At 46.3% G+C, this 283,218-nt stretch overlaps 9 protein-coding genes and 1 long non-coding RNA gene across 19 annotated transcripts in view; 4 read left to right on the forward strand and 6 right to left on the reverse strand.

Annotated features, from left to right (window-relative positions):
- Positions 1–4,343: 4,343 nt before the first annotated feature.
- LOC308591707 (thyrotropin-releasing hormone receptor-like) lies at positions 4,344–41,700 on the reverse strand. 2 transcript variants are annotated; one of them, XR_014010224.1, is made up of 5 exons: positions 26,388–26,723; positions 21,461–21,962; positions 20,181–20,616; positions 16,096–16,711; positions 4,344–5,240 (listed from the first exon to the last, which is right to left on the reverse strand). XR_014010224.1 is itself a non-coding variant. In XM_081202607.1 (5 exons), the coding sequence occupies exons 3-5, from the start codon at positions 21,919–21,921 to the stop codon at positions 16,292–16,294; spliced, it is 1,317 nt and encodes a 438-aa protein (XP_081058733.1). In that variant the 5' UTR covers positions 21,922–21,962; positions 26,388–26,693; positions 41,647–41,700; the 3' UTR covers positions 12,563–16,291. The 2 variants fall into 2 exon arrangements, 1 of the variants encoding a protein (XP_081058733.1); XM_081202607.1 differs by lacking the exon at positions 4,344–5,240 and adding an exon at positions 41,647–41,700 and having other exon boundaries at positions 12,563–16,711; positions 26,388–26,693.
- ZC3H18 (zinc finger CCCH-type containing 18) lies at positions 41,651–97,065 on the forward strand. Of its 2 annotated transcripts, none has more exons than XM_081202600.1 (19): positions 41,651–41,804; positions 52,500–53,140; positions 57,691–57,775; positions 59,058–59,212; positions 61,328–61,420; positions 63,635–63,792; positions 66,084–66,116; positions 66,815–66,941; positions 67,967–68,229; positions 80,570–80,770; positions 81,271–81,396; positions 83,880–83,981; positions 85,326–85,469; positions 87,008–87,160; positions 88,361–88,521; positions 90,807–91,012; positions 92,677–92,773; positions 94,291–94,387; positions 96,133–97,065. In XM_081202600.1, exons 2-19 carry the CDS (start codon positions 52,514–52,516, stop codon positions 96,335–96,337), a joined length of 3,033 nt encoding a protein of 1,010 aa, XP_081058726.1. In that variant the 5' UTR covers positions 41,651–41,804; positions 52,500–52,513; the 3' UTR covers positions 96,338–97,065. The 2 variants fall into 2 exon arrangements, with proteins under 2 accessions (XP_081058726.1, XP_081058727.1); XM_081202601.1 differs by having other exon boundaries at positions 90,810–91,012.
- Positions 97,066–117,119: 20,054 nt separating this feature from the next.
- Positions 117,120–123,532, forward strand: IL17C (interleukin 17C). The gene is made up of 3 exons (XM_081201074.1): positions 117,120–117,326; positions 119,599–119,909; positions 120,686–123,532. The coding sequence occupies exons 1-3, from the start codon at positions 117,324–117,326 to the stop codon at positions 120,933–120,935; spliced, it is 564 nt and encodes a 187-aa protein (XP_081057200.1). The 5' UTR covers positions 117,120–117,323; the 3' UTR covers positions 120,936–123,532.
- Positions 123,533–134,850: 11,318 nt separating this feature from the next.
- Positions 134,851–154,291, reverse strand: CYBA (cytochrome b-245 alpha chain). The gene is made up of 6 exons (XM_081202226.1): positions 154,149–154,291; positions 148,380–148,449; positions 140,426–140,500; positions 139,638–139,721; positions 137,833–137,914; positions 134,851–135,471 (listed from the first exon to the last, which is right to left on the reverse strand). The coding sequence occupies exons 1-6, from the start codon at positions 154,204–154,206 to the stop codon at positions 135,277–135,279; spliced, it is 564 nt and encodes a 187-aa protein (XP_081058352.1). The 5' UTR covers positions 154,207–154,291; the 3' UTR covers positions 134,851–135,276.
- A 2,001-nt stretch (positions 154,292–156,292) lies between these two features.
- On the reverse strand, positions 156,293–166,961 carry MVD (mevalonate diphosphate decarboxylase). The gene is made up of 10 exons (XM_081202671.1): positions 166,620–166,961; positions 165,066–165,136; positions 164,011–164,125; positions 162,423–162,584; positions 161,212–161,411; positions 161,004–161,078; positions 160,548–160,766; positions 159,239–159,354; positions 158,363–158,471; positions 156,293–157,659 (listed from the first exon to the last, which is right to left on the reverse strand). Exons 1-10 carry the CDS (start codon positions 166,687–166,689, stop codon positions 157,579–157,581), a joined length of 1,218 nt encoding a protein of 405 aa, XP_081058797.1. The 5' UTR covers positions 166,690–166,961; the 3' UTR covers positions 156,293–157,578.
- Positions 166,962–167,249: 288 nt separating this feature from the next.
- LOC308590939 lies at positions 167,250–194,667 on the forward strand. Its single transcript, XR_014009950.1, has 3 exons — positions 167,250–167,907; positions 168,506–168,647; positions 194,501–194,667. It is a non-coding gene; the product is annotated as an uncharacterized lncRNA (long non-coding RNA).
- On the reverse strand, positions 173,666–182,075 carry SNAI3 (snail family transcriptional repressor 3). The gene is made up of 3 exons (XM_081201260.1): positions 181,959–182,075; positions 178,619–179,251; positions 173,666–175,673 (listed from the first exon to the last, which is right to left on the reverse strand). Exons 1-3 carry the CDS (start codon positions 182,035–182,037, stop codon positions 175,489–175,491), a joined length of 897 nt encoding a protein of 298 aa, XP_081057386.1. The 5' UTR covers positions 182,038–182,075; the 3' UTR covers positions 173,666–175,488.
- Positions 193,151–202,340, reverse strand: RNF166 (ring finger protein 166). 5 transcript variants are annotated; one of them, XM_081201301.1, is made up of 7 exons: positions 202,092–202,336; positions 199,234–199,306; positions 198,057–198,213; positions 197,356–197,468; positions 196,632–196,746; positions 194,674–194,781; positions 193,151–193,993 (listed from the first exon to the last, which is right to left on the reverse strand). In XM_081201301.1, exons 3-7 carry the CDS (start codon positions 198,147–198,149, stop codon positions 193,928–193,930), a joined length of 495 nt encoding a protein of 164 aa, XP_081057427.1. In that variant the 5' UTR covers positions 198,150–198,213; positions 199,234–199,306; positions 202,092–202,336; the 3' UTR covers positions 193,151–193,927. The 5 variants fall into 5 exon arrangements, with proteins under 5 accessions (XP_081057427.1, XP_081057425.1, XP_081057423.1 ...); XM_081201299.1 differs by lacking the exon at positions 202,092–202,336 and adding an exon at positions 201,837–201,988; XM_081201297.1 differs by lacking the exon at positions 199,234–199,306 and having other exon boundaries at positions 202,092–202,340.
- Positions 202,341–202,494: 154 nt separating this feature from the next.
- On the forward strand, positions 202,495–215,969 carry CTU2 (cytosolic thiouridylase subunit 2). Of its 3 annotated transcripts, none has more exons than XM_081201215.1 (15): positions 202,495–202,513; positions 203,726–203,800; positions 204,433–204,511; positions 204,622–204,681; positions 204,866–204,926; positions 206,133–206,242; positions 207,401–207,705; positions 208,445–208,580; positions 209,381–209,512; positions 209,639–209,730; positions 210,917–211,020; positions 212,024–212,159; positions 212,781–212,841; positions 213,302–213,360; positions 215,723–215,969. In XM_081201215.1, exons 2-15 carry the CDS (start codon positions 203,742–203,744, stop codon positions 215,802–215,804), a joined length of 1,476 nt encoding a protein of 491 aa, XP_081057341.1. In that variant the 5' UTR covers positions 202,495–202,513; positions 203,726–203,741; the 3' UTR covers positions 215,805–215,969. The 3 variants fall into 3 exon arrangements, with proteins under 3 accessions (XP_081057341.1, XP_081057340.1, XP_081057342.1); XM_081201214.1 differs by lacking the exon at positions 202,495–202,513 and adding an exon at positions 202,599–202,989; XM_081201216.1 differs by lacking the exons at positions 202,495–202,513; positions 204,433–204,511 and adding an exon at positions 202,602–202,989.
- A 524-nt stretch (positions 215,970–216,493) lies between these two features.
- Positions 216,494–283,218, reverse strand: part of PIEZO1 (piezo type mechanosensitive ion channel component 1 (Er blood group)) — a 112,312-nt gene continuing 45,587 nt past the window's right edge. Inside the window, exons 2-52 of one of the 2 annotated variants that reach the window (XM_081201095.1) lie at positions 279,796–279,891; positions 273,788–273,910; positions 269,075–269,117; positions 268,454–268,592; positions 261,248–261,419; positions 260,133–260,346; positions 257,480–257,651; positions 256,511–256,594; positions 255,233–255,317; positions 253,336–253,436; positions 252,375–252,635; positions 251,626–251,737; positions 250,696–250,874; positions 249,061–249,209; positions 247,368–247,547; positions 246,737–246,834; positions 246,038–246,201; positions 245,091–245,267; positions 244,715–244,840; positions 243,361–243,561; positions 242,674–242,878; positions 242,373–242,477; positions 241,665–241,818; positions 241,043–241,286; positions 240,670–240,766; positions 239,307–239,475; positions 238,596–238,685; positions 237,694–237,782; positions 236,767–236,838; positions 235,048–235,164; positions 233,439–233,539; positions 232,707–232,800; positions 232,403–232,528; positions 231,645–231,817; positions 231,436–231,557; positions 230,570–230,758; positions 228,980–229,238; positions 227,636–227,824; positions 226,304–226,550; positions 225,882–225,993; positions 224,016–224,163; positions 223,158–223,372; positions 222,254–222,412; positions 221,915–222,062; positions 221,117–221,305; positions 220,297–220,389; positions 219,924–220,096; positions 219,184–219,306; positions 218,693–218,772; positions 218,199–218,397; positions 216,494–217,470 (exon numbers count right to left, since the gene is read on the reverse strand). In XM_081201095.1, coding sequence (XP_081057221.1) covers positions 217,221–217,470; positions 218,199–218,397; positions 218,693–218,772; positions 219,184–219,306; positions 219,924–220,096; positions 220,297–220,389; positions 221,117–221,305; positions 221,915–222,062; positions 222,254–222,412; positions 223,158–223,372; positions 224,016–224,163; positions 225,882–225,993; positions 226,304–226,550; positions 227,636–227,824; positions 228,980–229,238; positions 230,570–230,758; positions 231,436–231,557; positions 231,645–231,817; positions 232,403–232,528; positions 232,707–232,800; positions 233,439–233,539; positions 235,048–235,164; positions 236,767–236,838; positions 237,694–237,782; positions 238,596–238,685; positions 239,307–239,475; positions 240,670–240,766; positions 241,043–241,286; positions 241,665–241,818; positions 242,373–242,477; positions 242,674–242,878; positions 243,361–243,561; positions 244,715–244,840; positions 245,091–245,267; positions 246,038–246,201; positions 246,737–246,834; positions 247,368–247,547; positions 249,061–249,209; positions 250,696–250,874; positions 251,626–251,737; positions 252,375–252,635; positions 253,336–253,436; positions 255,233–255,317; positions 256,511–256,594; positions 257,480–257,651; positions 260,133–260,346; positions 261,248–261,419; positions 268,454–268,592; positions 269,075–269,117; positions 273,788–273,910; positions 279,796–279,891 — 7,607 coding nt within the window. In that variant the 3' untranslated portion in view covers positions 216,494–217,220. The remainder of the gene's footprint in view (positions 217,471–218,198; positions 218,398–218,692; positions 218,773–219,183; positions 219,307–219,923; positions 220,097–220,296; positions 220,390–221,116; positions 221,306–221,914; positions 222,063–222,253; positions 222,413–223,157; positions 223,373–224,015; positions 224,164–225,881; positions 225,994–226,303; positions 226,551–227,635; positions 227,825–228,979; positions 229,239–230,569; positions 230,759–231,435; positions 231,558–231,644; positions 231,818–232,402; positions 232,529–232,706; positions 232,801–233,438; positions 233,540–235,047; positions 235,165–236,766; positions 236,839–237,693; positions 237,783–238,595; positions 238,686–239,306; positions 239,476–240,669; positions 240,767–241,042; positions 241,287–241,664; positions 241,819–242,372; positions 242,478–242,673; positions 242,879–243,360; positions 243,562–244,714; positions 244,841–245,090; positions 245,268–246,037; positions 246,202–246,736; positions 246,835–247,367; positions 247,548–249,060; positions 249,210–250,695; positions 250,875–251,625; positions 251,738–252,374; positions 252,636–253,335; positions 253,437–255,232; positions 255,318–256,510; positions 256,595–257,479; positions 257,652–260,132; positions 260,347–261,247; positions 261,420–268,453; positions 268,593–269,074; positions 269,118–273,787; positions 273,911–279,795; positions 279,892–283,218) is intronic. The other variant, XM_081201096.1, reaches the window with a different exon arrangement.

The raw sequence follows: 283,218 nt of genomic DNA on the forward strand, positions 1-283,218 counted from the left end.
AGGAAATAGCCAGCTAGCGGTGCGGTGTGCTTATTTCTGTTCAAACCCAACAGCATTTCAATTCGTGATGCAGAATGCATTTTCTTTTGTAAGCTGAGCTGATCCATTTACAGCATTTTTCTTCCTTTCTTGACTTAAAGGTGGCTGGTCTGTTATTGTTTTCCTTTGCTGTGCCAAATATTACCCTCAGGAAGTGGACCTGCCTCTCATACCTTGGAGAAAGAACAGGCAAGCAAGTCCAAAAGCAACGCATACAAAAATTACTGCATGCTAAATTTCCTTCCCGGTAGATGTGGTAGATTGTTGAGCTAAGAACAAACGAACATAGAGATTTCTCGCCTCTGCTGTTCTCGCTTTCTCTGTGTGGCATCCTCACATCATGTGCACGTCTGAAGCACCTGCATCTTAAGATACCTTTAAACCCTGCTGGCAGATCTCTTACTACCAGCATCAAGCCACCCAAAACCTAAGGCACAATGACACACACAGGATCCTCTCCAAGTTAATGGAACAGGAAAAGGTTGCTGGCATCCATCTGTCTCAGGAGACAGTGGATGCACCTCTGCGTGTGAAGTCAGACTGCTAGAGAATCACAGTCCATGAAGTGACCTCTCCAGGGCAATGTACAGGGAGATTCTGGACTGACTAGATGACAAGACCCCCCTCTTGGCCTATCTGGAGATGCCAGAGATTGAAACTGGGACATTCTGCATACAAGTAGATGCTCTACCACTCAGCCACAAGACTCAGGCTCTGTGATAGGAGCTGGTCTGGACACTTTTACCTGCTCTGCTACCGGATCCTCAGGGAAGAGACAGCTTCCAGGGTGGGGTTGGGGTAAACCACTCTGTATCAAGGGTAAGACACCCAGAACCACCACTGGCAGGGGTGCAGAGTTTCTGTTCTTAACTGCGTTATAGGAACTGTGTCTTGACAACTTTTATTTGAGCTTGCTTCATCCCCCCTCCCTCCTAATCCCTTTTTCCTTATATGTCATGCTTTTTCAGACTATAAGCCTTGAGTGCAGAGGCAGCCTTAATATTGATTTCCACAAGCTGCCCTTTTTGGCTAAGGGCAGGGGGCTATAGATTCAATAAAGAATCAAACTCAGAGTTCCCACAATGAAGTGGCCAAACAACCATGGTAAAGGAGACCTTTTTGCATCTCCCTTCAGGAAAAACAGAGGCAGTGATTAAATGCTAGTGTGCTAGTTCTGTTTTTTTAAGAGTGCTTGAAGAAGTGCTTTCCTCCCTGCATTAAGTGTGCTAGCTAGGAAAAGGGTACAATAGATGTGTACCCCCTCTTTTTAAAAAAAGTTATATAACTACCTTCATTCCCTCCCAATGAGTGCTCCCCTTTAACTCCACTCTCCTTTTGTCTCATAGTTTTTAAAGAGTGTGGCTTGTGCCCTGTATTTCTGTACAGCACATAGCACATGTTGGGCACTTTTACAAATAATAAATAATGCTGGTGACGTATGTTGACTTAATGTGCAGCTAAAACAGTGCTCTGGAAAAACTCTCAAGCCTCCATCCTTTGCAGTTCAGTACCATGGACAGCAACCCACAGAGCTGCCTTTTGAAGCGGTTTGGTGCTGCAAGCTCCCTGTGATCTTCCATTAAGCTATGCTTTCATCCTTCACAATGCTAGTGAGAGTCTGATGTCAGTACTTTCCATATGAATATAGGATCAGATGGCTATACCTGTCTTTTGCCCCTTAATGTTCTCCTTCTTGGAAAGTTCTATTTCCTCCATTTGTGGCTTTCTGCACAATTAGAAAAACAGACTAGAAGAGTGCTGAATAAATATGTGAAGGGCAATTGCACAGATCATTCCACCACCCACACCTCTAGCATTAAAGTGAGGGGTTCAGCACTAACTCAGGGGGGGAAATCAGACAATGAAGAGAGGATGATCTTCACTAATTATGGTTAGCATACATGTTTAGGACTGTCCATGAATTTATTATGACAGTGAAGAGTTGGAGATTGATGGGAGAATTTGGCATAGAATTTAGGGAAAGCAAAATTCTAATCCCCTTCCCACTTTAATTAAGAAGGCAGCTTGGCAATATCAGATCGTGACTTCAGTGCCCTCCAAGCCTCCCCTGCTCCTCATCCATAGCTCATATTCTATGCATCCTGTCATCCAAGCTGCTGCACACCCACTTCACGGATGCTTTCCTTCCCATACATTTCCTTTTTGCAGACCCAGCCAAATATCCTACCTATCTTTAAAATCCTGAGTTTCGGAACCAGAATAACCTCTCTCTCTCTCTCTCTCTCTCTCTCTCTCTCTCTCTCTCTCTCTCTCTCTCTCAAAGTTGTACCTAATTTGCAAAGCATAGGTAAGCGTTGTTTGGGGTTCAGCACTGGCAAACACCCCTACTCCATTCTTAAGAAGAAATTCCAATGTGCAACTGAAAAGGAGAATCACAAGGAAGTACCACAACTCTTTTGTTGAATGATCAATGGGCAGAGCAGGAGGGATGAGTCTTGCATCACTTACCACTGCCATGGAGCCATCACTTACCACTGCCAAAATAAGCATATGACCCAGTAGTACCTGCCCAGCAGCAGCTCATTGGCTGGCGGGGAGGAGCTATGCCCTGAAGTATGTCAGCAGCTCTTGGGAGCTTCTGGAAAGGAGCCTCACATCATCCAGGAAGCCTATGGCAGGGATCTGTTCCTCACTGGTGCTTTGGGTGTAGTAGCTGGTGGTGTTATTGCTGAGCACCTCTGCTCCTTTGCACCCACTGTCTGGAAGCTTGACTCTGCTCTGTTGGACTATGGCTCTGTTCTTCTTCTGGATGTGACCCTGCCGGTGAACCACTCAGTGCCATTGCTTCAGCCCAGCTTTTCCCAAGAGCCTTGAGCCATGCTCAGACAGGACAGCTCCTGGGATGTGAGACACAGCCTATCAACAGCCTGTGTGCCCAGGGACTGGCACTTGCTACTTCCCCTCACTCTTGTCTTTCAGCTGGCCAGCCAGCCATCCCTTCTGTGCCCACGCTGTCTGCAGCTCCCAGGCAGGCAGTCTGAAGTTGATTCTGAAATGCCCTTTTCCAAACTCCCAGACATTTCATCTTTTCCTTGCAATAAATGGAAGTCCCCTGTTGCATTTAAACACCACCTTGCTATACACTGCAAATCCAAGGCAGCTTGTGGCAATTTAAGAAGAAAGTAATGTGATAATAAAGCTGATTTAAAATACAGTAAAATAGCAGGTACTGAGCAGTAAAATAACAGAAGCAATCAAAGAAATGTAAAGACTTTAACTTAGAAGAGTCTAACTTGATATGAAGTCGTGTGTGTGTGACAACCTGATATTCCTGATATTTGGTGATTATTGCCCAAACCCAGCCAATTTGGCTATTTTGTTAGTTTAGTACATTAAGTCAGACATAATTTGCTAGTCCAGGCTTAGACTTGACCCTCTGTTGTTATGTGCTACCTGAGATGTGGGTAGTGCTGTGGTCTAAACCACTGAGCCTCTTGGGCTTGCTGATCGGAAAATCAGCAGTTCAGATTTGTGCAACAGGTTGAGCTCCCATTGCTCTGTCCCAGCTTCTGGCAACCTCATAGGCGCCGACTCCATGGGACTTGAGGGGGCTCGAGCCCCCTCAAAAATTTTTTTGGGGGGGCTCAGCCCCCCCAATAATCTCAGGCGGGCGCCCTTCCAGCAGAGCGCCGCCGCCGTCCCCCGCCGCCTCCTCCTCACCTGCTCCTTCGCCAGCCAGCCAGCCGCGCGCCCTAATCGGAGGCACTGCCGGAAATCCCGCGAGAACAGGGGAATCCCGACTGGCCACACCTCCCAGCCAGCCAATCGGCTGGCTGGGGGTGTGTGGCTTGCCCTATTTAGGGCCGGAGCCACTTTATTTGCATATTCATGAGCTTATTTATTATTCATGAGCTTTCCCGGGCCCCCCCAATATTTTTTCTAAGTCCGCATCCCTGGGCAACCTAGCAGTTCAAAAGCATACCAGTGCAAGTAGGTAAATAGGAACTGCTGCAGCGGGCAGGTAAATGACATTTCCATGTGCTCTGGCACTCACCAGGGCCCTCTGTGTGCCAGAAGCAGTTTAGGCATGCTGGCCACATGATCTGGAAAGCTGTCTGTGGACAAACTCCAGCTTCCTCGGCCTGAAAGCGAGATGAGCACCGCAACCCCATAGTCACCTTTGACTGGTCTTAACTGTCCAGGGTTCCTTTACCTTTTAATTGCTACCTCATTCTCCAAGCAGTGAGAGATTCCAGGGGTGCCTATGTTTACCTGAGGTTCACTTTCCTTGAAATGAAGGCAGTGGAGATGGCAGTGGATAGGATAGATGGCTTTATTTACACATATATACAACCTCAATACAGGATGGTAGGCTCACAGCATTAGCACCCTAATAGATCTTGCTTCCCCTTTAGTTTTCCAGGGGAGCCCCAAAGTCCAGTGCTGAGCAAATGTCTATGTGTCTCTCTCTCCAGGTTCCAGCATCTATCCTCCCCTTCAAGCATCCAACTCTGGCTATTGTTCTTCTACCCACCAGCCAGGTGAGGGGGGGGGACCCACCCATTTGTTTCCGTGGCAACCTCTTTGGATTTGTTAATCACAGTACTCTAAAGTCATTACCTTAGCAAAGGAAATGGTTTGGCTGGTTTTCTTTTATAAACTACCCCCCCACACACACACAGGATCAGTCTCCCCTTCCCATTAGTAAAATGGGAACAGCCAAGATCAACTGCACGCGATTGTTGGGAAGGAAAACACAACAAAGGTGATGAAATACAGATTTTGATTTGCTTTAGACTTGGCTTTGAACTTCATTTCTGCCAGGAATTGTGCAATGCCAGGGATTCATGGTGTGAGCTTACGTTGTCGGCCTCACTTGTGTTGTCAGTCTCACTTCCCTCAAGAATAGGGACAGTGGGGGATCTGCCTCACAGGGCTGTTGTGAAAGAAAGCAACCATAAACACTTTGGCATCAAATGTGAATGTGCATTCTTGCATTTCAGTCAGGTTTGTTGTTTCATGTGCTTTGTGGAAGGTGAGGAGACATGATGTGCTTGGTTCAGGTTCTTATTCTGTCACTGGAACGCTCTGGGGACTGGGACATTTCCCTTGTCATTGGGTCAGTTCCAGTCTCTGATTCAGCTTTGAAAGCTCCCAGGAATAAAAGCTGAACCAGTTGATGGGAGGGCAACAGTCACAGCTGCCATCAGGATCCCTGAGGAAATCCTCTCTGGGTCGCTCTGCAAAGTTATTGAATTCAGAATAAGAGAAGTCTTAATAAGCCAGTGGCGTAGCGTGGGGGTGCAGGGGGGGCCGGCCGCACCGGGCGCAACATCTGGGGGTTAGGGTTAGGGGGCGCAAATCCACGGGTTAGGGGGCGCAAATCCACGGGTTAGGGGGCACAAATTACTTGCCTTGCCCCGGGTGCTGACAACCCACGCTACGCCACTGTAATAAGCAACGCTCAATACTGAGTTACAACAACCTATCCAGCTCACACAGGGGCTGGTTTGACATGAATCTATAGCACCCCTGAAGGCCAAGGGATGTGTCTGTTTATTATTATTATTTATTGTTGTTGTTGTTGTTGTTTTACAATTTATATACAACCCTTTATCAAATGATCCCAGGGTGGTATACACCATTAAGAACACATAATGGAGCATCAATAACACATAATGGAGCCATTCTCTTTTCAGTGCAATTCTCTTTTCAATACCCCCTCCCTTAAAGTTGTTTGTTGTATGACTTGCATTGTGCACACAGCAGGGAATATAGAAATCAGACCACCCAGGAATCTGTTATTTGCAAATTCTGATGCAAATTGACTTGATCCACACCATCTTTGTCCTCCCCACATACCACCCCCAGGGGCCTTGTAGTGAAGGGCAGATAAGAGGAAGAAAAGAGCAGCAAAATACAAACTTCTCTCCCCACCAGAATATTATCACAATGCATGCAGGTCACTCCAGTGTAACTCAGCTAAGCTCATTGGGAAGCAACAGTCCAGGGTCCTCCTTCAATGCTTCAAGAAATATCAAGCATCAAGTCACAGCCTGGTCCCAAGCTCACAAAAAAATAAAAATATGTAAGGACATAAGGAAAGCCTGCTGGATCAAGGCCAAGGACCCGTCAAGTCCAGCATCCTGTTCTCACAGTGGCCTCCAAGAATCCTGTGGGAAACACACAAGCAGGATCTGATCACACAAAGTGATGCTCCCCGCCATTCCCTCCTGCTCCTGAGCATCCTTGACCACGGATGACCCCTGCCTTTCTGCCTTCCGCAGGCAGCTAACACGGGAAATGATTATCTGAGTGTACTCAAACTTCGCACGAGAGCCACAGCTCAGGCGGTGGTGACAAGCAAATAATTACACTTTGTGAGGGGGTGCCATCCCTGGAGCGGACGCATTCAGAGCTGGCTGGTTCTCTCTGAGTGATGAGGGTCCTCTTTCATCAACACATAACAGCCCTTCTGTACGGAAATCAGTTTTGCTACAGACCACCCACCCTCTCTGTCCCTGCCTCCACTGGATGCACCACAGTACAACTGGGCTTACCTCTCTTGCCATCGTCAGCAGCTGCTAATTACAGTTTTCATCAGGAAAAGCCACTCTGCTTAATTGGGGTTGTGAGACAGTATGACAACTCATTTTCTTTTGCCTGTTTCTGGCTGTAAATGAAAAGCACACACAGCCTTGTCATTTGCAGCTTTGTGCCAGCACCTCTGGGCAGTAATGCACAGTTTTGGATGTGCCAGGCAAGCCGAGCCTAAGCATTAGGCTAAGCATTGGGGTGCAGAGTAGAGAACCAGACAAAGTGGAAGAACTTTTGATTATATTATTCTCTGGCCTGTTGATTATATTATTCTCTGGGATGATGAAGGTATTTGTGACTACCTTATGATACAGTCACAATCCACAGCAGGACTGATGAGAAGGCAGCAGATTCCAGCTGGACCTCAGAAGGCTGAGGCCCCACTCTGTAAGGCCAGCAGCTTCTGGCTGCACTACAGTCACTTCCAGGAACAGATGGATCAACACCAGGCTGTGTCTCAAGTCCTGTTTTTTTTCAGCTATGAAGAGCCCATTTCCATCTGAGCTGGTTGTGAAATAAAGGTAAAGGGACCCCTGACCATTAGGTCCAGTCGTGACTGACTCTGGGGTTGCAGCGCTCATCTCGCTCTATAGGCCGAGGGAGCCGGCGTTCAGCTTCTGGGTCATGTGGCCAGCATGACTAAGCCGCTTCTGGCGAACCAGAGCAGCGCACGGAAACGCCATTTACCTTCCCGTCTGAGTGGTACCTATTTATCTACTTGCACTTTGACGTGCTTTCGAACTGCTAGGTTGGCAGGAGCAGGGACCGAGCAACGGGAGCTCACCCCATCGTGGGGATTCGAACCACTGACCTTCTGATCAGCAAGTCCTAGGCTCTGTGGTTTAACCCACAGCGCCACCCACGTCCCTTTCGGTCATGAAATAGAACCTTGTAAAATCAATAATTTGGTAGCCAAATTTGCTTGTTCTTCTCTCCTCAGCCCTTTTTTCTTTCATGACATGCCTTTTCAGATTGTAAGCCTCAGCAAAGGGACTGTGTTGTTTTTGTTCATCTGTAAACCACTCTGAGGGCCTTTCTGACTGAAGAACAGGGCATACATTAGGAGCGAGCCAGCTGGAATTTCTTTTTGACCTACTGAAAACGAAGCACTAAATTACAGTATTTAAAGGGTTGGTGAGGAAGTGGTGAGGAAATGTCTCAAATGGTTTTTAGCTTCATGTAAATACTTTCTGGTTATTATTTTTTAAACCTTTTCAGCCTGGAACATTTTCCACAAACATATCCTGCCCAGCTGCTGGTAATTAGAATGGTTTTTAAAAACCCTTCTGCGAGACAGTTGCACGTCTTTGCTGCTGTGTTTCAAGGAGAAACATTTCCACTAACTTTTTTAGCAGAGAGTTTGAATGCTCATGGTAGGGAATTGTCTTTTCAAAATCCTGCTCCCAATGGCAGATCTTGCTACAAAAGCGCAGTTTGGTGTCTTCCTCATTTGGTAGGGAAACTGTGTTCTGGATCAAATGGAATACACCTCCTGTAAGCTCTGCTGGCTGTGGCAGATGGGAATTGTAGGGCAAAGCATCTAGGCAGTGCTAGGTCAGGGGAGGCTGCTCTAGGTTAATTGCAGAAGAAGATTTGTGCATCCCACTAATTAACATCCAACAAACAGGAAACCCAGCTTGGCGACATCTCAGAGCCTATAACTTAGTGCAAAATCCTCCAGAACAGCTTTTCTCAGCAAAGGATTATCTTTTTGTCAAACCATGGCAAAGCTTTTTCAAAAACACTCCTTCCACCTTTTGAAATGCCAAAGGAGCAGTTCCTTTCTGGCCTTCAGGCCCCGGTGCCCTTTGCCTGAGCTCTCCTACTGCCAATGTTTACTGCAGTAGCACCAATTTCGCTCCTCGTCTCCCTTGAGCCCAGCTGTGCGGATGTTCTAGAAGGCAGTGTTAAAAACCCTTCGTTTTTAGAATGGCCTTTAAGAAATGTGATGCACTTGGCAACAAAATGTCATGGTGGCTACCAGACCAGATGGCTTTACAGGGGGATTAGACAAATTCATAGGGATTCAAGCTATCTGTAGCTACTAGCCCTTGGAACTCAAATACCAGAATGCACACATCTCCTTGCACCAGCCGCTCTGTGTTTTCGATCTGGAGCTCAGCTACCTTCTGTTGGGAGAACAGTATTAAGCATGGACATATAATAGGACTTCCTGCCTGATGAAGCCCCACCTGTGGAACACCCTTCCCACAGAGCAGTGTTCTTCAACCATGGATTTCCAGATTTTGTTAAACTACAGCTCCCATCATCCCTGATGATGGCTAAGCTGGCTAAGGATGATGGGAGTTGTAGGTCAGTAACAGTTAAACCCCAGGACGACTGGCACAGAAAATTTTGTCATTTTAGAGCCAGATGAAAACTCACCAGTATACCTGTGTTTTGGGCAGGGGGCACAGTTAGGAATTCTGTTGCAGCTACAAGTGATGAGTTCTGGTTGTGGCTCCCCAGGTGTGTTTAATGATGTTGGGTTTTTATTTGCTTTTATGAGTTATGTTGATTTGCTTTTATTGCTGTGTTGTTGTTTCACTGTTCTATTGTGTTGCAACTTGTCCTGGGATCATATGACAAAGAGCAGGCTAGAAATTGTCTTGGAAACAAAATGAAATATTTACGGTGGCTATGTCACCTCTAAAATCAGAAGCAATGTGCCTCTGGATACCCATCACAAGTGGGAAGAATTGCTGTTGCAGTCGGGTCCTGCTTGCAGGCTTCCCATTGGGGCCTCTGGTTGGCTGCTGTGAGATGCTGAATTAGATGGACCATTGGCCTGGTGCAGCAGGCAGGATCTTCTAACATTCTTCTGTTATAAGTGGTGTCATCTGGCATGCTTGCAATCCTGTAGTTTCCAGGGAGTAAGCTCCGTTGGACCCAGTGGTCCTTCTGGTTGTGTATAGTTTCAGCTTGTAAAATGCATTTATCTTTAGCAAAAGGTCTTCAGCCACATGAAATGCAACCTTTAGCTTTTAATTCAAGATACAGTCTTACAAAGAAGTGTTACCTTTTAAGCTGGGCTGAAGTCAGGACACTACTGAAGAGAAGAAGAAGTAGTACCCAACCTCTGCTTGATTATTTTCCTCTTCCTCTTCCTCTACATGTCACAAACAATAGCAAAGCTTGAAAGCCACGTTATTACCTCATCCACTTGCCAGAGCAAGGAACATCCATCAGTTACCCACCTTCCCATCAGATATTGAGGTGAGTCTCGCTTGTGCATACCTTATAGATGTTAGAGAAAAGCTACAAGACCTTTGGGTATAGGGTGGTAAATAAATTCAATAAATAATAATAATAATAAATAATAATACAAAAACAAATTAGTTCCCTTGAAGAGCTACTGGTGGAAAGACAGGGTAGAAATCTTTTCAAGCAAGACAAAATAAGCATTGGCAGGGCCTTTTCTGTTGTGGCCCATGTCCTAAAGATATGCCTGGAGCACTCTTGCTAGTGGGTGGTATATAGCCCTTGAAAATGGATAGACTAAAGCAGGATGTCCACAATGCAGTCATAGTGCTGCCTTTCAGATGTTGTTGGATTACAACTCCCCTCTTCCTTAGACCCTTGTCCATGCTAGCTGGGGATGATGGGAGTTTGTTTCTTATTGCATTTATTTCCCACTTTTCCTCCACAATAATAAAATATTTTTTTAAAATAATACTCCTCATGATCTTGAGGTTGTTCAGATTTCCTGGTGGCTGATATTTACATGACCCCCCCAAAAAAGTTCACATTCATTACACTCATCTAATTAACCACAATTAACATCATCATAACTAGTTTAGCACTTGGCTACAATTTTGACCCCAATTTTGCTGGAGCATTCCTAAAGCCAGGGGAGATTTCCACTGCCACACAACAAGCTGTGCACCTCTCTGGGAGCTAAACAGTACAAACTGAACGTATTTGGTGATGACTTAGTATTGACTTTACAGGAGCCAGAATCTAGTACTAAAAGGGTATTGGAACTGATTCAAGAATTCGGACAGGTAGCAGGTTTTAAGTTGAACAAGATGAAGACTAAGGTTTTAGAGAAAAACTTAACTGTGAATGAGAGAGAGAAGTTTCAGGAGGAGACAGGGCTAACATTGGTTAAGAAAGTGAAATATTTAGGGGTTAACATGACTGCCAAAAATGTGAACTTATTTAAGGATAATTATGAAAAATGTTGGGTTGATGTGAAAAAGGACTTAGAAATATGGACAAATTTGAAGTTATCATTGTTAGGCCGAATTGCTGTGATAAAGATGAATGTGTTGCCAAGGATATTGTTTTTGTTTCAAACATTGCAAATTTTGGATAAGATGGATTGTTTCAAGAAGTGGCAGAAAGATATTTCCAGATTTGTTTGGCAGGGCAAGAAGCCTCGAATAAAATTTAAGATATTAACTGATGCCAAAGAAAGAGGTGGATTTGCCCTGCCAGACCTGAAACTTTATTATGAATCAGCTGCTTTTTGCTGGCTGAGAGAATGGCTGCTTCTTGAAAACACTGAAGTGTTGGATCTAGAAGGCTTTAATAATGCATTTGGCTGGCATGCATATTTGTGGTACGATAAGGTAAAAGCACATAAAGAGTTTAAAAATCATATTGTTAGAAAAGCATTGTTTAATGTTTGGATAAGATATAAGGATTTGTTAGAAAAGAAAACCCCAAGATGGTTGTCACCAATGGAAGCGAAGGCACAGAAAAAACTCAATATGGAGGCTAAATGGCCGAAATATTGGGAAATTCTGGAACAAGATGGAGACAGAATAAATTTGCAGAGCTTTGAAAAATTGAAAAACAAAGTGCGAGATTGGCTCCATTATTACCAAATAATGGAGGCATACGATTTGGACAAAAAAGTTGGTTTCCAGGTGGAAAAATCAAAATTGGAAACAGAATTGCTAGATCCAAAAATCAAGAATTTGTCAAGAATGTATAACTTGCTGTTGAAATGGAACACTCAGGATGAAATGGTGAAATCAGCTATGATTAAATGGGCACAAGATGTTGGACATAACATAATGATGGCTGATTGGGAACAGTTATGGACCACAGGTATGAAATTCATGGCATGTAATGCCTTAAGAGAAAATTTAATGAAAATGATTTATAGGTGGTACATGACACCAGTCAAGCTTGCAAAAATTTACCATTTGCCCGACAATAAATGTTGGAAATGTAATGAGACTGAAGGTACATTCTTTCACCTTTGGTGGACATGCCCAAGGATTAAGACATTCTGGGAGATGATTTATAACGAAATGAAAAATATATTTAAATATACCTTCCTGAAGAAACCAGAGGCCTTTCTCCTGGGCATGGTCAGCCAAATGGTGCCAAAGAAGGATAGAACTTTTTTTATGTATGCAACAACGGCAGCAAGAATACTTATTGCGAAGTATTGGAAGACACACCTGGGAAGAATGGCAGATGAAGTTGATGGACTATATGGAACTGGCGGAAATGACTGGCAGAATCCGAGACCAGGGAGAAGAGTCGGTGGAAGAAGACTGGAAAAAGTTTAAAGACTATTTACAGAAATACTGTAAAATTAATGAATGTTAGAAAAATGTTGGAATGAAGTTATATGGCTTTAGTAGAAATGTTATAAGGAACTAAGTATAAATAGATTAATAGAGTATTAAAGGAAAAAATAAGGTTAGAATGTGTCAAGATAATTATAGGATAGAAAACAGAGGAAGATGGAAAGGAATTGCTGAAACAATTAACAGAAGTGGAATACAAAAAGGGAGGTGTGAGGAGGTCGTTGAAATAAGTGAATGAAAGATAAGATATTGAAATTGTTTGTTGTGTTTTAAACGGTTTTTGTTTTGTTTTGTTAGTTTAATGTGTTAGTGTTATGTAGTGTCTTTGTATTGTATTGTATTGTATTGTATTGTTGTTGTTTTGTTGTGTTTAAACTGTTGGAAAAGTAATAAATATTATTTAAAAAACAACAACAAGCTGTGCATCTCTCCTACATCCCCACCAATGGAGCAATAGAAAGCCCATCATAATGGTCGTTTCTAAGATGATACGTTCATCTATGCAATGAGAAGAGAAAGAGAACTCACTTCGCATATTTAGTGTGCATAAATCATTTGGCCTACAGTAACCAAGATTAAAGAGCATTATACATTTTCAAATAAAGCTCACGCACGAGTGTGACAACGGAAATCAACTTTGAGCTGGAGACCATAAGCTAGCACTCTGTCTCTTTCCAGTCTTGTGGGAGGGAGGTGTAAATAAGTGGTTTTTCTTTTGAACTTCCATACTGAATTATGCCTGGGAGGAATAAATTGCTCATCAGCTGTAGCTTCTGTGTTGGAGCCAGCATGCTTAATGCTGTTTTGATTCGGTAGGTCTGAGGACTGACATTTTAGAAACCATTGGGAGTATATTCTGAGAGTCTTTGGATTTCTTTGCGTGGGGGCAGGGGATCCTTACCAAAGGACAGAAAGCAGACAATGAGAGATGAACTTTTCTGTTCTGAAAGAGGTGGGGAAATCCCATTGACAAAGAGTAGTGGTTAGCAAACTTAAAAACAAAAAAACTGTTCTCCCGGGCATCTTTTGATGCTTTCCTTCATTTTTTACTCTGCAGCGTTACTCTTTTGAAATTAAGCAATGGGACAGGTTGTTCCCAGTGGTTCCCTAGTTTTTCTAGAACATCCACCTTCCACTTGCTGTTGACTGTGATCTCAAGACAGGGTGGTCATTTAGAACGTAAGATGAGCCTTCTGGATCAGGCCAATGGCCCATCTAGTCCAGCACCCTATTCTGACAGTGGGCACCCAGCTGCAAGCAGGACCCGAGCCCAAGAGCCCTCTCCCTACCTGGGATTCCCAGCACCCACCTGGCATTCATAGGCATTCTGCCTCCAACAGTGGAGGTAGAACATAGGCAGCTTGGCTAGCAGCCATTGATAGCCCCCTCCTCCATGAACTTGGTTGCCAGTTTAACTTTCTCTTTAAGAGGTGGACAGCAAATTGCAGCAATGCAGGTTCCTTCAGAATCCTGAGTCAGCCTCTGGGTTTTAGAGGAGACCCAGTGAGGATGTTATTCCTGCACAAAGTTCCAACCCCAGAAATGCAAGTTTCAAATGAGAATTGTTTTTCCACCGCATTTAATTAAATCTTATATACTCTCCGTGGTTCGATTCTCTCTTATCCACCTCTCTCTGTGTACAGAGTTACATCACTCACAGTCTTTGCCTGGTGTCTCTCTCCAAATTCTGAAATACTTATCTATTTTGTTTAGCTTTCCTCCCATGCTCTATGACGGGCTTCAAAGTTTCATGGGCTGTGGAGCTTTCCAATTACAAGGCTGCTGCTCATCCTCTAGATGTTGGTTTGCCTGTTTATATAAGGTGGGGCCAGTGCTTCCTTCCCTGTCCCATCACACACACCCTACTCTAGGCAACTTCCAGCCTGGGCATGTTTGCATTATCATTATCACCATTCTAATTATATTTAATTTTATTACCCTCCCTTCACCAGCAGGTCCCAGGGTGGTCATATTTCCAATCCAGGGACTAGGACCCTGGGCAGACAGCAGCATTGAAAACACCTGCTGCCCAAGCTAGGTTTGCACAAGCTGCTGGGGCAGCTCTATAAAGCCTGGCTGTCCTTGGCTGGCTAGTTCCTTTGCTGTGTCCTACTGGACAGCTCCAGTGTCAAGGGGAGCCTAGCCACATAGCTCAAAGTGAGCAGAAATGAGTCACCAGCAACTTGCGCAATAGCATTTACTTTCCAGAGTCTACTTTGCCACTATCATGTGTACACCTTCCCCCTGATCCAGAAAAGCCAATGTGAGGTCGTCCAGATGTTGGACTACAATTCCCATCATCTCTTGCTGAGACTGATGGGGGTTGTGGTCCAGCAACATGTGGATGGCACCAGGGCACCTGTCCCTGCCCCCAATGGATGCTACAGTCTACCACTGGAGCCTTGTAACATTTTATTCTGTGTCTGTTGCCATGCAATGCTATGCCCAGTAGTTACCCAATTCAAGTCACCAAATATCTCATAAAACATTTTCTTAAAGGCCACCCTTGACTCATTCCTAGATGTGGGTGGAAAAGGGTACATATCAGTTCAAAGGCTGAGTTACAAAGGTTTAGATGCTGCTGTTTCAGACAGCTTGTCCCTGTTGAACTGAGCACCTTCTGGGTGAATTTGCACTTATAGAATTGTAGGAACCCCAAAGGGTCATGCAACCTAACTCCCTGTCATGTAGGAATCACAATTCAGGCCTGTGATGCAACTGTGTTTCTGCCCATTGTAAGACCAGCAAGATCATTCCAGCACAACCTGTCTGCAGCCTTGAGAGCAGCTTTTCCCAACCTGGGATGCCCTCCACACATCACTGGCATCCCTGACCACTGACTATGCTGGCAGGGACTGATGAAAACTGGAGTCCCAAACCTTTGGAGGGCACCAGTTTCAGGGAGATGGGAGCAGAGAGAGTTAAGCACACCTTGTCCCTTGCTTCTAGAGCAGCAAGGCAAATAAAAAGGAGAAGTATCTATATCCATCTATCATCTATCTATCTATCTATCTATCTATCTATCTATCTATCTATATCTATCTATCTATCTATCATCTATCATCTATCTATCTATCTCTATCTACTGTATATCAAAGATGCCAAAGCAAAGCAAGTCATGGTCAGTGGACTATGGAGTGACTCTTTTCAAGGAGGAGTTTGTGCCATCTTCTTCCCCCATTTGCAGCTCTCTCATACCTGGGCAGCAAGGGAAACTGTACTGTCTCTAGGTACTCAGCTCAGACCTGTGCACAAGCTAAAGATGCCAAGTTTTTATAGGGGTCCAGGAGCATCAGCTGGCTTGCCCTGGCCTCTCACTGCCAAGAGGCTTTCTTGGCTGGTGTGGTCTGTCCCCTTGCAGCTCTCTCTCGTTTCCCTGGAGCTGGGGTGGAGCTGGTACACAGTCCTGATTCTGGCCCAGCATCCTTTAGGTCCTGAGTACAGAACTTGTAGCAGGGCTCCAGCCCTGACAAACTCCTTCCCAGAGTCAGAAACACAATTCTGTTCAAAATGGTGGGTGAACACTGATTTGGGCTCCTGAAATATAGCTCAGGGGTTGCTCAGAGCACCAGTTTTGCCTGCCTGCAGATGGTCCCAGGCTCGATTCTGGCATTTCCAGGCAGGGCTGGAAGAGCCCCCCTGCCCCCTGCCCTGTCAGTCAGCATAGACAGGACTGAGCCATGGGTCTGACTCAGTAAGGCAACTTCCTATATCACAGTTACCATAGCTCCCTGCTTGGCATGCAGAAGGTCCCAGGCCCATTCCCCAGCATATCCCCATAGGGCTGGGAATGTCACCAGTCTGAAATCCTGGACAGCCTCTGCCAGCCAGTGAAGACAATCCTGAGACAGATTGACTCAGTAGAAGGCAAATGCCTCTCTTCCTATTTAAACAAGAACCACGAGATCTTATTATATTTAAAGGAAGTGTCATGACTCAGTGAGATCACTTGCTTTGCATGCAGAAGGTTCAATCCCTGGCATCTCCAGGTAGAAACCGAGTCAGTGTAGGCAATTCTGAGCTGGATAAACCAGTGGTTTGACTTGGTCTAAGTCAGCTTCCTCCCTTCCTATAGATCTAGTTTACTAGGAGAAGTAAAGCAACTGGGAAGTGAGAAAGGAGCGAGGCAAGGGGAACTGGGGCATTTAGAGCACGCTGAAATACGGCTCCTTCTCTTTCTCAGATGCAGGCACCTGCTCCAAAGCAGGCAAGTCCTCCTCTTCGCCTCCTCCTGGGGACGGTGGCCCCTTAGCCTTGATGTCCCCATGCGGGTGGGCGTCAGGTTCCTTCTTCATGCTGGAGGCTGCATAGAATCTGTGCCTTGGCTGCTGCTCCACCTTCCCACACTTGCAGAGCTTCTTGAAGGCCAGGCGGAACTTCTGGGACATGAGGTTGTAGATGATGGGGTTGATGGCGCTGTTGGCGTAGACACAGACCCTGCAGAAGAGGATGAACCAGCGGTTCAGGTAGGGGTGCTCCATGAAGGAGTTCACCAGCACCAGAGTCCGGTAGGGCATCCAGAGGAGGGCAAAGAGGACCACCACCACGGCCAGCATTTTGGTCACCTGCAGAGGAGCAAAAAAGAGAGAGAGGTGGGTGGCTTGGATGTCTTTAACAAGTTGCAGGTTTTCAGCTGCTTTTTCCATTTGCTTGCCTGTTTGGGATGTCATAGATCAGAAAATTCTACACCAATTCTACATATTGCCAGGATCTGTTCCAGAAAGGTGTAGGAATGAGACAGATGGGCCATTTTTATATTGCATACATTTTCTTCGTGTTGGCAAGATTTATGCAGCAAAAGTAAATTTTCTGCAACCTTGTATGTTTAATGGGCATCTAAGAGCAACCTGCATTTGGCAGATGATGGATATCTGTGCAGAAATTGAGCCGTACTGAGACTGAGAACATGCCTCTATAGGTTTGAAGGTCCTTCAGGTTTGAAGGAGATGGTGGTGCTTCTCTTGCACATGATACAGATTTACTTGTGCTGCATAACTGCAAGATAACCAAAGTGTATTGTGGTCTCAGGACAGTCTTGACACTTCATTTGACTCTTGCACCTGGGTTTTAAATGCTCAATAAATGCATGAATAAATCTGATTTTTAGCTTATCGTATATTTTAATTAGTTTTGAATGTTTTAAATAGTTGCTTTTACTGATAATCTCATTGTTTTATTCTTTTTGTAAATCACTTTCAGATTTATTTATTTGCAATTAAGCAGTATATCAATTTTAATAAATAGATATGAGCAAATAAAAAGGGCATGGGACAAACTCACAGAGAAGGAGAGATCCATTGTATGGCCATTTGCTATGAAATCTGGATGGAGCCTCTCTTTTCAGAGGCAGTCTATCTCACAATACTATTTGCTGGGGAGCAACAGCGAGGGAGATGCCTCTGCTGGAGGGTATCCTGAAAGCATCTTTTGGCTACTGTGGGAAGCAGCATGCTGCAAAGCACCCAGTTAAAAAAAAAAAATCCAAGTCAGTAGGGCTGTTTCTTATTTTCTTAGTGCCTGGGGCCCAAATGCAGCCCTTGCACCACCATTCGACCATTGCTACCTTGGAGCACTCCTTTCCTGTGTGTAAACAGGGAGAGATGGAACTGCAAGGTCTCTCCACTGGCTCACTTGGAAGACTAAGAACTTTTGGCTCCTCTTTTACAAAATGTTCCATTTCAGCTGGTCATTACAAGAGCTTTGCAGCTAAGAGCTTTGCTTCCCCCCCCCCCAACCCTTCTTTTTGTGGCTTGGAGGGAGTTGATAGAGAAACGTTAGAAGACACAGCCATTCAATGAAGCTGAATTTTGGAAGATTCAGGACAGAGAAAGGAAAGCACTTCTTCCTTCAGCGCACAGTTAAACTATGGAACTCGCTCCCATGGGAGACAGTGATGGCCACCAATTTGGACAGTTCTGGATGAAAACTGGGCAAACTCATGGAGGAAGGGGTTAGTGATGGCTGCTAGCCATTAGGGCTATGCTCTGCCTCCATAGCTGGAGGCAGTAATGCTTCTGAATACCAGTTGCTGGAAACCAAAGGAGAGGAGAGTGCTGCTGCGCTCATGTTCTTGAGGGCTTCCCACAGCTATCTACCTGGTCACCGTGAGAACAGGATGCTGGACTCAATGGGTCATTGGCTCGATCCAGCAGTGCTCTTCTTATGTCTCTTAAGGGCAGGGGGTGCCCTATCACTGGTATCCGGAAGGCTTTTTCAACTGAAGTGTGGAATAAAAGTGCTTTAAATCCAACACATGCTTTTAGCATCATGACACCAGTTCTCTGGAATTCTCTCATTCCAAAAGTGAAGCAAGCCCCAGCATCGTGACATGTTCAACGTTTGTCAAAAGCTTTTCTCCCAAGCCTTCCCAAATTAGCTGGCTTTATTTCTGTCATCTTTAATTCTCGTTGTTTATGATCTGTATTTTTTATATATATTTTTAATTTCTCTAAACCGCTCAGTGTTTCTCTGGATGTAGAGCAGTTTTACAAATCCACCAACGAACAGGTAGGAACAAGAGAAGCATTGCCCAGAGCCATCATCAGCCCTGGATTTGTGGGGTGGGAGCGGCACCGTCTATTGTGCAGCTTCCCTTTAGAATTCTCTTTTCAGCCTGCCCTTTTTGTACCAGGACTCTTTCCAAAGAATTAAAACAAAACAGTGTCAAAGCCATCGCCACCGTGCAATGTTGATGAAGGCTCTGAGAATGCTTCTGGCTCCTTGCTTGGCAGACGGCGGTGGTGATAATTCAATTCCATGCAAAGCCAACGTGTTGGCATGCCAAACAAGACAAATGTTGGCAAAGTGAAGGTGACACATCATATGAGTGATTCTTTAAAAAGGACTTGGATCTGCTTGGAAATTCACGTTACTATTTAGAAACCCTTCGTCCCTCCCTGCTCAGCTTGGGATTTATTTGTTTGTTAGTTGGGGAAGCAAATGCATTCTGCACATGCCCAGAAGCACATCCTGATTCCTTAGGCTCCATATAGGCCACTTTTGGTGGCCCACTGTGTCCCTGAGTTCTGGTCAGCTAATCCTGACCAAAAGTCAATTCTGCATTCTTTCGGACATGTTTTTAAAACTGCATCGTTCGGACAGCGTTTTGGAATGTGCTGGGTTGTGTGTTTTTTTAAACCAACTGTTTTTTATTGATAAGTTATTGGTGTTTTTACTATTGCTACTTTTGTATCACGGTTTTATGCTGTACAATAGATGGGTTAAAGAGATTATTTCAGCGGGTGTATTTTGCATGACAGCTTCCTGCAGTTCTATATCCCTACCTCACCAAAGATCAGGGCCGGGCAGACTTTAGGCCTGCAAGGTTATCTATGAGTCCCTGCAAACCCCCCCCCCCCTTTATTGCACATTCATCATGATTTGTGCTCATGATTATATTGGGGTGGTCACATGCAATTCCACTTTCAAACCTCTTTCCACCTGCAAAAGCTTTGTGCCAGACATACTGCTTGGTTTCCAGTCTGTGCAAGCCCCATAACCTTCCTTTGAAACCCCTAACTTCTTATCTTATAAACGTTCCAGTTTATTTTACTTGTCCCACTTCTGTTGTGCTGTCATGCAAATATGCCCTTTTACAGTAGATGGCAATAATGAAGTAATATATTTCCCTATATGAACCTATCTGGATGCAAAGATGCTCAGTTTAAAAGGGTTTTAAATTTTGTTTTTAACTAGTTTGTTTTTCTTTTTCTTTTTAATAATCAATATTTTTAAATGTAAGCTGCCTTCGATCCCATCTTGGGAGAAAGGCAGGATATAAATATATTTAATCCATCAATCAATAACACTGGGGGAGCATCGAACAAATAAGACAGTGAAATGATGTGTGGATGGTCCAGAACAAATCCGCCACTAACACACTATGATTGTGTCAATCACAGAATACACTGCTGAGCTTTTGGACCTCTTGCCCGCACGACACTGTTCTCTCCAATCCCCCTGAAAGGCTGAACCTGCCTGCCCATTGGCCTGAACTTGGCAGCACCTGACAATCTCCAGAGGGCTCTGCATTACCTGCTTCCTGGAGGAGACGGGCACTCTGGTTCTTGAGCCGCTGGCCTTGCTCCGGCTGGCCTCTGTGCCATTCCTCTCTTTGCCAATCCTTACTTTGCAACTCTGGTCTTGCCAGCGTTGGGTGCAGGCAGTGGGCTGGTGTGGAATGGGGCTGCGGAAGAGGACCCTCCCGATGAGACCATAGAGCACCGTGGAGAGGAGCAAAGGGGTGACGAAGAAGAGGGCGAAGTCGAGGAGGTAGATGGGTAGGTAGAGGTTGCGGGAGACCTTGTAGCCACACTCCAGCTGCTGGCTTTTGTTGACAGCAATGTCCACCAGGAAGAACCACAGGGTGCAGTACACTGAGGTGAGGATCCAGACAAAGGTGATGATGCGCTTGGCCCGTGACACCGTGCACATCGCCTGCGCTTTCATTGGGTGGCAGATAGCAATGTACCTGGGAGAGATGAAAAGGAGGAAGTTATTTGTGAGCAAAGACATAGCACTGTGCTGAAACAGCAGTGGGGAACCTCTAAGCCATGGACCTCAGGGGGCCCACCTGGCCTCCCCATTCAACTTGCCAGGTTGCTTTGACTAAGCCACACGCACTTGCCCTACATGGGATACCACTTATTGTTTAACACTGATTTGGGGCAATGTTAATTAATTGCCACTGCATAGAAACAGGCAAATCAGACCCACCCAAAGGGCATGTTTCAAGATGGAGAGAGAAGCTGATCAGGCAGCAGGCCTGCCCAGTGATGGTCCAATGCCACTGGGATGCCACTGGGGGCCAAGGACCGCATCTGTATGAAGTGGCAGAATGAGGATGGAAATACCCTGAATGATGGGCAGGGATGTGAAGATCTCCTGGGGGGAGAGACTGGGAGAGAAAGAAAACCTGGGAGGGGCTGTCATTTTCTCTGAGGGTGGGGATCAAGAGCTGCTTTTGCATAGAGAGAAGATTGTGTACTTACCTTTTAGGCTGCTGCTGTTCAAGGTATATCTGGGTGCACTGTTTAATTCTGTGTTGTTAACCACTCTGTGGTCCTTTGACAAAGAGTGGCATATAAATTTAAGATAGAAATAAAATAGATGGATATCCCTGCTCTAGAGTCTAAATTAGGGGTGTGGAATTTGTGGTCCTCCAGATGTTGCTAGACTACAACTCCCATCATTCCTGGCCATTGGCCATGCTGGCTGGGGCTGGTGGGAGTTGGAGTCCAACACCATCTCAAGGGTAACGCATTGGATACCCCTGATCTAGTAGAATGGAGCTACTCCTAAGAATCTTTTCTTACCTTTCCACAGTGAAGGCAGTGATGGAGCAGGATGATGCATTGATGCCCAAGTACTGAAAGAAGGTGATGCCAAGACACCCGGCAAATCCATAGATCCATGTTCCTGCCAGGCTGTCAGAGATGTTGGGCAGGCCAGCAGCCACCAGAACCATCAGATCAGCCACAGCCAGGCTAACCAAGTAGCAGTTGGTGGGAGTCCTCATCTCACGGGTGGTGAGGACCACCAGCACCACCATGACGTTGCCGATGATGCCAACTCCGCAGATGCCCAACACCAGGAAGACGGAGATGACCTTGTATTCAAGAACATCCAGTGGACTATCGCTGCCTACCAGGGATATGTTGGTGGGACTGTCAAACTTGCTGCTACTGTTCTCCATGGCCAGGATGAAAGCGAGGAAGGTTTGGGTCAAGAAAAGCACAGAATCAGATTTCACAGAGGAAGGTCTCCTCATTCCCATTCAACTCCATCAGCACTTTCCTTTAGTCAGATAGGGAAGCCCTGAATAGTAAACAGATCAGACAATTAAAAAAGGAGCTGGGACCGAGCAACAGGAGCTCATTCCGTAAGGGGATTCAAACCACCAACCTTCTCATCAGCAGGCCCAAGAGGCTCAGTGTTTTAGACTACAGCACCACCCGCAGGTATAATTAAATTAGATTCTATAATGCCACATTCACACCATACATTTAATGCACTATGTTATCACTTTAAACATTATGGCTTCCCATCACCACCCAAAAATTCCTGGGAGTTTGTTTGTTTGTTTGTTATGGGTACTGAGAGTTGTTAGCAGACCCCTATTCCCCTCTCAGAGCTGTAGTTCCCAGAGTGGCATAATATTCAATCCCTCTTCACAGGCAACTCGTTGAACTGTAGCTCCATGAGGGGAATAGAGGTCTCCTAACAACTCTCAGCACCCTTAACAAGCTACAGCTCCCAGAATTCTCTGGGGAAAGCAGTGACTGTTTAAAATGGTATCATAGGGCTTTAAATGTATAGTGTGAATGTGGCCTAAGAATTCTATTGGGGTACATGGAAGAGAATCAGACTCTGATTTTTAAAAAATATTATACTGTCTGGTGGCAACAGAATGTTCAGTAGCTCAGCACTGGGAGAAAGCAGATAATGACAGCAGTGAGTTTCAGGTGTGGTTAGTGTGTAGTTTTGCTGGTATTAGCTTAAGTTGGGGAGAGAGCAGCAGAAATGACAGCATTGCTGCTATCAGTAAAAGCACACTTGCATATTTGGTGTGTGGGGCTAGTTGTCACTGCTGTATTTCCATATTTTGGATCTACTAGCAGGTATTATGGTCCCTGTATGTTAGTTGTTTCACTTTTATATTGGTGGTGTGGTATTATAATAATTGGGATTATTATTATTATGTTTATATACCACTTAATGCCAAAATAGGCTTCTAAGCAGTTTTAAAAATATATAGAAACTAATTACACAATATTCTTAAAATGCACAGTAATTAAAAATACAACATTAAATGCACAACAAAACATACCATGCCTAATTTTCACACCTCTATCATCTCCCCTCTTCCACATTTATTTTGTAAACTCTCCTCATTGCGGAGTTGCTCCATCCCCTTGGTTATTTGGCCACCCTTCTCTGCACCCTTTCCAGCCTGTTCCGGCGGGCTGATTCTGTGTGGTTGGTGCTGTTTTAGCCAGATTTCACCCGCAGCCTGAACATCAGAAAAAAGGGAATAATTCTCCCAGGGCTTAACTCCAAGTAAACATTAAAAGGATTTCACTGTTAACTAATTAACTGGCTGTTGCTTTGTTGGCATTGTCCCATGACAGAGTCTTATTGTTGGTAGTTCTCTGTTTATGGAATGCCCTCCCTGGAGATATGTGTTTGTCTTCCTTTTTATTAACATTCAGGAGCAATTTTAAAACATTCCCATTCACCCAAGGCTTTATGGCTAAAAGATACTATTCCAAGTAACCTTGAACCTATGTGGTGGTATGTGACTGTTGTTTTTTTAATAGATGTTCTTCACTATAATAATAATATTGTAATGATTTATTACTTATTACTGGTTTCCCCAGCCACTCTGGGTGGCTTCCAACAAGAGACTGAAAATACATTAAAACATCAGTCATTAAAAACTTCCCTAAACAGGGCTGCCTTCAGATGTCTTCTAAACGTCAGATAGTTTTTTTTATTTCTTTGACATCTGATGTGAGGGTGTTCCACAGGGCGGGCGCCACTACCGAGAAGGCAACTGCCAGAAGGCCCCTTGGTGATGGACCTCAGTGTCCGGGCAGAACGATGAGGCTGGAGACGCTCCTTCAAGTATACTGGGCCGAGGCCGTTTAGGGCTTTAAAGGCCAGCACCAACACTTTGAATTGTGCTCGGAAACGTACTGGGAGCCAATGTAGGTCTTTCAAGACCAGTGTTATGTGGTCTCAGCAGCCGCTCCCAGTGACCAGTCTAGCTGCCACATTCTGGATTAGTTGTAGTTTCCGGGTCACTGCTTTTTAAAGCTTTTAATGCTTAAAAGAATTGTATTGTTTTGCTAATTTGTTGTTTGCTAGCCTGGAAAGAGAAGATAGAAATCTGATCAGTCCATAAATAGACCTTTACCTTCATGTAAAAATGTGGTCCCCCACTGAATCAAAGGGGCCATGACTCGAATGCTGACTCTGCGATGCAGGGCTCTTAAAGGACCCCTTGCCATTCACACTTTATCAGGGCTGCCTTCTTTTTCCACCAGCTTCAATGAAAAGGAAACCTAAAGATGAGCTTTTTACTTCCAGAGTATACCCATAACAATCTCAGTGTTTGCCTTGTTATAACGAAATGCCTATTCTTGCCTTCCCACCAGCCATGACACAAACGAACCCAGGACAGCAATGAGAAGCATAGGTGAGCATGGAAGTGTTGGGGAGGCAAGAATGTGCCAAAAAAAAATTGCCAGACATATAGTGAGCAGTGCAGCTCTTGACTGACCTAGTCAATCAGCTTGATTTTAGCAAGAGCTATCAGAGCTGGGGAACAGGCTTCTGCATACTGATTGCCCTCCTGGAGGTGCCCACTACCACCACCAGGGAATGGAAATCCTGGAGAGCCAGGGGTGAGGGGGTCCATGCTTGGTGCTCCTGAGCTGGAACATTGCAGTGCATTGATGTGTTTGCATTTAATTGAATAATGAATTGATTAATCTGTTTAAAAAACCCTGGAAATTGACCAATTTAGAAACCTTCTGTCGGTTTACTGCCAGAAGGTTTATTAGATTTTGATGCATTCCTTCGCTCTCCCTCTCTCTTGCTCTCTCTCTCTTTCTCTCTGCTTACAGCCTCTCCTTCCCTGATACGCTGCCTTATCTGGAAGGATGCTACACTCAGTGTGTACTGAGGAGGGATTTGAACAGAGCGGCTGCTTCCCCCTGATCTTAACTAAACCTTTTTCTGCTGCTGTTGAGCGTAAAGGGTGCAAAACATGGCTGAAGTCAGTAGATGCCAGCCCGTTCCCACAGGCACACCCTTCCTCTGGTACCCAGGTGACCAGCCACTTCACAGATTCCTACGGCAACCTGTATTATTCTCTCCAAGTGCCCACAATGTGAGTTTTGGAGATAAAATGCCATGGCCAAGAAAGGGAGACACAGGCACACGAATCCTCACTGAAATCAAACCATTGCCTTGTCTTCCAGCAATTTATTTATTTATTGTTAAATTTATACCCTGCCTTCCTCCCCAAGGAGCCCAGAGTGGCCATCAGAAGGGTAGATGGACATGGAAGTGGTGGAAAGACAAGAATGGGATCAAAAGATGCCAAACATTTGGTTTCATTGACCCTATATTGGCCTAATTTGCCCAAATGGCATCCTTCCTGCTGTTGATGGATTCTTCTCTGTTCCCTTTCTCTCTCTTTTTTTTTGGGGGGGGGGGGACAGCCTCATCAAGACAGGTCAACGCAGCCAGCACATTGCCAAAAAGAAACATTATTGTGAAAGCTATTATTTGACCTCTGTAGATTCATTATTCCGTAAGTAATATTTGCTGTTAAACATAACATACACTCAAGGGTTGAAAAATAAACCACTCAGACACACCTGAAAAAATATAAGGGAGGGAGGGAGGGAGGGAGGGAGGGAGGGAGGGAGGGAGGAAGGAAGGAAGGAAGGAAGGAAGGAAGGAAGGAAGGAAGGAAGGAAGGAAGGAAGGAAAGGTTTAAGCAGGAAGCCTGGGTGAGAATGCAATGTGTGTGCCACAGAACTGGTTGCAAAGTATGCAGGAAGGATGCATGCAAGGTGTCTCTCACAGGCAAAGTGTCAAAGGGGAGAATTCTAATAGGAGATTAACTCCATGGTTTGCCAAGGCATCTTAAAGGTGCAAAGCATGACAGGTTACCTTGCCGACGGAGCTTTACCTAAACATTTACTGCAAAAGTTGATGCTGCTGATGTTTGTTGGCTCTGTGTCCTGTCACCTAAAACCTGTTTGCTCCTCCTCCTCCTCCATATCATTCAAGAATCCCCAGATCTTTTCTGCTTCTTTCTCTGGGATAGGCAAACTATACCCACAATTGAGCCTGTCCCTGCGGATGCCTTTACACATTGAAATCTATAGGATCGTCTCATTTAGGGAGAAGGGCTGTAGCTCAGCAGTAGAGCACCTGCATTGAATGCAGAAGGACCCAGTTCCGATCTCCAGGTGGGGCTGGGAAATGCTCTCTGCTTGAAACCCTGGGAAGCTGCTACCAGTCTGTGAAGACAATGCAGAGATAGATGAACCAGTTGCCTGGCTTGGTATAAGGCAATACCTTAAATGGTCTGGTAAAGACTTTATCCAAAGCAGACAAGTAACCACCTAGGAGATCACCCTCTTTCCTCCCTCTTTCCAAAACCTATTACCTTGGTTTTTAAAAAAGCAAAACGAAACCGGGAACTAACTTTTCCTGCAAAACTTACCTTCTTTTTTTGCATCATTCTTAGATCCTGGACGAAACTGGAGGCAACAGAGGAAGGAGAGTTAAAGGCATGCAGCGTCCCTGTCCCTCACCTCCTCTCCTCTCCGTCCTGCTTTGCCGGAGTCTCTGTATCTCCTGCCTCTTCTACAGCATCTGCCTGCCTCTCTCTTTCTCTCCCTCCCTTTTCTGTGTGGCTCATGCAGTTTTTGCTGGCAGATATAAGGGGGACCCTTCGTCAGCTGATGTAACTGCACTCTGGCAGGGCTACGGTATGAGAGGAGAGACCCTCTCTTTGTTGCTTCCCTGGGATAAATTGCAATCAGCATTGTTTAACACACAATCAGGGAGTGTAGGAAGAGCGAATAAAAAAAGGGCCACTGCTCATCAGTTGTTTTTATTGCTTGCTCTGTTGGCCAAGTGAGGGATATTTTGACAGCTGTCACCAAGTGGAAAAGCACTCAAGTCCAGACAGGAGGCGTGACCAGGGGAGGGGCCTGCTGAGAGTCCTGAGGGCCAGATAGTGAAGCCTTGAGGGCCACATTCAGCCCCAGAGCCTGAGGTTCCCCACCTCCACTTTACAGAATTATCTTCATCCCCAAGTTGAGCATATGAAGCTGGTTCTGAGTCAGACCTGTGGTAAAACTAACCCAGTATTGCCTACTCTGACTGGCAGAGATTCTCCAAGGCTGATAGACTATGCTATCAGGAGCTATCATCCAAGCTGAGGGTATCAGCTTGGTGGCGCCTGCTCTTGAACCATCTCTGAGGGCAGAATTTTGTAACCACTGGTGAGTCCTGATATGTGACCTTCTCTAGGACACGCAGAGAGTGTCAGTTACATCTTCTGTGGACAATATGGGGATTCAGTGTTTTGACTTCTTTGTAGGGTCTGGCCTACACAGTTATTTCAGAATGGATGCATCTGCCAAAGGGCTTGAGTTCAGTTCCTTGTCCATCCACAGGTTCTCTCAGTGACCTTGAGCAAATTGCCTAGGCTTTGCAAAAATAGCCACTCTGGCTCTGAATACAATTCAGTGAGAAATGTGTCATTTTATGTCTTTGCCAATCATCCTTCTTAATATTTGAAAGCAAATTATATCAATTACACACAGACAGACAGAAAGAGAGAGACTCTCTTTCCCCTTCTTGCTATCAGCTCTTGGGTTATTCAAGGAGTTCCAGAGCAAATTGTTTCAAAGAGAAGAAGAGTCCCCCTACCCGCCTGTACTCCTGCAGATCTTGTAGTTCCCCTAAGCCTACTGAGTGCTGATACCCCTCTCTGGCACGGGGTGACAACTTGAATAAAACATTGTGGGGGCCAAGGTAAGCCCTGCCCTGCATAATCAATGAGATGATGCAGTGCACGCACACCATTCAAATGGTATTGCCCATCTAATTTGTGGGGGCCCGGCCCCCTCAAATATTTTATTTACTGAAGCTCCCATGGCCCCTAGGAGTTGGCTCCTATGCTCTGGCACGTGGTTTGGCTACATAGGAATCTACATTCAGAGATTGAGTCTACTAGTGGTATATTATGGCATTCAGCCCAGTGCCCTCAGATGCTTCAGACTACAACTCTCAGCAGCTGCTGCCAACATGAGCAGTGGTCAGGGATGATGGGAATTGTAGTCCAGCTATGTAGTGGGGGCCACCAAGATGGGGAACCCCTGTGTATAGGATGGTGATAGAGGTGAGCAACCAACACAGGGTGTTGTGCTCACACATACTGAATGACCTATGGACCTTTTGGAAGTACAGCAGCATTCTGTGTACAACTTAGGGGGTAAATTCTGTTTGTGAACTAGCCAAGAGAGAGATGGATGGAGGTATTGCTTAGCAACCAGGTGAAAATGCATGATGTTTGCTTAAGTAGCATGTGTCCAATTCGCTGAAGGAGTTTTTCTTCTATATATTTAGGTGAATGTCTCCCTGCCCCTGCTATATACAAGGCCTGAAGTAAGAAAGACCAAAGCTGAGAAGTATAATTTTAACTGATTTTTTCTTAAATCTAGCTGATCCCTTCTAAATAGAATAGAATAAATTCAAATATATCCTCAGTAAGTTGGAAAAAAATGCAGTGAAAGGGTAACATTTTGTTATATATGGTAGACATGCAAAGTGATATCTAAATTTTGGACTGAAATCTTTGATGATATTTATAAAATTGCTAACTAAAATCTTCAATCTAAACCACAATTATCTTTATTGATAATATTTGATAACTCAGGACAGAATATAGTTTTTAACAGCCTTATTATTTTCTTGGTAACAACAGCTAGATTGGTAATAGCAAAACATTGGAAAACTTCTCATTTTAATTTATTTAAATTTTGGTGCCAAGAGGTTTGGCAGATTTCCCTCATGGGAAATTTATTCGATAAAATGAAAGCACAAAGTAAAGATCCATAAGTTGACAAATGTCATGTTGTGTGGTATAAATGTATTAAATATGTGTCTATGTCAAAAAAAAGTCTTCACAATCCAGCTCTGTAAACCCATGAAAATTTTGGACAACTACACTTGGGAACCTGGAAATTTGAATAATAATGAAATGGACTTACATGCCAAAATGTAATGTCTCAAACTTTACAACTCCTTTCCCTAGGTCTATCTATGTTATTGTTAATGATGTTGTGTGTTTTAATTGTTACACATGCACGCACACACACAAATATATGAGAAAGACAAAACTTCTCTGTTTATTTCTCCACATATTATACACTGATCTTGTTTAGTTTTCCTCCGTAAAGTGTTATCAGGATATTTCTCTCAGGAGAAATTGCTTACATTATTGCAAGCAGTGTGGAACATTAATTCAACAGTCACAGTTCAATGGCAACACAACAGGGGATTTGGAGACTGCATAGACTCTCCACATTTCATTTTCCACAGGAACAAATATTTACATTGCATAAGTGTAAGTATACAAGTAAGATACACCCCCATATTTATTTCTGGACACTACTTTTTGGTACACCAAAAGTGAACAAGGAATTGTGGGATTCCTTAGCCAGAAAATGAAGTTATTGCTTTCTGGAAATGATCCTGGCTCAACAACCGTGGGAACAGCCTGCTATCTTACTTTCACCTTAAGTGGTTCAAATGATATTGTAAAGCAGTGGGATAAAAATGCTGCACGTCCCTGGTACTTTGGGGAAGAGCTGAAGCTCAGGACTGCAGCACATTTTTGCATACAGAAGGTCCCAGGTTCAGTCCCTGATGTCATCTTCAGGCAAGTCTGGGAATTTCCCTTGCCTGAAACCCTGGAGAGCTGCTGCCAGTCAGTGTAGACATTACTGGGCTAGATGGACCAACAGTCTGAATATAAGGCAAAGTTCCCTTTGGGTGGAACCTCCTAGGAGACACAAGTCACTGGTGGTGGGTGGAGCCAGAGGCAAAAGTGGGTGTGGCCAGCATGATGGCCATGACTCTTACCTTTGTACAGTAGGCTACATTCCAACCATGTCAAAGTCAGAGGTTTCTAAACACACGCCTGTCTCTCTATCCACCTTCCATCCAGGCAAGCAAGAGGCATCCTCACAGTTCAAGAACTCATCCCAGCCAGGCAAATGCACTCAAGCAGTGCTGGTACAAAGGGTGTGGACTGGGCAAACTTCTGAGGGCAAGGCAGAGGTTCATATTTGGCTCTCATGTCTGAGGTTGCCAATCCCTGCGCTATGGAAAACACCACCTATGGAAAATAAGAAGCCTGCTTTAAACCAGTGGTTGCTTTCTACAGGTTGGGGTGGGGGGTAGGCTTGAACCCCAACTCCTCTCAGCCCCAGCCAGCATGTCCAATGGCCAAAGATGGAAGAAGCTGTCATCCAACAACATCAGGAGGGTGACAGGTTGCTCACCCCTGGTTTAAGCTCTGGTGATTCTTTCCAGATTTAGCTCTGAGAGCAGCATGGGGTGGTGGCTGAAGAAGAAGAAGAAGAAGAAGAGTTTGGATTTGATATCCCGCCTTTCACTCCCTTTAAGGAGTCTCAAAGCGGCTAACATTCTCCTTTCCCTTCCTCCCCCACAACAAACACTCTGTGAGGTGAGTGGAGCTGAGAGACTTCAAAGAAGTGTGACTGGCCCAAGGTCACCCAGCAGCTGCATGTGGAGGAGCGGAGACGCGAACCCGGTTCCCCAGATTACGAGACTACCGCTCTTAACCACTACATCACACTGGCTCTCACTGGCTGAGGAAAGGGGAGTCTCGTGCTTTCATCCACACCTTGTTGTTAGGGCCCACAAAGCAGAAGGGGTTTCAACCTGTCAGAAGACCCAAGACCAAGAAGTTGATTTTGTATTTCTGCAGCAGCCAAAGGAGCAGGAAAGACTTGACTGTTGTTCTGGGTAATAGTTTGAGCTGAGAGGTACTGAGGCAATTCTGCCTTGGGAGATTGGAAGGGAAGATTTCTGTGGATTAACATAAAATCAGAGCAGAGCTGAGGTGGCAGTGAGGGTGACTCACTTGCAGGCCTATTATGAGGGGGTGGAGGGGGGGAGAGAAGAGATTTTGTCTGCTTCCATGGTGGATCACTCATCATCAAGCATCCCCCACCTCACCTCTGTCTCTGTGCAGTTTTCCCAGCAAGCAGCCCAGTCCTCAAACCATTAAGCCACAGCCATTTCATCTGCTCAGCCAAAGGTTTCAGAGATGCCTTAGTATGGTTTTACACTGGGCACCAGTCCTACCACTAGGCAGGGTCCTTTCTATTGTGCATTCATGTTTATTTGACTTGAAGATTGTGTTGGGATGGCTATATGCCATTCTATTTCCAATACGGTTTTGGCTGAAAACACATTTGTGTGGACATATGTTTCATTTTCAACCAGTGCGTGTCCCATAGCTTCCCACTGAAATACTGTCACTTTTAAAACCACAAAGGTTTCAGTTTTTGTTTTTTGTCCTGCTTCTGTTGTGCTATAGTGCATGAGTGCCCCCTCAGGGGGCAATAATGAGTTAACATGATGTGTGGACAGTCCAGTACAGTGGTACCTCGGGTTACATATGCTTCAGGTTACACACTCCTCTAACCCAGAAATAGTGTTTCAGGCTAAAAACTTTGCTTCAGGATGAGAACAGAAATCGGGCTCTAGCGGCGCGGCAACAGGAGGCCCATTAGCTAAAGTGGTGCTTCAGGTTAAGAACAGTTTCAGGTTAAGTACGGACCTCCGGAACGAATTAAGTACTTAACCTGAGGTACCACTGTATAAGTAAATGACTTTTGCGTCAGTGGCATGTTTCAGAATACACACACACACACACACACACACACACAACCCACAAGTCTCAAGGGGCCCTGAGGCAGCTACCTCAGCTGGCAGATACAGGGGAACTGGGATCAGCAGCAAATAATAGATCCACACTGTAATTTTTAAGCACATCCAGTGCACATTTAAAGCACATGACCTCCCTCAAAGAATCCTGGGAGCTGTAGTTTCCTCCTCACTGAGCTAAAATTCCCTACATCCTTAGCAAACTATAGTCCCTAGGGTTCTTTGAAGGAAGCCATGTGCTTTTGTAGCACCCTGCTTGTGGTTAACGCTTAGCTGGAATGAAATATTCAACGCAGCAACAGAGAAATTAAATAATAATTTATTTGTCAGACAAATAAATGAGAGGCACAGTGGTATATGGTTACCAAGCTCTGGCCCCTGCCTCCTGCCATTATGGCCAGCCCTTATATTTCCTTAATCCACCCCCCTTTTGCTGCTCCTGTGGCTGCCTCTGTTCAATCAGCCTGCTTGAATTTCCTATTGGCTGATTGCTATAACCAATTTTAAGATACACCCATATCCATCCTCCTGTCCTTATATGGCAGACAAAGAGCTATATATTGTTACATCTATAAATGACAAATAAGTAGTAATATATCTTACATGTGTCTCAACAAAGAATCTTAATTACCAGCTCACCTCTTGCCCTCCTTGCCCTCCAAAACAGATGGTTAATAATTTTAAAATTTTATCTTGAACAGATGTCAGAGACCTTGGGTTCACATAAACATTGAAAGATCTCCTTCATTTGAAGGTTTCTAAACAAATGTTTGACAACTAATATATCTGGATGGCGTCTCATTGTCTAGGAGGAAAACACTCTCAAGGTTCTCTAAAAACAGCTGGCCTGCCTGGCATGAAACTTTTGAAAATCTAAGCCCATTTAATTTAGGAACCTGATCAAGATATAAGCCAATATATGCCTTGATTAAAAATGCAGTCTATATTCAGATGCCACATTCCCCCCTTTCAAGCTCAAGGACCAAGCGTCCTTGATAGCTTGATCTGCATCATATTCTGAGTTAAAGCTCTGTATAGGGCCATGACATGAGGTAGAGTTTCATTCGAAATCATCTTGCTAATTGTACTTCTAAAACATGAGATGATACATGGCATCATACATAAAACCATCACTACTACCGTCAAGAAAAACAAGCAAGACAATAGTATCCCTTTGAGTCCTGTGACATTGGGTAACCATCCCCTATCCCATCCTTCCCATGTTTGTACTGGGACATGTGCTATATTCTCCATCTTTGTGGCCAACACACGGATTGCCTCACCATTATCAGAAATGTTAAAGCAACAGGCATTCCCTGTCAAGTTCAAGACTCCACATAGGCAAGTACATAATCCATTCCCATTTTCAGCTGCAAAATGCGGCTCTACTTTCATCCAACTGTTGTGCAATACGTCTCAAACTCTGGGCCGTTACATTGGTTACAAGTTCCACTACTGCTTGCAATCGAATTATTCTGTTTAGATTATAAATAGGGTCCTGTGCCCCTTGTATGAGCTCACCAGGATTCCAGGAGGCAGGATCATAATAGGCTATAATGCACTCTGGTGGCCAATCATCAGTACCGCTCCAACTTTGGGTACTTCCTCCTGCTATATGAGAAATATCAGCGTTTCTTCGTGTTCGCTTGGCCAAATTAGTGGGCAAAATCCACATTGGTGGTAATACCCATCCCAGGAAACAAGTCCCACTCCATTTGGAAGGGAGTTTCTTGTATGCCCATTCTCCACATATCCACCACAACCATGGGTCTGAGGGTTTTGGTATGTGGAGTGCATGAGGCGAAATATCACAAGGGGTATAGAGTTCACAGTGCAGTATGTTAGATTGCCTTTCTCTGTCACAGTTATGTTCCATACCACTTTCCATGCATGAATAAAAGGGGTTGCACAGGGCAAGGTATTCCGAGTTCGATAGGTAGTACCGTTTGCCCAGGTATGACTATTCTTAATATAATCCCAAGTATAGTGACAATGAGAAGAGCCTATCATGGTAGAATCAGCTGCATCTGATGATTTATGTACACAGAATTCCCCTTGTACAGGTATAACTCGTAATGTTTAGTTGAGTTCCATCCGGGGAAATTCTGTACTTCTGTTTGGTGTAGCATTTCGCTTACCATACCAATGGCATTTATTGGTATCGGTAATAAGGGCACACCTCCCTCTGAATCATCTGGCCCAAGAGAGCAAACAAGGCAATTAGTCCTATTTGCAACATTGGCTTACCATTTCAGCTAAACCTACCCACATATTGTGATCATAGCGGAATCCATATTTAGCAAATTTGGTCAGATTCAAGGACCCTCCCCTTCCCAAGGGATCAGGATTAATAATAAAATCATGTTGATGTCTAGCATATGCATTCCTTCCACAAAAAATTACCTTATTGTGTTAGCAGAAAACTATTAGTCCCAATATAATTCCCCCAGTGACAGAAATGGGGAACCACCAAGACCAAAACATATATCCCAAGGATCCCCAATGTGTAATATCCCTGATAATTGTTCCACAAGGGGGCAGTCAATCAATTGTATAAGAGAATCTTCCCGCTCACAGTCTCTGGTTCAGACGCTCCTCAAGCTTCAGGCGTGCGCAGGTCAGCCAGCTTCCAGGTTTGTGGCTGCAGCAGGCCGGTCGTCTAATGTTGCCCGAGACCTAGCCCGTTCCCGGTAGGGCTAGATACAGGGGTTTTTGGAGAGAGTCAGTTTAAGAGGATTAGAGGGGTCACCTTTGCATGTCCAACTGCCTTCGGACTTCTTCAAACGGGAGTGATGAATCCAGGGGGGTCACCTCAGCTACCTTCACCGCTGTTGGAGTAGAGAGCAAGACGGTGTAAGGTCCACGCCACTTAGGTGCAAGTGGATCACGTTTCCACTCTTTCACCCATATGCTATGCCAGCCTGAAGCTGATGAATCGGCACGGCAATGCTGCACGGCGTGCGCTCGAGGGCCCACCTGTTAAGATAAAAAAACAAACAAACAAACACGGGAGAGAGACAAAAACACGGGAGAGAGACTGCACTTGTCCCTGTGTCACATGGTCTCTTATTTGTTTGAGGTCAGTTGGAATATCCTGAACAAAGGAGGGCGGCCTCCCATACAGGAGCTCAAAAGGTGACAACTTAAGTCTTTTGTGGGTGTGCACCGAACACAAAACAGTGTTATGGGTAACACGTCTACCCTCCTGAGACTTTAAACATATTAGTGGGCTTCTGGCATGCCCTGCAGATACCTTGCACAAGCGTCTGGCGGTAGGTGGTAAGCCTGGCCAGGTGAATTGCATTGTTTGGATCCCAATTAGGATCTTCCAAGGGAAAGTTGTCCTGGAGATGACGGTCAATATTATAAATATTTCCCACTCTGGCCTGCTCACGCAAATATATCTGTGCCTTTTCAATTATGTCTCTCCTTTCCTCAGTGGTGAACAGAGTATTCAGGAGCTGGCGGCAATCTGTCCAAGTAGGACTGTGAGTATTTATTATTGAAGTCACCAAGTCCATCATAGCCTGAGGTGGCTGTATTGCTTGCTGACCGATCAAGGTCTCCCTGTAACTTCTGTGATAATTCTCTAGAACTTGGATGTACAGGGGTTTGGGGTGGGCAATTAGTTGTTCCACTAAAGGAGACTGTAGATGGAGTTCTACTGGGACTCACAGGTGGAATAACCACTTCTGCTTGGGCTTCATTATAGAACTCCAATGCCTCCTGAAGATATTTATCATAATCTATCAAGGAATCAAGTTCTGTGACTCCACCCCCATTATTCATTCCACTTTCTTGCCTTGGGGTTACAACTGGTGGAGTGTTTGGATTTATTTGGCAAGATTACTTTCCTAGCTTTGGCTTTTACAGCCAATAATTTGCATCGTTGGACTTTGCATTCCCTTATCCATGGAGGATTTTTATTTAATGTGCTCAGCCAAGAATCTATATATGAAAATTGTTCTGGGCACCCTCCAGTCTCTTTGGCGAAGTTAGACCAAAGTTTGCTTACTAAATTTATATCAAAGGTTCCTTGAGATGGCCATTCAATATTTTGATTCGGCCACTCTAATTCACATAACGTTCTCAGGCGCTCTGGCGTCAGTTTGACTCCATATGCCCCTGAGAAGGCTTTCTTAAAATTATTTAACATACATTCAAAAGGTGTACTTCCCCCCTTTGAACCCCCAACTCCCATTGTATGGCCCTGTGAAGTATCCACTCAGTCACTCACACACACACCTTACTGGTAAACGAAGTAGTACTCACTCCACACTTAGGTCAGCTACACATTGTACTTTCTCACACATGCAATGCGCCAGATACTTCACCACACACTACCTCCCATTCTTCCCTTTTCCCCCACCAGATCACCATCTGATATACCCAGCCACCTAGCGTACTCAGTTCCCCTTTACTGAGACGCAGAAGTTTGATCAGGACTTCTCTTCCTCCCAATTAATTGGAGGGCCAAAACCCCTTAGTGCACTTACCCTTAGCTGGTTCCCTGTTTATTTCTCTGGTCCCCCCCGGTCCGTCGCCGTCGGTGGGCAGGGTATCAGACAGACGAGACTGCTGCGTTCCCCTGGAAAAATTTTTTCCAGTGCGCGCTGGGTAGGCACAGTTGTCCTCTCTCTTGTACCCCGTCCAGTGAGGCGAAGGCGCTGCGTTCCAGCAGACCACTTATCCGAGTCGCAGGCACCATAAAATGTAGCACCCTGCTTGTGGTTAACGCTTAGCTGGAATGAAATATTCAACGCAGCAACAGAGAAATTAAATAATAATTTATTTGTCAGACAAATAAATGAGAGGCACAGTGGTATATGGTTACCAAGCTCTGGCCCCTGCCTCCTGCCATTATGGCCAGCCCTTATATTTCCTTAATCCACCCCCCTTTTGCTGCTCCTGTGGCTGCCTCTGTTCAATCAGCCTGCTTGAATTTCCTATTGGCTGATTGCTATAACCAATTTTAAGATACACCCATATCCATCCTCCTGTCCTTATATGGCAGACAAAGAGCTATATATTGTTACATCTATAAATGACAAATAAGTAGTAATATATCTTACATGTGTCTCAACAAAGAATCTTAATTACCAGCTCACCTCTTGCCCTCCTTGCCCTCCAAAACAGATGGTTAATAATTTTAAAATTTTATCTTGAACAGATGTCAGAGACCTTGGGTTCACATAAACATTGAAAGATCTCCTTCATTTGAAGGTTTCTAAACAAATGTTTGACAACTAATATATCTGGATGGCGTCTCATTGTCTAGGAGGAAAACACTCTCAAGGTTCTCTAAAAACAGCTGGCCTGCCTGGCATGAAACTTTTGAAAATCTAAGCCCATTTAATTTAGGAACCTGATCAAGATATAAGCCAATATATGCCTTGATTAAAAATGCAGTCTATATTCAGATGCCACACTTTAAATGTATGGCAAAGATCTTCCCAAAGTGTTGGGGGGACAGAGCTGGGTGTGTCACGTGGCCTGGCCACTGTGCCCTCTAAGCTAGCCTGATGTCAGGTGTGATGTAGGGTGCTGTCCTGTCACCGGTGCTGAAGTAAGACGGAACTGCCAGTTCAGTTAGTTTCTCTGCTTGGAATAGGAGGGGGTGCTAGATCTGCTTTTGCTTAGGCCTCAGCAATGTTTCCAGATGGCTCTCCTTTGTCGGAAGCAAAGGTTTATTAGGCAAAGTCACTGGTAACACGCAGATTCCTATGAGGAGCTATACAAGCAGGGCTTGAAGACACCAGTCCTCGCCTGTGGTAGAAAGGCCATAGCTCAAGAACAGAGCATCTGCTTTGCATGCAGAAGGTCCCAGCTTCAATCCCTGGCATTTCCAGGTAGTCTATTAATACTGCTATTATTACTGCTACTAGGAAGACTTCTTTTTTCAAAAAGCCCTTCAACCATAAGGTCCAAGGGCAGGTTATAGTAATATAAAAATACAACTTTAAAACCAGTTAAAAGTATTTCTGTTGTGGTCTGTGGGAAAACTCAGCAACATAAGATTGAGTTCAAGCATACCCTGTTAAATCTCCGGGAAATACTCAAGACTTTGCAGTATCCAGTCTTCTGAAACTGGTGTAAAATCAACATTCGTCTCAGGGTTGGTTTGTTTTAAGAATAAGAAGTGCCTTGATTGACTTCAGTGATGAATTTGGCTCTGTTTGTCTACATATTTCACTAACAAATTCATAATCTCGCCTCCCTGCTCTTGTACCTCATTTCATGCTCATCAAACCGCTGAAATGGCACTGCCTTCCCAACCCCAGACACATTTGGGCTTGACTTCTAATGTATAATACTTTATTCAAAATGCTCATTTCAGCTTTCCTTGGTGAGTCAGGAAGAGGGGCCTGTAGGTAATTCTCAGCAGGCTGCCTTTGATTTATGGTGGATTCATTCAGTTTGAAGATTCTGCCTCTCTCAAGATGTACAGTAAGCTCCCCTCATGTGGGAAAAACCTGCATTCAGGGGTGGCCTCAATAACCCAGAATGTATTATTCTGCTTTAATAAATCTGGATTAAATGTTACCTAATAATTTTGTGGTCTCAGCTGATTTGGGAGAATGACTAGATCACAACAACCTTCCAGACGCTCTTGGTTCCTAATATTGGTAGAGGGGCCTTCTTGATAGTTCCTCCTCCCTCAGCAGATCGGGAGGTGGCGGCTTGAGAGGGGGCATTCTCTATGGCAGCTCCTAAATTGCAGAACTCCCTCCCCACAGAGGTGTGTCTGGCACTTTCTTTACACAGCTTTGGGTGAGTGCTGAAGACACACCTCTTTTGACACCCAAGATGTATATTTTTAGGACCCATCTTATTTCCATAATCTTAAATTGTTCCAAACTGTTTTTTAATATTGTGTTTTAATGGCTGCAACTCGCCCTAGGCCCTTAGGATAAAGAGCATCATCATCGTTGTCATCATGTTTATTTGTATGCCACAAAATTGTGCCCAAAGTGGCTTGCAATGTTATCAAATAAATGAAGTATGACACTTCAAGAAACATATTGGAAACAATTGGATATAATATCATAAGGAAAAACAAAGAAAGCATTTGTATGACACGATACAAGCAGTCTCACCTAATTTAACAGTGTAAACTAAACAGATGGGAGAATAACAACAACACAAAACATTGACTAGTAGTATGGAAGATATCACCATGCTCCAGACAATACACCTGGATCCACACAACTACAAACACCCACACCTTGGCTCTTACCTGAAGGGGCCCTATGTCCACCCTTGTTGTGGGCTGTCACACCACATGGCAGCCAATAACTTTCCTTCCACACTCTTCCACCAAGCAATAAACATTTGTCTAGGCTGGGGGACATAAACAAGCTCTTTGGGTAGTGCCCTCACCCTCACCATGACCCCTGAAGTTAAAAATCCGAATAAGAGAAGCCCCTTTGGTATCACTCCTGTGGGGCTGACCCACCAAGGACCCACCGCCAGCAACCTGTCATGCTGCCATAGTCTGCCATATTGTTTCCTACTCATGTGAGTATTTACCAATATGAATACAGAGATAATACTTAGTAAACACACAATCAAAATATGCAGATTTACTTATTTCTGCAGTGAGGAATAGCTCAGCAATTAGCTCAGCAATTAGCTACATTAAACTGTCAGTATCAATCACTTCAGTTTGGGGAAATTAGCTAAATGACTTTGACCATGACTAAATCAACATATGTGCAATATGCCCACAAAAAGAGGTGGAGGAAGGGCACGTCCATAAAGCAGAAATGTGAAATAAGAAGGAAACTGGAGGGGCAAGGCAGGGGTACGGTTTAGGAGGAAACATATGTCCAGCACAGCTCTAAGAGAGACTCTAGCCTGGTTTGTTCTTATCAGGCAGTTTCCAACAACAGATCTAAAACTCACACACACACACACACACACACACACATATATACACACAGATAGGAATTTACCCCTTATTAACATTTTTAACAGTGACTATTAAAAAAGTAAAACTTAACTTAGTTGTGTTGATAACACAAACATCCTGGCATTGGTACACCAATTAACACAAGTATTGCAGGGGGTAAATCCATGGTAGTGGTTCAATCCACAAGTGAACTGAACCTCCAGCAGTTTCAGGCTGCAGTCTATGAAATTCCTTTATTCCAGTATCCCTTAAAGTCATTACAGAAAGTTCTGGGAGGTGGAAATGCTCCCCTGCTGGCTTTTGAATGTTTGGCCATTTATGATGTCAGATTTGTATACATTTGTCCTTTTGCTTAAGAGACAAAAGGCTGCAAGTGCTCAACTATGCATTGTTGTTGGGTGTGAGCTCCCTCTTCTGTTGCATTTGGCAATTGCATTTCCCAGTTACAACTTTTCCTCCTTAGTTCCAACCTGCTTTTGATTATCTCCATCTTAAGGTTTTGAGTCAGTTTGTAATTGCTTGTTTATAGATCTATATCAATTGTGGGAAGCCTTTGGTCCTCCACATGTTGCTGAACTGCAACTCCCATCATCCCTGGCTATGCTTGCTGGGTGTGATGGGAGTTGTAGTTCAGCAACACCTGAGGGCAAAAGGTTCCCCACATCTGATCACTATTGTTATTTATTAACCTATTACATTTACAACCCACCTTTCATCCAAGGAGATCAAGGTGATACACATGGTTCTCATTTTATCCTCACAACAACAGGCTGAGAGACAGTGACTGGTCAAAGGTCACCCAGCAAGCTTCACGGCTGAGTGAGGATCTGAACCTGGGTTTTCTAAGTTCGTTCTCTCCTTCCCTGTTTATATTTTCTACTTTTCTGTTTGTCATTTCTTGAATTTTGTGGGGGAACAGACAGACAGTGGATAAACACCCTATCTGCTGCCCTGTTTTTGCTAGAAAATCATTTTTCTGTGAACAAGTCAGCATAGACATCACTCAGACAGGAGTGCAAACATGCTGGGAATGTGGGTTTGGAAGAGCACATCATTGTTTGAGACTCTGTCCTGCCATGTGATGGCCAAAATCTTCCTGACGCAGTGCCTGTGGAAGGTGTTGAGGCATTGCTCCTGGCGGTTGTAAGTTGCCCATGATTCACTTCCATAAAGCAGCATGCTCAACAAGCAAGCCTGGTAGACCTTCATCTTGGTATTGGACGTTAGCACCACATTCTCCCATACACTTTTGGAGAGGCAAGCCATCACCGTAGCTGCCTTGCTCAGCATCAACGGAGAAGTTGCTGGTTATGGTGGGATCCAGGAAGACAAAATCATCTACCACCTCAAGCAAGTGGTCACCGATACTGAGGCGAGAAGTGCTGGAGTCGTCCTGACACAGGATGTTGGTCTTTGTCAGGCTGATGAGCAAAATGGTTGATTAGTTTCTGTAGAGCTTCCTCAAACTGTGCTGTCAAAATCAACTGGTGTAGCTTTCACCAAACTCTACAATACAGCATTGGGAGAAAGCTTCACCTCTTGAATTTCTGCCAGCAATGATGGCAACCATTGGCCTGCCAAAGGGTGGGGTTTGGAATCAACAACCCTAACCATCTGCTGCGCTTAGCTTCGTAGGAAATCAGTTGCTGCAACATTGGATGGAAGCTTCAGGTTTTGAATTTCTGAGCCTTGTGTCGTTCTTAGGTAGACGGATGTCTGACACAAGGGATGTGTGCTGGGGCGGGGAAAACAAGAGTTGCAACGCTGGCGCTCTAGGCACTCTGCACGTGCTCAGAACCATTCTTGCTTTATATTACAGTGACCGTGAAACAAGTTCTGGACAGTAAAAGTGCTCAAAGGACTCAGTGCGCAAGCGCAATAAAGCTCTGTCTCCCGCCCCATCTCTAGGTTAGGTCGTCTGATTGGCTGCTAAACCTTCTAGGGGCGGTCCCCGCCCTCCGACTACTTCTCTGGAGCTTAACCATGCGCCGCCACACCCCTTTCTATTTTTTTTCTTAATCTCTCGCTGCCCGGGCGCCTCTGCGCATGCGCTTCCACAAACCCGTCACACACTCTCTTTAGCCGTCTCGTCGCCGCCGCCGACGGCGCGCTCGAATGACGTCACGCCATGGCCGCCTTGCTCCGACGCCGCCAGTAGAGGCCCTGTCTCGCGCCCTGCCGCTTCTCGGAGCCGCTTTCCCTCCCTCCTCGTCCCCTTCCCGTCCGGTCAGGTGAGGAGAGACGGGCCCGGCTTCCAGGCCCGGAAGTGGGCGGAGGGTCGTAAGGGAGCTGGGCTGAGGCGCCCTGGAATTGGGGGGGGCGCCTCCCTCACCTCAACTTATCGCGCTCTGGGTCCTCGGAGGGCGGGGTGGTAGGCCTCTCCCCCAGCCCTGAACGGGGATGACGTTATTGGGGAGGGGGAGGAGGCTGTGACTCCCCCCCCCGGAGGGCTGGTTGAGGGTGGCGGGGTGTCAAAGGGGTGACCTCCAGGGCATCCCACAAGGAGGCGGGAAAAGGGGAGGTCGGCGTTGCTCTGTGGGGATGAAGGTGGCTTCGAGCAGAGGGGTAAGAGGGACGTTCCGTGTTAACAGTTGAAGCGGTCTGAGCATCAGGCAACCTAGCCCAGCCCTGTTCTGCCTGGAGGCATCTTTCTGAAGTTTGAGGCTGCTCCCATTCTGCATGAGGTGGTTCGTGCTGCCGGTAAAAGATGGGATTGCTACATCCAGAGCCCCCCCCCCCCCGTGATGTTTGGACTCCCACTCCTATTATCCCTGATCATTGATCATGTTAGCTGGGCCTGATGGGAGTTGAAAGCATCATGTTGGCTACCCTTGTGAATGTTAAGCTTCCTTAAGATGCGTTGGGTCATTGACCCAGACGCACTGCTGTTGTCATCTGAACAGTTCTCCATGTTCCCAGGTACACAGAGGCCTTTCCTAGCAGTCTTACTAGTGATCCTTTTGATGGAGATGCTGGGGATTTAACCTGTGACCTTTTGCAAGCAAAGTAGGTGGTCTGCAACTGAGCTGTGGATGCTTCTGATAAACCTGTGCAACCTAGTTGCTGTCTTTTCTAACCAGAAATGAATTTGAGAGCTTCAGTATGTGCTTTACCACAGAGTGATGGTGAACATCTAAAACATGGGTAGCCAATGTGGTGTGTTCCAAATATTTTTTGGTTCCATTTCCTTTTAGCACCTGGCAGCATAGCCAAATAGCAGGGATAATGAGACTTGTAGTTCACCAACATCTGGGAGGGCACCATGTTGATTATCTCTGCCTTATAAGAGTTGAGTTGGATGACTTCTCCAACAAGCCCAGTCTCATTCCTATCATTGGCAGTTTCAAGCAGAGAACTCTCTCCTTGACATGAGATAGTACATTGGACTTTCTGCATGCAATGCACTGAGTTATGGCCTCTGGGATTGGTGGTGGTAAATTGAGAAGGGTATAGTGAAAGGTTGATGGCTGCTCCTGCTTTGAAGGATGTACTGGGACAGACTGAGTCCTCAGTGAATGGAAAGCAAATTGTGATGACAAGTGCCAATTTGGGTTCCTCATTAGCTGGCTACAGGTTCTTTTCTGGATGGATTTGACATGGGCCAATGCTGCAGTTAGGGTATGTAAGGCAACAGCTCAGATGGGAAAAGACTGAGTAGGTTGACACTGATTCTGCTGGGAGGCTTAAGAACATGGATTTGGTTACTGAAAAGAGAGTGGCAAAAGAGGGGTATTAACTTATCTGTGGACAGCACAGAGACAGGAGGTGCTCTGAAGTTGCAAGTAAAAATTCAAAGGGGAGGTTTAACTGAAATGAAGATTTGAGGTTCATGCAAAGGATACCTGATCAAGTTAAGTTTTGCATGAATGAACATGAAGTTATCATTGGTTTCTCATACAAAGGGAGAAGGTGGGAACACACATCCCCTGACTGCACAATGGTAGTGGTGCCCTCCCTGTGAACGCCCTCCCTTCAGATGTTAAGGAGATAAAGAACTACATAACTTTTAGACGACATCTGAAGCCAGCCCTGTATCAGGAAATTTTTAATGTTTGATGTTTTACTGTGTTATATATATGCTGTAAGCCACTCAGAATGGCTGGGGGAACCCAGCCAGATGGGTGGGGTATAAATAATAAAATTATTGTTATTCTTTATTTAATTAATTAAATGAAGAAATTGGGTCTTGCTTTGTATGGATGGAGATACTGAAAGGCTTGAGGGATTGCTTGAAGTGAGGAAAGATAATACAATGGGGTCTTAATTTAAGATGCGAAAGTTCAAAATGTGATTTGTGTTAGGGAGCAGAAGGAAGTGTGAGTGTTGAAGAAGGGATAGGGTGTAGGAAATATGAAAGATCAAGACTTTTGTTAGTCCCGTCTTAGCTGGTGAAGACTCTGCATGTATTCCTAAGTGGCCTGGTAGCTCCTGGATATCTCAAAGATAAGCTCTGTTAATAGGGAGCTCTTTGGTACCTTGGGAAGAATAACTAGGATTTGTTGTTGATACTTAGCATTTTCAGAGTGCTTTCAGTCTTCAAATAACCAATCTTGTCATCCTTATAAGAAGTTTAGAGGGTAAATTAGTATTATCAACATACTGCAGATAAGGAAAGAGGCTGATGCTGAGAGAGAATGGCTTGCCTACAGCCGCCTTGCAAGTGCATAGCAGAGGCAAAATTCAAAACTTTACTCTCCTTCTGGGCCATTGCATTATATCACCTCCCTTGTGGTTGCCAGTGGAGGAGGATCTTTTAAAAAAACTCCTGACAAGTTGTTAAGCATTGTGGATTAGTGAGAGCTAAGTAAAGCCAAGATAAATCATGTTTAACCACTCATCAGCCCTCTGCATTTTGAGGAAATGTGTTTTAAAAAGGTAGCATACTCCTTCTAGGCTCTTAATGACACTTCTCCATCTTAGTTTCATTTTCTCCTGGCATTGCATAGATATGTGGTATAAGATCTCATTGTATTATGTGGATCTATGTATAAGGAGCTGGTAAGTCTTATTGTTTTCAAGCACCTATGGCTAGAGCAACAGACTTTGTGATAGATGCCCATTCATTACCGGGCTGTTAAGAACAGTCTTTAAAGTATTTATTTGCTGGTTTTAAGCTTAAAACGTCAGAAAACAGTTTACATAAAATGACCATAAATAAAAATCAAATGAAGCAGCAGAAAGAAAGTCTAAGCCAGAAAAGAAATTTAATCATACTAACAGCACAGTCCTCTACAGGTCTGTACAAAAGTAAGTCCCATTGAGTTCAACAGGGTTTGCTCCTAGGTAAATGGGAATATGATTGCAACCTAAAATACACTAAAAGCATGGGCTTTAGTTCTGCTAAACAAATTACTTTCAATGTATAAGCACCAATTGCATTTTGTCCCTGTAACTGGGCAAGAATAGAGTGGGTGTGACATTTGTCAAACAAAATACTCCGCGAACTGCAAACCCAGTATTATTTCAGTCCCTGATCACCAAAGCCCCATCTGGCATGAGACTAGATGTTGCTCACCCTTCCTCTCTAAACCATTTCATAGTCAGTACCATGGATAGGTAGCATTGGGTAGACTTCACAGTGATCAAACTACGTTCTCAACGGTGGCCAAATATTTTCATTTTTTTATTCTACTTTTGTCCTATACTTTGAACCTCAAGGCAGTATACCTAGTTCTCCCCTCCCTGTGCTATTCTCCCCACAACCCTGTGAGGTAGGTTAAATTGAGATACATTAATCTGAGATAGGCTAGCCTAAGGTCTTCCAGTGAGTTTCATGGCTGAATGATGATTTAAACCTACATCTCCATGGCCCTAGTTAGCTACTAATCACTACACCATGCTTAAATTAGAAGGAGGTTCTTCTGGAATTCTTTGTAAAAGTAACAGACCATGAATTGATTTTCTCAGAGCGAGCTTTAGTAATACTCATTATGTAATCAATAATATAGCAGAATTTCCTTCATTCTTGGCCAGCACTGGATAAAAATTCAAGGCACCTAGGAATTTGATGCTGGCACCTGGGAACATGCTGAAGGCCAGTTTCTTTGAATGTGGCAAATAGGTATTTAAAATGTTTTTGGGGTCTTATTCATTGATCACTTAACATTCCGTCTATTCCAAGTTTAACCTTTAAAATGAGCACTTCATGGTTAGATTTTTCTGGGGTGAAAAGAAGATTTCCTTTCCCTAAATATTATTCCCACAAACAGATTAAATTAAATGGAAGAAAAATGCTATTTCATCTGAGACCTAACTAGAGAAGCAAATTACCATCTTCAGGCAAAATTCCTTTGGGGAATGGTAACACAGAGACAAAGGCTAAATCTTGTTCGCTTTAAAATCCCATGTTATTCACAATAGATAGAAACATTTCTCTTGTTAGACCTTTCAAAATCTTTGGTCATAAGCATAATAACATATGTTTGAAAATACTGGTTTTTAGCTCACCCATTTATTTAGTTTCATTTGGCTTCTGTGGCACAAGATATTCATTCACTGTCCTCCATTCTCCAGGCTTGGTAATAGTTGTCTTTTATCCTGTGTTAGTAAGGATTGGCTGCAATTGACATGGTATGGGGTTTCTTTTTAATGGGACAGAATTACATTTCAGATTAAAGTTAGCTGAGCCACATGCCAAGGGAGGACACAAATACATACACTCTCCTTGATTGGGAGCCATTTGACTGAGGGAGGAATAATGTCTTCCTATGCTCAAATATGTCCATCTGCTAATGCATCGGTGAAGCCCTATACGTATACCAACTCAAGATCTTCCTCCAGACTGACATGGTTGTTCACAGCTTGCTCCCCTGTTCATTCTTGCTTCTTATGCAATTCCCTTTCATCCAGTATTCGAAATTAGCCAGGCACCTGGTGCATTTTGCACCTGGCTATCAGCCACTTGTGACCAAGTGAAGATGACTGGGCACCAGGATGGTGCCTGCATCTGTACCATTCATTGGCTCTTGACTGTTTTCACACACTAATACCGCATTCTGTAGAATTCTATCAGTTATATTTTATCTGCACAATTAGAACGAACTTCAGGAACCAAAATGCTTTTTCCATGCAGCCCGAGCAGGAGTGGTGAACGGTGTTATAGTTAATTGTTGTAGCTTGTCTTCACTTACACCACCCCACTGCCCTGCTTACAGTTGTGAAGAACGTTCTTATATTATGAATGCTCCATGTCACCATTAACAGAAAGAGATAGAAATAGGGCAATATATATAGACTGTCCCTGGATCAAGTGACTTTTATTCTTTAAGTTCTCGAAGTTCTTAACCTAGCTCAAGGTTGTCATCAGAAATAGCCAGATGTCACAGTCTTTAGAGCTGTCTTACCCCAAAATGACAACTAGACCTTCTGTTTTGGTGACTGTAACCTTAGTTTAAGGAACTGTTTGGTGCTTAGCTTATATATCTGAGTTTCTAACACTGTTATCATCATGAATTTAAGAGGGGTGCTGTATAAAACATAACTATTGTTTGGAAGGTGATAATTTTTCTAGTGTTTCTGTTGCTTTGTCACAGGTACAAGGGATATTCTTGGTGTCTGCACAACTTTAATGTCACTTGAGAAGTCATGGGGCAATGTTGCACACATGGAATTCTGTGAGCTAAACAGTCAGTGAGCAAAATACCTTCGCCTCCTTTAGTCTTGCTGATGAAATATAACTAGGCATTACCTTCCAGACTTACTAAAGTATCTCTGTCACTACCTCTCAAATCTTATTTGGCTTTTAAGCTGGCTGTTTCAGCTGGCCTTAGAATCAGTTATTCCAGCTCATCTTCCTCTGACTCTCTACATTTCTGTAAGCCTGTTAATGCCGACCTTTTAAGTTTGGGTGTTTCAGATTGGAAAAAAAACTTCTGGGCCTGTCTTCAGCAGGGTATAATTTCTGAAGTAATTAAACCATTTTAAATCATAATTGGAAAATGGCCAGTACAGCAAGCTTTTGGTCATAGATGTTTCTGATCTCTAGCCTTTAAGTGCTTTTGAAATGGCAAACTTATGGGTAGCTCTTCTAAGCTACACTTTATTGCCCTGAGCCACAATTTAATAGAAGTCAATTAGTAGCATTCTTTAAGCTTCCTGATAACATTCTCTCAGTTGGAAATTCAAATCTGTCCCAAAATTTGATGTACAGGTATTCTCAAAGTAAGAGTCTAGTGAATCAAACTGTGCTAAGGGCTCCTTCAGTTAATTTTACTTTTCTTTTTAATAAGTCCTGTTTTATTCCTCCAGTCTAATACATATGTGCCCTGGCATATATTACACTCTTGCAGCATTCTAAAGTTAAAGGTCTTAAAGTTGGGAGTTTATTACCTACCTGGACATTCTATGTGTTACTAATATCACTTTATCTTTGTCACTTTGTGTCTTATGTCTACTTTTTGAATATTAGCTATTTGTTTTTGTGCCTGTATGAAGAAGGTTGACATATACAGGCCCAAATCAAGGCTAGCTGTAGAAACTTTACACCTAGTGCGGGGAGAAACGCAAGAATACTGTGCAATATGGAGGAAGGTTTTCATTCTCTAAAGCAAGTATTGGGTATCTCTGGTCCTCCAGTTGTTGCTGGATTGTAACTCCCATCATCTCTGACCCCGTCATGCTGGCTTGGGTTGACAGGAATACAACAACATCTAGAGGACTGCAAATTAATTACCACTTCTCTAAAGAAAATACATAGGGTCTAATATAGTGGTGTGGAATGGATTTTTTTTAAAAAAAAAACTTCTAAAAATGTACTGTTCCATAAAATGAATTAATTTGCTTTTTGAATGTACTCAGCACAAGAAAAAAATGGGCTATTTCAAAGTTGTACATACTATTTTTTAAGTGCTTGTCATTACGAAGCCTAAATATTACATATATATTACACATAGTCTATTTATGTTTAAGGCAGAATATATGCAGAGGGCTCTAAACAACCCAACATGCAGCTAACTCTTCCACAGTCACTTTGAAAACTCAAAGTCAACCTACCTTTCCTGAAGGCTCAGTGGTTTTGCTTGTACTCAGGATATCCATGTTCACCAGTGATGGCTAGCCTGTTGCCTTCTAGATATTTTGGACTTCCAGTTACCATCAGAACCATCCAGCTGATGGCTGATGGGAGTTTTAGTTCAACATCATCTGGATGGCAAAAGGTTAGGTCTCCTGCTGTTCATGGCACACAGGTTTGGCAGTAACCAGCATCGTTGGTTGGCTGTTGGCACTTAGATTGGAGTGTCATTTTTCTATCCATTATAGCCTAGTAAGGAGGAGGGGGCAAAACTATTGCATTCACATGTTTCCTCCCTTTCATAAAGACCTGCAAAACACTCTTAGGGTGTTCCTTCCTATTTGCCCTTTGACTTTTGTAAGACTAATTATATCAGCGGAAGCATAAGGGGAAAGGGTTCGAAGGGCAGAAAACAACTAGGTGTTCTAGAATTTGGCAACAACCTCCAGGTTAACTACTTCTGCACATATGTAAAGGGGCAGTGGATTCTAATTAACTCCAGCTATCTGACTGTTTGTTTGATAACTCATCCCAGAATTTTAATTTCTTCCCACCCTGTGAGGTGAGATAAGAAAAGCAATACAATGAGAGCTTCAGAGGGAAAGAGAGAAAAAGATGGTGCTGTTGAAACAGCAATTGCAGGAAATCTGACTGTCACTGCTTTGCCTTCAATATTGTTCTCTCCCTTAGCTAATTGGTTAGCTAATTCTCCTTTGTGGCTGACTTGTTGGCAATAGATAAATAATGGTAGAAGTGAAAGCCGTGGCATTAAAATGTCAGCTTGGTCTTTTCATTGCTTGCTGTTCTCCATCATGCTTCTCACTCCAGCAGGCTGTTTGGGACCTACCGGTGGCTGATGTTGCACTCTTGCCTGCATCCCACATCCCAAGCCTGGGAATACCATCCCTCATCCACCCCCTAATTGTTGCTACTCTTCATTTTTGTTATATGCACCGTAGATGTACCCCTGTTCCTCCTGTCAGTGTGCAACAATGCAAACGCAAAACACTGGCTAAAAACTGTTAGTGAATATATAATCGGTTATGATGTCATTCAAAATACATGAAAAAGCCACCAAAATGATGTATATATCATACAACATATCTCACAAAATATACAAGTAACTAGAAGTTGTTATATATATCAGAGTCAAACAAAGAATCAAACAAATCAATGAATAGTGAGGAACACCAAGCCATCTCTCAAAGGAAGACATCTCTCCAAAGTTTCAAAAGGAGATATCCGGAATAGTTCAACTGTTTCAGAATAAAGTCTTCATCAGCTGGAAATGGAATATAAGGCATTGCAAGCAATGAATGACAACAAAACTGAGCAACCTACATGTAAGTTATACAGTGGTCAACTTTATATGTCCTGTGCATTTGTGTTGTAAGCATCAGCAGCTACACTATCCAGTGAGCACTGATCCACTAGCATGATCCCAACTAGTATGAATATTTCATTGATAATTATTCGGTATGTATCTCTTTATATATTTTGTTCTACTGCGTAACTTACATGCAGGTTGCTCAGTTTTGTTGTCATTCATTGCTTGCAGTGCCTTATATTCCATTTCCAGCTGATGAAGACTTTACAGTGGTACCTTGGGTTACAGACGCTTCAGGTTAGAGACTCCGCTAACCCAGAAATAGTACCTCGGGTTAAGAACTTTGCTTCAGGATGAGAACAGAAATCACGTGGTGGCGGCGCGGCGGCGGCAGTGGGAGGCCCCATTAGCTAAAGTGGTACCTCAGGTTAAGAACGGACCTTCAGAACAAATTAAGTTCTTAACCCAATGTACCACTGTATTCCGAAACAGTTGAACAGTTCCGGATATACTGTCCTTTTGAAACTTTGGAAAGACGTCTTCCTTTGAGACTTTTGTGAGACGTCTTCCTTTGAGAGATGGCTTGGCATTCCTTGTTATTCATTGATTTCTTTGATTCTTTGACTCTGATGCATATACAGTGGTACCTCGCAAGACGAATGCCTCGCAAGACAAAAAACTCGCTAGACGAAAGGTTTTTCCGTTTTCGATTTGCCTCGCAAGACGAATTTCCCTATGGGCTTGTTTCGCAAGACGAAAATGTCTCGCGACTTTGTTTCCTTTGTCTAAAAACAAAGACATGTTTTGTTTATAAAGTTAATTTATTTTCCCTTCAATTTTTTAACTGCTCTTTACAGTATGTGTGACTTTAAAGAGCAGTTAATAAACTGTTGTTGTACCAAATTTGGCTTTGTTTGGACTTTTTTTGACCATAGTAAAGGTAAAGGTACCCCTGCCCGTACGGGCCAGTCTTGCCAGACTCTAGGGTTGTGCGCCCATCTCACTCAAGAGGCCGGGGGCCAGCGCTGTCCGAAGACACTTCCGGGTCACGTGGCCAGCGTGACATCGCTGCTCTGGCGAACCAGGGCCGCACACGGAAACGCTGTTTACCTTCCCGCTTGTAAGCGGTCCCTATTTATCTACTTGCACCCGGGGGTGCTTTCGAACTGCTAGGTTGGCAGGCGCTGGGACCGAATGACGGGAGCGCACCCCGCCGCAGGGATTCGAACCGCCGACCTTTCGATCGGCAAGCCCTAGGCGCTGAGGCTTTTACCCTTTTTTGGCTTTTTGACCATAGGAACCCTTTTTTGGCTTTTTGACCATAGGAACGCATTAATTGATTTTCAATGCATTCCTATGGGATTTCGTGATTCGCAAGACGAAAAATTCGCTAGACGACAAAACTTGCGGAACGAATTAATTTCGTCTTGCGGGGCACCACTGTAACAACTTTTAGTTACTTGTATGTTTTGTGAGATGTGTTGTATAATATATACATCATTTTGAAGTGGCTTTTTTGTATATTTTGAATGACATCATAACCGATTATATATTCACTAACAGTTATTAGCCAGCGTGTTGCATTTGCATTTTTGTAGATTGTTACATTTTGCAACATAGGGGTTTGTGTTTGTCCTCCTCTCAGTGTAGCTGTTGCTGCTGCCTTATGTCTTTAAAATCCATCTGCTCAGCCTTCTCTTGTTTAGCTGAAGAGTTTGGGGCATTAAGACCACCCACAATCCTGGCAAGTGTCATAATTTTGCATCCAATTTGATACCACAAGGGTTTCTGGTGAAGTGGGCTTCTGCCACTTTAAGGTGCCACCTGTCTTTAAGGTGCCACAAGATCCTCTGTGATTTTGCTGCCACAGACTAAGACTGCTGCCCCAGAATTTTTACTGTCTAGGGGTTGTAATCTGTTCTAAGTCCTAGGGATAAAAATTCAAATGAGGACTGTGTGCATACCATTGTGTCATGAATTTACATGTCTACATTCTGAGTAAATTTGAGAATTACACAAATCTATTGATCTCACATTAATTATCCTTGCATGTTTTGGGCTTTCAGAAAACATGTTTTTTTCTGCTATGTTTAGATATGGTAGTGCTGGGGAGGAAGAAATTAGAGGAGAATAAAGGTAACGCATGGGGAAAGAGGTTAGATGTATTGTGCAGAGGACATGGGAAATAACTGGCTATGTCCTTTTTAAGAGTTATGTGTGCAGAACACCTGGTGCTAGGTGCCTCCCCAACTCCAGGCAAACTGCACACATTCTCCTCCATAAGGATCAGAAGCTTGTACTTGGTAAAATGCTGTGGGCCTCACCTTTCACATACACCTACTATGGTTCACAAGTTACTGTCTTATATAGTCTACTCTGTGTAACCGGGAGCAGATGAAATTCTGGTTTGAACACTTGCGGTCTTAAATGGTACTGTTAGGCAAGCAGGCCCAGTCTCTCTGCTTGGATTGTAAACTGAGGATTCATTTTTAAGGAGTATCTGTATCTGACAGCTGAGAAATGTAGGAATGCTTGAGGCTGAATGTTTACACATTATCCCATCCAGCTATTTATTTTTCTCCATTACAGACTAGCAGGCCCTGATGGATGATTCCAAAAGCCCTGAGCAAAACCCCCGCTCTCCCGACGAAAAAGAGGAGGAAGAGGACGAGGACCAGCTGCTGTCTGATGACGAAATCCTCAAAGAGAGCGGCTCAGAAGAGGATGGAGAGGACGGGCAGGGCACCACTTTGGGAGAAGGCAAGGAAGATGCTGACAGAATATTGAGTCAGGAGGAGGAGGAGGAGGAGGACGAAGAAGAAGAGAACCACTCAGGTGAAGAGGACTGCTTAAGTGAAACCAAGTCTCAGGACTCCGACAATAATGAGCAAAGCAGGGAGCTTAAGGGCTCTCTCTCTGTCAAGGAGGATGAGGAAGAACAGGCAAACGACTTGGGTGATGAAGCCTCCTCAGTCACTCGGGAACTAGACGAACATGAACTGGACTATGATGAGGAGGTTCCCGAGGAGCCAAGCACCGTTGCGGCTGACGATGAGACTGACAAGGCTGGGGGAGAGGAAGAGGAAGAGGAGGAGGAAGAGAAGGTAAATGAACCACCTGAGGATGAGAAAAAATCTGGCACAAAGAGCGACGACGAAAGAGGTGGGCAGGAGCCAGTCAAAGAGAAGAAGAAAGAGGAAGACGGAGAAATTGATGATGGCGAGATTGATGTAAGTTCACCTCCTTCCCACAATCTCAGGTTTTGCCCCCAGCCAGGGTCCCTGGAAACCAGGATTTACACAGCACTCCCCCTCCCGCTTCTGTTTCCTAGACCTCCTGCATATGCAAAAGGACCTCTTGTGGGCTGTTTTCATAGGTACATTTTCAGCTAGAGGAATCCTAACATGCGTCTCACAGCACTATCATCATTGGAATCTCCAGATGCCAGTCAATCTCATATCAGGCCATTCTTTCTAAGCACCCTCATTCAGAAATAGAAAACCTAGGAACAAAGAGATGGAGAAGCATCTAGACAGAGCCCATGATCTTCTTTTGCAGAATCTTGGGAGGGACTGTAGTGTTGAGTTTCTTCCCCACATTCTCAGTGTATGCAGAGCTGGAGTAGCAGCAGGGGAGTTTCCCCTTTACTTTGGTTCATTCTCCTCCTGGTTCTCGGAAATAGTAAGGGACTGTCCACAACTTTGAGTTGGAGTGCATGCTTGGTATGTAGGAAGTGTCAAGTTTGTCCCTTGCATATCTCCAGTTAGAAGACAGACAGGCTAGGAAGGGCTTCCTTTTGCTTGTGGTCTTAGGGAAGAACCCTTAGCCAGAGTAAATCTTCCTGGGCTAGATGGACCAGTGGTGTAACTCAGAATAAGGCAGCTTCATGTGTTAACAGGATACCTAGGTTTGCATCTCCATGTAGTCTAGTGAGGCCTGTCAGCTCAAGTAAATATCATTTGACAGTTTCCTTCTATCTGCTTATTGGTGGCAGGAAATTTGATTGTGGACTGTCTGAAGCATACACATAACCTGTGCCTATTCAGTAAGCTTGGCATTTCTGCATTATCAGTTGCCTTAAAACCTACCTGCTTCTGGAAATGGATGCCAGTCAGTCTCTTAAAAAAGAGCATAGCAGAAGCGTTACTCATCCTGGAAGGTTTCTTTTTAAAATCCACTACTGAGGTTCTCTCTGATAAATGCAATACAAGGCCTGCTCTTTCATGCTATCCATATGAACATGGAAAGCTGCCATATACCAAGTCAGCTATTTTGACTTTCGGCCCAGAGCCCTTTCCCATCCCTGCTGTCTGAGAATTTTTTAGGTTGGGGTCGCCAACATGGTACCCTGCAGGTGTTGCAAGCAACAACTCCCATCAGCACAGCCAGCATGGTGAATGGCTAAACGCTGGAAAACTTTATAAGGGGTTACAATAGATTACTGGTAGCACAAAGTGTGACTTTTAGCTTTTGTGTTAAAATTGACACTCAAAGGAAGAGTCCTATGGCATTTCAAAGAAAAAAAAACCCCAATTCAGTTTGGTACCCTTTTCTTATGTATGTTAATGACAAAATCACAATCGACAGCCTCCTTCCCATTATGCCAGAATCTGGAATGCATGATCTCTTTCTTAACAATCCTCTGTCTTGGCTCGCTTTATGTGACTGTGTAAAATTGCCAACTAGTCTTTCCCATCCCTCAAACCATACGGGTAAATGTATTGCAAGGTATGTGATGACTCTGAATGTTTATGGCATTTATGTAACATCCTCTACTTGCTTGTAGTGCAGGACCAGTTCCCTGCATTTCAGTTCACTTACAGGTAGGTGCTTGTATAACTGCTTCCATTGAGAGTGGTGGGGCCATGGAGGGTATGTTCTTTTTCCATCAATTCTAAAGTGAGACAGAGTCAAATAACATATTTGTTAGCATTGTAATAAGGATGATAACGAGGTGTGATGAATAGGGCTAGGTGATAACTGGTTTTCAACATTGCGATGTATCACCAGCTAAACATCCCGATATACCAATATTTCACAATGTGTGGAATAAGGATGGAACTACCGTATTTTTTGCTCTATAAGACTCACTTTTTCCCTCCTAAAAAAGTAAGGGGAAATGTGTGTGCATCTTATGGAGCGAATGCAGGCTGCGCAGCTATCCCAGAAGCCAGAACAGCAAGAGGGATTGCTGCTTTCACTGCGCAGTGATCCCTCTTGCTGTTCTGGCTTCTGAGATTCACAATATTTTTTTTCTTGTTTTCCTCCTCCAAAAACTAGGTGTGTCTTTTGGTCTGGTGCGTTTTATAGAGCGAAAGATACGGTATGTAGAGGTGAACATCAGGATTGAGTGATAACTGGCTTTAAACATTGTGATATATACCAGCTAAACATTGCAATATACCAATATATCACAATGTCTGAAATAAGGATGGAGCTATGTAGAGGCATTGGCTGGCTTCACAGTTTTCCCTGCATTGTGATTTTTGCCCATTCCTCCTCTTGTGATTCGCTGCCCCCTGCAGGAGGCAGGGAAGCGCTAAGCTGGCAGAGTTAACAGGGACTGCAGGAATTGAAAGAAGCATTGGCTGGCTTCACGGTTTTTCCTATACAGTGGTACCTCGCAAGACGAACGCCTCGCAAGACGGAAAACCCGCTAGACGAAAGGGTTTTCCGTTTTGGAGGCGCTTCGCAAGACGAATTTCCCTATGGGCTTGCTTCGCAAGACGACAGCCCATAGGGAAATATCCGGGACAGCGGGGAAGCGCAGCGCGTCTTCCCCACTGTCCTCGGACCTCCTCCGAAGCCGGGCGGTGGGGCGGGAACGCCTGCCCCCGCCGCCGGGCTTCGGAACGGTGCTCCGAAGCCGGGCGGCGGGGCGGGAACACCTTCTGAAGGCGGGCGGGGGGCGAAAGTCTTTGTTCCCCCCTGCCTGCCTTCCCGGGAGAGCGGAGAAACACAGCGCGTTTCTCCGCTGTCCCAGAGGGCTTTTGAAGGCAGGCGGGGGGGAGCAAAGACTTTCGCCCCCCGCCCGCCTTCAGAAGAGGTCCAGGACCTCTTCTGAAGGCTGGCGGGGGGCAAAAGTCTTTGTCCCCCCTGCCTGCCTTCCCAGGGGCTTTTAAATCGCCCCGGACAGCGGAGAAGTCCTCCGCTGTCCCGGGGCGATTTTAAAATGCCGCCCGCCAGCATTTTAAGATCGCCCGGACAGCGGAGAAGTCCTCCGCTGTCCCGGGGTTTTTTAAAATGCTGGGGGTGGGAAGAAAAGCCCTTGTCCCCCCCCCAGCCTTCAGAAGAGGTCCGGGGACAGACTGTCCCCGGACCTGGTCTGAAGGCGGTTTCCCTAGGAACGCATTAATTGATTTTCAATGCATTCCTATGGGAAACCGTGCATCGCAAGACAAAAAACTCGCAAGACGAAGAGACTTGCGGAACGAATTAATTTTGTCTTGCGAGGCACCACTGTATTGTGATTTTTGCATAGTGCGCACATACACACACACCATGATTCGTGATATATTGCCAGGTCAAAAAATGAAACCAATATCACTAAATGGACTTCAAACCAGTTTTGGACAATATATTGATATATCTATCACCCAGCCCTAGTGATGAATTACTTTGTATTTACTATTTATTTATAAAACTGAACAAAATAATTAAATAAGAAACAGAAAAGCTCATCCAGCATGGCCAATGATTGAAGCTGGCATCTCTTGCATGCAGAGTATGTAGCCCACCACTGAAGTAACTTCTCCCACCGTCCCCACACACCCCCAAAAAAAGATACCAGGGACACAGCTTCTGGCCTTCTGCATCTAATGCATATGCTGTACTGCTGAGCTCTGGCCCCTCATTTGGTTAAAAGCAATCTTGCTTTTACTGTCTGACTTTTCCGAGTTATTAGTTTTGAAGACTGTCATAAAGAGCACCCAGCTTTCTCTCTCCACATGTTGTGCTGTGGTGTGGCTTTTCATTTCTATGACTATGTAAGAGCTGTACCACATTGTAATTCTGCACTGTTCTTCCTGAAATGGGGAGAGTTGGATTTTGTAGCAATGAACAGTGAAATGGTTTTATTTGCTCTCTTTAAGAGCTGCTTGTAAACAGATTGCCTCTGAACTTAATAGGGTGGAACCTCATCTGCATACCTGGCATCCTGCAGATCTATGAATAGGAGAAACCCAGAAATAAAATAAAGCACTTTTAATGTTCTGTGCCCAAGTGGGAGGCAGGAAGCGAGGGTGGGGAGATAAAAAATAATCTGTTCCAGGTTAATTTATCATTCACCAAAGTTACCTTGTGCAAATCAAAAAGTGTCTGTACACTTGCTTTAAATCGTACAAGATTTGCTTGGAGCCCAGCTCTTGAATCTGCCATATTTTGGCAGTTTTGCAATTGGAGGAAAGGGATAGATAGCTGAGAAGAGATAGAGCTGTATGTTTAATAGTGGAAGATAACTGGCAGGTGAGAGTACTCTGTAACACAGAGAAGCCCTGCCCTTGCCATGCTGAACGTTTACAAATGTTTGACTTTTCTTAAGAGCCACACGTAGCAGAGAAAGGAGGAAGAGAATGACAGACTCAGTTGGACCTGTTATGGCTGGTGGAACGTGGCTCACCGTCCACCTGTTCAGGAGCAGGTGGATAGAAAGTGTTTGGCTTCACCTGTCTCCCAGTGTGCAACTTGATTGAAGGGTAGCAAAGCAAATACTCTATTATTGGCAGCATTGCTGCTGTAGCAGCATCTGCCTTTTACATACCTGTCTCTTTATGTCTTTCAGGATGACGATCTGGAAGAGGGAGAGGTAAAAGACCCAAATGACAGGAAAGTGAGGCCGCGTCTCACCTGTCGATTTTTCATGAAAGGTAGGAGCCATGCCCAAGTGCTCCCTCTCTCCTGGAGCTTGCAGAGGCAGCTGTCAGGACTTATTGCCTCTGCCATCCTGCCTCCCGAGACTTGTGGCTTCTGAACATAGTGCATTATCCAGGTTTATTTCTGTATGTTATCAAGTCACATCAGATCAAACGTTCTCAAATGTTGTCACAGCAAGCATCACAAAAGGCCTTCGTAAGAATCCTTTGGGATCAGATCCTGGCAGGGCCACTTGGTATGTTTGTAGCAGTAACCACTCAGATATTTGGGATAGCCAGAAGCTGAGCACGAGGAAAGAACCCACATCCATGGTCTTTGGTATTCCAAGACATCCTGCATTTTTATATGAACACTCCATTCAGTAATTACAACTCAGAAGCCATTTTTATTATATCTGGATCTCAAGTCCCACCATCATGGCTACAGTGGGTGGCAGTCAGATTTCCCATGGCCTTTTAAAATATATGTTTAATTGGTTGGTTTTAATTCTGTTTGACAATAAAAACAAGGACATTAAAAATGCATGTCATTTCCAGTCTTAAATAGAAACTAAAGAAATCCTATGTGTTTTACTTGATTAATTAGTTAATTAAATTGGAACCTGGATAAATATATTTCTGAAGTAAGAAGCAGACTTGCTTTGTTTTTAGGTGGTGGAGAGAGATGCTTGTGTTGAGGTAACATCCTTGTAAAAGAGGCATTTATTTTGCATACAAAATACTTTCAAGATGGTACTTTCCATCCATAATTTTTATAAGTACTTTGTGCTAAAAAAAATTCATTAAAAATGTTTAGTTAATTAAAAATGCCTTTGCGGTTAATCAGTGGCACATTTTAAGTTGCTCGGAAGGTTTTTAATTGATTGAACTATTCTGAGATAACTTGTTTAAGCTAACCACCTTCCAGGTTCAGGGGTGGGATTAGATGGACACTTATATGGCAATGGAAAGATGAGCTTCTCCTGGCACTTAGGTCAAGGATACAACTCTCTCTCTGAGCTCTGCTAGGTTTTAATAAAAGCTGTTCACCAAAGTTCTCTTAGGACCTGGGCAATTCATAAAGAAGCAGCAACCAAGAAATAAAATGTAAAGCATCAGCAGTGGATTTCTCCTTTGATGAATGCTCTGCCTTCTTTTTTCTTTCTTTTTCTTTTTCAAGTGATTTGAACATCTCTGCAAAGATATACATATGCTCCAGTCACTTTTTGTGGGTTTTTTTTTTTACTTTTTCCATTCATGGAGATTTTAAACCTTCTGTGTGCTTTCCCCCCCATAGGGCATTGTACTTGGGGTATGAACTGTCGGTTCATTCATCCTGGTGTAAATGACAAAGGAAACTACTCTTTGATCTCCAAGCCAGATCCTTTCTCTCCAAATGGTGCACCACCCATTGGCCCTGGGCCTCACCCTCTGATGCCAGCCAATCCTTGGGTATGGTAATATTACTTTTTAAATACATTATCATTCATGGTTTAATTTAAAATGCCAAGAGGTTGACCAGGCTACACTGCATTGGAAGATATGCAAACACTGGAGCAAGTGAGGAGCATCAAGTTGGCATTTCCATGTTCTACACCTTTTCTTGTGTTTGTCTGTTGATGCTTGCAGAAACCGTGAGTGGGTGAGATGGGGACAGTGCTGTTCCTCTGGGTCATGTGCAAGCTTCAGTGCCTTTTTGTTTGGCCTATGGATTCTTATTTTAGAAAATCTCAGCTCTTGTGTTCCAAAAGCAATGGTTCACTTAGCCCTATACTGTCAGCCCTGGTTGGATTGGCCAAAAACCCCACACCAACCAGCCTCCGGTGGCAAGGGCTCATTTTCAGCCCCATTATTTGAGATCACTTAGTTGTGCATGTACCATGTTTCAGGGTGTAATGACCTCAAATTCTGACGCCACATGCATTGCCACTGAGCCACAACTTTAAAGCCACTTGCATATAAGCATGGTCATAAGAGCATAAGAGTAGCCTGACTGCTGGATCAGGCCAGAGGCCCAGCTGGTCCAACATCCTGTTTTCACAGTGGACAAGCAGATACTCCAATGAGTCCTCAGGTGTGTTACCTGGCAACTTCTGCTCAAGAAACATACCGTATTTTTCGCTCTATAGGACGCACTTTTTCCCCTCCAAAAAGTAAGGCGAAATGTGTGTGCGTCCTATAGAACGAACGTCCTATAGTCTCGCTCTTCTAGCTTGGGGATGGCTGCGCAAATCCTCTCCAGGGCAGCGGGGTGCCTTCACCCCACTCTCCTGCAGAGGCTAGCAAGGCTATTCCCAAGCCAGAACAGCGAGACGGAGGGCTCCGTCTTGCTCTTCTAGCTTGGGGATGGCTGCACGCAAAGACTCTCCAGGGCAGTGGGGCGCTGCGCTCCAAAGGCTTCGGGGATCTTTGAGGCTGGCGGTGGGGGGGAAGCAGCGCTTCCCCCCACCGCCAGCCCCACACACATGGGTGAATGCACCTTGAACACACCTTGTTTTAGAGGGGGAGAACAAGGGGGGGATTTTCCCCTGTTCTCCCCCTCCTATGGTCCGGTGCGTCCTATAGAGCGAAAAATACGGTACTGCCTCCAACAGTGGAGGTTGCAAATAAAGTGATCTCTAAGCATGATGATTTATTTCCTAAAGCAGAGCTGGGTAACCTGTGGCCCTCCAGATGTTATTAGTCTAAAACTCCCTCCATCCCTGCCCACTGGCTATGCTTGCTGGGACTGACGAGAGTCCAACAACGTCCAGAAGGCCACAGTTTCACCATCCCTGAAAACCCAGACAGTAGGGGGGCGGGGGCTAGCTTTATGTTTATAGTCAAATCTTGTTGATGTATCTGATTTTGAATGTTGGAATAAGTAGACTGCAAGCCTCTGTATGGAGGTTGGGGGCTGCAGTCCTTCCGTAAATTTTAAGATTGTTTTCCAGAAAGAAGCTTCATTAAAGGCCCCTTCACCCCTTTTCCAGATCATGCCTGTTTTTCCCTTGAAAACCCAATTTCCTTCATCAAAACTCTTTCATGCAAACAAATTTCATTGTTGTTAAGATTCTTGGAACACAACCTTCTGACCAAATTTTATGGAAGATACACAACTCTCCTTGTGTTGAGAGAGTGCAGCTGCCATGTGAAGGAACGTTCTCTTAATTTTGCTGAAATCCTAAAGCAAACCAGTCTGAGTATGCAGTAACATGCACATTTGGAGCAAGAAGCTCCCCTGAGTTATTTAAGGCATACATTTTTCCTGTCATTAGCTTTCTAAGATGTTTCATTTTCATGTGCAAATACTGCCAATACTTAAAGGACTAAAGTTAAAACAAAAACCTTTTAAAGATTTCCCCTTTCCCTTGGTGAAGGCAGAGACTTTGAGATAAAGCATTCTCTAAGGTAGGACAGTCCAATTTCTTATTATTCTTTAAAAATAAATATTTTTACGCCCTTGGGCAAATTCATTTAACTTCCCTGAACAGAACAGAAGCAATGGGCCGGGAGACAGGGAAAGAGGGCCTAATGAAAATGTATGTCACCTCATTCTGAAACCATCCTCTTCTCTTTTCTTAAAAGGGAGCCCCTGTAGTTGATGAAATATTGCCACCTCCGCCTCCAGACCCTCCAGCAGAAAGTGCTTGGGAACGGGGACTCCGCCATGCGAAAGAGGTAAAGCAGCTGTCTGGGGACAAACAGGAAAAATACATATGAACCAAGAGCATGTACTAGGCTGCTGTTCACAGGTATTCAGAATCTCCTCCAAATCAACACTTGGATAATTAGGAATGAGTAGACATGAGCCTTGGGATTGTCTGCTCATGCAGAAGGGGAGGAAACGGGAGGCTTCTGATGGTGGCATTTCCCCCATCCAGACAAAAAGGGAAACTCTGCTCTGCTCTTTCTGGCGACTAGTGACCTAAAGTGTCTCACCTCTGGAGGAGTAAAGAGAGCATGCAAGCTCAAGGCTGTCACTTGCTTGTTCTCATTATGTTGGAATTGGGGCCCTAGAGATAGCCAATTGATCTGCCTTGCTAAGGAGTATCAACTCTTGACTTGAGTGGCTCTTCAAGTTATCCAGCAGTGATATATCTACACACACACGGCTCGGCTGCTTGAGGTTCTATGATGGAAGATTGCACCACTTTAAAGTTCACCCCTTTAGTGTTTGCATCTCATGCAAAACACGTGCTCCGCCAGTGAACAGTATATTGCCCCTTCTTATAGTAAGCACATTGTTTCCTCAGTGACCATGCGCTGTGCAATCTTATCTCTCTCTCAAATTTTGGGCAAGTTCCCTAGGAAACCCTCTTTAAATATTGAGTTGAACAACAAAAGTGTGTGTTTTTCTTGAAAAGGCTGAGATTGCCACGCAGGTTACTCTTCAAAACACAAAAGCAAAAGCTGTGTTCACTGTGACTTATGCATGACAGCACGTGATAGGCCACCAAGAGCCCGCATGGCTGAGTCAAGAGTTTTCCATATCCAGTTCCATTATTGTACTCAGGATGATGAGACTTATTTTTATACATATAAATGAAATTGGTAAGAGTGGACTGCTACAACCTCTTTCTTTACTCAGGCCTTTAGTTAATGAGAGTTATCTCCTGCAGCGGTGTTCATCTTTTACTCAAGTAAAAGTATTTAGTGTTTAGTATGGCTTTTAAAAAATTGCTTTTATTTGTTGTATTTTACCTTGCTGAATCACCTTGAGACTTTTTATTTTGTATAAAGCAACTGATAAATGTAATAAATTATAATAGTGATAATCTGAATCTCTGGAGCCTGTTAAAAGCAGCTAGCAACACAGTGAAGAAATAATAATAATAATAATAATAATTTTGTTTGTTTGTTTGTTTTGCCCCACCCATCTGGCTGGGTTTCCCCATTCCAAGATGGTGCTTTTTAAAATCATCATTATTATCATCATCAAACAAACAGAAGGATACCCAGCATTCTTGGTTTATCAGTTCGTATCCAAAATGCTTCATTTCCATCCTTGGTGATGTTTGTTGCAGTGAGTGGCTGTGAGAAAAGCAAGGCTAAAACAACTAATAAGGACCAAGCACATTTTAAAAATCCTGTTTCAGTGGCTACTTTTACTTTGAAGAAAACCTGTCCCAATCTGGATCGGGGTCTTGCACTTGTTTCCTTCCAAAAATATATTCTTTACTCTGACCCTGGCTGCTCTCTGCCTCTGAAGGTGCTATTTGCAGTAAGCCAGTCCTTCCTGACCTGATGCCCTCTAGATCTTTTTCTCTACAACTCCCATGCAATGCTGGCTGAGCTGATGGGACTTACAGTCTCTTAAAGCATCTGAAGGGCACCAGAGTTGAGAAGGCTGCAGTAAATAGCAAAGGGCAGTGTTCTTTAGGAAATGAATAGTGCTCATTTCCAGTTGGGAGATGGCAGCTGCTTTTATTCCAAAAGAATAAATAGTGACAACTTTTCAAAACAAAAGGAAACAGCTTAAGCTTTTGAAAGAGTGTGTTTGTGTAGCTCAGCCTTAGCATGTGGTCCGGGATTCTGTCATTATGATTCTAAAAAACAAACAAACACAGAGAATTAAATGTTACCTCAAAATTGTAATGTGTTTTAAAATATGATCCATTATTATTTAAAAAAACAAAAGTAGGTTGCAGTTGATATTTGAAAAGATGAGAAATAAATTGTTGGGATATTAGCACTTCTGCAGTGGGTCATTATGCCACAGAATGGGATTTGCTGCCTCTGCTCTAGGGCAGCCCTTGCCACCCTGGTGCTGGACAGGTGTTTGGGGGCCAACCAGTTTGGGGCCGATAGACACTGTAGTCCAAAACATCTGGAGGGCACCAGGCTGGCAAAGGCTGTTCTAGACGGACGACTCCTTACCTCTCGCCCGCTTAGGTGTTAAAGAAGGCCACAATGAGGAAGGAGCAGGAGCCCGACTTTGAGGAGAAACGGTTCACGGTGACCATCGGAGAAGACGAGCGCGAGTTTGACAAAGAGAATGAATTTTTCCGGGACTGGAACTATCGTATCACTCGGGATGTTCGGGACTCAACGTAAGACGCAACTGTCTAATTCTGTCTTGTGGCAGGAATGCGGACTTGAGCAGTCTGGCTTCTGTGGATCTGACTGCAGTCCTCCAGAGGGCAGTGTTGGTTTATCCAGCACTCTGTTGTGTTGTTCAGTAGCAACACACACTTGCTCTCATCTCTTCAAGAGCCCTTCCTTGGTATTCAAGGGGGGCTCTTCTCCTCTGTGCAACACTCTTCTCCATATAGAGGGGCACACGTGAAGTGTGATAGCTATATTTCTTTCCATCAATTGTCTTCTGTTTTAGCCCAACTGAAAACAGTCGCACAAGCCTGCCTTTTCCTGGTGTGCTATGTTGCTAAGGCAGTCATGACCTCCTGCACTTGCCCCAATGCAATTCCCAGTATCATCCCAGCTTCATGCTTCTAATACTTAAAGGGTTTTTTTAAACATTATTGTGTTGCAAGGTGGGCCCCATCATTTGCAAAAAGTAGGTCAAGCAGGCTTCTCTGGCGATCCAGCAGCCGTGAGTGGGCTGTTGTGTACGGATCACAGTCCTGGTTGGCATGACAGCTGATCCCAGCCTTCATGAGTCACCCCAATGGATCACTAGCTCACAAAGCTTAACCTACTTAGTACAGGGAGTGCATTGAGTAAAGGGCGCCTAGGTGGATAGAGAGACCTTCCATTTCTAGCATAATGAATGATGCCCTCCAGACAGGGAGATGTCTCTTCCCTGCTTCCTCAGTTGCATCACACACAAGTGCTAAATTTGGTATCATCATATTTTAAATCAAGGTTCTGGTCCACATGGTTGTGAGAAGAAACCTGGAAACAGTTATTGTGAAACCTTGTTGAGCAGGGCTGCAAGTGGGTCAGGTTGTCTGTTGGGGAGCTTTGGGGTTCAGTGTAAAATGAATTCTACAAAGATGCACCTTTTTCATCTTTTGTTCAGGATGCAGAATTCAGCTTTTCTTTGCACGCAGTTTTTAATAAATATCCCACAACACTGAAAACAGGCAGGTTTCCATTACGGAAAAGGGTTCTGACCCTATATTTTTGGACTGAAAGTTTTCTCTTTCTAAAACAGCATGGATATAATACCAGTCAAACTGAGTGCTTGCTGTTAGCTCATGTGCTCTTGAGGCAGGTAAAATTAGGATGTTAATTAATATACTCCCCCAGGGATGGGGAACCTTCAACCCACATGTCTAATTAGGCCCACCAGGCCTTCTCGTTTGGCTTTCGAGGCTGTTTTGGCCAAGCCATGCCCATATATGGCATCAGGTGAGAGGCAAGAAAATAAGCGGCTGGGCCAAAGGGGATTTGCAGGCACCACTATGTAGCATTTTTTCAGTGAAGACAAAACAGCTCGCCTGACATCATTGTGCTATCGAGTGATTGACAGGGGATGCCCGCCCCCAGGTGTGAAGACCCACACAAAAAGGAAAAAATAGGAAAACCTCTCTCCCCCCATTTGAAAAAAATGTTACATTAGGAAGTGTTTTCTTTTGGAATGATGTGATGAATGTTTAAGATAAAGCATCTTTTTGCTGACCTTTGACAGCTGAGATGTGTGTTTTCAGGGTCCACCCTATTCCCATTATTATGATCTGTTTCATCTGTTTTAAATTTTGATGCTTAAATTCTTGCAACCTGCCCTGGGACCCACTGGTAATAAATTTTATGATGCCAGTGCTAAAACAGTTTTCTGTGCCTTTAGTTCCCCACTCAAAATGGGGGGAAAATTAGGAAACTATGCAAGTGAGTCATCATGTCTTAAAATATTAGCAAATATTCCAACACAACAAAATTCCAAATAAAGATTTGAATTTATTCATTGAAGCCACATTTTAATATGTATTATTGATTCCCCCCTCTCCAATCAGATATCTGAAGAAGTGTGCATGCACACGAAAGCTCATACCAAGAACTAACTTAGTTGGTCTTTAAGGTGCTACTGGAAGGATTTTTTTTATTTTCCAATCAGATAGTTTACTTTTGGCTAAAGGTGGAAGAAGAACCTTTGATATTTATATAGCACATAAAATGAACACAAATATGCATCTTTGTCTATAGTTTTTGCTTGCTAAATAGGTCAAATGTACTAAATCCAACCTCAGTTTAGAGCACTGAAAAAAATTCCAGTTCAAAATTTTCTAGAAGACTCGCATCACTGCCCTTCCCCTAAGAGTTATTTTTTTACAAAACAATTTTAACATGCATTGAGAATGGCTTGTGATGTGTGAAGATGGCTGAGAGCTTCATAAATCTCCTCTTTTTTTCCTCCTCCCCTCGGTTTCTTGAAAAACTCCAGTGAGGTGGACATCAAAGAGAACGCTAACTATGGGTAAGCAGTCCCTAATCTCTGTTGTGCTTACAGCTGGCCCATGTTGCTTTCATTTTGATCCCTTGCAATTCTTTGAAATTCTTCGGTCAATACCAGCTGCTGTGTAAGGCTTGGCTTCCAATTGACCAAATCTTAACTTGGTGCATTCAGGTGTGGAGGCTTCCAGGTGCTGGCAATGTCTCATGAAAGTTTATAGTAACTGCAGCATTCCTAAATAATGAAATGCATATTGACATCTGGTCAGCGGTATGCATTTTCTGATGACATCCTCAGACGGAAGGTCATCAAGTAAAACCACAGCCATGGTTGTGGTGAAGTCCCCTCTGTGCCCCAATACCTTTATTTACCAAACTTGCAGAGGCTTCACCTCGTCTCCCTTGACCAGGGCCCTCACAGCTTTCTGAGCTTTCCGTGGTTGAGGAGGGCCCAGCTCCAGCTGCTATCTTACGTTCTGATGCTAGGCATGCACACCTGTGCCTGTTTGTGTTGGGGGTTTTTTAAAGACACTGGGTGGATATAAACATGGTTGCTGCCATGTTTGGTGATAAGAGGTCACTCTTTAAAATAAAATATTTATTAGATAGCACATGTTGTGTGCTAAATGTGGCACGGGAGTCAGTTCTTTCTTTTAAGCAGTGATGGCAATAACAGTAGTTTTGTTTCATTTGAATGTTTACCCTCTCTTGATTCCTCTGCAGGCTTGACCCTTATCCGGATCCTTATTATGATTATGATATAGAACGCTTCTGGCGAGGCGGACAGTATGAGAACTTCAGGGTACAGTACACAGACCCAGATCCGTACCGGAACTACAGATTGAGTAAGGTAGGTAAATGCATCCTCTTCTCACGAGCTGAGCTTTTATTCTGCAGTAGGTTGATCCAGACAGTTTAGCCCAAGTCATTGACCCAGTTCCTGTGTTACCTGAGTGCCGTGTTCACAACTTTAGTGTGTGCATCTCATGTTGTTCCAATAACATTTAATAATAATAATAATTTTTTATTTGTACCCCGCTCTCCCCGGCCAGAGCCGGGCTCAGGGCTGCTAACATCATAAAACTAACACAGTATACAAAGAACATAAGAACATAAAAACAGGCTATCAGTTAATTAAAATACATCTTAAAATTAGTTCAGAGCAAATTAAAATCTGGACAGATGGCAGTCCATGGGTAAAATTGAGAGTGGTTAATATTCTCCAGGCCAGCTGTTACCACCAGTAACAGGACCTGTGAGTGGGCTAGGAGGCCTCTTTAATGCTTGTTCTTATACAGAAAGAAGAGAATCAGACTGAACCCCGAACAAAGGCCTGGCAGAACAGCTCCGTCTTGCAGGCCCTGCAGAAAGATGTCAAATCCCGCAGGGCCCTGGTCTCTTGTGAGAGAACATTCCACCAGGCCGGGGCCACGGCCAAAAAGGCCCTGGCTCTGGTCGAGGCCAGTTTAATCTCCCTGGGGCCTGGGATCTTCAGGGTGTTATTATTTGCAGACCTTAAGGTCCTCCGTGGGGCATACCAGGTGAGGCAGTCCCATAGGGTCCTAGGCCGTATTGAGAATTGGAATCATCAGTCCTTGCTGCTGACATGGGGAGCAACCAGCTCATGGAAGCCTCTTGTGTGGTTTCTTTGTTTCATGCTGGGAGGGATACAACCACACGGCTCAAGTAACTCAAGAACTGGCCCTCCTCGCAGAGAGAAACCATTGTAATAAAGGTTATCTCAAGGATTCCATCACGGCATGTGTGGCTAGTTGGGGGTGGGGGGAATTTAAATGCCATGTTAGATTATTGAAGGAACATCATATGAACATGTGGGTCAAAACTCCTAACGCAACTTAACCATTATTTTACAAGGAAAGGGAAAGAGAGAGGGAGAGGGAGAACAGGCAGCGTGAGCGAGAACGCGAGAGGGAGAGAGAGCGTGAACGGGAGCGGCGGCAGAGAGAACGGGAGCGTGAGAGAGAACGGGAGCGTGACAAGGAGCGCCAGAAAAGAAAAGAGGAATGGGAAAGAGAGAGGGAGCGCATCAAAAGAGACGAGAAGGACCGGCAGCACCGGGACCGAGAGCGGGAGAAGGAGAAGGAGAAGCCAAAACCACGATCGCCACAGCCACCAAGGTACAGGCTATACTTTTTTCATGCTGTTGATGATGTGGCAGGGAAGGGTGTGAGGAGGTTTAGTCCCTGCTGGCTGGCAACTCTGAGAAGCTGATGTTTTACAACGGCATGAGACAGCATGTCGAGGGAAACTGTTTCTCATGTTGGTTTCGTTGGCTCTTTATATGGGAGAGCAAAGGAAATTGGGTGGCAAATGTATTCGCTCACATCAAACAGAAGCAAAAAGTGTTGTATGTTTGATTCAGACATGTTCTTTGAAGATTTTGCACTGTAGAAAGTCGGGAATCTATGTAAGCAACGTGTTTTACAATGTAAAATCTGTCAGAATGGAGCCTCATGAGAGACTCCCTGCTCCATTTATTATTATTTTTAAAGTTAGCCAGTAGCCATCTTGGCTTCTGCTTTGTTCTCAGTAGCTTTGGGTTTGGGTTCACAAGCAGCATCTGGTTTCTTACTGTCCACGTTTAAGCCTCTTTTTTTGCTCTTGGATTCCATGCATGAACTGGCACTTCTGTTTCTTTTATACGTTGATTGTTAATCACCTTAAACTACTAGAGAGGTAGTCTGGTGCTAACTGAGCTTCTCCCATCTGCTCTCCCATGTCTCCATTCCAAGGCTACTGGTCCTTTTTTCCAGGCTCTTAATAACCACTTAGCCCCATTAGTGATGTTAAATTCTCAAGAATAATCTTTTGGAGAATATTCTCAAGAATATTCTCGATTAATGAGAATATTAGAGAGTTTTCATTTAAAATAGGAGACTATTCATTTTAATGCATTGAAAATGATATAATTTTAATGCATTGAAAATGATATAATTAGTTAATATACATGTTTATTCATGGGTAAACTTGTTCAGATGGCAACCAAAAACTGTACAGATACTTTTATTTAGTGGGGCAATGCAATGAATTCATGTTCTTTGATTTAGTAAAGGAACCACAGTGAAAATATATAAGCACAAGCCCACTTGTCACTTGCACGTATCAAATTAAAAAATAAAACATGTTTTATAGTTAAAGTTAAACCATTCTAAGGTGATGGCAACAGTAATTGTCATGTTAAGGTTTGGTATAAGGAAACTCAGTAGTTAAATCATATATTATTCTTCCATTAGAACATGTACATGTTATAAGACAAGTCAAAAAATACAATTGGCATGTTAAGGTTTGATACAAATAAATTCAGTAATAGGCTATATTGTGCTTCTAATAGCTCTAACAATAACTGTTTTGGTGACTCAACAAAACTATATATATGCAAACATACCAAAAAGAAGCCATTAACATTAAATATATTATCATTATATGATAATATATTTCAGTATGTCAGTCTCTGGTAAATGGCACCTTGTACCATTGACTAGCACTGCAAAAACCAGTTACTGACACTAAATAAAAATATAGAAATGTCATCTGTTTAAATCAAGGCCACCTCACATGCTGTTACACATAATTGTATAGGCCTAGGTACTTTAAGTGTATAAAGCATTAAAGCTACTTTCTGTAAAAAAAAACCCACACTGTATGGCCACGGGTATAGAATTGCTAAGAATAAGGTCACACCAAAATAGAAAAAAAGGCTACTATATATAGTTGAAATACATACGAATTCAAATGTTCATCAAATTAAATGAATAGCATTTTTAAAACTATTAAAAAAAATGTTTTCTGTAGCTCACATTTCAGAACTGCCAGTGGTGAATGACACAATGCCCAGTAATGTAACTGGATAAAAAAAAATCAGTATTCATTACTTACACTGGCAGTATCACAGCTTGACGTATTTACTAGATTTTTTAAATGTGGGTTGTAAAACTGGTTCTTACATTAGAATTTACAGTTTGTGGAGAATATTCTCTGGATAATTTTCTAGCAGAGAATATTCTCACCTCACATCAGTAAGCCTCATTCTCCTTGCCTGTTCTACCCCCTCTTCTTCCTCTTTCCACTCCAGTTCTTGGCAATAAACTACTACTACTACTACTACTACTACTACTAATAATAATAATAATAATAATAATAATTTATTTATACCCCGCCCATCTGGCTGGGCTTCCCAAGCCACATAGACCAGATTATGCAAAGTTAGTAACTTGCATAATTCTGTGTACAGAATTTGGGTTCCTTTTGGCACTGAGTTCAGTTAGGGGTTCATTTGGTGTGTATGCAGCCCTCAGCAGAATAAGGGGTGATGGGAGAGAAGGCAAAGGGAAGTGCCTGCTCATCCAAAAGAAGGCACTCCTTGTATAGTGGCCTCTGGCTTAAGACCCAGTTTGGGGAACTTGTAACCCTCCAGATGTTATTGGACTCCCATCAGCACGACTCAGCATAGCAAATGATGGTCAGAGATTGGGGAGGGGGTCAAATCCAACAACATTGGCAGATCCACATGTTTCTCACCCCTGCTGAAGATTTTATTTCTTAAAGTTAGCCAGCGAGTATTTTTTTTTAGGAGTTCCCTCCCCCTTTCTGCAGTTCATTTACCTAACTTACAGTTGTTGGTTTTTTCCACGCTGGGCATGAGAATGGGGCCCAGGTCACAAAGCCTGACCCCAACGTATAACCTTTGTTCCCTAGAATTCTCAGCCTTGAGTCTAAATGCCAGCTTCAGCTTGCCTTTCCTTGAGTCTTTAGTTAATATAGATAGCAAAATGCAGCCTTCCCCGACTCCCATCAGCCCCAGAATGCATGCCACCATGCTGGCTGGGGCTGCTGGGAGTTGTAGTCCAAAACATCCGGAGGTTGGGGAAGGCTGGCATGATGTGTCCCAACTGCTTCTTCACGTTCATTATATAACTCACCCGGCTGATGAATAAGCAGGGTGAAGTAAGGGTGATGTAAGACCGAAATGTTCACAGGTTGCTAAAAGCCAGGTTTCCCCAGCTCACCAGCACTGCTATAAAGAATGCAGACAAGGTTCCCTATTGCAAGAAGAATGCATTCTTTTCTCTCTGAAACATTCAGAGGCTCCTTTTCCACACTTGCCCTTAATTGGGCCAACGTCATCTCATTCTGTTTCCTTGTTATGGCTCAGCTGAATTTGGAGAGAGGTTTTGAGTGTTTTTTGAAGCACAATGATGATCAGTTTTATGGGTATCCGAGGGATATATCCACCATGTCACTCTGGGTGGAAGCAGTTTAGGTGGCAACATCTCAATTGACAATGTGCAAGGATTTTATTTATTATCTGTTTGTTTTATTACATTTATGTCCCACCTTTTCTCCCAGAAGTTCAAGGTGGTGTCCCCAGTTCTCCCCCTCCTCCTTTAATCCCCACAATAACTCTCTGGGATAGGTTAGGCTTTGAGGCGGTGACTGGCCCATGGTCACCCAGTGAGTGGCGATTTGAACTCTGATCTTTCAGCTACTAGTCCAGCACTTCTAATTGCTACACCACACTTCCTACCTCCCTGTCAGCAAAACTACGTCAGTCACGTCTGCAAACCTATGATGAAGATTGCTGTATGGATAACAGAATTTTATTATGTATTTTTTCTGCTTTTATGATATTCTTCTTGACACAGTGTGATTCGATTTATATTTATTTTGTTGGTTTAGCCACTTCAATCAGCATATGACATCCTGTGTAACTATGATATGGTCAAAACAGCAAATTGCTTGCTTCCACATTTCCTTCTCCTTGGAAGTTGAGTTCTAATTATAGAAGTTCTTGAGTTCTAAATATAAATTTATAGCTTGAAAAGGGCAATAATTTGCAGGTCTGCTAAATACGTAGCACCTTTAGGAATTCTTCGTGTTTAACTAGTCGGCCTTTTCCTTGGCAGTGGGGAGTGACTTCACATTAATTGGGTTTATTTATAGACTCCTGTGCTTTCCCTAATCATTAAATCCTAGCTCAGCTCTTGGCAACTTCAGCCTCTTGCGTAGTTTTGGGCTGACGCTGTCCAAATTGCTCATGTGGCTTTGGTGAGGCTTCCAAGTCTGAAAAGCCTCATGCTGGTGGCAGCTTCCAGATAACAAGTGTTTCTGTATAACAGAGATTTTTGTCTTGAACTAACATTCCTTGTGGGATGTCTTAAAATCGCAAGAGCAGAACAAAAAGTGGTTGCATAGGCCTGGTGTTTAAAAAAAACACATTCCTTCCAAAAATGCATTTTAACCAGTTAAATATATATTTGATGTTTTTATAACTGGAATAAAGGAAGTCATATGTGGTCCATTCTGAGTGGTGCCAGCCAACAAAAGGGGGCCTTTTCACTTGTGCAGCTATTGCTTCAAGCCCCCCGCCTGCTACCGCCGGTGGGCTCTCCCAGTCCGTGGGGAAAGGAAGGGACATACCATCTGGGAGGAGCTATAGCTCAGTATATCTGGGCTAGGTGGACTGTATGATCTGAACTCTCATAACAAATGTAGCCTGAAGCAACTGTCTTGTTATAAAGCACTTTTCACCCATAGCAGAACTCCTAGCAGTGTAGATATCATAGATACTGATTACTTATATTTGTTTCTTCCTCTGGCAAAGGGCCTACTTGCTCTGTTTTCTCTCTTGCACATTCTGGGCTGGGGAGTGGGGCTTGTTTCAACTCCTCTCAAGCATGCTGGAGAAGGGCGTAACTCAGTGGTAGAGCATCTACCTTGAATGCAGAAAGTCCCTGGCATCTCCACGTAGGGCTGCAAGAGGCTCTCTGTCTGTGTAGACAATACTGGTCTAGAAGGGTCAGTGGGTCTGTTTCTATCTAAGGCAGCTTCCTATGTTCCTGTGCTGCTCACTGCTGCCGCCTTATGCAAGTCACTATACCTGAGCCTAACCTACCTTCTAGGATAGCTGTGAATATAATGCCAAATCCTTTCCCCACCCCTTTCCCTGGAGGAAGAGTAAGATACTAATGTGATAAGAAACAGGACTTTTTCTGCTCCTTTTGCCTTTTGTATCTGGTTCCAAAAACTGAACTTGAGAACAAGTTGATGCCCGGAAATATTGTATTGCGATGTGACTGTTTCACCATGCAAAGGGTATTGCTTCTTGGTATTGTTCACGCTTGCTGTGATTTCATCTAAATGGATTCCAACCTGGCCCCTGAGGGAATTCTTTCCCTCCCTAACACCAAATAGGAACCCGTGAAATGGAGTTGGCAAGAGCAGCAGCAGCAGGAGGAGTTAAAAGCGTAAATGAACATTCTCACTCAGTCAGTGGGAAAGCTGCCAACTTATTAAGGTGACTCAGGCTAAAGAAAGTTAAAAACAAAACAGCCCACCAGTATTTGCTATTTAATTTGAATTGAATCCAGCAGGGAAGAGATCAAAGGCAATTCTGTTCTGGTCAGATTATGGTTTATTTGAAGATAATCTTAACTAAATCAAAGATTCTACAAAACTGACCAGAAACCCATTTAGACACACATATACACTTTTTAGGTTAGCAATGGGGGAAATGAGCCAAACAATAAATTGCCACCTGTTCTTATGTATTCCAGAGGGTTAACCACAATAGCTGTTGCCATCAAAAAAACTCTCTCCCCAAGGAGGGATGGGGAGCCTGCAGCTCTCCAGATGTTGTTGGACTACAGGTTCCATCATCCTTGACCATAGGCCCTGCTGACTGGGGCTGTTGGCATCCTACAGCATCTGGAGGGCTGCAGGTTCCCCTATCCCTGTGCTGAGGACTAACTTTATTGTGGTTTAAGCGCTTGCTGACCGATGCAAGATGTAGTCATCTGAGTGGGTAGATGTATATGCTGTAAGGGCAGGAGGAAGCAGGAGTGGAGAGAATGTTTTCTGCCAGCAGGCAAAGTAGTAAGAGAGAGAACTTCGCAGAGTATGGATGAAAAACGACAACCACATCAAAAGGCTAATAGACCCAGTCAGTGGGTGTGGCCCACTCCAAGCTGGTGACAAACTATCTGTGCAGGATGAATAAACACCCAGTGAGGGACAATTACTTTCTGTAGTGTTCAAGCCACGCCCAGTTGAGCCGCAGTCTGATAGTGTCAAATTTGCAAATGGATTCCAGCTCAGCCTCTTGACGCTCCCTTCAGAAACATTCCAAGTGTGGCAGCTTTGAAGTTGGTTGCAAAATGTCCAAGAAAATCTAAATGCTTAGTCACATTTGCTGCCTTTGATGGTCCAGTTTTCTTCCTTGCAATGATGCTAAGAAATATCCCTAACCTACCGGAAATATGAGGCTATAGTGAGTAACCGTCTTTTTCTTCATATATTGCACAAGGGTTGCAGCTGACTCTGAATAACTGCTTGAAATCCCATTTGAGCTGTTCAAGGTTCTGAGCCCAAAGAATCCAGGTTTTGGGAAGTATATGCAAATATACTCATTTGCATAAAGCAGCATAATGTGTGTACTGCTGCTCCTTCTCCCTCCCCCCCCAAAAAAAAATAATAATGTTGGTTTCCTAGTCCCCAGGGCAAGTAGCAGGATGAAAATGCAGCACAATATCTAACTCAAAAATCATGCTAAATAGAATGTATGTGAAAACCTCATTCTCAATTAAAAGCTTTTAATTATGGCTACGCTGTCAGCATAAATCAAAGGATGAAAGTACAACTTGGTGTATTAGCCATGACGCACCCAAACATTGAGCAAGTCTGAGATTAATCTAAAAATTTTACATGATGCTTCTGTATATAGGATAAAATTTAAGAGTTGAATCTACTCATAGTAGACCCATTGAAACAAATGGGCATGATTAACAGGTTCCTTGATTTCAGTAGACCTACTTGGAGTAGAACTTCAAGTGTTTGCCCTTTTCTTCTTTCCCCATAAGTATTGTGAGGTTGGGGATACCGTAAGTGGGGAGAGCACTGCTTTTGCACTCAGGCCCTGCTTTCTGGCTTCCCAATAGGGCATCTAGTTGGCCACCATAATAACAGAATGTTGGACTAGATGGGCCTCCTCCACCCTCATGATTATCACATGAGCTACAGGCACATATGCAGAGTTCTCTTACTTGCTAGAGCTTTCCCACACATTTCATGAGAAGGTCCATACAGCAACACATCTTCCTCTACCACCTGTCATTGCAACATTTCACCAAGCTTTAGATCAGCGATTTCCACCAAGAAGAAAAAGAAGAGGAGGAGGAGTTTGGATTTGATATCCCGCTTTATCACTACCCTAAGGAGTCTCAAAGCTAACAATCTCCTTTCCTTTCCTCCCCCACAACAAACACCCTGTGAGGTGAGTGAGGCTGAGAGACTTTAGAGAAGTGTGACTAGCTCAAGGTCACCCAGCAGCTGCATGTGGAGGAGCAGGGAATCGAACCTGGTTCACCAGATTACAATTCCACTGCTCTTAACCACTACACCACCTCTTACAGTTTCAAGAATCATAGAATCATAGAGTTGGAAGAGACCACAAGGGCCATCGAGTCCAACCCCCTGCCAAGCAGGAAACACCATCAGAGCACTCCTGACATATGGTTGTCAAGCCTCTGCTTAAAGACCTCCAAAGAAGGAGACTCCACCACACTCCTTGGCAGCAAATTCCACTGTCGAACAGCTCTTACTGTCAGGAAGTTCTTCCTAATGTTTAGGTGGAATCTTCTTTCTTGTAGTTTGGATCCATTGCTCCGTGTCCGCTTCTCTGGAGCAGCAGAAAGAGGGACACTTTGCGCCATGATTCCAAGATCCATGCAGGGTGTCTGCTTTGGACTCCCATTTTCAGACAGGAGTCCATCATGCTGCACGTGGACAAGCTGTTTTTGAAAGCAAGGAGCTTATCAAAAGCCATTCATAAAGTAGCAGGAATGAAATAATACAAAAGGAACCTTTTAGATTGACAGCTCCAATATTGCAATAAGTCAATGTGAAGAATTAAGTTGGAACTATAATGATAGTAGAATTATTTGCCCTTGTGAGTAAATTAGTTAGGGTTGGCACCCAGTTCAGTTTACCAGTCAAATGTTGTCAGCTGGTCAGTGAAACGATGATACTGTTGATGCTTCCGACTTGGCCAGCAGTCTGCTTGGCACAACCACCTTTAAAAGCTGGTTCTTTGCTTTATTTCTTTTGGATGCTTTGGGTTCAGTTGTTGTTGGTTTTTTAATGTAACTGTAGACAGACCCTGATGTTCCTGAATGAAAGCCAGAGAGAACCGTCCAGTGAATTGTTCACATTTTTAGGAATAGTAATGTGTTTTTGTAATCATTACAAGCATCAAACTTCTGAAACTTGTTCAGGCTGCAGTCCTATATGTACTATATGCACATACCTTGGAATAAGTCACTGAACTTGGTAGGACTTCCTTCTAAGTAGATGTGCAATTTTTGTCACTCAAATAGGCATGTGTTTCTGTTCAGCTTAACCTGCTGTATCTGGTGGCAGTTGAGTAACCACTTCCAGGCCTTTTCATTTCCTCTTGTCAATCCTGGGAAATTTACAGTGATGTCAGAGTTACACCTTTCTTTTTAAAAAAATGTATTTTGTTTTGGGGTTTTTTTAAAAAAAAAACTTCCTTGCTAGATGGACTTTCAGAGTTGCAATGATGTCATTGATGCTCTTTAATGGCAAAGAGCTTTCCTGCTTGATATGATTGGATCATCAGTGAAAAATGCTTGCTTATGTCATGTATAGAAGAAGGGGAAGTAAGGGGGGAAAGTTAACTTTCTCTGAGCAGAAGATAATTCAGGCTGCATAACAAGGTTGCATGATCATTTCCATTAAACATTCCAAGGGATTTTTTTTTTACCCCCCTCGAATTCAATGCCCTGGCAGAGTTCCACATTTAATCTTCTTGATTTCCTCCTAAAACGAAACAACCTGTCTAAACAAAGCAGAGAATGATTTGTTCGCAGCAAATTTCCACAGCAAGTGGTGTGTTGAATTATGCTGTGATTTCCCTTCTAACGGGAACTTGGCGTGGCTAAACAAATTTCCTAGCAATCAGAGAGCAAGCCCCAAAAACGCGCCCAGACTGAGTATTTCTGATGTTTTTTTCTTGCAATGAACCACCAGCTATTTCAGACTTTACATTTCTGGGTGATGCTCTAGGAAGCACTGGGCCCTGGGGCAGGTATGCATTGCCTCTTGACTTCTGTTAGAATCCTAAGAATCTCTGCAAGAAAAACAACAACACAGAAAGCCCAGTACAAAGAAGCTTGGGTTTCCTCACAATAAGCAAGAGCTAAGGTAGAGGAAGATGGGAAGATACTGTTTAGATTGTTGCTAGGGCTAGGAAGATAAAGAAAAGAAGAAATCAATGGAAGCCACTCGAAAACGACCAATATTCTATAGAAAGCAATTAGGTCCAGATTCAACATTCCCTGACCACTAGTGCAAGAATGAAAATAAAGGTTGCGCAGTATGAAATGCAGCGCAGCAGTTGTGCTAGCAGCACCTTGTTGCACAGCAGGAAGTATCAGGACCCCTGCAGTCCCTTGCGCAACTGGCCACAAGAGCCATTACTAGTTTCTGGCACCTTCTCTTGTTCAAGTCATTCTGCTAGCACAACTGGCAACACTGCTAAGCAACTGCAATTCCAGTCCCCTTCTGTTTTGCAAGCCCTTCTAGGATGCCGCACACATGCTTTCAGGCTTTCCTTAGCTTCAGTGAGGGCGGGAATCTTGATATTTGTAACTGGAATCTGGGGGTTGCATGATACCGGATTTGAAACTGCACCCTGGGATCTGGACTTGCAGGTGACACAGCATGTGTAGCACCCATGATTGCAAAGATGATACTGGCTAGGGCAGAAAGTCTGAAAATCTGAGCTTGGAATTGTTTAATTGTAGAAGCTATGTGGGGAAGTACCAAACTTCATAGAGTTTAGTATCATTATCTCTTGATTGCCATTTATGCTTACTTCCTCCTCTCCCCATGCCCTCGCCTTGGGTTTCTCAATCTTCAGCAGGCAAAGTCCAAATCCCCTGACCAGGTGACAGAATCATTCCCTTTTAAAAATATATTTATTTATACTTTTCAGATATATACATTTCACTGATTTTATATTCATTTTGATATTTTAAAGCTTGACTTCCTTCCCCCCTCTTTCTGCGGTTCCTTAGTTTTTGTATCCATTCTTCCTTTGCTGGGACTTCTTCTTTCCATTTTGGGGCATGTAACATTCTTGCCACTGTAGTCATGTACATGAATAAATTTCTATACAATTTAGGTAGTTCTATCCATATAATTCCCAGAAGAAAGGCTTCAGGTCTTTTTACAAACATTATTTTAAACATCCTTTTCATTACATTGTATATCATTTCCCAGTAAGCCTTAACCTTACTACAAGACCACCACATATGATAAAAAGAATCTTCTTTCTCTTTACATTTCCAACACTTATTTGATTTAGTTTTATACATTTATGCCAGTTTACTTGGTGTTAGATACCATCAATATATCATTTTCATATAATTTTCTCTTAAACTATAGCATGCTGTAAATTTTATATTCCACAATGATTCCCACAACCACCACCCCACCCAACAGATCTCCCTCTTTGAGAGCCATACCGTCATGCTGATTTTCTTCCCACCTGAAGAGGACGCTTTCTCTTTCCGATCTAGTCCTATATGGGTGATGTAGCTGCAAGGGGGTTTTGTTGCCTTATTGAAAGCAAAGGAGTAAAACGGTTCTGCAGTATTAAGTAAACAATAAAGTGATATGATCTGTTGATTTCCTCTGAAAAGCTCAAGTAATAAAAGCACCCTGGATAAGTGTAATACGTTTTGTTCTGCATTTTGTGCTTTTGTGTTGTCATCTTCACCTCCAAATACCTTTGCAGGAAACTTTTTAATATTCTGGAACAGTGATTCTAAAACCTTTGTTCCCGCTGTCCACTTGACAATTGCTGGGGGTCTTGGCAGACCATTTAATGATTTTTCTGCCTGTTGTAGCAATGGTAATGTTCTGTGCTAGTTGCTTTTTAATTGCTCCCCCCCCCCTTATGTGTTGTTTTACAATTTGAATTCCATAGAATTTGCTTCCATAGAATTCAAATTGTCATATAATAAAATGCAATCCAAGGAATAAAAGAAGCAATAAAAACACACTTTTGTCCACATGAGTATTTAATGCAATGGACGTGCCATCTCCTATCTTCCCCCATGAATCCACAGACATGCCATGGACTATAGTTTGGCGTCCCCAATGTCTAGAGCCTGTGCCTGCCACTGCTGGGTCTGATACCACTGAGGTGGTAGATCACTGGCGGAAAAGTGCTGCTGCCATAGCTCTGAGAAATGAGAGTGGATTGAGCCACCCTGTATAGAGCTAGTCTACATCACCACTACTGCTGCCCTGAATTTCCTACCTCTGCAACAAGTGGACTGCCTGTTCAGAGCAGGCAGGGCGGGGCAGTTGGGACACCCCTGTATCCCTTGTTCCAGCTAAAGGACAGGTTGCACCCCTGTATTGTCAATTAGATTCTAGTTTGAATCTATAGTTCAGGGGTAACCAACACAGTCCCTTCCAGACGTTTCTTGGTACTAGCTGTCTCAGACCGTTGGCCATGTCCACTGAGGCTGATGGTCATCTTGTGGTCTCTTCGTTGGCTATCCCTACCCTTTGCTGGGTCAACCACTACAATGCTGTTTACATGGGGCTGCCTTTAAAAATTGTTTATTTATATTTAGGCTGCCTTTCTGAGTACAACCCATCCATGGTAGTTTGCATTGTTAATCACTGGTACAATTGGTTGTAAATTTGTTTCCAGGCTCAGTTTAAAGAACTGGTATTAAACTGGTTCTAGACTTTATGGTTTTAAAGGCTACCTTAAGGATTGCCTTTGTACATCTGAAGCTGCCCAACCTTTAAACTCCAACTCACCTGAGATCACTTGGTCAAGTACAATAGATGGGCCTTTCTTGGTAATTGCACCCAAACTATGGACTGCAACTCCCAATGGAGATCTGTTAGGATGCCTATTGAGGGTGTTTCTATATCAACAGGCTTTCAGTATTTTAATTACCACACTTTTCTGTGTATAAGACTGTGGTTTTTTTACTCTAAAATAATGTTCAAAATCTGGGCTTGTCTTATACACGGATAGTATCCCCCCCCATTTTCTTAAATCGGAGTCCTCCAAAATAGGGGGCGTCTTATAGATGGAAACACATGGTACTTTTAAGGAATTGATGTTTTTAGTGGGGGTTTTAAATATTGGCTGCTTTTATGTTTTATTGTTTTTACTGTTATATGAATTGCTTTTGGTTTTTAGCAGTGTCTTTGTAACTTTTGTTTGTATTTTTGTAAGCTGATTTGATTTTCAGAAACACAAGTTATAAAATAGGTGCAGTTTGGCCCTTGCATATAGCCATGTTTTGCATTTGATTGCATTCCAAGAACTGGGGGTGGGGACTCAGGTCATTGGATGGCCCAAGAGAGAGCCTTCTCTCCAGCTAATTAAATTTTTTATTCATTTTCCAGCCGCCAACCTGAGCCACCAAAGAAGGAGAAAGAGGCAACTACGACCACCCCTTCTCAGTCCAAGAGAGCAGATGAGTGGAAGGACCCTTGGCGCCGATCAAAATCCCCCAAAAAGAAGCATGGGCTGTCTGCTTCACCCAGCCGTGCTCGCAGGCGCCGGAAAACCTCTGCCTCTTCAGCCTCCGGCTCAGGTTCATCAAGGTGTGAACCCGAGATGGGCAGCAACAGATGCAAGGGGATTTCTTACAATCAGCATCACTCCAAATAGCTCCCAGGACTCAGTCCTAGCCGAAAGAGCAATGCTGCTGGTGGGAGGAGCATGTGAGCCAGAGACAAAAGAGAATAGGCTGTGCGGCCAGGGGATTCTGTTGTGAATAAGCATCCAGCCCTTTCTTGGGTGCACTAGGGCAGATTGCTCTGGTGTTAGTCAATGGAAAGAGAGCTTAAATCAATACTGTGACCTGTTGAGACTGAATGGCAGAGAGTGACAGCCTGTGCCCCTGGAAAGGTAGCCTCTAAAGGCAGGCTACAGCAGAGTAGGACGTAGACCTCGTGTGAACCTACTAGAATCTCGGGGGGATTTTGAAATAAGGGAGCTTCTTAAAGCAAGTAGAACTGAAAATAAGAATTCATACAAATAATGTTCCAGTTGCCGAAATGCTGTTCCCTCATATGTGCACATACCTTTTATTTCCTTTCAGGTCATCTTCTCGCTCCTCCTCCTATTCTGGGTCCGGTTCTTCGCGGTCACGGTCCAGATCTTCCTCATACAGCTCCTACTCTAGTCGCTCTTCCAGGCACAGCTCCTTCTCAGGCAGTCGATCCAGGTACTGTTTCTCCAAATGTGTTAGCTGGCAGGTTCTTGGGCTCCCATAGTGAGCCTCCCTGAGTCAAGACAGGTTCTTTTAGGTGAGTCTGGGCAGTACCCTATGGAAAGCTCAGGACAGCCACTTGTCAGTTTTAAGGTGCTGCTGGAAATCCTGGAAGTGGAATCTAGGACACAGACTAAGTCCAGAATTCAGGGAGCTTAGCTGCCTAGAAGTAGTTTTACTACAATTCATATCCTTTATTTTAATGCCCCCTCCTTTTAAAAATTAAAATACCTAAAATGCTTGTCTAGATTGCTGTTTTTTTCTTCAAAATAAATCATACCTTAGTCATTAATTCATTGCATCTTTGAGAGCACTTTACATATTAATATTGCATTCCATATTTTTCAGGCCCATTTGCCCACTGCTGCTTGCTTATTGCATTTTTTCCTACTGCAAGGAGCATTCTTGCACCCGCAAATAAAATGCTCACCAGTATTCGGCTCTATTCTCCTCTTCACACAATTTCTCATATCAGCCTAATGGTACCTGGAGGTCACCAGGTTGCAGAAGGCTGACATGGGATTTCTTGAAATTTGGACCCCATTTCCATGCTCACAAACTCACAGGTGTGGCCTGCTGACTTATGCACAATTTACGCACGAGTAAGTGTGTTTATGGTTGTGACCCTGCAATGGCATTTCAAATAGACACAGTTGCCACTGCCACATGCACTGGAAAGAGGCAGTTTCCTAGATGGGCACCCCGCCAAACTACTTTGCGTGTTTGGGTTGGCTGCTGCTACTGAAAAGTTATGAAACGGTGATGAAATATCCAGGTACAACATGTTTACGATCATCTGTTATCAGAAGAGAAGAAATTGTGTAAACAAATGGTGGCAATCTTGTGACCCGTGGAGATGATTTTCTCTTCCAGATCAGCAGAGGAGTATGGCGGGGGGGAGGGGGGAGAGAGAGATCTGGATGACTATCCAATAATTCTGTGATGCCTTCAGCCCCTGACCAGTCGGGGAGCTGCTGTTTCTCCACTTTCTGGAGGTTGCCTGCTTGGGAGGGTTCCTTTTCCCAGTCCATGTGCTAGCTTCCTCTCTACCAGGAGATGTGACCGTTGGCTTAAAATGATGAGGCACGGAACCGTTTCTGATCTGCTTGGACCCTGAAGAAAAGGGAGTTCCATGTTGCTAGATCGTGACCAGGGTAGAGCTCAGCCCTTTTCTGGCCCCGTACCGAGATGTGGGTGGAGAAAGGCCCATCTCATGGGGCAGTTCAGCATCCCTCCTTTTCCTGCTCCAAATTCTGCAGATTAGAAGCTAGGCAACTAAATTCTTGTGTCATTTGATCAATTCGAATTCCAGGATAATGGGTCCTTTTTCCCCAGAGAAGTTGCACTAGGGCAAGAGCCTGGAGGGAATGGGAAGAGGGGCAGTTATGGAATCTGAGAGCTGTTGGGACAAAGAGCCAAGTTAGTGGTGAGGCACCACCCCCAGTTACTGGCAGTCCTGCCTGGTGTGTTGCTTGGCTTCTCATTTCAGGCGGCCCATTTCTGCCACCCACCCATGCTAAAGCTTCCTTCCCTTCAAGGGTGGTCTTCTTTACACACCCAGCCCCACTTCACCAACAGATGTTGGGTGCTGGTTTTTCTCCGCAGTACCTCTGATCTAAGAGTCCTGTGGACACAGATCACTCACAGCCTTGAATGTGGCATGGGCACTTAAAAGTCGAAAGCCATCATCTATCCAAAAGATGCTTCCAAAAAGTTTGGATAGTAGAGAGTTTTGTAAAAGAAAAATTGGTACCATTTTTGAACTTTCTTCAGTGATTCATATCAGCCTGCTTTACACAGATAACAGCAGAAGTGTGGCATTGGAGGTGAGGGCTTGCATGAGCTTAGAGCTTTCCCCCCCACAATGGCAGATGGGGGACCAGTTTTGCGGTCAACAGATCCTCTAAAAGCCAATTCAGAGTGGAGCCCTGCAGGTGCTGCTTCCAGGGTTAGCAGGTCATTCACATGTCACCAGTTGGCCACCTGTTGTTTGATTGTGCCCATATATTGTAAAATATTCCATGAAGCCATCATGCTTGAAGAATTGGCCCTGTTGCCTACTTAGCACATCCATCTGCCTTTAAAAACTGTCTTTTGCTTTTCAGTAGTTGCTGTTACTTCACTTTATTACTTCACTTTATTTTGGTTCAGTCCAAAAAACCCCCCAAAAAAACTGTAGACTGATCCTCATGTTTCACGATAAAAACCAAATGGAAGAATATTCAGTGAATTGTTTGCATTTAGAAGGAACTTAGCATGGACTTTTATAATGGACTTAACTGTCAGAGGTCCTTTACCTTTTTTAGAGGCACCCCCAATTCAATGAGGCTTCTGCTGTATTTAAAGGGTGTATCTAGACTTTCCCCTCATTCTCATTCTCTCTCTCTCTCTCTCTCTCTCTCTCTCTCTCTCTCTCTCTCTGTTGTCTGACTTTTCAGGTCACGGTCCTTCTCATCTTCCCCATCTCCTTCTCCAACGCCATCTCCACACAAACCTCTTCCCAAAGCTAAAGGAGAGCCTGCAGCACCTGCTGGAAAGGGGTAAGATGCTGTGTCTGCTTTGGGCAAAGTGACATTGGGACATTCCCTTTTGAGGTTCTATAGCAGTATAAAGGTCCAGGGGCACTTTGCATTTGTCACATTTAGAACTAGACCAGCAAGGTACTTTCCACCAGATCAGGTTTGTAAAGTGTGGTCCTGTGGTATTGTGGCACCCAGGCGTGAAATAAAGCAAACACAACAGTTGTCTGTACTTAAATATTGATTTTTAAATGGACGTCATCTCCCTTTTCCACGAACATGTGACACATGCTTCACATACAATTAAAGAGATGACACAGTTCTGCTGAGGGATGTCTACCTACTTGTAGCAATGTTGGTTCTGCGAGGCCTGCAGCTTATCTCTTGATACGCTGTCATTCACTGATTGGATGAATGATAAAGCAATAAAATGTGTTTATTTAAATATACACTCTTTGGGTTAGTCATCATAGGGCAGTAGGCAGACTTCAGGCTTATGGGATCTATTATTATTTTTTAAACTAAAACCCCAGGATCCAACAACTGGAGCCTAGTGAGTGGGGGGGGGGGGAGTGCTACATTTCAAATCAAACTGTTCTAAGCCCAGACCTTTGTTTCAAATACCAGAACTGAACAGAGCTCACAGTCCTTCCACTCAAAATGTCCATGCCTGATTTCCTCCCCCCACCAGGCCCCCTAACAGTATAATTTGCAGTGGGGTGGATCTGGGGAAGAGAAAGTCACCCCATTTGGCCATGGAGATGAGCTTGAAAACATGAGGCAGATTTGGTGAAATGTCCAGAGACCCCAAAATAGACTGAACAGGACTCACTGTGGTCCCAGGAGCTGCACTTTGGAGCTCTGTGCAAAAGTTTCTTCCAATACGAAATGCAAAATAAATATATGCATGGTCACTTAAATGACTCTGAAAACCCTGTTGCTGTACTGTCCATATTCATTTCATTAAAAGTTTTGTTTCCCAGAATATTCCTCCTTTTGCAATTCATGTGAATTAAGGAGAGTGGGAGAGCAACTTCACCAAAGCCTTACAGGGAGCTCAATTCCAGCATGTCCAGTTAGAAGAATTTGAGGGAGGAGGGCTAGGAAAGGCCTGTGACAACTCTGGAGAGCCATTGCCAGTAGAGTAGGCAATACTGGGCTTAAATGAACAGCAGCCTGTCTCTTTGAAAGACAGCTGAGCTGTCCAACCCCAAGACGCTCTTTCACCATCCTGTCTCCCAGAATGTGTCAGATGGCTTTAGCATGGTTGCTAAGATTTGAGGCCAGGCTTTCACAGACTTGAGTCCAGTTTCTCTTCCAGCCAGTCTCCCTGCTCCTGTCATCTTACCCATTTTACTTTTGCAGTGACAAGCCTGTGAAGAAACTACCTGCCCCTCCAGCGCCTCCACCAGTCGCTAAAACTGCCCCAGCTGCCCCGGAGCCACCCAAGCCAGGAAACAGTAGAGAGGCGAGGCGGAAGGAGCGCCAAATGAGGATGCCACCCCGGAGGTAGGAGGAACAGGGGAGCTTCCTAGAACAATCTCCTAATAGGCAAGTCAAAGCATGAGCTGCTTTTTGGGAACCTGGGGAGGCACAGCGGCCCAAGTCATTGCTTCATGCCTAGGGGCTTCCCAAGACATAGCTGTTTACTTGGAATATCACTTAAGGCACCAGCGGCTAGCACTTCGTTTGCCCACAGGGCCACAGTCACCCTCAGGGGCCACATTCCAGGAGCAGCTGTGTCCATAAGTGGGCGTGTCCACTCCACATTTCACAAACACATGCCCCGCTTCTCTGTGCAGATCAATTCGGGCAGGAGAAATTATCAACTCCTCTCCCATCATCATATGATTGATCTGGTTACCAGGGAAGGGATTTCTGAGCATCTTGGGAAATTGGCTGTGGCAAAGCGGGGTTCTCCAAAGTGAAATTAGCGTGCAATTCAAATGTGTAGAATTTCTGAAACTGGCACAATATAAATGGGCCACATCCCAAAGGATCTAATTCCATGCAGGCAAAAGAAACCGCTTGTTTCCTCTGTTCTCGTGGGGCTCTTTTGACCCTGCTTGCCTCATTGGCTGTGGGAGCTGCATCCAGAAGACAGAAGAGAAAAACTTCCCTGCCCTTCATGGCTTCCTTAGCATTCCTCATTAGAATCATGACCGCGGGTTTTTAGAGTTCTGTGACTGAAAGCCAGGTGGGAAATAGGTCCATGCCAGGAAGTATCTGTGGGGAATCCCTTCTCTTCTCCCCAGTGATCACTTTGGGGAGGAAGGAAGGGCACAGCCTCCCTTTGCCCCACAAGAGGACGGGTTTCTCGCAACTGGTAATTAGTGGCCTGCTGCCTCTGATTGTGGAGGCACAGCCATTTTAGCTATTAGCCATTGATAGACTTATCATCCATGATTTTGTTTAATCCTCTTTTAAAACCAGTTGGTGGTACCCCAATGGGAGTCCCATAAACGCAATAGCCCTCTCCTGTTTGGAATCCCAAGCAACTGATTCCAAACACATTCCAAGCACATCAAAGAGTGTAATGTATTTCTCAGCCAACTCAATTATTTCTCCCACCACCCAAACTATCCCTAGTTAGGGCTTGGGGATGGTCCCTAGTGGCAAAAGTCAGCTCACATGCAGTACCCATTGCCATAGAATAGGTTCCACTGCCCCACAGCAAGGATTTTCAAGCAGAGTTACTCTATTACGATCCTTACTTGCAAGAATCCACTTTAGCCCCCTCCCTCCTGCTGTTGGGCGCCCAGCACATCCACATGGAAGCAAGCTATTATTTTATAAGTCACTTGGAGATGCCTTACATAGCAAGCCACTAATAGGTTGCATTATTAATATTAATTATTGTTTAGAATTTATTCTGCTGATATTGTTGGTTTTCACCCGTCCTAAGTAAGGGTTTGTGGGTGGCTGTGTATTCCTGAGTGCCCCTGTATGGCAAGCATCAAGGTTTCCCTAGAATGACCAGCAAAAGTGTCTTGCACTGATGTCCACCTGGTATGTAACAGGGAGCTTGAACTTGTTTCTTGTTGCAGGCGGGCCATCAGCTGCAGCGTGAGTGGCAGCGGCAGCAGCTATAGTGGGTCCAGCTCCCGTTCAAGATCCATCTCCCGATCCCTCTCTCGATCTCATTCTCGGTCCTCCTCAGCTTCCATCTCCCCATCACCGTCTGGGTCCAGAAAGTCCAGGTGAGATATTTCCTTCTGTTTCTGGGCTGGAAGAGTAAAACATGTGGCTACTTATGCGGAATGAGGCATCTTTCTCCTAAAGCAGGATTTGTTTGAAGGAAGCATCCTGCCAACCTTCATGGCTACTTGAGTAAAAACTGGGAAATGCCCAGAAATCAGCTTTTCTTATAAAGACCTTAGAATTGCCATGCTGGGTCGAAGCATCTGCCTCCGCAGCATATCCTGTGACTTTGCCCAGCCAGAATCGTCAGGATGGTTCAGAAGCAGAGCATGCTAGGTACAATCTTCTCCTTGTGGTTAACCCCAACTGTGCCCTCTGAAAATGTTTCTACCTTCATGCCTTGTGGCAAGAAGCATCAAGCATGTGTCATCAGCTGATTTGACTTTGCATTTAATTCATTACGGTGCCTTGCAGTTCTTTCCTTATATTAATTTAGCTGTTGCAGGAAGACATCCTTAAATCTATTTCCAAGAAGGAATTGAAATTGTGAGGGTAGGGAGGAGATTGCAGAGAAAACAATGATGGCATGAACAGTCTGTTTTGCATAATGTTATGTTTTCCTGGGGCTCCCTGCATCAGATTCTAGCTTCCGCATCAATGAATACAAAAGGTTCCCAGCTAAGCTGGTGTCCCAGTGACATCTGGAGGGCACCAAGTCAGGAAAGGCTGTGCTGGAGCAGCACAGTTGGCCACCGTTTTGCTGCGGACAAGTGCTCATGAGCATCTTGACTGATTGTGAAAGTTCTCTTGATATCGCAGCAATTCAGCCAGTGGAGCGGGGGGGAGGAACGACTTGTATCCAGATGGACAACAGGCAGAAACCAGTTTTCAGTCAAGTACTAAATTGACCTGGTGCCCTCCAGATGTTTTGGGACTCCTGGAGGGCACCAGCTTATTTATTTATTGGCATTTTCATCCCACCTTTCTCTCCAAGGAGCCCAAGGTAGTGCACATGGTTTTCTCCCGCTCTAAATGAAGCGGGTATGACTGTGAGGTAGGTATAGCTGACAGGCAGCGACAGGTCCAAGGTCACCCAGTGAGCTTCATGACTGGGGTGGTGGGAATTGAACCCTGGTCTCTAACCAGTGCACCACACAGGCAAGGCTGTATTACATAAGCAAAACTATTCTCCACTGGGGTGCTGTTTCAACCCGTTCTTCTGGATCTAACTTGTATCTTTGTCCTTTCACCCAACCCAGGTCCCTGAGTGTAAGTAGCGTCTCGTCCGTTTCCAGTGCCTCCTCCAGTAGCAGCTCTGTGCGGAGCGCTGACTCAGAAGACATGTATGCCGACCTAGCCAGCCCGATTTCTTCGGCCAGCTCCAGATCCCTAACCCCAGCGCAGCCGAAGAAGGAGAGAGGTAGGCCACTCTGCTTCCAGAATGTGATTTGCCTGTGTTTCTTCAAGCACCTCCTGTGGCACTGCCAGTCTCCATTCCCCTCTGCTGCTCACTTCCCCTCCCCTCCCCCCCCCCAGACTTCCCTGTTTTTGTTGCCCTTATTTGCAGACTGCTTTGGAATGTTCTTCACTAGCAAACGGAAAGACGTGTGAAATCTTCATGAACACAGTTCACTAGCACTATTTATTCTGGATGCAGAATGCAGATTATTTTGGCGAAGGGTCCTTCTGCTGTGCTCATCATATCTGTTCTCGATCATGGCACATGAATAACGCAAGTTTAGACCATGCATGTGGTCTGTTTTTTCTAAAGGCAAAATTCTGCCCTTTTTTAGCAGTGGAAATACACTGCAAATTCATTGGCAACAGCAGGGAAAGCCAATTTCCCAGACTCCACCAGTGTAACATCAGCCGGCAAGGGAAGCCCAGAGAAGAGCCTCACCGATTATCTTTAAAGCGCAGGTGGGTTGATATTAGAGCAGGCCATCCTTGAGCAGCTTTTGTCCCAAACCATAAACAGCCATAAAGGTTATTGCCAGCACCTTTCTTTGTGCATGCACTAGAGAAATGTCGCCCATGTGGTTGCTACATTTTGAGCCGACCAAAGTTTCTTCAAGGAGAATCTCGCAAGCCACATATTCAAGCCTGGATGTTACTAAGGCATGGGTAACAGTATCCGAACTACTTCTGTGTAGGAAGGGGCAGAGCTCTAGGACATTAACATATTTTTGGATTGGATTGCATGTATTTTAATATTTTTTAAACTTCACTATATAACCATCTCAAAGGTCTTAATCTGAGCCTTGCGGCTTTTATTCCAAATGTGGTTGGAGCTGATGGGAGTTGTAGTTCAAAGCATTTGGAGAGCACTAGGTTGGGGAGGGCTGGTTTAGGTTGAGTCGCCCCTTAAAAGGACCTCAGGTGGCAGGTAATAGGAGAGCCCTGCCACCTTTTCTGCTGGAAGGCTTGAAGAGCTGCTGCTAGTCAGAAAAGACAGCACTTCCACTGCTGCAGCTCAGAGGCAGAGCTCAGTGCTTTACATGCAAAAGGTCCTGGGTTTAATCCCTGGCATCTTTATGAAGGGCATGGAGAGACCCTTCTTCTTTTTCTTATATTTTTTATTAGTTTTACAAATTGTTACAAATCAGACCTAATTACTTTAATACAATTTCATAAAATCAGGTTTCCCGCTCCTGTTGAAAACATATGTCCATCACTTCCTCTTGTGGCCGCTTCATATCTTCTTTAATAGCCATTTAAACCTTCACATGATGTTAGTCCATTCTCGCAGCTGACCATAATTCTTTCCTTACATACAGCACCACTGTTAATTCTCATAAATATTAAATCCATTTCATATGTGTAGTTCTTCATAAACGGTGTTCTCAGGTCTGGTGTGTTGGGAGAGTTAATTGCTATCTTCCTTTGTTCAGTTCTCTTCCTTTGCTTAGTTCACTGCAGTGTTTACAAAGTAATTTCACATTCCATTCCCTTCCTTCCTCTGTTCGCCAACTTGTGTACAGGCTGCAGCTATAAATAACTCCTAGATAAGATGTCCAATCTCCACCATTAAAATTCCACTCTGGGGTTCTTCCTCAGCACAGCTAAGTTTTTTTCTCAAATACAGCTGCTTTTTGCCAGATTTAATGAGCAGCCATTCGTTTTCTTACTCTGCATTGCTCCCTCACACTCCTGGTCCAGTCCTTTATTCTGAATAATGAGGACTAGAATTGTGCTATATTTTAAGAGGAAGGGTCATAGCTCAGCAGTGGAACATCTGTGTTGCATGCAGGAGGTCCCAAGTTGAATCCTCAACAGCATCTTCAGGTACGACTGGGAGAGACATCTGACATGCTGGAAAGCCACTGCTGGAAAGCCCAGGACCCACTTTTAACTCAGACACACATTTGGGGACGCATTCCTTAATCTTTTACCATATATTTGCATGGTGGTAGTGCTTCTGTTGCAACCCACCTTGGATCAGGCCATAACCCACCAGAGGGCCCTTACCCACCAGTTTGAAGACCAGTGGTTTAAACAGTACTGGACCATGTAGACCAATGGAACTCTGTATAAGGCAATTTCCTCTGTGAAATGCTCCATAGCTTATATAACATTGCTTGTTTTCAGCCCAGATTGTCCACAGTTGCTGTCATGTTGACTGTCCCCTGGCCTTGCTTACAGAAACCTGGGGAGGGGAGGAGCACTTTCTGGCTCTTTGATCACCAAAGCATGTTCTGCTCCTAGCAGGAAAGCCCAAAAAAGAAGGTGGCGGCAACATCAAGGAGGAGAAACGGAAACGGGAAGCCCCAGCACAGCCCCCCAAGCCAGCCAAGGCCGTGCAAGGGGGTAAAACTCAGCAGCCGCCCCCACCTCAGCAGCCCCCACCACCCCAGCCGCAGCCAGCCGGCTTCAGCGCCCACAAAGAAATCAAACTAACACTGTTGAACAAGGTGAGGTTTTTTTGGGGGGGGGGGACTGAGAGGGTCTCCTTAAATGTTTTAAGCCGTCCCTCAGCTTCCTTGCATGCAGTTGGAGGGGAGGGGGCTTCCCACTTCTCTCTGGGGCATTGATAATATTGAATAATATGCACAGGGGCCCAAGAAGGCTTCCTCTGACTTGGGGTCCACCCAGCAGCTGCCTTTAGGTGTGACGACAAGGCGTCCTCAAAGCAAATGAGGGTCCTGCTTTGAGGGTGAGGTGTAAAGGGCTGGCTCAGATAGCGAGCAGGTGGATCTGATCCACCACAGGCAGAACTTACTTCTTTGCAAAAAATATGTCTATACTGCTACATATAGGCAATAAAAAATGTACAAATTTAAAGAGATCCACTATTAGAGAAAGATAGTTAATTGCATGCATAAGTTGGCAGCACATAAAAAGATTTCAGTAGCTGATTAAGGAATAAAGCAGAAGGTGCCTGCTGAATTCTGAATGGTGAAGAGAGGAACTTTTGTGCCTCTCTCATATTATAGGACACCCAAGAACAGCCAGTTAAATTTGAGGTATAGGGGATCCAGATAGCAACTGTTTCACCAAATGCACGTTTCCACTTCTTTGGAGTTGGTCATCCAATTTGACTGATCAATGTCATATGGGAGCTCTTATCAGTGACTTCTTATTGGGGAAGGGGGGCAGCAGGCAAATCACACTTGCGGGCTTCTTGAAGGCATCTGTTTGTCTGTTGTGTGGAACACAAACGCTGGGTTGGACGACTTTCTGGTCTGATCCAGTAAGAGGCTGCTCTTGTGTCCCTGCAATCCTGCAGGGGCCTCTCTTGCATAAACAGCACTGAAGATGCACCCACCATGCAGCCCTGCTGGTTAACCTGTTATGAGCAAACTGCCTGTCATTAGGACAGGTCAGATATGTGTGATGGGAAGGTCAGCGGCACAGTGGTACATTGCTGAAACACCTGGAAGGTGCATTGGGTGTTCTTGTGTTTACAGCATGCATGACACCTTCCCCCAGGGGCCACTGCCAGTCACACCACCCAGAAGCTCTCGTCACTTTTGTCCCTGGGCATACCGGTAGTTGAGGCATTTCTCTGTTAGTCACACTAGAGTGGGACAGAACAGTAGTAAGCAGCTTTTAGGTTTACACAAGAAAGCAGAGCACTGGGAACAGACTGAGCAGCATGTAGTCTGCTGGGAAAGCAGCACATGGAAATAGCAGGGATTTTTCTGCTTCTGGCCTCCCAGTTGGTTTCAGCTTGAAGAGGAATGGTTGACCTCTGCTAAGGGTGGGAGTGGAGGTGCCATTGCTCTAGGGGGAGAGGACAGTTAAAAGTGGAAGCAGGCTGCTCCTTGCTTGATTGACTAACTGCCCAAGGCAGGCACTCACCTGATCAGTCGCATGCTCTCAAGGCCACAACACACACCTTTTCTGGGCCAGCCTCCAGCCGCACTCTGACCTTCTCCTCGGAAAATGTGCAACAGAGCCTCTGGCTAGAGCCAGCAAGGTGAAGACTTGGAGCACAAATGTCCTGCTGCAGGGAGAGTGCCTCGTTGACAGGCCAGCCTCTGTGTGTGTGTGTGTGTGTGTGTGTGTGTGTGTGTGTGTGTGTGTTCCCATGCGTGAGCCTGGCTCATTCTGATCCCCTCCATTCTCTTTGCAGGCAGCTGACAAAGGAAGCAGGAAAAGGTACGAGCCCTCTGACAAAGACAGGCAGGCTTCTCCTCCAGCCAAGCGGATGACCCTTTCTCCAGACAGAGGTGAGGAAGTGTGTGGGACCAGGAGGGGAGACCTCTGTTGCAAGGCCTCTCCACATGCAAATACTTCAGCTGTCTACTTCTGCTCTGGTCACCAAGCTGGGCTCACCCACTTGTCTGTGTTTGAACTCTGCACAGATGCCCTTTTCGGTGACAGCTGCCGTGTGCGCGTGCGCATGCATGCACACACACTCAGCTCATTGCTGTGGAATTTGGTGCACTTGTCAGCTCCTTGAGAACCACTTCAAAAAGAGAGAGCTGCCTGTCTTTTTGACTTCAAAGGCAAACTTGAAAATGTGTGGGCAGCAGTGCAGTTGCCCAATGCCATCTTTGTTACAGCCAGCGGAAGTGAGGAGCTTAGTGGTAGAGTATGTGCTTTTCATGCAGAAGATCTTGGCTTCCATCCCTGGTGTCTCCAGGTACTGCCTGAAACTGGGGAGCTGCTGCCAGTCAGTGTAGACAACCCTGAGCTAAATGGGCCCCATGATCTTGACTTGCTCTAAAGCAACTTCCTACATTCCTGTCTTTATACATGGGTTTTTTCTTCAAGGTTCAGTTTCTGCTTTTATTTATTTACCTTTTTAAAAAAAAATGCAGGGTTGATGCTCAGCTGAAAAGAGCTTAGTTGCAACATCCCCAGCTGCTCCCTGCCCTCACCCAAGTATTTGTTAGATGTTCAGCTCTGACTCTTGCACGATAAAAGCCAAAAGCTGGCATCCCAGGCTTTCCCCTGACTGTGTTGCAAGCTCATTAAGGCCGACATGCCAGAGCTGCTGCTGCCGGTATACTCAGCCTGGACTGTGCCTGCAGCCAGAGGCACAATCTGCCGTGCCAGGCTTGGAGTTGCTTAACTGTTGCTGAGGCAACAACTTTTCCTGAGAGCATCAGTAACTGAGCCACATTCCTTATGCTGATCTTGCCACCTGAAAAAAATGCATTGTACAAATCAAAGCTGGTGTTGCTAAGAAACCGGAAGCTGGAAAGTCCCCAGTTCAAATCTCACCTCTGCTGTGAACTCATGGCAGATGGTCATGTGTTCATTCTCTCTCTGTTTCGGCTTTCCACCTTCAGCACAGAGATGAGAACACTGACCTACCTCACAGGGTTGTTGTTAGGGCTACTAAGATAATGTACATGAAATGTTTTGAGCACTTAAGGGACCATTAATAACAGCTGCAGTTTGAATTGTTGGGAATTGTAATGTTGCTGTTGCTATTGAATCGCCCCTTTAAAGCAGCCATCCCCAACTGGGTGCCCTCCATATATTTTGGACTTGATGTCTCCTCAGCCCCGGCATCATACAGCTGTGCTGCCTGGGGCTGGTGTAACTTGCACTCCAGTACATCTCATGGGCAGCTGGTTGCATTGAAATATACTGACTGCATTAAAAGGCTGCATTATGTAAAGGCTGCATTAAAATATACTGATCCCATTCCTCAATCAGTGATTTCTGAGGGAGGGCGCACCATATGAAAACAACCACCATACTCAGACTACCTGACGTATTCTTCCTTCCTCAGGTACCCGTGATAGGAAACCTTCAGGGAGGCTCTCCTCTCCCAAACAAGACCGCCAGCGGGGTCCTAACCTGAAGCTCTCAGCTGCTCAGGCAGACAAGTAAGTTCTGTGCTCCATGATCTTGGCCTGCTGCATTTTTTGGCTTCCTGCCTGGTTTTTTCCTCCCTGCGGCTCTTTGAAGGCTGCCATGCTTTAACTACATCAGGAGGCAAGGGCCCACATGCCCAGGCGGCAACTGATAGCTGCAGCAGCCACCCCCGGGTGATCCCCAACCTCTGTGAGTCACAGGCGATAGAGCCCAGTTGCCCATTTGGGTCATCCCTTGCCCTATGACTCATAAAGGCTGGGGATCACCTGTCTGAAGGCCTGAAGCAACCCCAGAGGGCATGGGACAGGTGGTATATCTTGAATGTCTTGGGTGTAACCTCACAGGGCATCACCTAAAAGGGCAGGGGATGACGCTGCGTGGGCATTAAAGTGGGGAATTACCACAGGGATGGAGATGACTATCTGAGGACCTGAATAATGCCCAGTCAGAGCACCTGACTGGCATACTTTAAATGGTTGCTTTTTTTCTTCACAACCGAAGATTCCTGTGATGCCAGAAAGCTTGTACATGAATCTGCTGCATCTTACACCCACCCACCCACCCCACACTCAGTAACTTCCTGCAAAAACTGGGTTTCCAGTGCAGGCTGGACAATGAGATGTAAGATTGGAGGCCTTATTTAGCAAGTAGACTTTTTAGCTGTTTGCATTGTTGCCACTGCATTGCCAAGGTGAGGACTGTAGGTTGGATCTGATGGCTGATGTTGTGGCTCTGTTGCCCTCGAGGGTCACACCCAGCTAAGCTTTACTCACAGCAGAAGCGCTGAAATTAATCGATCTATGTTAGTCATGCCATTTAATTTAAATGGGACTCCCTCTGAGTGTGACTAGCATCGGATACAACCCTGAGTCGTCTATGCTGGGGGTGGGATCATAGCACAGCATCCCTGGTCTCCAAAACGCAAAATGTCCCATAGCTCTTTTGTCTACATTTTTTCTCCAGCTGCAAAAAAAAAGTTTTAAAGTCCCCTTGGTTTGACTAGAGCTTCCCCCTGCAAACATTCCTTTCCTGAGAACTCTGTACTGTCTACAACTGTGGACACTAGAGGTTGCCTGGTGGAGAAAAGCGGTTGGCAAGCAACTCCCTGACTGGTGAAGTCACAGAGAGTGTAGCACTAGAAGCTGCCAACTCTCCTTTCTGGACAGAGCAGGGCCCTAGCTCAGTGATACAGCATCCACTTTTCATGTAGTTACAATCTATGGTTTCTCCAGTTAGAAGCAGACCTGGGTAAACTCTGCTTCAGAACATGGAGAGCTGCTACCCGTCAGAGCTGAGGGTGCAGGGCTAGACTGACGTACCATCTTGAGGTGTAAGGAGCCCTCCTCAGCCTGGTGCCCTCAGATCTTTTGGGTTGCCATTTCAAATGTTGCATGCAGTTAGCATAGGCTGCATCAAGAAATCCCAGTTTTTGTACTATTTTGTTTCTTGTTTCTATTGTAAGACTCTTTGGATAGGTATCTGTTCATAAAAGCGGTGTAGTGGTTAGTTAGAGTGTTGGACTAGCACCTGGGAACAAATCGGGAGGGGGAAAGCCCTGTATTGATGCCTTGAGCTCCTTGAAAGAAAGGTGGGATATAAAGATAAAAATAAATAAGCATCAGCAAGTGAGTCCAAAATACGCATAGGAGTAAATGATTATTTTTTTTTAACGGACTTGGGAGAGGATGCTCTTCCTGGAGCCTCTGGCCTACATTCCTGGTCATTTCTTACCATTATGTCTTTTTTTCTGTCACAGGAAGCGCCCGCTGTCACCGCAGTCCAAGAGTTCAAGCAAAGTTACAAGCATCCCAGGCAAAGCAGCTGAGCCCGGGGGCCCAGCTGCTGCTGCGAAATCAGGCAAGTCCAGCACATTGTCACGGCGGGAGGAGCTCCTGAAGCAGTTGAAGGCTGTGGAAGATGCCATTGCCCGCAAACGAGCCAAGATCCCTGGGAAAGTATAGTCTGCCTTGGTCCAGCCTGGATTAGAGACTGCTCTCTGTGTTTTTATAAATAGCATACATACAAGCAGCCACTTCGGATTTTGCAGTTCAGTTTTATTTTGGCTGTGATCCTTTTTAAAAAAATAATAAATTGAAAAGAGAAGAGTTTTGTCAGCTGAACACCCACCTGCCCCTTCTGGCGGTCTAAGACGGCTCCCTCCGGTTACCTCCCCAGCCCACGCGTTGCCGGCACCGTGGCGGAGGCAGCCACGTTGATGTTTTTTCCATGTCCATCATGCACAGAGGACTCTTAACTGCAGCCCTGTCCAGATGCCTTCTCTGCTCTGTCCTCCACTGCTAGCTACAAGTTGTGTTTCCTTAGTTAGCCCTGCTGTGTGTTGAGTGTCTTCAGCAATGCAGTTCTACAATGCTGTGTAAGGAGAGAGAGCCAAAACTCGCTCTGTCATCTGCCGGAAATGTCCCCCCACCCACCCACTACACCTCTGTTTGTTTGTCTTCTTCCCACCCCTCTCCACCTTACCCCCCACAAGAACTAAACCAGTTGCATAGATATCCTTGATGGAAGTCTGGTCAGAAGATCCCATGTGTCTTTTTATTTTAAGCAAAAGATTGTTTTCGTTGATTAAAAAAAATGGAAAAGCAAAGGTTTCGTCAGGATGTGTGTCTAAAAAGAGGGGTCTTTTCTTTTTTTGAGGGGTTATGCTGAAAATAAAGTATTTTGATAAACAGCTTCTCTTCTTTGATGTGCTCTGTTGCCATCTCAGGTCCTGTCTCAGAATGCCTGGTAAACTCCCACCATCAGTCATTTAAATTTCCTATGAAAGGTGGATTGGGAATTCCTGCAGGGAATTTAAAAACGTGTGGGTTTGAGCTTGTTTCCCCTCAAAATCACAGTCTATGTCTAAGGGTAAAGGTACCTTCTCCCATGAGATAGAAAGCTGAACATGCATCTCTTGCTGTCTAGCTGAAACCTAAGCCTGGCCAAAGTTCTCCTCAGGCTACTAGGTTTTGCTGCATTCCATGATTGATTGGTTGTATTTAGCAAAAATGATATACCACTTTGTAGTAAAACTTTAAAATATTAAAACTATCAATAAAATACAGTACTGTTCAAAAGGGATTGAAAAATCTCAGGGAGATTTTAGTTGCCTTCTTCCCTGCTTTGCTATGCAAGGAAGATTGCATCCCAGCTTAATGTGCTCAAATGAGCTGATCTCCAGAGCTTGCAGACAGCCCTGCCAGGTGCTCAGAAGACCCAACTGGGCTTCAAAACAACATGCAGAAGAAAGTGGGCCAGCTGAATTCATTGTGGCATGAGATGACTGACAGATGGCAGACCCAGTGCACCTGCAAACTTGGCTCACGGGGTGGAGGAGAAAAAGACGCAGTCCATTAGTCAAATCTAGTTGTCCACTCCTGTCTTTAAAGGTCTCTTTCAAATTAGACACGCTAGCATAATTTTCCGTCTAACTAAACTGGATCTTTGGGTCATTCAAATGGTTTGGCTTCCCCTGTTTTTATTCCCTCATTCTCCCCCCCCCCCAATTTTCTTCCAGTCCCCAGGAACTCACAGAAGCTAAATGTGCACTCCAGAAAAGAAAGAGAAAGAGGGCTTGGGATTGACAACCACTTGTCCCTGACCTTACATTTTAAAAACAGGAATCATTGTCGTCCTCCAGCCCACTTGTGCTCACCACACAATAAAACACCTGTTAGTATCACTGTTCACATAACACCACTGCTTATGAAAATTGTCAATAAAACTGGTCAGAAGTAAGCTCAGATCAAGCAAATATATGTCATGTGATGCAGAATTAATTTATGGAATTTGCAGCCATAGGTCCCTGGCCTTAAAGGAGGATTGGACAAATTCTTGACGAAGGCCAAGTGTGGGTTAAGTAAAACCTCCAGTTTCAGAGGCAGTCTGCTACTTCTGGATGCAAGTTTCTGGAGAGCATCAGCAGAAGGCTGATGCCATCCAGCTCTGCTGGTAGACTTCCTGGAGGCATCTGGCTTTTCACTGGGGGGAGCTGGATACTGGACTAGAAGGGCAACTCACTTCGATCCAACCAGGGTGTTCTATGGGCAAGATTATTCAAGGAGCTGTGGCCTCCCATTTTAATGGGCATGAGCTTCTACTGGCTGTGCAGCCAGTATTAACATCCAATTCCCCCTTAGGCCACTACTAGTTGTAGAGGGCATTTCACAGGCCACTGATCTAACCCCTTTCCAGGCTCTGCTTCCCATCTGCCCTCCTTGACTACGTCTTACTGACTTGCCAGAAACTGATGCTTGAATTGAAGAGAGGCCTATAGACATGGGGGGCGGACAGAGAAATACGTAAATAAAGCTCCTGCGTGTCAGCATGACATGCACACTGGTCTTCTATTAACTTTCACTGATAAAGAAATGTGTCATCTTAGGGTTTTTGTCAGTTTTTTAAACCTATCTTGATCAAACCAGCAATTTGGGTGTGTGTGTTTTACACACTTCCAGTCGCTGGACTGGTCACTGATGCCTGAAGCCAGACCAACAGGCAAGATTGCATCACCTGTGCTTTGAAATCAGTTACACCTCCATTTTATGTTAGTCACGCAGCAAAGGGACGCAAAGAGTGATAATCCCCCCACCCACCCAGCCCCACAAAAAAAGAGAAAAGGTCAGTACCCACACATCTTGGGACCAGAAAGCTGCTGACCTCACTTCAAGTACCCTTAAGCCTTTTAACACACTACTCACCTATCCACCTCTGGTTCTACAAGTGTCTTTGTAATTTGACAAATTCTGCTAAATGCTCAGCTGTCCATTGCCATTTTCTGTGCTGAAGTTTGGGTGGATGTTTATGGGCTTTATATTTTTATTTGGTTTAACTACATTCTTTTTGTATTTATGCAGTTTTTGGTTCTTATGCTTATTACAAGCCGCTTACAGAGACTTCCCAAATTACACTGGACACTTGTAATAAAAAGCTGTTTAAAACAACATCGTGAATGCTTATGTATTTAAAATAGCACAATACCTCAAGGGAATATAAGGAGATACCTGTAGGGTCAGGCCAAAGCACTCTTCCTGTGTCTTGCTTTCCACACTCAAGGCTAAGACCCGGCTCTCCCAAGATATGATATACAATAGCCTAATGTTCTTCCAGAAGCTTTGGTATTCTGCAACATGGCACCAAAGTCCACCAGCAATTAGCTTATGATATTTGCTGCTTCTCAAAATAATTAAACTGAAAGTGAGTTAAACACTAAAAACAAGAACAGCCGGAAATAAGTAATATATATTTAACAAAACAGTATTCATTTGGGGGAAGGGGCATAGCTCACTGTTAGAGCATCTGCCTTGCACCAGAAGGTCCCAGGTTTAATCCCCAATGGGTCCTACTTGCCTGCAACTCTGGAGAGCTGTTGCCAGCCAGTGTAGACAATACTGAGCTAGAGGGACCAGTGGTCTGACTTGGAATAAGGCAGCTTTCTATGTCCCTTTGTAAAGGCAGAATATTGTGTCATTGGAGACATTTAGCTGGCCCTTGCAGGAAAAGAAAAGTGGACAAAATGGGCCCATAGTCTGGTACTCTTATGTAACAGTTGCATTTTCAGTGGGCAGAAGATTATGGACTTGCTAAAAAAACCTGAGCGACAGAGGACAAGGCTATCAATTGCTACTTGCCACAATGGCTATTTTCCATCCCCATTCCTGAAGGCAGGATGCCTCTGAATACCAGTTGCTTGGAATCACTTTTATCACCCACCCACTCAGGCTCATGTTCTTCCGTAAGTATCTGGAGGATATAAGGTGATCCTCCTTGCTGTGTAAAAAGGTAAAGGGACCCCTGACCATTAGGTCCAGTCGTGACCGACTCTGGGGTTGCGACGCTCATCTCGCTTTATTGGCCGAGGGAGCCGGCATACAGCTTCCGGGTCATGTGGCCAGCATGACTAAGCTGCTTCTGGCGAAACCAGAGCAGCACACGGAAACGCCGTTTACCTTCCCGCCAGAGTGGTACCTATTTATCTACTTGCACTTTGATGTGCTTTCGAACTGCTAGGTTGGCAGGAGCAAGGACCGAGCAACAGGAGCTCACCCCGTCGTGGGGATTTGAACCACCAACCTTCAGATCGGCAAGTCCTAGGCTCTGTGGTTTAACTCACAGCGCTACCCGCGTCCCTTCCTTGCTGTGTAGGGCAACACTAATGTCACCAAAGTCTTAAGGGTTGCCACTATCCCAGAGAGTACCTGCCTGGGAGAAATACGTAATAAGCTGAAATTAAATGAGCAGAAGCACTCTCTTCCCCCACTTTCTGGTGAGGAGATGCTCTGATCAGCAAATCTGCACCCGCTGAATTTCTGCATTTTATGTACCTGCTGATGGTGCAGGTGTGCAACTGGGACTCTGTTTTGATCACTAAAGCACATCCATGCATAGACCTCATACTCAGGGCCTACAGGATGATTTTAAAAACTGATATTGTGGCAAAAGGTATCGGCCAGCTATCTGGGACCTTTCCATTCTTGCTTAATTTTGGAGTTCTGGCCTTGGCTTTAGGTGTCAAGCTAGCCCAGGACATAAGATGTGACCCTGGTGCTGGAGAGGGAACTGGCGGTGTCACCCTGGGTCTCTTTATGTAAGAGGTGTGTAGCCTTTACTGGGCCCTGATTGGCTCGTTGCAACAGTGACACTTGCAGTGAACAGAAATAGCTCACTTGAAGGTGCCTGTTAGCTTCAGGGGCTGGCAGTGAAGAGCCCTGCCCTGGATGAGTCCCTCCTTCCTATGGGAAACCAAAGAGGAAGTTCAGTTCAGGTGCTTATCAGTTCATCAGCTTCAACAATCACGCAATTCCTTAAGTTTCTGTTTGAGATGTGGGGGGGGGGGGGAGAGGGGAGGGAGAGAGAGAGAGAGAGAGAGAGAGAGAGAGAGAGAGAGAGAGAGAGAGAGAAGCTCTACAGAAGAGGAGAGCTGGGCATGCAGGGGTAAAGACAAATAAAGCCACTGGAATGAAGCCTCTTCTTCTAGCAGAGGCTGGTCAATTAAGGCAACCGCCACCAACCTCAGTCTTCCCCTACCTGCCTGTCTTCCTACTTAACAGCCAGTCCAGGGGGTCGCCCTGCCTGTCCTCCTTAGTTTCACTGTGGCCCTTATGGCTCTCAGCAGGGGACACAAGAAAAGCCAATGGCTGAATCAGGCCAGTAGCCCATCTAGTCCAGCAGTGGCCAAGCTGATATCTGTGGGAATCCTCAAGCACAGGGGTCAGCAAACATTTTCAACAGGGGGCCAGTCCACTGTCCCTCAGACCTTGTGGGGGGCAGGACTATATTTTTTTTGGGGGGGGGTGAACGAATTCCTATGCCCCACAAATAACCCAGAGGTGCATTTTAAATAAAAGCACACATTCTACTCATGTAAAAACACCAGGCAGGCCCCACAAATAACCCAGAGATGAATTTTAAATAAAAGGACACATTCTACTCATGTGAAAACACGCTGATTCACAGACCGTCTGCGGTCCAGATTTAGAAGGCGATTGGGCCAGATCCGGACCCCGGGCCTTAGTTTGCCTTCCCATGCTCAAGCAAGACCCAGCAGAAGAGCATTCTTCCCTCCTGGGGCTTCCAGCAACTGGCACTCAGAAGCATTTCTGACTGTGGAGGCTGAGCATAGCCATCAAGGGTTATGCACAGACATTGACAGCCGTGCCCTACATGAATTTGTCATTTCCTCTTTTAAAGGCAGCCAAGTCGGTGGCCATCACTGCCTCCTGTGGGAGCAAGTTCCGTAGTTTAACTCCACCCTGAGTTAAGGAGGACTTTCATTTATCTGTCTTGAATCTTCCAACGTTCACTTTTAGTTCTAGCATTCTGAGGGAGAAAAACCTTTCTCCATCCACTTTCTCTGTGTCGTGCATAATTTTATACACTTCTTTTGTGCCACCTCTTATTCACCTTTTCTCTAGACTAAGAAGTCCCAAATGCTGCAACTTTTCCTCCACGCCCTCGATCATTTTAATTGCTCTTTCCCGAACCTTTTCCAACTCTACAGTATTCTTTTTGAGGCGAGGTGACCAGAACGATGCACTGTTATTCTGAATGTGGTCCAAACCTCAATTTATATAACAGCAATTTTATTTTCAAGAAGCACAAATCCAGAGTTGGTCGGCTTTACCTGTCATTGGCTCCACCTGCGGTTTGGGTTCCCTGCCTTCTGCTGTACCACTCACAAAGGCCACCAGCCCCAACAGACGACGGTGACGCAAGGACAGTGTCCTCTTCACCTGTTCACCATACTGAAAAAAGAAGTAGAACTTTTGCATGTGTTAAGTCATTAATACGGAGGTTCCAGGTGATGAACAGGTCCTGGGGTAATCAGGAACTTCTTCCCTGCCCCCAACCCTAAATCAAAGTGACACTTTTCCTCCACAGCAATTGGATTATTATTATTTTATAAATCATGTTTATTGGTTTTACAAATACAACATACAAATAAACACAAATTAGTAAAAACATACCTGTATAAATTCTCCAAATCTCAGGACTCCCCCCCCCCAATTCCCTCCATGGGGTCTCATTTTAAGAATCTGCAACTGCATATTCACACATACTCTAATTTTTATATAAAACCATATTGTCCATAGTATTTTCTATACCAAAAGTGAGTCAAAATCCTGCTCTTGTTTCCTTCTGCTTACAGTGGTTTCCTAGGTAACTTATAAATTTTCTCCATTCTTTTATAAAGTTTTTATCTTCTTGGTTTCTGAGTTTTCCAATCGACTTTGCCATCTCGGCATAGTCCATCAGCTTGGTCTGCCATTCTTCTCTGGTAGGGACTTTTAGCCTCTTTCCAACTCTGGGCTAATAACAGTTGGGCGGCCACAGCAATTGGATTATTACTTAAGTAGCACACACTTTGTACATAATAGCATTTTATGTAGGTCTCTGTCCTGAGGGTCTTGCAGTTTCAAATGCAACACAGGGGAGACAGTGGGTGAGCAGGACGGTGTGGGGGATAATGCAGGAGAATAATGTGCATACATTTAAGTTGAGGTAGTTCCAGCAGGGCAGAGCTAGAGCATCTAGCCAGATGTTGTTGGGTTACACCAGGTGTTAAGAGAACCTTTGGTCCTCTCCTCCGAAAGCCTCTGAACAATAACTCCCATCGGCCCCAGCCAGTATGGCCAATGGCCAGGCAAGATGGGAGTTGTCGATCAGCAACATCTGGGGGCTCAAAGGTTCCTCACACCTGCTTGTATCTTCTCTCATCAGCCCTAGCCAGCATGGGAATGAAAGAACTGCAGCTTTCTCAAGGAAGAGATGCTATGGTAGATAAAGCTTCACCTTTGAGTGTCTGCCTGTTGCATGGCTGCTTAAGACACAATATGCTTTTATTTGAACCTGTGAAGCTGTTGTCTATCTCTCAAGCTCCACTCAAGCTCCACTGCTCAAGATCTTCTCATGTGGAGATGCTACAAATCAAACCAGGGTTCATCAACATAACAAGTCTCTGCTATAGGGCTCATCCCAATGAGGAACACAGAATCAGACCCTAAGAAGATCCCTAGTGGATCGGGTCAACAGGCCATCTAGTCCAGCATCCTGTTCTCACAGTGGCCAACCAGAGGCCTGTTGGAAGACGACAAGCAGGACGTGAGAACTCTCCTCTCTCTGACAAACAGTGGAGGCAGGCAGAGCATAGCCATGAATTTGCCTTTTCTAAAGTCTTCCAAGCTGGCCACTGCCTCCATAGTTTAACTATACACTGTATGAAGTGAAGAAGTCACTTCTTTTATCTGAGATTTTGAAACTCAGTGCACTTTTCAGAAGTCTCTTACTTCCCTTGGCCTCCCTTGGGGTCTGACCCTGGCCAAGCACTCTGAGAAAGTCAATATGGAGTCAGTACAAACTGCTTTAGCTAAGCCACCCGGCCACGGGCCTTTAAAATCACGAGTCAACATGACGGCGCATGTGATGATGGCCCAGGGAGCTGTCTTTTCCTCCTATCCGGCCTTGGTTTTCCCCCAGGTGCCTTTGTTAACTAGTTGGCGTGCTCTGCCTGTTAACAAAAGGCAGCCACATACCAGGCGAGCCTTTTCTTGCATAAGAATTGTCAAGAGGCGGGGCAGCGGTGGGGTGGAAGGATGCTTCCGTGCAAGCCCTCAGAGCTTGCTAGACTGTGCAATTTACTGCACCGAATCAGGGTGTTGTGCAATCTCTTATTTAAGATCCAGTTACAACCCTTTCCTTTTCCCCCTTTTTGAAAAAAGTGGTATAATACCTGTGTTTCATGCATCCCTGACTCCTTGCTATTGTATTCAAGCTCCAAATAATTTTTTTGATGCTTCATAACCACTCCGATCGCTAGCTGGTTATTGCCAATTAACAAATAGATTGATTGATTAATTAGCTGATGATGTGCCAGGCTCCAGTGCATACTCAGAACTCTGTAGGCTTTAGAGTATTGGTTAGGAGAATGCATTAATTTCTCTGGATTTTCCACGTACATAGGAAAACGTACTATGGAGCAGGGAAGCTTGTGGGATTCCCCTTTCCACACCTTCCTCCATTCATGTCCTGTCCCTGCCGTCCCCGCCACCACCCTGCCCAGCTGCCACTTTGCTCCTCATCCCATGACTGAGCTGGCTGGCAGTGTTGCATATGTATACCCTGCATATGTTTCTGGAGCCAACTTTATAGCAATGGAATATCCTCTTTTCCTAAGTGGGAAGCTGCTCTTTCCAACACACTCACGCTCTGCCTATGCACCCCTTTTTGCTCTCGCATGGAGGGAAACCCCCAATATTTTTTTTAATGAGACCTAACCACCACAGTGGGTGGCGCTGTGGGTTAAACCACAGAGCCTAGGACTTGCCGATCAGAAGGTTGGCAGTTCAAATCCATTGCTCGGTCCCTGCTCCTGGCAACCTAGCAGTTCGAAAGCATGTCAAAGCGCAAGTAGATAAATAGGTACCGCTCCAGCGGGAAGGTAAACGGCATTTCTGTGCGCTGCTCTGGTTGCGCCAGAAGCGGCTTAGTCATGCTGGCCACATGACCCGGAAGCTGTATGCCGGCTCCCTCAGCCAATAAAGTGAGATGAGCGCTGCAACCCCAGAGTCAGCCACGACTGGACCTAATGGTCAGGGGTCCCTTTACCTTTTAACCACCTGTAGATTTAAACTTCATTTCTGAATAAACACATAGAGCCCAGTAAAAGTCCATTTACATAGGACTGCAACTCTGCTCTGCCAGGTGATCCTCAGATTTTTTTTATCCAATTTTAAATTCTTCCTAGCCTGTGCTTTTTTGCTGATAGCATATGGGGGGGCATTGGTTCATTGGGAACACATCAGGAAAGGGAAGAGCTAATCCCTGCCTCCCATCACACCACTGTTCCCAGCTGCAAGGCTTGACATAGCAGGTTCAAACTTGAGAGACGGTACATAAGCAGCCATCCAGGAGCAACATCAGGCTACCTGCACAGGGTAGAAAGAGTAAATCTGAGCACTAAAATACAGTTTCTGCCTCACATGTAGTCTGAACCCAAGAATCTAGTTGTGATTCCTGCATTGCAAGGGGTTGGGGTCAGCTAACGTTTTCAGCAGGGAGCTGGTCCACTGTCCCTCAGACCTTGAGGGGGCCGGACTATATTTTTTTGGGGGGGGGGCGGGGAATGAACGAATTCCTATGCCCCACAAAAAACCCAGAGATGCGTTTTAAATAAAAGCACACATTCTACTCATGTAAAAACACCAGGCAGGCCCCACAAATAACCCAGAGATACATTCTAAATACAGTGGTGCCTCGCAAGACGAAATTAATCCGTTCCTTGAGTCTCTTCTAGCGGGTTTTTTCGTCTTGTGAAGCAACCCTACTAGCGGCTTAGCGCTATTAGCGGTTTAGCAGCTATTAAAGGCTTAGCGGCTATTAAAGGCTTAGCGGCTTAGCGGCTATTAAAGGCTAAAAGGCTATTAGCGTCTTAGAAAAGGGGGGGAGCGGAAAAAAATCGGAACACTCGCAAGACGTTTTCGTCTTGCAAAGCAAGCCCATAGGGAAAATCGTCTTGCGAAGCAGCTCAAAAATGGAAAACCCTTTCGTCTAGTGGGTTTTCCGTCTTGCGAGGCATTCGTCTTGCGGGGCACCACTGTAAAAGGACACATTCTACTAATGTAAAAACACGCTGATTCCCAGACCGTCTGCAGGCCAGATTTAGAAGGCGATTGGGCCGGATCTGGGCCCCGGGCCTTAGTTTGCCTACCCATGGTAGATGACCCTTGGTATCACTTCCAACTCTTTAATTCTATGATTCTCTTGGCCCCTGAAGTTACACTTTTTATATTTTACGTATTCAAGGATTATATTGAACCCCTGTGACTGTTACTCTGTTAAACATTTTGTAAGATGTCTGCAAATGGCGGCACTGTTTAAAATAAACAAAAAATCGCACACAAATGGACTATTAACTATTGCTAAATCAAGGACAAGGCAAAAACTTTTGAATAGTTTTCTTTGGCATTAGCTGAGAACAATACAGTGGTACCTTGGGTTAAGTACTTAATTCGTTCCGGAGATCCGTTCTTAACCTGAAACTGTTCTTAACCTGAAGCACCACTTTAGCTAATGGGCCTCCTGCTGCCGCCACGCCGCCGGAGCACGACTTCTGTTAGCGGAGTCTGTAACCTGAAGCGTATGTAACCTGAAGCGTATGTAACCCGAGGTACCACTGTAACATTATAGACACTGCTCAACTACTATTATTAGCAGCAGGATATCTTGCAACTTCAGAATTACAGAAGAGTTGAGAGCACTGCAACAAATCCATTCTTGAATGTGTGTGAATCAGTAGAAAATCTTGTCTCAGTTGGTATAACTTGAGAGGCATTGCTACTGATGGTGCAAGAAACTTGGTGGAAAGTAAAACTGGTGCAGCTGCAAGAATCAGTCAAGAGACAATGAAATTAAATGGCACACATCTGGTGCAATTTCACTGCATCATCCACTAGCAAGCCTTCCGCAGTAAGATTCTCCCAGTGTGATGTATGTTGGTTGTATCCAGCGTTAATCACTTATGGCATCATGGCCTTGATTACTGTCAGTTTCAAAAAAAAATCTCTCAGAGATAAAAGCAGAATACGGAGATCTGTTGCTCCATGCAGAAGTCAGGTGGCTTAGTATTCCTCAGGTGGTATTTTAGTCTTTTTATGAAGTTGATGTCTTACTCATGGGCAGAATACAAGGTCGAGAAGTACTACTTTCTGACCCCAAATGGATTTTTGATTTGCCTTTCCTGATATCACAGAGCATCTGAATGCTTTTAATATAAGGTTGCAGAGAAAAGGAAAGCCTACTGTGTCTGACATGTATTCTGAGTTGAAAGCTATGGAAGCAAAATGATTTTTTTTATTTTATTTTATGAAGCACGTTAGTAAACATAGCTGTTCAAACATTTCATGCAGTAACAAACTAAAATCTGAGGACGGAAATTCACAATTCCATGTTGAAAGATGGAACCTACTGCAGGTGGGGGTTCAGAACAGGATCACTGATTGCCAGAAGCACAGAAAGGAAATGATAACGTTTCAGAATCCATTTGAAGTGGCACCAGAAGGCGCAAGTGAAGTTTTTTTTCAAGTGGAACTCGCTGATTTTCAAGCCAGTGATTGCCTCAGAGACATAAACAAAATAAGCATTCTATTAAATACATTCTGTCAAATACATTACAAAACATTCTATCAGATACGTTACAAAAGCCCATCCCAATCTCTTGCTCAAATGGCTCTGCTTCCTAATTAATACGCAATTAGTACTTGGTGATCAAGATAACATTCTCAATGAATGAATAAACCACATGACCAGGTGCTAATTTATTCTCACATAGTCTGCAAGTCATCAAAAGAGAGAGAGCGGAAGCCTGAGTGGTTATTAAATAATGTTCTTATGAACAGTTGGGTAACTCGCCCTTATTCACCACCAAAGTGGTGGCCCTCTTCCTTCTCAGAAGTTGTTGAGCAGAGCCTAAGGCAGACCACCCAACAGGGAGGTTGGTGTCATGGATTCCCTGCACTGGCAAGAGGTTGGACAAGGTAACCTTTGAAGTTCCATCCAGCTCTAAGATTCCCTCCGTCCTCCATGGCAAAGGCTGCAGTCCTAACCTCACTTACCCAGAAGACCCACAGAATTGTTACTATTATTTTATTATTTATATCCCGCCTTTCTCCCAGAACCAGGAATCAAGGCGGCTCACAAAAATTAAAGCAAACATGAATAAAACACAGAAAGCTAACAACATATATAAAAGCTGATGCTTAAAAGGGATTTAAAATATAGCAAAGTTAAATGAATATAAAAACAAACCCATTAAAATACAGATAAAAACAGCACAGCACTCTTAAAAGCCTTTCCTTAAAAGCAGCCAGTTCCCAATACAGTGGTACCTCGGGTTAAGTACTTAATTCGTTCTGGAGGTCCGTTCTTAACCTGAAACTGTTCTTAACCTGAAGCACCACTTTAGCTAATGGGGGCCTCCCGTCGCTGCCGCGCCGCTGGAGCATGATTTCTGTTCTCATCCTGAAGCAACGTTCTTAACCTGAAGCACTATTTCTGGGTTAGCGGAGTCTGTAACCTGAAGCGTATGTAACCTGAGGTACCACTGTACCCTGCAGGAATAAAACAGTCTTCATCTGCAGGTGGAAGGGAAAGTAGCCAGTCTTGTTTCTCTAAGAAGGGAGTTCCAAAGTCTGGGAGCAGCCACTGAGATGGATTGACTATGACTTACTTCTGAGAAACAGGAATGGGATTACACTGGACAGTGGTACCTCGGGTTACGTACTTAATTCGTTCTGGAGGTCCGTTCTTAACCTGAAACTGTTCTTAACCTGAAGCACCACTTTAGCTAATGGGGGCCTCCCATCGCTGCCGCGCCGCTGGAGCACGATTTCTGATCTCATCCTGAAGCAAAGTTCTTAACCCGAGGTACCATTTCTGGGTTAGCAGAGTCTGTAACCTGAAGCGTCTGTAACCCAAGGTTACTTTTCTCTGTACTTTTCTCTATGATAGTACAGTAGTTGCTGTTTCCTTATTAGCCCTTGCTTTATACTGGGGTTTTTTAAATTATCTATCGCTTTGAGCAGTTTATAGAAACAAACAAGAAGAGCAGAAGAATTTAAAAGCAAATTATAGTGACACACTTGTAGTTTGTTTTGACCCTCCTGATTGCACAGATAAATATACAAAATTATTATTATTACTACTATTATTATTACAGTATTCTTATAGACTTGTTACCTCCACTGTGGGGAGGCATGTTGCTGGGAATCACAAATGGGGGAGAGCGGATGTTGCGCTCAGGGCCTGCTTGTGGGCTTCCCCATGGGGCTTCTGGGTGGCCCTCTTTGGCCTGATCCAGGCCCAGCACGGCTCTCCCCGCGTTCTTAGTTGAGAGCGTTCCAAGCACTTCACACACATGGTATTGCTCACAACAGCCCTGCAAGGTAGGCCTGCGTTGTCATTCTCCATCTTGTAGACGCAGGAGAGCGGGTGCCGAGAGCGCGAGTATCTCCTCCAGGAAAGAGGTCACGAGGTTAAGCATATTTAGAACTGGGAGGCTCCGAATCTCTTCGGATGCGCGCCATCATTTGCAATCACGAGCCCTAGACGCCGCCTTCTTCCTCATGACTCGGGGCTGAACTGCGACGGAATGGAGCGGGGCCGGGCCACGTGGAGGGGCTTTCCCCTGAGCCGGCCTGGCGGGAGCATGTGACGCGCCCACTGGAGAGGCGAATGACACACCGAGGCCGAGGAACGACGCAGCCGGAGAGAGTGCGCCCAGCCTTGCGCAGCCGGTTTGCGAGGATCCCGTGAGCCAAGAGAGTTCAACCACCTGCTGCGGCTCCAGCCGAACTCTCACCTACTTTCGTCACCGCCCGAGCGCAGCATTAACCCCTTGCGCAGCGGCCTGGCCTGTCTCTGCAGGCTCTTCTCTGACGCCACACGACAACCTGATCCAGGAAACGGAGTGACGGCCGGCGAGCGGGCTCACCTGCGAACCGCAATGCGGGAGCCGCTTCAAGCAAGCGGCTGCGGAGGAAGTGGGGTGGGTGTGTTGCAGGAAGGAAGGAAGCAAGGAAGGGCCGTGGCTCAGTGCCTGTTTTGCATGAGGAAGGTCCCAGGGTCAATCCCAGGTGGCATCCTGGAAATGGCCCCAGCCTGAAACCCTGGAGAGACAGCAGTGAAGCATATAGAGCAGCGGTTCTCAACCTGTGGGTCCCCAGATGTTATTGGACTACAACTCCCATCATCCCTGAGCTTGGCCTTGCTAGCTAGGGGTGATGGGAGTTGTAGTCCAACAACATCTGGGGACCCACAGGTTGAGAACCGCTGGTATAGAGCAATGGTTGGGCTTGATATAAGGCGGCTTCCTGTGATGTCACTTTCCCCAAAGTTTGGTGCTCAAACCTCTACACCACACTGTCTCTGCCAAAGGACTCCGCCTAAGCGCCTTGCCCACATCCGCAGTGAGCAACAGACATAGCTCGCCAAGGCCGCCTCCGCACCATACAGTTAAATTGCTAGGATGCCACTTCAAGCAGGCATTGCTTGCTTCCCCCAAAGAATCCTGGGAAGTATAGTGTGTTAGGGGTGCTGAGTGTTGTTAGGCTGCCCTTCTCCCTCCTCTCACAGAACTACAATTCCCAGAGTTCCTTGGGAAGAGGGATTGACAGTTAAACCACTCTGGGAATTGTAGCTCTGTGAGGGGGAAAAGGGGTCTTTTAACTCTCAGCACCCTTAACATGCCACAATCCCCAGGATTCTTTGGCGGAAAGCCATGCCTGTTTAAAGTGGCATGATGCCACTTTAAATGTATTGTGAAAGTGGGTTCTTGGTCACGGCTTTCTCGCCTTATGGTGAGAAGCTCTGCCTTTCCATTAAGTTATAGCCGTCATTTCTAAATCTGCAGCTATACATACACTTTTATTTTTATCTTTGTTTCTGCTGCCTGCTTTATTTGTGACCGTTACCAATTTTACAATGCTGGTTGGTTAATTTTGTCTCACATTTCCATAGTTGACTGCAATTTTTAAGTTCTTTTTTTTCCACCTTGGGACTCTTGACTGAAGGGCAGATAACAAATCCCAATATCCCTCTCTTTTCCATCTGTACAATTGAAACGTTGGCAGCCCACATTGCAGAGTGGCTGCCTTGATAAACAAGATAAGCACTGAGAAACTGAGAACGTACTAGTGCCTCAGTTTAGAATGGAATACTATTTCAGTTTTCCTTTTCCACCCATTCTGAACCCCATCTGGTCACCACTAACTTTTGGGATAGAAAGATCAGATTTGGGGAAAATAGCATTAAAGTGACTAAATGGAAGCAGAATAGGAGCTTTTACAGACCGGGGGTGAGGTGAGGGAAATATACTCCTGATGGATTTAGCTCTTAACCTGTCTAGTTTTTTTACGATCATACATTTGGATCCGACTGGTCATGCTTTCAGATCCCAGACAAGAGAAAGAAGCGTACTGAGCCACATAAGCAAAGAGAATCTACAATGCCAGATGACTTATAATGTATTGCCGTTGAAACATTATTGATGTTTATAATGCCTATGAAGCTAGATAGAATGCACCCTTCTGAATAAGGAATTAGCCATGTCCCATGTCCAGCCTATATAACACTGAATTTATTCATGGCTGCCTTGTTATTGGATATGGTAACGTTTCAGAGTTAATGTGTTTTACTCAGGTGTTTTAAACCACATCAAACCACAATGGATGTCAAAAAGAAACAGATATTTACAACCTTTGGAGAAAAGGAAAGTGAGCTTCAAGCGAAATTACTAAAAAATAAATACATGTCATAGAATCATAGAATCATAGAATCATAGAGTTGGAAGAGTCCAACCCCCTGCCAAGCAGGAAACACCATCAGAGCACTCCTGACATATGGTTGTCAAGCCTCTGCTTAAAGACCTCCAAAGTAGGAGACTCCACCACACTCCTTGGCAGCAAATTCCACTGCCGAACAGCTCTTACTGTCAGGAAGTTCTTCCTAATGTTTAGGTGGAATCTTCTTTCTTGTAGTTTGGATCCATTGCTCCGTGTCCGCTTCTCTGGAGCAGCAGAAAACAACCTTTCTCCCTCCTCTATGTGACATCCTTTTATATATTTGAACATGGCTATCATATCACCCCTTAACCTCCTCTTCTCCAGGCTAAACATGCCCAGCTCCCTTAGCCGTTCCTCATAAGGCATCGTTTCCAGGCCTTTGACCATTTTGGTTGCCCTCCTCTGGACACGTTCCAGTTTGTCAGTGTCCTTCTTGAACTGTGGTGCCCAGAACTGGACACAGTACTCCAGGTGAGGTCTGACCAGAGCAGAATACAGTGGCACTATTACTTCCCTTGATCTAGATGCTATACTCCTATTGATGCAGCCCAGAATTGCATTGGCTTTTTTAGCTGCCGCGTCACACTGTTGGCTCATGTCAAGTTTGTGGTCAACCAAGACTCCTAGATCCTTTTCACATGTACTGCTCTCAAGCCAGGTGTCACCCATCTTGTATTTGTGCCTCTCATTTTTTTTGCCCAAGTGCAATATTTTACATTTCTCCCTGTTAAAATTCATCTTGTTTGTTTTGGCCCAGTTCTCTAATCTGTCAAGGTCGTTTTGAAGTGTGATCCTGTCCTCTGGGGTGTTAGCCACCCCTCCCAGTTTGGTGTCGTCTGCAAATTTGATCAGGATGCCCTTGAGTCCATCATCCAAGTCGTTGATAAAGATGTTGAATAAGACCGGGCCCTGTGTTTCTATTTCTGTATTATTATTTGTGTATTTAAAGTGTGTGATTGTGTGTGGGTCAGGTTTCACCTGCTACTGGAAAGTGGATCCCGGTTATCCTTTCTACCAGGATAAAAAAAATGGAGAACAAGTCTGTCAATGGGTATGGAACATCCACACTCAGAAGCAGTCTACCTCTGAATGCCAGCTACTGGAATGCAAACAATAGGGAGGGCTGTTGTCTTCCTGCCCTGCTTGCCAGCGTTGGGAATAGGACCCTGTACTAGGCAGGACTTTGCTCCAATCTAGCCTGGCCATTTTATATTTCTTTTGCTTATTTATTTCATTTATGTCCTGCCTTTCCTCTGAGGAGATCAGAATGGTGGATGTGGTTCTGCCTTCCCAAGTCTGACCTCACAATGCAGCCCCACGACATTGATTAGGCTGAAAGACAGTGCCCATCACCACAGTGGCTTTCATGTGTCCTTGCGGATGTGTTTGTTTTCCCACAACACAAGCCAACAATGGAATAAAATGTGAATAAATGAATGAGCTAACTGAGCAAATATGGACATATCAAACATCAATGAATGAACAAACCTGTTTTGCAAAAAAAAAAAGACACTCATATAGAAACTGAAAATGGGTTTGTTGGAAAAATACAAACTGTAACAAAACAAACCCTTTTCACCCAGAGGATGGAAAGTCTCACACAATTCCCTGGTTTGCGAATCCAACTTTTTTCACTTTCATATTTGCATTTCAGAGTTACAAAGAAGCATAAAGAACTGACCATCAGGATAAAATCTATGAGAAAGTGGAAGAAAATATTTTCCATGGGTGATCAATGTATTTATTAATTCTTTGCATTTTTATCACAAGTGTGATGTAGTGGTAAGAGTGTTGGATGAGAACTTGGGAGGCTAGGGTTCAAATCCAGTGTTCAAAACTCCCATTGTTCCAGGCGCATTTTGTGACAGGGAATTTCATTAGTGCAAGCAGTTTCTGAGCTCTGAGCGCAGTACTGTGCCTAAGATTTCAGATTAAAACTGTAGAGTTGAAGGAAAAGAGGACCTTTTTCTGCCTCCCCACTTCCAGCTTGTCTCTCAAGACTGGAGAAGAGGCCCCCCTTAAGAATATTAGGGGGGTGGGCAGGGGAAGGACTAGATTCTGTGAAAAATGAACGTAATAATTTAGCTGCAGTTCATTCTTTTTCAGCTTTGTATTCTCGTTATAAAAAAGCATGCTTAGACATTCTATTGTTGCGCCCATAGCCTAGGTTTAAGGTGCCATTTAGCTGCTAGCTTTCATATCTCATTTTCTAACACTGTTCAAATCCCTACTCAATCAGTCACTGTCTCTCAGCTTAGCCTACCTCACAGGGTTGTTGTGGGTATAAAAAGGGAGGAGGAAAACTGTGAACGCCACCTTGAGGTCCTTTGAGAAAAAAGGTGAGCAATAAATAATTTTTTTAAAAAAAAAAAGAAAGAAGGAGTAAATGTGTGATGAAGGCAGAGACATTATTTCAATCCTCCTATATTCCCGCTTAGAATATTCCACCTGGTTTTTTAAAAGGAAAAGTGATGTGTTGCCTTTCCTTCTGCAGGGATAAATATTGTGCAGTCATGATTGTGCTCGTGTTGGGATCAGGGTGGTTATACGCAATCCCTCTTTCAATACTGTCTTTGCCTTCAGGAGTTGGGGTCAGATATACTGCTTTGCTTCCAATCAGTGCATGTCCCATAACTTCCTGCTGAATTCCTACAACTTTAATACCGCAAATGTTCTGGTTTATTTTTTGTCCCACTTTTGCTGTTCTAGAGCCTCTCTGGACATCAATTATTGTTTGTGTCAAGAATATTTTGCAGAATACACACGTAATAAAACACCAGTCCAAAAGGGCCCACAAAGTAGGGTAAATATTTCAGTGACTATCATAAAAGTGATATTAAAGAACTAAGCATAACAGTGACTAACAGAACAGTGATTAGTGTTAAAGTGTTAAAGCAAGAGGATGTGTAGAATGCACACGCGCTCTCCACCTCTCCAACCCGTCCTCCAAATCCGGCAGGAAGAGAGAAAAGCACGCAAAAGCTTTTTTCAAAACACAAAACCAAACAGTAGTTTGCTGCCACCACCCCCTTATTTCCAGAACAGTCCCCAAAGAGTAACCCAAGGAGGGAGATTACTCTTCAGTCTTTACCAGACAACCCCACTCTATTTCACTTTACCGTGACACAGACAGAAATCCAACAGGCTCTGGTAGGTGACTAAGTAGATTAGGCACTGGTTCAGCTTCCCCGGCAGAAAGGCACAAAAGACAAAGGCAGGAAAAAAATCCTTTTTCCAAATTTATTAAAAAGAAAGGGTATTCAAAACATAAAAGTTGGCACATCTCTTACAGATCCCAAACAGAAAATAAAAACATGATTTAATATCGCTAACTATACTCTCAACAAGAACAGAAGCACAAGCATAATAGTTTCAAAGAAGTTCTCGGCTGAGGTGGTGTGCCAGGCCAGGTGGGCTGCGAATTGCAAGTTAGTTTCCTAAGGTTTTTTCCCCTTTGAACCCAGGTGGATTCAAAACTTAAAAGCCAATTGGTTCCTTAGATTAATTAGCAATTTGCCAATGGTTACATAGAGGGACAATAACTCAGGCTTGTTAGGAGACTCAACAGCTGAATCCTGTTTATCAAAAGGCCTTGAAGATTAAAGCATCCCCAGAACAAACCAGATTCTTTGAGTTGCAAATTAGCCAGAAAGCCCTCTCACTCTGAATCTGCGTCCCAAACAGGCAGGTGTCAAGAACCACAAATCAGCTAGAAACTCTTTTTCCTGTAGGAAGGAGATGACCAGTTCACACTCTTAAAGACAGAAAGTCTGAAATTAAAGAACTAGATGCACATTCCCAGGATTCTATAGCGTTTGGCTCTCCCATAATGCTCTTCTGCATGAGCCAAAGTTCTAACCTGCTAAGATTTCCCAATATCACTACAGGATGTTATGGGATTTGGACAACAGTAGGATGCCTCAAAGCTGTCACCATTTTCTGGGAAGGATTCAAGCAAAGAACTGAAAAATATCTACCCCTCACAGAGCTACAATTCCCAGCACCCTTCATAACCTACAGTTCCCATGATACTTTGGGCAGTGAGGTGATGTGCTTTAAGTGTATGGTGTGTACAAAGTCACCCCCTCTCCCAGTCAGGTATATATTTCTTTATTGAGCCAAGTTATGCTGGCTGCAGAGTATGCCAGCTTTAGAGTTTCACAGAACCCTTCAATGAATGGAATGAAAAAGCAGCCAAACTTCCACTGACCTCTCTCCTCCACTGATCTGTATGGCCCCCTCCTGCTCTCAGTCTCTGCACAATCTTCTGTGTTTTCGTTCCATATGACAGAGAGTTCTGTGGAACCCACCAGCTGGTGCATTCCCCAAAATATGCTGAGGTGCCCCCCCAACCCGGCAAAGAGAGAATATTATACCTGCTGCATAATTCAAAATAAAATGTAGCACTTGGGTGCCTGCATTTCTATTCCATTAAAGAATGGAACAAACAGAGTATCAAATTTCATAGTTTTGATACAGGATGCCTTCTCAATTAATGGAGCATGTGCTTCCCCATCTACAAAGGATGAAGACTAGAAAGATCAGTCAACAATGTTTGTTGTGTACAGAAGATCATTGATTGCGTACATGCCCTTTCCCTGTCCCACGTCATCCAAGGATGCCCCCCTCCTTACAAATCCTATCAAACAACTGTTTAGATATTTACAGTAAAATCTATTATTAGTAATAGACCATTAGCAGGGGCTAGAAGAAGAAAAAAAGACTAGGTTAGCCTGACTACTCAGCTCCCCGCCCACTGTCGTTAAATAAGTAATCATAGTATAACAGAACTATTTCACGAATGCCAGAGGATTGCAGAATAAAGAAACCCTGCTAGGTAAGGGAGGAGGAAGTGAGTAGACTCAACTATTTCCCTAAAGGGAGGAGGGAGGAGGGAGAGCCTTGGAGTTTCCAGGTGTGTAAGTAACATCCCTGTTCCCCAGCATATAAATGGGAGACAGGTGTCAAGCTAGAGTCAGTTTACCTGTCCCTTGCAACTGACAATCACCCTCCAAGGGAAGCTAAGCCCAAGAGGCAGAGAAAGAGGAGCTCGTGGACAATCCACCTTAAGCATCATCAGCACCTGCTCACTGCCTCTTTCGAATCAGCCGAGATGGTAAGGATGCCACCTCTGCCACCTCCAGGTGCCCGAGGGAAATGCTCAGGGACTCTCTTACAGTTCCCACTCTGCTGGAGGAGGGCAAGGGAGAAGAAGCAGCCTTTCAGAAAGGAAATGGGATGGGTTGGCTTCAGCGTTAGTCTGGACCTATTTTTCTTTCTTATCTGTTGTGATTTGCTAAAGTGCTTTTATGACTTGTGTGTGGACAGGGCTGGTGGTCAAACTGCTATCTGAAGAACATTATTATTTTGTACTCAATCAAGTACATGAACGATATCTGTTTTAAAGCTGTGATTCTAAGCACCCTCGCGGCATGTTCCTGTATCTCGATAGAATGTGTATGTTCCGTTCAAACTGAGATTTACTCACAAGAAAGTGTTGTCTTAAAATCAAAGGACTGTAACATTTAAGCATATGCTGTATGGATTCATTTGTGGCTTATTTCAATATGATAAAGTCTAGTGTGTTGGTAAATGGTCACAAAGTAAATAACCTTGGACCTAAAAATGTGGATAAGTAAGGTTAACTTCCTCTGAGTAAACACACATAGAACATACTCATTCTCCCTTAGCGTGGGACAGTAGAAGAGACATCTGAAAAAATAGGAAGGGGGGAGAGAAAGAGAAAGACGGGTGGAAGATCTTGAGGAGAGACTGAAGGGGGAAATCCTGTACATGTCTATTCTGAAGTAAGACCTGCTGAGTTCAATGGGACTTACTCCCAGTGAAGTGTGTATGGGGTTGTAGGATGATAAAATGAAGTGCAGTGAATTCTATGTGTGGTAGCCAATACCGCAGAAGACAGAATCAGGAGTCAAGATAACCTTAACAGATTGGAGAACTGGGCCAAAACAAACAAAATGAATTTCAGTAGGGACAAATGTAGGAAGAACTAGCTGCACAAATATAAAATGGGGGACACCTGGACGAAAAGGATCTAGAGGTCTTAGTAGACCACAGGCTTAACATGAGTCAACAGTGTGATGCAGCAGCAAAAAGAAAGAGCTATTGCTATTGTAAGCTGCATTAGCAAAAGTATAGTGTCCCGATCAAGGGAAATAATAGTCCTGCTCTATTCTGCCTTATTCAGACCTGGAGTACTACTTCCAGTTTAAGAAAAATATTGACAAGCTGGAATGCGTGCCCAGGAGGGTGACCAAGATGATAAAGAAACCAAACATTATGAGGAATGGTTGATGAAATTGGGTATGTTTAGCCAGCTAAAGAGGAGACTGAGAGGAGATAGCCATCTTCAAATAAAGGGCTGTCACACAGAGGAGGGAGCAAGCTTGCTTTCTCCTGCTCCGAAGGCTAGGACCCAAACAAATAGATTCAAGTGACAAGAAAGGAGATTCCGACTCAACATCAAGAAGAACATTCTGACAGTAAGAGCTGTTTGACAGTGAAACAGACTCTCAGGAGAGGTGGTGGGCTCTCCTTGCTTGGAAGTTTTTGAGCAGAGGTTGGATGGCCATCTGCCATGTGTAACCTAGTTGAGATTTCTGCATTGCAGGGGGTTGGACTAGATGACCTTCGGCATCCCTTCCAGCTCTTCAATTCCATGATCTATGTGTGTTTACTTAGAGGAAGTTAAGCCTTAAGGTGCTCACTCCAGGAAAGTGTGCTTAGAATTGCAGCCTTAGGTTACTATTTTTTTCTGAACACAGAAAGAAAGTATCTCACAGGCCCAACAGAACATCACACCAAGAAGATAAAGAAGTGTCACATTTGGCTAAAGACATGATTTTAAACATATACATACATATAGCATCACCTGTGCCCATGGTGTTCTGCGGAATATAAAGAAATGGGTCCTTGCCCCAACTAGCTTACAATCTAAAAATTCTACACAAGGGGGGAAACAGAAAAATACTCAAGAGGAAGAATATCTGAAAACTTCAGTTCTCTCTCTGGGCTGGGACATAGGAATATAGGGAGTAGCCTTGTACCGAGTGAGACCCTTGCTCATCTAGCTTGGTATTGTCTACACTGACTGGCAGCAGCTCCCCAGGGCTTCAGACAGGGAGTCTCTCCCAGCCCTACCTGGGATGCTGGGGATTGATGCTTTCTGTGTACAAGGCAGATGCCCTACCATGGAGCTACAGCTCTCTCCCTTCTATTTTAAGTGTACTGTAAGAAAGAAGTTCAAAACTAGTTGAACTAAGGATGTCTCCTAATTAATCCTAGCATGGATGAACAATGTTTTCTCTCCAACCACCATCTTCAATCCCTCTAGTATAGTTATATGCATCTCTTTCTTCCCCTTCCAGCGGTCCCTTTTGCTTGCACTGATTCTCCTTGCCTGGGCAGAGGCCAAGCGACTGGGTGGCCACCACCGACACCACCAGAACTGCTTTGCCGCAGAGGATGTGCAGGAAGGGTACGTGCCCACGCTGTTCCGGAGCAGGGCCACACGGTGGGAACGCCAAGCTCCCGTTCAGCTGGTGCCCTACGTGGAGGGTGAAGAGGCCAGTCCACGGAGGCAGCGGAGGCACCACGAGACCACCTGCCCCGATCTGAAGGTCCAGGGCACTCTGAACAGAGAAATCCACGAGCGCTCCATCTCACCATGGACATACCGGTAAGGGCACAAGACATAAAAAGCAAGGGTGAGCATCTCAAGTGGACAGGTGCAGAGGCAGTTTTAGGGTAGCATGACCAGTGCGGCTGCACTGGGCACCACACTGCTGTAGAAAGGAGCGCAAGGTTCAGGGGGGGGGTCCCAGATTTTAGTGTCACACAGGGCGCTGCTGAAATTTGAGAGCCCAAAATCTGCCACTGACAGATGTGAGTGTCCTAAGCACCACAACCAAACGGTAGTCCCCCAGCCCACATGGCAACTCTTCGACTCTTGCTAGGGTCTGTTCCCAAACACCCCTAATAAGGTGCATCCTATCATTTTAATTTTATAAAGATCTTTATATACCCCTATTTGTGTGTTTTTAAAAAAAATCAGAGCAGTTTACAACAATTATATGTAAGATTTTACAATAAAAATATGAAATGTTATAATGATAAAATCTGAAATCAGCCAACTGTTAGAGAGATATATATTCTGATTGCCAGAATAAGCCTGACAGAATAGAAATATATTCAGCAGGTGTTTAAAAGTTGAAACAGAAGGTGCATCAAGTTTATACAAGCGAGCCAGAGCTGTAGGAGAAGTCTTAGAGGAAGGAGAAGTCTTAGCAAAAGCGGCTTGTCATGCAAGGAAAAGAATTTGCAACAAACTATAATTTCCATAATTCCTTGAGGGTGGGAAGATAGAAGTCATGACAGTTAGACAGCTATTAAGGCTATTGTTGTGGTTTTGAGTTCGCCTAGCTCACTCTTCTTTCTCCATTCTTTTTAAACCAGTATTGATGAAGATGAGGACCGCTATCCACGCAAACTGTCCATTGCAGAGTGTCTCTGCAAAGGATGCATTGATGTCAAGACAGGACAAGAGGTGACCTCGCTCAACTCTGTGCCGGTGTTCCAGAACATGATGGTGCTGCGACGCAAGCCGTGCCAACACAACGACGAGGCCGCTGGCTTTACCTTTGAGGTGAAGTACATCGATGTGCCCGTGGCCTGTGCCTGCGTCCTCCCCCGATACAGCAGCTGAGCGGGTGACAGTCTGCGCAACCAATGCTCCTATGGAGCAGTTTCATATGCAGCATGGTCCAAATCTAAATCTGTTTTTCTGAATGCAGCAGCATCACATGTCCCAGTCATTGTGTTTGTTTTAAAGCACTTGTTCATTTCAACTCTAAGGATTATTGTGGTTCTGCCCCTTTGGGAGGAAGGGCGGGGTATCAATGTAATGATGATAACAAAATTGCTGCCCAACAGCTCTGAGTCATCCCTGGAGGTCAGGAAGGGATTTTAATCAGGTTCCCTATCCCTACTCGCCCTCATAGCCTAGAGCCCCTGGTCCCACCCATCAGATGACAGTCTTGGGACATGTCAGCACTTTTTCACCAGGAGGGAGCAATGGAGAAACTGCAGTCCTAAGAGCAAAAAACAAACAAACAAAAAACCTTTGGCACCTTAAAGATTTTTCTTTTTAAAATGGCAGTAGCTTCCATGGGCCACAGTGCACTTCTAATGCCACAAGACTCTTGCATTGCTTTTGCTGTAGCAAACTAACATTGGCTACCCTTTTGCATCCTAAGAATAAGGGGAAAGGCTGTAGCTCAGTGATAGAGGTGCTTAAGGCAACAATATCTTTTGAAGTCCTCCTTACTCTCTACCTGTCAGGCAGAATGCGCTGGTGGCTGGTGCCAGTTGAGGCTGGTGAGGCAGCAGGCAGGGAAACCGACAGAAGGTGGTGCCAATGACAGGCAGAGCCACTTTCTGATTGATTGCAAGTAAGTAGGCAGGCAGCGCCCTATTCACCCAAATGGACCAGCAAAACGTGCATTGATGGAAGGGACTGATCCTGGTAGCTCCTCCCCATATGATTGTTTTTGACCTATTTATTTATTCATGTTTGTATTTATATTATTTATGTTTGAAGTTATCAAGTGCTTGTTCTGGTTATTTATTGATTTTGTTCCCTAGTAGCTCTCCATGCCTTTGCCGAGAATTTACTGAGTCCATATCTGTGATCTCTTGCTGCTGGTGCTGTCTTGAAATGTGTCCCCCACTCCCTAGAAAATCTTTTTTCCCTTTTGAATAGAAGCTTACATTTTCCTGCTTCGTTCTCAGGGCATTTTAGAACTTTTTCTGGGCGTGGGACTTTGAGCTTACCTTATCCATCTGAGGTGGCTGAGGCCACTACATATTTACTTTCTTACTTACTGGTAAAACGTTTCCTCAGCGCTCCTCGGCACCCACCAGCTGCCCACACTTTCTGATCTGAGAAAGCCCCATGGGAGGAGCTACCTCATGAGGTCTTCTCCTGAGCTTTGACTGACAGGTTGGCAGCTGAGGTGGCTGCAGAGTGCAGACCATTCCTGAGGTAATTTGTGGAATGAAAGAAAGGAAACTCCCCCTCAGCCACCTCAAAGATTAAGGCAAATGCTTCAAAAACCCAGCACAGGCTGTCAGAATTTCACTGAGCCTTTCTGTCCTCCTTGATAAAACCTCAACTGTGATATCTTTTTTTTCATTAGTTGAGACATTTTTCAGGACAGCACCAACCCCCAGCACAGCAGGGACAATCTTGGCAAAAGTGTGCCAGCAAACAGCCTGACCAAATATGCCAAACTGCAGCAGGGATCCCATGGCTTGGCTGTCTGTTGCAGCTGATCAGCACAGCCAACCCTGTGGCCTGGTGCGATTGTCAGCTTCAGCTAGGTGCTGGTGTGCAGCATGCTGACCTGCCAATCTCATCATAACAGAAATGGTCGCAATGTCTTCTTGTGGCAGAAATGGGCCTTGCAGGTGGAAGACCCAGCTCAACCCTGTCTTACAGCTGTCTAATTCCAGAGTGCCGAGCATCATACTAAAAAGAGAAGTGGTGCTTGACATTGCTGCGCCAGGCATTGGCTGGCTTAGTGCAACTGTGTGACATGCCCAGGACTCAAGTCTTTGAGGAACCTTGCTGCGTTCCTTAGCTGGAAGGCGCTGGGTGAAGAGTTTGCTTGGGAGGAAACTCTCAGTAGCTCTGCATTCCTTACTAGTTCAGGAAACCTGCAACAGATCATCAGGGTGAGATGCTTTAGCTGTTGCTACCAAAGTTATTTGGCTTCTCCAGTAAGACCTGTGTGTGCTTAAATATTAAAAATCAATAAATTTCACCATTGCTCTCCCAGGGGTAGCAACCCCTACGCTCCCTTCCCCAAAGTGCTGCTCTCAGAGATGATGGGAGGCACTGCCTATACATTTCTAACCTTGTGCCAGCAGCCCGTGACTTTTCTCTCTGACAATTGCTGGATGTCACCTCCCACACCAGGTTTCAACATTGCACGGTCTGGCTGTGGGTGTGTGGAACAACAAGTGATGCATACTGTGTGGTTTTGATTCGTTTTTGCTTTTCCAGCCATGGATTGGAACTCTTATTTATTGAATTGCTTCAGGGAGTTCCAATCAATTAATTTATTTTTGGTCTCAATATCTAATGGATAGGTGCTCTTATTTATTTGATGTCTTGTGGTGCTTTTAATTGATATGTTTTTATCTCTAAATATCTAATTATATGTCTAAATTATTAAGTTATTTATGCAAATGTATTTATTGTGACACTAAACAAACAAACAACCCCTGATAGGAGGAGGCATCACCCAGACTGGGATGCAGAGGCTTCCTCCAGTGTGAAATTGTTTAATAAATTGCATTAAAATAAAATGTTATTTCTCTATGAAAGTATTTGGGACTCTTGGCTGTTTTGTTTACAGTGCAGGTCTCTTCTGAGAGATCTGCAGGTCACTACACCCGTCACTGGCCTTGCTTGGCATGTGTTGTCCTGCCCACTTTTGCCATTGGCGTGTGACCCCCCAGAAAGTCACCCAGAAGGACCTTGGAGTGAAAAAGGTCCCCTGCCCCCTGAGCAACACAATCCAGAACACAAGCCATGCTGAGCAAATGGCTTCATACGACCAGGATGTATGTGTGAACCAAGGGGCCTGCTGTAGTGAAAAGCACAATTTTCATAGGGTCATAGGGAATCAGAAACATAAGGAAAGTTCAGAAATAAAACAAAAGGTTCTTCCTCCTCCACCACCCAGCAGTGGTCAGTCAGGTGTCTCCACACAGTCCCAAGGCAGAGCTTGAAGGCAAGATCCCTCGCCCACTGTTGCTCAACCAGATTGTGGCACTACAAGGTAGACTGCCTATGAAACTGCAAGCTCCACTCGAAGCTGAAGGTTAGAAGATTCAGGGCAGGCAAAAGAAAGGTCAGCTTCAAGCGATACATAGATAAACCGTGTCATTTGCCCCCACAAGAAGCAGTGATGGCCACCAACTTGGATGACTTAAAAAAAAGGATTGGGTGAATAAATTGAGCACAAGGCTATCAATGGTGGCAATGTTCCACCTTCATTCTCAGAGGCAGAAGTGCTTCTGAATACCAGTTGCTGGGAATTGCAAGTGGGGCAATTGCTGTAGTTTGTGGGCTTTCAATAGCCAGCTGGTTGGCCACTCTGAAAACAGGAGGCTGGACCAGACAGGCCTTTGGACTGATCCAACACAGCTCTTTTATGTTCTCTTTTTTCTTTTTTTAAAAAAATAGTATTTATTAAAGTTTTAAGTTTACAAAAAGACAAAAGAAAAAACACCAAATTGAACAATAACAAAACCAACACATCACAATAAAAAATAAAAAATAGAGACAATTAAAAACAAAAGAAAAAAGAGGAAAAAACAAATCGAACCTTCCCATAGCTTATCTTTCATTTGCTTGTTTCCCTGACCTCCTCACATCTCCCTTTTTTGTATTCTAAGTCAATTATCCATTTCAGCAAATCCTTTCCCTCTCTTCAAAATTTTTATCCTGAAAATTTATCTTGATCTTGATATAAGTTTACTTTCCCTCTTTTCACCAATTAACAGTCTATTTTTCTTAACTTTGATACATTTTTGCTAAAATCACCTAGATTCATTCCAACATCCTTCTAACATTCATTAATTTTACAATGTTTCTGTAAATAGTCTTTAAATTTCTTCCAATCTTCCTCCACCGACTCTTCTCCCTGGTCTCGGATTCTGCCAGTCATTTCCGCCAGTTCCATATAGTCTATCACCTTCATCTGCCATTCTTCCAGAGTGGGTAGATCTTGTGTCTTCCAATACTTTGCAATAAGTATTCTTGCTGCTGTTGTGGCGTACATAAAGAAAGTTCTGTCCTTCTTTGGCACCAATTGGCCGACCATGCCCAGGAGAAAGGCCTCTGGTTTCTTCAGAAAGGTATATTTAAATACCTTTTTCATTTTGTTGTAGATCATCTCCCAGAAAGCCTTAATCCTTGGGCATGTCCACCAAAGGTGAAAGAATGTACCTTCCATCTCTTTACATTTCCAGCATTTATTATTGGGCAAGTGATAAATTTTCGCAAGCTTGACTGGTGTCATGTACCACCTGTATATCATTTTCATTATATTCTCTCTTAACGCATTACATGCCGTGAACTTCATACCTGTGGTCCATAACTGTTCCCAGTCAGCCATCATAATGTTATGTCCGACATCTTGTGCCCATTTAATCATAACAGATTTTACCATTTCATCCTGAGTATTCCATTTCAACAGCAAATTATACATTCTTGACAAATTCTTAGTTTTGGAATCTAACAGTTCTGTTTCCAATTTTGATTTTTCCACCTGGCAGCCAATTTTTTTATCCAAATTATATGCCTCCATTATCTGATAATAATGAAGCCAATCTCGCACTCTATTTTTTAATTTTTCAAAACTCTGCAGTTTTAACCTGTCTCCCTCTTGTTCCAAAATTTCCCAATATTTCGGCCATTTAGCCTCCATATTGAGCTTTTTCTGAGCCTTCGCTTCCATTGGTGACAACCACCTTGGGGTTTTATTCTCAAGCAAATCCTTATATCTTATCCAAACATTAAACAGTGCTTTTCTGACAATATGGTTTTTAAACGCTTTATGTGCTTTGACCTTATCATACCACAGATATGCATGCCACCCAAAGACATTATTAAAGCCTTCTAAGTCCAACACATCAGTGTTCTCAAGAAGCATCCATTCTCTCAGCCAGCAAAAAGCGGCTGATTCATAATAAAGTTTTAAGTCTGGCAGGGCAAATCCACCTCTTTCCTTAGCATCAGTTAATATCTTAAATTTTATTCGAGGTTTCTTGCCCTGCCAGACAAATCTAGAGATATCTCTCTGCCACTTCTTGAAACACTCCATTTTATCCAATATTTGCAATGTTTGAAACAAAAACAACATCCTTGGCAATACATTCATCTTTATCACAGCAATTCGGCCTAGCAATGATAACTTCAGATTTGACCATATTTCTAGATCCTTTTTCACTTCCGTCCAACATTTTTCATAGTTATCCTTAAACAGATTCACATTCTTAGCAGTCATGTTAACCCCTAGGTATTTCACTTTCTTAACCAATGTTAATCCTGTCTCCTTCTGAAACCTTTCTCTCTCCGTCACTGTTAAATTTTTCTCTAAAACTTTAGTTTTAATCTTATTCAACTTAAATCCCGCTATTTGTCCAAATTCTTGGATCAGTTCCAGTACTCTTTTGGTACTAGATTCTGGCTCCTGTAATGTCAATACCAGATCATCAGCAAATGCTTTCAGTTTGTACTGTTTAGCTCCAACTTGTATACCTTTAACTGTTTGGTCCCTCCTAATCATGTTTAAAAGAACTTCCAGGACCGATATAAAAAGCAATGGAGAGATTGGGCAACCTTGTCATGTTCCTTTCTCTATCTTAAATTCTTCCGTCACTACATTGTTCACAATTAATTTAGCCTTTTGTTCTGAATAAATTGCACCTATACCATTTTCAAAACCTTGACCAACCCCCATCCCCTGTAGATTTTTCTTCATAAAACTCCAAGAAATATTGTCAAAGGCTTTCTCCACGTCCACAAAAATCAAAACTGCTTTAGTATTAATATTCACTTGTAACTTTTCTATAATGTTAATTATATTCCTCGTGTTGTCAGACAAGTGTCTGCCCGGGAGAAAACCGGCTTGGTCTTTATGGATTTCTTCTACTAGTACCTTTTTTAATCTTTTAGCCAAAATATCTGCAAAAATGTTGTAATCCACATTAAGCAAAGATATGGGGCGGTAGTTCTTAAGCTGTGTCTTCTCAGACTCTACTTTCGGTATAAGCGTAATGTAAGCTTCCTTCCACGACTCTGGCGCCTTTTCCCCTTCCAATATTCCATTACAATCTTCTTTTAATGGCTGTATTATCCATTCTTTCAGGGATCTATAGTATCTTGAAGTTAGTCCATCCGGACCTGGAGATTTACCCAATTGCATATTCTGGATGGCCCCTTCTATCTCTTGCTCCGTTATTTTATAGTTCAACATTAGCTTATTTTCTTCAGAGATTTTTTGTAATCTATTTGTTTTCAGAAAACAATCAATGTCCATTTGTTTATGAGTTTCCTGTGTATATAGTTGTTTAAAATACCTCTGAAAACACTTTCTAATCTCCATTGGATTCTGTATATTTTTCCCTTCTACTTCCAAATTTGTGATGGTGTTAAGTTTTTGTCTTTTTTTCATTTGCCAAGCCAGCAGTTTTCCACATTTGTTTGCCGATTCAAATGTCTTTTGTCTCATCTGTTTAATTTTCCATTCTATTTCCTGGTTCATCATTTTCATATATTGTACTTGGTATAACTTTATCTCTTTCAAAATCTCCTGCGACTTTGGTTTCACTCTCAGTTTCTTCTCTCCTTCCTTTATTTTCTCCAATATTTTATCTTTTTTCTCATTTTGGACTCTTTTTTGAATCGCATTCTGTTGTATCAGAAACCCTCTCATAACCACTTTGCTTGCGTCCCAAATTACTCTTTTTTCTACAGTGGTATTCATATTTATCTCAAAATAGTCTCTCATAGTTTTTTGGGCCTTCTTAGTCACTTCTTCGTTCCTAAACAATATGTCATTCATCCTCCATCTGAAGGAACCAGTTGTTGTTAGTTTCCATTCCATCTTTACAGCATTATGGTCGGAGCAGGTTTTCGGGCATATTTCCACCTTTCTAGTTTTTGGAGCCAGTCCTTTAGTTACCCAAATTTGGTCAATTCTTGTCCATGTCATTTTGGCCTCGGAGAAGAAGGAACCCTCTTCCCAAAGGGTTTTTAATTCTCCAAATGTCAACTAAGTCCATATTGTCAGTCATATCAAAGAAAGTCTTTGGCAATCTGCCATCCTTAGTAACTACCTGTCTCTGTGCTTTATCCATATTTGTAGACACTACACCATTCATATCCCCCATCAAGATCATATTATAATCCATATAGTCCATCATGTAGCTTCTTAAAGAATTCCGATTTTCCCTCGTTTGGTGCATAAATACCTAATATCAAAAGCTTCTCTCCTTGCGATTGGATTTCAATTGCTACAAATCTTCCTTGATCATCTTTAAAAAGAAATTTCGGTGATAGGCTCTCCTTTGCATAAAGTACTACTCCTCTTTTTTTAACTTTGTCTGATGAAATAAATTCTTGTCCCAATCTTTTATTTACCAGTAATTTCCTATGTAGCCTTATCACATGTGTTTCTTGTAAGCAAATCAAGTCCAATTGTTCCTTTTTTAATACATGAAAGACTCTTCGTCTCTTCTCGGGGGAATTCATCCCATTAATATTCCAGCTTAATATTTGCAGTGCCATAATGTAATTACTTTAAGTCACCTCCAACTGCGCCCAGTACTTCTTCTTGTTCTGACGGTGGTGCTGGCGCTGGGAAGTCCAATCCAAAATTTAACTTTGCTAAGTCCAGTATAGGTGATCTTTTGTCCAGTACTCCTTGCTCTAGTACTCTGTCTGGTGATCTTCTGTCCAGTACTCCTGGTTCTTTTCCAAGTCCCTTCTGTAGATCCTCTTCATGGGTACTCAAAAATTTGTCTTTATCTTCAACTGATCTTATTTTTATTTTTCTTCCTTTAACACTGAAGGATAGGCCTTGAGGAAATTCCCACCTAAAGATGATACTGTTCCTTCTCAGCAGAGCAACCAAATCTCCGTAATTGGCCCTAAGGTCCAAAAGATATTTCGGGATATCTTTAAATATTTCCACTCTTGACTGCAATATTCCCAAAGGCTTCTGGAAATGCCAGCCCAAAATTTTCTCTCTCTCCTCTTTGGATCGGAGGGTAATCAAACAGTCTCTTACTCTATTCTTCTTCCCTCCTCTTCCAAGCCTGAAGGCACTCACGATTTTCACTCCTTCTTGTTCCAAGTCCAACTTCCAAAACTCTGCAAATTCCTGCGTAAGAAATTCTATCAAAGTATTTTTCTCCAATTCAGGTACACCTCTAATCCTCAAGTTTGTCTGTTTTTCCTTAAGCTCAACCATAGAAAGAATCAGCCTGTGATCCTCAACCTGTCTCTGAATATCTGGAACTCTCTTTGTTTCCAGTTGTGTTACTTTGGCTTCCACAACTTCCACTTTTCCCTTTGCTTCCTCTGCAATTTGACGGGTCGAGGCAGACTCCTGTATCAATTTCTGTATTGCTTCTATATTAATATTCACCTTTTGTCCCAGACTATTTATACTTTCTGTATTAATGTCAATTTTGGCATTTGCGGCATCCACCTTCGCATTAGATGCATCAACTTTTATGTTTGTCTCATCTACTTTCCTGCTGAGTTTTTCCAAATATTCATTTATTTTACCCAGCACCGCCGCTAAAGCCTCTTCTGATGACATTCCTCTTTGTTTAGATTGAGTTGGCACAGCTGCAGATCATACAGAAGGACCAGATGCTGACGCTCTTCGCTGCCAAGGCTTCCCAGATCTCGTTGTTGATAAATCTACTTTCTCTTTCCCATTTGCCATAACACTTAAAAAGTCCAAGGCCAATCCCACAGTCAGACAGTTTTATCTTTCTAATGGAAAATTCCCCTGGCCCGGCTCTTACAACAGTTTCCACTACTGCCTCTAGGGGAAAACAGTTGCAATCTGTGCTTATAATTATCCAAAATAACTCCTTTTGAAACGTAGCTCAAAAAAGAAATTTAGTTTCAATTTTCCATTACTTTTTCTCCCCCTTAAGAGTCAGAAGGGCAGTTAGAAACAGTTAAGCAGAATGTATCTCTCTTTTGACAGCTAACAGTCAGAGCGCATTCCAAATATGGCAGCCTTATTGTCTATTTGCAGCCCGTTCCCAGGGTCTGAGCAGTGGAGTTTTAATTTCCTTCCCTCTCTCTCGCAGGTATAAAAAGTCCAAAACTTCTCCCCCCTCTTCTCCTGCTTCCAGGGGGGAGTTTTATAATTTATAAATTGGGATTCTAATCCTTTCCAGTCGGCTCTCCAAGACTCTAGCTTGCAGCCTCTTTGCTTTGTTCTGTCTACAAAAGCAGAAGGCAGACTTCCTGTTAATGCCTCCCCGCTACAGTTCCAAATTGCAAATTTCTTCCTTTAAAAAGTTCCAATATAATTGCTCTTAAATGATATCTTTGAAATCCAATTGTTCTACTCACGGGTAGTGTCTTTTTAAGTCCAATTGTTCACAGGAAAAAGTCAGCGCTCTCCGGCAACGGCTCTGCGGCTTCACTCTGTGGAAAGAGCAGTCGATTCACAGCACCGCGCTGCTCACCCCACTTCGCTACGGATCCCACGAACGGGTTTCCCCGCGAGTAGGGGAGGCGCTGAGGGTGCCCGCCAAATCCTGTGTTCACAGGCTTCACCCGCCTGTGATTTCTGAAGGGTCTCCGCCTTTGCCGTGGCGGCCAGACCCGATTTCCACGGAGCAAATTCCTCTTAGTCAGAGGAATTCAGCCATTAGCCAATGGCGCCAACCCGGATGTTCTCAGTAATGGCGGATAGTTATTGAAAGACCTCCTTCTCCTCTGTTGACCACCATCCCATCTTATGACAGAAAATCCAGTGAATTTGTTTTCTGCAAATCACTTACCTGTTCTCACTCTGCATCTCTCACCAACAGGGGTGAATTTTGAAATACTAGCTCAGAATAACAGCCCCCACCCACAAGGAAAGCTCCAAAATGGAAGCAGCTTTGTCAAACATTATATACATGCGTGCACGGTAAACATACAAAGCATTAGACCCAGCTGCTCAGAATTGGTATGATTGTGCATAATCACCTAAGAGTAAGCTGCACAGAAGTTAGCCATGCTTGCTTCTGACTGGCTACATTTGCAAAACACACACTGAGCTGCAACGAAAAGATCTTCAGCCAGCTGAAATGCATGTAGCCTGTAGCTATTCATTGGAACCACAGACTAACTTCAAAAAAGAAAAGCAAACTTGAAAGCCTCCTTATTCACTTGCCAGAGTGGTTTCCCTGACACTTAAGACAGTTGACATCATTGACTTCACTCCTGCTCTGAAAAAAGTCCCAGAGCTGTGCTCCCCCTAAATTTTCACAACTACACCATTGCTTGTCAATCAATATCATGGAGATGACCTTGAGGGTAAGTATGGGAAGGGGGGGACAGTGCCTCTGTCTACTTTATCCACAGTATGCATAATTATGTTGTTGTTGTTTAGTCGTTTAGTCGTGTCCGACTCTTTGTGACCCCATGGACCAGAGCACGCCAGGCACTTCTGTCTTCCACTGCCTCCCGCAGTTTGGTCAGACTCATGTTTGTAGCTTCGAGAACACTGTCCAACCATCTCGTCCTCTGTCGTCCCCTTCTCCTTGTGCCCTCCATCTTTCCCAGCATCAGGGTCTTTTCCAGAGAGTCCTCTCTTCTCATGAGGTGGCCAAAGTATTGGAGCCTCGGCTTCACGATCTGTCCTTCCAGTGAGCACTCAGGGCTGATTTCCTTAAGAATGGATACGTTTGATCTTCTTGCAGTCCATGGGACTCTCAAGAGTCTCCTCCAGCACCATAATTCAAAAGCATCAATTCTTCGGCGATCAGCCTTCTTTATGGTCCAGCTCTCACTTCCATACATCACTAATGCATAATTATATAACCCTCTTAATTCATGTTCTACCCCCCACCTCAACCTCAGTCAACCACAAATGTGCTAAAGTTTTCCTTGTAGGAAAGCTGCCACAGTGTTTGCTGCCCTTCTATGCATCCTTTTTGAGATGCTTCAGTAAAAGTGTGCTAAGGAGTGTTTCCCACTGGTGCCAACCCTTCTGATCAATTTGATGGTGGGAAAGTGGCCTGAATTGACTGCAGCTGTGAACACACACATCTGGCCACACCCACCACAGGGCACAGACTCACAAAGCACTAATCACTTTTATTACATCACTGAAAAGCCAAGGTAAAACACAAACCTGTAAATTGCGCGCGCACGCAGACACACAAAATTTGGATTTTTACTGTATAAGACTAGGTTTTTCCCCTAAAAAATAATATCAAAATTTAGGGGGCGTCTTATACACAGATAGTGCTGAAGGTGGACTGGCGATTGGTTGTTGCCGCAAAAATAGGGGGCGTTTTATACATGGGGGCATCTTATAAATGGGAAAATATGGTACATGGGGAAATAGGGAGCTGCCTTTTGCTCAGTCCATCTAGCTCAGTGTTGCTTACACTGACTGGCAGCCGCTCTCCAGGGTTCCAGACCTTCCTTCCTTCCTTCCTTCCTTCCTTCCTTCCTTCCTTCCTTCCTTCCTTCCTTCCTTCCTTCCTTCCTTCCTTCCTTCCTTCCTTCTGGGACCTTCGGCATGCAGCCAAGTTGCTCTGCCAGAGAATTTCCCTTTAACTAATCTAATAATGTAAGAGCTTGGCTGCTGAATCGGACCACAGGTCCGCCTAGCCCAGCATCGTGTTCTCACAATGAGCCAGATGACTGTGGGAAGCCTGCACACAAGACAGGAGCATGACAGAGCTCTCCATACCCTCCAACATTCCTCAGATGAAAATAGGGGCATTTCTCACTCCCCGCCCCAACTGACCCTCCTCAACTCCGCAGCAGCGGTCAGGGAGAGGCTACAGGATGCTCCGCCACAGCCGCCACCATCGTCGCTTGGGACAAGCATTGGCTCATCCTCCTCTCTGAGCTTGGCAGCTGCGGTGCTGGCTGGGGGAAAAGAAAAGGGCATTTCAGGATCAAATCAGAAGCCAGGGTGGCTTTTGTAATTCTGGGACTGTCCCTGGAAAACCAGGACACTTGGAGGGTATGCTTTTGATTGTTCTCCAAGATGTGGAGAGGAGGAAAAAGGAAAACTGGGACATTCCAGGATCAAATCAGAAACCGGGATGGCTTCTGTAATTCTGGAACTGTCCCCGGAAAATTGGGGCACTTGGCGAATATGAACTCTTTCCGCTTGTGATTCTGAGTAACTGGTATTCAGAGGCATTACTGCTTCCAATTGTAGAGATGGCGCATGCAATAGAGCCACATTGATTCTGCAGCGCCACCTTCAGGCGCCAAAAATAAATTGCCCTGGGAAATTAAGCCACAGTTAAGTAGTTAATCCCTTTGTCCCAAGGAACTCTGGGAATTATAGCTCTGAGAGGGGAATAGGGGGTCTCCTATCAGCTCTCAGCACCCTTAACAAACAACAGTTCCCAGGAATATTTGGGGGAAGCCATGACTGTTTCAAGTGCTATCATAATGCTTTGAAAGAATGGTGTGGGTGTGGCTAAGCAGCCTCTTGCCCAATATTGGAGGTAGCTATTGATAACCTCCTCCTATATGAATTTGTCTACTTTTAAAGCCTTTTTGGCCACCATTACCTCTTGTGGGAGAGAATGTCAAAGTTTTAGCTATGCACTGTGTGACTAAGGACTTAAAAAGAATCTTGTGGGTCATGTCCGTGAGCCATCTAATCTAGCATCCTGTTTTCACAGTGGCCAACAAGATGCCCCAATGGGAAACTCACAAGCAGGACCTTAAAGCAACAGCACTCTTCCCCACTTGGGATTCCCAGTAAACAGCCCCCAGAGGCATACTGCCTCCAACAGAGGATGTAGCCATGATGGCTCATAGCTGCTGATAGCTTTATCCTCCCGAGTATGTTATTTACAACAGGTAGCCAACATTACGCACAGGTAAACATTGGGCATATGGAGAGCTAAGTTGCATTTTGCTACAACTGCCAAGGTCCGCTAACTCAGAGATGGGCAACTCCCTGGATTATTTGCAATAGATAGATTTCTGACACTCAATTGTTCAAAAAGGATAGCAAGAATATGATACACAGGGACTTAAATCAGATTGCTGAAATGAAGAAAACATGGGTTAACCAATAAAGGATAGTTGTATGGCAGGTGTGTGAGTTCAGCTCAGTTCTGGTATTTGGGAAAAAAAATGTCTGGGTTTAGGAACTGCTTGGTAGCACCACGTTCTTTTAATTTTACGCTCTGCTCTTTGCACCTGGTTCCTGTGTGGTGTAACGAAAAGTGTGTTGGAGTGTGACCTGGAAGACCAGAGTTTGAATCCCTCCTGAGTCATGAAGTTCATTGGGTGACACTGTCTCTCAGCCTAATCTGCCTCACAAGGTTGTTCTGAAGAAAAAGTGAGGAGGAGAAAACCATGTACACCACCTTGAGGTCCTTGGAGGAACAGGTGGTATAGAAATGTAATAAATGAATAAATAACCTCAGGGATCTAGCAAAAGACAAATTAGTTTCCTCAAGCTTGAAGTCTGACCTCCACTGCGGTAACCTGGAGCCAGTCGCAAAATGCTGGTTCAGAAAGCATGAAGCCAATTACTTCCTTCACTTCACAAAAAAGCAAACAAACCCAAACACATTAACCCGGAGTTGACCTGGAAATACAAGTACAAATCTACACTTGAGTGGCTGTTCACCAGGTATTCTCACAGCCTAATTTAGGAGGCAAATAATTTCTGAAGTTGTAATCGCTTGAGAGCCAGACTCCTTTGCCAATTTATGGCAGTCAAGCCAACCAGATCATGCATATGTATATATAAACCACGGATGTAGAAAACCCTGAGAAAGTGAAACAGAGCAAAGAAACACAACCATACAAAGAAGACAACCAACCAACCAGGTAATTTTTATTACAAAGTAAAAACATGGGGAATCCTAGAGAGAACGGAAGGTTCCCCATGAAGAAAAGAGAAAGCCATTGCCACTCTCAGGATGCCGGCTGGAGTCATCCCTGCCTGGAGCTTCACAATTCTCCAATGGGTATTTTGGAGACGAACAATATGGCCGCCGCTTGGCCCTGTCGTGAAACAAGCATGGCAGCTACCTGGCCAGGAACAAACTGGGGGAAGTGACAGGACTGAGGAGAATCTGGCTTGTGGAGAAGCATCTGTAGAGGCAGACAACAGAGCTGGAAGAGGAGGACAATATCTGAAGATCAACCACAAAATGGCCACTCCTCCCCCACTGCTCCGAGCACAGCAAAAGAAGCCCCCTCAGGCTCCTTCGAGGACACCAGCCCGGCCTGTCATTCATTCAGCCTCGATGACAACAGGCAGCGGGTTATCCTGGGCTGCAGCTTCTACCTCGCCCGCTTGCTTTCTGCGAGCCTCAGCTGGAGGCCGTGGGGGTGGGTTGGTTGGAGGGTGTTTAATTGTGGCTCCTATTTGTAGCACTTCCCGTTGCCTCACTTCGATGGGACGCCACTCTTCGCCACGGATGGCAGCCTGGAGGAAAAAGCCCAGAGAGATATGAGGGGGGAAAGGGTATCTCAAGGGAAAAACCCATTTTTATTTTTATTTTCTGCATGCACATGGTCCCATGTTCACAGGAGCGTCTGAGGCCTTACACAAAGTCAGACGAGATTAGTTGAGCTAGCTCAGTATTGTCCACATTGACTGTCAACCACACCTCAGGGCTTCAGGCAAGGCTACATTCCTAATTCTCCCTGGAGGCGCCACATATAGAACCTGGAAACTTCAGTATGTAAAGCAGATGATCTACCACAGAAGTAGGGCTGGGAGAGACTCCCACCTGAAACCTTGGAGAGCCACTGCCTGTCAGTGTAGACAATACTGTGCTAGTTGGACCAATGGCCTGACTCAGCAGAAGAAGCTTCCTAAGTTCCCTATATTGACCTTGCCATAGCTCAGAGGTTGAGCATCTGCCTTGCATGCAGAAGCTCCTGGCATTTCCAGGTAAGGCTGGGAATCGTCCCCTGCCTGAAACCCTGGAAAGCTGCTGCCCATCTGTGTAGATGATGCTGAACTAGAGGAATAAATGGTTGGACTCAGCATAAGAACATAAAGAATCTAAGAAGAGCCTTGCTGATCAGGCTAAAGGCCCATCTAGTCCAGCATCCTATTCTCACAGGGAAATCCTCAAGCACAACCTGAGTGTCTAACAGCGTTTTCTACACCAGCAATTCCCAGCGACTGATACTTCAAGGCAGAATTTAAACCCTGATGCAAATCCCTATTCTGTCAAAGACTCATTCTGTCCATAGCCTCCATTCAAGTCACATCCCTCCCACCCCAGTCGGTCAGTCTGATGGCAATGTATGCCAGCCAGCTGACCTCACTGAGTTCATTGCACAGAAACTGTGTATTTTTAAAAAAAGTTGTTTCCGTTTTTCTTGATGCCCTTTATGCATCGATGGACCTGCATTGTATTTTTGTTCGATGTTTATTTTATTTTTACTTTTGTATCCCGTTTGAAAACAAATAATAATGATTTGAGAGGAAGGGGGGAAATGTGTTGAATCTTTACTAGAGGAAAAATGAGTACATTTCTGCCTTGGAGAGACTTATTATGTTGTATCCAATGTAAGTCATGCTCAGAGTACAACCATTTAAATTAAGGGATGTAACTATTTATTTCAATGGGTCTACTCTGAGTAAATGTCAGTTGGATACAAAACATTTTCACTATTCATTTCTGATTATGGTTATTTGATTTATTCCCTGCCCTTCACCATAAGGTCTCAGGATGGGTTACAAGAATCTAAAAATAAATGTCATTGTGAAGAGAAGAGTGTGAGTCCTAAAAATATATTCTCTCAGGTGCCAAAGTCCGGGGTAAAAAGCTGAGGCCTCAGCACTTTTAAAAATTGAATATCTTGTTAGACTCAAATAAGTGATAGCAAATGCCCAGTTAAGATTAAACAAGCTTTTTACACCACATAAATTATACACATTATACAAAAACTTGTAAGAAAATGAGATACTAATACAATATCATCATCATCATCATCATCATCATCATCATCATCATCATATTTTTACTGCTTTTATATCCCACCTTCTTCTCCAAGGAGTTCAGAGTGGCACACATGCTTCTCCTACTCCTTATTCAAGTCCCACAACAACCCTGTGAGGTAGGTTAGGCTGAGAGTTGGTAACTGGCCCATGGTAAGCCTCCTGAGTGGGAATTTGAACCCTGGTCTCCCAGGTTTCTTTCATCCAACTCTCTAATTGCCACACCACACTAGGCATCATAAACCCCAGGATGTACAACATCATTTCTTGCTCCACATGAAATACTGGAAATACTGGAATATGCTACAACAATATTTTGTATTTAAAGGTAGCATGAGCTCTGACCAGCTAGAGGGAGCTAGAGGGCTGCTAGCCATTCCTAGGCTCTGAAGCAAAGGATTGCAGGAACTAAAGGTTGCCTTGCAGATCCTGCAGCCTAAAACCATCAGACAGCTGAGCCCTGGATCTTTGCAAAAAATATTAGGGGAGAATACTTTTGTGCAAACTGACTGAAGCTTTAAAACAGGGGCGACTCTGTTTTACAAGAAACTCCCAGGACAAGGACCTAATAACCCTCTAAGACCATCCTCCCCACAAAAAACAAATATTTTTTTCCATATTCTCCTTGACTATCTTAAAAGGACACCTAGAGTGACACTGTGGTAAAATGCACATTTATTTAAATTTAACTCATCAATCATTCAGTTTACTAAACACTGGATGATCCATTAGCTACAAATCATTTTAACTATTTGACATCTTTGTATATATTATTACTGTTGCTGTTGTTAATTCAGGAGTCAAATGGGGGTTGTGGTGGGGGCTACTTACCAGTAAGTAAATGCCGCTTGCAATGGCGAGACAAACTGTGCCGAGGATCGTGGCCAGTAAAAATGCTGCTGGAATGGCCAAGCTGCAAAAGGAATAAGTGAGAGAGATTTATTTGTATTTGTTTTAGAGAATCTATAAGCCACTTCTCACTTCTATGATAGCTTATCAAATCAATTTACATATAAACCATAACGCAATGAACGCAGCAGAAGAACGATGGGGACAAAGATAGAATTAGTTGGCTCTGGCGCCACCTACTGTTGACCTTTCTGCCTTCTGCCCTATCAGTCTCAATGGGCACCAGCCACCAATGAAATATGCAGAGCATCACCTGTGTTGCGCCATTCCTTCCAAGAATCCCAGCAGTCCAGCTAGGCAGTCTCCTCCCAATGCCCGGATTTATGTGAGGAATGATTTAATGCTGTCTTGTGATGCTCTAATGGATGCTGGTAATAGGGTTCCCAAATTTCGAAAGGTGAAAATCTCCCCACCCACCCCCAGACATTTAAGGGATTTCTGCCCAGACACTTCTTCTGAACATTGTATGTCAGGGATGGGGAACCAACAGGTCTCCAAATGTTATGAGTCCAATCATCCTTGGACCACTGGCCATGCTGGCCAGGGCTGGTGGGGTCTGGAGGTCAAGAGGTTAGTTTTGCACCTGTGACATACATCTTTTGTTCTGAATAAGATAAATGCAGTTGGCAAGTTAAAGCAGGAGCTTGTGCCCGACCCTCCTACTTTAAGAACAGTCTTGCCAGCTGACTGGCCAGGATCTGAAAAGGAACTGTTAATATTATTCATTGCATTTATAACCCACATTTCTTTCCACGCAGTTCAAGGAGGCGTACGCAGTTCTCCCCCTTTTAATGATCCTGCGAGGTCTGTTAAATAGTGGGTAGACATAGCAGACGACGCAGCAATTTCTCCAAAGCAGCTCTTTATTTGTAAGCTGGAACAGAACTGAACAGCAAACAGCTCAGCTGGCCTGCTTGTAGCAACAACAACCCAGGGTTTCCCGCCTAAAGTAACTGATGTGGGCCTGAGTGAAAGCTATATACATAATACTCTTGGTGGCCAGGGTGAGAACTTCAATACATAACAAGGTCGGTTACACTAAGAGGAAGCAAGTGACTCAAGGTCACCTGGTGAGCTTCCTATTAGGCAGCCACCTTCATTGTAGAGTTTTTGACCCTGCTAAAACCTTTTCTGTTTGGGAAGCCTCCCAAGACAGATCATTTTATTATGCATATTGTTTCGAAAACTGTCCATTTTATCTACATTTTGATGGCTTCATTATGTCACCTTTTTAAAAAGTCTGCTGAGTTTATTGCTATTTTCTTCTGAGTATTTTATATTATTTTACATAAACCAGAACATTGTGGGGGGGAGGTTTTTTTGGGGGAAAATAAGTGCTATATCAATCTTGTTAAATAAATAAGCTACATTGCCTTCAGATATACAGTGTTGCTGTTTTTTTAATATTAAAAAAGGGAGAATTCACTGTAGGAAGGAGGCGAGCGCAACATCTTATGACCGTCTTAAGATTCAATTGAGTAAACAAAACACCCACCCACATTGCAGAACCAAGGAAAGGGGACCCACTGTAATGCCCCTCCCCCCCGACCACATCCAATTAAGACTTCCATGTGAGTTTCATGTATGTGGGCCACACACAAACACACTCGTGTCTCCATGAGACGTGAGCATCAGTTAACTGGAGAGAGAAAGCAGAAAGTTTTGTCTAATTTTCCCCTCAAATACTGAAAAGGCTGACAAGTCAAGAAGTGGAATGAATTATTTACCATATGTGCAGGAAAGCACGGACGTAGTAATTCCTAGTGAGGGGTCCAAATGCCTTCACGACAGTTGTGAAGCACTTCTGGCCACTGTTGGGGATGGGAGTAAAAAGAGAGAGTGCAATGACAAACACAGATTCTAGCTGTCAAAGGGTTCTGTGATACCCAGAAGCTTGCTCAAAAGCCATACTGAATGAAGGAGGCAGACCTAACCTTTTGAAACTACATTGATTTTAACCAGACAGTTCCCGAGCTCAAGGAGCAGGGTTTTGTCTATGTTTGGATACAACTGGATGCCATTTTGAAGGAAGATGGCAGGCTGACCCTTTTGGAAATGTGCTGAACGTAACCATTGATTTCAAAAGTGTGCTGGAGTTTTGGGTTCTTAGACTTCCCAAGCAACACCAGGTACAAGGCTACATAACTAAAATGAATGCCTATTTTGAAAGCCAATGTCAATAACAATATTGGTCAAAAATGAAAAGGCATTAGACACCATACTTATAAAAGAATGGAAATGGTTTATTGAATATTTACAAATTGTAAACAGTTAAGAACATTGGCAGGATTATTGTAATGCAGTTTCATAAGAGTATATATTTAAAGTAGATCAAAAAATGATCAAATTAAGTTAATTTGGATATGCAGAAGATATTAAAAATAAATTTAAGGAGCCGCAGAAATAGAGGGAAGGAAGTCAAGTTTTGAAATGTTAGAATGACTGTAAAATTATTGAAATGTATAAACCTGAAAATCATAAATAAAAATAAAGCATTAAAAAAAAAGACACTTACCACCGCTCCATTGTAGATCCCTTTTTCCGCTTCCCCCTCGGGTACTCCAGCAGGCATATAAAGACTCCAGCAGCTCTTTGGGGAAAAGGGTTAAGGAAGGGGGGGTATCTCTTTTGTGCCCCATTATCCTAGGAAAGCTTTCTCCTGAGTAGCCACTGATATCCAGGACAGCCCAGAATCCCTCCTTTGCTCAGTCCCGGGAAATGAGAGAAGAGTTTTTAAAAATGTATATATGTTGTTATGTTGTTATGTTATGTTATGTTATGTTATGTTATGTTATGTTATGTTGTTATGTTATGTTATGTTATGTTATGTTATGTTATGTTATGTTATGGTGTTATACAATTTGTGTGTGTGTTTTTCTAACAGAAAAAATATTTCCAAAGTCCCACTAGTGACCTGGAGCCAAAGAGCCAGTTCACACATGCAGCACACATGTTTGTCTCAACACAACCTTTCCTCTGTGTGAGGGGGTGGAAGAGGCATGGAGAGAGATCTGTTTGAAGCAGTCTGTACGCTGAGGTAAAGTCTGCATCTCTTTCTGCAATCACTGTGGTTGCAAACACAAAAATTTCCCCAAAATACCAAAACTGAAACGGCTGCAAGCTATTTCAGGCTGTAGGCCCCTTGAGACCGAGACCTGTTATCTGTAGGGGAGCATGCAGATAGAAAACGGTAGACAAATACTAGGGTCATACCTGCACGTTTAGCTCACTTTTATGCCACCGTAAGCAGCCATGGCTTACCCCCAAAGAATCTTGGGAGGTTTGTTTGTTAAGGGTACTGAGAGTTGTGAGGAGAATCCTTCTTCCCCCACAGAGCTACAATTTTCAGAATACTCTGAGAATTGTAGTTCTGTGAAGGGAAGATGGAATCTCCTAACAGCTCTCAGCACCCTTAACAAACTACAGTTCCCAGGATTCTTTGGGGGAAGCCATGACTGACAAAGTGATATAATAGTGCCTTAAATGTATGTTGTGGGTGTGGCCTTCAAAATGTGACTACAGTGGTACTTTGGTTTGCATACGTTTTGGATTACAAACATGTCAAACCGGAAGTGCGTGTCCCAGTTTGAAACCTTTCTTTGGATCACAACCCATTTTTTGGGAGGTTACAAACAAAAAAAATTTGGAGGCCCTATTGGCGAAAGTGCACCTTGGGTTACAACCTGTTTTGGTTTACAAATGGACCTCTGGAACTGATTATGGTTGTAAACCAAGGTACTACTGTATGTGTATAGCCTGGATCAGACTGAGATTCTCACACAAAGGCACCAGGAATCAGATGAAGGAATAAAATGGCCCTTGTACCTTTAAGAACTGGTTGTCAAATTTGCTTTTCCCCTCTTCCTTTCCCATCCCATCCCTCTTTTCCTTTTGTGCCATGTCTTTTAAATTGAATGTCTGTGAGCAGGGATGCTCTGGGAGTCTTTTCAGATAAAGAGTGGAGTAAAACCACTTTAAGCAAACACCAAAGTTTTGAGGGAAGTAGAAGAGCAGAAAAACTGGACACATGGTCCAGGGACAGGAGAGAGAACAGACCAGGCTGGATTTCATATTGGTTTGAACTCATCAGGCCAAATCTTTGCAAATTCTCTGCTCTCTTTTATCCCCCCACTATAACCCAAAGATCGGAGGAGGATAAGGTCATTTCCATTTCACCCTTTCAACAGCTCCTGAAAACAAAGCCCCTCTGATTGCTGTGTTACATGTGGGAAACTGAGTCTGAGAAGTACCAAACTGCACAAGGGCATTTGGTGAGTCTCTGGTTGAACTGGGGGAGAGCTTGATCTCACTGACTGGCAGGCTCAAACCCACAAGCAGAAGGATGTGACTCCATGTGCACATTGCTCCTTTGCACAACCTACAAGCCAACTCAGTCCTTTCTGCTCTGCCCTTTCACCAGCAGCCACAGTGACTGGCTATGGAACTGCAACTTCCTTTTTTTTTTTTTTTATAAAGATTTTTTATTGCGTTTCTTTTCATAGATTTACAAATTTGTTTACATGGCAACATACAAGAAACATTTTTTATATATATATATAAGAAAAAATAAAAACAAGAAAAAATGTTGTGAAACTTTCCTTAACATCTTTCAGCAATTCACTTTTGGACCTCCTCGCATCCTCTCAGCATTGCATTCATTGTTCTAGCCAGTTCAGCAATTTGTTATCTTATTTCCCATCTTATTATACCTTTAAATGTATTATGTTACCAATTTCAAAAAATTGTAATTTAGTTTTGACATTCTTAATAAACATAATAATTTGTTTCAAATATTTCTCGTTTTTTCTATCAATACTTACTTTATCATTTCTTAAAATAAATTGCGGAAACATAACATTTCTTAATCGTGCGCTATCTTAACATTCAAACAACTTATAATGTTTTTGCAAATAATCCTTAAATTTTTTCCAGTCCTCCTCCATAGTTTCTTCGCTCAGATCTCGGATTCTGCCAGTCATTTCTGCCAACTCCATGTAGTCCATCAACTGCGTCTGCCAGTCCTCCAGTGTGGGTAAATCTGGTGTCTTCCAGAACTTTGCGATGAGAATCCTAGCTGCTGTGGTTGCATACATAAACAAGGTTCTGTCCTTCTTTGGCACCTTCCGGTCCACCATGCCCAAGAGAAAGGCCTCTGGTTTCTTAGAGAAGGTATATCTAAATACCTTTTTCAGCTCATTATGTATGATTTCCCAGAAGGCCTTTACTTTCGGGCAGGTCCACCAGAGGTGAAAGAATGTCCCTTCTGCCTCCTTGCATTTCCAACACTTATTATCAGAAAGATGATATATTTTAGCCAACTTGACTGGAGTCATGTACCACCGGTATACCATTTTCATAATGTTCTCTTTCAAGGCACTACATGCCGTGAATTTCATACCGGTGTTCCATAACCTTTCCCAGTCTTCAGACATAATGTTGTGTCCCACATCCTGTGCCCATTTTATCATAGCAGATTTAACTGTCTCATCCTGTGTGTTCCATTTAAGCAGCAAGTCATACATCCTCGAAAGTACCTTAGTCTTTGGTTCTAGCAGCTCCGTCTCCAGTTTCGATTTCTCCAACTGGAAACCCACTTTTCTGTCCATTTTAAATACCTCTTGAATTTGAGCATAATGTAACCAATCTCGCACCTTACCTTTTAATTTGTCCTGGCTTTGGAGCTTCCAGTTATCTCCAACTCTTTCAATCAGTTCCCAATACTTTGGCCAGTAGGCCTCCATATTGGGCTTTTTTTTAGAAATCTTGGCTTCCACAGGTGATAGCCACCTCGGGGTCTTGCTTTCTAATAAATCCTTGTACTTCATCCAGACGGCAAAAATTGATTTTCTGACAATATGATTTTTAAACAATTTATGAACCTTCGCCTTGTCATACCACAAGTATGCATGCCAACCATACACATTATCAAACCCTTCCAGATCTAGGACATCGGTGTTTTCCAACAAAAACCAATCCTTCAACCAGCAGAAGGCTGCAGCTTCATAGTACAACCTTAGGTCCGGCAGGGCAAACCCCCCTCTTTCTTTTGAGTCGGTTAGTATTTTAAATTTTATTCGGGGCTTTTTGCCCTGCCAGACAAACTTAGAAATATCCTTCTGCCATTTTCCAAAACATTCCATTCTGTCCACGACCTGAAGGGTCTGAAATAAAAATAGCATTTTAGGCAAAACACACATCTTTATAGCTGCGATTCGGCCTGACAAGGTAAGTTTCAATCTTGACCAAATATCCAAGTCTTTTTTAATTTCCAACCAACATTTTTCATAGTTATCTTTAAAAAGGTTTAAATTTTTGGTGGACAAGTATACCCCCAGGTATTTCACTTTTTTAACCACACTTAGCTCTGTCTCTTTCTGATACTCCTCTGTCTCTGTAGGTGTCAGATTTTTGACCAAAACCTTAGTTTTTTGTTTGTTTAGCTTAAATCCCGCCACCCGACCAAACTCCAAAATAAGTTCCAAAACTCTTTTTGTACTAGATACTGGCTCCTGTACTGTCAAGACTAGGTCATCTGCAAAGGCTTTCAGTTTGTATTGTTTCGCTCCGACCTCTATGCCTTGCACCAGCTGGTCCTCCCTAATCATATTCAGCAAAACCTCCAGAACAGAAATAAATAGCAGAGGGGATAAAGGGCACCCCTGTCGTGTCCCTTTTTCAATTCGAAGTTCCTCCGATACCACATTGTTCACTATCAATTTAGCTTTTTGTTCTGAATAGATTGCTTCTAATCCATTTTCAAACCCCCGTCCCACTCCCATCCCTTTCAAGTTCTTCTTCATAAACATCCAAGAAATGTTGTCAAATGCTTTCTCCGCATCAATAAAGATTAAAGCAGCCCTTGTATTTTTAATTCGCAGCAGCTCCAAAATATCAATAATGTTCCTGGTATTGTCCGACATGTGTCTACCAGGGAGAAAGCCTGCTTGGTCCTTGTGAATTACTTCATTTAATACATTTTTAAGTCTACTTGCTAAAATGTCTGCAAAAATTTTGTAATCCACATTCAGGAGTGAGATGGGACGGTAGTTCTTAAGCTGAGTCTTTTCCCTTTCTGACTTGGGAATCAATGTGATAAATGCTTCTTTCCACGTTTCCGGTGCCTTCCTCCCCTCCATGATCTGGTTACAAACCTCCAACAACGGTTGTATCAAGAAATCCTTCAAAGTTTTGTAATATTTGGAGGTGAGTCCATCCGGGCCTGGAGATTTGCCCAGCTGCATGTTTTGGATGGCACCTTCAATTTCCTGTTGAGTTATTTTGCTGTTAAGAATTGATCTTTTATCTTGACTTATTTTAGGTAGTCCATTTGTTTCCAAAAATTGGTCCATTTCCGATTCTTTCTGAGGCCCCTGTGCGTAGAGCTCTTTGAAATATCTGTGGAAGCACTTTCTTATTTCTTCTGGTTTCTGAACTATTTTTCCTTGAATCTCCAGATTTGTAACCGTATTTAACTTTTGTCTTTTTTTCAGCTGCCAAGCCAGCAACTTTCCACATTTATTTGCTGATTCAAACGATCTCTGCTTCATTTGTTTGATTTTCCACTCAATCTCTTGATTGATCAGTTTCGAATATTGTGCTTGATGGAATTTGATCTCTCTTAGCACCTCTTTAGATTTCGGTTTGGTTCTCAATTTTTTCTCTCCTTCACTTATTTTCTCTAAAATTTTTTCTTTTTTTCCATTCCAATATTTTCTTTTTATCGAATTCTGTTGAATCAGAAACCCTCTCATTACAGCTTTACTTGCGTCCCAGATTGTTCTTTTCTCCACCGTAGTGTTCAAATTTATTTCAAAGTAGTCCTTTAGTGTTTTTTGGGCCTTCTTCACAATCTCTTGATCTCTTAACAAGGTGTCATTCATTCTCCATCTGAAGGATCCAGTTGGGAAAAGTCTCAGTTCCATTTTTATGGCATTGTGGTCGGAGCAGGTTTTTGGGCAGATTTCCACTTTTCTCGTTTTCGGAGCCAGCCCTCTAGATATCCAAATTTGGTCGATTCGTGTCCATGACAAATGGGCCTCAGAAAAGAAAGTTCCTTCTTTACCCAAGGGGTTCCTTGTCCTCCAAATGTCAATCAAGTCCATATTGTCTATCATTTCAAAGAAAGTTTTAGGGAGTCTGCCGTCTGTTGTTAAGTTTTGATTTTGGGATTTGTCCATATTTGTAGACACCACCCCATTCATATCTCCCATCACAATAATATTAGCATAGTCCAAATAGTCCATCATTGTCTCATGCAGCTTCTTGTAGAATTCTGATTTTCCATCATTTGGCGCGTAGATTCCTAATATCAAAATCTTTTCCCCTTGTGTTTGGATTTCAATTGCGAGGATTCTTCCATGATCATCTTTAAATAAAAATTTTGGCGACAGGTTCTCCTTTGCATAAATTACAACACCTCTTTTTTTAACTTTGTCTGATGAGATAAATTCTTGGCCAAGTCTTTTATTGATTAATACTTTCCTGTGGAGCCTAGTCACATGTGTTTCTTGCAAACATATTACATCCAATTGTTCTTTTTTTAGGATATGAAATATCCTTCTCCTTTTTTCCGGAGAATTCCCGCCATTTATGTTCCAACTAAGTAGCTGCAGAGACATCCTGTTCTATTTAAGATGTTCTTAAGATGGGGTGTCTTCCTTTTGTTCAGATCCCGAAGGTATAGGCGTTGGCCCACTTCCGGGCGGTGCTGGTGCTGGTAAAACTGGAAGCCAATCCGCTCCTTTTTGGAGATCTTCTCCGTGGTCGTGAAGGAACCTTTGGTTATCTTCAGGTGTTCTTATTTTAACCTTCCTTTCTTTGTAGGTGAAGGATAATCCCTGTGGAAACTCCCACCTATAGGGGATTGCGTTGTGTCTCAGCAATTTTGCTAATTCTGTATAGGTGGCTCTAAGGTCCAGCAGCTGCCTCGGGATATCTCTGTAAATTTCCACTCTTTTGTCTTGTATTTCAATTGCTTTTTTGAAGTGAAGGCCTAGGATCTTGTCTCTCTCTTCCTTTGTTCTTAAAATTATCAAGCAGTCTCTGGATCTGTCTTTCCTTACCAGTCTTCCCAATCTATATGCCGAGACAATCCTAAAATCCGTGTCTTCCTTTAAACCCCAGAACTTCGAGAATTCCTGTGTTAAGTATCCAATCAAGTCTCCTTGCTCGAGTTCTGGAATACCTCTCAATTTGATGTTGCTCTCACGATTTTTCAGTTCCACCATTGACAGATAGACTTGTTGTTCACCCACCTGTTTGTGCAGGGGCCTAACTTCTCCTTTTATTTCTTCCACCTCTTTTTGTAGGACTCCCACTTTCTGGATTGCTTCTCCAGCTAATTCTCGATTTTCCGCTGTTGCTCCTTGCAATTTCTCTATGGCTTGCGTGTGCTGGGAAACTTGGTCAGTCAGTTTTTGGATCGAGGAAGTTGCTTTATCTATCTTCACAGACTGATCGTCCACCTTCTGATTTAAACTTGATAGTTGCTCCAATATTTGTTTTAATAGTGTGTCTGACCCACCTGCTGCCATATCTTCCTCAGTGGACTTCTCAGTTATTTCCCCTTGTTCTCTATGAGACACCAGTACAGCTGGGACCGACGAACGGCGTCCTTGGGTCAATGTTGTTTGTACAAATTGTGCTGGTCTTCTTTCCTTTTCCTTTTCTTTTTCCTTAGCCTCTTTAGTTTCCTTTGCTTTAGACGCTCTTGTTCTCCCTGCACCACTCATTACACATCTGTCAATGTTCAAGGTCAAATTGTCTATTGTTCCATGGGAAAGACAAATTCAGGAGTAAACAGCCAGTGAGATGGAATTCAAAACAAAAGTCAGTTCCCAGGATTTTGTAATCCGAAAGCCCTGTAGGGGGAGTGCCACCCGATTTCAAAGACAAGGAAGGAAGTAATCCGCCATTAAAGTTCCAAATTATTTCAAAACAGTGAATTCGTTAATCCAAAAGTCCCTTCATAAATTCAAGATCTTCTTCCTGCAACTTCCTGGACCCGATTTACTAAACAGAAACTACCTTCTTCCCTCTTTTCTGCAGCTACAGAAATTCCACATTTTGCAATCCTCATACTTCTGCAGAACGCCTGCATTAAGCAAAGCGACTATTTTTTATTTCCTTGACATCATTTGGCCAATGGAACCTTGCTTCCACCTCTTGTTAAGTGTTGGGAAGTGACCAAATTGTTCAGTCACAGAAATTCCAATTTTGTAATCTCTAGACTTCTGCAAGCACGCGCACACACACACAACCAGATTAAGCAAAACCCTAATTTATTGATGCTGTACCATCTGGGGAACTGGTCAAAAGGAAGTTGGACTAGATGGATTTTGAGGTGCCTCTCGCCTGTTTGATTCTGTGATACCACCGGAATCACAAGGCATCTTGCGGCTACAGAATCCAGGGATTTTCTTGGGGGGGGGGGAGAGAAGAAAGGAGACAGAAATCACATGGAAGGATACATTGAATAGGCTGCAAACTGCCAGTTTTTGAACTGCCCAGCAACTGCCACGATCCCACCAGTCACTAGAACTAAAAGGGGGGAAGAAAAAAAAGACAAGCTTACCTACCGGTAACCACCGTCCACCACAAATCAACATAAAAAAAAAAAAAATCCAACATGCAAAACAAATGTAACGAGCCCACAGCTCACAATTCATGGCCCAACTTTTATTGATGTATTGATTACGGGAGAAAAATAAATTAAAAGAGCAGAAAAGCCACTTAAAATTAGAGAGTCCGTGTGATGCTGTGCAGTGGCTGGAGCAGGGTGGGCAACCTCTGGCCAAGGGGCTTTATGCAGCCCTCTCTGTTTGCCCCTTAGCATTCTCCGCAGGCCACACCGTTCCCCAGTCCTGCTTTGCTCCTTCCTTGAGTGGCTGCAATGTGTCCTTGATCTCTAGTAATGCCTCTTACTTGCCTACATGGAGGATGGAGAGAGCTGGGTAGGTGTGTATGTAAAAACTAGCCTGCTGTGCCCAGAGTAAAATCTGCATCTGCTGCCCTGCCCACTTTTACCTCTGGCTCCGCCTACCATTGGCATGCGGCCCTCAGACGGTTTCCCACAAGGAGATGCGGCCCTTGGACTGGCGAATGTTCCCCACTCATCCGTCAGAGAGTGTTGCACTGGGACCAGAGGGACCCAGGGTCCGTTCCCTACCCAGCCATGCAGCTCAGGGAGTGTGGCCTTCCCTACAGGATTGTTGTGAGGATAAAAGCAGCACAGAAATATGCACAATGCTCTTTGGCAAAAAGGCAGGTTGAGAAATAAAGGAAGGGCCTTTGACAGAGGCAGAGGTGTTAACACCCAAAGAAACAGCCGTTCCCCACCTTAAGAATTCCTGTTTCTTAACTTTCTGCTTTCCATGAATGATACTCTGTGCATGTTCAGAGGAAACCTTGTCTTTGCTATTTCACTGAAAACGTGTGAGGGCAAGGAACACCCATAGCAGCAGATAATAATCTTTGATGCTGCAAGGCATTCTTTAATTGCTCACAGCACTTTTCACACATTATCTCAGCCATGCTTTTAAGGTTCCCTCAGGCTCCACACTGCCCAGCTTTGAATGGGGATGGGGAGCTGTTTGTTAAGAAAGAATTACTGTACAGTACTTGCTTGGAGTTGCCCAGTGAAAATGATTAGCAGTAGACTCAGGGCAGATAAAAGGCAGGATTCCCACCACCACCACACAATACGTCATTCATTTGTGGAATTTACAGCCACAGGTGCTGTGGAAATGGCCCCTCACTTCAATGACTTTTAAAAGGAGAGGAGAGGCCAATTCAGGGTAGACTTATATCAACTGCAGACCACAACCTATGGTAATAGAGCCTCCAGGTTCAAGGGCAGGCTACCCCCCCCCCACACACAAAGAGCTGCTGGGGAAGCAGGAGAGGGCTTTTATCCCATTACTCCCTGCTTGTGAGCTTCCCAAAGGCATCGATCTGGTTGGATGCTGTGAGAGGCTGGGCTTCAGGACTTCTCCCTAGCTAGGCTTCTAGTCTGACCTAAATGAAACATCTCTTCTTAGCCACATGTTATGCCCCACTTGTGAAGAAGGAGGCTGTATTAATTTACATTTGTGAACTGATCTGACAGGGTGTTTTCTTCTTCTTCTTATGTCCTTGTGGCGGAAGTCATCTGGTTGTGTTCCTGGACAAGATGAGATCAAAACTAAGAACTCCCTTAGTCTTGCTCCACACACCCTTTTCTCATGTCCTTCTAGGAGGATTAGACTAATTCACAGAGGAGGAGTCTATCAGTGGCTAAGAGTCACACAATGCCTGTATGCTACTGCCTCCGTGATCAGCTCATATCCTTTGTTTCTGCTGGTGCTTGCGGAGTCAAAAATGTCACCCTCTTGGTGCAAGAGGCAGTGGCGTAGCGTGGGTTGTCAGCATCCGGGGCAAGGCAAGTAATTTGTGCCCCCTAACCCGTGGATTTGCGCCCCCTAACCCATGGATTTGCGCCCCCTAACCCTAACCCCCAGATGTTGCGCCCAGTGCGGCCCACCCCCCCTGCACCCCCCACACTACGCCACTGGCAAGAGGGAAGGAGGCATCAGGGAAACCCCAATGTTTGCAAAAGTGGAAGAAATCTTTAGGGTGGGGGTGGGGGTGCAGGGGGCGGATATAAGCTCAGGGAAGGGCCATAACCCAGGGGCAGAGCACTTGCCAGATTCAACCCCCTTCACCTCTGAGCCCAGATAGGAAAGACTCCTGCCTGAAACCCTGGAGAACTGCTGCCAGCCAGCGTAGGCAATATTGAGCTAGATAAACCAAGTTTGTGGGGGGTGGGGAGGGGGCAGTTCTCATAGATGTAGATTTAGGGCAGCACGGCCGGTTCCCCCGGAGTGAGAGCTGAGCCAAGGGGGTGCCATAGGGAGTCACAGCTATAATGTAGTGCATGTGTAGAATGGAAGGCGATGGGTGGAGACCTGCCAAATTTTGGTCTTGCACAGGGTGCAGGTGAGATACCAGGTTTCAATTGGGGCATCTGGTTGGCCACAGTGCAAAAAGGCATCTGAACTAGATGGGTCCCCTTTGGCCTGATCTAGCAGACAGGTCTCTTCATATGCCTCTTTCCTTTAGAGCCTCACTTCCTACTAGGTCACCTGACTGCAGGGAAATTCCTACAAGGCCAGTTTACCACCATCAGATCTTTGCAAGGGAGAAGAACCAAGAAGTGAAACCTTCTCCCAGTCTGTCATTGCCTCACCACCTGACTGCTCTGGATGGGTGTGGAACAGGAGCAAGCACTGATTTCATGAAAAAGTTTTTGCAAGGTGCTAGGCCATAAGCCCTCCTCCGTCTGTGTGAACACACTAACCCAGATTAAAGGAACTTTCTCTGTATGTGCGCACAATAAGCCCACTTCTGCAGCAAAGGCACTCAAGGGTGGAGCTGCTGGTTTCTCTGACCTGGCCAGCATTTCTTATTTTGTCAAGGGAGCATGTGAGGCTCCCAGCGGCAAAGTCATTTCGAGAAAGCAGCCAGAAATAGCTCCCTTCTGCTGCCTCTTGTGTTTTGGTTCACAGGGCAACTGAAGTTTTAAAAAGCAAGAACTTGTCATGGCCATGCCACCAGGCCCTCCTTGTCTGAAAGGAGCTGGGCGGACATCTGGGATGCGTCAAGCAGAGCGCCAGATGGACGCATTTGAGCACACTTGAACCAGCAGGCCTGTGGAAGCAAACGGGATGTTCTGTGCACTGCTGTGATTACAGCACGAAGGCCGAACTATGCAGGAATTAAAGGAGTTGGCAAAGAAGCCCGAGCTCCGCGTCATCTTAAGATACCAGCTTCAAAAGATCCAAATAATGGTGCAGTGAAAACAAGGAAGGGTCTTGTGGGAAATTAGAGACAAAATGATTTACTGTAGCATACCATACAAATAAACACTACACAAAGCTACTCTATGAAAGTTTATGCTGCAAGAAATCTTTTTATCTTTATGGTACCATGAAACTCTCTCTTTTTAACGATGCTGTCTGATATCCCAGAATTAATTGAAAGGTTTATCTGTGAACTAGATTTGTTTATTTTCTGAGTCTTGGCTTTTGTTTTACATAAAAATAAGGCTAAGGGTCACACACAAATCAACACAGGCTATGTGCCGATGTTATGTCTCTCAAATTCAACAACTGCACTTGCAGCCAGAAGTGCAAGTATGTGCACACAAACATACGTCCAGTTTTCACATTGCCTCAAGGCAAAACTATCCATTATGTTGAGAGTACATGTTTTAGGTATGTACTTACAGTACATAACAATTGACAGATGCAAAGCAAACAGTACAATGTTTAGACTGGGGCTGCGTACACACCATACATTTCAAACACATTGCTTCCTCCAAAGAATCCTGGGAAACGTAGTTTATTCCCTCACAGAGCTGCAGTTCCCAGCACCCTTAACAATTTGCAGCTTCCAGGATCCTTTGAAGGAAGCCACACGCTTTAAACGTGGTGCGGAAATTTGAAAAAAAGAATTGGTGCTATCAAAGGTATAAAATATGAAATAATTTCACTAAGTCTATAATGACAACAAGTTGGATACATTAACACATTTCTGTTGAGTGCTCAGCTGTAGTCCCCTGGGTTCTGATTATTTATTATGTATTGAATTTATATCCCCCCTTCCTCCTGAAGGAGCCCAGGTTGGCAAACACATTTTTTAAAAGTGTTCTAAAATAGTTAAAATGTTTTTTTAAACCCCAGTTACAATTAAAAATATTATTTCATTTATGGATCTCAGGGTTGTCAGGAACAGTATCCTTCAGCCACCAAATGCCTGGGTCCCTTTCGCTTATGTATAGGGGCTGTCTCAAACAGATGCAGGATGCTAAGCAATGCGCCCAGTAAAAAAAACTCATTTGGGATGTTTGTGGACTGTCTGTTTTGATAAGAGTCTCAAGGTGCTTCCAAACAACCTATATATTGAGGAATCAACCTGATTTGTTTGTAGGAAGATTATATGTTGCTGACTATTTAATGAACATTTATTCTGTGTGCAGGGAAGTCTGGTCCATCAAAGCAAATGTTACCACACACTTTCCCCATCACTTTCCTTATTGCAAGAAGTCCTATTGAGTGATGCTGGCCAACTAATCAGCCCTAATGATTTTGAATATGGATACACAATATGGCTCTTGATTACTCCACCTTAACTAACAGGAAAATGGAAGGCTGTGTGCTTGCAAATGCCCTAGCCTGCACAGATCACTCCTGGGCTAATGGCAACATCAAGTTTCCTTCCTTATTTTCATCCATTGCACTTCCTCTAAAGGAAAGCACAAAAATCTCCTTGGCTCTGATGGTCACAGCCAAGCCAGGTTAAAGTCCTTTCCCCTCCAAAAATCTAGAAGTCTCCTTCCTGCCCCAATTAAAAAGGATGCCCCCATCAAAAGGGGGGGGGGGTATTATGTGTTTAACATAACCACCACAGGGCAGGTGAACTGCTCTCCCACACAGCAAGGCAATACTTCCAGGAGAGTCACAACACACACACAAACCCGATGGCAAGGCAGAGCTGAAAAAAACGAGTAAAAACTGTTGCCATCACTATGAAAATTCAAAGTTTAAGATTCGGTTCCATCAAGACTAATTTGAAATTACTGGGGAATAGGGCATATCATTGCTGGCCACTGACATACTGGGAATGTCACAAAAGCACGTTTAATTGGAATGCTCAATGTTTAGGAACAAATACATTTTATTTCTGTATTTTTTTAAAAGAAGGGAGAACTTAAGGGGTTGAGAATTTCAGTCTTGGCTCTGCAAACTCACAGGCAGGCTCTCTCTCGCTCACATTTAACCTGCTCCCCCTGCTTTCCCCAGCCCAAAGCTACTCCACTAAAAGATGTGCCCCAATTTTTGTAATTCCACCCACTCGGGCACAAAGCAAATGGACTGAGGCTATGGAGCCCCTTGCAATGGGCAAGGTGCAGATTCCTTCATTTACTCTGGTTTAACCACACCACTGTGGGGGTGAGGGGAATTGGAGGAGGAAGAGAGGACTCCCGGGCCACAAACCTGCTGGAGGGACTCGAATCCTTTCGCGAAGGAAAGATTTCGGGATGGGGCTCAGAACAGTTTCTAACCTGACATCGCCCGCTTTTCCTTGCCTGGGGCAACAAGGACACTCTGCACTTGCTCAGGGGCCCTTTGGCTCCACTTGGCAAGAAGAGATGCTGGTGTCCATCCCCCTCCCTCCTCGGATCCCCCCAAAAAACTCACTTAGGCCGGAGGCCAGCGCCTGCTCGTTCGCCCACATGGCCCACTCGATGCCCCCCATCGCGCCGCGCTCAGCTGCACCGAGAAAGTGAAGGAGGGAACCGGCTGCTGGGCGGACACCTCCCCCCCCCCCAACTCCCCTACGTCCCTTCCTGCTCCTCCTCTGCGGGCTGAGCCAGAAACGCCCCACAACTGCCCGGCCTCCGCCAGTGTCTCCCTCCAGACACGCGTCTCGGCCGTCCCTCCCGCCCCGATTCCCACCAAGCGCCGCTGCGGCTCGCTCCAGTTCCAAACGGCGCCAGCTTTCGACTTGCACAGGATTCTTCAGCTCAAGAGGCGTGCAGGGGAAGACTGCGCCAAAAAAGTTCACACAACTCACGCTAATCATCCTCAGCATAGTGTAAAAGCACCACGTGAACGCAGCCCCTTAAAACTGATTCCCCCCCGCCCCCCCAAAAGCAGTGGGATGTTAGATGCAGTTGAGAACACTGTAGAACTGAAACCATTCCAATAATCTACTTTTATTAACCTCTTCATATCCAGAACCCATCACATCATTGGGATCCGTTTTATTTACTTAAGATATTTTAAGTGTTTTATCCCTTGGGATAAAAGATGACACATGAATTTAATAAACAATGAGAAGTTGGGACAGACAAAGAACTTTAAAGGAGATGCTAAGCTTTGCACTCCAAAAGTAGGGAATCAAGTGCTGCAAGCTGCAGGATAAGGCAAAGAGAACATAAGCTGTGCTTCAAAATTGGCAGGTATAAACGGGAATCAGACAAGAAATGAATTTTGTGCAACGGCTCTTGGGGAAGGAGGAGACTTTCTGCTGCTAACTGTAAGCAGAGGGGAAAAGACTTCCTCTCAGCTGCCAGGAACTGGGTTGACCAAGATCAGTATTCACCTCCAAATGAAGTATCCAAATAGGAGGGTGAATTGTGGGACACTGAAGGCGGAAGGGCCATAGCTTTGTGATAGAGAATCTGCTCTGCTTGCAGGAGGTCCCAGGTTCAGTCAGCAGAATCTCCAGGTAGGGTTGGGAATGTGCTATCTGAAGCTCTGCAGAGCTGCTGCCAGTGTCGACAAGACTGAGCTAGATGGACCAGTGGCCTGGGTGCAGTAAAAGCCAGCTTCACGTGTGTTGCTGTAGAGCAACCGCACTAGTTCAAGAGATCCAGCGAGGCAGCAGGGGATCTGCAGCCCAAAATTTGCCTGGCTCGTTCAAGGCTGCATTTGAAAAACCGAATGCTCTCTAGTTGCCCCAAAGTCTGCATGGTGTCTTCACTCTTTCCCATACAACATGCCTCTCTCCTCCCCTACTCCATGTGTGGCAATGGTTCCAATTCCTTTTGTCTGCTTCTTCCTTCTTTGTCTCGTTCGCTCCTCTCCTAAGTGCTGTAAGACCTGCACCAGCAGATGGTACTTCCAAGAGGTGGGGAGAGAGACCTGCTATCACTGCCCTCCCCTACATTTGCCTTTTGCTGCTGTCAAGCTCCTGTGGAGGAGAGAGGTGGGAGCCAGCTATATGTCATCTAGCCTGGTGGAAGTCTCCTCTGAACTATATTTAAGCCACATCCTTGGAGTGCAGCAAGACCAGCTCCAGAAACTTTACAGTCAGTTAACTCTTGTTTTGCCTTGTATTTATGTACTATTGTCTTTATTCTGTGCTTGATTACCTTTGGCCATTTTTCAATTTGCTGACATGTTCTGTATTTTGCACATTTGTATTTCCAGTGCTCCGTCTTTTGTTGTGTAATGTTTGCTGTTAGCCGCTTTGAGCACAGCTAATTGTGGAAAAGCGGCATACAAGTAAACTCAGTCAATCCCAATTCCGCCCCCACCATCTCACCCTACAACCCACCCACCCCTGGGCCTGCAACTTGTGCCCTACTATCACTGTCCTGCGAGGACTGCATAGACCTTCTGAGCCCAGGTTGCATGGATTTCAACTTGCTCAATTCACCTCTAATTCCCCTTGCTGAAGTTGCACTGTTTGCCAGTATTCTATAGCCAACAGCTTCACTCAGCGCAGTTGGAATGCTTAGCAGCTCAGCCAATAGTTTGGGGAAGATGGCAACAGACAACGAATGGCTAATTGGTACATACAGAGAAGATGTGAGAGAGAAAGATGGCGTGCACAGTTCAGAAGATCACTTTCATTTATCTTTAAAACCACAAGTTAAAAATGACATTCTGTAGCAACAAAAGCAAAACCTTAGTGGGAAAAACCCAAATGGGATCTTGTATAAAAGACAGCGGTATAAAACCAGCCCACAGGATTGGGAAAAAAAACAAAGAGAGGCAAAAGATGCTGAGGGGGATATACTTTGGCTTACCTGAATACAAGGCAACCATTAACACCTCTCCCCACAATTGTATTTTCTAAAAAAGCAAGCCCCCACTTTTTTTAGCAGCTTGGGTGGGTGCCATCCCCTCTAGGCACTTCCCACCTTGCCCTGTGAGAGAAAGAGTGCTTGTGGGCACACGCCACTTTTTCAAGTGACCCAGGTTAAGAGTCAGTAGAACTATAATTGGAGCCTAGAAAAGCAATGGAGCTGAAAGAGGAAGTGAGAAAGATTGTCACTCTTCTGACTTCCTCCTTCAGTTTTATGTACTTTTTTCAAGAGAGAAAAGGGTAACCACCCACCACAGACTCATAAGAAAGCAGGTAGTGAATGGGGGCTTTGAGGCTTTGTGGGTGCTAGGGAAAGAATCTAGCCCCTAGAACCCACATTGGCAACCCCTGGCATAAGTTAACCATAGCTGTAATAGAACAGACTAGCAAAAGAAGAGCTAACATTTACTAGAATTTCTACAGCCCACAGCTGTGCTTTAACATTTCCAGTTCCTCAGAAACTCTTAGCGGTTAAGGCATCACTCATCTTTGTTCATTGATCATAATGTGTACATACCCCCTTGATAACAGGTATCTTGCTGGATCAGGGGCTGAGGCCTGCAAGAGTCTAACATTCTCTGCAAGAATCCCAGGTGCCCACAGGCATTAGGAAGTACAATAGAAACTGGTCAATGAGCTACCACAATCGACCTTCTGCCTAGTCCTGAGCTACAGGGAAAGAAGCTCCAGCCCCAAGAGGTCAGAAAAAGGCTTGTGGGGCAGGGAGAAAAGAGGAAGCTTGTGCTGCCCTTCCTGTGAGGATTTTGGCTTGCAGGAGTCCCTGAAATAATACAACGGACAACACCACCGCCACCGCTGAAAGAATGGCAAGACAAAGTATCCTATGCAAATAACCGCCAGATAGTCATCAATTTCGTATTTCCCATAAAGACACAGCCTCTTCCCATTCCCCAACTAACAAATGCCACTGGTCTTCAGGCAGTGTTTCCCGCCCAAATGTTTCCACAGTCCTCCTGCCCAGTCACTTGGCCCCGAGTGGGGAGTGGAGAAGCCCCAAATATGGGACCCAGCTCAGCTGCTGCTTCGGGGCAACCCGTCTGCCCCCAGGAGATGACAGCTTGCATCTTTCACCAGTGCTGGTCCTGGCCCCGGCTGGAAGGAAAACAAAAACATAAGGGATGAAAGAGGGGAGAGATTAGGAGGCAAGAGCCACACATTGTTTAAAGTGGAATCATAGTGCTTTAAATGTAGTGAGGATGTGGGTCCAGGTAAATCCATTTCCTCCAAGCCTGCCTGAAGCACCTTGCCCCAAAACAAGACATTCACCGCTGGGCAATATTTGTTCAGACTTCCTTTTCCTTCTCTGCCCCACCCTGGGGGAAAAGAGAGTAGCTAACAGCCCAGCCCACATGTGTTTAAGGAAGAGAAACAACGACAAGGAAACGGTTGTTTTTAATAGGGAGTGGAGTACTTCTGGTTTGAGAACACAGCAAATAGCAGAGCTCACATAGTTAAAAATAAAGAAAGATTTCCAGTGAGGTGGCTGCGTCAGTGAAACCAGAAGCACTTTATTATTTCTGGAACTTTCCCCCCAACCCATAAATTAACCTTTTAGAGAGGTGCCCGGCCTTTAAAATGCTGCCAGTTTTAAAAGATGGCACCAGCTTTAAAAGATGGCACTTGTGGCTACACACTGGGCAAAGGGAGCTCTGAGACAGGAGTTATAGCGGTAGCAAAGACACAAGGCTTCCAGGGACAGATTAGGAACAGCTTGCGTTGCTGCATTATGAGCCAAGTCAGGCCACATCCCTGGTGCCTGGGGCGTTGAAAGGAGGCCACCCTTATCCAGCCATACCTTGGTGAGCAGCATATACTGGATCGCTCCTGGCATGGGATCCCTCACCACAGCTGACAGCAGCTCCTCAGAGGGTGTTGCTGACCCCACAGGCAGACCTTTCAGGAACCTGGGCAGAGGGGTGAAGTGGAGACAGAAGGGTTAGGGCTTGAGGTTGTCCTGACCCCAGCAAGAAGAAAAAGAGGATTTAGGAGGCCCGGGGTGAGGGAGGGCAACACAGATTTCAGACATGCACAGAAAGCACCAAGGCAGTGGGCATCAAAAGTGTGCTAAAAATTTTTTGTGTTCTGTTTATTAATGGCTTTCTGTTCAGCCCATGGGTTGGACACAAGAGGAAGAAAAGCTGCCACTGATGTTCCCAGGGGATGATGAGCCACTTCTGGCCAGCAGACCACAGGTTCACCTCCTTATGCTAAATAAACTAAAAACACACACTTCAATATTTTACTGCTATGACACCTAAAACAGGAGAGCTCTCCAATAACGAGGGTCGTCACTCACCTGCCACATAAGGTAGGCTCTTCAAAAAAAAAAAAAAAAAAGACAACTAAACGCTTCCCTATTTAACATTAGGCATAAGGGGGGTGTTATTGGGTTGTTCTTGTTTTTATTGTGTATTTTGTGTTTTAATACTGTGGTTTTATGTAGTGCCCCACCCTGAGATCTGCAGGTATAGGGTGGTATACAAATTTAAATAAATAAATAAAGAATAATAGATTTTCAGAACCAGAGTACATTTGTAAACAGACAATAGCATTTTTCTGAGCAGGCACTGGAGGCTTGCCTCCTTCTTTGGGTGTTGGCCATCATGGTACCCCTGCCTCCAATTACAGGGGTGACACAGTAAGTGGCAACGAAGTGACTGGGCTCACGTACTGGCCTCCATTATTCTCCGGAGGAAAGCTGCGCTTCACCACTTCCACAAACTCATCCACCGTGTCATCCAGCATGAAGAGAACTGCGTTTGGGCCAGCGTCAAATGTATAAGCCACCTGTAAATCAAGCCCAGATGTCAGCAAAGCACCTGTTTTACTTTAAAGGGCAACTATCCCTCTGTGTGTGATGGGGAGGAGCAGGGTAGAGTCTGGATTTGATATCCCACTTTATCACTACCCAAAGGAGTCTCAAAGCAGCTAACATTCTCCTTTCCCCTCCTCCCCCACAACAAACACTCTGTGAGGTGAGTGGGGCTGAGAGACTTCAGAGAAGTGTGACTGGCCCAAGGTCACCCAGCAGCTGCATGTGGAGGAGCGGAGACACGAACCCAGTTCACCAGATTACGAGTCTACCACTCTTAACCACTACACCACACTGGCTCTCAGGGTAGGTGTGTGTGCCTGCATTCCTGATCCAGAAAAAGCCTGGCTTATCGTTTAAGGGAAGTCCTGTGAAGCGAAGGGCGAATATAGGGAGCCTCCTTGCAGACCTTGTTCTAAAAGCTTAGATTACACCTTAGGCAGCCTGAGGGTGAATTTAGTGAAGCAGTCGTTTTTTGTGGGGAAATCTGCATCAGAACGGGCAAAGCCCTAGCTGCTCTTCCATGATTTCCAGTGCTAATATTACTTTTAAAACATCTGTAATGGTTTTATCAAACCCATCAGCAAAATTTATGACATTATGGAGCTTCAAACGAACTCCCAAGGACGTTCAAAGAAACTAGGAGGGCGTGCCACCTACTCCTTAAACTACGTTTAGCCCTAAAAGAAAGAATACTAACGAAAAAATTTGGGAGGTGCCCAGTACCCATGCATTTTGACCCTGCCTTGTTTTGACTACATCCCTGGGCTCTAGGGATCATTGGCCCCTGACTCTTCCAGGCCAGCTGAGTTTTTTTGTTGGAAGCTGCCCAGAGTGGCTGGGGAAACCCAGCCAGATGGGCAGGGTATAAATAACAAATTTATTTATTTATTATTATTATTATTATTACTACGACTATTATTATTCTCCTAGCCTGTATGGGCCAACAGCTATCACCCTTGAGTCTCAGGACTTGGAAGGCCTGTTGGGCTCTAAAAGAACGAAACTGCTGTAGAGAAGCTGCAGGACCTTTGATCCTCTCATTGCAATGTTTCCAAACGTAGATGGTCCTTGTCAATTTGACCCAGGTGCCTCCCTTTCTGAAGCCCCAGGGTGCCCCTGCCCCCCCTCCCGTGAGCACTGCATCTCTCTTCCCCGCCGGCTGCACCTTGGTCTTGCCGCAATGGGCGTTGTAGCGGTGCACCAGAGCCACCACTTGCTTGGAGATGTCGTTGAGGTAGAAGATGGGTGGGAAAGTGTCCAGGCAGGTCGCGTGGAACTGGTTGCTGTCCTTCATGGTCAGCTCCCCAAAGGCCTCGAAGTCCCGCTGCTGGATATGCTGGGTCATTTGGGACATGCGCTCGGGAACCAGAGCCTCAGCACGGTGCTGGAAGAGGAGAGGGAAGAGATGCTGTTTAGTATTTATTTACCATGGCTACTCCACAGCTGGAGGCAGCAATGCTTCTGGAAAGTTGCTGGAAACCGCAGGAAGGGAGAGGGCTCTGGTGCTCAAATCAAGATTCCCCAAAGGAATCCGGTTGGCCACTGTGAGAACAGGATGCTGGACCAGGTGGGCCTGATCCAGCAGGGCTCTTTGTGCATTTCTGCAGCCAGCAGCTCTTACCTTCAGCAGGAGGCTGGTCTTCACGCTGGTCTGCATGCCTGCCGTGCTGGCCACCTGCTTCTTCTCCGCGCTCACCTGCCAGGAAGGGGCACAGAGAACAGCAGCCGTTCAGGCTCTGGCAAAAACAGTCCACTCATTACCTGAAAAACCAGGGCCTGCCAGTTTACCCTCCAGTGTTTTCCTGGCGCCTGCCAATGCCCTCACTCACCACCAGGATCAACACCCTCAGCTCTGGCCAGTGCGTCTCCGGCGCCACCTGCTGGGCGATGCTGTCCTTGCCATCGGCGTTTTGCCCCATGACCCACTGCACGAAGCCCCCAAACATACTTCGGCAGGCACTTCCGGAGCCTTGCCGAGCCACTTCAGAGAGCTCACCCTCCACACCATAGAGCTTGGCCAACGCGTAGACTGCAGCATCAGAGAGAAAAAGAGAGTGGAGTTGTTTATTTATTTATTGCATTTATATCCTTCTACAGTGGTGCCTCGCAAGACGAAAAGAATCCGTTCTGTGATTCTCTTCGTCTAGCGGTTTTTTCGTCTTGCGAAGCAAGCCCATTGACGGATTAGCGGATTAGCGCTATTAGTGGCTTATCGGCTTATCGGATCAACTGATAAGCGGCTTAGCGGCTTAGAAAAAGGGGAGGGAAAGGGGAAAAAACCCGCAGGAACTCGCAAGACATTTTCGTCTTGCGAAGCAAGCCCAGAGGAGATTTGTTTTGCGAAGCACCTCCAAAACGGAAAACTCTTTCGTCTAGCGAGTTTTCCGTCTTGCGAGGCATTCGTCTTGCGGGGCACCACTGTACTAAGGAATGCCTCTGTCATGATGTCTATGACATCCAAGCTTTTTCTCCAAGGAGGCATACACTGTTCTCCCTCTCTCCATTTTATCCTCACAACAACCCTGTGAGGCAGGTTAGGCCGAGAGGCAGTGGTAGGCCCAAGGTCACCCAGTGAGGATCATGGCCGTGCGAGGATTCGAACCCTGGTCTCCCAAGGTCCTAGTTCGACACTCTAACCACTGCACCACACTGGCTCCTCCCATGAGACACCTGTTATCCCTTAAGACCTTGATAATACCCTCAACACAGCCATTTCTTCTCAGCCTCTTGGCTCTCACCCAGCTCTCCCACAGAAATCTACATGGTTTTCACCCCCATTTTCCCCTTCCTCTCAACAACCCCGCCAGGTTGATTAGGCTGAGTGAGACTGACTCCAGGTTTCCTGGTGAGCTTCATGAATGAAGGGGATTTGAACTCTGGCCTCTCAGGCCTGACTGACACTCTAACTGCGGGGCTGCCAACATACCCATCGTGCTCCTAGCGAGAGATGCCATTTTGAACAGGGGAAGCAAGAGAGTCAAAAGAATCTGGAGGGAGCAGACCAGATCTCTAGGGGCTACCATCAGTTTCCCCCACTCACCCAGACAGGCAAACCCAGCTGCAGAAGAGGCCAGGCCAGCCGCTGTGGGAAAGTTGTTTTCTGAGGCAATGTGGACCTTGTAGGCAAGGCTGAGGGCAGAGTGGCTGCTGCTGTCACCGCTGTTACCGTTACCGCTGTGCCGCTTCCTCGCTAGACGGCGTACTGGAGGAGTGAGAGAGAGAAAAAATGGAGGATAGCAAAGAACGTGATGGAAGCCAGGCAGAAGATACTCGCAGTCGAGGAAATGTGACAGACACACAAAAGGCCCCTATTTACATTGGCACCCCACTGGCTTCTGCAGATGCCCCTGTTCATGCAGGCATTCCCTTGATGTCTAGATCAGTCTCTTGCTTTAATTACTGTTCTGTTTTAATGAGATAGTTTTATTGCATATTTTAATTATGGATGCTCACACTTTAATTGGACTGATCTGCTGTGTATTTAATTGATGGGTGTTTACATTTTAACGTTTTATGATTGGCTTTTCTTACTCATAAAACCATTTAAAATCCTAGTTTGGCCTTAAGAGGTATATAACTTATTATTATTTATAATAGGATTAACTGCCACTTGGTGGAAATACCAAGCAGGGAGAGCGCTGTTGCACCCTGTCTTGCTTATGGTCTTTCTGGGGGCATCTGGTTGAACACAGAGAGAACAGGACGCTGGATTAGATTAACCTTTTTCTGCCATGCTCTTTTTGTGTTCTTATGGAAGCTCACTTCCGACAGCAGGTGGGGTCTCATGAGGGAAAACGCTCCATAAGATAATACTACGTTCATTTTCTGTGTGGAGGAAATTGACTCGGTGTAAAACAGCTTCCTGTACTCCTGTAATTTGTGGCTGTACCTCACCAGTGTCCCAGATATGAGCCCTGTATAAAACTGAATAGGAATAATTGTATATTTTTGTGTGTGCTTTGCAGTGGATCCCAGAACCATGGTAACAGCAGAGAGGCTGGCCAATGCCCTCCCTAGTGAGGTGTGCCTGTCCCCATCATTATCAACTTTCAGCAGCCAATTTGAAAACATCCCTGTTTGCCCACATATTTGGTGGCTAAAGAATACCGTGCCTTGGCAACCCCAAGATCACTGGACAGAATAACAACATTTTTAGCTGCAACGGTTTTTAGGGGAAAAAACTTTTTAATGATATTTCAGATGAATTCAAACTCCGTGCCTGGTGCCAGTTCTTGCAGCTGCATCACATAACTTAAAACAGACCTGAACCATTTCCCTGGCATTTGCTATGCAGATGTGCCTAAGCCTTCCTTCGCTCAATCTAAACCCACAACTTCTTACTCTGCCCTCAGGATAAAGAGCAACAGCACAGTTCTCCCAACCTTCCATCAGAAAACAGTCAAGGGAAAAAAAATTATTCCATGGTCGACCCCTCCCCAAGTGGAATATACAGGTTGTATTCAACCAACCATTACTCAGAGTAGACCCACTGCAATTAATGGAGCCAAGTTAACCATGACTATTAATTTCAATGACACTATCGTGGTGATGACTAAAATTAAATGCAACCTTAAGAATCCAGATTTGACAAAAGAGGTCTATGCTTCTGTGTGCTGCCTTCTACTCACTCTCTCGCAGGCATGACTGGAGGCGTGGCTGACCAATATCAGCCTCCTTCCCATTGAGCCAGAGGCGGTCCTCAGTGAAGTCCCGGCTGGTGGCAGCTGTTGTGGTGGTTTTCAGCTGTAACAGAACCACAAGTTAGAAGCTCGCAAGCCATGAGCAGTTAACCTGTCGCCCTCCAGCTCCCGTTGGACTCCAGTTCCCACCACCCTTGGCCATCAGCCATGCTGGCTGGGGCTGATGGGAGCTGGAGTGCAACATCCACTGTAGAGCTGCAGGTTAGCCACCCCCATCATAAATGAACAACCACCTGGGGCCATCTAAGCAGACCTCTACCTTGCAGTCCTATGCCCGTTTGCTCAGAAGTAGGTTCCACTTTGCCCAATGGAATTACCTGGCAGTAAACCCCACTGAGCATAGTAGGCTAGGCACAACATGCTATAGCCAGCAGGATGAGGGGCCACACCTATATTTACAATCTTAAAAAGTAGTAAAAACATTGATCAAATAACTTTAAAAAACACACCAGGCAGACACCTTGTGTTTTCATACACAAGGCATTGGTCTCAAATTCCCCCATCCCCTCATCTGACCACCACCACCTCTTTGGAGAAGAGCCTCTGCATGACCCCAATACCTAGGCAGGTTAAGAGGGAAATAAAATGTTAGCTGCAGATTCCAGGCTAGAAAGAACTACCAATGTCACTTGTTGGGAAGGAAGGAACCTGTGTTTTCCCTAAACCTTAAGGAATGCATCTACATGGTGGTAACATTGCCCCAAATCACAGAGTTAGTTTCTACCACCCTCCAGATGCTACCATTCTTCTTTCAAAAAAACAGAATCCTAACTTGCAAGTTTGGCTTCATAATCATGACATCCCTTCCAAGACCACCAGTAGATCCAGATTTTTTTAAGAGCATCTACACTGAGTTTGATTTCTCTCTGTGTGACTGTATCGCCTTCAGTAAGGTTAATCATGGTTTAGTGACTAACAATCGCTCACTTGTAACCCTCAGTTTCGCAAACAAAAAGGGACATTTATGACGATCTGGTACTAACCTGATCTTGGTGCAGGGTGACGCTGAGGGAAGAATTAATAGGCAAGATCAGCTCTTCATCACGCTTCCCCCCTGGGTAAAGGAGGACATTGTTTGAAAATGAGTGAACTCAGAAGCACTTCACCATTCTCTACAGTCAGTTTCCTGGGTGGTCAGTGTCTCAATAGCATCATTAACCTTGGGAGATGACAGAACTAGTCCAACCTGATCTTTCTCATGTCAATAGATGGAACTACATTATAACAGCAAGGTAAACCTATTATTTGCTGGTGCAATCTTCCTCCTCCTCCTGGCTTTCGGCTTGACAGAACTAGATTTACCAACTAACAAATCCTGAGTTCTTTTGGGTATGCATAGAGTAACCCACCAGTCTTCTAAGGGACAAGGCCAATCATTTTTTAAATTTATAACTGGCTTTTACAAAATTAGTTGTTTTATTTACAATATTCTAAATGCAATTCACTTTTCACATTGGAAAAATGTGTTTATATCTCTAATCCACTTCATCTTTGTTTCCTTGGTATGGAATTTCACAACTCAGGAGTAATTGCCTAAGATGCTTTTCCAAATGCCTTCACTGTCAGTATTTGGCATACAGAATGCACTCTTTCCTTGATGATCCACTTTTAATTTAAAGTTTCTTTAGTACAATGGAAATTATGACACATCATGCAGAACCCTCAATTACTTTTGATGGAATACCAGCAAACCCTCACATTTCGAGTGCACATGCTGCTGCTTCTTTGGAGATCACTCGCAGCTGAGTAAGATTGTCTTCCATAAACACAGTTTTAACAATGAGTCCGTAAGCAACTATGGAGGCTAATTCTGGATCTACACATCCTTCCACAGCGGGGACATTGGTTCCTGGGCAGGAGTTGATCAGGGTGTGGATTTGCCAAGCGTGCCTTCCCCTTAGCACATTTCTCCCTTGCGTCCTGAGTTTGAGTGCCTTCAAAGCCCATGACACCTTTGGTAAAGGCTGTTCTCCAACTGGAGCGCTTGCAGGCCAGTGTTTCCCAGTTGTCGGTGTTAGAATCAATCCTTTAAAAGCTAACTTTCAATGCAACAAAATGTTGTTCCATTTCCTGATACTCTTGCATTTTTAGGGATATTTTAAGAAGGGAGAAGGGAAACTCACACTTCACCAAAGGCACAAGAAAAAGTTGAGCTTGCTGGAGCAAAAACATATAGAAGATTGCAGCCTTTAAAATGAACACACACACACACACTTTCCTCTATGACAGTGTTTGGGAATCCGCAGCCCTCCAAATGTTGTTGCCCTCCAGATGTTTTTGGACTCTTAACTCCCAACAGCCCCAGCCAGGGTGGTAAATGGTGAAGGAATGAGGAGAGTTGGGAGCCCAGCAAATATCCTGAGGGCCACAGGTTCTACGTCCCTGGCCTATTAACTATTCTTCCTCCCCACGCTCCTGGTTCACAAATTTGAAAGCCAGTCTTGAGATCCGAGGAGCAGCCGCTAAGGTTTGCAACAGCAGCAACAACAACACTAGAAAAATGGGAGGTGAAATGGGAGATGAAATGAGGTACTCACAGTATTTTATCACCGCGATGTTAACAGGGGCTGTGCAGGTCACGACGGACAAGGGTTTATCTTCAGCCATGGTGATGACAGACGAGAAGGGGGCGCTGCTATAGTTGAGGAGGAGGAGAGAGGGGCAAAGGGTGGATCAAGGAAGAAAGGGGCACAACTTCAGATCCTGAAAAAAATGCCAGGAGCCAACCCAACGGCTTAGTCGAATCCTAGCTTGCTTGCGCTGTTTTCTCTACCCCAGCTACCCAGTGGCACTGACCACACGGGCGACAGGAAAGCAGATCCAAGATTGCAAGCCTCCCTCCAAAACTCCCACATGTGCCTGCAAGGAGAAAAAGGAATGCCACGCCCTGCACAGCTGCCTTCTCTGGGATTGGTCAAGGAAGCACCAGCTGCTGCAAGCCTGCCCAATCAGGGTCGGTCTCATCTCCTCCTGTTGCAATTCTTATCCAATGAGAGCGCGTCGGAAGATGGGGCTCCTCTCTCTCCTCATTCAGAACCCTGATCAGAAAGGCGGAACCCTCGAGGCGCCTTTTAAGGGAGAAATGTTTCCAGTACGGACATTTTCTGCACCGCGCAAGCAGGCGCTCGGTGCGCCTGCGCAGTACCTTGATGCGAGTCTATCTCTAAGGACATAGTAGGCTGCTCAGACCCCGCTTTCCATTCCGTTTGTGGGAATACGGGGCGCAGCCATAATTCATTTGTGCACCCGGTCCTTTCTGGTTTTTCAGAGTTCTTGTTGCAACAGTCCCTTAGAAAAAATGGGAGCAAGTAAAGCAATATCTTTAATTTAGACCAAGTAGATTTTTTTCGTGGGGGAAGCAAATTTTTGAATCACACAGGGCTCTTTTCAAGTTGGGTCTTCGGTAAAGAAAACTGTAGCTATCTTCTCCGAAAGAACACGGTGATGATATTGCCCACATTAGGGCAGTGTTACAAAAGAGTGTGCAAAATTTCAAGTTCTCCAGAACTCTTCAGTAGGCTACGGTGAAAATGTAGACAGTGACACCTTGTGGGTTGACCACAGCAGTTCACAAACTGCAGGATTTAGACTGCAATTGTTCGTTCATTTACCTCAGAGTAAGAGTTATCCATCCCATCTGAAGTTTTCACTCCAATCTCACCATCTGGAGTTTGGTTTCCTCTATAGGCTAATAGGGTGAGCTGAAAGTTGCCCTGGAAAAACTTTGCAGTTCATGGGAAGTTTGGAACCTTCTCCTTTTTTGCTGAGGCTGCTAGGAATTTTAGTCGAAAACATCTGGAAGGCATCAGACTGGGTGAGGATGAGGTAGAATCATAGAATCATAGAATCATAGAGTTGGAAGAGACCACAAGGGCCATCGAGTCCAACCCCCTGCCAAGCAAGTTGGTAAGTTGCTATGACTAGCAAAGTGTGTAATGCATTGGTGGCACTACCACCACAATAACAACACTGGGATGAAAGGGGTAAAATGAGCTTTTTAGGAGGGTGGCTTTATCCCATATGTTAAATTTATGAAAAAGAAATAACAATATATTTCACATTAACACTCCCATCCTAAATATATTTTCTCTGAAGCAAGTCCTGGTTTGATGGAGCTCATTTTCAAGTGAGTGTGCTTAAGATTGTTAATTTCCAATACCTTTTTCTTCAAGGAAAGTAATCATAGGGAGTGAGTGAAACTACTTGTTCATGGCATGGTTGCCCCCCCCTTCCCCTCTGCCATTGCCTCTGTGTGCATTTTAATTACATGGTGGATAAGGGACTGTGTCTCAACTTGGCTCTTAAACGTTTTCTGGAACATGATTATTTAAGAAATTTATATACTTATTAACCATTCTTATGATTAGCACTGTGCAAGCACATCCAAGTATCCAAGACTGCTCCTGTTTTTATTTAATCACAGGAAAGAATGCAGGAAATCTGCCTTATAGTGAGACAGACTGTTGATTCATCTAGCTCAGCAATGTCAGTCCTACCTGGAGATGCTGGGGATTGAAACGAAGACCTTCTGCATACAAAGCAGGTGTTATTTCACTGAGCCACAGGTATTCACCAGCCTTTTGATTTGGGGTGTTTCACATTGAATTTGTGACATGCCACATTCATCTGCAAGTGAGTTATCTTTCCTTTGTGGGGGTGGAATAAATTATATAATTTGATATCACAGGATATATTTAACCAGTAACGGTTAAATATAATCCAGTTTCCATCTTGCGACAAAATGCAGACACCAGCCATGGTGCCAACATCAGCCAATTTCCTTGCCCACTACTCCTGGTTTTGCTTACCAGTACTTTCTAGCAACTGGGCATCATCCTCTAATAAAGACACTAGAGGGAGCTCAAAGGCTGCACACACCACAAGGTGCTCTTACTTCATGAGGACTTTTATATGGCAGTGCCTTCACCAAATCATTACACTTGAGGAACAGCCACACTATGTGTTTAAAGCAGAACTATACAACTTCATTAGCCATGGCTTCCCCCAAACAATCCTGCTAGCTGTCATCTGTTAGGAGACCCCTGCTCCCCTCACAGAGCTTTGATTCCCTGGGTGGTATAACAGTCAATTTTTTCTTCACAGGGAACTCTGGAAATTGTAGCTCTATGAGGGTCTAGGGATCTCCTAACAGCTCTAAGCACCCTTAACAAACTACAGTTCCCATCCTCCCCCCCTCCATCTCTCCCTCTCCAGTGCTAGTGAGTACTCTGAGGGATGGCAACTCAAGTAGGCAGGAAGGTTTCCCTTCTGTGTGTCTAACTCGCCCTGCTCCAGCTACCCCAAGCATCCTTCTACTGAACCACTTTTCTTTCCCTCTCCTTTCCCTAATCCAATGGTTCTTAAAGGGTGTGGTGTGCCACACTGGTGTGGCAGGCGAGACTGGCACATGTAGCGAGAAGATTCAAGGACATTGTTTTATACTTTCTGGACGTCTCATGATCATATTATAAAGTAGTTGTGTTCTATCTTCAAGCGCTGCTAGGAGTTGTTTCTTTTTGTTTTCCAAGGTGTTTCTTGAGAGTTGTTAGGAGGCCCCTATGGCCTTCACAGAGCTACAATTCCCAGCATTCCCTGAGAAGAGGGATTGATTGTTAAGCAACTCTGAGAGCTGCAGATCTGTGTAGAGGTCTCCTAAGGACTCTCAGTGCTCATAAAAAACCATGGTTTCCAGGATTCTTAGGGGGAAGCCGCGACTTTTTAAAGTGATATGATCCTGTTTAAAATGTATGGTGCAGATGTGACCTGAATATGTGAATGGAGGCAGGGCCAGTCAAAGATGTTTTGCCACTGTAGATAAAATGCTCCAATGATGCCCCCCCTCATGCAGATCTGGGTCCCCTCTCTAGCCCCTCCCTGCCCCCCCACCTGTGCAACTGTACCTTACTCTGCACCTGTCCTGCCACCGTGATACAGTGTGCAGGGCGCAGTGGGCGCAGCAGTGAGAACGGCACGGGGTCAGCAGCACAGGAAGCCACAAAGGTGCTGGCAGCAGAGCAGTGGTGGAGACTGGGGACAGATCTAATGCCTGGTGCGAATGGCTTCACCTCGCCCCATCACCTCATGCCCCTGAATGGAGGACATCGTGTCCAGTGCTGTGTTTCAACTGTGCTACCTCATTTCTAACCTCATGCGAGTCACTGCTCAACATTGCTGTCACTAAGAGATGAGCACGTGTATGTGACTCATAACCCCAGCTTCCATGGAGCTGGTACACAAACCAAATCTAATCAGGTACAAGCTGGCAGATAGTTCCTTTACCCACTTCTGACACAGCAAGATGGGAATTGGTGATCTGCCACATGATGCATCACAGATTGGATAGGTCAACTGTGGTCTAAGGCCCTGCTCATACCCACTCAGGGTAGCCTTCAGCAACCGGATGCCCTCCTGATGTTTTGGACCATAAGAAGAGCCTGGTGGATCAGTCCAATGGCCCATCTAGTCCAGCATCCTGTTCTCACAGTGGCCAACCAGATGCCTTGGTGGGAAACCCCCAAGTAGGACCCAAGAACCAGAGCACCCTCCCCTTCTGTGGTTTCCAGCATCTTGTATTCAGAAGCATTGCTGCCTCCAACTGTGGAGGAAGAAGAAAGCCATTATGGCTAGGCCCCTTCCTCCGTGAATCTGTCCAATTCTCTTTTAAAGCCGTCCAAGTTGGAGGCCATCCACTGCCCCTGCGGGAGAGAGTTCCAAAGGTGCTACCTTAAGGACTTCCTTTTCTCACTCCTGAATCTGTGCTGGCTGAGACTGATGGGAGTTGTTGTTCAAAACATCTGGCAGGGTTGGCGAAGGCTGCCTCAGGATACTAGCATGGCCATCCTGCTCTGTCCACGAGAGGAGCTGGCACCTACCTCTCCGCAGAAAAGTTCAGGGCACAGTGATCTGCTCTCAATTCCACCTAGCTCAGATCTCCCTGGACCCGTCTGGTGGGCTTGTTTTGCCACCTGCCAAGCATCCAAAGTGTCCACAGACCTCTGGATGTGTCCGCGGTCAGTTCCATGAAGGCCTGCCAGCAGGTTATAGATAGACAGCGGAGGCCCGGCCAGCAGGGTATAGATAGAAACACAGCCTCTATTTTTGCCCTTCTTGGTGCAGGTGCCAGAGGAACTGGCCTGCCCAGAGTCAGGATTATTTATAGGGGCTGGTATTTAGGGGGACAGTGCTGCTTTTCCATTTTGCCGTGGGAGAAAGAAAACTGAGATGGGAGAGAGGCGTGGTTGTCGTGGTCCTATAACCAATGCCTCCTCTCTCGTATCCAGCATCGGATCACACTAGGTCACTTGACAGCAGCTTGTAAAACCCTCTGATTGTAAAACTAGACTGAAAAACAAGGTCATCTCTTTCCAGACCTCTCCCGACTGCGCCATGATCCTGTCATTCCTGAATGAATGTCAGGGAACTGAGGGTTCACGGAGCCCTAGTGATGTGGTTACAAAAACCACAAAAAAATGGTTCACATGAGCATGTGCAGAGTTCCTTTACACAACTCATTTAGGAATAGGAGTGGGAAGGAGGTTGTCTCCCAAGTAGGCTTGGGTTCTTCATGTCTTATTGTAGGATGGAATCACATAATCCTGTAGGAGATGACAGTTGCTGCAAAGTACCTCAGAAATATTTGCAAAATCATCTGCTTTAATACTGGGGGAAGATTGGTTTCCATCTTCTGGCTAACCCCTCTTAAGTGGAAGACCATGTCTCCTTTGGGTGCAAGCTCCACACACACACACAGGATAGCAATGGCCTGACTACAGATAATTCATCCCATAAACAATAAATCATTTTGAACAGTGCAATGTTCTACAAAACAGCAGTGATTTATATTGGGCAAACCTAAATTCTCTTAAGTGGTAGTGAGAAAGGACATGTGGCTGGTTGGTGTGTGACTTCCATCGCTCTCGCTTTTCCACTCCATCCTCATCCTTTGCAAGGTTCTGGGGTACCTCTGGGTCTCAACCTGGGACTTCACTCAAAATGGCAAGGAAGTGGCAGAATAACTTTCCAACAGTTAAGAGCTGTTTGACAGTGGAACAGACTCCCACAAGAAGTGGTGGCCTCTCCTTCCTTGGAAGCTTTTAAGTAGTGGTTGGGTGGGCATCTGCCATGGATGCTCTACTTGAGATTCCTGCGTTGCAGGGGGTTGGACTGGATGACCCTTCCAATTATATGACGGTTGTGCCATGGGTTCATTACCTAGGTGCGTTTAGGAGGCCCTGTGAGGATAACATTTTGAGAAACAGTGTGATGTAAGGTTAGAGTGTTAGACTACAACCTAAGAGACCAGGGTTCGAATCCCCACTCAGTCATGAAGCTCCCTGGGTGTGGCCTTGGGCCAGTCTCCATCTCTCAGCCTAACCTGCCTTCACAGGGTTGTGAAGATGAAAAGGGGAGGAAAAGAACCATGTAGTGAGCTCCTTGGAGGGTAAGGTGGGATATAAGTAAAACGAGCAATAATGCAGAAAAATAGCTGCCATTTCTTTGCTTTGTCTTGACTGTGTGTGTTTATGGGGTGGCTAAAACAGTTTCCCTCTTGACCCGAGGAGGCCCCAGCCCTGTCAGAAAAGCTAGTGGACAAAAGAGCAGGCGAGACCATCAGGTACACTTTCCAGCTCAACGCAGCCAGGGACGAGTGGAAAAACTCATCCATTCATTCCAGCTCAACACTCCCTCCTTTGGCCCAGCTCAGTGGATTGGTGGCTGGCTGGCTGGCCGTCTGCCTGGACCCCCCACCGGCCCGGCAGCCCTGCACTATATTTATCAGCACTTTCCATCTGCCACATGAAGAAGAGAGGAAACATTTGAGCTTATTTTAGACCCCACAACATTCTTTCCTGCTCTGGCCCTCGGACGGACAGGTGGAACGACCGTATTTAGCCACTTGGGGGCTGAAAATAGAAGGGCCCGTTTACAACGCAGTTTCCTTTAGGCAACTCCGCACCCTATTTACGTACTCCGGCGAAGGAGAATGTTGTCCTCGTCCCCATTGCCCAAATTATAAATATTAACGTGGCTTTGCCAGGCTGACATCATTGCTCCAGCGAGCCTCTCCTTCCTCTTAATAGCCCATTCTTGGGAGAGAGAAAGAGAAAGAGATGCTCAAATAGAAAAGGAAAGACGCAGACCACTGGGAAGACATGAGCAATGGATGTGAGGATGCATGTAAGAATGAACTTTGCCTGGGAACACAGAAAGCTGCCTTATACAGACTCGGCCCACTGGCCCAACTAGCTCAGTATTGTCTACACTGACAGGCAGCTGCTCTCCAAGGCTTCGGAAAGCTGGATGATGTGTGGATGGCCCAGTATAAGCCATTGATCAATGCATCAATGACATATTGCAAAAAACAACACCACCAGTCTGGAGGGGTCCACAGTTGAGTCTTTCAACAATGTGGATGCTAAAGCCGTAGAAGGCTTGGGCATTTATTAGTCTCATGAGAATAGGGGTGTAGCAAGTCATGTCCTCTTTCTCATTGGTGAAATAGTGGAAGGTGTAAGAAGAGCATTCCTGATTAGCAGCACAATAATAAGGAACACATTCAATGAAAAATGGTGTCACTGAAATTATTTGGAATAGTTTTATTGGGCTTTCTTGGGGAGGTGGGGGGTGTCATGAGGCGCTCTCCAAACCTAAAGGAACAACAAAAAATGTACAGAAAACAGAGAGAAACAGCAGCAGTTTTTTTTACTTTTAGCAATGCCAAGTCACTGTTCTGTAGCTCCCCTCCTCCACAACCCCACCCCAAAGGTTCAAGGAAGGTGAATCTCTATGAAGCTAATCCAGAATTCTTTGCTCTGCCTCCTTGGGAGCAGGGGATAGTCTCTTTTTACCGCAGAGTCGCAGTTAGGAAGGGTGGTACAGGCCTTGCTTTTGGTAATGTACACATGAACACAAGGGACACCCTTGCTACTGTCTCCCCTGTTGCATCACCCCTTCAACAGCAGGTAGAACATAAGAAGAGCCTGCTGGATCAGGCCAGTGGCCCATCTAGGTCAGCATCCTGTCCTCACAGTGGCCAACCAGATGCCTGTGGGAAGCAGGACCTGAGCTGAAGAGAGCACTTCCCTTCCTGTGGTTTCCAGCAACTGGTATTCAGAAGCAACACTGCCTCCAGCTGTGCAGTTTAAGCAGTAGGTTAAAGTGCATTAAGGCGTTATTAAGCTGAGGGGAAAGCAGTAAGAGAATGGGGTTTGCAGAGATAAAAGGAATGAAGTGTAGCCAATCATGTTTTACTCAGCGCTGACCCACTGAAAGTAACAAATCTAGGATAGTCATGCCCATTAATTTAAATGAGTCTACCCAGTATGATCAATACTGGATACAACCCAGTAGCTTGGAAAACAACAACCAACAAATTTCCTCACGGGAACAGATTTAAATGGGTGGTGTTGAGGATCTGCCAAGCCCAGGTGGATTATTCTTTACAAAAGCTTCAGTGTTCGTGGAAACCCACTCAAGCTTAAAAGGGAAAGCTGGGCAGAGGAAGGAAGAGGAGCTGTAAATTGTGGCAGCTGAAGGTCACTCCAGGCCTCCGTACTCCCAGGAAACACTGATTGGTATGACGTCCCTGGAAACAGACCTTGGATCAGATGAGCAGGAGTCACAGCAGATCTCCCACCACAGGCGCTTGAGAAGCCATCACTATTTAGCCATTGCAGCTGGGGAGGCCCAGTCTGGCATCATTCCCTGCTCTCTTTTGGAAATTTGGGAGACCAGAAGGCAAGCTTCTGGAAACGGGAAGGTCCTCACAAAGCAACTGCAGTGGGGAGCTGGAAGAATGCAGGACACCCCGATAACAGTCATCCAAGAATGGGGAGCTTAAAATCCCTTTCATGCAAAAGACCCAAAGGTGGACTCAGGCAGAGGATCTCTTGTCCTGGGTTTTCTCCTGAGACCATCCCAGAGAGCAATGCAGAAATTGAGAGGCCACCTCAACTCTCTAGTGACCAAGCAGGCTAGCAGCTAAGGGGATGCACCACCAGCATGCAAATGATACCATTTGGATGGATCAACGACAGCACAATAGGAGGCAGAGACACATTTGCAGAAGAACTCCAGGGGATTTAACACCAGCCTAATATGGAGGCCCCTTTGCTGTTTTTTTCAAAACACACAAGAGGAATGGGGCCATATACCTTTCTGTTTCCTAAACTGAGATGCACCTAGATCTTGCTGCAACCAAGAGGTCAAGCCACACACTCTTTGGAGTGGTAGGTACCACCCAGTTGTAGAATCTGAATCAGAAGAAGAAAACACACCCAACTTCTGCTGCAGTACGCGACTCCAGGCTCCACTGCTGCAGATCTTCAGTCGTCCGGGGCTCTCCTAACCTCCACAAGTGGTCTCAGGTTACGTTTTCCAGGTAGCCAGCCAAGCTCAGCATGGCTCTCAGGTTGCAGCAGGGCAGCAGGCCGTCTCCTCATGCCTCAGGAGCAGGGACATCCGGGAGAAGGTCTTCAGGCAGGTGTGGCACTGGTATTTCTTGATGTCGGAATGGGTCTGCAGGTGGGCGCGGAGGTTGGAGCGGTCGGCAAAGGCTCGGCTGCAGTGCGAACAGGCGTAGGGCTTTTCACCTGGAAAAGGAGGCCAGAAAGAAAGACGGATGAGCAGGCAATGCCAGGGCTGTTGTAAGACCTTGAACCTGGTTTGGTAGTAGATGGGCAGCCAGTGAAGATGCTGTAGCAACAGTCACATGTTGTCATCTAGATGCCCCACCTGGCCAGCACATTCTGCACCAGAGCTGGAGCTTCCAAACCAGGTCCAAGGGCAGCCCCCCCCGTACATTGTAGTAGTCCAGCCTCAAGGTTACCAACACTTGGGCTGCAGGCTATCCCTGTCCAGGAACTGCAACAGCTGGTGAACCAGATAACGCACTCCTAGCTACAGAGGACACATTGACCTCAAGTGATAAAGATGTATCCAGCAGTACCCTCAAGCTATGTACTTGCTCCATCATAAGGAGTGCAACTCCATCCAGAACAGGTAACCTGCCTATCTCCTGAATGTGGGAACCACCATCCCTATCTTCCCAGGATTCAAGCAGTTTATTGGCCCTCATTCGTTCCACCACTACGTTCAGAAACTAATTCAGAACTTTCACAGTCTCTCCCAATTCCACTGTTATGGTGAAGTAGTGCTGCATGTCATCAGTGCACTGGTGACACCTCGCTCCAGAATGCCAAATGATCACCTGTGACAGCTTCATATAGATGCTAAATAGCACTTGGGAGAGGACAGTTCCCTGCAAAAATAACACAAGTGCCAGGGGGCCAAGGACCACTCCCCCAGTGCTACTCTAGGAATATGGCCTGAACATTTATTTATTTCTTACATTTATATGCCATCTTTTCCTCCAAGGATTTCAAGGTGATGTACATGGTTCTCTCTTCCCCATTCTGTCCTCACGTCCTATGAGGTAACTTAGGTGAGAGACAAGAAACTGGCCCAGCCAGCTTCATGGCTGAGTGGGGATTCAAACTCTGATCTCCCAGGTCCTAGTCCAATGCTCTAACCATTACACCACAATGGCTGTACCCAAGGATAGAGAACCTGTGACACCTGTGACAGGCTGGGGCTGATGGGAGTTGGAGTCTAACAATATCTGGAAGCCGCTGGGCCTCCCATTCCTGATATAAAACAAAGATGGGCTTGACACAGTGACTTTCTCTCACAATGGGCATCCCTGCACTACAAACTTTATTTTATTATAAATTTTTGATTGAAAACACATTGCTAAACTGCTTACTATTTAAAAAACCCCAAACAGCTTACAAAAACCCAGACATAAAAACAGTATCATAAAAACAGAGATTAAAAAAACAAATGAAGCAGAAATCTAGTAATAGCAGGGGTCCAATCTCACGGGGCCAGGAAAAGTCTTTACATATTTATTTTTACAATTATGTTCCACCTTCCTTCATCCAGTGAGCTCAGGTTGACATACATAGTTCTCCTTTTCCTCCTCATTTTATCCTCAAAAGAACCACCCTGTGAGGGGGCTTAGGCTGAGAGACAGTGACTGGCCCAAGGTCACCCAGTGAGCTTCATAGCTGAGTGGGGATTTGAACCCTGGTCTCCCAGGTCTTAGCCCAACACTCTAACCACTACGCCACACTGGCTCACAGCTGTTCAGTCGTAGCTTGTGCTGTGAACAACTTCAGTGGCAATGCCCTACACTGGAGTTATTCATGCAAGTCTGACGCAGTATTTACATAAAAACATCTGACGGGCTCAGCTGGATTGGAATGAGGTTCCCTCCAGCATAACAGTTCTCAGCTGCTCTTGGGTGACCTTTCCCCTTTATACACTTCTGCCCAGTGAATCATAAAAAGTGCCCTGCTGGATCAGAGCAAAGAACCCTCCAGCCTAACAGTCTCTTCCCAGAAGTAGCCAGCCAGGTAGTGGAGGGACAAAGCAAGCCCTGGTAGCAACAGCTTGCAGTTGTCGTTTGTTCCCCCAGCAACTGGTATTCAGAGGTACACTGCCTCTGGAGGGGGAGGTTCAGTTTAACAGGAATTTTCAAAAACAGTGAGGCAAAGGCTCTTGTACGTGTTTCTTTGTATAGCAAATTCCACTTGCACACTGAGAAAATAGGTGGACAATGCTATGAAAAAGAACATCCCGCGTTATCCATCCCAATTAAGTCAGAGCTTAATTAAGGTTGAGGTTCACTCCAGCTTAGGCCCAGAACCCATTTACAAATCCAGAGCTGAGCGCTGGTTCAGGTGACTTAACAAGATGAGTGCCTCTCTGAACATGCGCAGAGTGCATTTCAGGAGAAGGCTGGTGGAATGGTTAGAATCTCAGACCCGGACAAGGGAGACCTAGTGAAGCTCATTGGGTGAGCTTGGGTCACTGACCAACTCACTCTTGCCTTCCATATAGGGTTACTGGGAGGATAAAATTTGGAATTGGGTGGCCTATATACAGTGCCAACCAACTTGGATCCTACAACAGGCAGGTGAGGCTGCCCGGTTGGCATTGACCCATGACAGGGTCTTTTCAGTGATGGTTCCCCAGTTGTAGAATGCCCTCCCTAGTAAAGTACGGCTGTCTCCATCATTACTAACTTCAGGAAGAATTTGAAAACATACCAAGGCATTTGCAGGCTGAAAAATAGTATTCCTGGCAACCTTGTGATCGTTAGATGGAATAATGTCTTTAACGGCAATTGCTTTTGGAAAATGCTTTTAACTGAAACTGTTTTTAATTTTAATTGTTTTCAAAATGTTTCAACTGTTTTAGAATCTTTCTGCTTTGTTTTTAAATAGTGTACCTGCATGCTGCCCTAGGGTCCTTGGGGAGGAATTACATTCAATAAATAATAAATAGCAAATAGAAGAAATAAATAGAACCTCCTTGCACCAACATCAGAGGCAACATTTATCACAGCAGTGTGTGAGGGCCCAACAGTTCCCCCCAGCCACACCAAAATGCAAGTGTTCTCCAAACCTCCCCCCACCTTGCTCTCCCTTCTTTTCCATGCACATTTGCCCCCTTCCTCAAAGTTGCCCCCTACCTGTGTGTGTCCGGATATGCCCCTGCAGCAGCCAGGGCCGGGAGAAGGCTTTACCACAGATCTTGCACATACAAGGCAGCGTGTGGGTGCGGATGTGCATCTTGAGGGCGCCCAGGCTGGCGTACTCCTTGTCGCAGTGCTTGCAGTTGAAATACTTCCTTGCCGTGGTTGCCTGCAGCTTGCAGCGCTGCTGCCTGTGTCGGGCCAGGCCTGAGAAGGTGCTGTAGGCCTTGCGGCAGTCCGGACACTCAAACGTCTCCAGGGGGTCAGCAGCTATGCCTTGTGGCCCCTGCAGTTTGTCTCCATTTCCCTCTGCTGGGCTGCCCAGGTTGGGAGTCCTCCTTTGGAACAGGCTGAATGCCAACGGGAGATTGAGGTTGTTCTGGTTATCACGCAGAGGGGTGGCAGAGCCCCAGCTTCCTCCAGGGCTGCTCCCAGAACCCACTTGGGAGCTCGATGTGGGCTCCCCTTTGGCTTCACTGCTCTGTGGGAGAGGCGGGGACAGGCAGGCAATGGCAGAATTGTGGTCCCAGAGGCTACCAGCTTCATAGGGGGCTGCCGGACAAGGCGTGCCATCTTGACTGAGGACAGGGAATGCTGCCTCTCTCCAGGAGTGGCACAATCCACTGGATTCTGGGGGGAAACACACAAAACAAGTAAATAAAAAGCAGCCATTGTTCCTCAAAAACCAGACAACATACCTACCCTGCATATTTTGGAAAATTGTTCATTCCCTGTGTCTGAAGCCCGGTTCAGATGCCCACCAGAGAAGGATGTTAGGCTGGCAAACAGGCAGGCATGAAATGTTAGGCAGGCTCCATACCTGGAACTTTTCAAACAGGCCTCTTTGTATCTTGGCTTACAGAAATTAATTGTGTTGTTGGCTCCGACTTCGTGGCCTGGCCCTTGTGATTGTATCATTCTGTGTCGTTGCTGTTGGATTGCTAGTTTTTAATAATTTGCAATTGTTTTATTGAGATTCTTTTAGAAAATATAATCTACTGTATTTTTGTTCCTGAAGGGCGATATAGAAAAAGAAGTAAATAAAATAGTTGGTTTTAACTAAGAAGCATAAGAATATAAGAAGAGCCTGCAGGATCAGGCCAATGGTCCATCTAGTCCAGCATCCTGTTCCCACAGTGGCCACCCAGATGCCTCCATGAAGCCCATCAGCAGGATCCAAGCAAAAGAGCCCTCTCCACTCCTGTGGTTTCCAGTAGCTGGCATTCAGAAACTTTGCTGCTTCCAACTGTGGAGGCAGAGGATAGTCATCATGGCTGGTAGCCATTGATAGCCTTTCCTTCCTCCATTAATTTGTCTAATCCTGTTTTAAAGCTGTCTAGGTTGTTGACCATCACTGCCTCTTGTGGTAGTGAGTTCCATAGTTTAATTAAACTCCTTTCCAGTATTATAAACAGTTGCATAGAAGTCTCTCCTCGAGGATGCCTCACTCAAACATTTTGCATTATGCACTCAAAACACTGCAATATGCACATGCAGTGTACACACAGTTCCAGTAAAACACGCGTCATACGGGTGCAAACACCGCAGAAACACAATTTGCCCACAGTGCCATGCATCAAGCACTGGAATCAGTACACCAGACCCCAAGGTAACCTGGAAGCATTATTTTTAACAAATAAAACATATAATAGAATGCATTCAGAGAGATGCTACCTGTTGCAACTATGTCGCCATAGTGGTTAACTTAATAAGTTTTATTTTGCAAAATGAGCTTCCAAGAAGTGTGTAAGGGGGTGGGGGATCCACATTTGAGCCTTGCGTTGAAGTGCCAAGACGCTCACGAGATTATTATTGAGCTCACCCTTATGAATACCATAAAGCAAATACTATCCTGTCCCAAAGAGGCAACACTTGGCATTTTTAAAATATCTGCATGCCACCTCCTAATCTTGGCATTCTTTATCTGTGTACAAAAGGGTTCAATGCAAGGGTAGAGGGACCCTGGCTACCTAACCTGGAAAAGTTGCTGTTTGAGTGAAATCTACCCTCCAGGCCACCTTTTACACATCACACTTTACCACAAGGAGGACACTGGGAACAGCCCCCACCTCACCCCATGACAGCACAACAGGTTTTTCACACCAGTGCTGTGACATGTTGCCCAACCTTTCCATGCATCTTATTTATGCACAATACAGAACGTTCAGTTGCCAATAGATGCCACTAGCTGTGTGGAAACTTTTGACACCACGTAGTCAACTACACCACACGCCCAGGGAAGCTATTTCGATGTGACAAAGGTACGGGATAAATGACTCCGAAACTCACCAAGTAGACATTCTCGTATAATCATGTACTGAAGTGTGTCTGGCAGCGAGAAGGAAAACCTCCTTTTGCCCTGGCATCCACTCTATGGATTTCTGGGGCTGGGCAAATATTAGGCACTCCCCACCCATTTTCTTTTAAAAATAATCTTAGCAGTATTTACAGCAGAAACACTTTTTAGTGTCCTGGGGTCAACATATTCTCTCCACTGTTGGCTTTAATTTCGTAGATTTATATTCCTCTTTCTGAACCTAAATGTTGCATTTATTCAGGCTTTCTTGTTGAGTGAGGTCTGGCTGTTGATATTTGGCCTACGATGTTTCATTCGTATTATTTTTAAAACTGTATATTTTCCCTCCAAGCTGCCTATGGGCATTTTCCATTCGACAAGGAATAACGGCAATTGCATACATAGAAATGTGAGATAGAATGGAGAAATAATCGCTGCTAGATTAACTTCATTTTTTTAAAAAAACAACCCTAATGTATTTATTATACAGTACTTGAGAACTCGGATGGGGTGGATGAGGGGAAATAAACCCCTTTTAAAAACGGCGCGCGGGCCCCCTCCCCAACACGTTAAGAAAAAAGCAGCCGGGTAAAAATGAAGGCCACAGTCCGAAACACACTAGAGAGTCAAAGGAACTTACTTCCAAGCAGACACTTATAGGCTTGTGCTGCAAATTAGTTTCCTATTTCCAAGCGCACTTTAAGCAGCAAAAAGGACTCTAAAAACCAGTCCCCATCACGCAACCCTAGGCGGGCATAATTGGGACAAAGCCCCTGCGGAGCTGCCGTCTGAGTAAACAAGCGCAAGAGCGCGCCGCTCGGAGTTTGAAGCGCAAAAGGAAGCCGGTCGGAGATAAAAATGTGGAGAGGGAAGGGAGACAGCCCGCTCCATAGACAGGGGGTCGGGGCAAGGAAAAGCGCTCGAGGAGAGCTGCGAGAAGGGAAAGCTGGAAGGACCCGTCGTGGGCAGCGCCCTCACTGCCGCTTAGCTTTCCAAAGCGCGCCGTGCGCCCTGGGCGCAAACCATTTCGCCCTTCCTTACCTTGGCGGCGCGTCTCCAGCTGGCCGTAGTTGGGGACGCGAGTGCTGGAGGGCTTCTTGACCAAGAAGGAGCGCGGCATGGCGAGCGGAGAGTCCCGGCGGAGCGAGCCGACCGGGCAGGTGCAATAAACCCGCGGGCTCATTAGCATGGGCTTCCCGCCGAGCCAACCGCCGGCCGAGGGGCCGTCCTTGGCCGCCTCCGTCGGGGCCGCCCTCCCCGCGGCAGGTGCAAAGCCCAAGGGGCGGCCGCGACCACGACGCCGGGGAAGCCCTGCGGCGGGCTCGCTCGGGGCAGAGGAGGGGATCACCTTGAATCCTCCCGCTAGCTTCCAAGGTTAAGGTGTCCAAACTCCGGCTAGGCGAGGACAGCTTCTCCCGCCACCCCTTGCTTAAATGAAAAGCACGTCGGCCACTTGGTCCCTACACCGTGCGGTGCAGTCAGGGCAGTAGTCCAGGGCTCGCTCAGCGCAGCAGCGGGGCTTTATCTGCCACGTCTGAAGTAGAGCCCTGCTGGGTCAGAGCAAAAGCCCATCCAGGCTTTCACAAGCCTAGGCGACAACCAGGAGCCCACAAACAGGGCAGGAGGGCAAGAAGAGCCTCTCCAAATCACCCCAGCAATGGGTATTCAGAGGCACAAGAATACAGTATAGGCCAGGTGGACCAGAGCATTGGCTCGGTATTGTCTACACCATGGGTAGGCAACCTAAGGCCCCCGGGGCCGGATGCGGCCCAATCACCTTCTAAATCCGGCCCGCGGACGGTCCGGGAATCAGTGTGATTTTACATGAGTAGAATGTGTCCTTTTATTTAAAATGCATCTCTGGGTTATTTGTGGGGCATAGGAATTCCTTCATCCCCCCCCCCCAATATAGTCCGGCCCACCACATGGTCTGAAGGACGGTGGGCCGGCCCACAGCTGGAAAAGATTGCTGACCCCTGGTCTACACTGACTGGCAACGGCTTCCCAGGTTGCAGTGGCATAGCGTGGGGGGTGCCAGGGGTGCCGGCCGCACCGGGCGCAACATCTGGGGGGGCGCGAGTCCAGAGGGAAGGGACAAGTTCCTTCCTCCGCCGGGCTCCCCGCCGCCACCGCCAGCCTTGCGCCCTAGTGCGCGCGCCCCCCGCCGTCGCTGTGGCTGCGCTCCGCTCACTGCTCGCAGGAGGAGCAGCCGCTGCAGCAGCGCCGACGCCGCCACCGACGCCTGGCCGGGCACGGGCAGCCTCTGCACCCTGCCGCCGCCACCATCCCCTCGGCCCAGCCACAGGCGGCGGCTGCTTCTGCCTCCATCCTCCTCCGGGCAAGCAGCGTTGTTTGCGCGGCAGCGCCAGCGGCAACTCGCAGGTTAGGGGTTGGGGGGGCGCAAATTACTTGCCTTGCCCCGGGTTAGGGGGCGCAAATTACTTGCGTTGCCCCGGGTGCTGACAACTCACGCTACGCCGCTGCCAGGTTGTCAAGCAAGGAATTTTTTCTAGCCCTACCTGGAGATTCTGTGGAGGGGATTGAACCAGGGACCATCTGCCAGCAAAGCAGATACTCTAGCCATTGAACCACAGCCCTTCACAAAGCAGGCAAGAGGGTTTTTGTTTCCCAAAGCAGCTGCCGTTGTCTGTGCACTTATCCCACTTGAGTGAGTAGATTTATTTTGGGGAAAGGGGCAGGTTTTGTGTGGATTCGAAAATCTGCAGAGTCTATTTGAATGCTGACAAAAGTGTCAGCAGGATAAAAGAAGTGTGCATATGGCACAAGAAGCAAGCAAGACCTCTCTCAAAAGACTCCCAGGGCCCTTTTGGAGGTGTGGCCATGCTAGCTGGGGGTGAGGAGAGTTGTCCTCCAAACAGTGGAGGGCACCAGGTTCTAGAAGGCTGGTCTATCTATGTAGGCGTAGATACATCTGCCAGCTGGGGACATCATTAATGCAGCGAACAAAAGTGACCACTCTTCCATAATGAAACTGGTGTGTTTTTAAGATGCCACAATGTTCCTTTTGGATTTTGCTGCAACAGACTAGCAGAGTCTCACCCTTCTGGGCACATCTCTTCTGAGGACAGGGAATGAGCCAGGTGCAGTTTGGAGGTGCCTGCCCTGCCCCACTCACACTTCATTCCTGTTCACTCCAAACAGCCACATCCCATCTCCCTACAGCAGCAGTGGGAAGCGAATGTGGCCCTACAGAGCTTTCCGTCTAGCCTTCTGAAGTCATGCCCCTCACTGGCCCAGGTTCACATCCTGCTTAAGTGTTTTTGCCTGTCTGGAATGTGCCCTTGAACTCGGATCAGGCCCCTTGCTTGTCAGGATGGACAGAAATGTGTGTAGAAATGGTACACTGCACATGCTCAGAGGCTACACATAATCTTTTCTGGGCTGCATGCTGGCTCAAGCTAAGCCCTGAACACTCTTAATTTTTCAGGGATGGTGATCAATTCTCCTCTCCTGCCTCCTTGGGCTTTAGCTTGTAAAATGCAGACCCAATCTTGGCGAGTCAGATGGAGGCCTTCTTTCTACCCTGGGCCTGCTTATCCTCTGTCACCACCTCCCCACCCCACTCCCTGCCCCATTGCTTCACTGGGAGATCTCTGGGGCTTAGGAGATATTTGCAAACCCCTTTGAAGCATGGCAGTGAGATGGGGGTGAGATAAGCATTATCGGGAAGAGCTCAGCCCCATAAACTTACTCACCTGGCCATTGTGTCTCAGAATTCCTCCTCCTGCAGTTTGCTTGCTGGAGGATCAGTTGAGAAAACAGACAATTATGTGATCTTGCTCCTCCTTGACTGCCTTCTGCTACTGGTTTTCCCAGGTAGGCTGGGGAAGAGAGCTTTGTTTTTCATTTCAAATATATGCCAAAGGCCAGTGGTTAATTTTTAGGAGCAGAGGAAATGGGCCTATATCAAGTCAGACCATCAGGACAATTTACCCCAGCCTTTGGTGGGATTTAGTTGGCCTTCTTAAGATCCTTAGGTTATGAATGGCTGTATTCTGCTTTCTTCTTTATGAGGATTTTTTTTTAGAAATGTCAATCAGTTTGCTTTGGATGTCAGTTTCATAATGTTTAACTGTGTTGCATTGATGCCTTAAGAGGATCTTTGTGAACCAGCCTGGGATCTGTTTTAATGAAGGGCAGTTTGCAATTTCCATAAGTGAATTAATATAATGTTCACTGACCGGCAGCAGTAGCCCTCCAGGGTTTCACAGAATCATAGTATTGTAGTGCTGGAAGGACCACGAGGGTCATCTAGTCCAACCCCCTGCAATGCAGAAAACTTTTACCCAACATGGGGCTCAAACCCACAACCCTGAGATTAAGAGTCTCATGCTCTACTAGCTCAGACAGAGCTGGGAATGCAGGGGATTGAACCTGGTACCTTCTGCATGCAAAGCACGTGCTCTAATCCAGTGTTTCCCAAACGTTTTTGGGCAACGGCACACCTGTTTACTGAAAAAAAATCTCGCGGCACACCACCATTAAAGCCCCGCCCCGTGACGTCAGCGCGCAGCGTCACGCCGGGAGGGACGCACAAAAGTGAAAGTTTTTCCCCTCCCCCTTGCCGGGGAACCTCCAAGCTTTGGGCAGGCAGGCAGGCAAAGCTGGGAAGGGGGTTTCCAGGGGACACGGCAGCTCCTCGAAAGGCTTCTCTCAGCTGCGCTCAATCCTCCTCGGAGAGGATTGCCCCTCCGGTCCCATGCCTTCGTTTGGGGCATCGCTCCGGCTGCTCCCTCTCCCGCCGCGCAGGAGCGATGCCTCTCTCTGGCTCTCCCTCCGCGCAGGCTGAGGGAGGGAGGGAGGTGCGCGTGTGACCCGTCGGCAGAGTCGCGCGGAGGCGCCCAGGCAGCGCTGCCGGCTGCGAGGAGGAGCGCCAGGCAGCAGCAGGAGGCGCGGCCTCTCCTCGCTGCCGCCGCCCCGCCTCTCGCCGCCCGACTCGCCCGCCTCCCTCCAGGCATCTCGCGGCACACCAGCCGATGTCTCACGGCACACTCGTGTGCCGCGGAACACCGGTTGGGAAACACTGCTCTAATCTACTGGACTATGGCCCCTCCAAACACCTTTTTAAAAGGTGCAGGTGTTTAAGTCTGGAAGCAATGCTGCGATTATGGAGGGGACAGAGGAGGCCAGTCTCCATTGCCTTTTTGTGATGTCTGCTTTAACTCTTGCTTGGAAAAAGCTACAGAGTGACATGATTTTCTAGATCCATTTCAGTCGGGGTTCAGGGCCAGTTTTGGCACAGAAGCTGCTTTGGTTGCCCTGTATGATGACACATATCAGGAGAGAGCTAGGGGAAATGTGCCCCTGTTAATTCTCTTTGGCCTCTCAGAGGCTTCAGATACCATCAACCAAGATATCCTTCTGGATTGGCTTCTTTTTGTTTTATTCTGTATTTTGTGTTCTCATTTTGTATTTTTATGTTGTGAACTGCCCTGTGATTTTCAGACTTAGGGTGGTATGCAAAATAAGAAAGTAAGTAAGATATTGCTAAAACTGGAGGGAGTCAGGAAGTAGGGTATGGGGGTTTCATTGAAGACACCTGCCTTCCCACCCCCTCCCCAGAAGAAGAAGAAGAGTTTGGATTTGATATCCCGCTTTATCACTACCCTAAGGAGTCTCAAAGCGGCTAACATTCTCCTTTCCCTTCCTCCCCCACAACAAACACTCTGTGAGGTGAGTGGGGCTGAGAGACTTCAAAGAAGTGTGACTAGCCCAAGGTCACCCAGCAGCTGCATGTGGAGGAGCGGAGACGCGAACCCGGTTCCCCAGATTGCAAGACTACCGCTCTTAACCACTACACCACACTGGCTCTCTTTGAAGCACTGCCCAGTTGCCTACCCCTTGCTACAGGGATGCTTGAGAACAGATGGGAAATAGCAAGGGTGAAGACACCCTGCTTCAGAGTCCTTTGACAAAGGAAGCCTTCCTACTTCTGCAGTCCTATTGGAAGGGCCATAGCTCAGTGATAGAGCAGCTGCTTTGCATGCAGAACGTCCTAGGTTCAATCCCTAGCACAGGCATAGGCAAACTTGGTCCTCCAGATGTTTTGGGACTACAACTCCCACCATCCCTGACCACTGGTCCTGTTAGGTAGGGATGACGGGAGTTGCAGTCCCAAAACGTCAGGAGGGCTGAGTTCGCCTATGCCTGCCCTAGAAAATTTGGGGAGCTGCTGCCAGCCAGTGCAGGCAATACTAAGTGTGGGTTTGACTTCACTTGAGGCAGCTTCCTCTGTTCCTGTGAAGGCAGCGATTCTCATACATAGCAAACGTAATGAGCAATTGGTGCCATCTGCCTACGGCCAGGAGTTTCTGTCAAGAAGCTTTGAATACCACTCTAGCAATGTGTTAAGCAGGTTCTAGCGAAGTTTCCTCCTCATTTAGCAAAGGCCACTTGCTGCCTTTTAACATTGTCCTCCTAGGTACCTTTTAGCACCCAGCTACGGAGCCCCAGGCTGCCTGCGCTGACCCCTCTGACATCAGAGCAATGGAGAGATGGCAGGCAGAGGAAGCATGACACCTCTTCTTGCCCAGGTCCCCAACCACATCAGAAAAGCCCACTAGCCACTTCCTGCCAGACAACGCGTGCAGCCTACACGACCTGTAAAGGTGCTAGTGCCACATTCGAACATTTGGTTCTTAAAGGCGTCATGGCATTTTCTCACTTTGATGACACTGTTACATTTCTAGAGTTTTGCTCCGTGAAGAGGCGGTATAAAGACAAAAGAATCTGCCTTGCAGGCACCTGCCAAAAGGTCTCATCTATGTCTAGCCCAAAGTGAGATGACTAAAGTTTTTGCCGGCAAATTCAATTCAGAGCAGACTCAATCAAGAGTGGGGTTATCTTTCTCCCATCAGAAAAGGACTGTCCCCATTTCAGCGTTAATGCAATCATTTCTTGCTTGGCGGATTCATCGCCAACGCCTACTGTTAAAAAAGGTCTGGTTTTTTCTTGTGTTTGTTTGTGCTCTGCAGGGAAATGTGACAGTTCCATATTCCTACCTTTAGCATTCCACCCCCCACCCCGGCCCTTCAGCTTCCATTCCCTGCAACTCATTTTCTCTGAATCGGTGTGTGTGTGTGTGTGTGTGTGTGTGTGTGTGTGTAATGGTTTGTGCATCTAGCACAAAGATGTCTGCAGGAAACCCTTAAGCAGGATCCCAACACAAGAGCACTTGCCCTGTGGTTTCCAGCAATGGGTATTCAGAAGCATTACTGCCTCCGACCAACCATGGTGGCACAGCATAGTCATATTGGCTAGAAGCCATTGACAGCCTTAAACTCCACGAATTTGCCTAATCCTCTTTTTAAAGCCATTTAGGTTGGTGGCCATAACTGCTTCCTGTGGCAGTGAGTTCCATAGTTTAACTATGTGCGGTGTGAAGAAGCACTTTTTTAATCTGTCCTAATCTTCTAGCGCGGGTGGCGCTGTGGGTTAAACCACAGAGCCTAGGACTTGCCGATCCGAAGGTCGGCGGTTCGAATCCCCACGACGGGGTGAGCTCCCGTTGCTCAGTCCCTGCTTCTGCCAACCTAGCAGTTTGAAAGCACATCAAAGTGCAAGTAGATAAATAGGGACCGCTCCGGTGGGAAGGTAAACGGCGTTTCCATGTGCTGCTCTGGTTTGCCAGAAGCGACTTAGTCATGCTGGCCACATGACCCGGAAGCTGTACGCTGGCTCCCTCGGCCAATAAAGCGAGATGAGCGGCACAACCCCAGAGTCGGTCACGACTGGACCTAATGGTCAGGGGTCCCTTTACCTTTACCTTTAATCTTCTAGCATTTAATTTCATTGAATGACCATGAGTTCTACTGTTGTGAGACCACTTTCTCCATGCCATGCATAATTTTAAACTCTTTGATCATGGCACTGCAAGTCCCATCACCATCCCTGGCCATTGGCCATGCTGGCTGGGGCAGATGGGAGTTGTTGTCCAACAACATCTGGAGGTCCACAGATGTTCCCCCACCCCTGCTTTATGATGCCACCATAAAGCGGTGAGACTTTAAGGAGTCCAAAGACTCATTTCTTGTGTTGATTCTCTTATGCAGTCACCACTCCTTAACTGACCAAACAGCAAAGCCTTCCCCATTCTCCCTCCTCCATCCAGACCCAGTGACCAGCAGGAAATGACTGCTTGTACCAAAGTCACTCAGAACAAATATTGGCTCAGACGCAAGAGATGGGGAAAAGCTGTTCTCAGAAGGGTCATCTCCTGGGTGTCGAACAGCAAGCCTGAGAAGCAGATCTAAGGTGGGGGGGGGATAAAGAAAGGGCGTATGGGGAAGAACAAAGGCCACACTCTCTGACCTGAGTTGACAATAATGAGGAGAGTGCTCTGTACATGCTCGGAGGTGCTGCCATGTTAATGTAGGAACAAAACAAAAAATGTTGCTTTATACAAGATCTGTCCTATTTATACATCTGCCTAGTCTCCAGTGGTTCCTTGGGGTCTCAAGCAGCTCCTTCCATCCCCACATCACCTGTCAGTGGATCCTTTGATCTTAGAGATGAGGAGCCTGTGACACTCATTTTCCCTGACTATTAGCCATGCCAGCAGCAGGAGCTCATGGGAATTTGGAGCCCAACAAGATCTGAGTGTGTGTAGATGTTCCTAATCTGTTTGGAAATAGCAAAGTGAGGCAGTGCGCTTCTTCGATGGCATGATTGTCCCTTCCTAAACATCCCGGCATGGAGACCTGAAAAAGGGCTCTTTAGAAATAGGGACAATAGCCATACAGACATTTCTTTGCCTTCTATTCCAATCCTCAGTAGCTACTTCACCTTGCTGAACTCTGCCCAGAAGTAGTCAGGGTGCTGCTGGACTGTGTTATACTTACTGGGGTGGGGAAAGCGATAAGAAGTTTGCTTGATGCAAAGTTGTCCAAGCAGAGCCTCTGGTGCCAGTCAGTGTAGACAACAGTGACTGCCAATGGACTTTTTCACTGGAGATGGAACTAGGGGCTCCCTGCATGCAAAGCAGCTGATGCTCCCTCCCATGAGATACAGGCCCTCCTCTGTGCTTCTGTGACACTGGGAGTTCAATGGCACATCCTTGGTATGGCATATACTGAACTTTCCAATCCCCCCCCCAGCTGGTTTGGACTACAGCCTCTATCAGCCCCAAGCAGCACAGCCAATGGGCGCTGTTGTCCAAGCCAAATAGAGGGCATCAGGCTGCGGGAGGCTGTTGAATGTTAAATAAGCATTTACAGTGTGTTTCCAAAGGACTTCATATAGATCAGGGGTGGGAGATGTTTGTCTCTCCAGGTGTTGCTGAACAGCCGCTTCCATCAGGCACAGGCAGCATGGTCAATGACTAGGGATGATAGTTGTTCAGCCACCTGTGGAGGGGCAAAGGTTCCCCACACATTACCTAGCTGTAATCCTTACTCCACCCTTGTAAGGTAGGCCATAAAACATGGGGGAGGCCAAGGCTACCTACAAAGCATTCATGGCAGAAGTCACATTTGAAGTGAGGAATGGCTGGCTTGTAGCTCAGTTGCTTAGGCTGCAATCCTGTACACATGGAAGCCCCAGTGGGTCTTACTGTTAAAATACGCATAAAATTGCATCAGTCGCTATGTGGCACCAGCTGTCCAGCATTGGCATTAGTCCATACAGCTCTACAGGTGTTCCAAGTTGGCAGTGTTAGGTTTCTTGGCGCATCCTATCAACTTATTCAGTGTCGCAGCTCACTTGCTGAATCCCTCCAACCCCCTTCTCCATCAGGATTTCTCAACACAGAGTGGAGTTTTCCATTGCTTCAATGACCTCTGTGCACATTTAAGAGGCAGGCAAGGAAGTGCAGGGGGGGGTGAAGTATAATGAAGTCGTTAAGCACTCTGGCCTCATTAAAAGAACTTGACGAAAGAGACAAGGCCTTTGAAGTTGAGACAGCCGTGATTATGGCCCTTGAAGAAGCTACAGGTTGGGGCTGTGCTGTTGACAGAAGCCAGGCAGGAGATAAGATGCTCCTTGCATCCTGCGTCACCCCTGATAAAAGATGCTGAGCATTGATTCAGCTGTCAGGCAGGCAGGGGGAGAGACTGAAAACATGAGGCTGAAGAGGGGCCTGTGGTGACGAAACCCAGGCTTGTTAGTCCCACTGGCAGGAGTTAATGAGTCAGTAGGTGGTGTGCTTGGGAAACAAGGACTCCTGATCTGAGCCAGGCTTATCTCAATTGGCTCAGGCTCAGGAAGTCAGACTGTTTCGGCATTCCAGTACTCTGGGACATTTGCAGCAGATAAAATGCACAACACCTGCTAGCCTTGCTGTGGGACTAACAGCTTGCCAGGCTAAGCGATACATGGCTCCCTAAACTGCCAACAAAATCTCCCTTTCTCCCTTCTCTTGAATTGGGAAACCTGCAAGCAGGACCTGATCACAAGAGCACAAAACCCCTCCTGTGGTTTCCAGCCACTGTATTCAGAAGCATGACTGCCTGCAACGGTGGAGGCAGAGCATAGCCATCATGGCTAGTAGCCACTGATAACATGATCCTCCATTAATTTGTTCAATCCTCCTTTAGAGCCATCTAGGTTGCTGGCCATCGCTGCTTCCTATTGGAGCGAGCTCCAAAGTTTAACTTTGTGTTAGATGAAGCACTTTCTTTTACCTGCCCTGAATCTTCAGCTTCCTTGGAAGTACCGCTCATGCCCAGGAGTACCGCTCCCCTTATTGTATGCCAGGCTTCCTCAACCTGGCACCTTCCAGATGTTTAAGATTACTCCCATCAGCCACACTATATTATGGCTGTGCTGGCGGAATTTGAAGTACTAAACATCTGGAGGGCACCAGGTTGGAAAAGGCAAACAGGAAGGGCTCCATTACCCCGATGGACAATTTGTACGGCCCACACAGGAGCTTCTTTCTCATGCAGATCATATTGTCCTTTCCCACAGATTCTTTGCTGAGCCCTGTGCCTGGGATAAGAGTGACCTCAAACGGCCAACTCACTTGGGAAGATTCAAACCTGGGGCATGGGCCCCTTCCTATCCAAAGGCCAGGAAATTTGTGCGGCAGTACAGGGGTTAAGTCTGCTTGCATTCCAAAACCATTTGGAAGAGGCTCCAAGAGAGCCATGCCTGATTTCAGCCAAAGGCAGCTCAAGCAAGGAAGATCTGCAGGCTGGGAAGCGTAGCACTGAGGCTGCTGCTCCTCCTAGTGGAGACTCTGCTGTCTACAGCACAATGTCCTCATCCCTCCGAACCTCAAAATTTATGCTAGGAAGTAAATTAGGCCAGATATATAGAATGAGGTGACAGAAGGTTGACTGCAACCCTTGAGAATGTAGGGAGGGCTTCAGTTTTGAATTCTCATCTGAAAAACTGTTCCCTGGGGGGGGGGGATGCATTATCAGGGTGGCTGGCAGGGCTCTGCGGACTCTGGTGGAAGTTGTCCATTTTAAACACTGTACCGTGAAACTTCCCAAGTGTAAAATAATCTAGAGGGCATGTAACCCCACCCCCAGGATGTGCTATGAGGTGCCCGTTTTGAGCAGATTCTTCGTACTAGAGACACAAACAGACACCATATACTGTAGCTTATTCACAGCTTTTATTTCTTTCAAGTCTACTTTGGACCTGCTGATCCATTAACATGATACCTGGATGATAAAACCTTGTAGTACCTTGTGGCGTGTAACAGCTTATGACAACCTGAAATGACCGCACAAGTTGCTCTCTCCCCCTCTAGCTTCTAAAAAGAAAGGATTGTTACTTGGAGAAAAGGAAACCCAGAAAGGTCATTTCAACAAAGATCTTTTTCCTTTTTTGTGGGGGGTGGGGGGGAAGAGAAGAGAAATATTGAAAAACAAGACGACGACAATAGTCCGATTGCTCCAGTGTTAATGAAAGGAAGCCCCTTCTCCACTCCAGGTTCTGGCATGCCCCCCACCCCCACCCTGAAATTCTTGAATACATACCTCTTTTTTCTTTAAAAAATATACTTTAAAAAATAATGCTCCATAAAAATACTATTGTTCCTAGTCAAACACAGATATTGCAGTATCAACAGTTAACTGTTTTGTTTTTCTCTCTATAAAATGTGAAAAGAGTATTGTCACACCGATAGATGTAGAAAAAAATCCCCCCCAGATAACCTGCATGGCAGCCTCAGGCAGCATGGTGGCTCCCAGGAGTTTTGGACTACAACTCCCAGCTGGTGCTGATGGCGACTGTGGTCCAAATCACCTGGAATGCACCGCAGAGTTATCACAAAAGCCGGTACAAAATGAGGAAGAGTTTTTTTGGGGGGGGAGGGGGTGCAGAAGGGAAAGGGAAAGAAAGATGCATGTGGCTAGGAATGGCTTCCTAACCTGACTTGGGGATTCTGGGTCCTTTTGAAATGCCTTTCTTTGGCATTTCCATGCACTCCCAGCATTTGCTGCCTCTGTTGCAATGGCTGAGTGGTAAGCAATTTGCTCCCCAAGGGCGTAATAAATAGTCCTACAAAGTGCCTGTGTCCCATGCTTGTTCTTCTTCTTTTAAATAATAATTAAAAAACCCCAAATGACTTAACAAAAACCACAGGCGATATTTCTTTTTTTAAAAAAAAGGTTTAAACTACAGAGTTCCCCACAAAATGCGTTGTTGCTATATAAACCGCAAACAGGATGAGGGCCAACAGTGCTAAAATCTTAGTAAAAGCATCTTAATAAAATATACCCTCTGCGCTGAAGTTACATATGGAATGTCCAACCGGAAGTACAAAGTGGGCCCAAACGACAGTTCGAAGTGGGCGAGGCCGGGGTCCCCCGCTGCATCTTCCCGTTCAGGCGCCTACATCGAATCCCCTCACCTCTGAGCTCCGAAAAATGAAGGAAGGTTCCACCTGGCAGAAGAAGGCAGGACAGGAGCCGAGGGAATGGGCTGCCTACTTGTTAGATGGAGGCCGAGGGAAGGGTGAGGGGTTGTGCCTCCCCACTGTGTGGGGAAAGGTCAGCAAGAGCCCCAAACAGTCCCGATCCACCACATGGCAGTTGCCCTCAGTTCTCGGAGAGGGAGAGTGCCAGCGCCGCTTGCAGTGCTGCTTCTTCATCGATGCTGTAGTCCTGGAAATGAGGACAGAACCATTGCAGGGAACCAAATGGAAGCATTTCCCTCCCTGCTCCAAGCCCCGTCCCCGATATTGCTTTACCAAAAGACTTCCTTTTTTCTCTCTCCTCCTCCACATCGCTCAGAGCAGTGTCCTTGATTCCTCACCCTTCCCTTCCACCCTCTCAGCAACCTTGTGAAGTAGGCCAGGCTGAAAGGTAAAGACTGGCCCAAGATCACCCACTGAGCTTCATGAATGCGCAGGGATTCGAATCCAGGTTTCCCAATGTGGCAATCTAAACACTACACTGACTTAAAAAAAAAAAAAGGCTTGGGACAAGATTAAAATCTCAACAATTATGTCCAAGTTGTCTAAAAGAAGAGTGGAGTAGAAAGAACACCTACTTGAGCTCTCAAATGGGAGGAAGGTGGAATTTCTGATACAACAGCATCCCCATCCCCCCCCCATATCAGTTTGGTCCATGATTATCATCAAAGATTATATTTTTTATCCCTCTTTCCAGGCCCAAAGGACCCCCGAGGAAGAACATATTAAAGAATAATAACAAAAACTGCAAACCATCAAAGCAAGCAACAAGGGAGTCCTAATTGCCAACCCACAGAAAGCAATATTGAGCACCAGGGCTCCTGACCGCCATCTAATGCACCCCATGTAAGTTTGGCAGTAGGTACCCACCACAAATGTGTCATAGGAGAACTTGTGCCTGTGCAGAAGATGCTGTAGGAAGTTGGCACTCTTATAACTGGGGTCACCCCAAGGCATGGCTGAACAGACTGGGCAAACCTGGAACACAGAGAGGCAGGAGGAAGAGAAGAAGCGGACTGTCAACTAAAAAGGAAAGAACCAGATTAGCCCATTCTAAAGCAACAAAGTAGCACACTAAATCAACAATGAGATTTGTATAACCACACACATATGTGCATAGAACTGCCTAGGGAAATAATACCACTATAATTTATTCCATGTGTTTAATTAATTATTTTTGGTCCTACTCTTCCACCCAAAAATGTTCCCAAAGCAGCCTACAAATCATTAAAAAAAGCGAAGAAGTCCATGCCCTCAAACTTAGAATCGAAAAATTCACAATACGAAAGGAAAACCTATTGGGAGGGAGGAGGAAATAGGCAAACTCAGGCACAAGTTCTAAGTTACAAGTTGTTCTGATGACCAGATGGGATGGAAAACTTTGAGAGGAATCAACGGAAGCTGCTAGTCTCTCATCTGTAGCAGTGAGGCGGTCCTGATTTCTATCTCTTCCCTCCCCTGTTTCAGCTATTGTCCAAGGCTTGCTGCCCTGCCTGTAGACTTCTGCTCAGAAAATATGACAAATGCATGCCTTGATATCCAGCAAACACCCTAACTGCACACAGAAAAGGCTTCCATGTTTTCTTAGGAGGGCGACAAAAGTTCTGATGTAAAGTCTCCAGTTTCCACAGCACACACCTGGGGTTCCTTTACCAATTTTAGGAAGCTGTCTTAGAAAGTCAAGCCATTGGTAGAACTACCTCAGTACTAACTGGCAAAAGTTCTTAGGATTTCAAACAGGGGACATTCCTAGTTCTACCTGGTGAATGAGCAAACAACCTTCTGCATGCAAAACAGATGCCCTACCACTGAGCTATGACCTTTCCTGTGCTGGCATTTGCCATACATGACTCCTGAGGAACTCAGACTATTTCTTTTAAAAATATTTACACCCTGCTTTTCTCTGGAACCCCAAACATCAAAAGCAGCTGGCAAATGAATATGCATACGCAAATCAAATGCATTAAGTACATAATGTAAGAATAGCCTGCTAGATTGGGCTAGTGGTCAATCGAGTCCAGTGGTCCTGTTGTTACAGTGGCAACCAGATGCTGGTGTCAAACCGGCAAGCAAAACATGAGCCCAAGAGCCCTTTCCCTTCCCGTGGTTTCCAGCAACTGATATGATGAAGTATTGCTGCCTCTGATTATGGAGGGAGAGCATAGCCATCAAGGCCAGTAGCCATTGATAGCCCTCTCCACCATGAAAAAATTAAAATAATCAATACCAACATCAACTAAAAAACAGCAACAAGCTTCTTTCCTGCACCCCATCCTGGGTTGCTTTGGAAACACCTATTGGTACCAAATTGACCAGATCTCCAAATTTAAGTTTTGGACTGATGGAAGGTGGACCTCAAAACAGAACTGCTACCCTAAACTCTCAACCTGACCCTCTCCAGGGCACTTATCTCCTCTCTTTTATCTGGCTGCAGAAAAGGCATCACCGCACTGCCTCTGTCCATTTGAGAAGCTGAATAGAGATTAAATGAGCTAGAAACCGGCACAGCACTCCATGCCTGGGAGCGGATGCACATGCACCTACCAACTCCGCACCGGGAAACAAATCAGATGCGCACAAACCTCACAGTTCACTGGACAGTTATGCCCCTCTAGCTCTACATCAGCAGAGGAGCTGAAGAACAGCATTTAACAGCCTGCAGTTCACAACCTAAAGCAGCGGGTAACTCAAGTTGTGCTATAGGCAGGACGGGCAAACCACTACACTGGCCTTTCATCCTGCTTCTGCCCCCCCCTCAAAAACCCAAACCTGTATATGGGAGGGCACAATTCCCAGCCTCTTTTCCATTTAGATCCATGGCCACTCACCACTTTGTTGGGGTCGTTGCGGTGGTTTTCCATGCAGTGTTTCACCAGCTCTTGCTGGTCCAGGTTCCGCGCTCCACAATAGGGACACACAAATGTGGACCGGTTTGGGATATTGCTGGAAAAGACAGCAGAAATTTGGAAGGGTCACCCAGGGGAACAGCACCTGTGGGGTGCTTGCCAATGCTCCCTTTCAAAAGAAAACCCCCACGGACAGCATGGCTCACTCATGACAGCTTCAAAACTATGGGTTAACCTTGCAGAGTTAGCACACAGCTCAAAAGCTGGCTGTATATGGTATACTTGCTGATGATTTTTTTTAGTGGCAAAGCAATCACACCGAGATATTAGGTGCACAAATAAGAAAGCTGTGCTTCTTACAGGAAGTACAAACTGGATGGTAAAGAGTTCCTAGTTCCACCTAATTAAGCTGGAGATGCAAAGGAGCCCTGCTTGCTCTTTGATATCTGCAGGAGAAAGTGACAAAAGGTCTCTCCTCCTCTCTTCTCCAGAAGTGGCAGGTATCAAGGAAGAGGAGGTGAGTGAGGAAATGAGGTCAACAACCCTAAGAATGTCAGTCTAGCACTTTAAGAGGTCAGCACAGGTTAGGTCAGAAAGGCAGTCTAAGAAGGTTCCTCCATCTATCCACTTTCTCTCCATGCAAGCCTCATCAGCCCAACACTCCAACAGAATGCAGCACCTTGTCCAACGGGTGAATATTAGATACCTGGGAATGGGTTGGGATGTCGGGACAACAGGAACAAACTTTGGACAGTTGGCCATCTGCTCCTGAACCTTAGTACAGGATGTGACATGGGATCTCATCTTTGCGAGGGTCACCTGTAAAATGAGGAATGGAGACAAAAGGACTCTATTTTTCTTTCTAAGAATGTGCTGTATCCTCTTAACATAAAAGCTAGGTTTCCGGGTAATTGTCACACACTAATTAATTAAGCAAACTGTATCACTCTGTACTCAAACTGTCTTCTATGATACTTGAAAAGGGGCAAGGTGGCCGCTTTAAGGTTGCAAAGGAACTTTGAACTGAACCTCAAACTGTTCTTCCAGCCGCCAAACCTCAAGCCACATGCCCTCCAGCTGAGGCTTGTAAACTTCATTCAGCCAGTCCATGACTTGTCCTTACTAAAGTTTCATGTGGATTTTTAACTGTATTTTTATTGCTTTCTTTCTTATAATTTGAATACAATGGAATTCAAACTATAATACAATGTAAATAATAAAAGAAGCAATAAAAACAATTAAAAATCATGCAGCATCTAGCACAGTGCATTACAATTGCTACAACAGGCAGAAAGACTCTCAGCAATTTTCAAGTGACCTGGGAGGGGGGCGGGAGGAATTAACCAGCCAGTTCCTTGTGGTTCTAAACGTGGCATCTGCCCTTGCCCACGTGGCTCATGAAATTACCTTTTTGCTACAGCCCCGGCAGGGAGCCTTGAAGGAGGAGAGCTGCTTCTCTACACTGGAGGCCTTCTCCACCTTTTTGGGGTCAAAGGGCATGCGGCAGAGTGGGCAGAGAGGAGACGGTACTTGGAGGCATGGCTGCAGGCATTCCCCACAGAATCTGGAAAAGAAACAGAGACTTGATTTTGCTCAGCAAGCCTTGAGAGCACTAAGAGTAGTACAGGCATACAAACTCTTATCACCAGCAAATTCAACAATAAAGGCTGGCCAGATTCCTCTCCCAGGATAAGATGCTGACAGTTCTCCAGCCAAAAAACATAAAAACATTCCTGAAAACATGAAGTTGCCAATGAGAGTTTAGCTTTCTGTATGTCCTAGATTATGAAGTGCCCCCACACAGAATTATTAGCAGGGTGTTCTCAGACTATTTCCAGCACCTATGGGGCATAGGGTAGAAGATGGCCTAGTCTTAAAGCACGCAAGAAGCTTTCTGTATCACAAGCAAAACATTCTAGTGTATGCTGAATACTACAGAGCACCAGTACATACTCTGGAATGCCACACACCACTTGCTCAGAGGTACAAAAATCTATTGCAGTCATTTATGCATCTAATTTTGATGAGCTGCTCATTGTCTCTTGCCCTTTATAACTATTGAGCGCTACGTGCTATGAAGTCAAAGAGCACTCTTGTGCATGAAGAGCACTCTTGTGCATCCATCAGGAAATGTCTGCCTCTGAACTTGGAATAAGAGGCTACAGGAATCTGAGCAGTAACTCAAAGAGCCTCGGGCCAGAGAATGGCTTTTAGAAACAGGCCAGAGATCAGGGATCATGGCAACTTTAAAGTTATTTTATGCCTACAGGATCAGAACCTCTCATACAGTTGGTGGAAGAAACTGCAAAATAACCACTGTACTGGAAAAGGGAGCTTGAGGCTATGCAAGGGAATCCAAGAGGCAGAAAGGACAACCTGCCAGCCCACTTGCAAATGCTCTGGTCTTTCAGCAAATTTCATCAGCTTTATGCTAGCAGCTAGCTGCAAGTAAGTTTTCTGCTTCTGCCCTCACTCTCGCTCCGCTAGACATATGCCAAGTGAGTTTCCTCAAAGCCACCCCCTTCCTCTTGATTACCTTGACTAACTTTTAGAGGGAAAACATCTGCTGCAGCTCTGCACTTACCCATCAGCATCTCTGTTCCAGAAGTCTTCACAATAGGCAATACCAAACGAAAAGGCAGAGGCCTTTCCCACCACTGAGTGCAGGAGAAAAGGGTGGTTAACCCTATTACCACAAGTGAACTTTGTGTTGTGCCACAGGAGGGCAAGGTGATTTTATATAATACAGGAACAGCACAGTCACTACCTGAAGTGCTTCCAGTACATATTAGTGAGCAAAGATTAGAATTGAGGAGGGAAAGGATTGGGGACTGTTAACAGAACTGGCTACCTATCTACTTCTGAGAACAATTCAAAATGCTTTCTTTACAACCATAAAACCCTCAATAACTTGGGACTTGGGAACAAAGAACCACCTGCTCCTATGAGCATGTCTGGTTATTAAGATAATCAGTGTCCCCTGCCAACCAAAGTGTAATTGGTGGTGATGAGGGACAATGCCTTTCTAGTGGTAGCATCCTCTAAGAGAGATACAGCTGAAGAATATCTCACAAATAAATTTTAATAGATTTATATATTGCTTGATTGTAATAAGACCTTGAACTAGCTTACAAAAAGAATGAAATAGTAGAATTATCAGGAAAAAACCTGTTAAAAACAACTATTTAAAACATTTAAAACTTATTTAAAATAAATGATAAGCTAAAAACACATGTGGACACCGAAAAGGGTACAGTGAAGGCATTTGCATGATGTCAACAGGCAGGGGCTCCCAAAGTGTAGCTGCTGCCACGCTAACATATAGATCTTTTAAAAACAGAGTGTTATGTTGCAATTGTAATAGAGTCAGTACTGCAGATGGAAGCAGTCAAGTGGGCATATATGGGGAAATGTGGTCTCATAAGTAAACTGGTCTCAAGTTGTTAAGGGCTTTATATGCTAATAAGAAAGACCTTGAACTAATGAGCTGAGGTGTAACAGGTTGATAGAATCTCACTCCTGTAATTGTAATTGTGCTGCATCATTCTGTGCTAGCTGCAGCTTCCAGATCAAGTGCAAGGGAAGCCACACACAGAGCAAATTACAGTAATCCAGTCTTGAAGTAACTAACACATGAACTACCATGGCCAAGCTTTCATCCAGGAGCAAGTGCAGCTGTCATAACAATCACAGCTAGTAAAAGGCTACCTGGACTTCCAGTGACAAGCTGGCTCCAGAAGCATCATGCCCTAGACTACAAACTTGCTCCTTCAGGGGAAATGCAAGCCTATCCAGGGTTAGCAGTTGACCAATTTCGCAGACACAGAAACCACACCTCTGTCTTGTCAGAATTCAGTCTAAGTTATTCCTCATCCATCTCACCACTGCATCTCACCAGGCACCAGTCCAGGGACTGCAGGGATTCTCCTGATTCAGGTGTTCAGACTACAATCTGCATCAGTCCCAGCATCATACAACAATGCTGCCTTGGACTAATGGGAGCCATAGTCCAAAACACCTAGAGAAGCCTTCACCAATCTAGTGCAAGCCATATGTTTTGGACTACAACTCCCATCTCCCCTTACCATTCACCATGCTGGCTAGGGCTGATGGGAATCATAGTCCATAACATCTGGAGGACACTAAGTTGGAGAAGGCAGGCAATAGCCCTTCAAGGTCTTCCCCACACATTCTGTCCAAGATCCTTTTCACCTTGAGGAGTCAGGGATTGAACATGGAATTGAGCATGGAAAGCAGATGGTCCACCGTGGAGCTATGCTTCTCAGCCACCTCATCTGTTAGTTTTTATAATGCCACAGCATCTTTTGACTTCTTACTACTACTGAAGATACAGCTCTCTTCCAGAATCTATCTCCTCAGGAGATGGTGCTCCAGAGCAGGTTTTTGCCTCCCCATGAAACCTTTTAGAAGATTTAGACTGCAAGCATTACAACTCTGAAAAAAATCATTGCAAGAACTGGTCTGAAAATATTCAACAGTTTCAGCAGACAAGTTTCAGGAGTGCTAAATTTCACTATATCATTACACAATGTAACAAGGGTTTGGGTGTTCAAAGTTTGAGGTTGCCATGCACATGGCAATGTCTGGTAAAGGCTTTGGTATCAAAAAGCTCCTGAAGATCTGTGTTCACAGGAGCAGAGTTAGGACTCACAATAGATTCCTGCAGGCTCATGTTATTCAAAGGATTATATTACCCCACTTTCACACTCACAGATATAGACAACTCAGTGAAATTTCAAAAGGCTATTCCATAGTTATCCTCTGCTGAACTTTCTGTAATAAGCATTATCTGTCCCTTCACACAGAGCTAGTAACAATACTGTAGGAAAAGGGTGATGTGGGTCCAGTTCTCCCAGTACTCATGGGAACCATTGATTCAGGTGCCCTGCTCTCTTTTTAAGAGAGCATCTCCACAAGTGCACCCCCTTGCTTTCTAGAACAGCCACAAATTTGCACTATGATACTAGCAGTTTGGTTTATGATCTTCTTCCTAGCGATCCCTAGTATGAAATTCACCTTCCCCACAACAGGGTCCACATCTGTTACAAGGTATCTGCTTCAGCCCCAAGGTCTCATTCTTGGTCAACACTGCCATGTCAGTGTTGCACCACAAATTCACCTCCTCATCCCCCTAACATACTTTCTCCCAACCTAGACCCCACTTACCCTACTCCACTCTATGCCTTAGCATCCTCAGGCCTGTAGTTCCTCCCTCGGTCGTCCCCTCAAATCGTCTCCTGCTTTCCCCCAAATCAGGCAGACACCTCCAATGCTCCCCCACCAGACCCACCATCTCCTCCTCTAACGCCACCCACTACCCCCGTTGCACTTGCTGAAAGACGGGCATCATGTTTACAAGCGGTCCGCCCTCGGACATGACTGCGCGTGCCCCCCCACCCCCCAGGGCCCCTGGGCTCTCACGTGTGCCTGCAGGGGGCGATGCGCACGGGGCGCTGATAGACCTCCAGGCAAATGGGGCAGCTGAACTGGGCCTCCAGCGCGGCGCCAGCCTCAGGCGGGTGGGGCGGCGGCGGGGCGGGCGAGGGGGCGGCGGCAGAAGAAGGAGTCGCCTCGCGGGACCCGCCCGCGGACACCAGCAGGCTCCGGAACATCGCGGCAGCCATGGAGGACAAGGAGGCGGAGGCGACCCCGGCCCAGGGAGGCGGAAGCGGAAGCAAGGTGGTAGGGTGGCGCGCTCTGATGATGTCAGAGGCAAACCACCGTTTCGTAGCGCTCCTCGCGAGAGAGAGCCTCTCGGCCCACGCGGCGCGCGGCCGTCGCGGCGCTTAAGGGAGTGTGGAATGTAGACTGTGTTAGAGTCGCACTCGGATCCTAGCTTCCGGGTTCGCTTTGCATGCAGTTTTGACTTTGAAGTCACATATTAATTAAGTAATTACTTTTATATCCCATTTTCCCCTTTAAGGAGCTCTAGGCGATGTACATCTTTCTTCCCACCCCCTTTTTATTTCAACAACAACCCAGTGAGTTCGCAGTACCTCATTTGCCGTATGAACCGGCCCTCCCACCAGTGGGAATTTGGTTGGCTTTTAACACGCACGAACACCTAACACCCAAACTCCACCCGGAAGGTTTCCTCTTTATGAATGTGTAGACAGATCTATAGAGCAGACGGTACAAACCAGGGCGTGTGACGTCAGAAGAGTGCGCCGGGTGGCCGGTCCTGCTCGGGTTCTGAGCCGGGAAGAGGCTGCTTAGGGCGCCTCGCGCGACGGAGGCTGAGAGGTCTGGCCGCGATGTGTGAAGCCGAGGAGGGAGGCTGCGGAAACGAGACGCAGCCTAAGAGGGCACCCCGGGGCAGGTAGGGGAACGGGGTAGGGGTGGGTTGGGCAGGGAGTGAGTGTAGGGGAACGGGGTAGGGGGTTGGGGTTGGGAAGAGGCCTTCCCGGCTTGTCCCGTCAGAGCCGCGACTTCCCACTAGGTGTTGTTTTTGCAATAGCCGCAAAGGCCACAGCAGAAGTTAAGAAGGCAGGCTGAAATGATGTGAAAAGATCCACGTTGTGCAAATCAGCATAACAGTTGTTGTTGTGGTGGTGCTATCTTCGCACATTAAAAGACTGTCTGTAGCAGAGTGTTTTTTGGCACTTTAAATAATAAGAAATGTCTTGCAACAGAAGCTTTGTGGACCGAGGTCTGCTTCATTAGACGTGTGAAAGGGTTGTATTCTCAGTTATTACACCTGCCAATTTAAGGCAGCGCTTAATGCATCCAATGAAAGGGCTTGTAGTCCAGTGAAAGCTTCTGCTGTAATAAAAATGTTGTGGTGCAACCTTAGCCATGTCTACTCAGAAGTAAATTCTATTGAATGCAGTGGGTGATATTCCCAGGTAAGCAGAGGTAGGATTGCAGCCACAATCTTTTAGGCTGTTTGGTTAATATAATCATATGCCATTCTCCTGCTTGTAGAGCACCACAGTGGCTTACACCGATATGAAATGCTACACAACAATAATGGTTATACACTAATGTTTTTAATTCCAATGGCAAAGAATACAAATTGTACTTTGGAATCTGATCTTCCTTTTCTCTCTTCTAAGCTGCCCCTCAAAATGCATGAAATGCAAAGAAGGTTCCCCGGTGTTGATCATCCGTGTTGGGGATGCCTTTTGCAAGTAAGTATGACGGGCAGCTGTGCCTTCTTACCGGGTTGGCAGCAGACATGCTTGTCATTTTCTGAAAGGCTGCTGTGGTCTACAACAAAGCTGCAAACCTTTTTTTGAGGGATCTGGCTGATCTTTGCTACAAGTGACAGCCTCTGGTGTTGACTCACACAGCAGAATTTCAGTCATGGCATATTTCTAGACCTCTTTAATCTCTTTTAGAACTCTTTTTAAAAACAATTTGAGTTGTTTTTTCTCAAGAGCTAAACACCCATGCTCACTGCCGGTCTCTCACTACTACCCTAACCCAGATGTTTCAACCAATTATAGTTAAGTGTGGGGAGGATCATAGCTTACACTTTGCAGAGCACATGTGTTGCATGCAGAAGTTCACAGATACAGTCCCTGGCATTGCCTGTTAAAAAGGGTCGTGGCAGGTGATGGGATGCAGAACCCCACTGGAGACCCTGGAAAGCCTATCAGGTGGATGGAAAATAGTCTGATGATATAAGGCAGCTTCTTCTATTCCTGCTCCTAAGCATAGCATTATGGCTAAAACAAAATAAGGCCAAGATATTTGACTAAAATTGTGTTTCTGTTGCATCTTATTGCTTTAATAACATGCATTTGTTGCTGTATTGTAGGAGCTGTTTCAAGGATTATTTTGTTCACAAGTTCCGGGCTATGCTTGGCAAGAATCGCTGCATTTACCCTGGAGAGAAGGTCCTGCCCAGTTATTTTGGGGCGGGCAGGCAAGGGAGCTAACAACTAGAAGTGACAGACATGTTTTCTAATACTTTCTAATGCTTTTTATTTATTTTTATTTACTGTAGGTTCTGCTTGCATTTTCGGGCGGCCCTGCCTCCAGTTCAATGGTGCGGCAAGTGCAAGAGGTATTTTCCCATGACTTCCTAGCTGGGTAAATACAGAGAATTTGGGGGTTTAGTAGAGTGGTTCTTAAATTAATACCATTTCTTATGTACCCTTCACCACAAGGTTGCAGGGTGGATTATAGCAGTCTAAAAATCAGTATTAAAAACAGCTTGAAACTGACCCAAATTTTCTTTCTCATTCCAGGGCTTGAGCTGGGAAGCAGCCAAGAAACTCCGCTTCAAGCCAGGAATCATCTATGTTGATGGTAAGCAATGCTTGCTGGGTGGATTCCCTTCTATGTTTGGGAGACTGAAGAGTCTAAGTACAGTGGTGCCCCGCAAGACGAATGCCTCGCAAGACGGAAAACCCGCTAGACGAAAGGGTTTTCCGTTTTGGAGGTGCTTCGCAAAACGAATTTCCTATGGGCTTGCTTTGCAAGACGAAAATGTCTTGCGAGTTCCTGCGGGGTTTTTTCCTTTCCCCCCCTTTTTTCCAAGCCGCTAAGCCGCTTAACAGCTGATCCGCTAAGCCACTTAACAGCTGATCCGCTAAGCCGCTTATCAGCTGATCCGCTAAGCTGCTTAACAGCTGATCTGCTAAGCCGCTTATCAGCTGATCCGCTAAGCCGCTAAACCGCTTATCAGCTGATCCGCTAAGCCGCTAATGGGCTTGCTTCGCAAGACGAAAAAACCGCAAGACGAAGAGACTCGCGGAACGGATTATTTTTGTCTTGCGAGGCACCACTGTAGAGGCAGTTTGTTCAAGGTGAAACAAAGCTTGCATCAAAACACTTGTACTCTTCTCCAAGGTTTGAAAACAATACTGCTAAAAAGTCTCATTTTCCCCTTTTCCTTACCTTCGAGGCAAACAAATACTCTCTTAGGGTGTCTGTGAAGGTGGCCACATCTTCATGGCAGGATTGGTGTGGCCATTTAGAAGGGGATGAACTGTGGCTTAGTGGCACAGTATCTGCTTTGTATGCAAAAGATTCAGTCCCCAGTATCTCTAGGTAGAGCTGGGAAAGGCCCTGTTTCTGAGACTCTGGAGTGTCACTGCCAGTCAGCATAGAGGCCTTGCAGATGCTGCTGGACTGCAACTCTCAACATCCCTGACCATTTGTTCTGCTGTCTGGGGCAGATGGGAGTTGTAGTCCAAGGGCATCTGGAAGGCATGAGGTTCTCCACCCCTGGATGCACCCAGGAGAGATTCACACACTGAAATGCAGCTGTCTTATGTTCCTAGTGCAATTTCAAGCCTATTTTTCACCATAGACCGTTACCAAACTCAGAGTGACCCTTTCGGCATCAAAATTAATTTGGGTAAAGGTTTTGAGTGAGGTCGCTCTCCAAATGTTTCAGGTGACTTACACCATGACTCTTGCCCAAGCAAGGAGAAAATAGGGTGGGAGTCCCCCCAGAAGCCCACTCAGCTTGTTTAACTCATCTCCCTGATCCTCTTTCTTGCCGTGCAGAGGGAGTTGTGTGCGGACAGAGCCCAGGGAAGCGGGAGGAGATCCGCAGCGAGGTGGAGATGATCCTGCAAGCCACAGGGTTCCCTTATCACCTGGTGTGCTTGGAAGAGGTGAGGAAAGATGCACATGAGGAGAGGCCCGGGGTGCCGTGTCAACCTCTGACCTTGTTGCCGCTTCCTCATTTCATTACAGTCATACCTCGGATTAATACGCTTTGAGTTGAGCACGTTCAAGTTGCACTCTGTGGCAACCCAGAAGTAACGGAGCACGTTACTTCCGGGTTTCGCTGCTTACGCATGCGCAGACGCTCAAAATGACGTCACACACATGCGCAGAAGCGGCAAAAAGCAGCACGCGTGTGCGCAGATGTGCCGTCGCTAGTTACGTTTACCTCTAGATGCGAACGGGGCTCCGGAACGGATCCTGTTCGTATCTAGAGCTACCACTGTACGTTGGTGTATTTTGAGTGGAGTTAGGAATCTCCTTAGAGATTCAGTTTGGCTGATCAGTAATGAAATACAGTGGTGCCTCGCAAGACGAAAAGAATCCGTTCTGTGATTCTCTTCGTCTAGCGGTTTTTTCGTCTTGCGAAGCAAGCCCATTGAAGGATTAGCGGATTAGCTATTAGCGCTATTAGCTAATAGCTTTTAGCGGCTTTTAGCGGCTTATCTGCTGATCGGATCAGCTGATAAGCGGCTTAGCGGCTTAGAAAAAGGGGGTGAAAGGAAAAAAAACCAGCAGGAACTCTCAAGACATTGTCGTCTTGCGAAGCAAGCCCATAGGAAATTCGTTTTGCGAAGCACCTCCAAAACGGAAAACTCTTCGTCTAGCGATTTTTCCGTCTTGCGAGGCATTCGTCTTGCGGGGCACCACTGTAGCCTTATTACTGTGGAAGCCAACTAGTCCCATAAGAAAGGTGCAAGAACAGACCCCCTTATGACATTTTCAGGCTAAGGACCACATGTCAGTGATGAGTGGGGAAGAGGTAAAAGCGGGCAGAGCAACGCATGCAGATCTTACCTTTGTGCAGGAGTCTGGTCCCCCCACTCCACCTTTTAGAAGAACGGAAGAGGACAGATTTCCCCATAGCTTAGAATTCTCAAAATAAATGTTATCATAGAAACTATGATGTTTTTACAGTCCCAACACTAAACCAAGGCAAATAAATATCAAAGGGGTGTGTGTGGGAAACACTGATTTCTATGTTTAAATGTCTAGTCCTGCTACTGCTTTCCGTGGCTGACTGCATGTGCTCTGCTCTTTCACAGGTGTTTGACCTTCCAGGCTCTGTGCTGCACTCCATTCCCCATAGTGCCACTGACCACGGCGGCAGCTACAAGGAAGCTGTGGATGGTTTCATAAGATGTCAGCAGCATGAGAAGACGGCGGGGGAGTCAGCAAGCTCCCTGGAGGACCAGCTGGCTAGGCTTAATGTTCACGGATCTTTACAGCAGGAGGGACCGCCAGTCCCAGGAACTAGGCCTCCTCCGGTGCCCCATACTGAAGAACTGACCAAGCTCTTTGGGGCTGTGAAAACCCTGACTGCAAAAGAGGAGCTCCTACAGACTCTCCGGTGAGCTTCTTTGCAGAAGTGACAGAGATAATCTTTCCTTTGGCTAGAATGCTGCTGAACGAGCTCCCAGTTTGCATTGCTCTCAAAGATGGGCAGCTCAAGGGTGTTTTGGAGGCTGCATTCGGAGACATTCCCGTCACCCTCTTGCTGTTTAATTTAACCTGCTTAAGAGGGGATGACTGAGTGCTAGATCCTGGCTAATCCCAATAATTCCTGAATCCTTGGCAGTTGAATGGATGCTGCTAGCACCCCTTTGAGATTGCGGAAGGATGACAGGGCTGCTGCAGGTAGAGCAGAGGCCAACCCATCCTGATCAGCAACCTCAGGAGCAAAAGGCCCTACAGAGCCAGGACCTAGAGTATTCTGCTTCACCCTCTCTAGGCTGCCACTTCCGGATTTGCTTTTCATGGCCTCTTCACAGCTCCACTGAATGAGACAATACTCGGCTGCTTTGCTTGGCAATTTGAGGTCTGTGCTCCTGGGGAGGGGCCAGCCACCTCCCTGCTCCTCTTCATGAGTTTATACCCTCCATGAGTTTGTCTAAAAGTGGGTTAGACCAATTAGTGGAGGCTAAGGCCACTTGCTACGATGGCTGTGCATTGCATCTAAATACCACTTGGTGGGGATTGCCAGTGGGGGAGAGTCCTGCTTGTGGGCTACCTCTTGGCCACTGTGAAAACGGGATGCAGAACTAGATGGGCTTTGGTCTGATGCAACAGGGCTCTCCTTATGTTCTTAGGAACCACCTCATTCTGCATGTGGCCCGGACAAGTGGATATTCCAAGGTGATGATGGGGGACAGCGGTACCCGTGTGGCTGTCAAGCTCTTGACCAACCTGTGCCTGGGACGGGGGGCCTTTCTGGCTGCAGATACGGTGAGAGCAGGGGCTGCAGACTCCCATATGTTGGGGCCACAGAGTCCCATGTTTCTTACCCTCTTTGCCCTTTGGTGAGAGGTGCAAGCTTCAAGCTGGAGTGGGCAGTGCGGTTCTTGAGGAATCCAGTCCCTGTTTCCCCTCTCCAGAGAGGACATTTGGCGCTGGCCATTTCAGCAGCAGGCATCTGAGCTGCTTATAATGGCCTTGCTAGCTAGCAGAAAGCCAAGACTCTGCATCCCACTCCTGGCCCTGAAGAACTGGAGAGAGGGAAGCAGGGAGTTGTTCCAGACCTCCCAAAGAGTTGCAGCACCAGATTCAGGGACTAAAGCTGCAATTCCTGCATGTACTTACCTGAGAGTAAGCCCCACTGAACATGACGGGGCTGACTTCCAAGTACATGTATAATGAATTGTATCAGAAGACAAACTGAAGTCTGTTGACAGCACTAGCACCACCACTGTGCTTTTCTTTATTGCTTCTATAAAAGGACGAACCGTAGCTCAGTGTCAGAGCACCTGCTTTGCATGCAGAAGGTCCCAGGTTCAACCCTTTGCATCACCAGGTACAACCTGGAATGTCCCCTGCCTGAAACCTCTAGAGAGCAGCTGCCAAGTCAGTGCAGACTATGGTGAGCCAGATAGGCTGATGGTCTGACTCAGGATAAGGCAGCTTCCCAAGTTCCTATATTCTGTTCTCTCCACACCACCGCTTTGGACCACCCAGAGCTATCCTATCTCACAAACGGGGCAACGGATCACGCACTTTCTGCACTGTTCACTTTCTCCTTTCCTTGAAAGGGCTTCTCAGACAGTCGCCACGGTGATGTGCTGTTCTTGCGTCCCATGCGGGAATACACTGCCAAAGAGATTGCCTTCTACAATTGCTTCTTTGGGGTGCCCACAGTCTTTACGCCTGCGCTGGATACTAAAGTAAGAGGGACCTACTTCTGGGTGCCTGTAGGGTGACCCCTTTGGGCCCACTTCCACCAGACCTCCTGGGAGCAAGTAACCTTCCTTGTTGCCCAAGAGTGATGCCCCTCTTCTCCTCTTCCACAGACCCCCGACAGAGCCAGCATTCACCGCCTGATTGAAAGCTTCCTCTACAAGTTGCAGTGTGACTTCCCCTCCACCACCAGCACAGTCTGCCGGTAAGCAACCCTCAGGCTGGGCCATTCTCCTGCAAGCAACTGCATGTCTCCCTGCTTCTAGGAGGACATTCATCAGCACTCCCCCACACACATTGCCCCACCCCTATTGGTTGCACGCTGATAATCTCCCTTCTGCCGGCCTGTTAGTATTTGCACCCATTGTAACCAGGACTGTATGCATCAGCGACAGTAAGTGTCTAGTTTCTGCAGGCTGAATAAACCATGCAAACTAGGAAGTTGTCTGTGTGCTTTTAAAACCCGCTGGAGTTGCCAGTTCGCTTTTGGGTCCAATTCAGGGTTCTCACATTAGTGTTTAAAGCCCTAAACTACTCAGGCCCAACATACCTGAAAGACCTCCTCCTTCCCTACAGACCCTCTCAGGTGCTAAGATTAGTAGACGGAGCCCTTGTGGTAGTTCCTCTGCCCTAAGAGGCTTGGGGTGGTCCAAGAGAGGGCATTCTCCGTGGCAGCCGCTAAATTCTGGAACTCCCTCCCCATTGAGGTATGTCTGGTTCCTTCACGATACAACTTCTGGCAAATAGTGAAGATGCATATCTTTGCCCTGGGAGGTGTATATTTTTAGGAGCCACCTCATTTCTGTGATTGTAAGCAGTTTTAATACTGTGTTTTACAGTTGTAACCTGTCCTGGGATCTTAGGGTGAAGGGTGGATGATAATAATGATAAAAGCCCACTTATTCTTCAGGGCAGCAAAGCCCCACATCTTGATCCCCACATCCCTTTCTGAATTCTTGAGACCGTGACATTTTCCTCTCAAGGGATTTAAAGTTTGCTTCAGCCACCATTAAAGCCTAGAAACTCCAGGTTGTATCCAACTTAATTTTACTCACAGTAGACCTGTTGAAATGAATGGACCTAAAGAAGTCCACCAACTCCAGAAGGTCTTCTCTTGAGTAGGACGTAACACTGGACACAACCCTTTTTAATCTTAAAATGAGTGTGTTGAGATCATTGTTGCTTTCTGGCAGCTTAACTCTGTGCCAGTTCTCACATGCTGTCTGCGGAATACATGCAGACGTGGATTGTGTGACTTCCCCATGTGGTGAGACCAGCTGGATGGTGCACAGAAGGCCTGAGAGGCAAAAGCAAGATGGATAATAGGAGGCAGAAGGGCTATCCATGTCTTCCCAGCCCTCTTCTTCATGCCCTCTCCATCCTTTCTGCAGGACTGGTGAGAAGCTTTGTGTGACTTCCCCAGAGACTGACCCTGGTGGACCCACAGAAACACCCCAGTGCCTCTTCTGTCTCTGCGCCTTGGACACCAATGCTGGTATGTGGTGGCCTTGTGAACCTCAACGGCAAAGTTCTTTTTCACTTCTTTAAGAAGGGGATGCACCTGGATGTGGTTCTACAAAGTCAGAAATTGGAGAACTGGAAGGACCCCAAAAGCTAGCTTGACTTCTGCCTCCCACCAGAAGCCACAGACACCCACCAGCTTGCCTGTTCTAACCTGCAGGGTGTCAGCATTAGCTGTGCCAGGAGTTTCTCCTCCTGGGCTGCCGTACCCAACTGCCATAGAACTAATGATCTTGCCACTGGAATACCTGCCTCTGGGATTCCTCTAGTAACATCTAGAGCAGCCTTTTCGCCCCCAGATGTTGGACTACAACTCCCATCATTGCTGGCCACTGGTCCCTTAAGCTAGGGATGATTGGAGTTGTAATCCAACAACATCTGGGGCCCCAAGGTTGAGAAAGGCTGGTCTAGAGCAACCTTCTCCATCCTGGTGCCCCCTGGTGGACTCCCAACTCCCAGCATGTCTAAATGACAGGGATGATGGGAATTGTAGTGCAGTGACATCTGAAGGGAACCTGGTTGGGGAAAGCAGCAGGAAGCTTTATTTTCCATGACTTCTTTTTGTAGACAAATTCATGAAAGGATAAGACTGTTCATGGCTGCTAGCCACAATGGCTATGTTCTTCTTCCACTGTTGGAGGCAGCATGCCTCTGAATGCCAGTTGCTAGAAACTGCAGGAGAGGAGAGGGCTCTTGCCCTCTTGCAGGCTTCCCCTTGGCACCTGGGTTGCCACTGAGAAGAGGATGCTGGACTAGATACACCACTGGCCTGATCCAGCACGGCTGTTGTAACAGCATCCTTCTAGCCTCTTGTACCCATTGAACTCCCTGGGTAGAAAGAAAGCAAGACTGTCCTGGCTTACAAAGCTTAGCCACTCGGGGGCGACAGCTGAAACTCTCTCCGCCACTGAGGACAAAGACTCAGCCGGCCAAAGAAGCGATGCTGCCTCTGACTCTGCTTTCCCTTCCCTCCCCAGTGGACGGCTCCTCCTTGCAGTCGACGGTGCTGTCAGAGCAGCTCTGCCAGAAGCCACTTCCACCATCCACTGGGAACGGCTGCTGTGGAGGGGCCTCGAATCAGACAGGATGCTGCAGGGCCCCTCTGGCACCAAGGTAAGCAGGGATGCTGGATCCAGAACAGATAGCTCCACAAACAACTTAGCTTTGTATGGGTGGGGGGACTCCTTGCCCCCAACTTGGATGGACTTTCAAAAAAGGGCTGGAGGACAAAGGCTATGAAACTACCAGCAGCAGTGGCTAGGCTCTGCCTCCACTGCAGGAGTCAAAGATGCTTGCTGAAAACCGCAAGAGGGGAGAGGGCTGTTGCACTCGAATCCTGCTTGCCAGGTTCCCACAGGCATCTGGGTGGCCACGATGAGAAGAGGACACTGGACTAGATGGGCCATTGGCCTGATCCTGCAGGCTCCCCTTAGGTGCTCTTGTGCTTCTAGACCAGGGATGGGAAACCCTTTGGAAGGCTGCATGTCAATGGCCAGAAGCAAATGCAGGTGGAGCAACCAATGTAAATGTCGCCTTTGTGAAATTATTCAAACACCCCACTCTATTCAAGGAAGTGAGAGGTATTATCCAAGTTCAAGAAGACACGCCCACCAAGCAGGCCAAAGCACTTGGGGTGGGTGGGTGTGAAGCAAGTTCACCTCTGCTGTACTAGAATCATAGACATCACCTGCCCAGACTTGATCCTCTGCCCTCCTGCTCTGTTCTCCCCTGTAGAGATTCTTCCCAGCTTCTCCCATTGCTCTGCTACAGCTGCCGCCTGACCATCAAAGACATGGTAAGTGCAGAGAGGTGTGGAGTGCAGGATTCCTCCTACTCTAATGCTGCATTTTTCTGGGCTGTCACATTTGCTTTCTGTTCAGAGACTACAGGCCAGTTGGCTGCCTCTGTCACCAAACTGCTGCTTCCAGACAAGTGGATGAAGCTATCGCAGTTGAGTTTGACGGGTGGGAGAGTGTTGCAGCCTTTGGGAAGGGGGGAGAGGAGTGTTGTGGGCCTAAGCAGAGTGCAGCGAGATAGGGCATTGCCTGCCGCTTGATCTGGACAAGGAGGCTTAGCCTCATGAGGACTAGAACCCAGGGCAAAGAGGAAAGGCCGCCTACCCTTTTGTATTTTCTTTACCAGACTAGGGATGGGCATGGGCTCTGCCAGGCCTAAGGGATGCTCAGGCATTCATCACTTCCAGATTCATTCATCTGGAAGTGTTCATTCATGCCAACCTCTTTCCTCCTCTGCAGAGCTCCTTGGAGCCTCTCCCAGCCTACATCCACTTGGAGGCAGAGCGCCGGCGATGCAGGTACAAGCCACACACTCTGCAGTGGAGGGGATATGTGCAGTGGGAGACATAGTTCATCTCTGAACAGAAGCACTTATAGGAAGGGCAGGGAAGAGCATATTGGAGGCAGTGCTGAAGAGTGTGTGTATGTATGTATGTATGTATGTATGTATGTATGTATGTATGTATGTATGTGAAAGAGACCAAAGAGATCTCAAATTGGGCCCATTTCTCCATGGAATCACTCTGGATGGCAAGACCTGGTCCCAAAGTTATTTAGTGCTGGGGATTTACTGTTGTGCCCCCTCCCCTTACCAAAAGGCCAGGGTGCTCTTGAGACAGAAAAGGAAATCATGGCGATATCTAAAGTTTTGTGGTTGCTGTTGTAGTTACCGTATTTTTCGCCCCATAAGACGCACTTTTTCCCCTCCAAAAATGAAGGGGAAATCGGGGTGCGTCTTATGGGGCGAATGCCTGCAATCCTCGCGCGCCCGGCAGGAGGTCCCACCGGGTGCGCAAGGCTTGGGGCGGCAGCCTGTCGCCCGAAGCACGGGGAGCCCTCCGGAGGGCTCTCCCTGCTTCGGGCGAATGCCTGCAAGCCTCGCGCACCCGGCAGGAGGTCCCGCCCGGTGCGCGAGGCTTGGGGCGGCAGCCCGTCGCCCGAAGCACGGGGAGCCCTCCGGAGGGCTCTCCCTGCTTCGGGCGAATGCCTGCAAGCCTCGCGCGCCCGGCAGGAGGTCCCGCCCGGTGCGCGAGGCTTGGGGTGGCAGCCTGTCGCCCGAAGCACGGGGAGCCCTGGGGAGGGCTCTCCCTGCTTCGGGCGAATGCCTGCAAGCCTCGCGCGCCCGGCAGGAGGTCCTGCCCGGTGCGCGAGGCTTGGGGCGGCAGCCTGTCGCCCGAAGCACGGGGAGCCCTCCGGAGGGCTCTCCCTGCTTCGGGCGAGTGTCTGCAAGCCTCGCGCACCCGGCAGGAGGTCATGCCCGGTGCGCGAGGCTTGGGGCGGCAGCCCGTCGCCCGAAGCACGGGGAGCCCTCCGGAGGGCTCTCCCTGCTTCGGGCGAGTGTCTGCAAGCCTCGCGCACCCGGCAGGAGGTCCCGCCCGGTGCGCGAGGCTTGGGGAGGCAGCCTGTCGCCCGAAGCACGGGGAGCCCTGGGGAGGGCTCTCCCTGCTTCGGGCGAATGCCTGCAAGCCTCGCGCGCCCGGCAGGAGGTCCCGCCCGGTGCGCGAGGCTTGGGGCGGCAGCCCGTCGCCCGAAGCACGGGGAGCCCTCCGGAGGGCTCTCCCTGCTTCGGGCGAATGCCTGCAAGCCTCGCGCGCCCGGCAGGAGGTCCCGCCCGGTGCGCGAGGCTTGGGGCGGCAGCCTGTCGCCCGAAGCACGGGGAGGGCTCTCCCTGCTTCGGGCGAATGCCAGCAAGCCTCGCGCGCCCGGCAGGAGGTCCCGCCCGGTGCGCGAGGCTTGGGGCGGCAGCGGACTGCTTGCGCGCACCTAGAAGCTTGGGGCGCGCTGAGCTCAGCACGCCCCAAGCTCCTGGTGTAGCGCAGCGATCCGCTAGCCCTGGGAGAGCCCCGCGGCTATCCCAAGGATAGCGGACTGCTTGCGCGCACGCAGAAGCTTGGGGCGCGCTGACCTCAGCTCGTCCCAAGCTTCTGGATTAGCGCAGGGGTCCGCTAGCCCTGGGAGAGGCGCCCAGCTCTCCCACGCTAGCGGAGACCTTGCCTGCACGCAGAAGCTTGGGGCGCGCTGAGCTCCGCACGCCCCAAGCTCCTGGTGTAGCGCAGCGCACCTGGGGGGGGGGAATAAAAATTTTTTCCTTTATTTCCCCCCCAAAAAACTAGGTGCGTCTTATGGGCCGGTGCGTCTTATGGGGCGAAAAATACGGTATGTAGGTTGGATAAATGTGTATGACGAAGAGAAATTTGAGATCAAAGCATGTATTCTTGCAGTAGCACGCATGGCAAGAACTATTACTATAGCCCCATGAGTTAGAGATGACCAAAGGGTCTGTCAAAGGCTCAGATCCTGCCTTGGCAGCCATGGTCATATTTGGTCAAGTCTGCTCATCCCCAGTACCTGTCAAATGACAACCAGATAGACTTAATCTTGACAAGGGTTTTATCAGACCAAGTTGTGAACTGCAACACTGGTTTGCTGGAATTACCAGTCTCCGTGGGGCACGGGGAGGATGCTTCTTGTGCTGATTCTCACTTAACCACCCACTCTCCCTGTGCAGGTCCCATCTCCACACGCACACACCCCAAACAGCAGCAGCTTGTCATAGGGGTCCTCTTTGTGACTTTACTAGCTTCCAGCCAGCTGAATGAGAGTTGCTGGGGAACCAGAAATGTTCAGGTGTAGAGACTGGTGTGTGTTTTGTTCCTGCAGGGCTGCAATGAAGCAAGAAATCCAGGAGTTCTTGCTTGAAGAAGAGGACAGTGATGCTGCTGAGGGCCTTCCCCTGAGCTGATGACAGGTTTGCTGAGCTCTGGAGAACTAGAGTAGAACACCCAATGCAAGAAAGCACCCCCTCTTGGCTCTTATTTGACCTTTTCTTCCTTCCTGAATTTTATAAATTTTCTAATGCAAATAAATTATTCTGAAGCCACCAGCATCTGGCTCAGTGATGCTACAAGGAGGTCTCCCATCATTTCAGTTGGTGCCAAGCACTTGAGAGTCCTTACACAACTCTGCCAGTGTGGAGAATCAGTGCCTTGCCAGATGTTGCAGAACTACACCTTCCATCAGCCCTAGCAAGCATGGCCTGTGGCCGGGAATGATGGGAGTTGTAGTTCTAACATATAAAGCGCAACAGGCTGAATGGTGATGTTTGTAACAAATTTCTTTAATGGTTACTTCCTATCATACGAATCAAGTCCAGGATGCCTGTTGCGCTTTATATGTTGTACTTATTGCATCTGCATAGAAAGGTATTGTATTAGTTTTGGGAGTTGTAGTTCAGCAATATATGGAGGGACAAAGGTGCCTTTATACTTGCGGTATAAGTCTCCCTGCCCTTCAGAAGATGGGGTAGTAAGGATGAAGCCAAGAAAAAGCTCTGTTCAAGGTGAGGGTGTATCACCTCTTTTCCACCCCACCCCCCAAGGTCACCCTTGTCCCCATTATTCAGTATGCTCTAATATCGCTAATAACCACAGCTTTTTATTTTTAAAGTTTTATTATATAGATCTGTATAAATAAAACCACCTCCTTTAGGAAAAAAAGTCAATAGACTCCAGCCACCCCTTTGTTTCCAGCAGCTGGGGTTGGCACGTAGTGATGCCTAGACTATGGCACTCGGTTGTGGGGGGGGGGGAGGAGTGTTTGTGGCAATGTGAGAACAAGAAGTGGGAGGGGGTAGAGAAGCTCTGTACCCCCACATTCTTTTGTTTTGCAGGGGGAGAGGAAGATGCAAACAGGTTATTGCTGTGCATACAGTGGGCTTTTCAGCAGGATACAGCACCGCAAGTCAATCAGCAAATGGTTGCAGACTTCCTGCTTTGCAAAACACCCCCTTGTGCTGCTGTGAATAACCCAGGAGGGTAAGGGGCTTCGGAGAGTGCAAAGGTGCTTCCCATTCAGCCGTTTCAAAAAGGGAAATCTGATGCAAAGAGTGACAGTATTCCCCTCCTCCTCCTAAGGCAGTGGGGCAGCAGGTTTGGCTCAGAGGTTAAGAGGCTGCCCCACCCACAGAGGTGAAGCAAAAGGCAGGTGGGGAAGAGAGGCAGTTTCCAGGTCCAGCAGTAGGAGGAGCTCAGCATCCTCTCCAGGTCCATCTTTAGGCTCTCCATCCGCCCCTTAGAGAGAGTGAGAGAGAAGGTGGTGTTTTCTCAACACCTGTTCTGGTGTCTTGCCGGCTGCTTGGCTCTGTTGTGGTAGCGGCTCCTCACTCTTTCTCGCGTGTCCACTTGATCATGGTCTCCGGCGAGCGGTAGAGGAAGATGAGCTTGGCGTACAGCTCCTCCTCCAGCTCCAACTCGCCCGTCTCACGGACCAGGAAGATGTCGTGGCACAGCTTAAGGATGCGGTCGACGCAGGGCAGCTCTTCAAACATGATGGAGTGAGAGATCTCACTGAAGAAGCCCCGCACGAACTTGCCGATCACCAGAACGATGGAGACGTAGAGGCCCATGATCCTGGGGGTGGGGGGGGAGAAGGGGGTTAGCCAGGGATCCAAGAAAGCAGCTGCCAGCACACGGCAGAAGCCACACCCATGCGGTTCTGCTTTGCAGGCGTGCAAGATCACACCATAGTATGCCTCTTTAATTTTATTCTGCTCAGAATAATGCAGCTAAGAAATGGCTGCTTTGCTAGTGCATTTGGGGGGGGGAAGGGGGCAGGATTATTATAGCATTTGTCAGCTGCTCTCTATAATAAAAAGTGTCCCCGAAAATAAAAGTCAGCACTTAAAAATGATTTAAGACTAGAAAAATGTAAAGCAGTGACACGTAAAATACAGAAAATGCTCATCCAGCAACATACTAATCAGGACAAATCCTACCCATGCTACTGAAAAATGATCACCACCATAGGAGGCCATGTTAATTAACCAAAGGCCTGGTTAAATGCCAAGGGTTTAGCTTGGAGCCTCTAGAAGGGTTCTAGGCGTTCAGTTGGGAACAAAACATTCGGGGAAGATGTAAAGCAGGATGGGGGTGGTTCAGGAGGCTGTGTGTGGCCTCAGAAGAGTCCCAGGGGCCAGACAGTCTTAGGGGCCTGTGTTTCTTCCACACCCCTGTGCCCTAAGGTATGGGCTATCCAAGCCCATGACCTCTGAGCCAAAGATTTGCATCAGCGCCAGAGCTTAGAATGTAGGCAACAATTCTCCCATGAATGTAAATGGCCCCCTCCTGATGTTACTCACCCATATCCTGCCAAGAAACCGAGGCTGGGAGGGCTGACTTTGTCGTTGAAAATGACCATGGGCAGGATGTTGCAGTCCTGTTCCTGGCAGTTGGCCAGCCGAATCACCCACCACTCAAGGAAGTTGGCACTGCCGTTCTCAATTCCCACCTGCTGCCGTTTCAGTTGCACCTCTACGTCCCAGTAGCTGTCCTCATCCTCTGCCACGGTAGATATGGAACGGTGGACAGAAACTTTGAATGAGCAACTCTGTCTTCATAAAGAATGGGTGTTCTCCTATCCCTCCAGCTTAATCAGAAACAGGAGTGTGGGCTTTCTGGAAATGTTTGAACTGAACATTTCCCCATAGTTACCAATCTGTCAGGATCTTATTGGGTTGCAGACTGAATTTTGGAATAAGGTGTTTGTTGAGATTTCTAGGATAACTAAACGAACTGTTACTCTGTGTTTGCACTTTTGAACCTGTACATGGAAACAGAACGGAAACAGTCTCACCTGGCAGCATCTGCTCGACTGGTTTGGCTTCAGGGCCATTAGGTGCACGGATGTAGGGAGGAAAGAGTTTGGGAACTTTACTGCAACAAAAAAGGAGAAGGATCAGAGGAAGCCTTTAAAGGGTGCACAGAGCCACACTCCCTCCCACATGCATGATCCCAACCCCAAGGGAGGATAGAGTCTCTCTTGCACTCAGGTCCTGCTTGTGGGCTTCCCAAAGGCATCAAGCTGGCCAGTGTGAGACCAAGATGCTGGACTAGATCGGCCCCATTTGGCCTGATCCAGCAGCCAGTCGCTTCTGATGCTCTTATGCTAAGCCATGCCAAGGCTCTACTGGGGAAACTGGTCAACCGCGAATCATTTTCTCATCCCCACTGTGTGGGGTCACCCATGGGGTCTTGTTTTTGAGATGGGGGAGAGATTGCCTCCTTTCTTGCAATAAAATCCTTGGGAGTGTGCTGGGAGGGCGTGTGCCGCACCCTCAAACTTACACAAACTCGTTGTGGGTGCCTTGCAGCAGCCTTGCCAAATCTCTCCGCACGCTGTCTTGTTGCCCCAGCTCCATTGTGTGCTTCTCAGAGGTGTACTCCGCTGTTCCTCCTATGCTAAGGTTCCTGAAGGTTTTGGGGGTGGGAGTAATGAAAAGAGGAAGAGACAGAGAGGTATTAATGTTTCAAATCCTTTGTCATCTGTTTTGTCTGAGAAGCTCTTGCCCATGCTGAGCCTTTGGTGCAATCAGAACACACCAAGAAGATAACCCATTAAAAAAACACGAGGCTAAAGTGTCTTGGTCAAAGTTAACCAGGAAGACTATTAGGAGATGGAGAACCATTTTCAGCACAGGGGCCACGTCCCCTTACAGACAAGCTTCCAGGGGCCACAGGCAAGTGATGGGCAGGATGTGAGAGGCAGAAGAGGGCAGAGCAATGAATGTGACTCTCGTCTTTGTACCACAGGCTGTATTCCAGCAGGGCTCTCTATGTACCAACACTTCTCCATCTAGGCAAGCAAGAGGCATCCTCAGACTCTTAAGGACACATTCCAGCCAGTCAAAGGCACTTGGAGAGGGTGCAGAACATGGCTGGGGAGTGGGAAATCACTGCTGCTTGATTACACTGTGAAGTATTAATCACAGCAACGCGTACTGCGCAAGCCATTAGCCTGAGCCAGCAAGGTGTTGTTGCATGTCCTAGCGAGACACCATAATCCTAAAATCTCCACCGGGACATACCGCTGGAAGTTCCACGTGAAGCGCAGGGTGATGGCGGAGGAGCCATTATGCAGCTCTCGGTACAGCTGCTCCCGGCTGGGTGGGCTGATGCTCCATAGTGAGCCCGAACTGCCCTCAATGCGCGCCGTCACGATATCCTCATAACTGTAAAGGGTGATGAACTGCATGGCCACCTGGGGGCAGGAGAGCGCCAGAGTCAGGGTAGTATGCCACAACACACACACAACCAGTTTACCCATAAAGCCTCCTTTTCTTACACAGCACCAGCACAGAACATGAGGACTGGGAGGACTCCTGCTGCTGCTGCTATGGCCACATGCCTGGATGCAGAGGGAAGCTCTTTTCCCATTCCCAGTTTCCTTGGGAAACTCACCGGCTGCCGCACAAACTCGTTCGTTAACGCATCATAGTCCTTGGGGGTGAACTCTTGGATTGACTGCTGTTGGGCGCTCATGGTGAAGAGAGGCTGCAAAAGGAAAAGGGTGAGAGGGAGGAGGGGGTTGAGAACTACTCACGCCAGCAGAGCCGGTCCAAGCAAACAGCCCTGCCAGATCAAGCAATCTAATCCAGCAGCCTCTTCCCCACAGAAGTCAGCCAGATGCCCCAATGAGAAGCAGGGCTTGAGTGCATTAGCCGTCTCCCTTCTGACACTAGAGGCAATTGATAGCTTTATCCTCCCTGGAACCAACGACAACCCATCACACATATGGAAATGGACCATGGACCAGTATCAAGCTTTAAGCCATCCAGATGGGTCTGCTAAGGAGTGGATAGCAGGAGGGGCTGTCGGAATGCAGACCAGAAGGACCGCATCATTCTAGCAAGAGAACCAGGCCACGCCATCTGCAGCAGCCTCTCCCGAGATAGGGCCCTCCAGACATTTTGGATGGCAACTCAAATCAGCCTCAGCCAGGGTGTTCTGACAGGGTAAGCCAAAAGGCCACCAGGATCTTTTGGCAGGTTTGACCCGGCAGACAAAAACCTTCCCTGCGCATGGTAGTCAGCGTGGCTTCTGACCAGTGCTTTAGAGAGAACGGCTCAGCGCTAGCTCCCAAGGAAGTGGGCCGTGCAGCTATTTCTCCAGCTGACAGCAGGTGCTGCTACTGCGTTATTCACTGTGAGGCAGAATCACCCTTCTGAACAGGACAGGCGAAGACACCCAGTGGGTCCGGCCCATGCTGTCCTCTTCCTACCTCGTAGCCTCCCAGCTTGAGGGTGACGGTGACGTCAATGGGGTGGTTGACCACGCCCACCACAGAGCGCACGAGCGACATGAAGAGCAGCGGGAACCAGATGATGCAGATGAGGAAGAGGATGATGAGGCCCCCCATGCCGTACTTTACAATCTTCTTCTTCTTCTGCCCCTTGGGCTGCGGGTATTTCTGTAGGGAGGGGTCAGAGATGCATAAGGACGAGGCCCATGTGTGAATGACGGCGTGGTTAGATGGCCGCATCCTGACCAACGGGAGGATAAAAGCTCGTCCAGAGTTCCTCCTTTCTCATAATTCAACTTCCCGCCAGCTGCTCTCGTTTCTATTTATTTGATAAACTTCATACCTCTTGATTGTAAAAGAAAACCCCTCAAAGCGGTTTACAAAAAGAATAAAACAAAGTATCTGTAAAATAACAGTTAAAAACTATTTAAAACATTTAAAAAATTAATGTTTAGTGAGAAGCTAAAGCCAGATTACAAGGCAGCTTCTACATGTCTGGATGGACTTGCCCAACAAACACGTTTTTAGCAGGCACCAAGAAGCGTACGGTGAAAATACCTGCCTGATGTCAATAGGCAAGGAGTTCCAAAGTGTGAAAACAATCAAATTCTTACAAATGTGGGACCAATATGATGTGGCACTTGTAACAGTGCCAGTGCCATAAATCAAAGTGGCCAAGTGTGTATATATGGGGTAAGTTTTTACACTCCAGGACAGCGGTGGGAGAGGTCAGGCCCACCCTTGCCACCGCCTCCTTCGCCGCCATTTCAGCCCCACCTTCTCAGTCTCGCGGCTGCACTTGATGATGAAGATGTTGGCATAGATGTCTTCCACACACATCCAGTTGGAGAGAGACAGGGTGGTGTCCGTCCAGACCCAGTCCATGACAGCCCGCAACTCCACCAGGAAAGGCACCAGGCGGAAGCTGTCAGAGGAGAGAGGGGCGTTCAGATCCTGTGCACTTTGATCTCTGGTCCCTGAAAAGCAGCTTTCCCCCTGCCCCAACTTGTAACTACAAAGCAAACCCTGATCATAATGAACTTGCTCTCTTGCATCTTCACCTGACTCAGGCTCCCCTCGCCCCACTCTGGAAGGACCCTGGGAACTTGGCCTTACCCTTGGAAGAGAAAGAGGTTGAGGTGGTTGTACTTCTTGGTGAGGAAGTTCCCCAGGATGCGAGTAGGGTAGCCGCAGCGGATCTGGTAAGCCGACAGAGCGAAGTAGATGCATTTCACAAAGTACCACAGCTGGGCCACAGTATTCAAATTGAACATCCTGGGGAGGGAAATCACAATTGGGGGAAGGAAGGGGGGCACATTTCAGGGCTGGTTCTTCCTTCTTATTTTTAAAAATGTATTTTATTGCTTCTCATGAGGAAACATCAATGATATATAGAAACAGGTAAATTCCTCCCAGCCCCTTACCCATCCACGGAAGAACAAGCAGCAGAAAAACATTTGAGGACATCCAAACTAGAATAAATTAAGAGTTCCAATGGCAGAGGTACACTTCAGCCACTTCAGACAGCGTTCTGCAATCTCAGGAAGGCAGACAACAAAGATCTTGAATATGCCCCTTAATGTATTCCACGAGTAGGCTCCAAGTAGCAAAAAAGTCAAAAAAGGTTTTGCCTTTCTTCTGGCCAATTTTTCAGTTCAATGCCAATTTTTCTGCAAGCACAATATGCATAAATCCATGGAGCCTTTGCTTAAAAGTTAAGTTGACTGCCAGCTTCCAGGTTTTTGCAGTTTCTAGATGAGCAGCCAGTAACGTGAAGAATTTTAATGCTTTGTGTACGTACTACTCATTGCCCCTCCATATATTAACTAATTGTGTAGCAAGACTCGTTGCAGCATTAATTTCATTAAATATCAAAATGCAATTTGCAGCTAGGGTCTGGTCCTTCTTCTGCCCACAGGTTTGGTAGAGGTCTGGGGCTGTGCCTGTACTGTGAATATATATAGCATATCATTCTATTAATACATAACATAACAGGCAGACAGATAGCTAGGCCAGGTACCTCTCAGTGACTGCAGGCAAGATGAAGAACATCCAAACGTGGATGCCAAAGACCAGGAAGACCTGGAAGACTAGCTTGCCCAAGACGCTCTTGCGGAGGTAGAGAGCCCGGTCGATGACCATGGTGGAGAACTGAATGAGCAGCATCACCAGGAAGGCCTGCGGCACCTGGTCGTCTGAGAGGGAGGAAGTGATGTCGGCCGCAGCAGAGTGTTTCTGGGGAGAAAGGGAAGCCTGTGCTGGGAGGTGTTTGGCAGATTGGCAGGAGGAAGGGAATACCTCTTGCCCGGGCGGCTGTCCTCCAGATCTGCCCCAGGATATGGAGGGCAACACTTGCTTGGGGATCCCCAAGCACAGGTAAAAGGTAAAGGGACCCCTCACCATTAGGTCCAGTTGTGACCGACTCTGGGGTTGCGGCACTCATCTCGCTTTATTGGCCGAGGGAGCCGGCGTACAGCTTCCAGGTTATGTGGCCAGCATGACTAAGCCGCTTCTGGCGAACCAGAGCAGCACATGGAAACGCCGTTTACCTTCCCGCCAGAGTGGTACCTATTTATCTACTTGCACTTTGATGTGCTTTCGAACTGCTAGGTTGGCAGGAGCAGGGACCGAGCAACGGGAGCTCACCCCGTCACGGGAATTCAAACCATTGATCTTCTGATCGGCAAGTCCTAGGCTCTGTGGTTTAACCCACAGCGCCACCCAAGCACAGAGTCACATCCAAATTAGAACAGACCCATTGAAATGCTTGGACCTGAGTTGGTCGTGCCCATTGATTTTACTCTGCAAATTACCATGTCTGTTGGAGGCACTGTGTGAATTAAGTTTGCTAACAAATAACTGTGATGGTCCCACTTACCCCAAAAGCCCAGAAACCAAAGATGATGATGATGAAGTCGACCACATCAGCAAGGAACATGAGGGCATAGACATCGGTGGCAGCACGGTATTTGCTGTGCAAAATGTCCTGGAAGAACCGCTGCAGTGGTTGGAACATGTGCTCTGCTCTGGAGGGAGAGGGAGGCGGGGAGGATAAGGTGTAGGGCTGAGGCCTTTGCCACTTGCCACTTAATGCAGAACCACCCCTAATCCAGAACCAAATCATCTGCATGAATATCAGGAAGGGATATAGCTTTCCACATGCAGAAAATGTCAGGCCAAGTCCTTGGCATCTCCAGGAAAGACTGGGACAGACTCCAGAAAACCCAGAGTCACTGCCAGTCAGTGCAGACATTACTGAGCTTGATGGATCAATGGCCTGACTCAGTATAAGGCAGCATCCTGTGCTCCTAAGAATGGTAAGGCTAGGTTTATTGAATTTATGTATTGCTTCACACACACACCCCTGAAGCAAGGAAAATATGAAGTAATAAAATCACATTAAATTATTAAAACCAAATTGTACCATAGCTAGGGTTTCAAAAAGTGAAAATCTGAACACAATAATTGAGCATTTTTGGCAAAATCATAAAAAAAAGTTGTTGAGCTATTTTAAAAGGAAAATCACTTCCGACATGGGTTGCCATACGTCTGGATTTTCCTGGGTGTTTTTAGCGATTTTCGCTGGGACGCTACTTTGGCCACAATATTCTGGCGATGTCTGGGAAATTCTGGACATATGCCAACCCTACCATAGCAGAACCACATGCTTAGCAAGCAGAAGGTTCCCAGGCTCACTCCTTGGCATCTCCAGTATGCCAAGGATTGTGGAACAGTGGTGGGGAAGACCGTTTTCTGCCTGAGACCCTGGAGAGAAACAACTAGATTTGGGACAGATGGTGTTAGATGGAAGAGGCTTGCTCAACGTTAGATAGCCATGTGGGTGGTGGAAAGGGCAGGTGGAGCAAGCAAAAGGTCCCAGGTTTTATCCCAGGAACGTCCAGGTAAAAGGACCCCAGGAAGCATTAAGTGATGAGAAAGACCCCGGAAATCAGCCTGGAGAGCCATTGCCCAGCATTAGAAGAGGCCTGCTAGATTAGGCGCAAGGAGGCCCATTGAATCCAGAATCCTGTTCTCAGAGTCACCAACTAGATGCCCCAATGGGAAATCCACAAGGAAGGCTGATATTATTCAGTGGAGGTAGAGCATAGCCACCACAGCTAGTTGCCCATCTGGTCCAGCATTCTCTTGTTACCGTGGCCACCCAGATGCTTGTGAGAAACCTTCAAGCAGGACCTGAGAAGAACAGCACTTCCCCCCTCCCCCTGGTGATTTCCCAGCAGTTGGCAATCAGAGGCTTACTGCGTCCAACTGTGGAGGTAGAACATCATTATGAATATATTGCTTTTCAAGAAGAAATGCCAAGGCGGTGTACGAACAACAGAAAAATAGCAAGAATAAAACCAGCTATAAAAATGCAACTACCCACAATTAAAAATGCATAATAGAACAACTACATTTAAACGTCCCTAATTAAAATGTATAATTAACAAGCCCAATAAAAGAGCAAAATGGTGAAAACAACCATCAAGGCATGACATTCAAGTGGCTAGTAGCCATTGACAGCTTTATTCATCAATTTTGGCCAATCCTCTTTTAAACCCATCCAAGTGGCTATAAAATTAGAGGGAAGAATGCTGAGTCAGATGGAGAAAGAGGCTGCCCTGGCATTTGGCAGCTTTTCACGTTCATTTGCTCCATGTGGCAACCTGCCTCCTGGAGGGGAGAGCCCGTTCCAAGCCCATTGCCCCCAGCCCCGTCCCCAAAAGTCCTCATCGTCACTTACGCAGAGACGAAGAAGTTCTTCACTCTCAGTCCAGCAGCCTTCAACTTCTCCTTGGATGGACTGGACTTCTTGTCCTTTTGCTTCGGATCCTGCTCCTCTCCCTGCTGCTCCTCTGAGGTTGGAAACAGAAGGGGCAGGGGAATAAGCAAGCATTGGCCTCACCTCCTTGCTTCAGTGTCAGCCTGATATGGCCTAAAAAGACCCCCTCCTCTTCCCTGCATCCCACCACAATCTCAGGAGGTTTTCTTTATCTGGTCTGACTTCTGCAGACCAGCTTTAATCTGTGAGCTGCAAGCAGGTCTTGAAACGCTTGACAAGGTAGTTTAGATATGTATTTTTGATGCAGTGATGCTCCCAGACCTGGGGAGGCTGGAAACAAGCATTCCTAAAGGAGTAAGCATAGGTGTCGTCCCCCCACCTACCTTCCTCTCCCTGCTCTTTCAGAGCCTTGCTCCTTTTCTTCTTCTTCTCCTTTTTCTTCCGGAACCGTGAGCGGATTCCCTTGGGCACCTCGGGCTCCGCCTCCTGATCCACCACGGTTTCTGCCCCAACGTCGGCTTCCACCGAAGTCTCAGCCCCCTCTTTGCTCTCGGTGGAAGCCACAGGCTCTGCTGCTTCAAGAGAATGTTTGGCCAGGACCTCTTCCTCGTGATCCCACAGCCCGTAGCTCTGTCAAAGAGGACAGGCAGGCAGGTAAGTTCAGAAAGGGTTTGGGAAGCAGAAACCAACATCAAGCAGCGGGCCTATTTATTTTATTTACTTTATTTACAAACCACTTCATCTAAGCTGTTTACCTAAAATGGCACAAAATAGCCATTAAAGGTTAACAATAAAAACATATTTTAGAAAACAGAAGACATAATAAAATTATAAAAATATAAATAAAATTAATACATTTTAAAAATAAATGTGCACAATAAAATAAAAGTTTTTAGCTACTGCAGCAAACAGTGTAAGGACTGCACCTGCCTAATATCATGCAATGACAACTCCCATCACCCCTGACTATCAGCCTGATGGGAGTTGGAGTCCATCAGCTTCAAGAAGGCACTATGCTGTCCACCCCAGGACTCAGGTCTCACACTACACTCAACTCCATACCAAGCCTGGTAGAAACAAGCTTTCCCTGCATCTGTTGCTATAGCTACCAGGGACTGCCCAGGTACCACTTTCTGCAACAGGCTACTCCAGGTTCATCCTACAGCTTTCCCAGGTTAGTCAGAGGGGGCTGGCTTCTAGTCAAGAAGTAACTATTTGTATACAAATTGCTTAATAGTTTGGGCCAGTTTACTTGTGGGACATTTTGAATGCTGTCACACTCTAATCTTTTTGCTCCCTGTGGTTGAATTTAATTACAATCATACCTTGGTTGTCAAACGGAATCCGTTCAGGAAGTCCGTTCGACTTCCGAAAACGTTCGACAACCAAGGTGTGGCTTCCAATTGGTTGCAGGAGCTTCTTGCACTCAATTGGAAGCTGCAGAAGCCCTGTCAGACATTCGGGTTCCAAAGAACGTTCGCAAACTGGAACACTCATTCCTGGGTTTGCGGCGTTTGGGAGCCAAAACATTTGGCTTCCAAGGTACGACTGTATTGTTGAATGTTTTAAAAAGCCTGGTTTTAACAGTCTTTCATTGACAACTTCAGTGTTTCAAAATAAAACATTTTATTTGTAGATTGCTTCAAGGTTTCATTACAATAAAGCAGCATGCACGTGAAACGGTCTCAAATGGAGGGTCCCAGGCTCCCTCTTACCAGGAGCAAGGACCGGTGGAAGAAGAGAGCCATCAGCTGGATCAGGTCGTACTTGATGTAGTTGTCCGTTTTCTCCAGGCCCAGGATGCGTGGTGCGAAAAAGGGCTTGCTCTCGTAGCGCACCAGGGTGGTATAGCTATTCCAGGGGAAGAAGCCGAACTGGAAGAGGTATTTCACCACCACCATCACCTGTGCGGGGAGATGGCAGGGGAGGATCAGAACCAGGCTAGCCAGGGGGACGTTCCTGGCACCTCATGGCAGCAGAACAGTCGCAAGGCTTAAGAATGCTTACCACAACGTCACACGCCGCCAGCCGCCCAAACCTACACAGATATATATGTCAACAGTCTTTCAGTATAGGTCCAAAAACATCAACCTCCTAGGCTGATTGACATTGGTTTGAACCAAACCAAAATCTGCCCGTTCCTCGCTTGTAAGCACTTCTACTTTCTGTATACAAAAGCCCAGGTACCCTTGTTAACTTGAAACTAATATTGCAGACCAGGGCTGGGGAGACTCTAGCCCAGTGTTTCCCAGTCTTGGGTATCCAGCTGTTTTTGGACTACAACTCCCATCATCCCTAGCTGGCAAGACCAGTAGTCAGGGGTGATGGGAATTGTAGTCCGAAAACAGCTTGAGACCAAAGGTGGGGAAACAGTGCTCTAGCCCCAGGTTCAAATGTGCCCCCCCCAGCAACCTTTCTATCTGACCCTCAGGACTCTGCCCAGCCATGCATCCCTCTCCCAAGGTACTCTGCTCACTGACCTTGCTTCACCCCCTTGCTTGAGTGTTTTTGCCTGGCTGGAATGCATCTTTGAACTCTGATACAGCCTCTCGCTTGCCCTGACAGAGGACAGAGGTGTGTGTGTGTGTGTGTGTGTGTGTGTGTGTGTGTGTAGAAAATGGCTCCACCCACTCTGGCATGTGGCCCCTGGAAGGCTGTCCAGAAGCGAATGCGGCCCTCGGGCTGAAAAAGGTTCCTCATCCTGAACTCACTAGCAGGTTTTGAATAATCATTTACAATTAGCAAAAATTATATAATTTACAAGCTATTTTTTTAAAAAAAAAGGAGTGAAAAAGGTACTATGCAGGAAATGATATTATTGTGAAATAAACCAGAGAAGGAGGTTGAGGGAAGTCGGGGAGGAATGGGGAAATTTTGAAATTGTGAAAAATATTAATTGTTATGATGTAATATGGGGGGAAATGGAAAATTAATATAAAAAAATTAGAAAAAGTTTCTCCACCCCTTTTGTGGGCAATTATTAGGAGGAAAGTTTTCATGTTCATCATCTCACTTCTACAAGACAAAGGGGAGTCTCACAAGGATTTTGGGGGCCCCACCTCTGTGTAGACGATTGCTGTCATCCAGAAGCGCTTGCTGGGCCGCGGGATGGACAGCATAGCCCACAGGAAGACCAGAATGGGCAGGACCAGCGAGATGACGGAGGCCGTCACCATGTTGTTGAGGATGATGATGAAGTAGCAGAGCAGGTCCGAGTGTCCGGCCACAAAGTGGTAGCAGGCCAGCAGCAGCTGCAGAAAGCGGTTCTGCGAGTGGTAGAAGCGCTCAGACTCCTCCAGCTCCTCGAAGGAGACGTGTCTGGAAAGCACGAACGGGAGAGAGAGGAGGAGAGAGAGTCAGTCAGGCTGAGCCAAAAGGGAAAGCAGCCCCACCTGTGCTGTGTCTGCCTGCCTCGTCACCTGCCCATAGCCAAAGAGGTAACCCGTTTCTGCCACCCTTGATTAAAACAAACATCTTCCAGATTGTAATACATATATATGCCCACTAACTCTGCATTCTCCCATCTGCAAAATGTATTCCCGTTGGCAAAACTTGCATCAGCTGGCAAATTTATTATTTGCCCAAGTATGGTGCAGGGGTTAACAAGCATTGGCAGTAGGACCTTGGAGACCAGGGTTCAAATCCCCACTTGGCCATGAACCCCGCTGGGTGAACTTGGGCCTCTCAGCCTAGCCTACCTCTCAGGGTTGTTGTGAGGATACGATGTGAAGGAGGAGGGCCACACATGCTACCTTGAGCTCCTCAGAGAAAGGGGGGATAGAAAGGTAATAAACACTTACTTTATTTTTGTTTAGGAGCTCAAGAAGGTGCTTTATACCCAACCAGACACTTTGTCCATCCCACTCCAGGCTTCCCTCCAGATGGTTTGGATGACAACTCCCATCAGCCCCAGCATTCTGTGCCTGGAGGATATTGGGGTTGATAGGAGCCCTAGTCCAAAGCAGGTGGAGCATAGTAGATGGGGGAAGGCCAATCGAGCCTATTGTGCCTACTCTGACAGGCAGCAGCTCCCCAGGGTTTCAGATAGGGGCCTTTCCTATCCCTACCTGGAGATGTCCGGAATCACGCCAGGGACACTTGCCTTTGCTTTACATGATCTACAGCCCTTTCTCCTGAAAGTGATCCATGCAAACAATTTTCATTCTTCCAACCTCCCTGAGCACCTGCCTCATGGGGTGGGGAACCACAGGCCTGGGTGTGTGTGAATGTGGCCGTCCAGGCCTCTTTATCTGGTCCCCAGGACTCTCCCCAGACTGCATTCTTCAATGGCCCAGATATACACACTCTCCCTGAGTGCTTTGACTGGCTGGAATGTTTCCTTGAACTGCGATAACAGCTCTTGCTTGCTTGGAAGAAGGACTGAGAGATGGTAGAAACCCACAGAAAGGCTGGAAAGTAGCCTACTGCCCAGAGGTAAGAGCCACACCCATTTCTCCACCCACTTTTGCCAATGGCCACGCCCACCACTGACATATGACCCCACCCCTGCGGAAGACTGACTACGAGGAAATGCTGCATCCTTCAGGCTGAGAATGGTTCTCTGCCCCTTCCCTGCCCTATACCCACAAAGCTTTGCATATTTACCCACAAAGCCTTGAGCCAAAATAGGCGAACAGCCCCAGTAGTACCTGCTCAGCAGCAGCTCGCTGGCTGTGCGTGGCCGTGCCTTGGAGTAAGTCAGCAGCTCCTGGGAGTTGCTGGGAGGGAGCCTCACGTCGTCCGGGAAGCCCATGGCAGGGATCTGCTCCTCACTGCCGCTTCGGGTGTCGTAGCCAGTGGTGTTATTGCTAAGCACCTCTGCTCCTTCGCACCCACTGCTTGGGGGCGGGGGGAGAAAGAGGGCAGAAAAAGAAAGTCATGCACCAGCTCCAAAACAGAGTGTATAAATGTCCCCACTTTGTGTTAAATCTTTCTAGGAAAACGCCAACAGACATTAAAAACAAACAGACATAATAAAACAAGAAAAAATACAGGTAAAGGCAACTTTTCTTTAGTTATAGAATACATAATAAAATGGCATATCTGGACAGGCTTAACTTAAACAAAAGTGGGGAAAGGGTTTAGCAGGAGTCAAAAACAGTATAGCGAAAACACTTTAATATTAATATTTGGGAAATAAAAACAAGGCCGATGGGAGTTCTAGTCCAAAGTTGCTGGATGGCACCATGCTGTGGAAGGTGGACCAATGAAGAGAGATTTGGGGGGGGGGACACTCAGGTTCAAGCCCCCACCTCCAGAATGGGGCCTTCCTAAATATACTTCATCCCATCTGTTTTAGGCTGTGGTTATAGAAGAGAAGGCAGCCCGTACATGTCCAGGGGCACTCTTCTCTCCACTGTTGAGCCCACCCAATTCCGGTGCACCAAATGCAGGCTGAGGAGCAGCCCCTTGCTTGAATTACATGCCATTAAGCTCCCACAAACTCCACTTGGGGTGGAGGGAGGGGCCCCACACAGACCCCCCCCCCAGCAGCCCTCTGCCCCTATGCACCTGCCTGGAAGCCATGCTGTCTGGAGACTCTGCCGCCGTACCCGGCAAGGCGGTGTCCTCTGAGGTATTATCTGTCGCTGCTGGTTTGTACAGCCTGTCCAGGACGCTCCTCTGAACCTCGCCCACCTGCAAAGTTTTACACGCCATCACCAAGTGGATCATACCTCACCCCTTTCCTCCCTCCTTCCAAAAGACGTACCAAGCTAGGCCTACCTGATCCAGCTGTTGCGTGAGGACGAATCTCTCCAGTCCCAACACGGCAGACAGCTGTTCGTGCTCCTTGGTAAAGGCCCGTAGCCACTGTGTGAGCCCATCCACCGTGGCCTGGCACAGCACCCACAGGAAACCCAGAACGTTCAGCACCCGCTGCACCACGTTGCTCTTCTCTGCATAAAAGGAGAGCCTGGTCGAAGGAGGCCAAATGTCCATCGAGACCGCCATCTCTGATCCCTGCAGTGGGTAACCAGTTTCCCCGACACCATGGTCTCTGGGAAAATATCCCTAACCCAACTACTGCTTCCTAGCAACCAGGGCCGGCCCTACTGTTGGGCAGCAGATACTGAGGGAGAAAGAGCTGCAGCATTTTTGTACACACTGCTTGGCTGGATAACTGCAAAATTCTGAGATGTGCAAATTTCTAAGGCTAAAACTCTATTTTGGTTCAGAACCATTAGGCAGGGTGAGTTTAAAATGCCATTCCTCGTCGCTATAGCAGCAACCAGAGTGGCCATACCATTAGGCAACAGATGCTGAGGGACAATAAATTACAGCAAGGTGCTGGAAGGGCAGGACTGTGTGGGTCATGCAGTCTACACCTCACTCCTTGTGCTCCCCCCTCCCAAGTTTTCCATTGCATCTGTGAAACAGGAAAATGAATCCTCTGCTGCGCTTCTTGCAGATGAATGTGGCTCAAAGGCAGCCCAGTACACAGGGGATGCCCTACCTGAGTGTAGTCCCACTGAGCAAGGTACCTGGAGCAGCCTCTTCTTCCTCTTCCTCTTCTTCTTCCTCCTCCTCTTCTTCTTCCCCCTCTTCCCCTTTGCTGCTGGCCCTGTCTGCCATTTCACCTCGCTGGGATTCCCCTTTGGTTAAGTCACCTGCAAGGCACAGATACGGTCACACCCTCCCGCCTGGTCTGGCTACCCCAGTGCTCATCAGAGCCGGGCCTCCTGCCAATGTGGACCAAGAGGCCCAGGCATCGGGGTCAACTTGAGAGGGGCCACCTCCGCCCAGCCCAGTCGGAAAGGAGAGGAGAGAGGGCACAGGAAGACCTGCCTTCTGCCTGCTCCACCTTTCGCTGCTCCTTCTCCTGACGCTGCCGCTCACGCAGTGCAGACTTGGCGTTGGTCACCCAGGCCTGGTAAGCCAGCTGCAAACAAAGCGACAAAATGCATAAACGAGAAAGCAGGAAGGAAGAAAAGGCACGACTCTGAGCTGGAATGCAAGGCAACCTCATATCAATGCAGCCTCCATCAAAAGATGTCCGAGAGGTTGAAGGCGCAACTAAAAGCCACACCAGGTTAATGTTGATGGCAGGCACCCAGCAGCACCCCAATGTCTTGGGAGTCATTCAGTGTTCCCTGGCACTTCGCCTTGTAACATATTTCCACTGCGTGTGGTATGTGAAAGAAAGGGCTCATCCACACTTCTGCAGAAAACCAAACAGACCCCCCCCCCCGATTCAGCAATAAACAGCGGGTTTTCCCGGGAAAAGCAGAGGGACAAAAGAAGAACTTCTTGGACCCATGTATCTTGGGAGAAACGGAAGTGTGGGTGAACTGAAAGTAGCTTCCCATGAGTACTTTGGGGCATGCACAGAGTGCTCATTAGTGAGTAATTGCAGTTGGAGTGACCCGTGAAGGATGGGAGTGGGGAAAGCCTGCCTCCAGGCAGTGGGGCGAGCACATCGCGGGGTGCCTTCTTGTCACCCCCCAGACATGGCACCCAGGGCGCACCGCCCCCCTGCCCCCCCTTGCGACGCCACTGCTTCTGCTCCCAACTTCTCACCTGGAATGCGCTCTGTTTCGGGGGCTTCTGATCCTCCAAGACCGACTCCTCATCCTCCTCACTGTCCGTCTCAAACAAGAAATAATCTCCCGAGTGCAGCACTGGAATCCAAAAAGACCCCACCATTAGGAAGTTCCCTTGTTTGCCCCCCACCCTGCAGACATGCAGAAAAAGAGCCCAAGAGCCCAAGTGCGACTTAAAAGACAGCTAAAAGAAGGGCACATAGAGAGGAGAACCGGTTCATTGCCCCTAGTAAAAAAGGCAAGAAGGAAGGAGCATGCAAAGAGTCTGCCTGGCTGAACACTGCCTGGCTGAACACTGGGTCCACCAAAGGCCAATGATCTGGTCTGATGCCGAGACAGGCACTACCTCCCTATAACAGAACAGGGTACAGATTGGCTCAGTGACACAAGCCTGGTCTGCCCCAATGCCACCAGGGGCGCCAGAGCATCCTCTGGAAGCAGAGATCAGGATGCAAACACTGGACAAGAGATCCTGGAAATGGTCAGCTACTTTCAGGTCATCTGCAGAGGCCTTTCGTCAAGTGAGGGCAGTAGGAGTGGCCTTTCTCCTTAGTGCAACACTCTGCCTCTGAAATGTGCTTCCAAGCTCCATGCACCTGCTGCATGGCCTTATGAGCTGAAGGCATTAGGTAAAAAACAACAACATTTTATTTATCTGCCCAGGCTTTTGAATTTGGGTTTGCATTACTTCATGAAGTCATGTTTTATACCAGGGGTGGCTATTTGTTTTTGGCTCAAGAGCTGCAGTCACCTGCAGGCTAATGGTGAGTATGGTAAAAAAAAATGGGTTTGCTCACCCCCCCACTCACAGGACACAAAGTGCAGAGCAGCTGAGCAGGGAGGCTATTCTACACCAGGTTCCTGGGGTAGACAGAGAGTTGAAATCTCTGTCTGCTCTGGTGCCATGCCACTCCTGCTGCCACGGCCAAAATTATTTGAAGGGACTTGAAGAACCAGGAAAATTTCCTTTTCAGTGGAGAGGAACTCAGGCCCCTGGGCCCACAAAATAGCCACCTCTGTTTTCTGCTGCCGTTAGCTTTTGGGATTTCATGCTTTATACAGGTTTCTACCTAGTTTTAGCAATCATATCAACCATATGTTTATTCCTTTGTGTTAGTTTTTGGTTTGCAATCCATCTTGAAAAAAGGTGGGGATTACAAATTATATTATTATTATTAATAATAATAATTAGATTTATATACCATACTTCATCATTAGATCTCAGGGCAGTTCACAAAATGTAACACACACACACACACACACACACACACACACACACACACAAAAGCCTTGCTCCCTCCTCTTCGCTTTCGTTATATGCTGGTCCCCCATTGCAATGAAATCAAAATACAACTCCACAACTCTCACACTACATTTTCTTGGGTGGCTGCAATTATAAAGTGCAGATACCCACAGAAGAATCAAGGAGGGGGACACCAGCTTGTGGCAGCGATTCCCATTCTGAAGAGGGCTGACAAGCCAGGAGGGAGCAGGAATTTGGGTGCTTCAACACGACAACAGCACGGGCAGCACACACTGCTGCTGCTACTACTAGTCCTGGGTTGCTTGGTTCATGCGGACGTTACCACTGTAATGCCCCCTCGTCCCTACAGTGCGTCTGTCCACCCTAGAGGGAGCAGCTACTTCCTTGCTGGAAAGCAGAGCAGGCGATTCTGGGCTCCCCTCTACTGAGCGCGGTCCTCCTTGTTGAAGCGAGCCAGGAAAAAAGCAGAAAAGGTCATCCTGAACCATTGTGCACTTGGGTGGTGAAATGATGGCATGGTCTGCTAACAGCCACTGCACAAGCGTGTGATGTTCTTCTCTGGCACTTGTTCATGCAAACGCTGCCGCTGATCTGAACCACTCTGCACATAAGGTGACGTGCCTGCCAAAATGCAGGAAGCTGACTTATGCTGAGGAAGCCCACTGGTCCATCGAGCTCAGTATCGCTTAGACTGCCGGGAAGCGGCTCCCCAGCTTTTACCAAAGTGGTCTTCCCCTTTCTTATTGTCTTCCCCACCCGTGCAAAGCATGTGCTCTTCTCCCCCCCCCCAAACTACGAACCATCTGCAATGGAGGATGGGGTGTGCATTTTCTGTCCACAGTGCATACACATCTCTCAGATTTCGGCAGGACTTGTGCAGGAAAATATTCCAGCGGATTTTGTCAGGTGTGTCCATTTCTCACTGTGCAGGTCTTGATACCTCTTCCTTGGGAAGCTGCTTTACACAGAATCAGACCATGGGCTCCACCTAGCTCGGTATTGTCTACACTGGGATGCTGGGATATGAACCCGACACCTTTGGCATGCAGCACAAATGCTCTGCCACTGGGCTACAGTCCCTCCCGTTCCTCAGTTCAGCAGCCCTTTGCAGATGGGAAATTTGTTGCTTTCATACCTAACAACTGTAAGTAATCCTGGTGTTTTTATAGTTCCTATCTATCTATCTATCTATCTATCTATCTATCTATCTATCTATCTATCTATCTATCTACCTATCTATCTATCATCTATCTATCTATCTATGATCTATCTATCTATGGCTATTTGTAGATTTATTTTGTGGTTTTATCTTTTATTGTACATCACACCCTAGCATCCTTTAGGAGAGAGGGTGATTCAGGAATTCAGCAAAATACATAAAAGCATTAGCTGGTCCTGGACTTTGGAAAGGGAAGCCTGACCACTGGGAGAACCCAAAAACCTTGGAAACCACAAAGCTGGGGAGAATAACCGAATATCCATAAAGGTTCAAGGAATCTTGAGATTTTTTCTTTTTCTTTTGCACAATCTTCTGGCAGAGGGATGCTTGCACCTATGGTGTTTCTTGGGCAGGGTTAGGAACATAAGATATAAGCTGCTTTATACGGAATCAGAGCATTGGTCTACCCGGCTCAGTATTGTCTGCACTGACTGGCAGCAGCTCTCCAGGGTTTCAGGCAGGGGACATTCCCTGGAGATGCCAGGACCTTCTGTATGAAAAGCAGGTCTCTATAACTGAGCTACAGTTCCCTTTCATGGTGAAGAGAACCGGGGGAGAAAGATCTGAGAAACCCAGAGAAGTATCAAGTCAGTGCAGAGCAGAGCATGCACGAGAGGGGGCTGGACAAGGAGCCCACAGAGGAATGAGAGAGAGAGAAAACCCAGATGAGAGGCGTGCAGAATGGAAGTGCTAGATACCAACCACCTGGGTGGGTTTGCGTTAGTGATGACCCCCCACCAGCAGAGTTAGAGGTGCCTTAGAGCAAGATGAGGTGATGTTAGGATGCCCATCGAGCCCTTCCAGACCAGGCCTGGGCAGTACCTGTGGCATGATCCAGCCAGGGGCGCCACCACTGCTTCCTCTGGTGGGAAGCCTCCTTCTTGGTCCCTGCCTCTGTGGAACAGGGCACAAGGAAGCATGAGGGACGGGCCAAGGACCCCCACCCTGCGTGTTGCTGCCAGCTCAGACGAGGGCAGCTGGTGACCTCTGAAGGCAAAGAAATGCTCTCCTCTGAACCCACAAGGCTAGGCAGGGGCAGGAGGGCAGACTTGGCCAGGGTAAGATGGGCAGCCCCTAATGCTGCTCAAGAACGCAGGCAAGCAGAAGCCTGTCAGCCTCAGTGGGGTCCCATCAGTCCCAAGTGCAGTACGGAAGAGGCCCACCGCACAGGGCTGTTTGGGAGCACTGCAGGGGGTTCTACTAGATGACCCTTGGGGTCCCTTCCAACTCTACAATTCTATGATAGGGTATGAACAGTAAAGATAATACTGCACTTTGAAAATTCAGTGTCAAAATGTAGTTAGAGGATGAGAAAGACACTTTGCTGGAGGAGCAATGTTGAGAGAGAAACCAAGAACTGTAAGACACACAGTCCAGTCCCCCATCTAGCCTCCGTTCCTAAACCCCGGCATTTGGGTGTTGAAAATTATGTTGCCTCCAAAAAGTGGAGCCCACCTGACTGAGGATGAAATACTATTTGTATTAATTAGGGAATATCCTGTGGCAGTGAACAGGTTGGCAATGTGTCTGTGGGAAGATGAAGGCTCCACACAGTCATGGAAGGTCACAGGGAAACCAGGGTCAAACTGGGTGTCTAATCATGAGTGTGCAGGCCAGAGAGGGCCCCAATTGACAAGGGATGGGGGTCAGGAGTTCAAAACCAGAAGAGTTCTCTGGCAAGGCTTCCAGCACTTTGAAAGCAGAACCCCACCCCACCCCATACTCCCAGCCCCAGAATCTACTTCATACCTGGGCTCTCTGTCTCCAGGGTCTCTTCTGAGTCAGCTGCAGTCTGTCCCTGGTGGTACTTTTCTTGCTTGGCCCGGATCCGCTCCATCCTGCAGGCACGTGGCAATTTCAGGAGTGTGGCCCATTGTGCCACCTCTGTCTGGTTTCCCACCCCCTATGTCTAGGTCCCATGTGATCAGAAAAGCAAGGGAGGACACCCATGTCTCAGCCCTGTTATGTCCGTTCTCCAAAATCTCTGGTCATCTCCAAGTCACTTGTGCCAGGGATCTGATCCACTCCATCTTACACAATGTTATCAAGCTCCATCCTAGGAACTTCTGCACCCCACCCCCCATTTCTGCCTTGAGATAACTTCTGGGAAAGCCAGTTGCCCAGCATCTGGTAAACAAAAATGCCCCCATCAGCGCCCCGTAAATGACTACGTTGTACCCATGCTATCTGCTGCGTAGGATTGGTTCTTAGAGTTTGACGAGAGAACAGAGAGCCTAAAATAAGCAGCCCGTGGCTGGCAGGCAAAATGTGCAATTGTTCCATCAGGAGAGTGTCCTCTTTCCTAGGCATGTTTCTTGCACTGGGTGATCAAGTACTTCAGGCAAAGGCATCTAAGACCCATCCCTTGGTGCCAAGGGAAGCTTCCTAAAAAGCCTAATTGCTGCTGGAGGGGTGGGGGCAGGAGAGGAGGGGGAGCTGGGTGGAAAGGAGGAGGCACTTGGCTTCACACCATCCCTGGTCCCAGGGCTTCAGAGCGAGGGGGTAAAACTCTTGTCTCTTGTTCCACACCTCCCAGCTGTATGAAATTCCTTGATGCCCGAGAACTGGGCTAGAAGCTGCTGAGGACTAGCATGCCCCAAGCTGCTGAACCAAGAAGACGCTTCTCCGCTCCCCCCACCCACAAAACTCACTGGCGCTTGAGCTGCACTAAGGACTTCTTTTCCGCCTGGTGGTGGAAGCTCATGCTCTTGATCATCCTGGCCTTGAAGAGAGCACAGCCCCTGTGGAGGAGAGACAAAGCGGTGGAGAATGGTTGGAGGAGACCCTCCCACTGAGGTCACGGCTGGCACCAACAACCCTTTCTTTCCAGCACCAGCCTAATTTTTTGCATTTTACTGGAACTCAGAGACATCCAGTGAAGCTGAACGTTGGAAGATACAAGACGGATAAAAGAAAGTTCTTCTTCAAGCAGTGCATTGTTAAACTGTGGAACTCACTTCCACAGGAAGCAGTGCTGGCCAGCAACTTAGATGGCTTTAAAGGAGAAGACAAATTCATGGAGGAGAAAACTACTAGCCACAATGGCTATTTTTCTACCTCCACTGTCAGAGGCAATAATGCTTCTGGAAACCACAGGAGGGGAGAGTCCTGCTCTTGTGCTTTCCGCAGGGTTTCCCCACAGGCATCTGGTTGGCCATTGTGAGAACAGGATGCTGGACCTCATGGTCCATTGGCCTGATCTAGCAGGCTCTCCTTGCATTCTTAGCTCCTCCCAGGCACCCTGCAACACTGGGGAGCAGGAAGGACACAGCTCTCAGATCAAGCCCACAGTGACCCTCCAAAGACTGTCCCTCTCCAACTGTGTGCCAGATTCCCCCTTGCCCCAGCCCTTCCACACCCACCTGGAGGCTTGCAAGGCAGAGGCCTGGAGATCCGCCACAACATGCTGGAAATAGTAGCTGAGGAAGGCCCTGCGCTGGAGGAGCAGGAAGAAGAAGCAGATGCTGTCCCAGATGATGCCAGCTTCTTCCACGGGCAGCGAACAGTCCTGGTTCTTGTCCACATCCTTGGCTGGCAAAGAAGAGGGAAGGGGTGGCTCAGCACACAGGACCTTTTTTGGCACAGAGCAACAGAGGACAGAGGGGTTGGATCCTCCCACTCCCGGCCTGAGGCGGCCAACAGGATCCTCCCTGCCACACACCCACATCCACTGATCTGTGGGAAACGTGGTTTGCTCCTCACTGTATTTTGGCTCTCCTAAATGGGAAGCCATGTTTCCCAAACCAGGAATGGGCCTCTGACGAAGAAATGGCTCCCATGCTCTCTCCCTGCTCCCACTTGCATCTTTATAGCATGAGCTGAGGAGGTTGGAGCCACTTCTTTGCATTTTGGCCAAATCAGAAGCACAGCAGAATGCAAAAGTGGGCCCTCAAGTTCAGACTGTGTGAGATTTATTGACACCCTGCCTTGTGAGGAAGGGCTGTGGCTCAGTGGGAGAGCAGCTGCTTTGCATGTAGAAGGTCCCAGGTTCAGTCTACAGCATTTCCACGTAAGGCTAGACAGGACTGAGAAAGTGGGTAGCATTTGGGCCAGCACCACGTATCTCCCAGGAGGCGAATTCCACATCCTGGCAGCTGCAACCAAAAGGGCTCTCTTCTAGCTGCCCTCCTGTCTTACCACAGCTGACCATTGGACTGAAAGCAAGGAAAGCTTTTGGAGTGGAAAATAGGTCTTGTGCAAGTTCATATGAGATAAACTGCAACAGGCAGTATATAAATAAACAAATTAACTATCTATTTTGGGAAGCTGTTGGCTTGTTGGCTCTGAATTTGGGCCCCTCTTAAGAGATTGTAGCTAAATTTTGCACGATGGTCCCTAAGTGGATTTGGATACCATTGGAGCCCATTTTTAACAGAACCTTCCCAAACTGCACTGATTTTAACCTCTGATTACAAAACTGCAGTTTTTCTTTCTTTTCACAAAATTCACAAGCAACTCCAGGTACAAGGGGACTAGTGCTTCAATCAATCAATCAATCAATCAATCAATCTGAAAGGGATGCAATTCGTAAGGGATTCAGGAAGTTTAGCATGCCAGACTTTCAGCTGACCCCCAATACTCCAGCCCACTTTACTTCAGCCCACCTTTTCCAGTTCTGTACTCCCCCCCACCAGCCTAATACAGGAAGAAGTTGTGATGAAACCCAGACAAGAGAGTGGGAGGTACCCTTGCTGTCAACCACCACCTCCCATTGCAAATACTCACGGTCGTAGTAACCCTTGACGGTGCAGGCCAGGCTGAAGAGCTGGATCACCCAGCAGAAGTTGTTTTGCATTTGCTGGACGAAGACACAGGACAGGAGCTAAGAGGAAAGAATTGCATAAAGGGGTGCATAAACATGAAGGAACACAGAAAGAGCTGTGTGCATTCCAATCTGAAATTCAGATACACTACTGAGAAAATCTGGATAGGTCAGGCAACCCCAGCTGCACACACACGTCCCCGAACCCAGCCTATTCTGCATGCGTAGTTTAACCTGCTTCTGCGGATCACAGTGAAGGGCAAGAAGCTGGGCAGAGAACCGAAGAAACTCTGCTCCCCATGCCACCCCAATAGCACAACGGTGTCCTGCCCCTACCGCAAGCATGTTCTTGGCAACGATGACTGTCACGTTGTAGAGAATCAGGCAGTCCCACAGCATCAGCCGGGCTCTGAGGGGCCGGCGCAGCATGGCGGTGCCACAGAGCAGCAGGTAGAAGCAGGCCATCAGGTATCCCAGGCCAAAGACGCTGATGCGGTTGGCGCCTGCGACAAAGACGATGACCAGCACGAACCAAAAGAGGTAGCGGAACACACACACCTTCAGCATGTCAAGGTAAGACCTGGTGAGAAAGAGATGGGGGGGGGAGGAAGTACTTAAGAAGAGGCATGCTAGATCAGACCAAGAAAGCAGAGGACCAAATGACCTCAGGATCCCTGCCAACTCTACCATTCTGTGATTCCCAGTCACTGGCATTCAGAGGCCTACTGCTTCCAACAATGGAGACAGAATGTAGCCATCATGGGAGGCGGCCACTGATAACCTTATCCCCCAGGAATTTCTCTACTCCAAAACCCATCCAAGTTGGTGGCTCTCATGACCTCTTCCAAGAAGTGAATTCCACAAGTTAACTAGGCCCTGTGTGAAGAAGTGCTTCCTTTGGGCTCCACCATGCCCTGATTGCTGGAGGCCGATGGAGCACACAAGCTCTCTGTCTCACCTGCAGTTAACAAAGTTGGGCACAGGGTTTGGCTTCTCCTGTAGTGACTCAAGCTGCTCCTTGTTGTCACCGGCCAGTTGCACCCACTCTTCGGTCTGCTCGTCCACAAAGACCTTCCATTGCCGTGAGGCACAAAGTAAGAGGAGGAAGTCACCTATGAAAAGCAAGGCGGGTTTAAAAAAAATAAATTCAGGCCACGCACCCAGTGAGAAGGGTCGTGGGGTTAAGCAACAGGGGCATGATTGGCAGAGGCACCTGCCTTTTTGGAAATGGAACAGGGCCCAGGAATCTCTCACGTCCTTTCCCAGGGGCTGCACCCAACACTCGTCCCTCCTTCTAAATGCTGCAGCTCACTAGTCCAGGATGAGTCCAGGGGAGTCTGTGGCCTGCTAGGCATCCTTGGACTCCAGCTCCCATCAGCCCCAGCCAGCATGGTCAGGGATGATGGGAGTTGTAGTCCAACAGCACCCAGAAAGTGACAGGTTTTCCCAGCTCATTTACAGGAGCTGTTCCTGGTGCTGAATCCCAGTCGCTCTCAGACTCAAGATTCAATTGGCCATGCAGAGTAATGGGGCAAAGACTCCCACAGTGGCCCCAGGAAAGACTGGGTGTTGAATGCCGCAAGACCTCGCTTTGCCGGGCTCACTCCACCACTGCCTGCCACAGGGGAGGGTCGAAATGGCACAAGGGCAGTTTCACAGTACTCACTCATGAGATTGATGGAGTTGGGCTTCATGTAGAAGTCTGGGAAGTACATCCACTTGATGAGAACAGAGTTGATGGGGATAGCATGGCTCCACCTCCAGGGGTAGTCTAAGGGAGGTAAGAGGGGGTGAAAACGCTGGCAAGTAGCAAAGGGCGCCTGCATAGGCACCTCCGTCTTCCCCAAACCCCCCGCCTGCAGAATGGGGTACAGAGGCAGAATGATCTCTCTGCGAGAGATTGCCACCCACTCTTGGAAGAAGGCTCATCCTTCTAGACCTCCAAGGGGCCCAAAATTGTCACTCACCGATACAGAGTACTGGAGGGATACCAACGCACAGGAGGTATTGAAAGAGCAGGAAGAACGCCAGGAAGAGACAGTACTTGGGCCAGAGCCTGGCAATGGCATGTCGCCGACGGCGCGTCAGGATGACGACCAACCAGCAGCCGTGAAAGATCACCATGAAGTTCATGCGCTGGCCAATCACATTCACCGTCATCAGGAAGCAGATCTGGATAGGTGGGGAAAGAGGAGAGAAGGGAATTCGTAAGACAGTGGCTTTGGTAATGGAGTCTCAGACAAGAAATGCGGGAACAGGGAGCCTGGAATAAAGCTCTTGTCCCAAAATGTGTGTGTCTGGGGTGGGTGTGTGACACCTCCTTCCAAGTTCAGATAATATATAATTATATATTTTATGGCTTCAACCCACCCTGGAACCTTGTGGAGAAGGATGGGTGAGAAATCCAATAAAATAAATAACTACTAGGCTAAAACAAATTAACTATTAGGTTAAATATGTTGCAAAAGTCTCCTTGGACTATTGATGAAGGCTGGCATACTAATTTATAAAATAAAATAAAATAAAATAAAATAAAATAAGTAACCAGATTTTGCCACCGACTGGCAGATGATGCTTTCAATATTGCCCCACCACTCTGATTTCCAAGCCATGCAGATAATCAAGACCTGTCAATATGCCCTCTGCCCTCTCACCTCTAGGCCAAACTTGTAGTAGAAGTAGTTGACAAAGTATTTGATGCAGTTTAGCAGGCCTTTATCCAGGTTCTGACGGGTTGCATTCTCAAAGACTGTCTGGGTGACCGGAGGCACCAGCTGGTGTTGCTTACGGTAGTATTCCTGGCACCGGTAGACAATGGCCTCGAAGACCAGCAGAACCAGCACTTGCAAATGGTTCTGGAGAAGAGAGAGACACACAGAGAGAAAAGAGATAGAGTCTAGTGACTGAGGTGGAGATAAGAGAATGAGGCTGCAAAATAACAAACTTCCTAAGCTGGGATTCCAAAATGCCACCTTCCCGGGTTAGGATTGTGGGTGGATGCTGAGGAACAGTTAAAATGATTACTAAATGGGCATGTTTAGCCTGGAGAAGAGGAGGTTAAGGGGTGATATGATAGCCATGTTCAAATATATAAAAGGATGTCACATAGAAGAGGGAGAAAGGTTGTTTTCTGCTGCTCCAGAGAAGCGGACACGGAGCAATGGATCCAAACTACAAGAAAGAAGATTCCACCTAAACATTAGGAAGAACTTCCTGACAGTAAGAGCTGTTCGACAGTGGAATTTGCTGCCCAGGAGTGTGGTGGAGTCTCCTTCTTTGGAGGTCTTTAAGCAGAGGCTTGACAACCATATGTCAGGAGTGCTCTGATGGTGTTTCCTGCTTGGCAGGGGGTTGGACTCGATGGCCCTTGTGGTCTCTTCCAACTCTATGATTCTATGATTCTATGATTAAATCACCCAGGTATTGTGTGGATATGAAGGCTCTGAGCCACCACAGGAACAAAAACAACAAAAGCACCACTGCTACTGACCATTGCCTTGACTCAACCCACATTTTCACAGAAGGAACTGAAAAAATGGTTTCCCACCTCTAGTTTAAGTACTAAATTTCATATCTGTAAAATGTCCTGAAGGGCTTTTCATGACGAAGGGCAGCATAGAAATTTATTGTATGAATGAAAATCCACCACTGTGGCAATGAAGCCAAAAAACATGACTGGGTTATATCAAAATGGTTGCCAACCTTCCTTCTAGATACAGCTTCCCCTTCCCAAATAGCAGATCTTCCCAAATCATAGCAGATGCCAGAAGCGGAAAGAGTCGGAGGCACTAAGAGAGCTGGTGTGGTCTAATGATCAGTGTTGGACTAGGATCTGGGAGACCAGGGTTTGAATCCTCACTCACCATGAAGCTGACTGGGTGACCTGTCTCTCTGAACCTAATCCACTTCCCAGGGCCATTGGAAGGATAAAACAGGGAGGGGAAGAATCATGTACCTTGAGCTTCTTGGAGGAATGTAATAAATAAATAAGATGGGTTGGCCACTCACCTGGATGTAACCCAGGTTGGGGTACTCCTTTCTGATCCCAAACCAGTTCGCTGGGTCGACAGGATGCTGGTAGAGTGCTGAGTTGCCAATCTCCTCTGGCTGCAGATTGGTGTTGTTGGGCTGAGGCTACGGAGCAAGCAAAGATTATATCATTATATAATATGATACAAGAGATCAAAATTGGGATATTATATTCCTTCTAGTGTTGCAAGGAAAGAAAAAAGCCCCCAAGATGGTGGGGGAGAACGCCTGACCCAAATATCATTGGTCTGGAACAGAACAAAAATAAGAAATTTGCGGGATGACTGAATGTCAGTTTTCCACTGCCACCCCAAACACACACCCAGAGACAGGTTTTGGAGCCCATCTCCCATACCTCTGTGCAGTTGTAGGAATAATCTTCTGGGTTGACAATCTTCAGCTGATAAAGCATCTTGCAAACAATGATAATGCAGACCCAGATGGTGGAGAGGCACGAGGCCATGTGGCTGAAACGGCAGTAGGGGATGGCAAAGGCCCACAGCACCATCAGCACTAAGTTCATCACCGACACCTAGATGGGAGGAGAGAAGCAGAGGGTGGAGACTTGCAGGAGTGGAGTGGCTGTATGGCTACATACACACCAGACATTTAAAGTATAGTTGTATCCTGGAAGTTGAAAATAATCCATTCTGGAAGTCTGTTCGACTTCCAAAATGTTCGGAAACCAAAGCGCAGCTTCTAATTGGCTGCAGGAAGCTCCTGCAGCTAATCGGAAGCTGCAGAAGTTGCATCGGATGTTTGGCTTCCAAAAAAAAGTTCGGAAACCAACCAGAACACTCACTTCCGGGTTTCAATTGTTTGGGAGCCGATTTTTTCAACAACTAAGGCATTCAAAAACCAAGGTACGACTGTACACCCCCCACCCACCCACCCAAGAAAAAGAATTTTGGAAACTGAAGTTTACCCCTCACAGAGCTACAATTCCCAGCACCCTTAAACTACAGTTCCCAGGATTCTATGGGCATGAGGGGAAAGAGCTTTAAATGTACACTGTGTACGGAGCCTATGTCTCCTTGCCCATTGGCAGTCATACCTGCAAAACGCCTGAATCTGGTGCACAGCTCAGTGTTTTGCCTTTATTTTTAAAAAGTATGTTTGCAGTCCCATGTTACAGAGAAAATATGACACCATTATGGGCAGGGGCTAGGTGAGACTCACAACAGCCACAGAGAGCGTCTGGAGGGTCAGAGGGGGCATGTCCCCTTCTCCATTCCCCCAGGGGGGGCTCCTCCCTTCAGCAAACTCCCTGGCTCCATCTCTCCTCTCCCCTTGCAGCCTCACCTCCTGCAAGGCCACCCAGACGACGTAGAGAGCCACCAGTTTCAGGATGTGCAGCTCGAGCAGACGCAGGACGAAGACTCGGATGCGGCCAAGGATGCTGGAGAACTTCCTGCCCAGCACCATCAGGCGTTCCAGCACCAAGCCCCATTTGCTGGGCACACCCTCTGCAGCGGGGAAAACGGGGGAGGGAGGCAGGGGTCAGTGAGGCAGAGCTGGGAGCATTTCGCCTTGCTGGATTTGTATCTTTCAAGCCTACTGTTGCCCTCCCCAAGACAGAAAGCGAGCCGAGAGAGAAAGGCCAGTACAAAATCGGACATTCTGATCTGGAGAAAGCCCAAGATTTCAAATGGTGATCCGTAAAGGAAAATGCACATCTGAATGAGTTTGATTCTCAGGGTTTTTGTACTTGTGTATCCTCTTCCACAGACACATCACGGCTGTAATGTGCAAAAAGTGGTTGTTGGGTGGGGAGAGAGGAGAGCCCTAGATATGGGGAGAGAATAGGCCCTCTTTGCATTGGAAGACAAGAGGGTGGAGGAAAAGAAAGAAAGAGATACCTTAGAGACAGGAAAAGAAGAAGAAAACCTGCTTGTAATTTTCCTCTTGGATATTGTAAATTCTGGACAGGAGAGCTCTGTGCTTCTCAAGGGCCTATTTTCCCCACTGCCTGCTGACCTCAGGAGAAGACCTTCTGCTTACCCTCGGAAGCAGCATCAACTTCAGCTTCTGGTTCCTGGTCTTTGGCCTCACCGTCCTCAGGCTGCAGCAGGACACGGCTCCCACTGGCCTCTTCATTCCTGAAATCCAGAGGAGTGGCAAAAAAAGATCAGGCTCAGGGCAGACAGTTTAGCCTGGGGAAATTCCTGGCGCCAGAAAGGCAACCTTTCCCAAGTATAGGACAGGACGCCAGGGGTTTAAGCCAGAGCTTCTCTATAGCAGGGATGGGGACCCTGTGGCTCGCTTGGTGTGGTTGGACCACACCCCCTCTTCCCCAGGCCGGTACATCTTCCCCTTCACCCACTCACTGGCTTTGGAGGTGGTGGTGAGGTTTCAGCAGGGGCTGAGCTAGCAATTCAAGAAGGGACAAATGTTCTTCTTGCATTGCTTGGCTTCCTTGCTGTGCACTGAAAAAGCAGCTCCTCTTTCTCAACACACACACACTTTCTTTATCATTGACTTAATGCTATTGCTAGAGAGTTGAGAGCCAGATAGCCTTGCTTCTCTGCCGCAAATCAGTCAGGGATCCCCATCTCCTTTCTGTTTAGGAGTCCATGGACGGAGCTATCTCCAAACCACCACAGGCTGTTGTTAGAGGGACCGCATTACATACCCCAATGCGTGTGAGCCATCGACCCGCAGCGGAATGACATGCTCCAGGTCAGTGATGCGCATGAAGGGGCGGTGGAAGTAATGCAGCTGCAGGATGCAGGCCAACAGGAAGAAGCCCGGGATGAAGATGCTGGAGAAGAGCTCTGAGACACTGAACTGCTCCAGGCCCAGATCAGCCAACCTGGGAGAGGGAGAGAGGAAAGCACATATATATAAAGAGACATTGGCCAGGGAGATCAAGGCAGGTGCGGGAGACCTACAAAAAGGTGGAAACACAAATATCAACAATGCAGGGACACACTTTCACTACAAGAAAAATGTGCAATCCTTTTGGGTTTTCTTTATTGGGGAAAAAGGGGATTGAGGAAGGGTGAATGTAAGACAAACCTGCTGGATCAGGCCAATAGCCCATCTAGGTCCAGCATGCTGTTCTTAACAGTGGCTGGCCAGGTTCCCATGGGAAGCCTGCAAACAGCATTCTGCCCACTTGCAATTCCCAGCAACTGGCCCCCAGAGGCACAATGCCTCTGACAGTGGAAGCAGAACACAGCCATGTTGTCTAGTAGCCGTTGATAGGCTTTATCTACCGTATTTTTCGTCCCATAGGACGCTCCGTTCCATAGGACGCACCTAGTTTTTTGGGGGGGAAATAAAGGAATTCCCCCCTTTATTTCCCCCCAAAACCAGGTTGGGGAAACCAAACCAGGTCGGGGAACAGCGGTATGGCGGCGCTCCGCCTCCCCACTGTCCCCCGAGCTTGTGGGGCTGGTGCTGGGGAGAAGCGCGCTTCTCCCCAGCGCCAGCCTCCAAACCAGGTCAGGGAACAGCGCGCTTCTCCCCAGCGCCAGCCTCCAAACCAGGTCGAGGAACAGCGGGATGGCGGCGCTGTGCCTCCCCGCTGTCCCCTGAGCTTGTGGGGCTGGCCGATGTCTGTCCGGCGCGTGGGGCGCTCTGCTTCAGCATGCTCCACGCGCCGGGCGGCAGGCTGCTATCCGCAGCGTAGGGAGCCCTGCAGGAACTCCCGTGGGCTCCCCAGGCTTGCTGATAGCTTCCTGAAGCCTGGAGAGCGAGAGGGGTCGGTGCGCACCGACCCCTCTCGCTCTTCAAGCTTCAGCGAAAGCCTGTATTCGCCCCATAGGACGCACACAGATTTCCCCTTCATTTTTCCTATAGGGCGAAAAATACGGTAATTCTCTTTTACAGCCAACCAAGTCGGTGGCCCTAACTACCTCCTGTGGGAGTGAGTTCCACATGCCCTGCATGATCGTAGAGCCATAGAGTTGGAAGAGACCCCAAGGATTCATTTAGTCCAACCCCCTGCAATACAGGAATATGCAGCTGTCCCTTATGGGGAGCAAACTTGCAACCATGGCGTTATCAGCACCACGCTCTATCTGACAGAGCTTTCCAGTGGTGTCCGACTACAACTCCCATAATTCCTGATCATTGTGTGGATTGTGTGGTTGTGTGGATGGGGAGCATATTGGCTTCATGCCCTGGTAAGCTTCTCATAGGCATGCGCTCTACAACTCTGAGGAGCAGGATGGTGGACAAGATGAACCTTTCGTCTGGCCCAGCAAAGCTCTCCTGACTTCCATATGCTAGCAGAGACCTCGATTTCTTGGAGACCAGAGCAGCAAATTTCCCCCATGAGCCTATTCCTCCAGTGGTCCTAAGGGTGCGGGGAAACTTACTGCTCATCGGTTAATCCCATGAAGTTCTTCCAGTACATGGGGAAGTCCTCGAACTGGAAGGTGTAAACAGCAATGAGCACCAGCATTGTGTAAGCCACCACCAGCCACCAGAAGGCCTTCAAGAGCTTCCGCCAGAGACTGTAGTACACCTGCAGAGAAAAGGGAGGTGGTGTCAGGGGAGGAGAAAGACCCACAAGGCACTCCCATCTGTGTCAGGATACTCCACCCACACACCCCAGCCAGTTCTCCAGAGGAGCCAAATCCCAGAGGAGGCAAAGTGATGGGTGCCAATGAAAGGCGCAACAAGAGATCAATGCTCTGAGTTGTTTGCTTGTCACATACCAGGGGTGGAGAAAGCTGTGGACCGATGATTCTGGACCCCAGCTCCCATCGCTCCTGACCACTGGCCATACTGGCTGGGGCTCATGGGAGTTGGAGTCCAGAAGCATCTCTAGGGCCACAGCTCTCTCACATGTGCCACAGGGGAACAGAAACAAGCTCCACTGTCTGCCAACCTGGGCTGTGGGCTACCCCAGCAGGACTGAAAGCCCTTGGCCTGTATGACCCTGAAAATATTGATTACAGCAATATGTATACCACTTAATCACAGTAGTCTATAAGTGGTATACAGGAGATCCAACAAAGGAAGACTAAGAGTGAGTTAGCTGTAATAAAAAAGAAGACTTCAGTAATCACCAGAATTTTAACAGGGGTGTGAGGGACTGTCTAACATCAGCTAGAAGGGAGTGCCACAATACTAAACACATGACTCCTAGGGGATGCAAGCCATGCGTTTGAGCCATGGGGAACCACAACAATAACTCCCCCAAAGACCTCAGTGACTGAGCATGGATAGAAGTGATCAAGTGGTCCTTATGGAACCTGGACCTTGTAAATTTAAACAAGAGCATTGAGGTAACAGTAGAAATATCCCACATCAGGGGTGGGGAAGTGCATCTGACCAGCAGGCCAGATCATTATCTCCCCCAATTGCAACTGATCAAACCCATTTCCAGTAGTGTAGTTACCTGCCCCATACCTGACATCATCAGGTGCAGAGAAAGTGGACACAATTTGGCTGAAATGGCCTTGCAGTCTAAATGAGGAAGCTGAGTGGGATGAATTAGGATAGCTGGTCAAAAGCTCCCCCACACTGCTCTCCTGTAATTGCCAGGCTCAAAATTAAGCTCCCAGAGACTATTTTGAGAGGCAAGAAAGACTCCAACCAGTTGCCAGCACTTTATGATAACTGCAAAAAGATCTTGGACTGCTTAGTAAGCAGCGGGAGACCAAGGAACTTTGGGAATATTAAGTAGTCAAAAAGAGGACACGTTCCAGGACACCTCCAGCAGTTTAACTAGAGCATCACCTTGAAATCTTAGGGTTTCACAATACAATCTTTGGGGAGTGGAACAAGGCTCTTCCAGGAAGGAAGAGCTATAGAGCTCACAGCAGAATGCAGAAGCTCCCAGGTTCAGTCTCCAGCAGCTTCAAAAGACTGGACAGAAGCTGATGAAGTAAACCTTTTCCTGCTTGGGACCCTGGAAAGAATACCAATGGTCTGACTCAATATCAGGCTGCTTCCTCTGCTCTCTTTCAAGCTATGGCCCTGGGGCCTCTCCAACCCGGCCTAACCTGGAAGAGGGTGAGGCAAAGGAGGAAGAGGAACATGTAGACAATCTTGTAGACAACCAGGCGTCCGGCAAAGCTGACGACGATGAACATGCCGGCACAAACCAAGATCCAGAACTTTGCGTAAAAGGCCATCACGTGCGCCCCCAGGATCTTCAGCACGTCTCGCTTGTGGTCTGGCCCTGAGAGGGGAGAGAATAAAAAGGGTGGCTCAGAATGTGAGGTTGCAATAATAGAATCTGGGTACTCACATATGTGCTGGCAAACAATGTGGATATTCCCTCACAAAACTGCATAAAGTTCAAGATCACATTATGATAGGAAGACAAGCTTCTCCTGGATTTTTCTCCCACTCCCTGTTCAACAAAGTAAGTGTCATGAGCTGGAATTCAGGGCCATCATCCTTGCGGTTTGGGGCAAGGAAAAGGAAAGGAATAGTCTCTTTTCCCCAGGAATGGAGCATGTGGAGCATCACCCCCATCCCACAGAGTTCTTTCCTTCCTGAGATGGAAATCCTGGCCCATAATTATAAGGTGGGCCACAAGGGAAAGGCAACTTGCACATGCCCAGGAGCAGTCTCCATATTTTTCACATTACAAATAGCATGCCTGAGGAGGAATGTAGTCCCAAAGACAAGGGTCTTCATCTGAGCTATATCAAAGTCTAACCAAAACTTAACTTAGGTTTTGGAGAGCACAGCAAATGCTTTGGAACGAACTGCTTACAGGCCCATCCATGGGAAGGATACAGAAAACACAAACACAATTGATGCAAAGGCTTTCCTGAACCTAAACTGGTGTCAATCCGGTCTGTAATCTGGGTGGGAGGACCACTGGGGTCCCGTTTATGAGCAAAATAGGGTTAGTTTGTTTATGAAGAATTGAACAAAAAACAGGCCAACTGACCTGCTGGTCTTGGCACTTGCATTCTCACCTGAGTCTGAAACTGTCACCTCCACCAAGGGGGCAGGCCGTTGCTTCTTCTTCAGCAGCTTCTCCTTCACGAATTGCCTCACCAGGAGCCAGAAGGTCAGGGTGAAAAGGAGCTGCAGGCAAAGAGGGGGAGGCAGTGGGTTAGAGTCCTCATGCAAGGGAACAGTCTTCCACCAAAGTGTTGGGTTTCCATTCCAGAACAACAGGACGGGTGCAGAAAGTCAATAGGGAGAAATTCAGGGGGGAAACACAAACTGGGGGAATAAGGGCCTTTCCTGCACTTAGGTTTTGTCACAGATCAATGCTGATTCCAAGCGCAAGCATCACTGCAGCATCCTGAGCTGGCTGTGCTGGAATCGGAAGCCCGTGACCCTCCATAAATTGCTGGACTACAACTCCCATCATCCCTTCCTACTGACTGTGTTGGCTAGGGCTGATTGGAGTTGGAGTTTGGGAGCAATTGGAGGACCGCAGGTTTCCCACTCCTGTGCAAGAACATCATGGAAGGACAAGATCATATCCTCTGGGGACCATAGAAGGAAAGTCTCCTGTTTCAGCATCTTGTGGCACAAAGGTAGACACAGGACAACACCAATGCCACTTTCAGCAAAACAGAGCCCCAACAGTGGGAAAAGAGAGGGGAGAAAGCAGAAAAGAGGGAGAGAGAAAGACTGGCCACACACACACACACACACACACACACACACACACACACGTAAAGGACAGAGATGGTGCACAAATGGTGCCTACCTTGGCTCCCAGGTGCAGACAGGGGTGAACATACCGCACCAGCCCCAGCTGCTGCAGGGGCATAAAGCCAACCTTGGTGGGCAGCTCTGGTTCTAGGTCCATGCCCCAAACATACTGGAGGCTGCAGAGGGCGATGCCGTAGAGCAGGATGAAGGGCGAGCACAGCATGGCAAAGTGGTGCCTGCTCCGAACGATCCAGATGAGGCAGGCCCAGAGCAGCAGCACAAACGTCAGCCAGCTGTGATAGGTGATGCTCCACACCTGCAAGGAAGGGAAAGCAAAAGAGTCTCTGCCATGTGCTATATATGGCACTACTGAAGATTTATTGCTTTAATTCATTGTCTGCTGCTTTGGAAAACTGGTATAGCTGGAAAAGGCAGATGCATGGCCTGGAAAGAGATAAATGCATGACCTTGTGCAAAGTAGCTAAAGATGCCAGGAGTTCCTTGGCCACACAGGTAGGAATAATAATGATATTTTGCTGGGGGGGGGGGCGACCCAACCAGGACCACCACAGGATTTTACATTATCAATGCCTATCACATGAGAAATTAACTTGGCAGTGCAGGGAACCTCAGGCAGAAATTCACAGAGACAAATTCCGGGTCTGAATTATTACTTATGCAAATGCAAAAGATAAAACACTCCATCCGCCTGCTATGCAACTCTCCTTCTGGCACGACTCTTTAGTTCCTGTTTTGTAATCTCATATTGCAGGATTTTAGCATATGTATCCTGAAGTGGAAGAAGTGGGTGCGGCTGGAATAATTCTTTTAAAAAAACAAAAACTACAGGGGGGAGGTTCATTGTGATTAAGTGCTTGCTGTGTCAAGAGCAGCTCTCGAGTCCTGTTCCCTCTTTCCACCAACCCCCTCTGCCCCCGTGCATCTTCTGCTGTCCTCCTTTGACCCTTCCACCCCAACGTCTCCCAGTGCATGGCCCAGGTGCCCCTGCTTCTTACCATCATAGCAATGAGGGCACAAACATAACTCTGGTTCATGATGACATGGCCCAGGGAATGCAGCAGCAGCTTCTCCTTGCGGTGCTCCTTTTTCCTGGTGGCTACAAAGGAGGGATTTTGAGGGCATTGTTCATTCATTCATTCATTCATTCATTCATTCATTCATTCATTTAGAAACCGCTTAAATTTTTAGAACATCTTCAAATGGGGTACAACAGTGGTTCCCAAACTTTCTCCCCGCCCCTCACACTATGGACCACCTGAAAATTGCTGAGGGTCTTCGAGGACCACTTCAAGACATCAGCCACTGGCCTGATCCTGCAGGGTGTTCTTATGTGCTAGATAACCCAGTGTGGACAGGGCAATGTGAAAATCAGAGCAGGAAGGATCCAGGCCTCAGAAAAGTCAGAAAAACTCCAGCCTTTGGAGCCAGATCTTGTGTGTTGTTTTCCAGAGCTAGACTGGGATTACACACACCTGGGCCATGAGCTTGCAAGGAGCACTTTTATTCCCAAGAAATCAGGGCAGGTTACCAATGCAAGAGAAGCAGTGCTGTGCCTGCAGTGCTGCCTTCTAACCACCAGGAGGAAGCACTGCCTCATGCCAACCCAGTCCCAGGTGATTCCAGGACAGTTTAATGCCAGGTAAGCAGCCTACGCAGCAAACTCCCACACCTACGCTCAGTGCCAAAAGCAGTTTTCAGGATGAGCTCAGAGAAGGACATTGCCTTCCAGTCTCTTAACCTGAGGACACCAGGAACTGTCAAGTAGAGCCAAGGGCCCACACCACCAGCAGCAAAGACTGGGGGTGCTTCCAGACTGTTTCAATGTTTTGGGTCGGATTCAGTTACATGACAGCAAATGCAAGTTATGCAGTTGAGAGTTGATTTGCAGGTCCTGTGCAACAGGCCCACTTCAACCTCCAAAACTGGACTTTTTGTGACAAGGAAAGTGTCAGGAAAATGCACTGGAAAGTGTGGGATAATGTTTGCTTGATGAATGCTCAACAAACAGTTTGTCTGGAGCGGACTTCCACTAAGTACAGAACAAGAGCCTGGAGCTGGGTGAGGCCAAAGGCCCAGCTAGTCCAGCATCGTGTTCTCACTATGGCCAAGCAGATGCCCTAGGGGAAAGTCCACAAACAGGAGCTGAGTGCAGCAGCAGCAGCAACACTCTAGTGAATCCCAGTAACTGGCATTCAGAGGCTTACTGCCTTTGGCAGTGGAGGGGGAATTGCAGCTAGCAGCTTCTGATAACTTTATCTCCCATTAAAAAAACCTCAGTGGGTGAATTCTGCTTCCATTCTGAACCCGACCAACCATATTTTACTGTGCATTACACTGATATATGGTCCTTCCTCCATGGAGTTCAGAGCAATTTCCACATGGGTTTCCCATCCCAGACAGATCTGCTTCACTTGATACACATGACTACAAGCAGGTGCTTCCAGATCACTCTGAGCCCCTCCGACTGACTACTGGGGAAAGATCACAGGGATCATTTACCATCTCTTCTTAGCAGGAGGCTTGGCTCCCATGCAAATGCAATCTAATGAGACATTTGATCTTCAAGCCTCCTTGCGCTTTGCAACCACCCTCTGACAGAGACCTGGGTGGCTGATAGGCTAGGCTGATCAGCTCAGGCAGGGTTTGGAGCAAGAGGGTTCTGCCTTTCAAGGGGCAGTTGGGCTGGATGTTCCCTTTCCGCCATCTGATCCTGTGCTACGCAGCCATTGCAGACAGTGTGTAGTTAAGAGAATGAATAAGTTGGCAAAAAGGGAGGAATATACAAAGGTAGGTAGGAAGAAAATTTTGCAAACTGCTCTGAATTCAGAAAAAGCAGTGCAGAACAGTCCCTGCAGCCTCCTTGGCTCACCAGAGCACAGCTGCAACCCTTACCTGGCTGCCCAGTCTCCCCAAGGACATGCACAGTGCAATCCTCAGCATCAGCACCAGATGCCTCTGTCTCAGAAGTCAGCATTGGCTGTAGAAGAAAGCAGGATAAAATTGTTGAGGCAAATGGACATTCAACAGGCATCAACATCTGGATAGTTCAGCAAGCAGCTCAGAGCTTGGAAGCATCAGGATAAGGAGGGCACGTTCCAGAGGTGCAGCCATGTCAACGCGTCACAGCAGATAAACCTCAGAATCTTGTGGCACCTTAAAGGCTTAACCAATCTATTGTGGGCAGGGATGTAAGAAGACATCGCCTTGCCCTGTATTCGTCCCATGCTGCTCTGTTTCTGTTCTGCTGCAGTTCATCTTCTGCCAATAACTTATTTGTCTCACTGTTTACTGGGGTGAAATTATGTAGCTTATGTAATTTATGCAATTAATTACATACATTATCTGGCCGTTTTTTTATCCCTCCCCATTCATTTCAATGCAAAGGAAATGCAATACAAGTTGGAGGACAGGGCATAATCAATTTATGGACTGAAAGCAACAATAATACCAATCATATTCACTGGATTGATTTCTGCAAACAACAACAACAAAAGCTACCATGTCAGAGACAAAAATTATAGTTCTGTCTGCTCTCAATTGTGCTAGTTTTCTGTTTGAAGGGAAGTCCGTCTCTCTCTTGGCTTTTTTAAAAGTTCTATGTAAAAGGACCCCTGACCATTAGGTCCAGTCGCGGACAACTCTGGGGTTGCGGTGCCCATCTCGCTTTACTGGCCAAGGGAGCCGGCATTTGTCCTCAGACAGCTTCCGGGTCATGACTAAGCCACTTCTGGCAAACCAGGGCAGTGCACAGAAACGCCGTTTACCTTCCCGCCAGAGTGGTACCTATTTATCTACTTGCACATTGACGTGCTTTCGAACTACTAGGTTGGCAGGAGCAGGGACCAAGCAACGGGAGCTCACCCCATCACAGGGATTCGAACCACCGACCTTTTGATCGGCAAGCCCTAGGCTCTGTGGTTTAGACCACAGCGCCACCCGCGTCCCAAAGGTTCTATGTAGGAGGGCATTAAAAATATATATGAATCCCTACCTGCAGTTTGAGGTGGTGCAGTTCTCGTTCCTTTCCCCGCTTCCCAGTGCCAAGGAGTAGCAAGCCCTGCATCTGCTCAAGGCCTGGCTCCTGAGCCTTTGGGGGCTCATTTTCCCTTTGTCACCAGCGAGCCTTAGCAGTCCCAGCCACCTCACACAGCCACCCTGTGGGCACCTCACCTTAGCATCTTCTGCCAAGCCATCTTGGTCTGTGGACCAGTTCTCCAGCTCCAGAAACTCGGATGTTGTGCTTGAGGCCTCTCTCTGTTTTTGTTTTTACAAAAGCAAAATAAAGGAAATAAGAATGCCACTGGGACTGTGCTATTTTAAGTGGAAGGAAGGAATGATCCTGGCAACCCTGAGCTGGCTTCCCCAGTCCCTAGCAAAAAACCCAACCAGTCCAACCCCTCATTGATATGTGGGTGATTTTCAGATCGTGGAGTGGACTAAGTACACCCAGATCCCTGCTCAAAACTTCTTCCACAGGTACAGCCGTCACATTCAGAATAATAAATACCTACAGAGTTTTCATAGCTCTACCACTGAACTGAACCCCTTCCTTCAAAAATAGTCTAGTCCTCATGATTTAGAATAAAGGGCTCATAGAAAATAAGAAGCTGCCTTATCCCAAATTGGACCATTACTCCATCTAGCTCAGCATCATCTACCCAGGCTGGCAGCAGCTCTCCAGTGCTTCCAGGCTGAGGTCTCTCTGTGCCCTTCCTGGAGATGCTGGAGATCGAACCTAGGATCTTTGGCATGCAAAGCAGGTGTTCTGCCACTGAGCAAAGTAGGACTCCCCCAAGTTACAGCTGGTGAGGACTGAGGCTTAGAGACAGCACCTTCTTTATTGCTGTCCGGGAGGTTTAAGGCCAAGTTGGATATCTGAATGTGAAAGATCCAGGTCAGAGCTCTTAACCAGTGCTGTACTGCACATAAACAAATGCCCCTATTTCCATTTGTCCCTTTTTGTGGTTATTGAAACACCCACCCAAGAATGCCACTGGAGCTTTCTTTCTTCTGCACTGGGTCTGTTGCAAGAAAATCAAGGCAGCTGAGACAAACAAATTTCTCCCCAATCCCTAACAGGGAGGAGAGTGTCCAGACAGGCAGAGTCAAAGGCAGCAACACCAGTCCGGCAAGGCTTACCTGTGTATAGAAGTGTGACCTGCGGAGCTTCACCAGGGTGGCCAGGACATAATACAGCAGCAGGAGGATCCCCGGGTTGACGTAGACAGGCCAGGGGAGACTGACATTCAGGAGCAGCGCATTGGGCTTGCTACAGCCCACGTGGAGGACGATGGCCTTCAAACCAAACAACCTACAGGGAAACGGAGGATGAAAGCAATGGCAAGGCTCCACAACACCCAGATGTTAGGCCAGCTCCCCCACCCCAAAAACCCCCTCTAGTGACCAACTCCAAAAGCAGCTCCAGAATCACCACAGCTAAATTCACAAGGGGATTCCGTCCCAGCTGCTGGCACTCGTTTGTTTATTTTGTTTTATTTATTTCATAAAATTCATACACCCCTTGGTTGTAAAGAAAATCTCAAAGCAGTTTACGAAAAGAATGACACCATAAAATCATTGATAAAAACAGATGGAAACAACTAACTAGAACATTAAGAAACAATTAAAATCAGGGATAGATTTAAAACAAATTAAAACACACGCCAACATTCTGCATGTCTGGATAGCCTTGTCTAAACAAAAATGCTTTTAGCAGGCGCCGGAAGGAGTTCAGGGAAGGTGTTTGCCTGATGTCACTGGTCAGAGGGGTCCAAAGCTGTAACGCTGCCAGTTCTGTAGAACAATGTGGACATATATGGGGGAAGGCAGTATCACTAGTTGGCAATGCCAGCAGGAGAAAACTTTGGTATTTTGATGCTCCCATGGATGCTGGAGATCCGAAGCCTCACTCACTCAACTATTAATTTTAAGGGATGGGATGGCTCCTCACTTGGGAGACAAGACCCATGAAAACGTTTGGAAACAGTAAATGGAAACTATCAGGGGACCAGGTGCTGGAAGCCAGGGGAGGGGAGAGTGCTCTCTTTTGCTCATGTTCTGCTTGCTGTTTTCCCACACACATCTGGCTGGTCACTGTGCTACCAGGATGCTGAACTAGATGGCCATTGGCCTGATCCAGCAGACTCTTCTTATGTTCTTATGAGACATGGGAAGCTGGCATACCAGGTCAACAGTGCCCACTCTGGCTAGCAGCAGAACTCCAGGTTCTCAGGGAGAAGGGGGTTTCTACCACCTGCAACCTGTTCAATGCTTTCAACCCAGAGATGGGGAACCTACAGTCCTCCATCTGTTTTTGGATACCAGCTCCCATGGGCCATGCTGGTTGGAGCTGGCAGGAACTGGAGTCCAACAAGATCTGGGTGGGGGGGCACCAATGTTGCCCCATCCCTGTTTTAACTGAAGATGTCAGGGATCGAACCTGGGATCTGCTGTATACAAAGCAGGAGCTATGACCCTGAGCTATGGTCACCCTAAGGCAGTGTTTCCCAACCTTGAGCCTCCAGCTGTTTTCGAATTACAATTCCCATCATCCCTGACCACTGGTCTTGCTAGCTGAGGATTATGGGAGTTGTAGTCCAAAAACAGCTGGAGGCCCAAGGTTGGGAAATGCTGCCCTAAGGCTTAAAAATCAAGGTGGGAAACTAAGTTGTCTCTCTGCTCCAGGGCTAGTGACAGATACTGCCCACCCACAAAGCATGCTGGTAACCATGACTTCTTCCATGCCATGCCTCTCCTGGGATCAAAAGGACTTGCAAGGTAGAAACTTCATAAGGCTGTAAAAAATAGGTATGCAGTGAATGTTTCTTTGCCATGTTTTCAAAAGCATTCGCTTTCTCAAATGTATTGTTTGCTGGCAATGCACCACAAAAGCCACAGGTAAGGTTGCAAAGAATGAGATGGGAAACTGCCCCAGACTGGCCAGCAAAAAGGACTTTCCCACGGGAAACCTGGCAAGGAGTATAGAAAGGGCAGCAGACACCTGCAGCCCATCTTACAGAGATGCCCAGGCTCAGGAGGTTCAAAGAGTGAAAGCTCTCTGCTTTGATCCTGGCTTTCAAAGAGAAGGAAGTCTTTTCTCTGGTTGCATAGGTGTGGCTAAGAGTCCTTCTCAATCTGTTGGGCTCTGTGTGGTTAATCCCTGAGCACCGTGGGCCCCTGAGATCAACAATAATGGCGCGTGGGAAGGGGAAACTGGTTCAAAGGAGACTGCAAACAGGTCTCCAGGTTGCTCCAATTCCACTTCGGTCTGGCTCCTCAACTTTCAAAATGTTTGGAGAGATAAAAAACTGAATGGGCTGGATTCTCCCAGGCAATCCTTGTCGCTCCCTAGCTGCCTCAGGTTGGAAGGGGTAGAGAGTGGAAGTGGGTGGACACCCTAGAATGAAACTTGCACCGAACTTGCCTAGCAATGGGAAATCTTCGTGCTTTAGTTGAGAGGAAGAGTCAAGCCATCTGGCAGCTGCCTTGAGCCTGCTAGGCTCTTCCACCTGCCCATTCAGTGCATCAAGATTGGGGAATCCCACACACAGGCTTAATTGAGATGCCCCCCCGCCATGTTGCCTACTGTACACCAAATATCATACATGCATGTTCTCTTCCAGCAACCTGATTTTTTGAAGGGTGGGGTGGGAGTTTTAGTTGATGCTGTTAGGCAATTGGGACTTGATTCACTGCAAACCACACACAGCTCTACTAGCTGAGCATCACTGACACAATCCTGGCATCCTACTCTCCACCTCCCCCAGGCCATTCACAACTATCGCACACTTACCGTGCCCAGAGGCCAGTGGGTGGAAGGACGCTCTGGATGAAGGGGGTCTGATAGCCATAGAGGCAGATGAGGTGGCCTCCGGCAAAGACGTCCACCATGACACACAAGGTGTTGAAAGCCAGGCGGCTGACGGGGAAGTGGCAGGCCCACCAGGTGCAGAGGCCGACAAAGAGCAAGTAGTACACACTGGAGAAAGCGGAGGGCAAGGTGATCCCTAGGATGCAAACAAGGAGGCAGCAAAGATTATTGGCATACAGCGGGTTGCAAGGAACTGCTTTGGAACTGAGGGGGTGAGCTCTGCATTCCAGTATTGAGCAGGGCCTGACCCAGCACAAAGCTATTTCCCACAGAAACAGAGGCATGTGTACACTCCACCTATGTCACCTTCCATTTCTACATGTACCTTTTTTTTGGGGGGGGTACAAAGTTTGCACGGGGGAGAAAAAGCTTCTCAATCCCCTTTGGAGTCTTTCCTGACTGTAAAATGCAAAAAGCCCTGTGGAAAATGTTTATCAGCATTTCAGTGCAAGTTTCTTCTAATATACGCACTTCATGAAATTTTGCCTCAAATTAATATTTTTGCAAAGCTTATTTCCCTTAGTATTTCCCCAAATATAGGATCCTTTGAATACTGTTTTTAGGCTTCACTTAAATGATTTTTAATATGCGTTACAGTCAAACCTCGGTTGTTGAACACAGTCTGTTCCAGAAGCCCGTTTGGCTTCCAAAATGTTTGACAACTGCAGCATGGCTTCCGATTGGCTGCAGGAGCTTCCTGCACTCAAGCAGAAGCCGTGTCGGATATTCAGCTTCCAAAAAACATTCGAAAACCAGAGCATTTACTTCCGGATTTGGGGCGTTTGGGAGCTGAAACGTTCTAAAACGGAGGCGTTTGGGATCCGAGGTTCAACTGTACTTTGCTGGAGAACTCCACTGCAAAATTCATAGAAGTGCAAATGTTGAAGGACAGCTGTGTTTTGGCTTGTACATTGTTTCAGAAAGTGCAAATCAGGTAGATTAGCTTTTAAACACAAAAATGAGATCCAATTTCTCTCCCCCCACCCCAAATCCCTAAATGTGGGTGAGTCCCATTCTGCTCCCCACTGGACACCTACCTGCCAGCGCTAGCAGCACAATAGCCAGGATTTTCCCGACGGCCATCAAGAGCCAGTGTGCAGTTACCCGGAGGCGGGCAGCCAGCCGCGCTTGGTGCCTTGGGGAGGCCTCGGCCGGTGCATGGGCTGCTCCTGGAGGCTTTGACTCATCTCCATCCACAGCTGCTTCTTCCTGAAGGGGGGAAAATGTGATTACAAACCAGATGCCACAACACCAAGGGTGGCTCACCAGCCACTAGCCTGACACAGTCCCCTACACAAAGCTTACTGCTCCTCCAGTCAGTGGTGCCAACAAAAATGTAATTTTTAAGCAGACATGGGGTTGGGGAGAGAGAGAGAGAGGTTTAAATCTGTCCCCCCAGCCCAGTATCCAGGTGGGGAGGCAAATTGCTTCCTGTCTGGTCTTTAGGTGGATGAGCAGGGATGGGACAGCAACTGATTTGCACAGATCACTTGAGCAGGAGGGGGCTGTGCATGAGCGTGCACCCTGTGTGTATACACAGGAGAGTGGCCACACTCACTTCTGACCAGACCCAATGCTGGCATGTGGACTGGCAAAGGGTTAATGTGGCCCTCAAGCCTTTGCAGTACACAGAAGAGCCCAAAGCAGTTTCTTTAGAGCTGCATTGCTCTGAAGATTGCACTGGGGGGATGTCTTGGGGTCTCTCCAGACATCTGTTTTATTGTGCATGCATTGTGATTTGTGGTTATCAGCGTGATTATATGCAATCCCTCGAGCCAGTGTGGTGTAGTGGTTAAGAGCAGTAGTCTTGTAATCTGGGGAACCGGGTTCGATTCCCTGCTCCTCCACATGCAGCTGCTGGGTGACCTTGGGCCAGTCACACTTCTCTGAAGTCTCTCAGCCCCACTCACCTCACAGAGTGTTTGTTGTGGGGGAGGAAGGGAAAGGAGAATGTTAGCCGCTTTGAGACTCCTGAAGGGGAGTGAAAGGCGGGATATCAAATCCAAACTCCTCTTCTTCTTCTTTCAATGTTTTTTTTGCACCTTCAACAGTTTCAGGGCAGGAATACCCCACAACTTACTGCTGAAATCCTGTAACTTTTCATACTACAGATGTTCTGGGGTTTGTTTATTGTTTGTCCTGCTTTTCTTACGCTATAGCTCCGGAGCGTCCCTCCACATAGCAACAATGTGGTAACATGGGGGAAGCATCACAGAACTAATAAAGTGGAACAATGTGCGGATGGTCTAGTATAAATCCACCACAACTGCATTATTATTGCGCCGGCATGTGACATGCTGCAGAATGCACCGGCAAAAAATCCCACCAGTCTGGAAAGGCCCCTATGTTGCTTACTGGTAGCAGCAAAATGTACAGTAGTGGAATTCCGGAAGAGGAAACAAACACCCACACCCAGAAAGCTGCAGCGTGGGAACCATTACTGATGGACAAGCTCGTTGAGTCACTGAGAAATTAAACCCTTGATCTTTATGGAGTAGGGCCAGAGCTGCAGATAACTTGGTATTTAGAACACACAGGCAAAACTCTGCTTAGAATTCAGCAACAGCATCAAAGGCCAGTTTTTGTCTCTGCACAATGCAACGGCAGAGGCACAAAATCAACTGAGCACACACTTGTGGAGGTTTTTTGGGAGGTGGGGTGGGGAAAGAATGCACTCTGAAATAAAATGTAACTGCATGATTTGTCAGAGGCGGTATATGTCTCGGAATGCCACTTTCTGGCTATCACAAGTGGGGAGAGAGAGAGAGTGCTCTTCCACTCAGGTGCTGATTGTGGGGTTCCCAAAGGCAACTGGTTAGAAACTGTGGGAGCAGGGTACTAGACTAGGTTGGGTCTGATCCAGCAGGGCTCTCCTCAGGCTTTTAACAGGACAGTCTTATATACAGGCTTATTTATGTTCATGAGATTATATGTCAAAATATTACACCAGTAATGTATCCTGCCATGCAGAGCCACAGATCTCTCTAAAACAGAGAAGTAATTTCTTGGAAGGGTGCAAGGGCAGAGTGCGGAAACAGGACCAGCCCCACACTGAGCAATGGTTGTAGAGGCAACTGAAGCATAGCTGAGGCCTGGGAATTAGATACCCCAACCCATCTCTGCCTAGCACAGCCTTGCCAGGGAAAACAAACCTGCTTAGAGGGATCGCTTACATTCCCCTGAGAACAAGATCAGGACAAAATGACACTTGATCTCCCTGTAATAACGGTAACACCCGCAGCAGCCCCCAGGGACTGGATGGAGAGGTTGCAGGAATGTGAAAGGTCCTCCCTCGAGTGGTCTGTAAGCCTGCTTCCCTCCTTGCCTTCTGATCAGCAGCCAGAGCGTGGCTTCTGAAGAAATCCCCTGTGCTAAATTTAGCTGGGTGGCAGCACAACCATGTGCAGGTCTACCCAGAAGGAAGACCCACCAAAGTCAGTGATCCTTCCTTCCACATCAGTATAGAATCGTAGAACTGAAGAGCTGGAAGGGACCCTAGGAATCCCAGCTAAAGAACCCTTAACAGGTGGCCAGCCAATCTCTGTTTAAAAACCTCCAGGAAATGAGCCTCCACCACCTTCCAAGGGAGTCCGTTCCACCGTCAAACAGAGAGATTATGCATAGAATTGTTTTGGATATGATATTATCTTAATCGCTGTTACATATGATTTTTTAATGGTTAAATTGCTTCATCGGAAGTGATCCATAATTCCAGAAACAAAAACAAACAAACGAATAGGATTGCATTTTAGTCATTGGGGGCTGTGCTTATTTGGTGTGTACCCCACCCCAGTTGGCTATTCTTATGCTGTTGCTACTTTAAACTGACTGGCTATTTTTAAACTTTTGCTACAAGTTGCCTTGAGAACCATTGACAGAAAGGTGTGATATATCTGTTTGTAAACCAACAAGTAAAGCCACCGGGGGCCGGCAGCAGTTGACCCGTCTCCCAGTTTCATGAGCCTTGTGACGACGGGGCAATGGTGTTTGTGCATCCCTCCCAGCCCTGCTATGGATGCCTCTGGCGGCCCAAGCAGCTCCCCAGAGACATGCAGAGCATCCAGAGCTCTCTGCTGGAGCCAGGCTTTCCCCCCACCCACCAAGCCTGCCGCCTGCCCCCTGACCCACCACCTGGCCTTGTTTGTTTCATTAGCCGCTTTGGAAAGTGCATTCCGTAAAAGGCCTGTTTTTCTTGGCTGCCCAGCCTGGGTTCCTGACGACGCCCGAGCGATTTTCCAGCCTAATGTGGCTTTCACAGAAAAGGTATTTGGCCCCACCTCCTCCGTTGCTGGACGCACTTCGGCCACGGGCTCCAAGTCCGGCCCAGATCAATTGTGCCGAAAATGTACAAAGCAGAGAATTCCCCCTCCCCCTTGGAGAGTCCAGCGGAAAGGGCCCTGCACAAGGCAGCCTGACCTCAGAGTTTCCAGCTTTAGCTCGGCATTTGCTAAAGCTAGGAGCAGGGAGAGGCAGAGAGGGAAAAGCAGGAGCGATAGGAAGGGGGAAGGAGAATGCCCTCTCCATACCAAGAAGCAATGAGCCCCATGGCAGGGGGAAGCCAGTGAGGGGCCCAGCCTGGGACCCCAAGACTGTTCCTGATGGGTGCAAAGGGTTAGAAGAAGAAGAAGAAGAAGAGTTTGGATTTGATATCCCGCTTTATCACTACCCGAAGGAGTCTCAAAGTGGCTAATATTCTCCTTTCCCTTCCTCCCTGACAACAAACACTCTGTGAGGTGAGTGGGGCTGAGAGACTTCAAAGAAGTGTGACTGGCCCAAGGTCACCCAGCAGCTGCAGGTGGAGGAGCAGAGACGCAAATCCGGTTCACCAGATTACCACTCTTAACCACTACACCACACTGGCTCAAGCTGTGCCTTCAAACCCTCTCCAAACCCAAGTGTGTTCAAGATAGTGGAGGGAATGCTCTCTGCACATGCTCAGAGCAGACTCCTGTGTGTTAATTACCTTCATGTATTCCTTGGCCAAGAAAAGAGGAACTTGCTGAAAACAATAGCCCAGCCCTTTCCCCTCTCCCAAACCACCACTCTGTTTGCTTGTCTTGGCTTAATAAAAAACACCCTGCTCTGGGGGTGCTAAGGGTGCTCTCTCATTCCAGAGGTCCTCCTGGTGGTGCCAGGTATTCCAGAGGTCTGCTTGACAGTTACTACATAGAGAACATTTAGTGGCACCGACACTCTGGAGAGAGCCAATGTGGTGTAGTGGTAAGTGTGTTGGACCAGGACCTTAGGAGACCAGGGTTCAAATCCCTGCTCAGCCATGAAAGTCACTGGGTGACCTTGGGCCAGCCACAGTCTCTCAGCCTAGCCTACCTCACAGGGTTGTTGAGAGGATTAAAGGGGGAGGAAGAGAACCATGCACACCACCTTGAGCTCCTTGGAGGAGAAGTGGAATATAAATGCCATAAATAAATAAAAACGGAAGATGAAATCAATATGGTGTGACATGCACCAACAGTTTGCAGATGTTTCAAAAGTTTATTTCAAGGCAAGCCTTTGGGGAATCGCAATGCAGCCTGGCATTCAATTTTTCTGGTCTGGAAAGGTTTGGTTTTTATTTGATAGATAGGTAGAGCAAGATTTTTATATAACGTGTCGTTAAACATGTTGTACACTGCTCCAAAACTTCTGTACTAGAGAGGTCCGTAAACTTCCACAAACAAATACATTAAAATGTTTTAAACGCAGGAGTCCTACTTTGCATTCAATGTGCCAACTTCATGCTGGGGATGGAAGGAGGAGGAATGGATGGTCGTATTTTCCCTGCCATTTTGAGGGATGAAGAACAGCAAGTAACATTACAGGCACTTCCACGTGGCAGCTCATTGGGGACTTGGCACCACCTGCACATGAGTGCTCTGAGCAGCATCCCCACACTGCATCGTCCCCATCAAAATGCCACCTCATATTATCTTCCCTTTTAATCTGGATTTTCCATTTCTGTGAAAAACCTAGTAAGTATAACAAAAAAATGAGCTAACACAGAAATGGAAAATCTGGATGGGGGTTAGGGATATGGCATGGCATTTTGATGAGGGTTACATAATGTGGATGCTATTAAAAATTTGGAAGCATGAGCAGTGCTAAGTCCATGAAAAAGTGCGGTGTGGAGGCACCCTCCCTTTCCAATTCTCTCTCTCTCAAGTCTCCCAATTCCACTTCCTGCCTCATCTTCCTTTACACCAGGGGTGGGAGAAACTCAAGCCCAGGGACCATATGGAGCCCTCCAAGACTCCCTTCCTGGTCCTCCAGGATCTTGCCATGCCCCGCCTCTTTCCAGTCACGCCTCCTTTCCCCAGGTCACACTCCTCACTGAGTGATTTTGCCTGGCTGGAATATGTCCCTGAACTCCTATAATGATGGTTGCTTCTCCAAACAGAAGCCAGAGAGGGCCTACTGTACAAAGAATACCTTTATGTCCATAGCTTCACCCACTGTTTGCCTCTGATCCCAGAAAGTTGCCCATAAAGGACTGCAGCCCTAGGGTTGGAAAAAGGCACCCCACTCCTGTTTTGCACCCATTCTTCTACTCTCCCATTCATGCGAAGAGCTCTTAGAATCATAGAATTGTAGCGTTGGAAGGGACCCTGAGAGCCATTGACCTCCTGCATCTTAACATGTGGTCCCCCATCCAGTTTGAAACCATACCAAACCCTACTTAGCTTTGCAAATGTGCTTGCAGTTTTATTGCTTTCCCAACTTTGCTTAGCCCCATCTTTTCCCCACTTTCCTGATGTGAGTCCCTTCCATCAGCCAAAAAAAAAAAAAGGGGGGGGGGAGAGAAGCCTTTCACTTAACAATCACTGGGGAAATTTACATCACTGATTTCTCTTTTCCAGCTCTACTGCCCATCAGATTTTGACACAAAAAGACACACACGTGCACCCTTTCCTTGCCATGCCTGTCTCAGCCCTGGGCAGGGCATGGGGACACTCCTGAGCCTGGCCCTGCACTAATTGGGTGCCAAGCAGCAATAAGTGCCAGCAGGCAGGTGGCAACTTGCTGCCCACCCTCCACACTGCTGAATCTTATCCTCGGAGATCTCAAAGCAGCCCTGCATAGAAAGGCCTCTGTTGAGTCCCGGTGTTTTGTTAGGGAGTCTCTATGGCAACTTGGGAACGGCAAAAGTCGCTCATCCACTGGGGCAGATGTGGGAAACCTGCCCTCGAGGTGGGTGAGTCACAGTTTGAGGTGCCAGGAAAGTCAGTCTCTCTCTCTCTCCCCCTCCTGCACTCCTCCGGAGCTAATGGCGGGGGGGGGGGGGGAGAGAGGAGGCGTGAAGAATCCTGGCAAGAGCAGGATGATGCTAATGAGAACACAAGGAAGAGCCAAGAGGTCTATCTAGTCACAGAATCATTGGAACACAAGAGTGGCGTTCAATTAAGTTTCACTTACAGAAGGCTTGTTGAACAAGAGTAGGTTGGATTCATTAAATTCATTGGGTCTACTCTGAGTTAAGCTTAGCAAGACTGAATTTGGAGAAAGAAAATGAGCACTGTATCCCACCGGGAGCCGGTCCTACCATTAGGGAGAGCGAGGTAGCCAGTGAAGGCAAGGCGCTGGGGGGCAGTGTTTGCCACACAGCCTGCCCTCCTCCCCATCCGGCAATGTGGAGGCTGGCAGCACCATCTTGTCCTTCACCTCCGTTAGCAAAATGTTTTGGGGTGACCCTGCTATCCCAAAACAGGGAAAGGAGAAGCAGACAGAAGAGCAAATGCACACTTAGGGTTTATCCACACTTCCTCTCGTCTCACTGCTTCCCCGGGGAAAGCCTCTCTTTAGCGCTCAATCAAAGCAAACAGCAATTTGAGTTTTTCCCGGACTGCCATCTGTTCTGATCTATGGCTAAACAGCAGTTCTCTCCCTTGGAAATGTGTGGAGCAAGGGGAAAACAGCTCAGACCCGTGCTTTCTAGGCACAGTGCAAGTGGAAGTGTGGATGAGCCCTTAGAAAACTGAAAGGAAAACCTGGAAGAGCCTGGGTGCTGGATCAGGCCAAAGACCCACCTAGCTCAGCATCCTGCTCTCACAGTGGCCAACCGGTTGCCCTGATGGGAAACACACAAACAGGACACTCTCCACATTTGTGTCTGCCCTACTGCAACGTGTTGTGCTGCAATAGGTATGATGAGGCACCTCAACGGTTAGCAGCGCCTCTCTCTCTCTCTCTCTCTCTCTCTCTCTCTCTCTCTCTCTCTCTCTCACACACACACACACACACACACACACCTGTTCAGGGCAGGATTCTGATGGGTGACTCGCTGGCTCCAGGCGGCTGCAAACACCAAGGCAGATGGCAGAGACCAGCAGAATCCCGAGGTCGGGGGCCACCAAGCGCACCGAGTTGGGGATATCGTTCAAGTCCAGCCTGGAAGTTAAAAGAGGAGTGGTAAATCCTGAAAGTGCTGAGGCTGCGTTATATGCCACAGCTGGGCCAGGCTTTGGTCTGTGGCACAGGCTAGCAATACATGGTGCAAAAGCAAACAAGGCTCGCCCAAAAGCTGGCAGCAGCACCTGCTTTCCAAGCCCCAAAAGCAGAGAAGGGGAACCTGTGGCCCTCCAGATGTTGTGCAACTCCAACTCCCACCAGCTCCAGCCAGCATGACCAGTAGTGAGGCATGATGGGAGTTGCAGTCCAGCAACATATGGAGGGCGCCACATTGGCTACCTCTGGGCTGGAACAGAACACTGAGCTTCCATGCCCTCTTCCCTATGACTTCCCAGTTTCAGTTCAGTTCCACACTCAGTCTCTCTGCCTACGCATCTTCCCAAGGGGCATGCTGCAGTGGGTGGCCCAAGGGATGCAGCTCTAAAAGGATTTGCCCTCACCTTTCTCCTCTATACCCTTACCTGGTGACTCCAATGTGCTGTGCAAGAGTTTCCCATGTGCTGCCTGAAAAGAGAAGGAAAATAGAGTCCATTAGCTGCCATCATCATCATCAACCTGTACTTCACCCAAAGGTCACAAGGCAGCTTACAACAATTAAAGCACAATATTAAAAAGAGTTTAAAACAACTTACAACCACCCAAAATAAGGTGGGTCCTAAAAATATGCACTTCAAGCGTCAAAGGCCAGGGTAAAGAGGTGAGTCTTCAGCATTTGCCAGAAGCTGTACAATGAAGATGTCAGATGCACCCTCTGTAGGGGCTGCCACAGAGAAGACCCTCTCCCAGGCTGCCACCACTCCCAAGCTGCTGACAGTGAAGAAACTACCAAGAAGGGGCCTCCTTCGTTGATCTTAGCATCTGAGATGATCTGCAGCAAAGGTGGTAGTGTTTCAGATATTTGGGGCCTACGTCATTTAGGGATTTCAACACCAGCATGAGCACCTTTAATGAGTCCCCCAAAAAGAACAGTCAACTAGTACAGCTGCTTCAAAACAGGGGCTATACGAGATCTAAACAAAATCTCAGCCAGAAATCTGTCCGCTGCACTTTGGACCAATTGAAGTTTCTGAGTCATCTTCAAGGGCAGCCCCATGTGCAAGCAAGTGCCAGCCAATAATTAAAATAACTTGAGGATTCTATTTCTATCTTCACAGGCTGAGTGACCACTCCTGAACTGAAATCAACTGCCTGCTTGTCTCCATGTTCAAGAGGTGAATCAGGGGTGGGAATGAGCTGAAAGATCACAAGCTCCTAACTTCCTCTGAGATGCCAGAAACAAGCAATGGCACGTAAAAGACCATCTCTGGTGGGTGAAGTTCACAGAGGGCTGAAAGCTACATTGGATGTTGCTTGACTCTTACCACCTCTAAACCATGTTTGAGTAAACAAAGCAAGATAATACAGAAATTCTTCAGAACACGACTCTCAGGCCAGCAGGACTGCTTGAATTATCACAACTGATAAAGGAGGGAACATCTGCGAAGGATGTTAGCTGGTACGGTACATATCAATTTAATGGGATAACAAGCATTGGAATCTGATGAAAATTACAAATAAGGGTGCCAGTGGGGAGAAACAGAGTGTGGGCCCCCGCCCAATCATCTTTTTAAAGTCCGTCCATTTCATTTTCTTGCAAGCATGCAGTAGAAACACATACTTTGGTATCTGGCACAGAATGCAGCTTTCAGATTATCTGCTGGTTCTAAGTTGGTTGGAGTTGTTGCGAGCTGTAGTCCAAAATACCTGGAGGGAGGACCTCAGGTTGGTGAGGGCTGGATTAGCCCTGGCAAGGTGTGGAGAGCTGTGGGAGGGTGTTTTGCTAGAATAGGACATTTTGATTTGAAAAAAAGATTTCAAGGTTTCCATTTAAAATTATCTCTATATACGGTGGTTTGCTGGCTGAGATTGAAAGGCAATAAAAGTATAAAGCTGAGGTATTATATATCTGATGGCCTGATTTGTTTTTAAAGCATTCATTTGCATGCATAGCTGCTGGAATAAACAGGATGAATTGTTCATCAAGATCTGTGAAATTATTGCATGCATAGACCTCCCCTTCCAAATTAAGGGAATATTACTGACTACTAAAATCAACAATCCATTTCCTGATTTGTTTGTTTTTGGAAAGGTGGTTTGTTGTTGTTGTTGTTTAGTCGTTTAGTCGTGTCCAACTCTTCATGACCCCATGGACCAGAGGGTTGTATCCTATCTACTGCGGGTCTGCTGTGAGAAGTACTAGTGTGGAACACCACCCATGGATTGCACAAAGTTGTCACATGCTGCATATAAGCTGAGCAGCTCAGACTCTACTATATATTTTGGAAAAGTTGTTGGCTTGCTATGCATTTGGACACATTAGACTTTCATAACTAAAATTTGCACAAAGGTTCTTGAGATCAAGAAGCGGGTTTCCATCTATGTTTGCATACAATGGGACACCATATTGAATCAAGATGGCAGACCAACCCTTTCAAAACTGCACTGATTTTTAACCACTGATCTCGAAACTGTACTGATTTTCCAGTTTCTGAGACTCCCTAAGCACCACCGAATATGAGGCTGCTAGTTGGAAGCCACCCAGAGTAGCTGGGGAAACACAGCCAGATGGACGGGGTATAAATAAATAAATAATGAAATGCTTGAGTATAATCAATGGATATTTCAGGTCTTTGGAGAAGTGACTTATCAGATGTATGCAGAGATGTGGCTTGTAATCTAGTTTTCTCTTTTCCTAGATTTCCTTCCGCACAAACATGATCCAGTGTGCCTTGGTTATATTCCTTCAGAAATGAAACTGTTTTCTCTGTCTTTCTATTCTATTTCTTCCTCTTCTGCTAAATGTTTTAAGAATCAAAACAAAGAAGTTCAAGGATGAGATGTTTGAACATCACTTCAAAGCTAAGCCTGCTCCTGTAGCTCACAAGCAAAGTGCCGTCATTTGAAATGGAGCCACCTTCCCAAAATACAGTATCACAAAACTGTCGAGTTGGAAGGGACCCTGAGGATCTTCTAGTTCAACCCCCTGCAATGCAGGAATATGCAGCTGCTCCATACGGGGATTGAACCTGCAACCTTGGCGTTATCACCACAGCGCTCTAACCAACTGAGCTACCTGTGAAGGTGGTAAGGAAGCTCAGCTCTGCAACCTGTGATGCATGCAAGTTCAGGGTCTGGAAGGCAGCAAACACAGCCTGGGCTCATTCTACACCCTTTCTCCAGCCCCCTTGTTCTATTTGTGGGGGGAACCACCTAAGCTTTTCATCTTATCAGGTCTGGGGAATCCAGAAGGGAAGCCCGCCAGGAAAAGGGGTCAGCGCCAGCAGACTAAGCCCAGGGTTACGGAAGCTTGGAGGCAGCTCTTCCAAAGGAACTGCTATGAGAAGGTGAAAAGCAGAGAACAGGAAAGGAGCAGCACTATTCTGGGGCTGGGTGAATGGGCTCAGCTTGTGTGGAGCCACTTATTTTATAGGCCTGATGCCGAGGAGGCAGAGAAGATGAAAAAACTTGTCCCGTTTAAGAATCTCAGCAGAAACAAAGACAGCAGAGCAGAGTGTGCTGAGATGTTTTTGGGACCAATGAACAGCTGTGATCAACCTTGAAAAGCCATCATGTTTCATCTCAAAATTGGAGTTCTCAAAAAAACCCCAACCACAACAGGCCATCAATTTCAAAACTTTCTGTTGGGAGAGAAGTTCCATTTCCTGAGCATCACAAGTGACAAATTAAGTTCTGACAGGCGAAGTTGTTCCATCCAGAGAAGGAGAGGAGAAGCTGTCCAGGCTGGATTTCCATACAGGGAACATTCCTTGATGCCTCCGATTCCATTGTGCAGAAAGAGAGAGAGAGAGAGAGAGAGAGAGAGAGAGAGAGAGAGAGAGAGAACACACTGCTTGCCAGACAGCCCCACCTAATCCCCCCAGCCCGGCACGCATACCCCAGCAAACTCTGCATGCAGTTGGCAGAGAAAGATGTCAAGAAAAACAGAAGGGCCAGGGGATCACAGGCCTCGCATTCCAGCCATGCTCAGGGTCAGGCCCAGTCTTCCCGGGTCTCCTCTTTTACAACCACTTGTAAATAGCTTCATAAACCAAAGTGTCACCACCAATCAAAGCATTTGGAGCCAGGCAGCAGGGTGGCATTTTTCCCTAAGAGGCTGGAGGGCTGTGACGGGAACAAAGTTCTTTACAAAAAAAAAAATATGTATTGATTTTAACAAAGAAAACAACAGCATACAGCATTACCGCTATGTCTGAAAAGATTCAGGCACAGGGAAATTACAAAACAAGTTTTAGATAACAGCAAACAAAGAAAGAAAGCAGAAAGCAGAAAACAAGAAGGGGAATTGTTGCACAGCCAGGTACAAATAGAATGTGCAAATGAAAAGCAGAGGAACAGGGTTCTTCTAATCTGCTGCAAAGCAAAATGCATGTATATTTGGGATGCAAAAGCATAACATTTTGCTCTACCATGATTTTTTAAGAGCAGGAGTTAATATTATCACAGCAAATGCCTGGCCACAACAAGAATGCAGCAGGTACTTGTAAGGGAGGGACCGCCAAGTCTGGGGGCCAGGAAGATGCTTAAAAACTCTTAGCATGCCTGCATATTCTGCCTTAAATATCGCCCCCCCCAATCCAGTTTTGGAGCTCAGTTGGAAGAGAGCATTAAAAAAAAACAAAACCCTGTGGTGACTCGTGCCCATTAATTCACTCCTGGCAAATGCACCTCCCCCCAGCCCACAGCATCACCATTACACAGTTCCCAAACCTGCACTTCTCTTGTAACATTTACTTCTGCTCTAAAGCTGCTCCCAGAATTCTGCTATTTTGCAGGAAGGATTCAATTTGCATACTGGCAAATTCACATTGTGCAATTAAAGTAGATTCAGGCTTGCGCAACAAACTCGCATCCCCCCGCCAAAAAAAAAAGGACTTTTGTGGTAAGGAAAGTGCACTAGAAAGCGTGGGATAACAATTGCCTGACGTGACACCATATAACGTCCCCACATATAAATCAGAATGAATGTTCCATAAACAGCCAACATCATACAGCTTAACCACCAGCTTTGTGCAAACAGACCGGGATGAATGCTCAGTAAACAGGTCAGCTGGAAGCGGTCTATGTCTTTCTCGATGGCAACATCCCAAGAGAAGCAGAAGGAACAAGGTACTCACAATTGTGTCCCAGTAGCTGGTCCAAGGTGGGGATGGTGTACAGGCATATCTGGAAAACCAAATGGGCAAGGAGGAAAAGGATGCTGGTTCCCAAGAGGGCTCGGAGGAGACGCCCTGTGTGACCTGCAGGACAAAGCAGAAAAGCAAGAGCTATTTCAAAGTGCTCAGAAGCAATGGGTGTGCATTATCAGGCAGATTTCTATGGGCATGCGTTTGCCCATTGAGGATAACACTATGCATCTGTCAAAAAAAAAAAAAAAAGAGGCTCTACTTCAAGCCTGAGGAACGTTTGCCCCTCCTGAGGTTGCTGAACCACAACTCTCTCATCATCCCTGGCCTGGAGCTGATGGAAGATGGAGTTTCCCACAACTGCTTTACTGCCTGAAAGCTTATGCCACAATAAATCTGTTAGTCTTGAAGATGCCACAAAACTCTTGTTTTTCCTCTGAGGCCAGGTTCTCCTCCTTTAATCTGTCCCACTGGCCTCAGCCAGGCCTGTACACCTCATGACCTTCCAGGCTCAGCACAGCCCACCAACCATGTATAGCAGCCCTCCAGGGTCTAAATAAGCCTACTGCCTACTGTTTTCAATGACTGCCCAGGAGTGCAGAGGGTTTGTCGAGACCCTGGATAGGGTCATAATAGGCTTGGAGGACCCTGAATCATGGAGACTTGGCCTACACGGAGCCAGGAGTTAAGCCTGCAGGGTCCACCCCACCGTGGCCGTCCCAAGAGAAGGAGGAGGGCACTTGCTGTACAACGATGCAGCTCCTTGCAGCTCTGGCCAGGACCCCTCTGGGTTGCTGGCTGCTCACCTTGCGGCCCACAGCTGGAAAATTCCAACGAGATCTCTTGCAAGGAATGGCCAGAGTCAGATCTTCCACCAGATGCTGCTAAGCCCCCTGTGCTCCTCGCATACGCCTCATAAATCGAAGGACGCTGCCGGCAGGGGATGGAGCGGGGAGGCGGGGGAAGGCGCAAGGGGGTGGGGAGAGGAGAGCTCACATTTTCCTCTCCAGACTGGAAAAATGAGAGAGAGAAGACTCTCCTTCAGCCATTCAGAGTATCCCTAGAGGGGACCACTGGCAGCTGCCCGAGAGGAGGGGAGCAGCCCTTCCAAAAAATCTTCACTTTCTTTCCTTCTTTTTTACCGTAAGTTTGCTTTCTAGCTCTTTCGAGGGAGGGAGGCTCAGATGGCATGAAATATTTAAACAGGTAGAGCCATTAGTGGTGGTTCCAGTTATGGATCTGTTCAATGTCGGAGAGGCAAGAGGCACAATGTAGGGCCATTGGAGAGGAGGGAGCAGAATAGAAAAAGGCTCCGATGTGTGAAGGATTCCACCCTCGGTGGAGAACTGGCCTTGACGCCCTAATGGTATTCCCCTTCCTTCTACGGCTACAAAACTCATACTTTAATTCTTCAATGTATAACGCTGGCTTATACTGAGTCAAACCGTCGGTCCATCCTTCACCTGGTACAAAATGCAAGCTACCCAGGAGATCCAAACACATTGCATCAACTGGATTTGCACAAACCCTTAATGAAGAATAAGATTTCTGACCACTTGCAAGAGGCATTACTTAAAGTACAGTAGAGTGGTACCTCAGGTTAGAGACGCTTCAAGTTATAGACGCTTCAGGTTACAGACTCTGCTAACCCAGAAATAGTACCTCGGATTAAGAACTTTGCTTCAGGATGAGAACAGAAATCGTGCTCCGGCGGCGTGGCAGCAGCGGGAGGCCCCATTAGCTAAAGTGGTGCTTCAGGTTAAGAACAGTTTCAGGTTAAGAACGGACCTCCAGAACGAATTAACCCAAGGTACCACTGTAACAAAGTCCAGAGACCAGCACACTCACCAGTCATACATTGCTGGAGATTAAGAACTACGCAATAGACAGTTTATCTCCCCTGCTACCTTAAGCCTGCTTGGATGAGAATTTCTTCCCAGTGCTTCTGGACGTTAATGTATTTAGTGTCGTTCTTTGGCCAACAGAACAGCTTTGCACCCCACCCCCCAAAGTACAGTACTTTCAGCCCCATAACAACAAACAAATACAGCGCTCAAGATCTAGGCTAGGGGAACTTCTCTGCCACCAAATTTATTTCCTAGGAAGAGCCTCATCACCATTCACACTGCAGGGCTGGTGCAGCAAAGCTTAGACATTGGCACTAGCAAAGAAATCAACACTCCATAGCAGAGCGCAGCAGATAGACAGAATCTCTTGCGTGCGTAACAAGATAGGAGGGTCCCTGCTGCCCCCAAAATTCACAGAGATTGTTTCGGCTAGACTTAGCACCCTGCCCTAAAACATTAAAGTGGGACAATAGCCTGATAAGTCTGCAAACTAACTTTCTCCCATTCTCTTAGCGACTTTTTCTCTTTTGCGTGGAAAATGTGTACCTAGTTCACAAACTTCGTTGTTTTATTTGAGTTATATTCCATGCCAGTCGTAATTATGAAATCTGCAATATACACAGCAGGATATTCAGCGTCTTGAACTTTTCCCACCCTGCATACGCCCCTTTCCCTTTCCAGGTACAGAAGTTCAGCTTCATTTTGAGATCTCTTGGTTAATCATTTCACAGCCCAACAGCTATGAATAGAACAAAAACCAGGTTATAATTTTAAACACTGGCCTCAACACTCCAGGGAGCAGTGGCAGGACAAGACAACCACCAATCCGCCTAGACTGGGGAGAGGGAAGACCACAAAAGGAAGGAGACTCGAAGATGCCCTCTTTAGCACTATTCACACACACACCCCCACCACCACCTGTTCCTAAATATACTTTACCAGTGGCAGAGAGAGGGAGAAAGCAGAACAGAACAGCACTTGGAAGGTGGCTTGATGCTGAAATTGTCACAAAACAGGCAAAAAAAGACAGGACACCAGGATGTGCTGCCGCATCTCAGTATATCTGCAGACACACTGGGCAAGTTTACCATAGTTTTATTGTTATGAGTCTAGCCTCCCCTCTCCAGGCTTCTGCCCACCCCCAGCTCAGCCACAATGAGGAGCTTGGAAGCTGTCATTTCCATTTTAGATTAATTGCGGTTTAGTGTCTCATCCCAAGCCTAAGCCTGTGAAACTTAACCACAGTTCTTGGAAACAAGCCAACTTCAAACCTCAGTTTATAAAACTACTTGCATTCAAGAACCATAGTTAAATATTAAACAGTCTAGGGCATGCAAGGAGGAGGGGGAGCAGGCAGGCCCAAGGAGGAAGGCCATGTTCATTCTCATAGTGCTCAAGCCATGGTTTAGTGTTACGTCTGAATCTAGGCACTGTGACTGAAGCCACTGAAGCCTCTCTGCCCTCCTGTCTGTATCATGGGTAGAACTGTAAACATCCATTACCTAGTTGCCTTTGTTTTTTTCCTTAAGACACCACAGATAGGCAATGTAGTCATGTGGACTAGTAACTTTTGTGAACTTATTTGCAAACCTAGTTTGATGTGGTGTGTGTTATGGAGATTGTTTTTTGGAGGGGGTGTCAAAGATATTCAAACCTTTATAAAGGCCAGCTTTATCAGATTGCTACAATTTAGCACTTCCTAGCCAGCCAGCAAAAGAAATCATTTACAAGGATAGTAGAAACCTCTTAGTAAAATACCCCACCAGTTATGCGAGAACAAAGTTGGTTAACTTCCCAGGCACAATCTGTACTCCTAATGTTAAGATGTAACACTGAATTTATTTCAGGAAGGAAGGGGAGGTGAAGGCAAAATTAAAAAGGATACAAAATGAAACTGGTAGATTCCTTTCATTGCTCCTTGGTTGCAGAGAACATTTTAATCCCAACTGAAAGGGCCGAAATAGATGTCTGAGGGCAATTTGAATGCTAGCTGTGGTTGATGGGAGTTGTAATCCAAAGAAATCTGGAGGGCTCTTTTGAGCCCAAGGGGGAGTGGACTCTCTTACTGTAACACGTGGGACCTTGGTGCAAACAGAAAAAACTCCCAGATCTCAAGCATTCAGCAGGATTTGTACAGCTATGATCAAAGTGCACGCTCACGCGAGCACACACACACACAATGTAGGAGCCCCTGGCACCAAAGTGTTCTTTAAAAGGCTTTCCTTTTCAAACCCTGCCCAGGCTTTGTCTGATTCATAACTTTAGATACTGTTTTTATGCTCTTTTAATCCTCTAAATTTCTGTTATATTTACTTTGATACATTTTTACTTAGTTTTATACTGCCGTTTCACTGTTTTAGGCTGAGTTCTTGTTTTACTGTTTGCATGATAAATTATTTCCTTTTTAGACTGTACACACCTAGGTATCTTTGAAATATTAAGCAGTTTATAAATGCTTTTAAATAAATAAAAACAAACAAAAGCAGTTAAGCAGACCCAGGGGACGAGTCTGCTACATGTCTGCAAGAAGCACAAATTGATATTGTCAGACATAAGCAGTTATCCTTTTCCTTCCAGGACGGCATTAGAGGACTCCAAGGCCATCTCCTTCAGACCACAGCATGGCCTAGGTGTTGACTGTGATGAACAGAGAGCAAACACCTCCAGATTAACACCCAAGTTGATCCCGTGTGTTGGCCATGTTAAATCTTGCCCCTGTGACCTCTCTCTGAGCCTTTGCCCGCCTGGGTTCCAAGCCGGTTAGTTTTCCATTTGTTTTGTGAAGTTGCTGGTGATTGTTCTTTTCCCTGCTTTCACTCCGCGGTTGCCTTCTATTATTCTTTTTAAAAAAATAGGAAGGGCCCAGCATACATTTAAAGAACTTGACTCCCCCCAAAGAATCCTACCCCTTGCAGAGTTACATTTCCCAGTGCCTTGAACAAACTACAGTTCCCAAGATTCTAGGGGAGGGGTGCTTTAAATGTACATGTGTTCACAGTGTGACATTTGGGCAGAACTTGCTCCCAAATCCTCCCACTCGCTTCAGATAAGGACTGCCTTCCAGGTTCAAAGGAGTGTGTGTGTCCTGCCGTGTGTCAGCTGGGTGGTCAGACTGCTCCTGCTCCCAGCAAAAGCAGTCACCAGGCAGGGCAGGGCAGGGCAAAACAGCCCTATCCTTCCAAACAGGAAGGGTTTATTAGATTGCCTATCAAAGACCGGAGATGGCTGTGGCGCACAGCCAGGGGCTGGCTGGGGAGCGGCTGAGCACACAGGCGAAGGGTACAGATGCTCAGAGCCCCTTGGGGTGGGCTTCTCGGAGAGGAAAGCAAAGCCTTCCCTTTGGGGAGAGGGAAGGTGAAGGATGGATAATGAAACGAGGGAGATTAACCCTACCAGGTCCTGTCACAAGCAACAGAGGGACTGCAGGAGGCTGGAGCTAGCGGGGGAATCTTGTGCCTCTCCCCTCCTCCCCACAAGGCTGTCCAGCAGCTTCTCCTACACTTTTATCTACTGCAGCATCTGGTGAGGAGACCAGCTGAGAACAGGCCAAGATCGGAAACGCAAAGCCAGTCATATGTGCGGCTGTTTGGAAATCCATGTTCAGATCCATGCGCCTCATTGTTAAACTGCTTAATTCATTTAAGGAAATTGCCTCTGCAAGATGTGCTGAAGGGCAGAGCACCTGTTCTGCATGCACAGAATCCCAGGTGCAATCCCTTGGCATCTCCAAGTGGCTAGAATGGCAAAGACTCCTGCCTGAAGGCCCTTTCTTAAAAGATGGTTGAACTAATTTATGGCATTTGCAGCTTCAAGATGTGATGAAGGGCAACAGCTCAGTGGCAGACCACAAGATTTGGTTCTAGCCAAGGTGGTGTAGTGCTTAGAGCGTCAGACTAGGGTCTGGGAGACAAGGGTTCAAAGTGTCGTTTGTTCCAATTTAGCGCTAAAGAGTGGGTTTTCTGAGAGAAAGCATTGGGGCAAAGACAAAGCTGCTTGGACCTGTGCCTAGAATGCATGGGACAAGGGGGAAACTGATTGGACCTGTACTTTCTACGCAAAGGACAGGAGGAGTGTGGAAGAGTCCCATGTTGGGAATGGAAGATCCTCCATTCTCCCACAGGAAAAAAAAACCAAAGGTGGAAAAACACTTACCTTTCATGGTATATTCCGTAGGGCCCAGGAACCACGGCAAAAGCAGGAGGTAGAGAAGGTACACTAGGGAGAGGCTGTTGAACCGGAACAGGCATGCTGGAGAGGAGGGGAAAGAGAGACAGAGACAGAATTAGCACAGGTTTGGCTGCTTCTGAACACATCTCTTGTGGCAGGTGGATAACATATGCTACATGTTACATTGCTTACCAGATGGACATGCAAATACAAGGAGCTCTTGCTTGTTGTTGTTGTTAATATTAATATTATTATATTTATTACCTACCCTTCTCCAGCAGGTCTCGTGGTGGGATACAAAGGTTATAAATTCAATAGAGTTTTAATCCTATCAATGTCCAATTGTATTTTACTGATTGATTTTTCTGTTTTTAGCAGTTCCTGTTTTTATTTGTAAGCCGCCTTCAAGCAAAAAGGTGGAGTATAAATACATATAAGAACAACAACAACAGTTTTTAAAAATGAATCACATCCACAGGAATAGGCTGTGTCCTAAAAACATATACATCTCAGATGTCACAGGCCACGGTAAAGAGGTGTGTTTTCAGCATTTGTGGAAAGCTGTATGGTGAAGGTGCCAGACACACTTCTGCGGGGTGGAAATTCTACAATTTAGGGGCTGCCAAAGAGAACGCCCTTGCCGTGGCCCAGGCTACCCACTCCCCCAACTTCTGAGGGGGGCCGAACAACCAAGAAGGCTTCTTCCACTGATTTTAACACCCAAAAGGGCCTGCAGAGAAGGAGGCAGTCAGCACAATTAAAAGTGAATGAAAGGGGTTGTCTCTACATTTTACTCAGAGTAGACCCACCAAAATTAATGGACTTATGTTAGCCATGTTATGAATACATCCCTAAGGTCTTTAGTGCAAGAAAGTCACTTGAAACAGCTCACCCTACCCACAAAATGGTCTTCTTGGAGTTTGGAAAGTGATGTGAAAATGCACTGAAAACTGTGGGGTCAAGGAATGACTAAGAGGAACACCCCACAAACAAATCAGGATGAATGCTTATTGCCGCTTACAACCTTCATATAAACAAATCTGAACAAATGCTCAGCAAAGACCGGGCATCATCTAACCACTGTGTAAACGTCACACAGGCAGAACAGGATGAATGATGAATAAACTGGTTGTTTGGGCTTCAGCCACAATGGGCACAAATGGGGGGAATATAGCAAGGAAAGAGGGAGATTCCTAAAAGCATAACAAATGCTTGCTTGGATTTTTCCAGGTTCTTTTCTTTTATGTCTTTCCATCCCTCTCCACATGATCACAGGAGGCAAACTCACGGGTAAGGACTGAATCCTGCCAAGCTGCCCAAACAAGCTGTCATTTTCCTGGGTCAGACATTGATCATCTGTTGCTGAACCACCCAGCAGGGCTGGCAGAGAACAGAGAGGCCACAGATGTTTCCCTCTGGATGGCTCCGAGTGAAAGGAAAGATGGTTAAGAAATCTGAGCAGAAGCCAAGCCCACAGAGGCGAGAGCTATCTAGGGTCAAAGCTCTCTCCGGAGTTGGCCAGCATCGCCCAAGAGAAGTGGAACAACACAGATGTGATCAAACAAGACCCACACACAAGAACATGGCTAGTCATGCTGGATCAGGCACCATCTCTTACTTTTGACAGCTTGGGGGAGGCTCTCCCCCCCCCAAGAAGCAGCCTGGGAGCGAGGGGCAACAACACATGGCCCGCCCGCAACTCCCAAGCCTTCCCCGAGCTTCAAAATGAAGGGGGAAGGGGGGAAGGCAGGCGGGAAGGTGGCACAGCTCCGTTCCTTCCCCCTCAGTGATGACACCCGGGGTGGCCCACCCCCCACAGCACCCCCTTCCTCCACCCCTGACCCCAGATTCCCTATCCTTTCTCCAGGGCTGAAGTGGGCCCAGGTATAGGGAATCTGTGGCCCTTCCAATGGTACTGACTACCATCTGCCCCAGCCAGCATGGCTAATGGCCAAGAGATGGCAGGTCTTGTAGTCCAGCAACACCCAAAGGGCCACAGACTTCCAGTCCTGCTCTTGTTTCTGTGGCTGCACGATTAGCACATATAATGATAGATTTGTCTATTCGCCAATTTGTCTAACCCCCTTTTTAAAAGTATTGAAGCCAGCGGCCAGCACCACTTCCTGTGGCAGTTGAGCTAATTATGTGTTTGTGAAAAATAAAAGCTTTATTTTGTCTATCCTGAGTCCACGGCCAATTTGCTTCGCTGGATGAACCAGAGTTCTTGAAATGTGATGCAACTTTTTCTAGCCTACGACACTTTTAGAGTGTAAATGGTATACTGTGGCATGATGTTTTGTTGAGATTCCACTATGTGGAGCAACAAATGCAGCCTCACTCGCCGGTTCCGTCAACTGAGGCACACAATACCCAAAGGCCAGTCAAGGTATTTTAGAGCCTGAAGCAGAAAGCACCACCGATACCTCAAAAAAGGATACGGTAGAACAATTCCCCCATGAGCAAAGGTTACAGCATTTGGGGCTTTTTAGTTTAGAGAAAAGGCAACTGAGAAGTGACATGGTAGAAGTGTATAAAATTGTGCCTGGTGCAGAGAAAATGGAAAGAAAGGTTTTTATTCCTCTCTCGTAATACTAGAACCATGTTGTGAATCGTCCTGAGATCCACAGATGAAGGGCAAGATGGAAATTTAGTAAATAATTTTTTAAAAAATAAACTCAGGGCCATCTAATGAAGCTGATTGTTAGAAGATTAAGGGCAGACAAAAGAAAGTACTTCTTCATGCAACACATATTTAAACTGTGGAATTTGCTTCCACAAAAGCTAGTGAAGGGCACAAACAGGAATGGCATTAATGGAGGATTAGACAAATTCAGGGAGTGTAAGGCAATGAATGGCTAACCCCAATGGTTGTGTTCCACCTCCACAGTCAGTCAGTATGCTTGTGAATACCATTTGCTGGAAACCACAGAAAGACAGAATGTAGCTCTGTGAGGCGAACAGGGGTCTCCTAACAACTAGCAGCACCCTCAAAAACTACAGTTCCCAGGATTCTTTGGGGTAGAATCCATGGCTGTTTAAAATGGGATGATACTCTTTCAAATGACCAGTGCAGATGGGGTCACACTTCTTAATGCATTCTAATTCTGGAGCTGCTGGTTTCAACTGTCCCTGCTATGGTTTTCTTGTTTGCTTTATTTAAATATAGCAGTCGGAGATAAAACATTCATGGGGACTGAAATGTTCCCTGCACTGGTTAATATGCATTTCCTTCTTGAAAAACAAAACAAAACCAGGAATTGGGTTGGTGAGAGTGCGCGAGAGAAGAAAGGAGGCATGTTCAAGGAGGCAGCCGAAATAAGAGTGCATCCAGAGGACAGTTTGGGAGGCAAATGGGCAAAGATCCAAACTATGCCCACTTCTGGGCAGACTGTCAATTCCACACCCCTC

Source organism: Podarcis bocagei, assembly GCF_964188305.1.
Source record: "Podarcis bocagei genome assembly, chromosome: 7".
Taxonomy (NCBI): Eukaryota; Metazoa; Chordata; class Lepidosauria; order Squamata; family Lacertidae; genus Podarcis; species Podarcis bocagei.

Bases quoted from the DNA above. Each gene is read 5' to 3' on its own strand.
- CTU2 (XM_081201214.1), top strand. From the start codon at position 202,925: ATGTGTGAAGCCGAGGAGGGAGGCTGCGGAAACGAGACGCAGCCTAAG. The intron at 212,160-212,780 runs GTAAGCAGGGAT...TCTCCCCTGTAG, and splicing joins AGGGCCCCTCTGGCACCAAG to AGATTCTTCCCAGCTTCTCC. The intron at 213,361-215,722 runs GTACAAGCCACA...TTGTTCCTGCAG, and splicing joins GCAGAGCGCCGGCGATGCAG to GGCTGCAATGAAGCAAGAAA.
- SNAI3 (XM_081201260.1), bottom strand. From the start codon at position 182,037: ATGCCGCGCTCCTTCTTGGTCAAGAAGCCCTCCAGCACTCGCGTCCCC. The intron at 179,252-181,958 runs GTAAGGAAGGGC...GTTTCCCCCCAG, and splicing joins GCTGGAGACGCGCCGCCAAG to AATCCAGTGGATTGTGCCAC. The intron at 175,674-178,618 runs GTAGGGGGCAAC...CTCCTTTTCCAG, and splicing joins GCATATCCGGACACACACAG to GTGAAAAGCCCTACGCCTGT.
- IL17C (XM_081201074.1), top strand. The intron at 119,910-120,685 runs GTAAGGGCACAA...TTTTTAAACCAG, and splicing joins ATCTCACCATGGACATACCG to TATTGATGAAGATGAGGACC.
- MVD (XM_081202671.1), bottom strand. From the start codon at position 166,689: ATGGCTGAAGATAAACCCTTGTCCGTCGTGACCTGCACAGCCCCTGTT. The intron at 165,137-166,619 runs GTGAGTACCTCA...TCCTTTACCCAG, and splicing joins CATCGCGGTGATAAAATACT to GGGGGAAGCGTGATGAAGAG. The intron at 161,079-161,211 runs GTGAGTGAGGGC...CCTTCCTGGCAG, and splicing joins TGAGGGTGTTGATCCTGGTG to GTGAGCGCGGAGAAGAAGCA.
- ZC3H18 (XM_081202600.1), top strand. From the start codon at position 52,514: ATGGATGATTCCAAAAGCCCTGAGCAAAACCCCCGCTCTCCCGACGAA. The intron at 59,213-61,327 runs GTATGGTAATAT...TTTTCTTAAAAG, and splicing joins TGATGCCAGCCAATCCTTGG to GGAGCCCCTGTAGTTGATGA. The intron at 63,793-66,083 runs GTAAGACGCAAC...GAAAAACTCCAG, and splicing joins CGGGATGTTCGGGACTCAAC to TGAGGTGGACATCAAAGAGA.
- LOC308591707 (XM_081202607.1), bottom strand. From the start codon at position 21,921: ATGGGAATGAGGAGACCTTCCTCTGTGAAATCTGATTCTGTGCTTTTC. The intron at 20,617-21,460 runs GTAAGAAAAGAT...CATCTCTCCCAG, and splicing joins ACTGCCTTCACTGTGGAAAG to GTACATTGCTATCTGCCACC. The intron at 16,712-20,180 runs GTAATGCAGAGC...GCTCCTCTGCAG, and splicing joins CCGTCTCCTCCAGGAAGCAG to GTGACCAAAATGCTGGCCGT.
- RNF166 (XM_081201297.1), bottom strand. From the start codon at position 202,294: ATGGCTGCCGCGATGTTCCGGAGCCTGCTGGTGTCCGCGGGCGGGTCC. The intron at 194,782-196,631 runs GTGAGTGGCCAT...TCTGTGTTCCAG, and splicing joins GCAACGACCCCAACAAAGTG to GTTTGCCCAGTCTGTTCAGC. The intron at 193,994-194,673 runs GTGGGTACCTAC...CCTCATTTCCAG, and splicing joins TCTCCTATGACACATTTGTG to GACTACAGCATCGATGAAGA.
- CYBA (XM_081202226.1), bottom strand. From the start codon at position 154,206: ATGGGGGGCATCGAGTGGGCCATGTGGGCGAACGAGCAGGCGCTGGCC. The intron at 148,450-154,148 runs GTGAGTTTTTTG...CCCCCCTTTTAG, and splicing joins GGCGCTGGCCTCCGGCCTAA to TTCTAGTGACTGGTGGGATC. The intron at 137,915-139,637 runs GTAAATAATTCA...TTCCTTTTGCAG, and splicing joins CGTGCTTTCCTGCACATATG to CTTGGCCATTCCAGCAGCAT.